Here is a 241,674-nt window from a genome sequence, read left to right as displayed (position 1 = left end):
CTTGTCTATATTTACCTCTGGTTTGTGTCCTGGTCTTTGACAGGAACTTGACTAACTACTTTTTGATATTTTGAGGGATACACTGATTTATGTGTGATCAGCTGCCTACCACTGGCGTTTGCTTGCTGAGGTCAACTTGTTTCCAGCTTTCTGGTCTTGTTAAGAAATCTGTATAGAACAATGGATGCCCATCAGATGGAATGATTAGATTATCCTTAGGCCCAGATCTTCAAAAGTTTTAGAAACCTGTTGAGAGGAGATCCACTGAAAGAGTTTGAGGATATGGTGAGTTAACTACAGTTAGATATGGTAATGGAAAATGTACTAGAAGTCTGTACAGTTTACTACCTTATCTATAATACACCATTTATTTATCTTAACATTAGCTATTTATTTTAGAAAGCATTGTTTTACATTGTTGTATTGGGAAGTGAGTATTCATATTTGTCTTTAGTAGACAAGATGAAATGCAGTAGATCTTTTGTTTGTCTGCTAGCCCTGCTGCTGTTGGGTTTTGTTGCCTTTGGAGGAAAAGAAAAAAAAAGCCTTAAAAGGAAAATGTTTGACAAATGTGGACATTAATGTTTGGGTTCTGTTTGACATTTCTTGCTAGTTGTTGTTTGCAGTAGTGCTTTAAAATTGCAGCAGGTGATGCAGTGCATTAGTGACGTACCTTTGTGGTGTTTCACCAATTGTCTAGTTTCTTTGCACATTCTGTGTTCAAGTATTTTGTAAGGCAGAAGGTATTCTGAGACTCGGTGGTTGTTACCTCTTACCCTTGGAATGTGGCTAGTGAATGACTAAAGTAGAATGCTTAAAAACCTCTTTTGTTTCACTATTTTATTTTTATCATTTTATTAGATCAAGTCTTTGATGACAGTTGTAAAATATTTTGTAATCATGTACAGAAATACCTGTATTTCATTACTATGAATTCATTACTATTAATTATTAGAATTCATTATTACTATTACATATCGCTATTTTATGCATTACTATTACATGTTATATACATATTACTATTACTAGAATTCATTACTATGGTGCTGTTATGTTTGAGGTAAATCAGCTTTCTGTCTACAGAAATTAAAGCAAAACAAATGTTTACTTTTGATCTATAGGCTGTTTCTATAATAGCTTTTGTCAGTGACAAAGTATACATTTCATGAGCACACTTGAGTTTGTTTCAGAATTAGTGAGCAGGAAGAGCATTTACATCCACATTTAAACAATCAAATTTAGCTCATAGTTCTACTTGATACATTGATAGCTCTTGATCCCTGTGAAACTTGAAACAGACATAATCTTGGCCTCGCTCTTAAAAGTTTGCTATTCAAGTACTCAGCTCTGGGGTTAACTGCAAAACTTCCATCAAAAGCGGTGTCAAGAACTTCATCCAGGCAGCTTGCCATAACAAAAGTCAAATCTTGCTGTACATTCACTGCAGTTTCTTCAAGATAATTTCTCTGAGGAATGGGTAGAGTACAGGGATGTTGTCCGGGAAGCTAGGGACCAGGTTAGGAAGACTAAGGCCCAGTTAGAATTAAACCTAGCCAGGGATGTTAAGGATAACAGGAAGGGATTCTACAGGTACGTAGCAAACAAAAAACAGACTAGGGACAAAATAGGCCCCCTGAAGAAGCTTTTGGGAGAACTGGCTACACAGGATTTGGAGAAGGCTGAGGTTCTGAATGACTTCTTCGCCTCGCTCTTCACTGGCAAGGGCTCTGACTGCACCACCCAATTCTTAGAAGGTAGATGCAGGGACTGTGAGAATGAAGACCTTGGGCCCACTGTAGGAGAGGATCTGGTTCGAGACCAACTTAAAAATATGAACGCACACAAGTCCGTGGGACCTGATGGAATCCATCCGCGGGTCCTGAAGGAGCTGGCAAATGAAGTTGCTAAGCCACTGGCCATTGTATTTGAAAAATCATGGCAGTCAGGTGAAGTTCCCGACGACTGGAAAAAGGGAAATATAACCCCCATCTTCAAGAAGGGGAAAATGGAAGACCCGGGGAATTACAGACCAGTCAGTCTCACCTCTGTGCCTGGTAAAATCTTGGAGCACATTCTCCTGGATAGCATGCTAAGGCACATGAAAAACAACAAGGTGGTTGGTGACAGCCAGCATGGCTTCACTAAGGGGAAATCCTGCCTGACCAATTTGGTGGCCTCCTATGATGGGGCTACAGAATTGATGGATAAGGGTAAAGCAGTTGATGTCATCTACCTGGACTTGTGCAAAGCGTTTGACACTGTCCCACACGACATCCTTCTCTCTAAATTGGAGAGATATCATTTTGATGGATGGACCACTTGGTGGATAGAGAACTGGCTGGATGGCCGCACACAAAGAGTTGTGGTCAATGGCTTGATGTCCGGCTGGAGACCTGTAACGAGTGGTGTCCCTCAGGGATCGGTGTTGGGACCGGTCTTGTTTAACATCTTCAACGCTGACATGGACAGTGGGATTGAGTGCGCCCTCAGCAAGTTTGCCGATGACACCAAGCTGTGTGGTCCGGTTGATATGCTGGAGGGAAGGGATGCCATCCAGAGGGACCTTGACACGCTTGTGAGGTGGGCTGATGCCAACCTTATGAAGTTCAACAATGACAAGTACAAGGTCCTACACCTGGATCGGAGCAATCCCAGGCACAGCTACAGACTGGGCAAAGAAGAGATTCAGAGCGGCCCTGCAGAGAAGGACTTGGGGGTGCTGGTCGATGAGAAAATGAACATGGGCCAGCAGTGTGCGCTCGCAGCCCAGAAAGCCAACCGTATCCTGGGCTGCATCAAAAGGAGTGTGACCAGCAGGTCAAAAGAGGTGATCCTGCCCCTCTACTCTGCTCTTGTGAGACCTCACCTGGAGTATTGTGTGCAGTTCTTGTGTCCTCAACATAAAAATGACATGGAACTTTTGGAACAAGTCCAGAGGAGGGCCACGAGGATGATCAGGGGACTGGAGCACCTCCCGTATGAAGACAGGTTGAGGAAGTTGAGGCTGTTCAGCCTGGAGAAGAGAAGGCTGCGTGGAGACCTCATAGCAGCCTTCCAGTATCTGAAGGGGGCCTATAGGGATGCTGGGGAGGGACTCTTTGTCAGGGACTGTAGTGACAGGACAAGGGGTAACAGGTTAAAACTTAAACAGGGGAAGTTTAGATTGGATATAAGGAGGAAATTCTTTCCTGTTAGGGTGGTGAGACACTGGAATCGGTTGCCCAGGGGGGTTGTGAGTGCTCCATCCCTGGTGGTGTTCAAGGCCAGGTTGAATGAAGCCTTGTGTTGGATGGTTTAGTGAGAGGTGTCCCTGTCCATAGCAGGGGGGTTGGAACTAGATGATCTTGAGGTCCTTTCCAACCCTAACTATTCTATGATTCTATGAAATTAATTACTGCTACAGTAAAGGCAATTTATCTGCTAAGCTAAATAAACTGCACTAGAGCAGTGTCAAATGCAGTGCTTATTTTTCACTAGAGCCTTGACCAACAGACAGTCTTCTCAGTCTGACCTGCCTCCGGAATGCTGTTTCAGAGATCCTTCTAGTCTGATACCTATCCATGTTATTTCTGTTTTTTTCCTAACTCCACACTTCCTTTGTCCATCATTTGGTATGAGAGGTAACGCTCTCCCATATCTGCTTAATCACTTATGCCAGGCTCCATTTAATACTGAAAACTAAAACTATATTGGTTTGAAAACTTGCCTTTGCCCTCATGCTTTGAAAAAGCTTCACAGGAACCATTCAGCTGAACTCTATGCAAGTAACAAAATTTAAGACGACTTAAAAAATATGGAGATGGTTCCAAGAATAACCTACGTGCAGTTACTGTAAGAGCTTTAAGAAACAACTTTTCAGAGAAAATGGAGATAGTTCTGTAGTAACAGTTTGAGGGAGCACATTTAGAAATCACAATAGGTATTCTGGAACCATCTTGAATTTTAAGATGTCCAGGTTTCCTTTCTAACTAGATATTTTACTGTGCTTTCCCCAAAAGCAGCATTAAGGGGAGCTTTAGCGTTCAACATAAGGCCATCAGGAGTGGTGTGGCACTGCAGTGTGCTGGCTTCCCTCAGCCTCTAACAGTGCACCAGAAGAGACTGGATCACTGCAAATGGCTATAACCAGATTTTATACCCATAATAGGGAGAATTAATACAACTTGGCTCTTTTCTGATATGATGCTTACGGGAAGAACAAGGCCTCTTAGTGTAATTTCTCCTGTCATGGCTACATCTGAACACACCAGCCACCCACTGAAGAGTGAAGCAAGACAAGTTACTATGGTAATGCCAGCACAGGGTCCATCTTTTGTGACAGCTCCAGCTGGGAAGTACAGATGGATGTTGGTGTTGTCAAGGAGATCAAAACTTCTAGAAGCTTAAGGAAAAAAAAGAATGGTTTGAATGTGAAAAAATTTTCTTCCTGGTCTTTATTCTAAAAGAATATCAGTCCACCAGAGAACTAAGAGGCCCTAGAAAAACAAACAAAAAGACAACCCAGTGGGCTTTCTACATCAGATTCCCAGACAAAACCGGAACAAGTAAATCAATATGTTCGGCCTTTGCACATGTTGTGAAATTCTGAGTAGGAGGTAATGTAGAAACCAAGCAAGGGGGTTTTATGTTCCCAACACTAAATATCAATTTTCAGAGAACATCCCACAAAACCAGCACTCTGCAGAAACCCAGCATTAACCGCTATTATAAAATTAATCTCCCATTTACATCTTTTCACCTTACTTAACCTGTAGGACATAACAGTGTAAACTAGAGAAATAAATGTATATGCAGTTAATGCCAGCAGCATTTCATGCATTAATTCCATTTAGTTTTTTAACCTATCTGAAGCTTTATATAGTGACAAGTACTGGACAATTGACTATTCATCATATGATCCAACTAGAAAGCCCAGTTCCAGAACTCTTGGGAGGTTCAAAAGAGTTGGGTGTCTTGGCTGAAGTCCTACTGCACTCAACAGCTGCCACACAAACCGAACTAATTCTCAAGATATGAAAGCTTAGACTATGAAAATTGTCTTTTAACAGAAACTGTGTCTTAAAATTTAGAGGAAAACTACAGACTCATCTATCTAGCTGATGTATGCACACCATCTCCACGATTCACTGTCATTTTTTTTCCCAACCTACCATATCTCAGTGTTGCTGCACAGCCAGCTGATTACAAGATGCATTGACTCCTTCATCACATCTCCAAGCTGACCAGTCAAAATGAGCTGACCTTCTCCATCCATGCAACTGGCTTTTACAAACACGATCTCCCCCTAAGAGAGTCCAACCCAAGCCTATGGCTACTCCTGGCTGATTTAAGCATTCAGACACCTGAAGGAAAACAACACGGGAAACAGTTTAGGGAACAGTCGTAACAAAACTATCACAAAATCAATTTGATAGTTGCCTTCAAAACAACTGTACTCATTAAAACACAAAAGGTAAGCCCAAGTGTTCTGATTTTTTTAATTATTTTTTTTAATGAAGTAGTGTTTCTGCCTAATGTGTAAACATCCATTACAGAATCAGAGCTGTATGTGGCTGCTTAGCCTAAGGCAATGGCAAACATCTGGGTATATCAGTCTTGAAACCTTCCCCACCACCAAAAGCTCAATGAGAATCTTTCTCTTCAAAGGACTTCAAGTATTCTGCCAATGTTTATATGGCCTGGTCTATCTGCTAGAGGTCTGCTTGCCCTCTGTTACTTAAACGTTTTGTTCCCAAATGCTACCTAAAAGCCACCTTCAAGGTGGCTGTATTACCCAAACTGCCATCAGACAACACACTGATTTTGCTCATTGCAAAAATAATTTTCAATAATGGAAATGTGACTCTGCTAGCAGACTAGATACAGAAGAGGATGGGAAATTTGACTGACTCCCATTAGTAATTACAAGTAGTTGAGCAAGCTCTACCCAGAACAGACTAATCTACTCATATATGTCTGCCCAGGCCCAGTTACTGATGAGAGGGCTTTGAGTCCCAGTCTCCTGTTTTAAGGGAAGACAGGCAGGATGTTTTCCATACAAGTTCCAGGTTTTGATTTTTTTTTCCTCCTCTGTCTGAGAGATTAAGAATATACAGAAAGTCCTTTTGTTTTCCTGAGCTTCAAGATGAAGAAGCCCTGCTGAAAGATCATACAGCTATTCAGCATGCTGTGAGCTACGAAGTTATGTATTTATTAAAAGGCAAAAAAGAAACTGGATTGTTTGGGGGTTTTTTACTGTGTCAGGCAGTGACTAGAGCAAAAGACAAATACTCCTTTGTAAAATAAAGCCATAGGCCTATTTTAAAATAATTTTGTCTCTTACTGAAATGCAGAATTAAAAGTTAATTTGATTCATTCCTGAAAGGGAATGTAAACTTCAGTAAATTGCTTAGAGAATTTAAATATTTAATTTCTTGCATAAAAAATAAATCAAAGGAGCCTCACAACAGAACCACAGTAAAAGAATTCCAATTCTTAACTCCACATATTTTTTGTCCCTTCTAAGCACATTTAACTTTACATTTTATACTATTTGCAAATCCAGAGCAATAGACTTCTTTCTCTAGAATCAACTCATTCTGCACTGCACAACTCACTGTAATGCTTTCATTTTGCTTCCTTCCCAGAGTTAGAGAAGTCAGCTCACTAGATTTTGTACTGAAGAGACAAAACTCTATATACACAAATGTGACTTGCTGTCCTGGGTTCAGCTGTAGCAGTCATTTTTCTCTTTCTTAGTACCTGGTGCAGTACTGTGTTTTCGACTTTAGTCTGAGAACACTGCTGATGACACACAGATGTTTTTAGTTGTTGCTAAGTAATGTTTACTCCAATCAAGGACTTTTCAGTCTCATGCTCTGCCAGTGAGAAGGGGCATGGGAAGCCAGGAGAAAGCAGATAGGACACCTGATCCAAACTAGCCAAAGGGTATTTCATACCACAGTACATCATGCTGATTTGGAGAAATCTCCAGGAACTCGCCAACAAAGTTTTAAGTTGACAAGCAGGTATTCTTTATTGCGGTGCCGGGAGACACAGGGGATAGCTCCTCCAAGCATGTCTCTACCAGGCATCAACCAGGCTGTGATTATATCCAGGTGGCTGAGCTGCGGAATGCTATTAGCGGGCTTCAAGATGTCAGGGTAGCTGAGAGGAAGCAGGGCTGCTTGCTCCAGCCCCATACTGTGCGGGGGCCTCAAGCTTCCCCTCCAGCTCATGAAGGAAAGAAGGAGGCCACTAACCTGGGAAACTGGGAATTGGTGACAAAGAAAAATAACAAAAGAAGGAGGAAAAGGACAATTAAAAGCAAGGAGCTTCCTCCTAAATCTGTTGTCCCCACACAGAACTGCTTTGCTGTCCTGCAGGAGACTAACGAGGAAACGTACTTGCACCACAAACAGCTGGATTATGCACGGGTAAAGATCTCTACTGGCGCTACAAAAAAAAAAGCGGCGGGTCGTAATAATAGGTGACTCTACTTTGAAAGGGACGGAAGCACTCGTCTGTCGGCCTGACCCTGTCTCGAGGGAGGTGTGCTGCCTACCAGGGGCACGGATCAGTGTCGTGAAAGGAAGACTTGGACGACTCAATATGAGTTAACAGCAAGCTTCGTTTATTGCAAGTCTTAACACCTATTTATATGGTTTCTAACTAGGTCACACATATTTGTTAGATACAATGTAGCTTTCCAAGGACACTGTTTATGGTTTCTAATCAGGTTATACATATTCTGCTAGATACAATGTAACTTTCCGAGGATGCTGTGTCCTTGGTGATGATTCACTGTTCCGTCCTCCTCCTGGTCTTAAACCTGCTGATTGTGGTGTTTACCACATTCCTGCTCCACCAGCTGCAGCATATCTATGTGACCCTTTTTGACAAGCCAATCCCCCACAATTCCCTCGTTTTTATTTAAGAAGGAATAAGGATTGAGTCAGGAGTCGTTGTAAACAAGCAGAATAACATTGTAAAGCACAACAAAGTAATAAACCTCCTATAATTATGAGACCTATAACGGCGAAGCAGCTTGTAAAGCAAACGTATATGTAGCTCTATGAAGCGAACCTCAATTTTCAAATAACTCGAGTAATTCAAAATCTGTACTTCTAAAATTAGTTAAATATTTCCGAAGTGCTATAAGCGGGTTACATAAAAGTTATTTTGACAGACTATATAAAAAGTCTTTGTTTCAGCCAACTCTGGCGAAGATATCTTATAGACTGACAACCACCACAATACAATTCTACCATAGGGTCACAATGATGACAAAAACTACAAGGCAGTGTCTACTGTGGTTGCCAAGTCCATTCTGAGGCTGTCGGCGGTGGCTGGTTGGAAGGCAGTGGAGTTTGACTTGCTGCGTACACACGTTGAGGCGCAGAGGCTGTAGGACCCATGTTTGGGATCATCGCGCGACGGGTCTCGGCGCTCCGCTGCCTGTTTTCCAACAGGTACTGTTTACGTCGACAGGTAGCAGCACAATGGTTATCCATTTGACAATTAGGGCACCAAACCGAGTGGTGTCAATCTTTTCTCATGTGCCCATTTTGACCACATCTAAAACATCGAGGACCCTTGACCATACCAGTGGCTTGCAAAGGTGCCAAGGCCGCTAATACTTGCGAATGACTTTTGAATTGCCTCTCCCACTGCTTTTACTGCCTCAATCAACATTGCCTGATGCTCCATAGGTACCCATGCCATTCGTTCTAACATCTCTTCTACAGTGGCATTTGCAGGTAACTGAACAAGTATCTGCCTTACAGCATCATTACAGTTATGTATTGCACACTGACGCAGTAAAATACCATGCATGTATTCTGGAGTACCTGACTTCCTTATAGCATCAGCTACCCTATCCACAAAGGTACTAAAGGACTCGTCCTTTTTCTGTGTCACTTTCATGTAGGCAGGAGCTGCACTAGTATCTTTAATCTGAGATAGAGCTTGTAAGGCTAGTCTCATAGATTCTTCTAACAATTCTGGACCTAGCTGGACTTGAGCCTCCTTAGTGGAGAACTGCCCAATTCCTATCAGGTGTTGTAATTGCACCCCAATCAGGGGATCTCCCTGGCCTTGCTGAACTGCAACAGGCTTCCTGCCAATACATGTTCCATAACAACAACTGCGAAGGGGTGAGGATTAATTTCACAATACTTTTAATATCCTCAATTAGCAGCAAATCTGTTCCCTAAATATATGACAACATTTGCCTAGTGGGTTCAGACTGAATGCCTGTAGAAGAAACCCTTCGCCTTAACTGAGATAGCAATTTCTAATTTAGTGGAGACATTTCAGCATTTACTGCCTGACCTTGAGCGTTAATCTGGTACTTAACAGGAAAGGTGAGAATCTTTTCCTGCAACCCTGCAAACAATCAAAATCATTGTTTGACAGAGCCTCTCTCTGAATAGATTTCCAATCTATCACCTGGATTCGCATTTGTCTACCTGTGCTCTGCAACTTTACCCCTTCTTTTTTTTTTTTTTTTTTCTAAAGTTGTTCACCCTGCTTTGCACGGCTACAAACAGCAGCCTGCTTGGCAGCAGCTACAGCTGCCTACCTGCTTCAGCAGCAACCATAAATACCTGTCAGCAACCGCACTTTTGCATTAACCCTTTTTTGCCTGAAATGTTAAACCACTACCTGTTAAAAACTTTTACATGAACACGATAACAAAAAAATACATAGAACACCATCTGCCCTCATCACACACACACACATACGTATGCATATGGGATCCCACAAGCACACTTCACACATCTTTTGGAACAATATTTGGAACACAAAATCTAGACAATCATTACTCCCACTACAAAGTCCCACGTACAGAACGTGGCACAAGGACTCTGTGAAGACTATCAGGAAACCAGCTCCAGCAAGCATCATCGCAGTGTGAGGTGGCAGGCTCAGCCCTAGCGAGCATCCCTGCAGAGGCTCTGCCTCCCCCACATCGCATGAGGCTTGGGCTTTTATACTGACCAAAAAGCACACTCATTCTGACACAGCTGGCCAGCCTACGTCAGAAGAAGTGGCCAGCAATATCTATAAAGGTTTCCAAGCGTCAATAGAATCATAGATATTTTTGCCAACTTCTAGTACATGAGTATCACAGAGAGACTGTATCAAATGAGTTGTATATGGGACCCCAAGTCCACTGTCCGTCACAGTCTGTCCGATACCCCTGATAAGAGCATACGAGAGACCTTCCCACCGCGGGTCTTGATCCAGCACATATATCACAGGGAAAGCACGCAATACATCTGCATCCCTCACCCATCTCGCTTCTCCCTTTACAGCTGCCCATTTATCATGAGGATCTGGGGGATATAAAGTAGGCTTCTTTTCCGGCTCCATGTCAAAAGGACCATCCAGGTCAGCATTAGAATTAATGGGCGTCAGAACCTCAGGAGCAGCAACAGCAGCCTGATGAGCATGCACAAGCTCCTTCTTGGGGTCAATAGGGTCCGGGTCAAAAAGAGTGTTTTCATCTCTGTCCTCAGTCTTTGCAGAAGCGGCGGCAACTGGCAGAGGCTCAGGGGTGGCCAGGGATGGGGGGGGACACTGGGTTCCACGATCTCACTTTTTGACTTTAACGTCTCTAAAATAGTTCTCCAAATGACTAACAAATGTTTCACAGTGTCACTGCCTTTTGTGGCTGCATCCCTCAACTTAATTCGTGCACCATTCCACAAAGAGACATCAGATACGGTAGACTCATCAGTCTCTGGATAATGCGTCTTCAACCATTTCAACATTAAATTTAAGTCTGTCTCTTTAAAGGTTGCTCCCTTCACCTTAAGGACTGAAAACATCCATAAAACAGAGACTTCTTCCTTAGCGATTTTCTCCCAAGTCCCAAGCTCAAAGGCTTCTCCAACCCCCTGGATTAAGTCCTTCTCCTTAATACTGCGCTTTTCTAAAAAGCAATTTAATAAATTTAGGGCAGCTTGCCTCTCCATACCCCCTTTTAAGGTGCTCGCGCACCGTTGCCCTACGAGGCTTTGGCTGCTCCTCCTCCTTGGTGCAACGCTGTCAATACAGCCACTGCAAGTCCGGTGGCGCCCAGATCCCGTCTATACGGTCGTCCTTTCGCGCGATGCGCCGCTTTGACCCTCCAGGGCAAAATCGGAGCCAAGTGCCAGTTTTCACGGCCGTGGTGTTGTTACCATCCAAGCGAAGACAAGTATCACGTCGGGGTCACCATTTGTCGTGAAAGGAAGACTTGGACGACTCAATATGAGTTAACAGCAAGCTTCGTTTATTGCAAGTCTTAACACCTATTTATATGGTTTCTAACTAGGTCACACATATTTGTTAGATACAATGTAGCATTCCAAGGACACTGTTTACGGATTCTAATCAGGTTATACATATTCTGCTAGATACAATGTAACTTTCCGAGGATGCTGTGTCCTTGGTGATTATTCGCTGTTCCGTCCTCCTCCTGGTCTTAAACCTGCTGATTGTGGTGTTTACCACATTCCTGCTCCACCAGCTGCAGCATATCTATGTGACCCTTTTTGACAAGCCAATCCCCCACAGATCAGGGATGTTACAGAGAGGCTACCTGCTCTAGTAAGTTCCACGGACTATTACACGCTCCAGGTGATCCATGTGGGTGCTAGGGATATAGGTAGTAGTAGACTGGGGACCATAAAGAAAGACTGCAGAGCCCTGGGAGAGGTGGTTAGGGGCTCCGGTGCTCAGATAGTCTTTTCGTCAATTCTCCAGGACACAGGGGAGGACCAAGAAAAAGCTAGGAGGATTGGCCAGGTCAATTAATGGTTAAAAGGGTGGTGTCATAGTCAGGGGTTTGGGTGTCTTGAACATAAGACTGAAGTTAGTAGGCCAGATCTACTGGAGGCTGGTGGAGCTGCTCTGGTAAAGAAGGGGAAGAACAGTTTTGGTAGGAGGCTAGCCAGACTAGTCAAGGAGGCTTTAAACTAGATGTGTTGGGGGAGGGGGGCATCATTCCATCCCAACGCACCCAGTCAGTTGCCAGCACCTATAATAAAGTCCCGGAACAATGTAGATATATTCCAGCTGCTCCAGCCAAAAAGCCAGCTTCAATTGGAGCTCATCTCAGATGCCTCTATACAAACGCCCGTAGCATGGGGAACAAACAAGAGGAATTAGAGATGTGTACACATCTACAGGGGTATGATATAATAGGCATCACAGAAACATGGTGGGATGGCTCCTATGACTGGAGTGTTGGAATGGAAGGTTACAGGCTCTTTAGAAAGGACAGGCCTGGCAGGCAGGGAGAGGGAGTTGCCCTTTATGTTAGGGATAGGCTGGAGAGTATGGAACTCTGTCTGGGGGCAGGTGAGCAGTTTACAGAGAGTTTGTGGGTCAGGGTTAAAGGGAAAACAACCGTGGGAGACATTACTGTGGGAATCTGTTACAGGCCTCCTGATCAAGGAGAACCTGTGGATGAAGCACTCTACAGACAGATAGGAAAAGCCTCACGCTCGCAGGCCCTTGTTCTCATGGGGGATTTCAACCACCCTGACATCTGTTGGAACGATGGCACTGCACGGCACAAGCAATCCAGGAGGTTCCTCGATTGTGTGGAAGACAACTTCCTTCTGCAAGTAATAGAGGAGCCGACAAGGAGAGGTGCCATGCTTGACCTTGTGCTCACCAACAGGGAAGGGCTTGTTGAGAATGTGGTACTACAGGGAAGCTTTGGATGCAGCGATCACGAGACGGTCGAATTTGAGATCCCCAGGAGAGTGAGAAGAGCGTGTAGCAAGCTCACTGCCCTGGACTTCAAAAGAGCAGACTTTGGCCTCTTCAGGAGCCTGCTTAGTAAGGTTCCATGGGATATAGCCTTGGAGGGCAGGGGGGCCCAAGACTGTTGGTTGATATTCAAGGATCACCTGCTACAAGCTCAGGAGTGCTGCATCGCAACTAGAAGGAAGTGCAGCAGGAGGGCCAGGAGACCTCCTTGGATGGATAAGGAACTGCTGAGGAAAATTCAAAGGAAAAAAGAGGCTTATAAAAAATGGAAGCAAGGACAGGCAGCCTGGGTAGAGTACAGGGATGTTGTCCGGGAAGCTAGGGACCAGGTTAGGAAGGCTAAGGCCCAGTTAGAATTAAACCTAGCCAGGGATGTTAAGGATAACAGGAAGGGATTCTATAGGTACGTAGCAAACAAAAAACAGACTAGGAACAAAATAGGCCCCCTGAAGAAGCTTTTGGGAGAACTGGCTACACAGGATTTGGAGAAGGCTGAGGTTCTGAATTACTTCTTCGCCTCGGTCTTCACTGGCAAGGGCTCTGACTGCACCACCCAGTTCTTAGAAGGTAGATGCAGGGACTGTGAGAATGAAGACCGTGGGCCCACTGTAGGAGAGGATCTGGTTCGAGACCAACTTAAAAATCTGAACGTGCACAAGTCCGTGGGACCTGATGGAATCCATCCGCGGGTCCTGAAGGAGCTGGCGAATGAAGTGGCTAAGCCACTGGCCATCATATTTGAAAAATCATGGCAGTCAGGTGAAGTTCCCGACGACTGGAAAAAGGGAAATATAACCTCCATCTTCAAGAAGGGAAAAATGGAAGACCCGGGGAATTACAGACCAGTCAGTCTCACCTCTGTGTCTGGTAAAATCTTGGAGCACATTCTCCTGGACAGCATGCTAAGGCACATGAAAAACAACAAGGTGGTTGGTAACAGCCAGCATGGCTTCACTAAGGGGAAATCCTGCCTGACCAATTTGGTGGCCTTCTATGATGGGGCTACAGAATTGATGGATAAGGGTAAAGCAGTTGATGTCATCTACCTGGACTTGTGCAAAGCGCTTGACACTGTCCCACACGACATCCTTCTCTCTAAATTGGAGAGATATCATTTTGATGGATGGACCACTTGGTGGATAGAGAACTGGCTGGATGGCCGCACACAAAGAGTTGTGGTCAATGGCTTGATGTCCGGCTGGAGACCTGTAACGAGTGGTGTCCCTCAGGGATCGGTGTTGGGACCGGTCTTGTTTAACATCTTCGACACTGACATGGACAGTGGGATTGAGTGCGCCCTCAGCAAGTCTGCCGATGACACCAAGCTGTGTGGTCCGGTTGATATGCTGGAGGGAAGGGATGCCATCCAGAGGGACCTTGACATGCTTGTGAGGTGGGCTGATGCCAACCTTATGAAGTTCAACCATGACAAGTGCAAGGTCCTACACCTGGGTTGGAGCAATCCCAGGCACAGCTAGAGACTGGGCAAAGAAGAGATTCAGAGCGGCCCTGCAGAGAAGGACTTGGGGGTGCTGGTCGATGAGAAAATGAACATGGGCCAGCAGTGTGCGCTCGCAGCCCAGAAAGCCAACCGTATCCTGGGCTGCATCAAAAGGAGTGTGACCAGCAGGTCGAAGGAAGTGATCCTGTCCCTCTACTCTGCTCTTGTGAGGCCTCACCTGGAGTATTGTGTGCAGTTCTGGTGTCCTCAACATAAAAAGGACATGGAACTGCTGGAACAAGTCCAGAGGAGTGCCACGAGGATGATCAGGGGACTGGAGCACCTCCCGTATGAAGACAGGCTGAGGAAGTTGGGGCTGTTCAGCCTGGAGAAGGGAAGGCTGCGTGGGGACCTAATAGCAGCCTTCCAGTATCTGAAGGGGGCCTATAGGGATGCTGGGGAGGGACTCTTCGTCAGGGACTGTAGTGACAGGACAAGGGGTAATGGGTTAAAACTTAAACAGGGGAAGTTTAGATTGGATATAAGGAGGAAATTCTTTCCTGTTAGGGTGGTGAGACACTGGAATCGGTTGCCCAGGGGGGTTGTGAGTGCTCCATCCCTGGCGGTGTTCAAGGCCAGGTTGGATGAAGCCTTGTGTGGGATGGTTTAGTGTGAGGTGTCCCTGCCCATGGCAGGGGGGTTGGAACTAGATGATATTGAGGTCCTTTCCAACCCTAACTATTCTATGATTCTATGATTCTATGATTCTATATTGTTCTTAAACATACGTATTCATTAGGTTACATACATTACATCATACTTCTTAGAGAATGCCTCCTGTATGCATACAAAAATGTGGTAGTGGGCTTTCGGACCCCCGGTGGTTATTTCTTCACCACTTTGTTTTAGGATCATTGTCATATCAGTAACCACCAGGTGGTTCTGGCAAAGCTTATCTTAGTAATTTCGTTTCCTCTATAGTTGCTAACAAAGCCTAATGTTATTGAGGTTACTTATTTACAACCCTATTCTTCAATCAACCCCTTTCTTCAATCAACCCCACTCTTCAATCCCCCCTTTTCTTGTCCTGTTGCAAATTCTTTTGCAACTGAGTTATTTCATTTTTATTTAAAGTTTCCTGAAGCATTTCTCTGTTTCTACTTGATGCTTAATTTTGTTTCTCTTCCATTCACCATAGTTCATCATGGTTTGTTTGCAACACCAAAAGGAGCATTGGAACATTATGCATGTAATTACAACCATTCCTATTATTACAAATACAGTAAAAAAACCAACTGTCTCAACCATGAGAGATTGGGTACCCATGATGTTAATTTTTCCCAAATTTCCTCAAATCCCCATGAGGTGCTGTCCTGCGCCACCTCATGAAATATTTTAACTTGTTTCCACATTTCCTTTAGATAAGTAGTAATTCTTCCACTTTGATCTATTTAGGAACAACAGCTATCATTGATTACAGAACAAACTCCTCCTTGGAATACTAACAGTGTATCTAATGCCATTCAATTTTGGGACACTACTTTAGACAGGCTGGTTATTTCTTCTTGTAATACTAGAATAGCATCAGGGGTTCAATTTTACATTTCCTTAATTGCAGCTGAGATATTTACAATTGCTTTTTCTAATTCACTAGCACCTAGAGATGGAACAAGCCATCTAACAAAGCTATGGAAAGCAATGTTCTGGGCCCCTCAGTTCAAGAAGGACAGGGAATTGCTTGAAAGAGTCCAGTGCAGAGCCACAAAGATGATTAAGGGAGTGGAACATCTCCCTTGTGAGGAGAGGCTGAGGAAGCTGGGTCTCTTTAGCTTGGAGGAGACTGAGGGGTGACCTCATCAATGTTTACAAATATGTAAAGGGTGAGTGTCAGGATGATGGAGCTAGGTTTTTTTCAGTGATGTCCAGTGATAGGACAAAGGGCAATGGGCGTAAACTGGAGCATAGGAGGTTCCATGTGAACATCAGGAAAAACTTTTTTACTGTGAGAGTGACAGAGCACTGGAACAGGTTGCCCAGGGGGGTTGTGGAGTCTCCTACGTTGGAGATATTCAAGGCCCGCCTGGACAAGTTCCTGTGTGATGTACTCTAGGTTACCCTGCTCTTGCAGGGGGGTTGGAATAGATGATCTTTTGAGGTCCCTTCCAACCCTTGGGATTCTGTGATTCTGCTATGGGATTATATCCTCTTTTGATTATTTTAATAAAACTCCAAACCCAGGTTCCAGAGGGATGAATTTCAATTACTATTGGGAACCACTACTCCTAGTGTGTGTGTCCCTTTCCAGTTAGGAGGTAAAGCCTTATAGGCATTTTCTCCACATAACCAATACCACCCTTTCCCTTCAGGAACATTCCAATAACCAGTTAAAGATTTTCAAAGGTGAAGTTGCATTGCCCAGCTGCAATATGGGTAATTTCCTACTGACCTGTGCCTGGTAAAATCTTGGAGCACATTCTCCTGGACAACATGCTAAGGCACATGAAAAACAACAAGGTGCTTGGTGAAAGCCAGCATGGCTTCACTAAGGGGAAATCCTGCCTGACCAATTTGGTGGCCTTCTATGATGGGGCTACAGAATTGATGGATAAGGGTAAAGCAGTTGACGTCATCTACCTGGACTTGTGCAAAGCGCTTGACACTGTTCCACACGACATCCTTCTCTCTAAATTGGAGAGACATCAATTTGATGGATGGACCACTTGGTGGATAAAGAACTGGCTGGACGGCGGCACACAAAGAGTTGTGGTCAATGGCTCGATGTCCGGCTGGAGACCGGTAACGAGTGGTGTCCCTCAGGGATCGGTGTTGGGACCGGTCTTGTTTAACATCTTCGACGCTGACATGGACAGTGGGATTGAGTGCGCCCTCAGCAAGTTTGCCGATGACACCAAGCTGTGTGGTCCGGTTGATACGCTGGAGGGAAGGGATGCCATCCAGAGGGACCTTGACACGCTTGTGAGGTGGGCTGATGCCAACCTTATGAAGTTCAACCACGACAAGTGCAAGGTCCTACACCTGGGTTGGAGCAATCCCAGGCACAGCTACAGACTGGGCAAAGAAGAGATTCAGAGCGGCCCTGCAGAGAAGGACTTGGGGGTGCTGGTCGATGAGAAAATGAACATGAGCCGGCAGTGTGCGCTCGCAGCCCAGAAAGCTAACCGTATCCTGGGCTGCATCAAAAGGAGTGTGACCAACAGGTCGAAGGAGGTGATCCTGCCCCTCTACTCTGCTCTTGTGAGACCTCACCTGGAGTATTGTGTGCAGTTCTGGTGTCCTCAACATAAAAAGGACATGGAACTGCTGGAACAAGTCCAGAGGAGTGCCACGAGGATGATCAGGGGACTGGAGCACCTCCCGTATGAAGACAGGCTGAGGAAGTTGGGGCTGTTCAGCCTGTAGAAGAGAAGGCTGCGTGGAGACCTAATAGCAGCCTTCCAGTATCTGAAGGGGGCCTATAGGGATGCTGGGGAGGGACTCTTCGTCAGGGACTGTAGTGACAGGACAAGGGGTAATGGGTTAAAACTTAAACAGGGGAAGTTTAGATTGGATATAAGGAGGAAATTCTTTCCTGTTAGGGTGGTGAGACACTGGAATCGGTTGCCCAGGGGGGTTGTGAGTGCTTCATCCCTGGCGGTGTTCAAGGCCAGGTTGGATGAAGCCTTGTGTGGGATGGTTTAGTGTGAGGTGTCCCTGCCCATGGCAGGGGGGTTGGAACTAGATGATATTGAGGTCCTTTCCAACCCTAACTATTCTATGATTCTATGACATGTTGCCTTAAGAGTTTTGTTAGTGGTTACATATTTAAATTCTGACATATTTGAGGCTTGTATCCTTGTTATCCTTGTACATTTGTATGGCTCTTGTTAGTATAAGCAGGATCTCTCCATAATCTATTCCAATTTGTCTTAAAGGGGATCGGGAGACCAATTAAAGGAACACCCAGTCTCTCTCCTGATTTAGGTAGCTGAGTACAGATCCAACTATCACTCTTGGTTAAGGCATTAGTAACATTTTGTATCAATCTCAGATATAGATTTTGATTCCATACTTCTACACCTATTATTATACAAATCCAAATTATGCTCGATGTAGTCTCATATGTGTGGGTCCTGAAGACTCGATGTGCCATACTTTTTCTTGGTTCTGATGTGTTTCTGGTTCTGGCGCCTTCTTGATTCTTGAGTAATGTATCCAAGCAGGCTGTTCCTTTATCTTCACTGCTGTAAAGGTAGTCAGTAATACCTGGTATGGTCCACTCCTCTTCTAGGGGATCACCTGCAAAATTCTTAATAAAAACCCAATCTCCTGGCTTAAAAGGATGAATAGGATAATCTAAACCTCTCGCTCTTGTCCCTAATATTCTCTTATTTATTTCTTCTAATTGTTTTCCCAGATTGATCAGAAACTGTCGCAGATAGCCTTCTCCCACTTCCTGAAGACTTTCTCCTTTAAACTGGGACTGATATGGTCTTCCATATAAAATTTTGCATAGGCCAGCCTCTTCTTTAAACTGAGGTTTAGTTTGAATTCTTAATAGAGCCAGTGGTAAGGCTTGGTACCAATATAACCTGACATATTTTATTAATCTGTTGTTTGATCAGATGGTTCATCTTTTCTACTTGCCACTGGCCTGAGACCTGTATGGAACATGTAGTTGCCAATCAATTTCTAATTTTTTTCTAATTTCTTGTAACAATTTTGAACTAAAATGTGAGCCTTGGTCTGAAGAAATGCTGCTGGTACTCCAAAACAAGGTATTATATCTTTTAATAATGTTTTAATTACTTGCCTTGCATTATTTATTCTACAAGGGAATGCTTCTGGCCACCCTGAAAAAGTATCTGTCGATACCAACAAATATCAGTAACCTCCTTTTCTAGGTAATTCAGAAAAATCTATTTGCCACTGTTGTCCCAGATAATTCCCTTTTCCAATTGTCCCTGCCTGATTCCTGTTTTCAGTCTTAGGGTTATTTTTCAGACATAGTTGACATTGTTTTGTCACTAATTGCACTCTGGTGTATAAATTTCTTCCTATGATCTGTTTAACGTTTATATAAGGCATTACTTCCCCGATGTGTTTTGTTATGTTCTTCTTGTATCAACTTCCATAATTGATTATAGGGGATCACTACTCTCCCATCAGGTATTTTTATACAACCCTTTTCATTTTCCTGTCCTTCCAAGTCTTCAATTAGTTTCATATCTTCTTTTTAGAGTACTAGGTTTATTTTGCACAATTATCAGTTTACTGTCAGGAATTAAGGACATCACCTCAACTCTTTCTGTTTCTTCTGTCCATTTAGCCTCACGATCAGCCAAATTATTTCCAATCTCTTGATCAGAGTTACCTCTTTGATGTCCTTTACAATGTATGATAGCCACTTCATTGGGTAATTGTACAGCTTCTAACAATCATAGAATTTCCACTGCATGTTTAATTTGTCTTCCCTGAGTATTTAAAAGTCCTCGTTCTTTCCAAATTGCTCCATGTGCATGAACTACACCAAAGGCATATTTGGAATCAGTCCATATGTTTATCTGCTTGTCCTTTGCCAACTCCAAGGCTCTAGTCAGGGCTATTTCTGCCTTTTGTGCTAAGGTGTTAGAGGGTAATGGTTCAGCTTCTATTACCTTTGAAGTTGTAGTTATATCATATCCTGCTCTTCATTTACCATCTTTAACAAAGCTGCTGCCATCGGTGAACCAGGACTCTGCACCCTCCAGAGGCTCCTCCTTCAGATCTGGTCAGCTTGAATATACTGTCTTTATAGTGGCCAAGCAGTCGTGAGTCAGCGGTTCTGTAGGGGTTTCCAGAATACAATAATCATGGATCCAGAGTTGACACCATCCTGTCATTCCCAGAAATGTCTGGATACCTTTAACTATGGATGGTCATGGTGTTTGACAGATTGCTTCCTTCTGAGCTGCTCCAAGTTCTGGTTGTCCTCCTGTTATTTTGCATCCTAAATAAGATACTGGAGTTCACATTAGTTGAGCCTTCAATTTAGATACCTGGTACCCATTTAGCCCTAGAAAGTTTAACAATTCTACAGTCCATTGTACACATTCTTTCTCAGCTGCTGTAGCAATTAACAGGTCATCAACGTATTGTAGTAAAGTTCCTGTCTGGGTGGGTGCTTCCCAGGATTCTAATTCTTTTGCCAATTGATTTCCAAAAATGGTCAGACTTTTTTTTTTTTTTAATCCCTGAGGTAACATTGTCCAAGTGAGCTGTGTCCTTCTTCCTGTTTCAGAGTTTTCCCATTCAAAAGCAAATAAATTTTGACTTTCTTTGGCCTGGGGCAGACAGAAAAATGCATCCTTTAAGTCCAGAACAGTAAACCACTCCTGATTAGTATTCAATTTAGTCAATAAGATATACAGATTAGCTACTACTGGATGAATATCCTCCACAATTGTGTTGATTGCTCTGAGATCTTGAACTAATCTGTAACTTTTCCCATCGGATTTCTTTAATGGCAAGATAGGAGTATTATATTCTGATTCACATTCAATTAGTAATCCATATTTAAAAAAAAAAACTATTTCTTTGTTTCCCTTTCAATCCTCCAATTTTAAGGGATATTGTTTAATTCTAATTGGGCAGGCCCCCCTTTTATTTCTACTTTAACAGGCAAAGCATTTTTTTGCCTTACCTGGAACTTCAGATGCCCATACTCCCAGATATACCTGATTAAGGATTTCTTCTATTTCAGGGAGGTCCTCCTGTTTGCTTTTCTGTTGAATTAAAGATAAACTCAAAACTTCAATTAATTGATCAGTTTTGACTCTTAATTCCATTTTGCCTTCTTTAAGTGTTGCTTCTCGCCCTAATAAAGATTTTTGGAGAATTTGGTATGTATAAAAATTTATACATTCCTATTTGTTTTCCAAATTTATACTTTAAAGGTTTCAGAAAGAATGCTTTTTTTTTTGGTTTTGTTTTTTGGTTTCTTTTCTTTTTTTTTTTTTTTTTTCTTGGTGGCCAGTAGCTCCCACATCTGTAAAAAATTCTTTTCCTCTGGTTTAATGTTGAATAAATTGCTCCTGTATCCACTTAAAAAATCCACTTTATTTTCTCTAGTCCCTAGTTTTAATTTAATCAGTGGATCTGCTGGGTCCCCAGGTCCCTGTCAGTCTAGTTCCAATTCAGCCACTGGAGCCACCCCATGGCACTCCCCCCAGGGCAGTCTCACTTCCAACATCTAGACTCCTTACAGTATGCACACTGATCCCATCCCACAGGAGAATTCAATTTCTCACCTCTGCCTGACATTCCTCCTCTACCTCTGCCTCATCCTCTCACATTAGTCCCTCTACCAGTTTCTACTTGTCCTAAAGCAGCCACTGTACCTGTGCCTGTAGCACGACTCAGCTCTTTCTTCTCTACCTGTTCCCGATTCCTATACACTCTCCACACTTCTTTAACATTCTCAAGTCCTTCTGCTCTGTTGCCAGTGACAGCAACCTCTTCCTCCTTATCAATAACAGATGGGGCAGACACTGAGAGTGCTCCTCTCGGAGGTACCTGTGATACGTAATCTCCCAACCCATCTTCCTGATTACTCTGGTTTTTGTTTGGTTTTTCTTTTCGTTTTTTTGGGGTTTTTTGGTTTTTTTTTTTAACTTTAAACATCATTCCTCCAATATCACAGGCTGAACAACATCTCTCCAGCTTAGATTTCTGTTTTTCCCTGTCCTTTTCCAAAGCCAAAACTAGCGATCTGGCAGAGCTATATTAATTTCATAGAATCATAGAATAGTTAGGGTTGGAAAGGACCTCAAGGTCATCTAGTTCCAACCCCCCTGCCATGGACAGGGACACCTCACACTAAACCATCCCACACAAGGCTTCATCCAACCTGGCCTTGAACACCGCCAGGGATGGAGCACTCACAACCTCCCTGGGCAACCGATTCCAGTGTCTCACCACCCTAACAGGAAAGAATTTCCTCCTTATATCCAATCTAAACTTCCCCTGTTTAAGTTTTAACCCATTACCACTTGTCCTGTCACTACAGTCCCTGACGAAGAGACCCTCCCCAGCATCCCTATAGGCCCCCATCAGATACTGGAAGGCTGCTATGAGGTCTCCACGCAGCCTTCCCTTCTCCAGGCTGAACAGCCCCAACTTCCTCAGCCTATCTTCATACGGGAGGTGCTCCAGTCCCCTGATCATCCTTGTGGCCCTCCTCTGGACTTGCTCCAAAAGTTCCATGTCCTTTTTATGTTGAGGACACCAGAACTGCACACAATACTCCAGGTGAGGCCTCACAAGAGCAGAGTAGAGGGACAGGATCACTTCCTTCGACCTGCTGGTCACACTCCTTTTGATGCAGCCCAGGATTCGGTTGGCTTTCTGGGCTGCAAGTGCACACTGCTGGCCCATGTTCATTTTCTCATCGACCAGCACCCCCAAGTCCTTCTCTGCAGGGCCGCTCTGAATCTCTTCTTTGCCCAGTCTGTAGCTGTGCCTGGGATTGCTCCAACCCAGGTGTAGGACATTACACTTGGCATGGTTGAACTTCATAAGGTTGGCATCAGCCCACCTTACAGCGTGTCAAGGTCCCTCTGGATGGCAACCCTTCCCTCCAGCATATCAACCGGACCACACAGCTTGGTGTCATCGGCAAACTTGCTGAGGGCGCACTCAATCCCACTGTCCATGTCAGCGATGAAGATGTTAAACAAGACCGGTCCCAACACCGATCCCTGAGGGACACCACTCGTTACCAGTCTCCAGCCGGACATCAAGCCATTGACCACAACTCTTTGTGTGCGGCCATCCAGCCAGTTCTTTATCCACCGAGTGGTCCATCCATCAAATTGATATCTCTCCAATTTAGAGAGAAGGTTGTCATATGGGACAGTGTCAAACGCTTTGCACAAGTCCAGGTAGATGACATCAACTGCTCTGCCCCTGTCCATCAGTTCTGTAGCCCCATCATAGAAGGCCACCAAATTGGTCAGGCAGGATTTCCCCTTAGTGAAGCCATGCTGGCTGTCACCAAGCACCTTGTTGTTATTCATGTGCCTTAGCATGCTGTCCAGGAGAATGTGCTCCAAGATTTTACCAGACACAGAGGTGAGACTGACTGGTCTGTAATTCCCCGGGTCTTCCATTTTCCCCTTCTTGAAAATGGGGGTTATATTTCCCTTTTTCCAGTCGTTGGGAACTTCACCTGACTGCCATGATTTTTCAAATATGATGGCCAGTGGCTTAGCCACTTCATTCGCCAGCTCCTTCAGGACCCGCGGATGGATTCCATCAGGTCCCATGGACTTGTGCACATTCATATTTTTAAGATGGTCTCGAACCAGATCCTCTCCTACAGTGGGAGAATCCCTTTCTGTTATCCTTAACATCCCTGGGTAGGTTTATTTCTAACTGGGCCTTAGTCTTCCTAACCTGGTCCCTAGCTTCCTGGACAACATCCCTGTACTCCACCCAGGCTGCCTGTCCTTGCTTCCATTTTTTATAAGCTTCTTTTTTCCTTTGAATTTTCCTCAGCAAATTTCACATTCTGTCTGCCACTCCAGGTGGTTTCTTGAAGTGAAAAACATATCTGCATACATTACTTCATCTCATTTTCCTTGCTACCTCAAAAACAACATTAATTGTAACAATGTATCATAGTTCAGAGTTCCATTTTTAGTCCATTTCTCCTGATCCCCCAGAGAATATAACGGCCACCATTGGTTACAATATTTCACCAGTGTTTTCTTATTTACTCAGCCCCCAGGAAACCCTCCCAGTTCTTTCCAGTGTGCCAAAATGCACCCTAAAGGACTCTTTTTCAAGATCTCTTCACTCTGCCAATTTCCCATTATCAATCTCGCATTCACACACATGGGATCCCACAGACACACTCCACACAATTACAACACTTGGAACAGAGACAACAATTAATAACACAGTTATAACAGTCTGTCACCAATACCAAAATCACAAGACCAATATCATAACTATAACAAGCCACAACACAAGTCAAATACCAGTAAAATCCAAAACCGTTTCTACAAGATGCCCGCTGCGTCTTGCAGGACCCAAACCACAAGATGCCCTTTGCTTCTTGTGGGTATATACCAAATGGAGACTAGCAGCCAGGTATACGCCTTTACCCACGTGATTTCCTATCTCAATTTACGGAAGGCTTCCAAACCTTGCATATGCTTACCAAACCAACTTACCAAACCAAGATACCCCCTGCATCTTACAGACTATGCAAAAGAAAAGAATACCTTTTATGAGATGGTCCTTGTCTGCTCCCGCAGTGATCCGAATGAGTCAAGGGGTCCCTCTGGGAAAATCTTCCGAGGGCCCTAGGGAGCCCTGTCCTCAGCGAGTCCTGCAGCCGAGCAGAGAGGGTCCCATCTAGGTCGCCAAATTGATTTGGAGAAATCTCCAGGAACTCGCCAACAAAGTTTTAAGTTGACAAGCAGGTATTCTTTATTGCGGCGCCAGGAGACAAGGGGGATAGCTCCTCCAAGCATATCTCTACCAGGCATCAACCAGGCTGTGATTATATTGTCCTTAAACATACATATTCATTAGATTACATACATTACATCATACTTCTTAGAGAATGCCTCCTGTATGCATACAAAAATGTGGTAGTGGGCTTTTGGACCCCCAGTGGTTATTTCTTCACCACTTTGTTTTAGGATCATTGTCTTATCAGTAACCACCAGGTGGTTCTGGCAAAGCTTATCTTAGAAATTTTGTTTCCTCTATAGTTGCTAACAAAGCCTAACGTTATTGAGGTTACTTATTTACAACCCTATTCTTCAATCAACCCCACTCTTCAATGCCCAGTGTATAAACTGATGGGAGTTACCCGGAAGGCCCAGATAGATAGCTGCTCTGGTCAGGCTGGTCAGCAGTTGGCGAGCAATTATGTTGTGCATCACTCGTGTTTATTGTTTTCCTTTCTTTTTCCCCTTTTAGTTTTATATTATCTTCCCTTGTTATTTCCCTTATTATTATTATTATTGGTGGTAGTAGTAGTGGTTTTGTGTTATACCTTAGTTATTGGACTGTTCTTATCTCAACCCGTGGGAATACATTCTTTTGATTCTCCCCCCAATCCCCCCCGGGGGAGGGTGGGGGGGGAGTGGGGAGAAGTGGGGGAGAATGAGCAAGCAGCTGTGTGGTTCTGAGTTACTGGCTGGGTTGAAACCACAGCACTTGCTTTAAACCATCAGCCCAGCTGCCAGAGCAGAGACATTTGTATAGAAGCCTGCACAGCCCTGTACTTTGGGTCCAGAGGCAGAATGACTCATACAGCCCTGCTGTGAGCTGGCTGTTTTAGAAATACCAGAAAGTTCCAAAGACAGTAAGTTACTAAGTATTCTTGTCCCTTACTAAAATGCCTCTCTGTAAGCCTGTCCTGGGTTCAGCAGTAGCAGTCATTTTTCTCCTTAGTAGCTAGTGCAGTGCTGTGTTTTATTTTTTTGGCCTGGGAACAGTGTTGATAACACCAATGTTTTCAGTTGCTGCTCAAATGTTTGATCTGGTCAAGGACTTTCTGAGGCTCATGCTCTGCCAGGGAGGAGGGGAAGCCGGGAGGAAGCAGAGACAGGACACCTGACCCAAACTAGCCAAAGAGGTATTCCATACCACAGCACGTCATGCCCAGGATGTAAGGGAGAGTTACCCGGAAGGGCTAGGACTGCAGGGTTGGAGGAGGTATCGGTCGGTGCTTGGCTGGGGGGAGTGGGGGAGTTATTGGTTGGCTGGTGCTGAGGTGTTGTATTCTTTCCTCCTGTTATTTCCTTTATCATTATTATTATTGGTGGTAGCAGTAGTGATTTGTGTTATACCTTAGTTACTAAACTGTTCTTATCTCAACCCGTGGGAGTTGCATTCTTTTTGATTCTCCTCTCTGTCCCTCCAGGAGCAGGGGGAGGGCAAGAAGGGGGGAAGTGAGCGAACTAGTTTTGTGGTTGGGTTTAAACCACGACAAAGCCCACTAGAAATGCTGCTGTAAGTCCCCAGGTACTACACAGGGCTGAAGTTCTGTAAATCAAACAGTAGTGGGGAGTTGTTCTTATTAGCATAATTTAGATGGCTGTTTATTTTCGTAGCATTTAAGAAAATGTTACATAAAAGAGTGTTTCACTTCTATAGTATCAAAATACTCCATCAAGCATTTTAATTTTTGTTAACATAAGTGAGTTTCTATATCCATTCCCTATATTTTATTAGTGACTTAAATTAGCTTAGTACTCAGTAACTCAGTTTAACAAAATTTATTCGATCCTGGTTACAGTGAAATCCAACAGCAGTGAATCATTCTCCTTTACACTTGAGATGATCATGTATTTTGGCAGCCTGGCATGGTTTCAAACATTTCAGATATAATGAACAGTAGTAACTGTCTGTACACTCTTCCCATCCTGAAGCAGCCATCAACAAGTTTTATTGGTTTGAGGTTTTTTGGTTTCCTTTTTTAGCACTGGTTCTAACTGCATCAATTCCAAACAGTTTACAGACTTATTCCACTGTTTGAGAGCTCAGAAGCAGAAAATAGCAAACATGACTGAAGATCAAAAAACAAATGGTTCTAAAGACTCATCAGTTATCTCACCTCAGTACAAACTCCTTCCTCTATCCTCAGACTAGGTAGGCACTTCCTTCTACTTTCACAAGTAACTCGTGATTTGGCAAGAGAAACTAGGTGCATAGTAAGTGTTAATCTCCTTTCAACCATCATTCTTGGCACTAAGTGGCAGGCTCAGAGACCAGCAACTTCTCTTGCTGTACTGGTAGAGACTGTATTGCCTTTACTACAACCTTCTCACCTCAGTGTTAACTGATGTATATTGACAGGCATATGTATAGAAAACATACTGAAAAATCCCTAAACACACACACAAACCCACGCACACAGCCATACAAGGAAGGAAAGTGAATTATATTACATTAAATGTACCTATGAAGTGTTACAGTGAGCTCCACATGACTCAATCACCCCTGGCACCTCTGAATAATTTCTTCTCACAACAAGTCAGAGTCATTTACTTTTTAAACAACTTCAGTTAAAAATTACCATTAGAATCAACTGATGACTGGTCAGGTCAGTCAGATGATGGAAACAGTGAAAGAGAAAAGAAAGGGAAGCTCCAGACATGTTATAAACCCTTTCCACAAAACCATCATGCTGTGCTGAAATATTTCATTAGATCCTTCACACTTTACTACTGTTAAGATTATTCAACTACAGCCTTACCATGTGATTTATTCCTACATTTCTTCTGTTGGGTAACACATAAGATTATTTATTTCTGATAATTTAATTAATCCTACAAGTATAAGCTGAGTATTCTCTCCTGCCTTTTTTGCTGCAAGACCTCTGCAGAAAATGCACAAGCAGTGCACTGAGAAGATGAAAGATGGATCACTTTAAGGTATTCCCGGAAGGACAACAGATCAATTAAGTCATGTCATGTCATGTTTTCAGTCTCATCCAATTACTGACATGGTGGCTGCCTCCATTGTATCTTTATTTCAACTACTTTTAAATGGCAAAATGCAGTTCAAAGGTGAAGCTTTAAAGACTACAGAAAGGAGAGAGACACTGCAGACTACAAACCAAAAAAACACCAACAGTCAGTCTGAAACGCCTGTCACTGAGGCAGGATCTTGAAAGAATCTTGGGGGCACTTGAGAAAATTCAAAGTAATAAGAAGTTAGCTGGGAAAACTCATTAAAACAGGTGTTATGTGGTATCTGAACCATTTACACTGAAAAAAAAAATCATAAAGTGTCTACGGAAAAATATTTGCTCATTAATAAATACAGCAAATAGCACATAAAAATAAATCCTGAGCTGATCAGGGAACTGATGCTGTGTGGATTCATCTCTCGTTCTATTTCTGCACTACTTAATTTGCCTGTTAAATACAGAAACATTAAAAAAGCCTTTGATACACAGGTCAAAAACTTCAGTCAGTCTTATAAGACTTCAGTTCTTATAAGAAAAACTTAACATGAGCCAGCAGCGTGCACTTGCAGCCCAGAAAGCCAACTGTATCCTGGGCTGCAACAGAGGAAGTGTGACCAGCAGGTCAAAGGAGTAGATCCTGCCCCTCTGCTCTCATGAGACCTCACTTGGAGTACTGTGTAGAGTTCTGGTGTCCTCGCACTAAACCATGTCACCCAAGGCTCTGTCCAACCCGGTCTTGAACACTGGCAGGGATGGAGCATTCACAACTTCCTTGAGCAACCCATTCCAGTGCCTCACGCTTACAGTAAAGAACTTCATCCTTATATCCAATCTAAACTTTCCCTGTTTAAGTTTTAACCTGTTACCCCTTGTCCTGTCACTACAGTCCCTGATGAAGAGTCCCTCCCCAGCATCCTTATAGGCCCCCTTCAGATACTGGAAGGCTGCTATGAAGTCTCCACACAGTCTTCTCCAGCCTGAACAGCCCCAACTTTCTCAGCCTGTCTTCATATGGGAGGTGCTCCAGTCCCCTGATCGTCCTCATGGCCCTCCTCTGGACTTGTTCCAACAGTTCCGTATCCTTTTTATGTTGAGGACACCAGAACTGTACACAATACTCCAAGTGAGGTCTCATGAGAGCAGAGGGGCAGGATTGCCTCCATTGACCGGCTGGTCCTGCTTCTCTTGATGCAGCCCAGGATGTGGCTGCCTTTCTGGGCTGCGAACGTACACTGCCGGCTCATGTTCAGTTTTTCATCAACCAACACCCCCAAGTCCTTCTCCACAGGACTGCTCTGAATCTCTTCTCCACCCAACCTGTAGCTGTGCCTGAGATTGCCCTGACCATCTCTACCATGATAAAATCTTCATATCGAAAAACCTCAGTTTGGTTCTAAAAACAGACTCATTCCTTAACAATCATTCACATTCTCCTGCTTTCCCTGCATATCTTGTCCCCTTTTTGTCCTCCAAATCCCTCTGGAGTCTGTTTCTCTCATCCAGGAGAGAATTATCACAGGAAAATTCTTAAAAGTTTGAATTTTGTCTCTTCTGGAAGTTTTCCCTACATTTTTATTTTCTCCATAACTTACTGGTTTACTGATCTTTTCTCTTGTGTTTTAATACCCAAAAATGCTGACTGGCTTTAAGGAGGTATGTGGGACATCCCTTAACACAGCTGCCTGAGATACAGGATTCCTGGGCTCTACTTTTGGCTTCTTTCCCAAGACCAAACATCCCCCAAACAAAAGCAAAGTTGTTATAAACTGAAAAAACACCACCACATTCTTAAGCACTGCTGCAGGCATCTTTTCTAACAGAAAGCCATGGCACTGTGTTATTTATGTACCCTGAATTAAAACAAAGTAAACAAAAAACTTCTTCAGGTGGAGCACTGTGGGAATCGCCGGGAGACGAGCTCATCAGATGATGACCAACAAGTCCTTTTTATTGCTAAGCAGATGGATACTTATATACCTTGCTTGCATGTTTATAGTTTGGTTACAGAGAGATTATTGGCTTATAGCTTCTACATGTTACAAGATCATTGGTTTATAGCTTCTACATTTTTGCAGCTACACCGTGCACCCCCCCACCATCCTCCTTCTCATGCACTTATCACTTAGTGGCCTTGGCTGTGATTGGTCATAGTATGTTGCTGTTTGCCGGTGTCCTTCATTTCCTCATTATCTGGCGTGAGAGGTTTGCACCATCTTCTACACAGATGTCTTGTTTCAGCTCGTTGATGGGAACGTGACCTTTTGACCTTTTTCGACAAGCCAATCCTCCACAATTCCCCCTTTTTCTTTATAAAGGAATAAGGACTGAGTCAGGAGTCATTGTAAACAAGCAGAACAACATTGCAAAGCATAACAAAGTAACAAACCCCCTATAACTATGAGACCTATAACAGCGAAGCAGCTTGTAAAGCAAACGTATATGCAGCTCTATGAAGTGAAACTTTTAAAATCAGCTAAATATTTCTGAAGCGCTATAAGCGGGTTACATAAAAGATAATTTGTCAGACTATACAAAAAGTCTTTGTTTCAGCTAACTCTGGCGAAGATGCCTTATAGACTGACAACCACCACAATATAATTCTACTTTAGGGTCACACTGATGACAAAAACTACAGTTATCGAAGCACTTGTTGTATCACCAATCTCAGTTGTACCACTATATGCCTGTGGCCATGGACCGGATCTAGGAGGGCGACCGTGCTCAACGAAAGCTCTGTGTTGATTAAGAAGTTCTTCTATTAGTGGCTGTAGCGCTCGGTGCAAGCGACGCTCCTCCTGGGCCTGCGAGTTAGGGTCCATACACTAGCTCGGAGACGCCGTCACTGGAGCTTCTGCAACAGCCGGTCTTAGTCACTTGGATGGTACCCACAAGGGTCCTGCAGGAGCACAAACACAGGCGTAACCACGGCCCAGATATATTACTTCTGCCAGTCCCTGCCACAGATCTGTATTAGGATCTCAATAGTACGCCTTAAAAGAAGGCTTTATCTTCTGTTTGTACAAAGTGCTTAATAACCGCTGGAGTTTGTTCATCACCAAAGATTCATAAATAATTTAACGTAATTTCACCCATATAATCAGCATCGATGACATCTGGAACAATGAATAGTCCTTTCAACGCAGATGATGATCTCCCCAGTAGCAAGGCTACTTTTAACAATTCTGGACCTAGCTGGACTTGAGCCTCCTTAGTGGAGAACTGTCCAGTTCCCATCAGGTGTTGTAATTGCACTCCAATCAGGGGGTCTCCCTGGCCTCACTGAACTACAACTGCCTCTTGACAGGTTTTCTGCCAATACGTGTTCCATAACAACAACTGCGAAGGGGTGAGGATTAATTTCACAATACTTTTAATAGAACAGCAAATCTGTTCCTCAAATATATGACAACATCTGCCTAGTGGGTTCAAACTGAATGCCTGTAGAAATAACAGTTTGCCTTAACTGAGATAGCAATTTCCAATTTAAGGGAGACATTTCAGCATTTACTGCCTGACCTTGAGCGTTAATCTGGTACTTAACAGGAAAGGCGAGAATCTTTTCCTGCAACAATCAAAATCATTGTTTGACAGAGCCTCTCTCTGAATAGATTTCCAATCTATCACCTGGATTCGCATTTGTCTACCTGTGCTCTGCAACTTTACCTTCCTTTCTTTTCTCACCCCCATTTTTTTTTTTTTTTTTTTTTTCAGAAGTTGTTCACCCTGCTTTGCACGGCTACAAACAGCAGCCTGCTTGGCAGCAGCTTCAGCTGCCTGCCTGCTTCAGCAGCAGCCATAAATACCTGTCAGCAACCGCACTTTTGCATTAACCCTTTCTTGCCTGAAATGTTAAACCACTACCTGTTAAAAACTTTTACATGAACACGATAACAAAAAAAATACATAGAACACCATCTGCTCTCATCACACACACACACACACATACGTATGCATATGGGATCCCACAAGCACATTTCACACAACTACAATATTTGAAACACAAAATCCAGACAATCATTACTCGCACTACACAGTCCCACGTACAGGACATGGCACAAGGACTCTGTGAAGACTATCAGGAAACCAGCTCCAACAAGCATCATCGCAGTGTGAGGTGGCAGGCTCAGCCCTAGCGAGCATCCCCGCAGAGGATCTGCCTGCCTCACATCGCATGAGGTTTGGGCTTTTATACTGATCAAAATGCACACTCATTCTAACACAGGTGGCCAGTCTACGTCAGAAGAAGTGGCCAGCAATATCTATAAAGGTTTCCAAGCATCAATAGAATCATAGACATATTTGCTAACTTCTAGTACATGAGTATCACAGACAGACTGTATCAAATGAGTTGTATATGGGACCCCAAGTACACGGTCCGCCACAGTCCGCCACAGTCCTCCCAATACCCCTGATAAGGGCATACGAGAGACCTTTCCACCGCAGGTCTTGATCCAGCACATACATCACAGGGAAAGCACACAATACATCTGCATCCCCCACCCATCTCGCTTCTCCCTTTACAGCTGTCCATTTATCATAAGGTTCTGGGGGATATAAAGTAGGCTTCTTTTCCGGCTCCATGTCAAAAGGATCATCCAGGTCAGCATCAGAATTAACAGGCATCAGAACTTCAGGAGCAGCAACAGCAGCCTGATGAGCACGCACAGGTTCTTTCTTGGGGTCAATAGCGTCCAGGTCAAAAAGAGTGTCTTCATCTCTGTCTTCAGTCTTTGCAGCTGCGGTGGCAACTGGCAGAGGCTCAAGGGTGGCCAGGGGTGGGGGGGGAACACTGGGTTCCATGATCTCACTTTTTGACTTTAACATCTCTAAAATAGTTCTCCAAATGACCAACAAATGTTTCACAGTGTCACTGCCTTCCGTGGCTGCGTTCTTCGGAGCTTTCCCGATCCCTGCTGTCTTCCCAGCCTTTTGTTTTAACAGGGTATTATATATAGCTTGCCAAATCTTATCTCCAAATTTTCGCCATTCTGCTAATTCATGGACAGTGTGAGGGTTAACAAAACATCCCTTAGACTGTCCATAAGCTAACAGTCCCTGCAGGTCTTTCTGCAGGTAGATCCCTTTAACCTGCCGCTTTTGTAAGAAGGCAGTAAGTAAATCATACGCCGCTTGCCTTTCCATACCTTTAGCGCGCTTGTTGCAGCCCCTTCAGGTTTCGGCGGCGCGTATCGGCCGGGCTCGTCTATACGGTCACCCAGGGTCCGGCGCTTAAAATCTTGAGATCTTGGTGCTTTGACCGTCCTGTGGCTGCGATCAGGACCCGAGCACAACTTACGTCATCCCACCGTGGTGTTCGAGGGATCACGTCGGGGTCACCATTTGTGGGAATCGCCGGGAGACGAGCTCATCAGATGATGACCAACAAGTCTCGTTTATTGCTAAGCAGATCGATACTTATATACCTTGCTTGCATGTTTATAGTTTGGTTACAGAGAGATTATTGGCTTATAGCTTTTACATGTTACAAGATCATTGGTTTATAGCTTCTACATGTTACAAGATCATTGGTTTATAGCTTCTACATTTTTGCAGCTACACCGTGCACCCCCCCACCATCCTCCTTCTCATGCACTTATCACTTAGTGGCCTTGGCTGTGATTGGTCATAGTATGTTGGTGTTTGCCAGTGTCCTTCATTTCCTCATCATCTGGCGTGAGAGGTTTGCACCATGTTCTACACAGATGTCTTGTTTCAGCTCGTTGATGGGAACGTGACCTTTTGACCTTTTTCGACAAGCCAATCCTCCACAGAGCACAAAGAAATACAGTGCTGTTACTAATACATTTTTTAAAAAGTTAATACTGTATAAACTTAGGCAATAGCAATAAAATAGACAACTAGTCAAACCAGACAGGAACAGCAGTCAAGCAGAAACAAATGAGGATGTTTACCTCCATTTCATACATGGGTGGCCCCAGGACATCTTATAAAGCATAGAAATCAATTAAAATTGTCATTTCAGGTGGCAGAGCCAGATAAGCCCTGTCACTGATGAATTCTGGTTTTGCACGTTCTGTGACAAGCTCTTTCTAATCTAAGAGAAGAAAAATCCAATTTAGGCTTTGTAGCAGTATTTCTGGACACAGGAATTAAAAAAAATTGTGACAGAAAAATAAAATATTTAAAGAAAATTCATGAAAGTGTACTTAAACCATCTTTACAAAAATATTGTCAAATTAAAGATAAAATGGTATCAAGCACAATTATTAACCCTAAGCATGTTTAGCTGCTCAGGAAAGATAATGTTAAATCTAGAGCAATGACAGAGCTGCAACTCACTTATAAACTAGCTCAAATAGTAAGCCACATTAAGTTAATTTGTGACTTTGCACTTTTAATCAGTTTTGTGCATAAAAGCCATATTTGTAAGAGATGATCATGTTTAAAGTAATGTCTAATACAGAACATGGAGCTGAATGTGGAAATACTGATAGTTCATTAACTATTGCTCTTCTTAAATGTTTACAACTGTGCCCTCTGTGGTCTCCTTCTGTAAGGACTCCGATGTTTAACTTCTGATACTAGTAATTAAGTTCTGACAAATAAAGTAGGAGCATTTTGGCAAAATTTACCTACATTGTTTTGCCACATGGCTGCATTGCTTACAGTTAGCCTGCATTACATTCAATAACATCACCTTACACATTATCAAACACAGACAGCGTAATATGCTGCTCTGTAACTCTGGCCTCCCCACTCCACACACCAATCACAGAATCACAGAATCCCAAGGGTTGGAAGGGACCTCAAAAGATCATCTAGTCCAACCCCCCTGCAAGAGCAGGGTAACCTAGAGTACATCACACAGGAACTTGTCCAGGCGGGCCTTGAATATCTCCAACGTAGGAGACTCCACAACCCCCCTGGGCAACCTGTTCCAGTGCTCTGTCACTCTCACAGTAAAAAAGTTTTCCCTGATGTTCACATGGAACCTCCTATGCTCCAGTTTACACCCATTGCCCCTTGTCCTATCACTGGACATCACTGAAAAAAACCTAGCTCCATCATCCTGACACTCACCCTTTACATATTTGTAAACATTGATGAGGTCACCCCTCAGTCTCCTCTTCTCCAAGCTAAAGAGACCCAGCTCCCTCAGCCTCTCCTCATAAGGGAGATGTTCCACTCCCTGCACACAGTCATGGTTTAAACCCAGCCGGCAACCCAGAACCACACAGCTGCTTGCTCGCTCCCCCCCATTCCTTCCCCCACTCCTGGAGGGATAGAGAGGAGAATCTAAAGAATGTAACTCCCACGGGTTGAGATAAGAACAATCCAGTAACTAAGGTATAACACAAAACCACTACTGCTACCACCAGTAATAACAAAGATAAGGGAAATAACAAGGGAAGAGAATACAACCACTCACGACCCCCCAACCGATACCCAGCCTGACTCAAACACTGATCTAGCCCTTCTGAGTAACTGCTCCCAGTTTATATACTGGGCATTACACTCTGTGGTATGGAATTCCTCTTTGGCTAGTTTGGGTCAGGTGTCCTGTCTCTGCTTCCTCCCAGTTTCCCCTCCTCCTTGGCAGAGCATGAAACTCAGAAAAGTCCTTGGTCAGACTAAACATTACTTAGCAACAACTAAAAACATCGGTGTTATCAGCGCTGTTCCCAGGCTGAAAGTCAAAAAAACAGCACAACACCAACTACTAAGAAGGAGAAATATAACTACTACTGCTGAACCCACGACAGTATCCACCCCTTAATCTATACCATGCACATCATGCTCAGATCCCACATTTTTCAATATACCATCACTCTTGTCTTATATATATATATACACACACACACACAAAGAGAGAGATATGAGTCCTTAGTGAATGGACCGATCTCCATAGAGCTGGTGAGTTCACCCATCATCGTTTTTGGTCCATGATGTTGGGCTCCATCTCTTTCAGAGCAGGAGAGACTGTGTGCAGTACTGGATTGTTGCTTGCTAATGACACTGCAGAACTCGTGGGGAGGGACTCTTTGTCAGGGACTGTAATGGTAGGACAAGTGGTAATGGGTTCAAACTTAAACAGGGGAAGTTTAAATTGGATATAAGGAGGAAATTCTTTCCTGTTAGGGTGGTGAGACACTGGAATGGGTTGCCCAGGGAGGTTGTGAGTGCTCCATCCCTGGCGGTGTTCAAGGCCAGGTTGGATGAAGCCTTTTGTTGGATGGTTTAGTGAGAGGTGTCCCTGTCCATGGCAGGGGGGTTGGAACTAGATGATCTTGAGGTCCTTTCCAACCCTAACCTTTCTATGATTCTATGATTCTATATCCTTCCTTAGTGCATGGACCAATACCTATATGCTTAGTTCATCTGGTCCATGATGTTGGGCTCCATCTCTTGTATCAGTCTTTCAGAGCAGGAGAGGCTGTGTGCAGTATTGGATTACTGCCTGCTAATGGCACTGCAGAACTCGTCTGGTCACTGCTGAGCTTGTCTGGTTTCGTCAAAGTTCATTCGTTGTTGGGATGATGGTCAGAGGGAAGTCACGGCCAGTTGCTGGTGACCTGAAGACTTTTAGTTGGTGGGCTATAAAAGTGCTACATAGCAGGCAACAGTACACAATTGAGTTCATTGGCTGCTTTCCCCTAAAATCAAATCCCCTTGATGTCCACATTGGACTTCCCCTTTTTCCCGCATTACCCACCAAGGATATGCAGGTCCCTGACCAAAAGCGATCCCACGAGTGGGTTTGCCTTTACCCGAAGCAGGAATAACCCAGACTGTCTTCCCCAGGAAATTCTTTATGTGCACCACAGGAACTTTATCCCCTTCTGCAGTATGTAAAAGTTCTGTCTGGGCTGGGCCAGCCCTGTTGGCACATCCTCTGGTGTTGACCAACCAGGTGGCTTTTGGTAAATGTGTATCCCAGTGCTTGAAAGTCCCACCACCCATTGCTCTCAGTGTGTTTTTTAACAGCCCATTTTGCCATTTGATTTTCCCAGAGGCTGGTGCATGGTAGGGGATGTGATATACCCACTCAGTGCCATGCTCTTTGGCCCAAGTGTCTATCAGGTTGTTCCGGAAATGAGTCCCATTGTCTGACTCAATTCTCTCTGGGGTGCCGTGTTGCCACAATATTTGTTTCTCAAGGCCCAGGATAGTGTTCCAGGCAGTGGCGTAGGGCACAGCATATGTTTCCAGCCATCCGATGGTTGCTTCCACCATGGTAAGCACATGGCGCTTGCCTTGGCGGGTTGGTGGGAGTGTGATATAGTCACTCTGCCAGGCTTCCCCATATTTATACTTCAGCCATCGTCCTCCATACCAAAGAGGCTTTAACCGCTTGGCTTCCTCAGTTGCAACACATGTTTCACATTCATGAATAACCTGGGCAATAGAGTCCATTGTTAAGCCTACCCCTCAATCACGAGCCCATGTGTATGTTGCGTCTCTGCCCTGATGGCTTGAAGCGTCATGGGCTCACTGGGCCAAAAATAATTCACCCTGATGTTGCCAATCTAAGTCCGTCTGAGCCACTTCAATCTTAGCAGCTTTATCCACTTGTTGGTTGTTTTGGCGTTCCTCAGTGGCCCAACTCTTGGGTACATGAGCATCTACATGGCATACCTTCACCACCAGGTTCTGCGCCTGGCCACCGATATCTTGCCACAGTGCAGCAGCCCAGATGGGTTTCCCTCTGCGTTGCCAGTTGCTCTGCTTCCACTGCTGCAACCACCCCCACAGGGCATTTGCCATCATCCATGAGTCAGTACAGAGATAAAGTACTGGCCACTTTTGTCGTTCAGCAATGTCCAAGGCCAGCTGGATGGCTTTCACCTCTGCAAACTGACTCGATTCACGCTCTCCTTCAGTAGTTTCTGCAGCTTGTCATCGGGGACTCCACTTAGCAGCCTTCCATCTCTGATGCTTTCCTACAATATGGTAGGACCTATCAATAAATAAGGCATACTGCTTTTCACTTTCTGACAGTTTATTATATGGTGGGGTCTCTTCAGCACGCATCATCTTCTCCTCTGTTGGCATTCCAAAATCTTTGCTCTCTGGCCAGTCCATGATGACTTCTAGAATTCTTGGATCACTGGGATTTCCTGTTCAAGCTCATTGTGTAGTTAGTGCAGCCCACTTATTCCATGTAGCATCGTTTGCATGATGTGTAGAGGAGACCGTGCCTTTGAACATCCAGCCCAGCATGGGCAACTGGAGTGCCAGGAGGAGCTGTGCTTCAGTGCCAGTCACTTCCGAAGCAGCTCGAACACCTTCATAGGCTGCCAGTATCTATTTTCTTTAGTGGGAGTGTAGCTGGCCTCAGATCCTCTGTATCCCCAACTTCAAAAGCCGAGGGGTTAACTTTGAGTCTCCCCTGGACCTTTCTGCCAGAGGCTCCTTGTAGGACCATTCTCCCCGGCTACGGTGTAGAGTATGTTTTTTACATCTGGGCCAGTCCGGACTGGTCCAAGGTCCTACTGCATGAACGTTTAATTTGTTCAAAGGCTTGTTGATGCTCAGGGCCCCATTTAAAATCATTCTTCTTCCACGTCACATGATAGAGAGGGCTTAGAATCACACAGTAATTTGGAATGTGCATTCTCCAGAATCCCACAACACCCAAGAAAGCCTGTGTTACTTTCTTATTAGTTGGTGGAGACATTGCTGTTATCTTGTTGATCACATCTGTGGGGATCTGGCAACATCCATCTTGCCATTTTATTCCCAAAAATTGAATCTCCTGTACAGGTCCCTTGACCTTCCTCTGTTTTATAGCAAAGCCAGCTTTCAACAGGATTTGGATTATTTTCCTCCCTTTCTCAAAGATTTCTTCCACTCTTATCACCCCACATGATAATGTCAACAGTCTATTGCAGGTGTCCTCGATCTTGTCCCTATTCCAGTGCAGTCTGGATCAGTCCATGGCAGATGGTAGGGCTGTGTTTCCACCCCTGGGGCAGTCGGTTCCAAGTGTACTGGATGCCCCTCCAAGTAAAAGCAAACTGTGGCCTGCATTCTGCAGCCAAAGGAATTGAGAAAAATGCATTGGCAATATCAGTTGTGGCATCCCACTTGGCTGCCTTTGACTCCATTTCATAATGAAGTTCTAGCATGTCTGGTACGGTAGCACTCAATGGTGGTGTGACTTCTTTCAGGCCATGATAATCTACTGTTAGTCTCCACTCTCCGTTAGACTGTCAAACTGGCCATATGGGACTATTAAAGGGTGAGTGGGTCCTACTCATCACTCCTTGGCTCTCCGGTCTAAATATCAGCTCATGGATGGGAATCAGGGAGTTTCAATTGGTGCTATATTGCTACTGGTGCACCGTTGTGGTCGTGATTGGCACTTGTTATTCTTAGACCTTCTGCAACCCTAGAACAGAATGATCCTCTGAGAGACTAGGCAAGGTGGACAGCTGGTAATTCCCACCGTCTCCAAGGCAGCATTATTAAAAGACCATTGTGACCCTTTTGGGTCTTTGAAGTACTGTCTCCTGAGTTAGTCTATGCCAAGCATGCATGGATCCTCTGGACCAGTCACAGTGGGGTGCTTTTGCCACTTCCTCCCAGTCAGACTGATTTCAGCTTCCAGTACAGTCAACCCTTGGGATCCTCCTGTCACTCCAGAAATATAGATGGGTTCCACCCCTCGACAGCTTGATGGCATCAGGGTACACTTTGCACCGGTATCTCCTAGAGCCTTATACTTCTGTGGGACTGATGTTCCAGGCCATCTGATCCACAAGGTCCTGTAAATCCCATTGTCCCCTACCTCCACCTGGCTGGAGGCAGGGCCCCTCAAATAGTGATCACAACGTCGGACACTTAAGTCTTGTTGACAGGGTTTAGTCTTCGTTATCACAGGAGCTGGAATAAAATCAGCTCTTCCACTCCATCTGGGAACCTCCTCACCAGAGACTGAAGCTGCAGCTTTCATGGGATGATCAGCCTTGACCTTTGTTCTCTTCAATTCACGCACCCGTTCCTCCAGAGCTGAGGTAGTTTTTCCATCCCACTTCCTCATGACTTCTCTGTGATCCTACAGGTAAAGCCATAGCGTGGCCCATGGTGTATACCTCCTGTATCTTCTCTCTCGAGCAGTAGGATGCCTTTTGTTAATAGCTGAGACATGGATTGGTACATGTAGGGAGCTGGATAGGTCAGATAGATAATTTCTCAATTGTTTGAACTCCTGAGACAGTTTTTCCACAGCTGAAATGATGGAAGGGGTGAGATTATCTTCGAGCTCTCGGAGTTGACAAATCATTTCATCCACTGTTGGCGGTGCTATGTCATTCCAGGTTATTGCTGCCAATGAGTGGGCATATGATGACGGTGTACTCCGTGTAATTTTCTGCCTTATGGGTCATGTACATTCGACTTCATCTGGATTTATGGGTCCACTCCCCGCATCCGGCCTGCGATATATCATCTCTACAATGGCTGATTCTCTCAGAGTCTGGATGCCTTTCTCTAGTGTGGTCCACTTGGCCGAATGACTCATAACATCATCCTTGTATGGAAACCTTTCTTTCACAGCTGCCAAGAGCCACCTCCAAAGGCTGAGGGACTGTTTCTCTTTTGAAATTGCTTTGTCAATTCCCCCTTCCCTAGAAAGTGATCCCAGCTGCTTAGCTTCTGTACTTTCTTGTTCGTGACCGTCAGCCCCATTGTCCCAGCATCGGAGCAACCAGGTGATGATGTGTTCCCCTGGTTGACAGTTAAAATCTTTTTGCATATTCGATAGCTCTGTTGAGGTCCTGGGTCAAGAAGTCTTCTTCCTCTCCCTCTGATTCACTTAATAATAACTCTTGCTGGATGAAGCCTTGTGTGGGATGGTTGAGTGTGAGGTGTCCCTGCCTATGGAAAGGGGGTTGGAACTAGATGATCTTGAGGTCCTTTCCAACCCTAACTATTCTATGATTCTGTGATTTTTATTGTTCAGATACTGTCCCATGTAGTAAGTGCATTGGTTCTTCATCTTTCTTTGCTGTACAGATTGCTTTTGTGCCTCTTTTTTGCTTTTTCCCTTGCGTACAGGGGCAACCGATATTGGCACAAATTGGTCCTCTGATTTAGCTGCAGTGATTATCACTGTGGTTGGAGTGGCTGCAGTATGTTAACAGGGATTTGTATGTATATGCCAAGACCCACCTCATTGCCATGATTTGTCCCTCCCTGGTATGACCAGGGTGACAAGACACCTCATTTAAGTGTTTTACTAATTTTTTCTGGATTTTGCACTTGTTCAGTGATGAAGTTCCAAAGCACCGGAGGGGCCCACTGGCCTAGATAGTTGCCCATACTATACCACACACCCTGCTACTCATGACTGTCCAGCATCAGAGAAAATCTCTTGGTCCTCCTATATCATCGTCTAACCCAAGACAAGACTCAAAGCCAACTCTGCTTAACTTTCGAGATCAGACAAAATGGTTGTGGGTAAAACACACTCTGTATGTGTGCCAACATGGTGATCCTCATCACAATCAGCAGGCAGGTCTCAAGGGTACCCAAAGGCCATTCAAAACCTTCAGAACTCTCAAATGGTGCTGTAAATAGTCGGGGGGGGGGGGGGGGCTGGGACAGTAAGGGAATATCTCCTTCATTGGTTGACCACCTGAGGAGGGTGTCCTGGGTTTACAAATAGCCGTTTTTCTCCTTCTTAGTAGCTGGTGCAAGCTCTGTGTTTTGACTTCCAGCCTGGGAAGAGAGCTGATAACACCGATTGTTTTTAATTGTTGCTAAGTAATGTTTATTCTGGCTAAGGACTTTGTAAGTCTCATGCTCTGCCAGGGACGAGGGGAGGCCGGGAAGAAGCAGAGACAGGACACCTGACCCAAGCTAGCCAAAGAGGTATTCCATACCACAGTACGTCATGCCCAGGGAGGTAACTGGGAGTTACCCGGAAGGGCACGGTCTCCCTTCTGGGGGTCGAACTCATTTGGCGGTGGTATCGTATTCTCTTCTCTTGTTATTTTCTCTTATCATTATTATCATTGGTGGTAGCAGTAGTGATTTGTGTTATACCTTAGTTACTGGGCTGTTCTTAACTCAGCCTGTGGGAGTTACGTTCTCTCAATTCTCCTCCCCATCCCTCCAGGAGCGGGAAGGGTTGGGGAGCAGGGAAGGAAAGAAAGAGGGTGAAAAAAAAGGGGGGGGAGTGAGTGAATGAGCTTTGTGGTTGGGTTTAAACCACGACAGAGGGGAAAAACATGTGTAATTGCTAAACACTTCTATTATATACCTCCTAAAGTATAGACGTGGTGACCACATTGGGAACATAAGCCAGATCAGTTTCATAATCAATAATTCTGTTGTATTACAAGTCATTACCATAAAGTACAGTGAAACAAGAACCTTAGCCCAAGCCCCCCATCTGATAAACACTAACAGAGCAAATACCGGCTGTAAGTAAGTTATGACATGATGAAACTCCGAGATCAAGAGCAACAACTTTGAGAGCCAATAAATAAGCATTGTGATGAGTGACTATTAATTCAAAACAATAAATGCTTATCACAAATATGATTAGACACACTGTGGTCAGATCTGTCATCTCAACCCTTTGTGCCCCGTGTTGGGCGCCAAAAATGAACTGTCATGGTTTAAACCCAGCTGGCAACCCAGAAACACCCAGCCACTCGCTCACACCCCCCCTTTCCTCCCCCTGCTCCTGGAGGAATGGAGAAGAGAATCTAAAGAATGTAACGCCCACGGGTTGAGATAAGAACAATCCAGTAACTAAGGTATAACACAAAACCACTACTGCTACCACCAGTAATAACAAAGATAAGGGAAATAACAAGGGAAGAGAATACAACTGCCTACCACTCGCCGACCAATACCCAGCCTGACTCAAACACTGATCTTGCCCTTCTGAGTAACTGCTCCCAGTTTATATACTGGGCATTACACTCTGTGGTATGGAATTCCTCTTTGGCTAGCTTGGGTCAGGTGTCCTGTCTCTGCTTCCTCCCGGCCTCCCCTCATCCCTGGCAGAGCATGAGACTCAAAAATTCCTTGGTCAGACTAAACATTACTTAGCAACAACTAAAAACATCAGTGTTATCAGCGCTGTTCCCAGGCTGAAAGTTAAAAACACAGCACTACACCAGCTACTAAGAAGGAGAAAAATGACTGCTACTGCTAAACCCAGGACATACACATACCTCCAACACCAGCTGACTGGGTGCAGGAGAAGCTCTTACTTTTAGGTCACAGAGACTAGCTCCACTAGAAGCCTAACTCATGCAGCCCTGGTGTGCTGCTGCCTTCCAGGCTGTCAGATGGAACCACTACCCCAACACAGAACAGCCCTCCTTTATTGCATCCTGTGCAGCACATGTTCTGACATTACACTTTTTTTTTTTTTTTTTTTTTTACTTTGATTTATGTCTATTATGGCTTTGCTCAATCATATAAATATAAAATGGTTTGGGTTGGAAGGGACCTTTAAAGATCACCTAGTCCAATCCCCTGCCATAGGCAAGGTTATCTTTCACTAGACCAGGTCATTGCTTAATTCACAAAACTGACTTTCCTTGTTTGCTTAGCAGCCAGTTCAGAAAACAGCATATACAGTCCTTGCTGAGTGGTAAAACCTCAGATCATTTCCATATAACAACTTCATCTATGGCTTTTGTCTTGAAATATACTTACACAGGGCTCTGCTCTTTCCTTTGTTGGATGAGATACTGCTAAGGTGTCCTGACCAGTAACCACTTGCAGCAAAAAATACCTCAAAGATCAAATTATTAGGCATTTTCAGAAATCCCTACAGGTGTGATATATTCTTCAGAAAGTGCTATAAATATACATAAGTATATTTTGCATCCAATATACTCAAGTATCATCAAGGAAAGGGACCATATAATTAAAGCAATATTTATGGATTCAAAAGTGTGCTCCTTCCTTCCTCCCTCCATTTATAGTATGATTGTATTCCTTACCTATACGATTGTTTCCTTGCAGAATTTCCTTTTCTCTGTTTTCTTTACAATTGTGTTTTCTATACAAAAAAGTGAACTGTAATGGGGACCATATAAATATCAAAGCCTCAAAATTTTTTTTAAACCACAGCTGGTTGTTTTTATGAATAATCTCAAGAACTTAAACATCATTTGTACTAGGCCTACACTTCACATTTACTTAAGTGACTGTATACAGAAGGAGAATGTAAACAGGGAGTCATTTCCCCACAGAATTTGATCCAGATGCAAAAGGCTAATTACCATTTTCAAGAGCCCAAAGCAATATTTTAGTGAAACATTTATCAGAGAAACGAAAAATACTTGAACAATCCAGATGTTTCTAAGGCTCTGTGGCAGTTTTCTGGGAGTGCCTCCCTGCCCTGAGACTGTCATTAAGAAAAGCATTGTACACATGCGTACAGTAAAGATATTTCTTCCCACCCCAAAAACATAGGCCTAAGATACATTCAAATAGATAGTTTACATTATGCAGGAATGTATACTGAGCTTCAAGACTTCTGTACCATATTCATTTTACTTTCAACTAAGAAACTGTCTTCCTTTGCATATTGATGCATGCACAATCATTGAAGATCCAGTAATTTAAACAATTGCAGAAAAACTCTAATCACTGATCTGACTGAACATTAAGAGGTGTTCTGTGCTGCAAAAGTAATTTTCATAATGGATGAAGAGAAAATGTCTCCTTTCACAAGATACAAACTATCCTCTTATTAATCCTGATATATAAAGGCCTTTTTACAGCTTTTTGCAGTGCAATTATCTCTAATGCCTTCATACAGTATCTAAGAAAACAAACATTCTACATCACTATTACTATATGTCCTGGGTTCAGCAGTAGCAGTCTGTTTTTCTCCTTCTTAGTAGCTGGTGCAGCGCTGTGTTTTGACTTTCAGCCTGGGAACAGAGCTGATAACACCGATATTTTTAGTTGGTGCTAAGTAATGTTTACTCTAAGGACTTTGTGAGTCTCATGCTCTACCAGGGACGAGGGGAGGCCGGGAGGAAGCAGAGACAGGACACCTGACCCAAGCTAGCCAAAGAGGTATTCCATATCACAGCACGTCATGCCCAGGGAGGTAACTGGGAGTTACCCGGAAGGGCACAGGCTTTCTTCTGGGGGTAGGACTTGTTTCAGCAGGTGGTATCTTATTCTCTTCCCTTATCATTATTATCATTGGTGGTAGCAGTAGTGGTTTGTGTTATACCTTAGTTACTAAATTGTTCTTATCTCAACCCGTGGGAGTTGCACTCTTTTGATTCTCCTCCCCATCCCTCTGGGAGTGGGGGAAGGAAGGGAGGGAGTGAGTGAACGAGCTGCATGGCTGAGTTTAAACCACGACACTATAATAACACCAACGTAGGTTTCATTCAGGACTCAAATATAATATTAATTATCCAACAGCCACTAATCTTTCCATTGTACAAAACATGGCTCCATGCACAAATCCCATTACTTTACTCTAAACACTGTCTTAGTCAGATGGCCCTCCTGTTGTTCCAGCATGTGTCTGTATTTTTGTTGAATGACTATTGCTGTACATAATAAATTCAAATACATAAATACTAGCAAGTCTAGGAAACAGAACCCCGCATGCTATTCTTGCAACTTGGACTTCAATTTCAACACTACGGATCTTCAAAACCTGAGTAATTTGATGGGACAATTCATATTTTAAAACAAAATGGAGTTTAAAAACAAATGCTTTTGTTCTATATCAGACTTCATCTAACAATTTTCCATTTCTGCTTGCTCTTATTTCCCCTGGTTCTATGCATACAGCTAAATGAGACAGTCTTCTTGTAAACAAATCAGTAGGTAATTTTAGAGGTCACCTGCCTTATTAAAAGAATCAGAAACTCTTTGAGTTTATATAATCTAAGTAGTAGACCCCATTTCGTAATCTGTAACAATAACAAACGCCAGACTTTTTAGAAAAATATGAATCTTAATTGATATTATCTAATTTTCTATAAAAGCATACAGTGATGTTCCAAAATATAATCACAAACACCAACTTTTTCTTTGAAGGAAAAGACATCTTCATCACCTTTATAGAATTGCTGACTATGAAGAATCTATAAAAATGCAAGTCATTAAGACTTCTATTAATGATGACAAATACATGTTCCCTACCTATGCCAGTTGAATAGCTATAAACCATAGTACAAGTTAAATGACACATTCATCTAAAACAAGACAGTTAAATTCAAGTTTCCAGAAACAAAACTTTTGGTTAAGAACACAGCTTAATCATTTTGAGTTAAGTTGGAGAAATAAGGTAAAGAGTCAAAGAAGTGCCCTTAACAGAGCTCCACACTGCACTGGAGGAACCACCTGCTGATCGATTATTGCTTTACTGCTTCAACAAAAGCAGCATGGTACGAAACTGTTTAAACATTTTACTTGGGGGGGTGGGAGAACAAACAAAAACCCCAAGCCCAAAACCACCATCACCCCCCAAAACAACAAAGCAGCAAACACCCTTCCCACCAAACCCCAAAAAGCCAAACCCCACCCCCCAAACAAAAACAAACAAACAAAAAAAGCCCCCCAAAAAAACCCCAAACAGCAAGTCAAACAGCTGCAGAATCTGCAGCTACTCAGCAAAGGTCAACAATGTTTCTCAGGAATCTGCCTTTGCAAGTTCCCAAAACAAATCAGTCCTGCATGTAAATACTGGATTTGTAATGGAAATGAGTGAATAGGAGAGCCTAAAACTTCCTCAACATGAGGCAATTTCTCAGCTCCTCATAAATCATATTGAAATTAAGCACTAGTAATATGTAAATCTTAAAGACAAAGATTTCTAGCCATACTTGCTGGCCAAGATAGAATATAATAGAAACTAAAGTTTTTAAACAGCTTATAACATACTCCGATTTGCTAAATTCCTATGAAGAGGTCTAAGAAAGAACATAAGCATGAAAGAAAACTTTCAAGTTTGTGGGCAACTAAAGGGAAAATAGCATGTTTTTTCTCAGCTGATATACTAGCAGATGCTCCAGCACATGGCAGACTGATCCAGAATTCTTTTAGCACCTCCAAACTAAGAAACTCCACAAAACTACATTTAGATAGAACAGGATGGGATTCCCCTTATTGACAACAGTCCATGTTCAAAGCCAGGGATAACATGAAACTACATTTTAAAAGCAACTTTCTGTTGTCCAACTTAAATCTCATGTACTACATACTTGGGAAGTATTACTTCCAAAATATTTTCTTTTGGAAAGGAACTCCTTCGTGGGACCCCAATCCTACTAGCACTTGTATACTTCAATTTAATGCTATGTTCATTTTTCCCCACAGGATCAGAAAATTTCTCTTTTCACAAAATAATTACATTCCATCAATTCCCATCTAAAATAACAATGTTTACTTGAAGCACTTGATTTTGAGGTTTGGGGTTTTTTTAGGTAAATTAACATGGTAAAAAAAAAAAGTTTGTATATAAACACAACTTTACATAACATTTATGCCTCTTTGGCCTAAACCAGAAAAGACATTCCAAGCAAATATAGAAAAAGCCACATATCCAAGCTCTGCCAGCACAGATGAGCTCAAACTTAAGTGCCTACAGTCATTCTACCATGGGATATATGCTGTTCAGATTTCATACACTCATTTCACAGTGCTATGGGAGATCCCATGCTGCTGGAAGTGCTGAGTTTTGGCTAGAACATAGAACAGCTCACTTTTTGCAAGAACAGTGATGTTAGCCCCATTCTATTAAAGCCCTTACACTACTAAAACCAAGCAACACATTCCCCCCCAGTCATGCATAATGTTTTGCAAATAAAGTGCATCATGCCCCAGTTGAGGGAGGGAAAGTAAAGGCTTCTTGTTTCAGTTCCCATTGACCACTTCAGTCAAACTTGCATTTAAACTCACAACCAAGTGTTGCTTCATCCACAAAGAGTAGAACAAACTACTGTATTAACTGGTTACAGAAACATTTAAGTATTTTTAAAGCCTTGGTTTCAACATGGATGGAATCCTCATTTAATCTCTTTTAGTTATTAAATATTACCTGTTTTAAATTTCCTTTCAAGTCTGAATTAGGCAAATAATTTTTCATTGAGTTTCAACTGTTGTAACATGATATGATACCTTAGTGCACAGTTGTTGCATTATATTCTCAAGGCAGTTGCACTAAAATAGGAAGGAGAGTTTCACATAACTTTGTGACTCCTAGAATTTCTTCTAGTGTCAAAGATATGTGTCTTATAAATCTTAGATAGCATTTCAGTAAAATATCAGATAGTGTTATTGTACACAAGGATAACCCCCTGAAGAGGTCTGAAAAAGTACTCCATTTGCTTTTGCTGAAGTTCACTGTACAAATTCAACATCTGACGCAAATGAACGCTACTGCACTTGCCAACTTCATCATAAAGCTCAGGAGTCAAAGGAGCCAGGAAGGCAATACAATGCTGCCAGTGCATTCCAGTTATGCAGTTCTGGAAGGTGCTAAATGCAGCTTGACAGCATATCTCCTAGCATCAGTTCTGCTGTGGCAGATATCCTCCATTTTTAGAGCCTACAATCAAACAGTGCCAAAAGCCCAATATTTACAAAGCCTCAAAAACACACAGAATCATAGAATAGTTAGGGTTGGAAAGGACCTTAAGATCATCTAGTTCCAACCCCCCTGCCATGGGCAGGGACACCTCATACTAAAACATGTCACCCAAGGCTCTGTCTAACCTGACCTTGAACACTGTCAGAGATGGAGCATTCACCACCTCTCTGGGCAACCTGTTCCAGTACCTCACCACCCTCACAGTAAATAACTTCTTCCTTATATCTAACCTGAACTTCCCCTGTTTTACTTTGAACCCATCGCCCCTTGTCCTATTTCTACAGTCCATGCTCCACTTAGAGTTAATACTCTGATTTAATCAATATAATGATGGAAATTTTGTGGTTCTATCGCCTAATGTCGTTCAACTTTTATTACAAACCCACAAGACAGAAGGCGCTCAGTGGAACAAACACAATAGGCACCATGTTACTATTCTGATATGCTACAAATCATAAACATATTATGCTTTAGCAAGTTGGAATCTATGAGGCAAGCCTGTAGCTTGCTCTCTCATATTCACCACGTATATATGAATGAACTAACAGTAGAATCTCAATCCCACATCAGTAACTGATAAATGTGTAAAGCAAAAATGAACTACAGGTTGTTTTATACAGATAAAGAAAAAAATAATCAAGAAATAATTCTAAATTAAACTACTAAGAGATGACAACTTGATTACCTATGCTTCCAGTCATTCATTATATGAAATAAAAATTCATCATCGCTATGCACAACTGCACAAATGTCCACTAATCAAAGAAATAAATTTAGGCTACAAATACCATTATTTGCATCAGCTTGCAAGTATTTGGGGATATTTCTGAGCTTTGTTTTAAATGCTTGGTTGTTTCTAACAGACTGAATGAAAACTAAACAAAAATATTTGTTTAATATTTTTACACTCCCAACAAGTGACATATTCAGCTAAAAATACAGCAGGGTATAAGCACACTATTAGTGTAAAATAAACCACATTTTGCAGACTGCACTATTCTATACGTCTTCATAATACCAAAGTTTAACTTTAGAGCCACCTGTCCCTTGGATTCCCTTTTATTAATACAGCTTTTTCTAATGGAAAGTTTCAATTCCAGAAATACAAAGGCAACTCTTCACAGTTCATTTCTTCTGGGCTTACTCCAGATTGTGTCACACAAAAAAGCTAGCATTTTGCCCTCTTCTGAAGCACTTAGCTTGCTGGTTTTACTTAGCTTTGGTAAGTTGCAAGTCCAGTACTAATTTCAGCATTGTAAATACCCCCCTCACTGCATTGAGATGTCTAATACAGTTCCTTTTTGTTCTTTGCTTTAATAGTAAAATGTTTCTTCTTATAGTATCAGGAGCTGTGCTCTGAAACTCTTCCTCTATTTTACCAGAAGGATTGAAGAGCAGAATGACACTTTTTTTTTATTATTCAGCAATCATGTTAGACCTTTTAAGCATATTTTAGACATAGATACCCTTCAGTGCAAATAAATACTTAAAAAATATTACTTGTCAAAATCACTATCAAAAAAACAACAGTAGCAAAGACACCTGATATTGCTCAATGCTAGCAAGCCTGGCCACCACAGCCCAAAGGCTCAGCTCAGCATTCTGAGCAAGTTCAGGTATCACAGAAGTATTGACAAACTCGGTGTTTGACTTCAGAAAAATCCAGCACAGAGAATGTAGACAAGATGCACATAACATAAATGGAAAGCATTAATAAAAACGTCTTAAAAGCTCTTTCTTTTAATGTTGATGGGACTTTTTAAACTGCACACTCATTGCTACAATGAGAGCTCACTTTCTTTAAGCCGAACATTCAGAGAAAGCTGAGCTGAATCCACTTAAGCACACACTGATTTTTCACTCTTCCGGTGTTACACTTTCCACAGATGTTATGATGATCTTAGAAAATTCAAGAAGGTAAAACAAGATTTCACTTTCAGAAGGGAAATACTGACTTAGGGGAAAATGGCATGGTAAAGCTGGAAGACTTAACAGATTTCCAGAGACAAATTACAAGTTTTTACTATGGGTAAAACACTTCATATACTCTACTAATTAACACCCCTGTTTGTACAAGTATCAGTAATACTTCCTCCCCCAGGACTTGCTCTCTGAAAGGGGGAGGGGCACCACTCAAACTTGTATGCTGCTTTATTTTAAAGGAACAGATGAGTCTCCTTATTTGTCCTCCTCTATATCAGTCCAGAACTATTCTAGCTGTACAGATGTTAAAACATAAAGGTTTTTTCGACATCAGCTAAGTTGTAGAATCTTTCACAACATCAAACCAAAAGGGGTCTGTTTAGTATTTTAAGTTTGCGAGTATTCTGGAGCAAAAGTAAGCAGCCATTCTGCAGTTTTTGCTTTCCAGCGTCCTCTGGGACACAGTTGTTCTCTGACAGACTGGCAGTATTTCTTGTCAGAAAGCATCAAATGGGGTCATTGCAGTCTTCAAAAAACAAGCCAAACAAACACCTGACACCCTGCTTGCTATGTTTTACTGAAACTAAGGACTATCCACATTTTAGGAGTTCAACTTCAGATTTGGATTCTGTGCTTACACATTTCTCATCCACCTTGAGCTGCCGACATCTAGTGCTGCAATGAGCACTTTGAAGCCTTCAACAGTAAATTGCTGTGTACAGCGAGATCCCCCATCAGCAACCGGCTGGAATAAAAGCACAACAGACTCTGCTCTGTGTTGTATGTTTCACCAAACACAGTATGGATGTTCATTTTTATAAAAGAGAACACTAATTTGGGGATGAAAATGGAGCAGTCACCAGCTGCACGGGGCACATGAACTGTATTATGGGGCCTGACTTCTTCCTTCCCCCCTTCTATTTCAAGAATAGAAAGAGGTCTGTCTACATTCACTGGTGAAGCAGTTACCTGAGTATCTTTACTTTTTGAGAATTGAATGTTTAGTTTTCATTCAGTCTTTTGGATGACTGGGAATGCTAAATCACTATTGCCTGTATAAACAGGAAACCAGAACAGACTTACTGAAGTTCATAAGTTACCAAAGCTCAAAAATACTTAGAATAGGTGCAGTCTTAAAAGGCACATACAAATAGCCCCTAAACCTTTCTAATTCCAAAGCTCTTCAAGCAGACACTTAGAGTACAACAAAACCACCAGACTGATTTCTGAGCTGGTAGAGCATACACAGCACAGTTAAAGAACCACTTTAAATACAATAACTAAAGCCATACTTAGTCTTCTATTAGAGTAAAAAAAAAAAAAAAAAAAAAAAAAATTGTGAAAAAAAGCTTAGGAAGACAAAAATATACATAAATCATAATTGTATAACTAAGATATGAAACAGATTGTCCTGGGTTCAGCAGTAGCAGTCATTTTTCTCCTTCTTAGTAGCTGGTGCAGCGCTGTGTTTTGACTTTCGGCCAGGGAACAGAGCTGACAACACAAATGTTTTAGTCTAACCAAGGACTTTCTGAGCCTCATGATCTGCCAGGGAGGAGGGAAAAGCCGGGAGGAAGCAGAGACAGGACACCTGACCCAAACTAGCCAAAGAGGTATTCCATACCACAGCACGTCATGCCCAGGATGTAACGGGGAGTTACCCAGAAGGGCTGGCACTGCAGGGTTGGAAGAGGTATCGGTCGGTGCTCGGTCGGGTGGGGTGGGGCGAGTTTTGGGTCGGCTGGTGCCGAGGTGTTATATTCTCTTCTCTTGTTATTTTCCTTATCATTATTATTATTGGTGGTAGCATTAGTGATTTGTGCTATACCTTAGTTACTAAACTGTTCTTATCTCAACCTGTGGGAGTTGCATTCTTTTCGATTCTCCTCTCTGTCCCTCCGGAAGTAGGGGGAGGGCAAGAAGGGGGGGGAGTGAGTGAACGAGCTGTGTGGCTGGGTTTAAACCACGACACAGATCCACTGTACTTCTCAATTACCAGCCTGGCAGACTGAAATTACTTATGTCTCAAGCCTTAATTCAGCACTACTTGAACCATGCTTAGTAAGAATGTCCCTCTATTTGCAAAGCTTTTAAAAACAGAACCCTTAAGGAAGCATAAAAAAAGGAGAAAAGTTTGATAAATCAGCTTCCTAGTGACTATGTTAGAAGTTTCCTTTTTAATAAAACAATCAAAAGATACCTACCTTCTCCTTCACCCACTTCAGCACAATCTGGCTTTGTTTCTTTGTGCTGTCCTTCTGCCACTTTCACTGCCACTGCTCTGCAAATAGCTCCCAGCTTCCAATCCAGAGAGTGGACTCCTGCCTCGAGCATAGAGACAACTGTTTTACTGATGGATATGCTTTGTAAGAGAGATTTCTACTGAATATAAACATGCTTTCATTTAAAAAAATACATTCAAATAAAATGAGATGTGAAAGGCAGTGAGACCTTGGGTTCAGGAAAAAAATGTCATGTGTTTTTATCAAAATAATTGTGGTTTGCTGATAAAATTGTAAAAAAATTTTAAAGAAAGATAAACTACTGAGTGGGAAGAAGACATGACCAACGCCTGGTGCCAAACCTTAGTGAAATGCTAAACAATGCTCCAATAGCACTGAGTTCTTCTCAGATGAATAAAAGTTAAAAGGAAGAATTACTTTGCAACTCAAAATATAGTTTACAAAGTTGAGGAACTGACTGTAAATGAGTATTTTCTTTTAGTCTATGAACTAGAAACACTAGACAATAACACTCACTAAATGCCAAAATGATGTTCCTGGTCATAAAATACTTCAATTAATTGCATATGGTACACTTTTTCTATTGGAAATGAGCTAGTTTCAAGTCCAAAAGATGCTCTGACCAATATATTTGCTCTCATGACCAACAAAAAAAGAAGTTATAATAAATACAAACTATCTAACCACCTTTTTTTAAAAAAAATAATAATTATAATCGTGGCCCATCGAGTCACAAGAAACAAAATAGTAATTTCAATAATTCTATGAAAATGACAGAAATCAAACTTCATTATTTAAAATAAAGATTGCCTGCTGCCAAGACCATTGCTTCTGTCGTGGTTTAAACCCAACCACAAACCTCGTTCACTCACTCCCCCCCCTTCTTGCCCTCCCCCTGCTCCTGGAGGGATGGAGAGGAGAATCGAAAAGAATGCAACTCCCACAGGTTGAGATAAGAACAGTTTAGTAACTAAGGTATAACACAAACCACTACTGCTACCACCAATAATAATAGTGCTAAAGGAAATAACAAGAGGAAAGAATACAACACCTCAGCACCAGCCGACTGATAACTCGCCCCACTCCCCCCAGCTGAGCACCGACCAATACCTCATCCAACCCTCCAGTCCTCCCAGCCCTTCCGGGTCACTCCCCGTTACATCCTGGGCATGACGTGCTGTGGTATGGAATACCTCTTTGGTCAGTTTGGGTCAGGTGTCCTGTCTCTGCTTCCTCCCAGCTTTCCCTCCTCCCTGACAGAGCATGAGGCTCAGAAAGTCCTTGGCTAGACCAAACATTTGAGCAGCAACTAAAAACACTGGTGTTATCAGCTCTCTTCCCAGGCCAAAAAATTAAAACACAGCACTGCACTAGCTACTAAGAAGTCAAAAAATGACTGCCACTGCTGAACCCAGGACAGCTTCACACACAGAACACTGCAGCAATACTAACTTCAAGCATTGCTGTTTATTCATAGTGCCTTGCTAACTGTGTCAACACAAGTGACTGTGAGCCACACTCAGAGCCAGAATGAGGAATTCTCTAAAGAGGGAAGGATAATTCAGTTTAGGCAACAGAGCCAGACAGAGCTCAGGAAAGAGCAGTTCCATAAATTACCAACTGTTTTATTTCTGAAGCTATTAAGGATGACAGGCCTTAAGAAATGTTTTCTGTTATCCCTTTGTAAATGATTTACTAGTTACAAAAAAAGAAGTTACTTAAAGCAATGAATAACAGATTTACCTGGCAATTACATCCAAAGTGGTTACTTGTGGAATCTGTATTTGCTGCAGTCAGGCCATGTTGTTCAAGCTTTTTAGGAATCAAGTGTTTATGTGCAATTTCAATTTTTTCTTCTTGTGTGTGTCCTTCAAAAGAAAAAGCATATGCTTACTAATCTTTTTTTGTTATACACTGCAATATAATCAAATTTCTTACCATTTATAATTGTACCTGTTTGAATTTAACACAAAATACCTCGGCTATAGTTTAAAAGGCTGTTGGTATGATGCATTAAACACTTGTGTTTATTGGGTTTTGTTGGGCTTTTTTCCCCAGTTCCTCTTTTCTTTTTATGTTATTTCTCTTATCATTATTATTATTAGTGGTAGTAGTAGTTTCGCATGGTACCATAGTTACTGGACTGTTCTTATCTCAACCCGTGGGATTTACATTCTCTTCCCCATCCCTCCGGAAGCAGGGTGGGATGAAGCAGGGAGGGGGGAGTGAGAGCAAGCGGCTGTGTGGTTCTGAGTTAATGGCTCAGCTTAAACCACAACACATAGGCATCCTGAGTAGTCTCTTATGATTCTGGCCAGTCTAAATTCTTGGCAGGCTTACTTTAAGGAACAGCTTTAATTTCGGGGAAAACACCCCAACATTTAATGACTTGCAATAGCCACTTTAATGAAAACACTTCAGTGTTACCTGGAACTTGAATAGCTTTCATTCTGGCCAGCAGAGCAAGTGGGATAGTAGCTGTAGTGTTGGATGTAGCTATAAAAAGGACTTGGGACGGATCAAAGGCTACATTTAAGTAGTGATTGGTGAAACTGTGATTTTGTTCTGGATCCAAGACCTTAACAGTAGTGAACACAAAATTGATGTAGTTGCTCAAGTAATAAAAATGTGCCTATTATATTCCATTCAGAGGTCAAATCTGACTTTACATTCATAGAAGGTTATGAATATTTCTAAACCCTGACACTCAATATCCTTCCTCACTCTAATTACTCTGTAACTATTCCACACCACATGCAAAACAAACAAAAAAAAAAGCCATTTTCCCAATTGTTCTTTTTACCCTTTTCTAAAGATGGCTGCAGCATTTCTCCAGTCACCAAGTACCTCCTGTAACTAACTCCATGGCCTTCCACAGCTGGTAAAGAGTAGTTTTTCAAGGACCCTCAGCACCCTTGAAAAAGCAGCCCGTGCAGTCCCATGGACTTATGAATAGAATTCTCTCAAGAAATCATGACTCCAATCCTCATCTGCTGCTGGTAGCTTATCTTATTCAAAGCACACCAGCCTGAGATCTCGCTGTGAAGACCAAGGGGAAAAAAAAAATCCTTATCTCCTGTCATTAAGTCAGCTTTGTCCAGCCTTTTACTAGTAATGTAGTAGTAGTGAAAGCTTTTCTTATTGCCCATGACATTGCATGACTCTAGGTAAGCCCTGACTTTCCCAACACCATCTCTGTATTTTTCTTTTCTCCCCTTAAAATTTCTGATTAAAATAACTGAGACAAAATGAAACAAGCACTGAAGAATAACACCACACAGTCTGACCAACCTCAAAAAGTTGCTCCACAAATAGAACTAGGTTTAAACAAGTGTTGTCTTCCTATTGCTTTTAGTACTCCTTATGTGTGCTAATACAATACTTGCATATATTTAAACTCTTTACTTGACTAAGCTGTTTTTCTGCATTAGGTGATAACGATATATGATGTGGATCACAGGTGCTGTCTTGTAGGTTTAACAGTGGTGAAAACTGGAAGTTCATTGTATATAGCAATCTACATTTGTCTTCTATATTACCACCTACGAACCACCTTCATTCCACACCCTACCCCCCCCTTAAAGTACTGTCATGCTTTTCCTTCCCAAATGATGAATTATCAATGCTACACCAACACGAATAGTTCTCATGTTACAAATAATGGGACCTATGCATTTCCTGAGAAACAGCACACTGCTGTCAAAATAATTTATCTGCCTAGGCCCAAATGAATACACCCCTCGTCTTAAGCAACTTGAATTACAGCCAACAACAGTGCTGATAATTCTAAAAAAATTGAATTGGAGCACTTCTTAGCTGGTTATTAAAGAAACTATACTGAATTTTCATTACTCTTAAAATCTGTTTAGTCTTTGAAAAGTTAAAAATCTTTAGAATAGAAATGTCTTATAATCACAAAAAACCTGGTAAAACTGTTTTTTTAATAGAATTCCAGAAACACAGCATAACATTTTTAAAAACAGAACAATTTGATTTTATTTGTAAGTACTGCACAGATTTAAGACTAATATTTGGAAATGCATTGTGACTGTAATAAAATAGAAGTTATACATTCCCCTTAATAGTGAAATCTTAAAACACACAGAAGCATATGCCTAAATTCTAAAACTATGGTTAGAACTCAGTGAATGTTATTGTTCACTGACTATGAGCTATTTAAAAGCTTATTTTGTTATGCTCTTCAGCAAGCAGCTGGTATCATTTACTCCCTTCTTTACTGATGAAGGCAAAGGCCTTGAAGTATGCAGAGGGACACAACAACAGGCACTGTATCCAAGCACAGCCTCTACAAATCGTCCTCAAAGAAAATAGATCTGTACCAAATATTAGTCCCTCATTCAAAGTCTACTCTTGCAATATTTTTCAAGAATTTATTTAAACAGCAAATCCTAATTCAACTTACCCTCCCCCCCCTTCTTTTTTACACTGATAATACAGTATTTCCAAAAAATTCCAGTCTAATAGATGAAGCAGTTGCAACTTGTTATAAATTGAGACCACAACGGATCATAATCCAATTAAAATTTTATTAATTATAGCAAGTAGAATATGAGCAAAGACAGCGCTGGACGACAGGGGAGTCTGCGCTCCGCCAACTGCCGTCCTGAGCAGTTCAAACAGTCCCTTTTTATACATCTTTACTTCAGTGTTCATGAAGTAGTGGAGGTACTCTGCGCATGCTTCAGCTGTTGTTAGGGGGTCGTTTTCTGCCGAAGTGAGAAGTCTTCCTCTTTTGTCCCATTGTTGACCCCTCTACTCCTATGTCCTTTGTTCGTCTTATCTCTGCCATTTCCTGGAACATCTTACAGCTATCTTTAGGCAACATCTGCTATGTTTGCATAAGCGATAGGCGATTTGCGGTTGGCGACTGTTAGTCTATGTAAGCGATTTCATACTTTTTATTGCCTAACCTTTACATTGGGCTTAACATAAATCTTAATAAACAATATCCTAATTCATAGTTTCTTACACAACTAAATCCAAAGATCTTAAAAAAACAATGTATTCTGGCCAACCAAGTTGGGTTTTTATCACATTTATCTAGACACATTTATCTCATTCTCCTCCCAGTCTGCAATTAGAAATCCTTACAAAACCTATGAAGTGTTGAGCTGGTGATTATAACAGCATTTACAAAGACATACAAAATATTGATGCTGTATTCATGTGAAAACAATACTATCCAATAAAGGGAAAGGAAACAGTAACCAAACCCAACCCAGATTATACCTAAAAATGTGAATTATCTGAGATTTTCTACAAGGGTTACAGTTTGTCTGGACTAATAATTATTTGTCATGGTAACCATTTCTTAGAATAAGACATAAATCAATATCACACCTAAGCATTTAAAAGAGACTTTGCAAAGCAAATAAAACTGATCTTCAGTTAGGTATCTGTGCTAAAGTTCAAAAGTTCTCAAAGTAATACAAAAATATTACTTCCAAAAAGAACATTCTGATTCGGAGAAAACTCCAGGAACAAATTCGCCAACAAAGTTTCAAGTTGACAAGCAGGTATTCTTTATTGCGAGGCCGGGAGACAAGGGGGATAGCTCCTCCTAATGTGTGTCCCCATACTGCTACACAGTCCATCCTTATATAGTCACTGGGCATACATACATATTTATGAGGCTACACATGAATTACATCATTTTCCAGGAAGAATCCCGCATGCATACAAAAATGTGATGGTAGTCTTTGAGGGTCGTTTACTTTTCCCAACAATCTTCATAACTTCTGGGAGTCTTTGAAGCACCAGCTTAATTAACATTACAGACATAGCAATAATCCTGTCCTTCTACTTATCAGTTAGCTTAACTGCTCCCATCCTGGACATCTGCTAGTCCCGGATACTCCCCAGTAGATGTTTACACCAGCTTAATGGTATCATTAACACCACAAGCATAGCAATCATCCTGTCCTTCTACTTATCACTTTTACTGTGCCCATCCTGGACATCTGCTAGTCCCAGATACTCCCCATCCCCAGGTCCTGTTTTTCTATTCTGCTTTTCATACACTTTTTGTACTAATGATGCAGAGGGTTGACCAATGTACAAGGGGGTTAGAGGAATTCGCTTGCTTAAACAAATGTATTGCCTGTTGTAAATACCTATCATGCCTACGAAGCAGAACAAAGGCACTAACTACTGGCTCTATTGATAAGGAAAAGCAGACACCTGGTTCTATTGATAAGGGGGAGAAGCAGATGGTTTATGGCTGGGACACCGACCAAACCCTAAGGCCATGTGTGAAGACTAAAAGGTGAAAACTTTAAGAAGAGGAAGACTCATTTACTTCATCTTGAAGACCCCTACTCACAGGAGGAAGACTCATTTACCTCATCTTCAGAACCCTGCCCATGACCAGAGGGGGCACTGCGCAGGCGTAAAGGACCTTCTAGCTCATTATAATACGAAGCCGGGATAGATACTAAATATGTATAGGCATATCGAGTAATCTAATGCATATGTATACCTTAAGAGAATAAATGTAGAGGGAAAAACGACCCTGGGTGTGGATACTTTGGAGGAGCTATCCCCATGCACCTCAGAGCGGAATAAAAAGCATACCTACTTTACAACTTTAACGAGTTGTGGAGTCAATCTGCGAATCAATTTGGCGAGCCAGGCAGGGGGACTCTGTTCGGCTGCAGGATCGGCTGAGGGGCGGACATCCTAGGCACCCCAGGCCGCTTGCCTGGAGGAGCTCCGCTTCTCGTCTGCTCACTGCGGGGACGGACAAAAACCTGTGCCGGCTGCGGAGAAACAGTATGCTTGGAGTTTAGGTACTTTAGGGGGCCTGTAAGGCGTACGCGTGGCCCGGGGCTGCTGGTAAGGCGCGCAGAGACGTCTGGCGCACAGCGAAGTTCCCCTTGGCAGGTAGGGCTTGCAAGCAGGGGGCTCGTCGACCGATAACGCGGCTGCGAGCGATCCTGAAGGCGGATCGGGCGAGTCCGGGTTTTCACTGCATCCCAAGTTTTGGGAGCCAGGACGGACCTGCTACCATAAGAAGCAGGAGAAGGTTAAGCGGAACCATAGTGTGAGTGTGTGGGATCCCGTGTGTAAATGTTTGTGTTTCTGTGTGACTGAGACGTAGCATAGCTACGAAGCGAGTGTGGAGTCCTAATCCGCAGTTCCGTGTCTCCGCGAGGGGAGCGGCTGGAGGCTGACGAAGCGTTTATGTTTTTCTGTCCTGTGTCTCGTCTGTGTATAATCATTAAGCAGCTTAGAAAGTGGGGGAAGGTCTGGCTACCCCTCCCGCAGTGGATAGCTTTATGAAATACAAGGGGGGGGGGGGAATTCCCTATGTGCCTTGTGGGTGTGTAACTGTATGTGATGAGTGGCATTTCACGTGGATATTGTGGCTGTCTGCCTTGTGGTAGTATGTGATGAGTGGGAGTCACGTGGATATTGTGGCTTTTGGCGTAGATTCCACTTTTATAGCCACTCAGGGTACCGGTGGGGCAGATACTGCTTGGGGTGTCTTACGAAACACTGGCGGGTGGGAAATTATAGTTACCCAATCGGTTATTCTCAGGGACCAGAAATAAAAATATTACTTTGTGGAGAAAAGCCACGAAATCCCGGAGGACTTCTGAGAAGTTAGAAAGGAAAACTGAGAAAGGGTTTATAAAAGGTATCAAAGAAAATTTGAGGAGACGTGGTTAAAAAGGAGAAAGTAAAATGGGAATACAACAATTAGTGTCACTCCTTTTGGGACAATCAACGGGGGATATGAGGAAAAACTTCGTAACCTCGCATAATAACTTTTGAACAGTGGAACCTGCCGTGGATACTAGGACAGTGTAAATTTTGCTGGAACCGAAACTATGATCTAACAACAAGGGAGTTGATCTGCAGAACCCAGAGATATTATTTTACTGAATCCCCTGAGAATATCATAAAACTTGTATGTAGGTGCTGTCATAATTTTTATAAGTGCATTTGCAGAGCACTGGGAAAGAGAAGCTATAGAGATTTGTATGAGATTGTTTGACATGGGAGCCGGTCAAAACAAGGGAACTTTGAAGAAAAGCCCATTGGGTTACATTTTGGCACTTTGGAAAGAACTGGGAGGTGTGGAGAACAAACAATAGACATGTGAGCTATCCAGGACTCTTGCCATTGTCCAGAGTTTGTAGTAAGGATTAATGACCTAGTTCATGGGTTACTTCAGGGCAACGTTGTGGCCACGTATAAGGAAGTTCTGCAGGAGAAAAACAACTCCCGGATGCTGAAGAAGGAACCAAGAGGCTTTGAGAAACCTGGACCAATCAGCTATTGTTGCATTATGTGTAGAAACCAATCACTGTAAAGCTTAGGCGCGGGATCAAGTTTGGAAACTATAAAAGGCAATGCTTTGGAGTGAATAAGCATCAGCTTCTGATTACGTTAATCAGCGTGCTGTCCGTTGATCTTCCGCAAATGGCGCCCTAACAGGGACCCTCTTGCTTTTGCTTGACTGAGTGAAGAAGACAGCTGGAATAGGAGGGGTGTGGGAATCGCCGGGAGACGAGCTCATCAGATGATGACCGACAAGTCTCGTTTATTGCTAAGCAGATGGATACTTATATACCTTGCTTGCATGTTTATAGTTTGGTTACAGAGAGATCATTGGCTTACAGCTTTTACATGTTACAAGATCATTGGTTTGTAGCTTCTACATTTTTTGCAGCTACACCGTGCACCCCCCCACCATCCTCCTTCTCATGCACTTATCACTTAGTGGCCTTGGCTGTGATTGGTCATAGTATGTTGCTGTTTGCCGGTGTCCTTCATTTCCTCATTATCTGGCGTGAGAGGTTTGCATCATGTTCTACACAGATGTCTTGTTTCAGCTGGTTGATGGGAGCGTGACCTTTGACCTTTTTTCGACAAGCTAATCCTCCACAATTCCCCCTTTTTCTTTATAAAGGAATAAGGACTGAGTCAGGAGTCGTAAACAAGCAGAACAACATTGCAAAGCATAACAAAATAACAAACCCCCTATAATTATGAGACCTATAACCGCGAAGCAGCTTGTAAAGCAAACGTATATGCAGCTCTATGAAGTGAAACTTCTAAAATCAGCTAAGTATTTCTGAAGCGCTATAAGCGGGTTACATAAAAGATAATTTGACAGACTATACAAAAGGTCTTTGTTTCAGCTAACTCTGGCGAAGACGCCTTATAGACTGACAACCACCACAATATAATTCTACTGTAGGGTCACACTGATGACAAAACTACAGAGTTATCGAAGCACTTGTTGTATCACCAATCTCAGTTGTACCACTATATGCCTGTGGCCATGGACCAGATCTAGGAGGGCGACCGTGCTCAACGAAAGCTCTGTGTTGACTAAGGAGTTAAGTTCTTCTATTAGTGGCTGTAGCGCTTGGCGCAAGCAACGCTCCTCCCGGGCCTGCGAGTCAGGGTCCATACACTAGCTCGGAGACGCCATCACTGGAGCTTCTGCAACAGCCGGTCTTAGTCACTTGGATGGTACTCACAAGGGTCCTGCAGAAGCACAAACACAGGCGTAACCACGGCCCAGATATATTACTTCTGCCGGTCCCTGCCACAAATCTGTATTAGGATCTCGATAGTACGCCTTAAAAGAAGGCTTTATCTTCTGTTTGTACAAAGTGCTTAATAACCGCTGGAGTTTGTTCATCACCAAAGATGCATAAATAATTTAACGTAATTTCACCCATATAATCAGCATTGATAACACCTGGAACAATGAATAGTCCTTTCAACGCAGATGATGATCTCCCCAGTAGCAAGGCTAGTCTCATAGATTCTTTTAACAATTCTGGACCTAGCTGGACTTGAGCCTCCTTAGTGGAGAACTGTCCAGTTCCCATAAGGTGTTGTAATTGCACCCCAATCAGGGGATCTCCCTGGCCTCGCTGAACTGCAACTGCCTCTTGACAGGTTTTCTGCCAATACATGTTCCATAACAACAACTGCGAAGGGGTGAGGATTAATTTCACAATACTTTTAATAGAACAGCAAATCTGTTCCCCAAATATATGACAACATCTGCCTAGTGGGTTCAAACTGAATGCCTGTAGAAATAACAGTTTGCCTTAACTGAGATAGCAATTTCCAATTTAAGGGAGACATTTCAGCATTTACTGCCTGACCTTGAGCGTTAATCTGGTACTTAACAGGAAAGGCGAGAATCTTTTCCTGCAACAATCAAAATCATTGTTTGACAGAGTCTCTCTCTGAATAGATTTCCAATCTATCACCTGGATTCGCATTTGTCTACCTGTGCTCTGCAACTTTACCTTCCTTTCTTCTCTCCCCCCCCCCTTTTTTTTTTTTTTTTTTTTTCAAAAGTTGTTCACTCTGCTTTGCACGGCTACAAACAGCAGCCTGCTCGGCAGCAGCTACAGCTGCCTGCCTGCTTCAGCAGCAGCCATAAATACCTGTCAGCAACCGCACTTGTGCATTAACCCTTTCTTGCCTGAAATGTTAAACCACTACCTGTTAAAAACTTTTACATGAACACGATAACAAAAAAAAATACATAGAACACCATCTGCTCTCATCACACACACACACACACATACGTATGCATATGGGATCCCACAAGCACATTTCACACAACCACAATGTTTGAAACACAAAATCCAGACAATCATTACTCGCACTACACAGTTCCACGTACAGAACGTGGCATAAGGACTCTGTGAAGACTATCAGGAAACCAGCTCCAACAAGCATCATCCCAGTGTGAGGTGGCAGGCTCAGCCCTAGCGAGCGTCCCCGCAGAGGCTCTGCCTCCCTCACATCGCATGAGGCTAGGGCTTTTATACTGATCAAAATGCACACTCATTCTGACACAGGTGGCCAGTCTATGTCAGAAGAAGTGGCCAGCAATATCTATAAAGGTTTCCAAGCATCAATAGAATCATAGACATATTTGCTAACTTCTAGTACATGAGTATCACAGAGAGACTGTATCAAATGAGCTGTATATGGGACCTCAAGTCCACGGTCCGCCACAGTCCTCCCGATACCCCTGATAAGGGCATACGAGAGACCTTTCCACCGCAGGTCTTGATCCAGCACATACATCACAGGGAAAGCACACAATACATCTGCATCCCCCACCCATCTCGCTTCTCCCTTTACAGCTGTCCATTTATCATGAGGATCTGGGGGATATAAATTAGGCTTCTTTTCTGGCTCCATGTCAAAAGGATCATCCAGGTCAGTATCAGAATTAACAGGCGTCAGAACTTCAGGAGCAGCAACAGCAGCCTGATGAGCACGCACAGGCTCTTTCTTGGGGTCAGTAGGGTCTGGGTCAAAAAGAGTGTCTTCATCTCTGTCTCCAGACTTTGCAGCTGCGACGGCAACTGGCAGATGCTCAGGGGTGGCCAGGGGTGACGGGGGGACACTGGGTTCCATTTGCTTAATTTCTGTAGGGATCTTTTGAGGTTGTGAAGTTACAAGTGTTATTTCTACAGAGGTTGCCAGGTCCAAGCCGAAGCTTCCGCTGGTTGCGGGTTGCAAGGGGGTGGAATCATCTGAGCTGCAGTGGCAACTTGTTTCTGCACGTGGCCGTTGGTGTACGCGCTCCTGTTGCAGTTTCCCGAACCTCGCCGACACATAGAGGTGTTATGTGAGTTGTTTCGGCATTTCTGACACCACACTCCTGAGACAGTGCATTCTCTGCGGAGATGTCCCATTCCTCCACATCGATAGCAGCGTAGAGGGCCGCGGTTACGCTGGCCAAGTGCGGCCGACGCTTGAAGGGGTGCAAGAGCGGCTAACACCTGAGTCTGTGAAGCCTTAGCTTGTTCCTGAATTCCCTCAGCTAGCTGTTTTATGGCATCTACTACCATAGCTTGCGGCCCTGTTGGTTGTGAGGCCATTCTTTCTAATGCTTCCTCTATAGTCCAATTAGCTCCCAAAGTAAGAATAACATTTCGGGTAATGGGGTTGCAGTTTTGTAAAGCACATTGTTTTAACAAGGCTCCCTTCATGTAGTCTGGGACGCCTGCTTTTTCAATAGCTGCAGCAGCTCTGTCTATAAAGGACCCAAATGATTCATCTCGTCCTTGCTTGATAGCCATATATGAAGGCACACCTCCTGGGTCCTTAACTTGGTTAATAGCTTGCCGTACTAAATTCATAGCTGCTCTACACTTATCAGGTCCTAATAAAGCTTGTGCCTCAGTTCTAAAAAACGGTCCTGTACCCATTAACTCATCCAGGGTTACCCCGTAAAGGGGATCCCCAGGTTGTCTTTGTATAGCTACGAATCCATGAGCCAGATTTTGCCAATGAGCGTTAAAAAGTAACTGCTGATGTTGTGAGAATATAAGCTTAGCAATACTCTTGCAATCGGATGGTAGCAAGATATGAGCAGTCCAGATATAATCTAACATCTGCTTTACCGGCTCACTGGTGACTCCAAATTGACTGGCCTTCGCTCGTAATTGTGATAACAGTTTCCAATCTAAAGGGGTAACAGTTGCCATCAAACCACCCTGGTGTTGCTGAAAAGTCACCGGGCATGCCAATGAGGTCGCCACCTCATCATCCCCCTTTTCAAGGCTGTCCCTAGCCACCGCTGCCCAAGCCTCCCTTCTTTCTTTAGCTATGGCCTCCACTAGGTCACTTTCTGCCCCAGGGATAGGCTCATTGCTTGAAAGAGGGTTAACAGAGGGCTTTTCTGGTTTTAGAGTCGTAGTGGTGGGGGGAGCTGTTGGTTCCGAAACTGAGGGGCTTGCTCCGGTGTCATCTGCATTTTGTGGAGATGGCAACATTACTTGTGAAAAAGCAGATGGCATTGGAATGGAGGAAGGCCAGTCAATTTCATAACTTCTGTTTTTTGCCTGAGCCGTGAGTGCCTGCTCGGCAGCTTTCTTTTCTGCCTGATATTGTAAAAGTTCATTATGTACCACCCGCCATAATTTACCTAACTTTGACTTTAACATCTCTAAAATAGTTCTCCAAATGACCAACAAATATTTCACAGTGTCACTGCCTTCTGTGGCTGCATTCTTCGGAGCTTTCCCGATCCCTGCTGTCTTCCCAGCCTTTTGTTTTAACAGGGTATTATATATAGCTTGCCAAATCTTATCTCCAAATTTTCGCCTTTCTGCTAATTTATGGACAGTGTGAGGGTTAACAAAACATCCCTTAGACTGTCCATAAGCTAACAGTCCCTGCAGCTCTTTCTGCAGGTCGATCCCTTTAACCTGCCGCTTTTGTAAGAAGGCAGTAAATAAATCATACGCCGCTTGCCTTTCCATACCTTAGCGCGCTTGTTGCAGCCCCTTCAGGTTTCGGCGGCGCGTATCGGCCGGGCTCGTCTATACGGTCACCCAGGGTCCGGCGCTTAAAATCCTGAGATCTTGGCGCTTTGACCGTCCTGTGGCTGCGATCAGGACCCGAGCACAACTTACGTCGTCCCACCGTGGTGTTCGAGGGATCACGTCGGGGTCACCATTTGTGGGAATCGCCGGGAGACGAGCTCATCAGATGATGACCGACAAGTCTCGTTTATTGCTAAGCAGATGGATACTTATATACCTTGCTTGCATGTTTATAGTTTGGTTACAGAGAGATCATTGGCTTACAGCTTTTACATGTTACAAGATCATTGGTTTGTAGCTTCTACATTTTTTGCAGCTACACCGTGCACCCCCCCACCATCCTCCTTCTCATGCACTTATCACTTAGTGGCCTTGGCTGTGATTGGTCATAGTATGTTGCTGTTTGCCGGTGTCCTTCATTTCCTCATTATCTGGCGTGAGAGGTTTGCATCATGTTCTACACAGATGTCTTGTTTCAGCTGGTTGATGGGAGCGTGACCTTTGACCTTTTTTCGACAAGCTAATCCTCCACAGAGGGGAGCGGAAAAGCCGACCTAAGGGGTTGCTGTCCCGGCAACCGGAGAAACAGAGCGCACTCTGAGGTATCCACGCAGAAAGAGAAGCGTGATGATTGAGAAGGAATCTCATCTAATAGAGGTGAGTGGTTGGGGAGGAGATGGGAATCTCACTGTCGAGGTGGCATTAGTAAAGCTCCTCCAACATATCCTTTCTAAGAGAGGACTAACATAGGACGATGGTACCTTAAAAGCCCTTTTAAAATGGCCTAGGGACCGAAAACTAATTTCAGGAGTGTGTGCAGCGTTTGAGCTACACACTTGGGACCAGATTGGATCCGCTTTATGGGAAGAAATTAGCAAGGGAACCAAGGAGGCTAACAAATTAGCTACCTTGTGGCGACTGATTAAAGAGACTTTAAAAGAAATGAAAAGTGAAAGGGCAGCCGCTACATCTGCGTTCGCTGCGCTTTCGCCAAATTCCTCTGGGACAGAATCCACTTCAACTGAACTATTTTCCCCTGTATCAGTGCCTGGACCGGCGCCGATACAAGCCCCAATCCTGGCGCTGATACAAGCCCCAATCATAAATCCCCTTCAACCATAACAATCAACAGCTCCCAAAGTGAAATTAAAAGGCAAGTCTGATCCGGGGAACAACCACAAGGTAGTAATAAAAACTCTCCAACCTAATACCGAAGATACTGAGGAATCAGGGGAAGAGGAGGAAATAAAGTTCCCTCCTCCCCCTCCTTCCTTATATCCAACACTACCTCCATCTACCCCGGGATCTACCCCAGGGACGCCACAAGAAGCTGAGATAGCAACTGCCACTAGATCGTTAGAAGGACAGAGTGTATTCCCCAGAGCCACAGACAGCGTTTGATGTGGAAACTTGGGGAAAGATTGGTGTGGAACTGTGGGATGAAGTTACAAAAGGCAATGACACTGTGAAAAATTTGTTAGTCATTTGGAGAACTGTTTTAGAGACTTTAAAGTAAAAAAAAAAAGAGATCGTGGAGCCCATTGTCCACCCCCCCCCGCCTGCCCGCCCACTCCCCACCCCCCTGAACCTCTGCCAGTTGCCACAGCGACTGCGAAGACTGAGGACAGAGATGAAGATGATCCTTTTGACCCAGACCCTATTGAACCCGAGAAGGAGCCTGTGCACATTCATCAGACTGCTGTTGTTGCTGCTCCTGAGGTTCTGATGCCCAATAATTCTGATGCTGACTTGGATGGTCCTTTTGACCCGGGGCCTATTGATCCGGAAAAGGAGTCTGATTTATATCCCCCAGACCCTCATGATAAATGGGCAGCTGCAGAGGGAGAAGCGAGATGGGTAGAGGATGCAGATGTATTGTGTGCTTTCCCTGTGATGTATGTGCTGGATCAAGACCCGCATGGTCCCGCATGGACATGGTCCTCCAAAGGGTTTGGAAGGAATTCCTGGTCATGCTTGGTCTCCACATATCAAGAAATATCCTGGGGGTAGAGCTTTGGGTTTTTTATCATTGTATCGTAACGTTGGAGATGATCCTGAGCAGTAAGCGGTTATATTGTGATACCATGTCTTCCTGTTAGTTACCTTGGTCTCAGGGACTTTGCTTGACTGTGTATTAAAAGTTATACAGCTCCCAAGAGTTGGAGTTCTTGCATTGGGATAGTGGAACGATTTAAGTTTTTTATTATTATACCCATTTGGGCTGATGCAACTGTCCAATCGGTCCCTCGAGCTCTCTTGACCATTTTGATTACTGTGGTAAGATTTAAAATTGAGTCATTCCTTACCCATCCTTGAAAATCAAAGGGGCACAAGTATGGTATACCAATTAGGCATGTTTGGAAAGGATTTCCCACCTGTGCCAAGGTCAGACAGAAGTCAGTAACCCTGTCTTGTTTGCCCATGTGAGCCAGACATTCGTGTTTGACCCCAATATTGATGTTTCTTTTTCTATGGTTTGGACCATGGTATAGGTATAAAGGATTAATATCAATAACTGTTTTATTTTAACTAACTATGCTACTTAAATATGTGTCTATAATAATTGGGCCAAGCTTCATGCAATATGTGTAGCACTTGCACTACATTGTCCTTATCTCATATCCAGGTAATAAGTGAAATTTGGATTTATATTCTGATTACAATTGCAACATTGTGTTGACACCCATGGATCACTCTATCTTTCGTGAGTTAGTTTTAATTTCAGTCTGTTATTACTGCTTCATGTGATTTTCCAGGGAGCCTTCGGAGCCTTCTTGACTCGAGTATGATGAATCCAGACGTTTTGTTCTAGCTGTGTAAGTTGTGAGTAGTACTTGGAACGGCCCTTTCCGCCTTGGTTCGAGATCTTCTTCCCCTGTGGCTCTGAAAGATTTTATATATACATAATCTCCAGGTTGTATATTATGCATGGGACTATCCAGTCCTCTGTTTCAAGTTCCAGCCACATATTTTTCAATTTTTCTGAGTTGTTTTCCTAACTCTATTATATAGTTATTCATAGTCTCTTCTCCCACTTGAAGAGACGTTCCCTGTTGGACTCCATATGGTCATCCATACAGAATTTCGAAAGGGCTCAGCCCTTCTCGAGTTCTTGGTTTAGTTCGAATTCTCAACAGAGCTAATGGAAGTGTTTGGGGCTAAGGTAGACTGGCCTCCTGACCCAATTTCACAATTTGTTGTATAATTAGATGGTTCATTTTCTCTACCTGACCACTTGATTGAGGGTGGTAGGGAGTATGAAATTGCCGATCAATATCTAAATGTTTGTTAATTTGTTGTACCATTTTTTGTTGAGGGCTCTTTAACAAACAATGGGCACGTGAGTGATCCAGGGCTCTTGCCATTGGTTAGAGTTTGTAGTGAGGATTAACGGCCTAGTTCTGGTTACTTCAGGGCGTGAAGAGAGAGGGAATCTCACCCTGATTAGGTGAGCGGTCGGGGAGGAGATGGGAGTCTCACTGTCTAAAGAAGAGGCGGCAGTAGTAAAGCTCCTCCAACTCCAACATATCCTTTCTAAGAGAGGACTAACATATGATGACGGTACCTTAAAAGCCCTTTTAAAATGGGCTAAGGACCGGGAGCTAATTTCGGGAATGGGTGCAGCTTTTGAGCTACACACCTGGGATCAGATTGGATCTGCTTTATGGGAAGAAATTAGCAAGGGAACCAAGGAGGTTCATAAATTAGCCACCTTGTGAGGTGAAAGGCAAGTCTGATTCGGGGAACAACCAGGAGGTGGCAGTAAAAACTCCCCAACCTAATACCGAGGAATCAGGGGAGGAGGAGGAGGAAACGAAGTTCCCTCCGCCCCCTCTTTCCTTATACCCGCCTCTTCCTCCGTCCGCCCCGGGATCGACCCCGGAGATTCCACAAGAAGCTGAGATAGCAACTGCCACGAGATCCTTAAAGGGACAGGGCAATAAACAGCTCCAGGAATTAATCAAGCGCCTGGAACATCTTCAGTCCGAGAAAAAAGCCCAATTGTCGTCGCAGATCAACTCTAATCCGTTTTCTCCTTCAGGACCCATTGCCCTCCCCCCACCCCCCCGAACCTCCGCCAGTTGCCGCCGCGGCTGCGAAGACTGAGGACAGAGATGAAGATGATCCTTTTGACCCGGGGCCTATCGATCTGGAAAAGGAGTCTGATTTATATCCCCCAGATCCTCATGGTAAATGGGCAGCTGTAGAGGGAGAAGCGAGATGGGTGGGGGATGCAGATGTATTGTGTGCTTTCCCTGTGATGTATGTGCTGGATCAAGACCCGCGGTGGGAAGGTCTCTCGTATGCTCTTATCAGGGGTATCAGGCGGACTGTGGCGGACAGTGGACTTGCGGCCCCATATACAGCTCATTTGATATAGTCTCTCTGTGATGTACTAGAAGTTGGCAAATATGTCTATGTTTCTATTGACGCTTGGAAACCTTTATAGATATTGTTGGCCACTTCTTCTGACGTAGGCTGGCCACCTGTGTCGGAATGAGTGTGCATTTTGGTCAGTATAAAAGCCCAAGCCTCATGCGATGTGGGGGAGGCAGAGCCTCTGCGGGGACGCTCGCTAAGGTTGAGCCTGCCACCTCGCACTGCGATGATGCTTCTTGGAGCTGGTTTCCTGATAGTCTTCACAGGGTCCTTGTGCCACGTTCTGTACGTGGGACTGTGTAGTGGGAGTAATGATTGTCTGGATTTTGTGTTTCAAGTATTGTAGTTGTGTGGAGTGTGCTTGTGGGATCCCATACGTATGTGTGTGTGTGTGATGAGGGCAGATGGTGTTCTATGTATTTTTTTTGTTGTCGGGTTCATGTAAAAGTTTTTAACAGGTAGCAGTTTAACATTTCAGGCAAGAAAGGGTTAATGTAAAACTGCGGTTGCTGGCAGGTACTTATGGTTGCTGCTGAAGCAGGCAGGCAGCTGTAGCTGCTGCGGAGTAGGCAGGCATTTATAGCTGCTGCCGAGCAGGCCGCTGTTTGTAGCCGTGCAAAGCAGGGTGAACAACTTTGGAAAACAGCAACAACAACAACAAAAAACCCCACAAACAAACAAACAAACAAAAAAACACCCAAGAAACAAAAACCAAACCTCTCCATCTGTTGAAGTATTGAGGCAGTTTGTAGAGACACCACAGACAAAGCCTAAAGAGTGCCTGCAACACAGTGGGCACATGGTAGGAGCCTTGCTTAGTGTGTTTAAAGTAACCTGGGGGTGAATCCAACACTTGGAGGAACAGATCGCTTGAAACAAGAACTGCTAACTGAAAAAGCGAGAAGGGTAGTGCAACCACAAGCTTTATCAGCCGTCACCTAAGCAGCATCAGGGTGGCAGAGAAAGAAGAAAAAAAAATAAAAATAAATAAATGGGTAATGATGCAGCAAACTCCTTGACTGTTAAAAATGTGCAGTTTACTTCTGCAGCTGCTTTACATTCCTTTTGCATCAGAATGCCTCTACCTTAAGGAAACACTTTAACCTGTCTACTTTTCAAAAACTGATAACCTGGAAGAGGGGGTATATTTGTGTCCTCCTACCTACAGGTCCATGGCGGCTGCCTGCAAAGTTTGTCAAGCCTTGCCATGAGTTGGACAGACGAGTGGAAAAACCCAATGCCTCAGCTACAGGAGCCGACCGTGAATACCCCAAGCAGAATAAGAGAAAAACGAATGATTGCAAAACATCACTTGGACGCAACTGAAAAGTAACAACTTGAATAAGTGTACTTGTAAAGTAGCTATTATTAGAGGCTGTGATTTTGTGTATAAAACCACCTGTATTTACTAGCCAGTTGCTAATATGAAACTACACCTTGTATTGTATGGATTTGTCACTTGCAAAGGAGGTGTTAGGGCATGCAAATTTGCAGCAGCTGCTAGAAAATGCTAAGGCAAAAGCTAGAAAGATTCTAATATGACGGTAGTGTTATAAAGCAGGTAATGGAACAAATTAAGAGGGTGAGAGAACTCCACTGGTAAGAAATTTCTTTGGCTAGTCCCTCGCTGCCATCAGCATCTTCAACATGCTGCTGCACCCTGTAATAGTTACTCTGCTAATGTAAATCTGTATGTGCTTTGCCATAGTAGTGACTTGTTACTGGATGAAGCAGGTGAAACTCTGCATTGACAACAAGGTGCAAGGACTGAGGTTGGCCAAATGCCCGCTACCACAGTCAAGGGCAAGACTGGGTTGGCCTCTGTGTTTGCCACCAAGAAGAACCTTTAGCTCCACTGTTGGCTGCAACCCAGCAGGTGTTGAGCGCTGGGGACACGTCATGCCAGGCCTTGATGTGAGGGATGGCCTCCCCTGTTATCAGAGAGCCATCCAGGAGAAAAAGGGCAGGCCCAGCAGCCTGTGGCTGGCATATGTTGGAGATATGATCTAGTCCAAATCCCCTGCTCAAGTAGGGTAATCTAAAAGATATATATAAAAAAAAAAAGGGGGGGGGAATGCAAGGATTTTCTCCACGTGACGAACTATTCCTTGCCCAAACTACTGGTTCTATATAAAGATCTACATGATAATGAGTGGAAAGGACCAGTGCCATTGCTGACATGGGGTCAAGGATACGGCTGTGTACAGCTATCAACAGGACCATACTGGCTGCCAGTGAAACGTATAAAGCCCCGGAACTCAACAACGTAAAGAAATGGCAATGACAGAAATCTTTGTAATATCTAAAACCCCAAAAAAGCTTTTAGTAAAACAAAAAAGGGGGAATGGTAGTGGAGTTCCCAAATTCATGAATCAATAAAGCTATGTTTAACATTATCCAGTTCTGATTTACACACAGGCAGGAATGTCCCCCCAGTGACTAGGCATTTTTCTGCACTAATCCATGTAGGCCCAGATCCGATACCAGGGAAAGAAACCATTGTGGTAATGGTAAAGTCTTTCAAAAATCATAACAGGGAAGGTCCTTTTAGGTTTATAACTTGGGGAAGAGGCTATGCTTGTGTCTCTACAGAACAAGGACCCTGAATAGATCCCCGCTTGATGTACCAGTCCGTTTATACAAGCGACAGCTGCCAGTGAAGATAGATGCCGATTCATCGCTGGTTTGAAGTTAACCCATGGGAACTGTACAAAGTTAACCAGTCTCTTTTCGGAGAACCAGTCAACGAAGAGCATATCCGTGAGGGAGTGTATCGCAACTGGACTTTCCAGCCACTAGTAACAGACTGGGAACATTTAAGCCCAGAAATGGTACCGCTGGACAACAGGGTTGCTTTTAGACATTAATTCTGTGAGGCACGCCTCACTACAGAACAGAACGGCTGTTGATTTTTATTGTTAGCTCAAGACATTGGGGGTGAAGATTTTGATGGTATGTGCTGCATGAATTTATCACACCATCCATAAAAGCATTCCGGACTTAATAACAAGGACAGCACACCTTCAGGAAGACTAGGGACTGAATTGGTTGAACAAAGTGTTTTCTGGCTTGAGCATTACAGAATGGCTTTACTTTATCTTAATAATTTTTTCAGCCTTTTTAGATATTCTAATCTGTGTGCCTTATTCTTTTTATGTATTCTAACCTGTGTGCCTTGTTTGGATTAATCATTCGTTTTAGGTATTTTTAATTTGTGTGCTGTGCTTACAGCAACTTACTGATACATCTAGAGACGCTGTCTTTTAGTAAAACAAAAAGGGGGAAATGATAATCCGGTGGTCTGCTGGAAAGGGATTATTCGAGATGCAGTAGTAGATGGTGATTTTTTATCAGTTTTTCCAGTTATAATGGGGCCAGGGGGAGGGGGGCAATGGGTCGCGTTAGATTGGAAACTTTTAAAAGAAGCTAAATCTGCAATAGCACAATATGGTTTACGTTCACAATTTATGGCGTCTATTTTACAGCATATTTTTACGGCTAACCTTTTAACTCCTTATGATACCTGCATGGTAATTCAGGCGTTGGTGCCTCCATCAGCGCAATTGCAATTTTATCACAAATGGCAGGTCTTACGTGATGAAGCGGTTGCTGTGCTCAGGCAGCAAACAGACCTCTTGTATGGGTTTCAAACTCAAATGCTAATGGATACAGGACCCTTTGTGCGAAGTGATTTTCGGGCACAATTTCAGACAGAAGTTTATTAATATCACATCTAATGTCTTGACAGAATTATTAGAAGATTTAGACAGTGTTAGGCATGCAGTTTCACAAAATCATTCAGCTACTGTTTTTTTGTTTTTAGCACAGGGCCATGGTTGTGAATATTTTTAAGGAATGTGTTGTATGAATCTATCTGACCATTCTAGTTCAATTCATCAACAACTATCCTAATTAAAAGATAACAGGAAAAAATTAACGATCAATCATGGTTTGGATGGTTGGCTCCAAAGTTTAGGTATTACTGGATGGTTTGCAGATTTGTTTAAATCAGGCATTATGTTATTAAGTATTATAATCTTTGTTATTATTATCAGTACAGTATGGCGTTGCTTAACGTCTGCAGTATCGCGAATGATTAAAGAGGTCTGGATCACTCAAAATAAAGAAGGGGGGTTTGTGGAGAACAAACAATGGACATGTGAGTGATCCAGGACTCTTGCCATTGTCCAGAGTTTGTAGTAAGGATTAACGGCCTAGTTCACGGATTACTTCAGGGCAAAGTTGTGGCCACGTATGAGGAAGTTCTGCACGAGAAAAACAACTCCTGGATGCTGAAGAAGGAACTAAGAGGCTTTGAGAAACCTGGACCAATCAGCTATTGTTGCATTATGTGTAGAAACCAATCACTGTAAAGCTTAGGCGCGGGATCAAGTCTGGAAACTATAAAAGGCAATGCTTTGGAGTGAATAAACGTCAGCTTCTGATTACATTAATCAGCGTGCTGTCCGTTGATCTTCCGCAGGGAGGGTCTTCTGGAGGCTCGGTAAACAAGAAAATGTTGATAAAATATTGTAACCAACGGTGGGCTTTATATACTTTGGAAAATCAGGAGAAATGGCCTAAAAATGGAACTCTGAATTATAATACATTTTTACAATTAATGTTGTTTTTGAGGTGGCCAGGAAAATGGGATGAAGTAATGTATGCAGATATGTTTTTCACTTTAAGAAACCACCCGGAGTGGCAGACAGAATGTGAAATTAATATAGCTCTGCCAGATCCCTAATTTTGGTTTTGGAAAAGGACAGGGAAAAACAGAAAGCTAAGCTGCAGCAATATTGTTCAGCCTGTGATATTGGGACAGTAATCAGAAAAATTATATATCACAGGTACGTCCGAGAGGAGCACCTTCTGCCTCAGTCCTATCAGATATTGATAAGGAGGAGGAAATTGCTGTCACTGGCAACAAGCAGCACATTCACATTCAGAGTTAAGAAAGGGTTAAAACAGAAGTGCTGTTGCAGAGGCAGGCATCTGTAACCCCTGCAGAGCAGGGTGAGCACCTGTGAAATAAAAAAAAGAAAAATAAAAAAGGGAAAACCAAGGGGGAAAGGAGGAGAGCTCACGCAGTTACTGTGTTTGAGCATGAGATGGGTGCTAGGGCAGGCAAACAAGTGGGAACAGATATGTTGACAGACGGGACTGAGGGGTTGTTGAATATATGTGGATGGGAGTGAAGGAGGAAGCATGGAGAGTGTATAGGAATTGGGAACAGATAGAAAAGAAAAAGCTGGGTCGTGCTATAGCCACGGCTGCGCTGGTTACTTTGAAACTGGTGGAGAAGGAATGTCGGGCAGAAGTGGGGGAGTGGGCTCCTCTGGGAGTGGGCATCTCTGTGCGCCTTACCAGCAGCCCCAGGCCACGCGTATGCCTTACAGGCCCCCTAAAGTACCTAAACTCCAAGTATACCGTTTCTCCACAGCTGGCACAGGTTGTTGTCTGTCCCCGCAGTGAGCAGACAAGAAGCGGAGCTCCTCCAGGCAAGCGGCCTGGGGCGCCTAGGATGTCTGCCCCTCAGCCGCTCCTGCAGCCGAACAGAGGTCTCCTGCCTGCCTCTCCAAATTGATACATGGATTGACCCCACAACTCGTTAAAGTTGTAAAGTAGTTATGCTTTATTCAGCACTGAGGTGCATGGGGATAGTTCCTCCAAAGTATGCACACCCAGGGTCGTTTTTCCCTCTACATTTATTCTCTTAAGGTATACATATGCATTAGATTACTGATACGCCTATACATATTTAATATCTATCCCGGCTTCGTATTATAATGAGCTAGAAGGTCCTTTGCGCCTGTGCAGTGCCCCCTCTGGTCATGGGCAGGGGTCTCAAGATGAAGTAAATGAGTCTTCCTCTTCTTAAACTTTTCACCTTTTAATCTGCGCACATAGCCTTAGGGTTTGGTCGGTATCCCAGCCATAAACCATCTGTTTCTCCCCCTTATCAATAGACTCAGGCGTCCGCTTTTCCTTGTCAATAGCTGCTTATCAGTAGAACCAGATCTCTGCTTCTCCCCTTATCAGTAGTTTGTGCCTTGTTCTGCTTAGTACGCATGAGAGATGTTTACAACACACAATACTTTTGTTTAAGCAAGCGAATTCTTCTAACCCATTTATACACTCCCCTGTATATTAGTTGGATTTCCCTGTATTATCCCCCTTGTAAATTGGTTAACCCTGTATCAAAGGCACAGCTTTTCTGGCAACCAGTGCCACTGCCTCACCACCCCTCACAAGGAAGATGTGGAGGATTGGCTTGTCGAAAAAGGTCAAAAGGTCACACTCCCATCAACGAGCTGAAACAAGACATCTGTGTAGAGCATGGTGCAAACCTCTCACACCAGATAATGAGGAAATGAAGGACACCGGCAAACAGCAACATACTATGACCAATCACAGCCAAGGCCACTAAGCGATAAGTGCATGAGAAGGAGGATGGTGGGGGGGTGCACGGTGTAGCTGCAAAAAATGTGGAAGCTACTGACCAATGTTCCTGTGACATGTACAGGCTACAGACCAATGATCTTGTAACATGTGGAAGCTACTGACCAATGTTCCTGTGACATGTACAAGCTACAAACCAATGATCTTGTAACATGTGGAAGCTATGAGCCAATGATCTCTGTATGCAGGGTATATAAGTGTCCATCTGCTTAGCAATAGATGAGACTTGTTGGTCATCATCGGATGAGCTCGTCTCCCGGCGATTCCCACAAATGGTGACCCCGACGCGATCCCTCGAACACCACAGTGGGACGACGTAAGTTCTGCTCGGGTCCTGATCGCAGCCACAGGACGGTCAAAGCGCCAAGATCTCGGGATTATAAGCGCCGGACCCTGGGTGACCGTATAGACGAGCCCGGCCGATACGCGCCGCCGAAACCTGAAGGGGCTGCAACAAGCGCGCTAAGGTATGGAAAGGCAAGCGGCGTATGATTTATTTACTGCCTTCTTACAAAAACGGCAGGTTAAAGGGATCGACCTGCAGAAAGAGCTGCAGGGACTGTTAGCTTATGGACAGTCTAAGGGATGTTTTGTTAACCCTCACACTGTCCATAAATTAGCAGAAAGGCGAAAATTTGGAGATAAGATTTGGCAAGCTATATATAATACCCTGTTAAAACAAAAGGCTGGGAAGACAGCAGGGATCGGGAAAGCTCCGAAGAACGCAGCCACAGAAGGCAGTGACACTGTGAAACATTTGTTGGTCATTTGGAGAACTATTTTAGAGATGTTAAAGTCAAAGTTAGGTAAATTATGGCAGGTGGTACATAATGAACTTTTACAATATCAGGCAGAAAAGAAAGCTGCCGAGCAGGCACTCACGGCTCAGGCAAAAAACAGAAGTTATGAAATTGACTGGCCTTCCTCCATTCCAATGCCATCTGCTTTTTCACAAGTAATGTTGCCATCTCCACAAAATGCAGATGACACCAGAGCAAGCCCCTCAGTTTCGGAACCAACAGCTCCCCCCACCACTACGACTCTAAAACCAGAAAAGCCCTCTGTTAACCCTCTTTCAAGCAATGAGCCTATCCCTGGGGCAGAAAGTGACCTAGTGGAGGCCATAGCTAAAGAAAGAAGGGAGGCTTGGGCAGTGGTGGCTAAGGACAGCCTTGAAAAGGGGGACGATGAGGTGGCGACCTTGTTGGCATGCCCGGTGACTTTTCAGCAACACCAGGATGGTTTGATGGCAACTGTTACCCCTTTAGATTGGAAACTGTTATCACAATTACGAGCGACGGCCAGTCAATTTGGAGTCACCAGTGAGCCGGTAAAACAGATGTTAGATTATATCTGGACTGCTCATATTTTGCTACCATCCGATTGCAAGAGTATTGCTAAGCTTATATTCTCACAACATCAGCAGTTGCTTTTTAACGCTCATTGGCAAAATCTGGCTCATGGATTTGTAGCTATACAAAGACAACCTGGGGATCCCCTTTACGGGGTAACCCTGGATGAGTTAATGGGTACAGGACCGTTTTTTAGAACCGAGGCACAAGCTTTATTAGGACCTGATAAGTGTAGAGCAGCTATGAATTTGGTATGGCAAGCTATTAACCAAGTTAAGGACCCAGGAGGTGTGCCTTCATATATGGCTATCAAGCAAGGACGAGACGAATCATTTGGGTCCTTTATAGACAGAGCTGCTGCAGCTATTGAGAAAGCAGGCGTCCCAGACTACATGAAGGGAGCCATGTTAAAACAATATGCTTTACAAAACTGCAACCCCATTACCCGAAATGTTATTCTTACTTTGGGAGCTAATTGGACTATAGAGGAAGCATTAGAAAGAATGGCCTCACAACCAACAGGGCCGCAAGCTATGGTAGTAGATGCCATAAAACAGCTAGCTGAGGGAATTCAGGAACAAGCTAAGGCTTCTCAGACTCAGGTGTTAGCCGCTCTTGCACCCCTTCAAGCGTCGGCCGCACTTGGCCAGCGTAACCGCGGCCCTCTACGCTGTTATCGATGTGGAGGAATGGGACATCTCCGCCGAGAATGCACTGTCTCAGGAGTGTGGTGTCAGAAATGCCGAAACAACTCACATAACACCTCTATATGTCGGCGAGGTTCGGGAAACTGCAACAGGAGCGCGTACACCAACGGCCGCGTGCAGAAACAAGTTGCCGCTGCAGCTCAGATGATTCCACCCCCTTGCAACCCGCAACCAGTGGAAGCCTCGGCTTGGACCTGGCAACCTCTGTAGAAGTAACACTTGTAACTTCACAACCTCAAAAGATCCCTACAGAAATTAAGGGTCCTCTTATAATACAAGGACAAGCCATGGGTGCCTAACTACCAGGAAGATCCTCCGCCTCAATGCTGGGACTGTTTGTTCTCCCTGGAATTATTGATGCAGATGTATTGTGTGCTTTCCCTGTGATGTATGTGCTGGATCAAGACCCGCGGTGGGAAAGTCTCGTATGCCCTTATCAGGGGTATCGGGAGGACTGTGACAGACCGTGGACTTGGGGTCCCATATACAACTCATTTGATACAGTCTGTCTGTGATACTCATGTACTAGAAGTTAGCAAATGTCTATGATTCTATTGATGCTTGGAAACCTTTATAGATATTGCTGGCCACTTCTTCTGACATAGACTGGCCACCTGTGTCAGAATGAGTGTGCATTTTGATCAGTATAAAAGCCCAAACCTCACGCGATGTGAGGGAGGCAGAGCCTCTGCGGGGACGCTCGCTAGGGCTGAGCCTGCCACCTCACACTGCGATGATGCTTGTTGGAGCTGGTTTCCTGATAGTCTTCACAGAGTCCTTGTGCCACGTCCTGTACGTGGGACTGTGTAGTGCGAGTAATGATTGTCTGGATTTTGTGTTTCAAACATTGTAGTTGTGTGAAATGTGCTTGTGGGATCCCATATGCATACGTATGTGTGTGTGTGTGTGTGTGATGAGAGCAGATGGTGTGCTATGTATTTTTTTTTTTGTTATCGTGTTCATGTAAAAGTTTTTAACAGGTAGTGGTTTAACATTTCAGGCAAGAAAGGGTTAATGCAAAAGTGTGGTTGCTGACAGGTATTTATGGCTGCTGCTGAAGCAGGCAGGCAGCTGTAGCTGCTGCCGAGCAGGCTGCTGTTTGTCGCCGTGCAAAGCAGGGCGAACAACTTTTGAAAAAAAAAAAAAAAAAAAAAAAAGAGGGGGGGGGGGAGAGAAGAAAGGAAGGTAAAGTTGCAGAGCACAGGTAGACAAATGCGAATCCAGGTGATAGATTGGAAATCTATTCAGAGAGAGGCTCTGTCAAACAATGATTTTGATTGTTGCAGGAAAAGATTCTCGCCTTTCCTGTTAAGTACCAGATTAACGCTCAAGGTCAGGCAGTAAATGCTGAAATGTCTCCCTTAAATTGAAATTGCTATCTCAGTTAAGGCAAACTGTTATTTCTACAGGCATTCAGTTTGAACCCACTAGGCAGACGTTGTCATATATTTGGGGAACAGATTTGCTGTTATATTAAAAGTATTGTGAAATTAATCCTCACCCCTTCACAGTTGTTATGGAACATGTATTGGCAGAAAACCTGTCAAGAGGCAGTTGCAGTTCAGCGAGGCCAGGGAGATCCCCTGAGTGGGGTGCAATTACAACACCTTATGGGAACTGGACAGTTCTCCACTAAGGAGGCTCAAGTCCAGCTAGGTCCAGAATTGTTAAAAGAATCTATGAGACTAGCCTTGCTACTGGGGAGATCATCATCTGCGTTGAAAGGACTATTCATTGTTCCAGGTGTCATCGATGCTGATTATATGGGTGAAATTACGTTAAATTATTTATGCATCTTTGGTGATGAACAAACTCCAGCGGTTATTAAGCACTTTGTACAAACAGAAGATAAAGCCTTCTTTTAAGGCGTACTATCGAGATCCTAATACAGTTCTGTGGCAGGGACCGGCAGAAGTAATATATCTGGGCCGTGGTTCCACCTGTGTTTCTGCTCCTGCAGGACCCTTGTGGGTACCATCCAAGTGACTAAGACCGGCTGTTGCAGAAGCTCCAGTGACGGCGTCTCCGAGCTAGTGTATGGACCCTGACTCGCAGACCCGGGAGGAGCGTTGCTTGCGCCGAGCGCTACAGCCACTAATAGAAGAACTTAACTCCTTAGTCAACACAGAGCTTTCATTGAGCACGGTCGCCCTCCTAGATCTGGTCCATGGCCACAGGCATATAGTGGTACAACTGAGATTGGTGATACAACAAGTGCTTCGATAACTCTGTAGTTTTTGTCATCAGTGTGACCCTACAGTAGAATTGTATTGTGGTGGTTGTCAGTCTATAAGGCATCTTCGCCAGAGTTAGCTGAAACAAAGACTTTTTGTATAGTCTGTCAAATTATCTTTTATGTAACCTGCTTATAGCGCTTCAGAAATATTTAGCTGATTTTAGAAGTTTCACTTCATAGAGCTGCATATACGTTTGCTTTACAAGCTGCTTCGCTGTTATAGGTCTCATAATTATAGGGGTTTTGTTACTTTGTTATGCTTTGCATTGTTGTTCTGCTTGTTTACAATGACTCCTGACTCAGTCCTTATCCCTTTATAAAGAAAAAGGGGGAATTGTGGAGGATTGGCTTGTCGAAAAAGGTCAAAAGGTCACACTCCCATCAACGAGCTGAAACAAGACATCTGTGTAGAGCATGGTGCAAACCTCTCACACCAGATAATGAGGAAATGAAGGACACCGGCAAACAGCAACATACTATGACCAATCACAGCCAAGGCCACTAAGCGATAAGTGCATGAGAAGGAGGATGGTGGGGGGGTGCACGGTGTAGCTGCAAAAAATGTGGAAGCTACTGACCAATGTTCCTGTGACATGTACAGGCTACAGACCAATGATCTTGTAACATGTGGAAGCTACTGACCAATGTTCCTGTGACATGTACAAGCTACAAACCAATGATCTTGTAACATGTGGAAGCTATGAGCCAATGATCTCTGTATGCAGGGTATATAAGTGTCCATCTGCTTAGCAATAGATGAGACTTGTTGGTCATCATCGGATGAGCTCGTCTCCCGGCGATTCCCACAGGAAGACATTCTTCCAAATATCTAAATACACAGAACAATGCATGTTTTATAACAGGGAGGCGACATTACAGTAACTGATGCCAAGCATCATAAAATGGGTTGGTAGGGACCTTAAAGCTCATCTAGTTCCAGACCCCTGCCACAGGCAAACACCTTCCACTAGACAAGGCTGCACAAAGCCCCATACAAATACCTGCTCTGTAGAGCTGGTGGTGTCAGGACATCCAAAAGTGAATAGAGAGTAAGCTGAAGTGATCACCTGGATCAGGGCAATCCCAAGCACAGCTATAGGTTGGGCAGAGAAGTGATTCAGAGCAGCCCCATTGAAGACTTGGGGGTGTTGGTCAATGAGAAACTGAGCCCTATTGGCAGATCCTCTGCTCTTGACCAACCAGGTGGCTTTTGGTAATTGTGCATTCGAATGTTTGAAAGTCCCACTGATACGCGGATAGACTCCACAACTTCTTAAAGTTGTAAAGTAGGTATGCTTTTATCCAGCGCTGAGACGAAAGCTCCTCCAAAGGCATGCATGCCTCAGCATCGTTTCCCTTTACATTTATCTTCTAAAGTTATATATATGCATGAGGTTGCACAACACACCTATACATATTCATGTCCTATCCCCGCTTAGTATTATAATGAGCTAAGAAGTCTTTTGCGCCTGCGAAGTGCCTCCTAGTGGTCCTGGGCAAGGGTCACAAGATGAAGTAAATGAGTCTTCCTCGAGCCTGAACTTTTCACCTCTAGCCGTCACGCATGCTCTTTAGGAGTCTGGTCAAAGTCCAAACCACAAACCTGTCTGTTTCTCCCCCTTATCAGTAGCTTAAAGTCCTGGTACTGCATGGCAAGCATGATAGGTATTTGAAAAGAATACTTTCTGTTAAACAAACAAAATTCCTTTAACCCCCTTGCACAACCCCTTTGTACATTGGTCAACCCTCTGCATCACCACCACCCATTGCTCTCAGTGTAGTTTTTAACAGCCCATTGTACTATTCGATTTTCCCAGAAGCTGGTGTGCGGTAGGGGATGTGATATACCCACTCAATGCCATGCTCTTTGGCCCAAGTGTTGTCTATAAGGTTGTTCCAGAAATGAGTCCCACTGTCTGACTCAATTCCCTCTTGGGGTGCTATGTCGCCACAAAATCTGTTTCTCAGTGCCTAGGATAGTGTTCTGGGCAGTGGTGTGGGACAGAGCGTATGTTTCTAGCCATCCGGTGGTTGCTTCCACCATGGTAAGCACATTGCGCTTGCCTTGGCGGGTTGCTGGGAGTGTGATATAGTCAATCTGCCAGGCCTCCCCATATTAGAATCATAGAATAGTTAGGGTTGGAAAGGACCTTAAGATCATCTAGTTCCAACCCCCCTGCCATAGGCAGGGGCACCTCACACTAAACCATCTCACCTAAGGCTTCGTCCAACCTGGCCTTGAACATTGCCAGGGATGGAGCACTCACAACCTCCCTGGGCAACCTATTCCAGTGCCTCACCACCCTAACAGGAAAGAATTTCCTCCTTAAATCCAATCTAAACTTCCCCTGTTTAAGTTTTAACCCGTTACCCCTTGTCCTGTCACTACAGTCCCTGATGAAGAGTCCCTCCCCAGCATCCCTATAGGCCCCCTTCAGATACTAGAAGGCTGCTATAAGGTCTCCACTCAGCCTTCTCTTCTCCAGACTGAACAGCCTCAACTTTCTCAGCCTATCTTCATACGGGAGGTGCTCCAGTCCACTGATCATTCTTGTGGCCCTCCTCTGGATTTGTTCCAAGAGTTCCATGTCCTTTTTATGTTGAGGACACCAGAACTGTACACAATACTCCAGGTGAGGTCTCACAAGAGCAGAGTAGAGGGACAGGATCACCTCTTTCGACCTGCTGGTCACACTCCTTTTGATGCAGCCCAGGATACGATTGGCTTTCTGGGCTGTGAGCACACACTGCCGGCCCATGTTCATTTTCTCATCGACCAGCACCCCCAAGTCCTTCTCAGCAGGGCTGCTCTGAATCTCTTCTTTGCCCAGTCTGTAGCTGTGACTGGGATTGCTCCAACCCAGGTGTAGGACCTTGCACTTGTCATGGTTGAACTTCATAAGGCTGGTATCAGCCCACCTCACAAGCGTGTCGAGGTCCCTCTGGATGGCAACCCTTCCCTCTAGTGTATCAACTGAACCACACAGCTTGGCGTCATTGGCAAACTTGATGAGGGCACACTCAATCCCACTGTCCATGTCAGAGACGAAGATGTTAAACAAGGCCGGTCCCAACACCGATCCCTGAGGGACACCACTCGTTATTGGTCTCCAGACCAGTATTTGTACTTCAGTACATGTACCAGTATTTGTACTTCAGCCATCGTCCTCCATACCGAGGCTTTAACTGCTTGGCTTGCTTAATTGCAGCACATGTTTCACAGTTGTGAATAACCTGGGCAATAGTGTCCATTGTTAAGTCCACACCTCGATCACGAGCGCATCTATATGTTGGATCTCTGCCTTCATGGCCTGAGGTGTCATGGGCCCACTGAGGGAAAAAAATAATTCACCCTGATGTTGCCAATCTAAGTCCACCCAAGCCACTTCAGTCTTAGCAGCTTTATCCACTTGTTGGTTGTTTTGGTGTTCCTCAGTGGCCCAACTCTTGGGTACATGTGCATCTACATGGCGTACCTTCACCACCAGGTTCTGCACCCGGGCAGCGATATCTTGCCACAGTGCAGCAGCCCAGATAGGTTTACCTCTGCGTTGCCAGTTGCTCTGCTTCCACTGCTGAAAACATGCCCACAGGGCATTTGCCACCATCCATGAGTCTGTATAGAGATAAAGTACTGGTCACTTTTCTTGTTCAGAAATGTCCAAGGCCAGCTGGATGGCTTTCACCTTGGCAAACTGACTCGATTCACCCTCTCCTTCAGCAGTTTCTGCAACTTGTCCTCGAGGACTCCATACAGCTGCCTTCCATCTCCGATGCTTTCCCACAATACGGCAAGACTGATCAGTAAACAAGGCATATTGCTTCTCACTTTCTGCCAGTTCATTATATGGCGGGGCTTCTTCAGCACGCATCACCTTCTCCTCTGGTGACATTCCAAAATCTTTGCCCTCTGGCCAGTTCATGATAACTTCTAGAATTCCTGGACAACTGGGATTTCCTAATCAAACTCATGTAATTAGTGTAGCCCACTTACTCCATGTAGTATCGGTTGCATGATATATAGAGGAGACCCTGCCTTTGAACATCCAGCCCAGCATGGGCAACCGGGATGCCAGGAGGAGCTGTGTTTCAGTGCCAGTCACTTCTGAAGAAGCTTGAATCCCTTCATAGGCTGCCACTATCTCTTTTTAAGTTTGGTTATAGTCAGCCTGGGATACTCTGTATCCCTGACTCCAAAAACCAAGGGGTCGACCTCGAGTCTCCCCTGGGGCTTTCTGCCAAAGGGTCCAGGTAGGACCATTCTCCCCAGCTGCAGTGTAAAGCACATATTTTACATCTGGCCCAGTGCGGACTGCTCCAAGGGCTACTGCATGAACTATCTCTCGTTTAATTTGCTCAAAGGCTTGTTTTTGCTCAGGGCCCCATTTAAAATCATTCTTCTTCTGGGTTACATGATAGAGGGCTTATAATCAGACTGTAATTTGGGATGTGCATTCTCCAGAACCCCACAGCACCCTAGAAAGCTTGTGTTTCTTTCTTATTAGTTGATGGAGACATTGCTGTTATCTTGTTGATCACATCTGTGGGGATCTATGTCCATCTTGCTATTTTATTCCCAAAAATTGAATCTCCTGTGCAGGTCCCTTGACCTTACTCATGGCAAAACCAGCTTTCAGAAGGATTTGGATTATTTTCATCCCTTTCTCAAAGACTTCTTCCGCTGTATTGCCCCACACAATAATGTCATCAATGCATTGCAGGTGTACTCTGCAGCTTGCCCCTGTTCCAGTGCAGTCTGGATCAGTCCATGGCAGATGGTAGGGCTGTGTTTCCACCCCTGGGGCAGTCGGTTCCAAGTGAACTGGACACCCCTCCAAGTAAAAGCAAACTGTGGCCTGCACTCTGCTGCCAAAGGAATTGAGGAAAATGCATTGGCAATATCAAGTGTGGCATCCCACGTGGCTGCCTTTGACTCCAGTTCATATTGAAGTTCTACCATGTTCAGTACAGCAGCATTCAATGGTGGTGTGACTTCGTTCAGGCCACGATAGTCTACTGTTAGTCTCCACTCTCCGTTAGACTTTCGCACTGGCTATATAGGGCTATTAAAAGGTGAGGAGGTCCTACTGATCACTCCTTGATTCTCCATTCTATGGATCAGCTTATGGATGGGAATCAGGGAGTCTCGGTTGGTGCAATATTGCCGCCGGTGCACTGTTGTGGTCGCTATTGGCACTTGTTGTTCTTCGACCTTCAGCAACCCCACAACAGAAGGGTCCTCTGAGAGACCAGGCAAGGTGGACAGCTGCTCAATTTCCTCAGCCTCCAAAGCAGCTATACCAAAAGCCCATTGGTACCATTTTGAGTCTTTGAAGTACCCTCTCCTGAGGTAGTCTATGCAGAGGATGCATGGAGCCTCTGGACCAGTCACAATAGGGTGCTTCTGCCATTTCCTCACAGTCAGGCTGATTTCAGCCTCTAGTACAGTCAACTCTTTGGATCTTCCTGTCACTCCAGAAATATGAATTGGTTACACTCTTTGATAGCTTGATGGCATCAGGATACACTGTGCACGAGTATCTACTAGAGCTTTATACTTCTGTGGGACTGATGTGCCAGGCCACATGATCCACACAGTCCAGTAAATCCAGTTGTCCCCTACCTCCACCTTGCTGGAGGCAGGACCCCTCTAATAATCATCACATTGGCCACTTACATCTTGTTCACAGGGATTAGTCTTTATCACAGGACCTGGAGTAAAATCAGCTCTTCCACTCCATCTGGGAACCTGCTCTCCAGAGACTGAAGCCGCAGCTCTCATGGGGTGATCAGCCTTGACCTTCTTTCTCCTCTCCAATTCACGCACCTGTTCCTCCAGAGATGAGACATGTTTTCCATCCCATTTCATCATGTTTTCTCCATGATCCCGCAGGTAAAACCATAGGGTGGCCAGTGGCATATACCTTCTCTATCTTCTCTCTCAAGCAGTAGGATGCCTTTTGTTAATGGCTGAGACGTGTGTTGGTACACGTGAGGAGATGGATAGATCAGACAGTTCGTCTCTCAATTGTTTGAGATCCTGGGACAGTTTTTCCACAGCTGAAATGATGGAAGGGGTGAGATTGTCTTTGAACTCTTGGAGTTCGTGAACCATTTCATCCACTGTTAGTGGCACTATGTCATTCCAGGTTACTCTTGCCAATGAATGGGCATATGATGTTGGTGCATTCTGTGTAAATTTCTGCCACATGGGTCGTGTACATTCGACTTCATCTGTATCTATGGGTACATCCCTGTTATTCGGCTTGATGTGATAGATCATCTCTACAATGGCTGATTCCTGCGGAAGATCAACGGACAGCACGCTGATTAATGTAATCAGAAACTGACGTTTATTCACTTCAGAGCACTGCCTTCTATAGCTTCCAAGCTTGGTCACGCGCTTAAGGTTTACAATGATTGGTTTCTACACATGATGCAAAGACAGCTGATTGGTTCCTTCTTCAGCAACCAGGAGCAACACTAGCTGATTGGTCCCTTCTTCAGCATCCAGGAGTTGTTTCCTCTTGCAGAACTTCCGCATACGTGGCCATGACTTTGCTCTGAAGTAACCGGAACTAGGCCATTAGTCCTCACTACGAACTCTAACCAATGGCAAGAGCCCTGGATCACTCACGTGCCCATTGCTTGCTAAAAAGCCCTCAACAAATTCCCCTTCTTTATTTTGAGTGATCCAGACCCTTTTAATCATTCACGATACTACAGACATTAAGCAATGCCATACTATACTAATAATAACAACAAATACTATAATGCTTAATAATATCGTAATGCCTGATCTAAACAAATCTGCACACCACCCAGTAATACCTAAACTTTGGAGCCAACCATCCAAACCATGATTGATCATTAATTTCTTCATGTTATCTTTTAATTGGGATAGTTGTTGATGAATTGAACTAGAATGGTCAGATAGATTCATACCCTAGTTGTTCTACTGATCTTTTCTGTTGCTCGGTTTTACTTTTTTAAGATGATAGCATAGCCCTCACACTGGGAACAGACATAGTCAGCTTCCCTATATAACATGGCACTCTCTAAACGTTTTTTGGTACCCCTTGCTAAGCTCTATGTCCACAGATTAAAAAATATCCTTTAGGAAATTGTTTTGCCGAATTATTATTCCAAATAGAAAATTTACTACCTAGGGTCTCAGCACCTATTGCTCCATTACAATATCCGTTTTTCTATAAATTTTATAATCATAATTACTCGACATACTGGTCCATTGTTTCCAAATATATTTCTTATAAAAGTTTACCCCTGTAGGTGCTGATCCCCCAAAATAAAAACATGACCCATTGCCTGCTAAGGATCCTGTCGTGGTTTAAACCCAACCACAAACCTCGTCCACTCACTCCCCCCCTTCTTGCCCTCCCCCTGCTCCTGGAGGGACGGAGAGGAGAATCGAAAAGAATGCAACTCCCACGGGTTGAGATAAGAACAGTTTAGTAACTAAGGTATAACACAAATCACTACTGCTACCACCAATAATAATAATGATAAAGGAAATAACAAGGGAAGAGAATACAACACCTCAACACCAGCTGACCAATAACTCGCCCCACTCCCCCCAGCCGAGCACCGACCGATACCTCGTCCAACCCTGCAGTCCCTCTAGCCCTTCTGGGTCCTTCTAAGTTACATCCTGGGCATGACGTGCTGTGGTATGGAATACCTCTTTGGCTAGTTTGGGTCAGGTGTCCTGTCTCTGCTTCCTCCCGGCCTCCCCTCCTCCCTGGCAGAGCATGAGGCTCAGAAAGTCCTTGGCCAGACCAAACATTCGAGCAGCAACTGAAAACGTCAGCGTTATCACCACTGTTCCAAGGCCAAAAGATCAAAACACAGCACTGTACTAGCTCCTAAGAAGGAGAAAAATGACTGCTGCTGCTCAACCCAGGACATTATCCACCCCTTATTCCATACCATTCACATCATGCTCAGATCCCACATCTTCAATATGCCATCACTCTTACATATATATATACATCTACATATACACAGAGAAAAACATCATTTCTTAGTGCATGGACCTATAAAGCTACTGAGTCCATCTGATCCATGATGTCAGGCTCCATCTCTTGCAACAGTCTCTCAGAGCAGGAGAGGCTGTGTGCCGTGTTCACACTCATGAATAACCTGGGCAATAGTGTCCATTGCTGAGTCCACCCCTCGATCATGAGTCCATCTCTATGTCGCATATCTGCCCTGATGGCCTGAAGTGCCATGGGCCCACCAGGCTCAAAATAATTCACTGTCCCCTTCAGCAGTTTCTGCAGCTTGTTGCTGGGGACTCCATAGAGCTGCCTTCCATCTCCGATGCTTCCAAAGCACTGGAGGGGCCCAGTGGACCAGATACTCTCTCATACTGTCCCACACACCCTGCCACTCATGGCTGTCCAGCCTTGGGGAAGATCTCTTGTTCCTCCCATATTGTGGTCCAACCCCAGACAAGAAGCAAACCTGACTCTGCTTGACTTCTGAGATCAGACAAAATGGTGGTGGGTAGAACACGCTCTGTGTGTGTGCCAACATGCTGATCCCCATCACAATCAGCAGGCAGGTCCCAAGGGTACCCACAGGCCATTCAAACCCTTCAGAACTCTCCAATGACGCTGCTGTGCTTGTCCCTGGGGCTGGTGCAGCTGCTGTGCTTGCCGGCTCTCCCACCACCAGCTTCTCTTTTCCTAGGCGCAGCTCTTCCTCCTCTGCCTTGCTGGGAAATGCTGCCGGGGCTCCTGCATCCTCCTGGGGTTCGGCGGGCGGCTGCCGGGGGACGCTCTCGGCCGCTGCCGGGCTGGGCTCGGCTGCGGGGCTGGGTTCGGCCGCAGGGCTCGGCTCCTCCGCGGGGCTCGGCTCCTCAGCCGCCTCCTCCTGCTGCTCAGCAGCTGCCTTCCTCCCGGCCTCCGGCCCCGCTCCCGCCGCCGCCTGGTCCCCGGGGCCGCTCTCCCGGGCCGCTTCGGCCGCCGCCGGCTCCCGGGGCCGCTCCCCCTCGGCTCCCCGCAGCCTCACGAAGACGGAAGCGAGGACAAGGGCCAGGGCGGTGAAGAGCAGCTGGACGGCCTGGTACAAGTCCACGGCCACGTCCATCCCTCCCTGCTGCTGGAGCCCAACCGTATTACAAGCCATTGCCATAAAGTACAGTGAAACAAAAACCTTAGCCCAAGCCCCACACTTGATAAACACTACCACAGGGAATACTGGCTCTAAGTAATGTACTACATTCTGAAGCTCTGAGAGCAAGAGAAACAACTTTGAGAGCCAATAAATCAGCACTGTGACGACTATTAATCTGATCATCTCCGTCGTTATCTCAACCCTTCGTGCCCCACGTTGGGCGCCAAAAAGAACTGTCGTGGTTTAAACCCAACCACAAACCTCGTCCACTCACTCCCCCCCTTCTTGCCCTCCCCCTGCTCCTGGAAGGACGGAGAGGAGAATCGAAAAGAATGCAACTCCCACGGGTTGAGATAAGAACAGTTTAGTAACTAAGGTATAACACAAATCACTACTGCTACCACCAATAATAATAATGATAAAGGAAATAACAAGGGAAGAGAATACAACACCTCAACACCAGCTGACCAATAACTCGCCCCACTCCCCCCAGCTGAGCACCGACCGATACCTCGTCCAACCCTGCAGTCCCTCTAGCCCTTCTAGGTCCTTCTAAGTTACATCCTGGGCATGACGTGCTGTGGTATGGAATACCTCTTTGGCTAGTTTGGGTCAGGTGTCCTGTCTCTGCTTCCTCCCGGCCTCCCCTCCTCCCTGGCAGAGCATGAGGCTCAGAAAGTCCTTGGCCAGACCAAACATTCGAGCAGCAACTGAAAACGTCAGCGTTATCACCACTGTTCCAAGGCCAAAAGATCAAAACACAGCACTGTACTAGCTCCTAAGAAGGAGAAAAATGACTGCTGCTGCTCAACCCAGGACAGATCCCCAGAGATCTAACTCCTGAGGGTCCCAAGGCATTGTGGCATTTAAGGCATTAATGATCGTTGCTCCAGCCATCCCCGTTTGATTCACTTCCCCATAACAGCAGGCTGGTTTGTTTTCTGGAACAGTACAATCATAAATTCTATGACATGTCTGATTAATGAAAGAGCTATTTAAAACCGTCCTGTTATTTATCCAATTGGTCCAGTCCGCCAGGCGCAGGTAAGGGACACTGATTAACCCCGATTTTAAGGCACTACCACAAATTACCATGGGAGGTTCTTCCCTTTCTCCTGCCATGTGTAAATAATTTAACACATATAATGCTTTTGCCAAGTGTTCACTAGGTCCTACACCACTCTCCCCTGTTTTTTGCTTAAGTAACAGGTTTTTAAGGGACTGGTGAGCCCGCTCAACAATTGCTTGTCCAGTGGGTGAATTAGGGATTCCAGTGAGATGTTTCACACCACAAAGCGAGCAAAAGCAGTGAAACCTAGCAGAAGTATAGGCTGGAGCATTGTCTGTTTTAAGAGATAGGGGTACACCTAAGACGGCAAAAGAGGCGTGAAGGTGTTTCGCAACATGGTGACAAGTTTCTCAAGTTTGAGCGATGGCTCAAATTGCCATGGAAAAAGTATCAACCAAGACATGAACATATTTTTGGCATCCAAATTCTGGAGTATGAGTGATGTCCATTTGCCAAAGTTGCAGCAGTAAAATGCCTTGAGGATTTACTGCAACACCAAGGCCAAAGCCTGTCTGTTGACATGCAGGACAAGAGTTTACAATTCCTTTTACTTCAGTAAGATTATTCTGATTTGAAGTCACTTGAACCTTTATAACATGTGGCATACCAGTGAATCCTACACACCATGAAACCGGTCGGAATAATGAGAATTTAACAAATGTGCCCAGTATACTTGTCCATTACCCATGGTCACACATAATAGAACAGATATTACAAAGATTTCTGTCATTGCCATTTCTTTACGTTGTTGAGTTCCGGGGCTTTATACGTTTCACTGGCAGCCAGTATGGTCCTGTTGATAGCTGTACACAGCCGTATCCTTGACCCCATGTCAGCAATGGCACTGGTCCTTTCCACTCATTATCATGTAGATCTTTATATAGAACCAGTAGTTTGGGCAAGGAATAGTTCGTCACGTGGAGAAAATCCTTGCATTCCCCCCCCCTTTTTTTTTTTATATATATCTTTTAGATTACCCTACTTGAGCAGGGGATTTGGACTAGATCATATCTCCAACATATGCCAGCCACAGGCTGCTGGGCCTGCCCTTTTTCTCCTGGATGGCTCTCTGATAACAGGGGAGGCCATCCCTCACATCAAGGCCTGGCATGACGTGTCCCCAGCGCTCAACACCTGCTGGGTTGCAGCCAACAGTGGAGCTAAAGGTTCTTCTTGGTGGCAAACACAGAGGCCAACCCAGTCTTGCCCTTGACTGTGGTAGCGGGCATTTGGCCAACCTCAGTCCTTGCACCTTGTTGTCAATGCAGAGTTTCACCTGCTTCATCCAGTAACAAGTCACTACTATGGCAAAGCACATACAGATTTACATTAGCAGAGTAACTATTACAGGGTGCAGCAGCATGTTGAAGATGCTGATGGCAGCGAGGGACTAGCCAAAGAAATTTCTTACCAGTGGAGTTCTCTCACCCTCTTAATTTGTTCCATTACCTGCTTTATAACACTACCGTCATATTAGAATCTTTCTAGCTTTTGCCTTAGCATTTTCTAGCAGCTGCTGCAAATTTGCATGCCCTAACACCTCCTTTGCAAGTGACAAATCCATACAATACAAGGTGTAGTTTCATATTAGCAACTGGCTAGTAAATACAGGTGGTTTTATACACAAAATCACAGCCTCTAATAATAGCTACTTTACAAGTACACTTATTCAAGTTGTTACTTTTCAGTTGCGTCCAAGTGATGTTTTGCAATCATTCGTTTTTCTCTTATTCTGCTTGGGGTATTCACGGTCGGCTCCTGTAGCTGAGGCATTGGGTTTTTCCACTCGTCTGTCCAACTCATGGCAAGGCTTGACAAACTTTGCAGGCAGCCGCCATGGACCTGTAGGTAGGAGGACACAAATATACCCCCTCTTCCAGGTTATCAGTTTTTGAAAAGTAGACAGGTTAAAGTGTTTCCTTAAGGTAGAGGCATTCTGATGCAAAAGGAATGTAAAGCAGCTGCAGAAGTAAACTGCACATTTTTAACAGTCAAGGAGTTTGCTGCATCATTACCCATTTATTTATTTTTATTTTTTTTTCTTCTTTCTCTGCCACCCTGATGCTGCTTAGGTGACGGCTGATAAAGCTTGTGGTTGCACTACCCTTCTCGCTTTTTCAGTTAGCAGTTCTTGTTTCAAGCGATCTGTTCCTCCAAGTGTTGGATTCACCCCCAGGTTACTTTAAACACACTAAGCAAGGCTCCTACCATGTGCCCACTGTGTTGCAGGCACTCTTTAGGCTTTGTCTGTGGTGTCTCTACAAACTGCCTCAATACTTCAACAGATGGAGAGGTTTGGTTTTTGTTTCTTGGGTGTTTTTTTGTTTGTTTGTTTGTTTGTGGGGTTTTTTGTTGTTGTTGTTGCTGTTTTCCAAAGTTGTTCACCCTGCTTTGCACGGCTACAAACAGCGGCCTGCTCGGCAGCAGCTATAAATGCCTGCCTACTCCGCAGCAGCTACAGCTGCCTGCCTGCTTCAGCAGCAACCATAAGTACCTGCCAGCAACCGCAGTTTTACATTAACCCTTTCTTGCCTGAAATGTTAAACTGCTACCTGTTAAAAACTTTTACATGAACCCGACAACAAAAAAAATACATAGAACACCATCTGCCCTCATCACACACACACACATACGTATGGGATCCCACAAGCACACTCCACACAACTACAATACTTGAAACACAAAATCCAGACAATCATTACTCCCACTACACAGTCCCACGTACAGAACGTGGCACAAGGACCCTGTGAAGACTATCAGGAAACCAGCTCCAAGAAGCATCATCGCAGTGCGAGGTGGCAGGCTCAACCTTAGCGAGCGTCCCCGCAGAGGCTCTGCCTCCCCCACATCGCATGAGGCTTGGGCTTTTATACTGACCAAAATGCACACTCATTCCGACACAGGTGGCCAGCCTACGTCAGAAGAAGTGGCCAACAATATCTATAAAGGTTTCCAAGCGTCAATAGAAACATAGACATATTTGCCAACTTCTAGTACATCACAGAGAGACTATATCAAATGAGCTGTATATGGGGCCGCAAGTCCACTGTCCGCCACAGTCCGCCTGATACCCCTGATAAGAGCATACGAGAGACCTTCCCACCGCGGGTCTTGATCCAGCACATACATCACAGGGAAAGCACACAATACATCTGCATCCCCCACCCATCTCGCTTCTCCCTCTACAGCTGCCCATTTACCATGAGGATCTGGGGGATATAAATCAGACTCCTTTTCCAGATCGATAGGCCCCGGGTCAAAAGGATCATCTTCATCTCTGTCCTCAGTCTTCGCAGCCGCGGCGGCAACTGGCGGAGGTTCGGGGGGGTGGGGGGAGGGCAATGGGTCCTGAAGGAGAAAACGGATTAGAGTTGATCTGCGACGACAATTGGGCTTTTTTCTCGGACTGAAGATGTTCCAGGCGCTTGATTAATTCCTGGAGCTGTTTATTGCCCTGTCCCTTTAAGGATCTCGTGGCAGTTGCTATCTCAGCTTCTTGTGGAATCTCCGGGGTCGATCCCGGGGCGGACGGAGGAAGAGGCGGGTATAAGGAAAGAGGGGGCGGAGGGAACTTCGTTTCCTCCTCCTCCTCCCCTGATTCCTCGGTATTAGGTTGGGGAGTTTTTACTGCCACCTCCTGGTTGTTCCCCGAATCAGACTTGCCTTTCACCTCACAAGGTGGCTAATTTATGAACCTCCTTGGTTCCCTTGCTAATTTCTTCCCATAAAGCAGATCCAATCTGATCCCAGGTGTGTAGCTCAAAAGCTGCACCCATTCCCGAAATTAGCTCCCGGTCCTTAGCCCATTTTAAAAGGGCTTTTAAGGTACCGTCATCATATGTTAGTCCTCTCTTAGAAAGGATATGTTGGAGTTGGAGGAGCTTTACTACTGCCGCCTCTTCTTTAGACAGTGAGACTCCCATCTCCTCCCCGACCGCTCACCTAATCAGGGTGAGATTCCCTCTCTCTTCACGCCCTGAAGTAACCAGAACTAGGCCGTTAATCCTCACTACAAACTCTAACCAATGGCAAGAGCCCTGGATCACTCACGTGCCCATTGTTTGTTAAAGAGCCCTCAACAAAAAATGGTACAACAAATTAACAAACATTTAGATATTGATCGGCAATTTCATACTCCCTACCACCCTCAATCAAGTGGTCAGGTAGAGAAAATGAACCATCTAATTATACAACAAATTGTGAAATTGGGTCAGGAGGCCAGTCTACCTTAGCCCCAAACACTTCCATTAGCTCTGTTGAGAATTCGAACTAAACCAAGAACTCGAGAAGGGCTGAGCCCTTTCGAAATTCTGTATGGATGACCATATGGAGTCCAACAGGGAACGTCTCTTCAAGTGGGAGAAGAGACTATGAATAACTATATAATAGAGTTAGGAAAACAACTCAGAAAAATTGAAAAATATGTGGCTGGAACTTGAAACAGAGGACTGGATAGTCCCATGCATAATATACAACCTGGAGATTATGTATATATAAAATCTTTCAGAGCCACAGGGGAAGAAGATCTCGAACCAAGGCGGAAAGGGCCGTTCCAAGTACTACTCACAACTTACACAGCTAGAACAAAACGTCTGGATTCATCATACTCGAGTCAAGAAGGCTCCGAAGGCTCCCTGGAAAATCACATGAAGCAGTAATAACAGACTGAAATTAAAACTAACTCACGAAAGATAGAGTGATCCATGGGTGTCAACACAATGTTGCAATTGTAATCAGAATATAAATCCAAATTTCACTTATTACCTGGATATGAGATAAGGACAATGTAGTGCAAGTGCTACACATATTGCATGAAGCTTGGCCCAATTATTATAGACACATATTTAAGTAGCATAGTTAGTTAAAATAAAACAGTTATTGATATTAATCCTTTATACCTATACCATGGTCCAAACCATAGAAAAAGAAACATCAATATTGGGGTCAAACACGAATGTCTGGCTCACATGGGCAAACAAGACAGGGTTACTGACTTCTGTCTGACCTTGGCACAGGTGGGAAATCCTTTCCAAACATGCCTAATTGGTATACCATACTTGTGCCCCTTTGATTTTCAAGGATGGGTAAGGAATGACTCAATTTTAAATCTTACCACAGTAATCAAAATGGTCAAGAGAGCTCGAGGGACCGATTGGACAGTTGCATCAGCCCAAATGGGTATAATAATAAAAAACTTAAATCGTTCCACTATCCCAATGCAAGAACTCCAACTCTTGGGAGCTGTATAACTTTTAATACACAGTCAAGCAAAGTCCCTGAGACCAAGGTAACTAACAGGAAGACATGGTATCACAATATAACCGCTTACTGCTCAGGATCATCTCCAACGTTACGATACAATGATAAAAAACCCAAAGCTCTACCCCCAGGATATTTCTTGATATGTGGAGACCAAGCATGACCAGGAATTCCTTCCAAACCCTTTGGAGGACCATGTCCATGCGGGACCATGCGGGTCTTGATCCAGCACATACATCACAGGGAAAGCACACAATACATCTGCATCCTCTACCCATCTCGCTTCTCCCTCTGCAGCTGCCCATTTATCATGAGGGTCTGGGGGATATAAATCAGACTCCTTTTCCGGATCAATAGGCCCCGGGTCAAAAGGACCATCCAAGTCAGCATCAGAATTATTGGGCATCAGAACCTCAGGAGCAGCAACAACAGCAGTCTGATGAATGTGCACAGGCTCCTTCTCGGGTTCAATAGGGTCTGGGTCAAAAGGATCATCTTCATCTCTGTCCTCAGTCTTCGCAGTCGCTGTGGCAACTGGCAGAGGTTCAGGGGGGTGGGGAGTGGGCGGGCAGGCGGGGGGGGGTGGACAATGGGCTCCACGATCTCTTTTTTTTTTTACTTTAAAGTCTCTAAAACAGTTCTCCAAATGACTAACAAATTTTTCACAGTGTCATTGCCTTTTGTAACTTCATCCCACAGTTCCACACCAATCTTTCCCCAAGTTTCCACATCAAACGCTGTCTGTGGCTCTGGGGAATACACTCTGTCCTTCTAACGATCTAGTGGCAGTTGCTATCTCAGCTTCTTGTGGCGTCCCTGGGGTAGATCCCGGGGTAGATGGAGGTAGTGTTGGATATAAGGAAGGAGGGGGAGGAGGGAACTTTATTTCCTCCTCTTCCCCTGATTCCTCAGTATCTTCGGTATTAGGTTGGAGAGTTTTTATTACTACCTTGTGGTTGTTCCCCGGATCAGACTTGCCTTTTAATTTCACTTTGGGAGCTGTTGATTGTTATGGTTGAAGGGGATTTATGATTGGGGCTTGTATCAGCGCCAGGATTGGGGCTTGTATCGGCGCCGGTCCAGGCACTGATACAGGGGAAAATAGTTCAGTTGAAGTGGATTCTGTCCCAGAGGAATTTGGCGAAAGCGCAGCGAACGCAGATGTAGCGGCTGCCCTTTCACTTTTCATTTCTTTTAAAGTCTCTTTAATCAGTCGCCACAAGGTAGCTAATTTGTTAGCCTCCTTGGTTCCCTTGCTAATTTCTTCCCATAAAGCGGATCCAATCTGGTCCCAAGTGTGTAGCTCAAACGCTGCACACACTCCTGAAATTAGTTTTCGGTCCCTAGGCCATTTTAAAAGGGCTTTTAAGGTACCATCGTCCTATGTTAGTCCTCTCTTAGAAAGGATATGTTGGAGGAGCTTTACTAATGCCACCTCGACAGTGAGATTCCCATCTCCTCCCCAACCACTCACCTCTATTAGATGAGATTCCTTCTCAATCATCACGCTTCTCTTTCTGCGTGGATACCTCAGAGTGCGCTCTGTTTCTCCGGTTGCCGGGACAGCAACCCCTTAGGTCGGCTTTTCCGCTCCCCTCTGTGGAGGATTAGCTTGTCGAAAAAAGGTCAAAGGTCACGCTCCCATCAACCAGCTGAAACAAGACATCTGTGTAGAACATGATGCAAACCTCTCACGCCAGATAATGAGGAAATGAAGGACACCGGCAAACAGCAACATACTATGACCAATCACAGCCAAGGCCACTAAGTGATAAGTGCATGAGAAGGAGGATGGTGGGGGGGTGCACGGTGTAGCTGCAAAAAATGTAGAAGCTACAAACCAATGATCTTGTAACATGTAAAAGCTGTAAGCCAATGATCTCTCTGTAACCAAACTATAAACATGCAAGCAAGGTATATAAGTATCCATCTGCTTAGCAATAAACGAGACTTGTCGGTCATCATCTGATGAGCTCGTCTCCCGGCGATTCCCACAAATGGTGACCCCGACGTGATCCCTCGAACACCACGGTGGGACGACGTAAGTTGTGCTCGGGTCCTGATCGCAGCCACAGGACGGTCAAAGCGCCAAGATCTCAGGATTTTAAGCGCCGGACCCTGGGTGACCGTATAGACGAGCCCGGCCGATACGCGCCGCCGAAACCTGAAGGGGCTGCAACAAGCGCGCTAAGGTATGGAAAGGCAAGCGGCGTATGATTTATTTACTGCCTTCTTACAAAAGCGGCAGGTTAAAGGGATCGACCTGCAGAAAGAGCTGCAGGGACTGTTAGCTTATGGACAGTCTAAGGGATGTTTTGTTAACCCTCACACTGTCCATAAATTAGCAGAAAGGCGAAAATTTGGAGATAAGATTTGGCAAGCTATATATAATACCCTGTTAAAACAAAAGGCTGGGAAGACAGCAGGGATCGGGAAAGCTCCGAAGAATGCAGCCACAGAAGGCAGTGACACTGTGAAATATTTGTTGGTCATTTGGAGAACTATTTTAGAGATGTTAAAGTCAAAGTTAGGTAAATTATGGCGGGTGGTACATAATGAACTTTTACAATATCAGGCAGAAAAGAAAGCTGCCGAGCAGGCACTCACGGCTCAGGCAAAAAACAGAAGTTATGAAATTGACTGGCCTTCCTCCATTCCAATGCCATCTGCTTTTTCACAAGTAATGTTGCCATCTCCACAAAATGCAGATGACACCGGAGCAAGCCCCTCAGTTTCGGAACCAACAGCTCCCCCCACCACTACGACTCTAAAACCAGAAAAGCCCTCTGTTAACCCTCTTTCAAGCAATGAGCCTATCCCTGGGGCAGAAAGTGACCTAGTGGAGGCCATAGCTAAAGAAAGAAGGGAGGCTTGGGCAGCGGTGGCTAGGGACAGCCTTGAAAAGGGGGATGATGAGGTGGCGACCTCATTGGCATGCCCGGTGACTTTTCAGCAACACCAGGGTGGTTTGATGGCAACTGTTACCCCTTTAGATTGGAAACTGTTATCACAATTACGAGCGAAGGCCAGTCAATTTGGAGTCACCAGTGAGCCGGTAAAGCAGATGTTAGATTATATCTGGACTGCTCATATCTTGCTACCATCCGATTGCAAGAGTATTGCTAAGCTTATATTCTCACAACATCAGCAGTTACTTTTTAACGCTCATTGGCAAAATCTGGCTCATGGATTCGTAGCTATACAAAGACAACCTGGGGATCCCCTTTACGGGGTAACCCTGGATGAGTTAATGGGTACAGGACCGTTTTTTAGAACTGAGGCACAAGCTTTATTAGGACCTGATAAGTGTAGAGCAGCTATGAATTTAGTACGGCAAGCTATTAACCAAGTTAAGGACCCAGGAGGTGTGCCTTCATATATGGCTATCAAGCAAGGACGAGATGAATCATTTGGGTCCTTTATAGACAGAGCTGCTGCAGCTATTGAAAAAGCAGGCGTCCCAGACTACATGAAGGGAGCCTTGTTAAAACAATGTGCTTTACAAAACTGCAACCCCATTACCCGAAATGTTATTCTTACTTTGGGAGCTAATTGGACTATAGAGGAAGCATTAGAAAGAATGGCCTCACAACCAACAGGGCCGCAAGCTATGGTAGTAGATGCCATAAAACAGCTAGCTGAGGGAATTCAGGAACAAGCTAAGGCTTCACAGACTCAGGTGTTAGCCGCTCTTGCACCCCTTCAAGCGTCGGCCGCACTTGGCCAGCGTAACCGCGGCCCTCTACGCTGCTATCGATGTGGAGGAATGGGACATCTCCGCAGAGAATGCACTGTCTCAGGAGTGTGGTGTCAGAAATGCCGAAACAACTCACATAACACCTCTATGTGTCGGCGAGGTTCGGGAAACTGCAACAGGAGCGCGTACACCAACGGCCACGTGCAGAAACAAGTTGCCACTGCAGCTCAGATGATTCCACCCCCTTGCAACCCGCAACCAGCGGAAGCTTCGGCTTGGACCTGGCAACCTCTGTAGAAATAACACTTGTAACTTCACAACCTCAAAAGATCCCTACAGAAATTAAGCAAATGGAACCCAGTGTCCCCCCGTCACCCCTGGCCACCCCTGAGCATCTGCCAGTTGCCGTCGCAGCTGCAAAGTCTGGAGACAGAGATGAAGACACTCTTTTTGACCCAGACCCTACTGACCCCAAGAAAGAGCCTGTGCGTGCTCATCAGGCTGCTGTTGCTGCTCCTGAAGTTCTGACGCCTGTTAATTCTGATACTGACCTGGATGATCCTTTTGACATGGAGCCAGAAAAGAAGCCTAATTTATATCCCCCAGATCCTCATGATAAATGGACAGCTGTAAAGGGAGAAGCGAGATGGGTGGGGGATGCAGATGTATTGTGTGCTTTCCCTGTGATGTATGTGCTGGATCAAGACCTGCGGTGGAAAGGTCTCTCGTATGCCCTTATCAGGGGTATCGGGAGGACTGTGGCGGACCGTGGACTTGAGGTCCCATATACAGCTCATTTGATACAGTCTCTCTGTGATACTCATGTACTAGAAGTTAGCAAATATGTCTATGATTCTATTGATGCTTGGAAACCTTTATAGATATTGCTGGCCACTTCTTCTGACATAGACTGGCCACCTGTGTCAGAATGAGTGTGCATTTTGATCAGTATAAAAGCCCTAGCCTCATGCGATGTGAGGGAGGCAGAGCCTCTGCGGGGACGCTCGCTAGGGCTGAGCCTGCCACCTCACACTGGGATGATGCTTGTTGGAGCTGGTTTCCTGATAGTCTTCACAGAGTCCTTATGCCACGTTCTGTACGTGGAACTGTGTAGTGCGAGTAATGATTGTCTGGATTTTGTGTTTCAAACATTGTGGTTGTGTGAAATGTGCTTGTGGGATCCCATATGCATACGTATGTGTGTGTGTGTGTGTGATGAGAGCAGATGGTGTTCTATGTATTTTTTTTTGTTATCGTGTTCATGTAAAAGTTTTTAACAGGTAGTGGTTTAACATTTCAGGCAAGAAAGGGTTAATGCACAAGTGCGGTTGCTGACAGGTATTTATGGCTGCTGCTGAAGCAGGCAGGCAGCTGTAGCTGCTGCCGAGCAGGCTGCTGTTTGTAGCCGTGCAAAGCAGAGTGAACAACTTTTGAAAAAAAAAAAAAAAAAAAAAAGGGGGGGGGGAGAGAAGAAAGGAAGGTAAAGTTGCAGAGCACAGGTAGACAAATGCGAATCCAGGTGATAGATTGGAAATCTATTCAGAGAGAGACTCTGTCAAACAATGATTTTGATTGTTGCAGGAAAAGATTCTCGCCTTTCCTGTTAAGTACCAGATTAACGCTCAAGGTCAGGCAGTAAATGCTGAAATGTCTCCCTTAAATTGGAAATTGCTATCTCAGTTAAGGCAAACTGTTATTTCTACAGGCATTCAGTTTGAACCCACTAGGCAGATGTTGTCATATATTTGGGGAACAGATTTGCTGTTCTATTAAAAGTATTGTGAAATTAATCCTCACCCCTTCGCAGTTGTTGTTATGGAACATGTATTGGCAGAAAACCTGTCAAGAGGCAGTTGCAGTTCAGCGAGGCCAGGGAGATCCCCTGATTGGGGTGCAATTACAACACCTTATGGGAACTGGACAGTTCTCCACTAAGGAGGCTCAAGTCCAGCTAGGTCCAGAATTGTTAAAAGAATCTATGAGACTAGCCTTGCTACTGGGGAGATCATCATCTGCCTTGAAAGGACTATTCATTGTTCCAGGTGTTATCAATGCTGATTATATGGGTGAAATTACGTTAAATTATTTATGCATCTTTGGTGATGAACAAACTCCAGCGGTTATTAAGCACTTTGTACAAACAGAAGATAAAGCCTTCTTTTAAGGCGTACTATCGAGATCCTAATACAGATTTGTGGCAGGGACCGGCAGAAGTAATATATCTGGGCCGTGGTTACGCCTGTGTTTGTGCTTCTGCAGGACCCTTGTGAGTACCATCCAAGTGACTAAGACCGGCTGTTGCAGAAGCTCCAGTGATGGCGTCTCCGAGCTAGTGTATGGACCCTGACTCGCAGGCCCGGGAGGAGCGTTGCTTGCGCCAAGCGCTACAGCCACTAATAGAAGAACTTAACTCCTTAGTCAACACAGAGCTTTCGTTGAGCACGGTCGCCCTCCTAGATCTGGTCCATGGCCACAGGCATATAGTGGTACAACTGAGATTGGTGATACAACAAGTGCTTCGATAACTCTGTAGTTTTGTCATCAGTGTGACCCTACAGTAGAATTATATTGTGGTGGTTGTCAGTCTATAAGGCGTCTTCGCCAGAGTTAGCTGAAACAAAGACCTTTTGTATAGTCTGTCAAATTATCTTTTATGTAACCCGCTTATAGCGCTTCAGAAATACTTAGCTGATTTTAGAAGTTTCACTTCATAGAGCTGCATATACGTTTGCTTTACAAGCTGCTTCGCGGTTATAGGTCTCATAATTATAGGGGGTTTGTTATTTTGTTATGCTTTGCAATGTTGTTCTGCTTGTTTACGACTCCTGACTCAGTCCTTATTCCTTTATAAAGAAAAAGGGGGAATTGTGGAGGATTAGCTTGTCGAAAAAAGGTCAAAGGTCACGCTCCCATCAACCAGCTGAAACAAGACATCTGTGTAGAACATGATGCAAACCTCTCACGCCAGATAATGAGGAAATGAAGGACACCGGCAAACAGCAACATACTATGACCAATCACAGCCAAGGCCACTAAGTGATAAGTGCATGAGAAGGAGGATGGTGGGGGGGTGCACGGTGTAGCTGCAAAAAATGTAGAAGCTACAAACCAATGATCTTGTAACATGTAAAAGCTGTAAGCCAATGATCTCTCTGTAACCAAACTATAAACATGCAAGCAAGGTATATAAGTATCCATCTGCTTAGCAATAAACGAGACTTGTCGGTCATCATCTGATGAGCTCGTCTCCCGGCGATTCCCACACCCCTCCTATTCCAGCTGTCTTCTTCACTCAGTCAAGCAAAAGCAAGAGGGTCCCTGTTAGGGCGCCATTTGCGGAAGATCAACGGACAGCACGCTGATTAACGTAATCAGAAGCTGATGCTTATTCACTCCAAAGCATTGCCTTTTATAGTTTCCAAACTTGATCCCGCGCCTAAGCTTTACAGTGATTGGTTTCTACACATAATGCAACAATAGCTGATTGGTCCAGGTTTCTCAAAGCCTCTTGGTTCCTTCTTCAGCATCCGGGAGTTGTTTTTCTCCTGCAGAACTTCCTTATACGTGGCCACAACGTTGCCCTGAAGTAACCCATGAACTAGGTCATTAATCCTTACTACAAACTCTGGACAATGGCAAGAGTCCTGGATAGCTCACATGTCTATTGTTTGTTCTCCACACCTCCCAGTTCTTTCCAAAGTGCCAAAATGTAACCCAATGGGCTTTTCTTCAAAGTTCCCTTGTTTTGACCGGCTCCCATGTCAAACAATCTCATACAAATCTCTATAGCTTCTCTTTCCCAGTGCTCTGCAAATGCACTTATAAAAATTATGACAGCACCTACATACAAGTTTTATGATATTCTCAGGGGATTCAGTAAAATAATATCTCTGGGTTCTGCAGATCAACTCCCTTGTTGTTAGATCATAGTTTCGGTTCCAGCAAAATTTACACTGTCCTAGTATCCACGGCAGGTTCCACTGTTCAAAAGTTATTATGCGAGGTTACGAAGTTTTTCCTCATATCCCCCGTTGATTGTCCCAAAAGGAGTGACACTAATTGTTGTATTCCCATTTTACTTTCTCCTTTTTAACCACGTCTCCTCAAATTTTCTTTGATACCTTTTATAAACCCTTTCTCAGTTTTCCTTTCTAACTTCTCAGAAGTCCTCCGGGATTTCGTGGCTTTTCTCCACAAAGTAATATTTTTATTTCTGGTCCCTGAGAATAACCGATTGGGTAACTATAATTTCCCACCCGCCAGTGTTTCGTAAGACACCCCAAGCAGTATCTGCCCCACCGGTACCCTGAGTGGCTATAAAAGTGGAATCTACGCCAAAAGCCACAATATCCACGTGACTCCCACTCATCACATACTACCACAAGGCAGACAGCCACAATATCCACGTGAAATGCCACTCATCACATACAGTTACACACCCACAAGGCACATAGGGAATTCCCCCCCCCCCCCCTTGTATTTCATAAAGCTATCCACTGCGGGAGGGGTAGCCAGACCTTCCCCCACTTTCTAAGCTGCTTAATGATTATACACAGACGAGACACAGGACAGAAAAACATAAACGCTTCGTCAGCCTCCAGCCGCTCCCCTCGCGGAGACACGGAACTGCGGATTAGGACTCCACACTCGCTTCGTAGCTATGCTACGTCTCAGTCACACAGAAACACAAACATTTACACACGGGATCCCACACACTCACACTATGGTTCCGCTTAACCTTCTCCTGCTTCTTATGGTAGCAGGTCCGTCCTGGCTCCCAAAACTTGGGATGCAGTGAAAACCCGGACTCGCCCGATCCGCCTTCAGGATCGCTCGCAGCCGCGTTATCGGTCGACGAGCCCCCTGCTTGCAAGCCCTACCTGCCAAGGGGAACTTCGCTGTGCGCCAGACGTCTCTGCGCGCCTTACCAGCAGCCCCGGGCCACGCGTACGCCTTACAGGCCCCCTAAAGTACCTAAACTCCAAGCATACTGTTTCTCCGCAGCCGGCACAGGTTTTTGTCCGTCCCCGCAGTGAGCAGACGAGAAGCGGAGCTCCTCCAGGCAAGCGGCCTGGGGTGCCTAGGATGTCCGCCCCTCAGCCGATCCTGCAGCCGAACAGAGTCCCCCTGCCTGGCTCGCCAAATTGATTCGCAGATTGACTCCACAACTCGTTAAAGTTGTAAAGTAGGTATGCTTTTTATTCCGCTCTGAGGTGCATGGGGATAGCTCCTCCAAAGTATCCACACCCAGGGTCGTTTTTCCCTCTACATTTATTCTCTTAAGGTATACATATGCATTAGATTACTCGATATGCCTATACATATTTAGTATCTATCCCGGCTTCGTATTATAATGAGCTAGAAGGTCCTTTACGCCTGCGCAGTGCCCCCTCTGGTCATGGGCAGGGTTCTGAAGATGAGGTAAATGAGTCTTCCTCCTGTGAGTAGGGGTCTTCAAGATGAAGTAAATGAGTCTTCCTCTTCTTAAAGTTTTCACCTTTTAGTCTTCACACATGGCCTTAGGGTTTGGTCGGTGTCCCAGCCATAAACCATCTGCTTCTCCCCCTTATCAATAGAACCAGGTGTCTGCTTTTCCTTATCAATAGAGCCAGTAGTTAGTGCCTTTGTTCTGCTTCGTAGGCATGATAGGTATTTACAACAGGCAATACATTTGTTTAAGCAAGCGAATTCCTCTAACCCCCTTGTACATTGGTCAACCCTCTGCATCATTAGTACAAAAAGTGTATGAAAAGCAGAATAGAAAAACAGGACCTGGGGATGGGGAGTATCTGGGACTAGCAGATGTCCAGGATGGGCACAGTAAAAGTGATAAGTAGAAGGACAGGATGATTGCTATGCTTGTGGTGTTAATGATACCATTAAGCTGGTGTAAACATCTACTGGGGAGTATCCGGGACTAGCAGATGTCCAGGATGGGAGCAGTTAAGCTAACTGATAAGTAGAAGGACAGGATTATTGCTATGTCTGTAATGTTAATTAAGCTGGTGCTTCAAAGACTCCCAGAAGTTATGAAGATTGTTGGGAAAAGTAAACGACCCTCAAAGACTACCATCACATTTTTGTATGCATGCGGGATTCTTCCTGGAAAATGATGTAATTCATGTGTAGCCTCATAAATATGTATGTATGCCCAGTGACTATATAAGGATGGACTGTGTAGCAGTATGGGGACACACATTAGGAGGAGCTATCCCCCTTGTCTCCCGGCCTCGCAATAAAGAATACCTGCTTGTCAACTTGAAACTTTGTTGGCGAATTTGTTCCTGGAGTTTTCTCCGAATCAGAATGTTCTTTTTGGAAGTAATATTTTTGTATTACTTTGAGAACTTTTGAACTTTAGCACAGATACCTAACTGAAGATCAGTTTTATTTGCTTTGCAAAGTCTCTTTTAAATGCTTAGGTGTGATATTGATTTATGTCTTATTCTAAGAAATGGTTACCATGACAAATAATTATTAGTCCAGACAAACTGTAACCCTTGTAGAAAATCTCAGATAATTCACATTTTTAGGTATAATCTGGGTTGGGTTTGGTTACTGTTTCCTTTCCCTTTATTGGATAGTATTGTTTTCACATGAATACAGCATCAATATTTTGTATGTCTTTGTAAATGCTGTTATAATCACCAGCTCAACACTTCATAGGTTTTGTAAGGATTTCTAATTGCAGACTGGGAGGAGAATGAGATAAATGTGTCTAGATAAATGTGATAAAAACCCAACTTGGTTGGCCAGAATACATTGTTTTTTTAAGATCTTTGGATTTAGTTGTGTAAGAAACTATGAATTAGGATATTGTTTATTAAGATTTATGTTAAGCCCAATGTAAAGGTTAGGCAATAAAAAGTATGAAATCGCTTACATAGACTAACAGTCGCCAACCGCAAATCGCCTATCGCTTATGCAAACATAGCAGATGTTGCCTAAAGATAGCTGTAAGATGTTCCAGGAAATGGCAGAGATAAGACGAACAAAGGACATAGGAGTAGAGGGGTCAACAATGGGACAAAAGAGGAAGACTTCTCACTTCGGCAGAAAACGACCCCCTAACAACAGCTGAAGCATGCGCAGAGTACCTCCACTACTTCATGAACACTGAAGTAAAGATGTATAAAAAGGGACTGTTTGAACTGCTCAGGACGGCAGTTGGCGGAGCGCAGACTCCCCTGTCGTCCAGCGCTGTCTTTGCTCATATTCTACTTGCTATAATTAATAAAATTTTAATTGGATTATGATCCGTTGTGGTCTCAATTTATAACAAGTTGCAACTGCTTCATCTATTAGACTGGAATTTTTTGGAAATACTGTATTATCAGTGTAAAAAAGAAGGGGGGGGAGGGTAAGTTGAATTAGGATTTGCTGTTTAAATAAATTCTTGAAAAATATTGCAAGAGTAGACTTTGAATGAGGGACTAATATTTGGTACAGATCTATTTTCTTTGAGGACGATTTGTAGAGGCTGTGCTTGGATACAGTGCCTGTTGTTGTGTCCCTCTGCATACTTCAAGGCCTTTGCCTTCATCAGTAAAGAAGGGAGTAAATGATACCAGCTGCTTGCTGAAGAGCATAACAAAATAAGCTTTTAAATAGCTCATAGTCAGTGAACAATAACATTCACTGAGTTCTAACCATAGTTTTAGAATTTAGGCATATGCTTCTGTGTGTTTTAAGATTTCACTATTAAGGGGAATGTATAACTTCTATTTTATTACAGTCACAATGCATTTCCAAATATTAGTCTTAAATCTGTGCAGTACTTACAAATAAAATCAAATTGTTCTGTTTTTAAAAATGTTATGCTGTGTTTCTGGAATTCTATTAAAAAAACAGTTTTACCAGGTTTTTTGTGATTATAAGACATTTCTATTCTAAAGATTTTTAACTTTTCAAAGACTAAACAGATTTTAAGAGTAATGAAAATTCAGTATAGTTTCTTTAATAACCAGCTAAGAAGTGCTCCAATTCAATTTTTTTAGAATTATCAGCACTGTTGTTGGCTGTAATTCAAGTTGCTTAAGACGAGGGGTGTATTCATTTGGGCCTAGGCAGATAAATTATTTTGACAGCAGTGTGCTGTTTCTCAGGAAATGCATAGGTCCCATTATTTGTAACATGAGAACTATTCGTGTTGGTGTAGCATTGATAATTCATCATTTGGGAAGGAAAAGCATGACAGTACTTTAAGGGGGGGGTAGGGTGTGGAATGAAGGTGGTTCGTAGGTGGTAATATAGAAGACAAATGTAGATTGCTATATACAATGAACTTCCAGTTTTCACCACTGTTAAACCTACAAGACAGCACCTGTGATCCACATCATATATCGTTATCACCTAATGCAGAAAAACAGCTTAGTCAAGTAAAGAGTTTAAATATATGCAAGTATTGTATTAGCACACATAAGGAGTACTAAAAGCAATAGGAAGACAACACTTGTTTAAACCTAGTTCTATTTGTGGAGCAACTTTTTGAGGTTGGTCAGACTGTGTGGTGTTATTCTTCAGTGCTTGTTTCATTTTGTCTCAGTTATTTTAATCAGAAATTTTAAGGGGAGAAAAGAAAAATACAGAGATGGTGTTGGGAAAGTCAGGGCTTACCTAGAGTCATGCAATGTCATGGGCAATAAGAAAAGCTTTCACTACTACTACATTACTAGTAAAAGGCTGGACAAAGCTGACTTAATGACAGGAGATAAGGATTTTTTTTTTCCCCTTGGTCTTCACAGCGAGATCTCAGGCTGGTGTGCTTTGAATAAGATAAGCTACCAGCAGCAGATGAGGATTGGAGTCATGATTTCTTGAGAGAATTCTATTCATAAGTCCATGGGACTGCACGGGCTGCTTTTTCAAGGGTGCTGAGGGTCCTTGAAAAACTACTCTTTACCAGCTGTGGAAGGCCATGGAGTTAGTTACAGGAGGTACTTGGTGACTGGAGAAATGCTGCAGCCATCTTTAGAAAAGGGTAAAAAGAACAATTGGGAAAATGGCTTTTTTTTTTGTTTGTTTTGCATGTGGTGTGGAATAGTTACAGAGTAATTAGAGTGAGGAAGGATATTGAGTGTCAGGGTTTAGAAATATTCATAACCTTCTATGAATGTAAAGTCAGATTTGACCTCTGAATGGAATATAATAGGCACATTTTTATTACTTGAGCAACTACATCAATTTTGTGTTCACTACTGTTAAGGTCTTGGATCCAGAACAAAATCACAGTTTCACCAATCACTACTTAAATGTAGCCTTTGATCCGTCCCAAGTCCTTTTTATAGCTACATCCAACACTACAGCTACTATCCCACTTGCTCTGCTGGCCAGAATGAAAGCTATTCAAGTTCCAGGTAACACTGAAGTGTTTTCATTAAAGTGGCTATTGCAAGTCATTAAATGTTGGGGTGTTTTCCCCGAAATTAAAGCTGTTCCTTAAAGTAAGCCTGCCAAGAATTTAGACTGGCCAGAATCATAAGAGACTACTCAGGATGCCTATGTGTTGTGGTTTAAGCTGAGCCATTAACTCAGAACCACACAGCCGCTTGCTCTCACTCCCCCCTCCCTGCTTCATCCCACCCTGCTTCCGGAGGGATGGGGAAGAGAATGTAAATCCCACGGGTTGAGATAAGAACAGTCCAGTAACTATGGTACCATGCGAAACTACTACTACCACTAATAATAATAATGATAAGAGAAATAACATAAAAAGAAAAGAGGAACTGGGGAAAAAAGCCCAACAAAACCCAATAAACACAAGTGTTTAATGCATCATACCAACAGCCTTTTAAACTATAGCCGAGGTATTTTGTGTTAAATTCAAACAGGTACAATTATAAATGGTAAGAAATTTGATTATATTGCAGTGTATAACAAAAAAAGATTAGTAAGCATATGCTTTTTCTTTTGAAGGACACACACAAGAAGAAAAAATTGAAATTGCACATAAACACTTGATTCCTAAAAAGCTTGAACAACATGGCCTGACTGCAGCAAATACAGATTCCACAAGTAACCACTTTGGATGTAATTGCCAGGTAAATCTGTTATTCATTGCTTTAAGTAACTTCTTTTTTTGTAACTAGTAAATCATTTACAAAGGGATAACAGAAAACATTTCTTAAGGCCTGTCATCCTTAATAGCTTCAGAAATAAAACAGTTGGTAATTTATGGAACTGCTCTTTCCTGAGCTCTGTCTGGCTCTGTTGCCTAAACTGAATTATCCTTCCCTCTTTAGAGAATTCCTCATTCTGGCTCTGAGTGTGGCTCACAGTCACTTGTGTTGACACAGTTAGCAAGGCACTATGAATAAACAGCAATGCTTGAAGTTAGTATTGTTGCAGTGTTCTGTGTGTGAAGCTGTCCTGGGTTCAGCAGTGGCAGTCATTTTTTGACTTCTTAGTAGCTAGTGCAGTGCTGTGTTTTAATTTTTTGGCCTGGGAAGAGAGCTGATAACACCAGTGTTTTTAGTTGCTGCTCAAATGTTTGGTCTAGCCAAGGACTTTCTGAGCCTCATGCTCTGTCAGGGAGGAGGGAAAGCTGGGAGGAAGCAGAGACAGGACACCTGACCCAAACTGACCAAAGAGGTATTCCATACCACAGCACGTCATGCCCAGGATGTAACGGGGAGTGACCCGGAAGGGCTGGGAGGACTGGAGGGTTGGATGAGGTATTGGTCGGTGCTCAGCTGGGGGGAGTGGGGCGAGTTATCAGTCGGCTGGTGCTGAGGTGTTGTATTCTTTCCTCTTGTTATTTCCTTTAGCACTATTATTATTGGTGGTAGCAGTAGTGGTTTGTGTTATACCTTAGTTACTAAACTGTTCTTATCTCAACCTGTGGGAGTTGCATTCTTTTCGATTCTCCTCTCCATCCCTCCAGGAGCAGGGGGAGGGCAAGAAGGGGGGGGAGTGAGTGAACGAGGTTTGTGGTTGGGTTTAAACCACGACAGAAGCAATGGTCTTGGCAGCAGGCAATCTTTATTTTAAATAATGAAGTTTGATTTCTGTCATTTTCATAGAATTATTGAAATTACTATTTTGTTTCTTGTGACTCGATGGGCCACGATTATAATTATTATTTTTTTTAAAAAAAGGTGGTTAGATAGTTTGTATTTATTATAACTTCTTTTTTTGTTGGTCATGAGAGCAAATATATTGGTCAGAGCATCTTTTGGACTTGAAACTAGCTCATTTCCAATAGAAAAAGTGTACCATATGCAATTAATTGAAGTATTTTATGACCAGGAACATCATTTTGGCATTTAGTGAGTGTTATTGTCTAGTGTTTCTAGTTCATAGACTAAAAGAAAATACTCATTTACAGTCAGTTCCTCAACTTTGTAAACTATATTTTGAGTTGCAAAGTAATTCTTCCTTTTAACTTTTATTCATCTGAGAAGAACTCAGTGCTATTGGAGCATTGTTTAGCATTTCACTAAGGTTTGGCACCAGGCGTTGGTCATGTCTTCTTCCCACTCAGTAGTTTATCTTTCTTTAAAATTTTTTTACAATTTTATCAGCAAACCACAATTATTTTGATAAAAACACATGACATTTTTTTCCTGAACCCAAGGTCTCACTGCCTTTCACATCTCATTTTATTTGAATGTATTTTTTTAAATGAAAGCATGTTTATATTCAGTAGAAATCTCTCTTACAAAGCATATCCATCAGTAAAACAGTTGTCTCTATGCTCGAGGCAGGAGTCCACTCTCTGGATTGGAAGCTGGGAGCTATTTGCAGAGCAGTGGCAGTGAAAGTGGCAGAAGGACAGCACAAAGAAACAAAGCCAGATTGTGCTGAAGTGGGTGAAGGAGAAGGTAGGTATCTTTTGATTGTTTTATTAAAAAGGAAACTTCTAACATAGTCACTAGGAAGCTGATTTATCAAACTTTTCTCCTTTTTTTATGCTTCCTTAAGGGTTCTGTTTTTAAAAGCTTTGCAAATAGAGGGACATTCTTACTAAGCATGGTTCAAGTAGTGCTGAATTAAGGCTTGAGACATAAGTAATTTCAGTCTGCCAGGCTGGTAATTGAGAAGTACAGTGGATCTGTGTCGTGGTTTAAACCCAGCCACACAGCTCGTTCACTCACTCCCCCCCCTTCTTGCCCTCCCCCTACTTCCGGAGGGACAGAGAGGAGAATCGAAAAGAATGCAACTCCCACAGGTTGAGATAAGAACAGTTTAGTAACTAAGGTATAGCACAAATCACTAATGCTACCACCAATAATAATAATGATAAGGAAAATAACAAGAGAAGAGAATATAACACCTCGGCACCAGCCGACCCAAAACTCGCCCCACCCCACCCGACCGAGCACCGACCGATACCTCTTCCAACCCTGCAGTGCCAGCCCTTCTGGGTAACTCCCCGTTACATCCTGGGCATGACGTGCTGTGGTATGGAATACCTCTTTGGCTAGTTTGGGTCAGGTGTCCTGTCTCTGCTTCCTCCCGGCTTTTCCCTCCTCCCTGGCAGATCATGAGGCTCAGAAAGTCCTTGGTTAGACTAAAACATTTGTGTTGTCAGCTCTGTTCCCTGGCCGAAAGTCAAAACACAGCGCTGCACCAGCTACTAAGAAGGAGAAAAATGACTGCTACTGCTGAACCCAGGACAATCTGTTTCATATCTTAGTTATACAATTATGATTTATGTATATTTTTGTCTTCCTAAGCTTTTTTTCACAATTTTATTTTTTTTTTTTTTTTTTTTTACTCTAATAGAAGACTAAGTATGGCTTTAGTTATTGTATTTAAAGTGGTTCTTTAACTGTGCTGTGTATGCTCTACCAGCTCAGAAATCAGTCTGGTGGTTTTGTTGTACTCTAAGTGTCTGCTTGAAGAGCTTTGGAATTAGAAAGGTTTAGGGGCTATTTGTATGTGCCTTTTAAGACTGCACCTATTCTAAGTATTTTTGAGCTTTGGTAACTTATGAACTTCAGTAAGTCTGTTCTGGTTTCCTGTTTATACAGGCAATAGTGATTTAGCATTCCCAGTCATCCAAAAGACTGAATGAAAACTAAACATTCAATTCTCAAAAAGTAAAGATACTCAGGTAACTGCTTCACCAGTGAATGTAGACAGACCTCTTTCTATTCTTGAAATAGAAGGGGGGAAGGAAGAAGTCAGGCCCCATAATACAGTTCATGTGCCCCGTGCAGCTGGTGACTGCTCCATTTTCATCCCCAAATTAGTGTTCTCTTTTATAAAAATGAACATCCATACTGTGTTTGGTGAAACATACCACACAGAGCAGAGTCTGTTGTGCTTTTATTTCCCACAACTCGGCCGTTGGGGCCGCCTCTCGCGGCTCGCAGCCGGGCGTTTCCCGCGGGCGCGGCAAGCTGCCGGGCGGGTTGACTGGTTACCCAGAGTTCAGCATGCAGGCGGCTATCGGCACCGAGCTGCTGGCACTTTCCCGGCCCGCCGGCGCAGCGGGAGCCGGGCCCAGGCTGCGGTGAGGCCCAGAATGCGACTGTGAGATGCTTCTCTGGGCCCAGGTGGTGACGATCCTCGCGTGGATGCGGCTTTGGAGCAGGCGCTTCGTCTTCCACAAACATTTCTATAGGACTTACTCGCTCTGTTGAGGAGATCGGCCCGGCCCGACCGCCTGCTACCCCGAGCCGCCCTCTCCGAGCCGCGGAGCGGCTCCCTCAGAGACTGCGGGCCCGGCCCGGCGGGCATGGAGGCCTTCGGCGGCTCCTCGCCGCTCAGCCCCGCGCTGGTGGGTCGCTTCCGCCAGGAGTACGAAAAGGTAAAGGCCAAGGAGGCCGGGTCGGGCCGGGCCTCGGGAGGAGGGACGCGGCCGGGGCCCGTGGACGGGCGGGGAGTGGGGGAGGGGAGGGAAGGGATGGGATGGGATGGGATGGGAAGGGATGGGATGGGAAGGGAAGGTATGAGATGGGATGGGATGGGATGAAGCGGCTTCCCCGGGCTGGGGGGGGGGTGATGAGGGAGCTAGGCGGCATTGGGGCGGTGGGCGGGAACGTGATGGCGCTGGCGTCACGGCTGGCGGATGAGGCGGGTCGTGGCCGTAGTCGGGCCGAGGTCGGGGGGACCCGGAGTGAACTCCTGGAACGGAATGGGCCAGGCTGGCGTCCCCCTGCCAGCCCGCCCCATGACCGCCTCGACGGGGAAAAGGGACACCGAGAGGCCCCCGGCCCCGCCCTTTAGCTATTGGCGGCTGTACCGAAATACCATTTTGCAACGACGCATGCCTCTGCTTTGAAAGGTAAAGAGACACCCATATGTCGGCCTGACTCAGTCTCGAGGGAGGTGTGTTGCCTACTAGGGGCTCAGATCAGGGATGCTGCTGAGAGGATGCCTTGTCTAATAAGTCCCGCTATTACCTATTTCTGGTGGTCTATGTGGGTGCTAGTGATATAGATAGCAGTATCCTAGAGAACACTAACAAAACATTACAGAGCCCTGGAAGAGGTGGTTAGGGGCTCTGGAGCTCAGATAGTTTTTTCATCAATCCTCCAGGTTAAAGGGGAGGACCTTGAAAAGGCTAGGCAGATTTCGCAGGTTAAAAAATGGTTAGAACAGTGGTGCCATAGTCAAGGGTTTGGTTATTTAGAACATGGGACTCAGTTTGGGAGGCCAGGTCTACTGGAAGGATGGTGGAGCTGGTCTGACAAAGGGGAAGAGCTGCTTTGTGAGGAAACTTGCCAGACCAGTCAAGTCTGCTTTAAACTAGATGTGTTGGGGGAGGGGGGTATCGATCCATCTCAACACTTCCAGTCAATTACCAGCACTTGCAATAAATGCTTGGAGCAACGCAGAGGTATTTCAGCTACACCAGCCAATGAGTCAGCTTTATTGGGAGCTCAGCTCAGATGCCTCTATACAACCACCCATAGTATGGGGAATAAACAAGAGGAATTAGACATGTGTGCACAGCTACAGAGATATGGTATCATTAGCATCACAGAAATGTGGTGGGATGGTTCCTATGATTGGAGTGTTGGAATGGAAGGTTATAGGCTCTTTAGAAAAGCCAGGCCAGGCAGATGGAGACCGGGAGTAGCTATTTATGTCAGTGATAGGCTGGAGAGTATGGAACTCTGCCTGGGGACAGGTGAACAGTCAACAGAGTTTGTGGGTCAGGGTCAAAGGGAGAACAGCGATGGGAAACATTACCGTAGGGATCTGTTACAGACTGCCTGATAAGGAGGACTCTGTGGACAAAGCGCTCTATAGACAGGTAGGAGCAGCCTCATGCTCGTAGGCTTTTGTCCTCATGGGGGACTTCAACCATCCTGATATCTGTTGGAGGGACAGTATGGCCCAGCACAAGCAATCCAGGAGGCTCCTTGATTGTGTGGAAGACAATGTCCCCTTGCAAGTAATAGAGGAGCTGACAAGGAGAGGTGCCATGCTTGACCTTGTGCTCACCAACAGGGAGGGGCTGGTGGGGAATGTGATGCTCCAGGGCAGCCTTGGATGCATTGATCATGAGATGGTAGAGTTGGAGATCCTCAGGACAGTGAGAAGAGCATGTAGCAAGCTCACTGCCCTGGACTTCAAGAGAGCAGACTGGCCTCTTCAGAAACCTGCTCAGTAAGGTTCCATGGGGTAAAGCCCTAGAGAGCAGGGGTTGCCCAAGACTGCTCGTTGATATTCAAGAATCACCTGCTACAAGCTCAGGAGTGTTGCATCCCAACTAGAAGGAAGTGCTTCAGGAGGGCCAGGAGACCTCCTTGGATGGATAAGCAGCTCCTGAGGAAACTTGGAAAAAGGAAGCTTATAAAAGGTGGAAGCGTGGATAGGAAGTCTGGGAAAAATACAAGGATGTTGTCTGGGAATCTAGGGACCAGGTCAGGAAAACTAAGGCCCAGTTAGAATTATATCTGGCAAGGGATGCGAAAGATAACAGGAAAGGCTTGTTTAGGTATGTAGCAAACAAAAGGCTAGGGGACGACGTGGGCCCCCTCCGGCAGCTCTCAGGAGAACTGGCTACCCTGGATCTTGATTCAGAGAAAACTCCAGGAACAAACTTGCCAACAAAGTTTTCAAGCTGACAAGCAGGTATTCTTTATTGTGGTGCCGGGAGACACGGGGGATAGCTCCTCCTAACATGTGTGTCTCCTCAGTTGCCACACACGCTGTCCTTTTATAGTCACTGGGCATACATACATATTCATGAGGCTACGTATTGATTACATCATTTTCCAGAAAGCTCCCCGCATGCGTACAGAATTGTGGTGGTGGTCTCTGAGGGTCGTTTACTTCTTCCAACAATCCTCATCACTTCTGGCAGCCTTTGAAGCATGCGCAGTAGATGTTTATACCAGTTTAATTGGTTCGTTAGCACCAGAGACTCCTATCCTCCTACTTATCAGTTAGTTTAGCTGTAGCCCATCCTGGACACCTGCCGTTCCCAGATACTACTTATCCCTATGTCCTGTTTTTCTAGACTGTTTTTCTTAAAACTATGTCAACTATAACAATTTATTTCGTGTGAGAATTCTCAGTATGTTCTCTAACTGTACTCTATTTTTTTCTCCATGTATCCTGCACATCAGTAATTTTCCACTGCTACTGTTACAAAGCTATTAAACTTAACATTACTCAAAACTAATTTTAAAGGTTTCTATATATTCCATTTTGTGATTTTGTGCTCCCCTTGCCTCACTTACAACCTTCCTTCCTTCCTTCCTTCCTTCCTTTCTTTTCTAATTACCAGCCTTCCTTACTAGACCTTCCTTACTTCCTTCCCTCCTTCCTTCCTTCCTTCCTTACTTTTCTAACTACCAGCCTGCCTTACTGGACCTTCCTTCCTTCCTTCCTTCCTGACTGGACCTTCCTTCCTTCCTTCCTGACTGGACCTTCCTTCCTTCCTTCCTTCCTGACTGGACCTTTCTTCCTTCCTTCCTTCCTGACTGGACCTTCCTTTCCTTTCCTTTCCTTTCCTTTCCTTTCCTTTCCTTTCCTTTCCTTTCCTTTCCTTTCCTTTCCTTTCCTTTCCTTTCCTTTCCTTTCCTTTCCTTTCCTTTCCTTTCCTTTCCTTTCCTTTCCTTTCCTTTCCTTTCCTTTCCTTTCCTTTCCTTTCCTTTCCTTTCCTTTCCTTTCCTTTCCTTTCCTTTCCTTTCCTTTCCTTTCCTTTCCTTTCCTTTCCTTTCCTTTCCTTTCCTTTCCTTTCCTTTCCTTTCCTTTCCTTTCCTTTCCTTTCCTTTCCTTTCCTTTCCTTTCCTTTCCTTTCCTTTCCTTTCCTTTCCTTTCCTTTCCTTTCCTTTCCACCAGCCTGCCTTACTGGACATTGTCAACTATAACAATTTATCTCGTGTGAGAATTCTCAGTATGTTCTCTAGCTGTACTCTATTTTTTTCTCCATGTATCCTGCACCTCAGTAATTTTCTACTGCTACTGTTACAAAGCCATCAAACTTAACATTACTCAAAACTAATTCTAAAGGTTTATATATTCCATTTTGTAATTTTGTGCCCCCCTTGTCTCAATCTGGGGAAGGCTGAGGTTCTCAATAACTTCTTTGCCTCAGTCTTCACTGGCAAATGCTCTGACCACACCACCCAAGTCTTGGAAGGCAGATGCAGGGACTGTGAGAATGAAGACCTTGGGCCCACTGTAGGAGAGGATCAGATTTGAGATCATCTTAAGAACCTGAATGTGCACAAGTCCATGGGACCTGATGAAATCCATCCGCGGGTCCTGAAGGAGCTGGTGAATGAAGTTGCTAAACCACAGTCCATCATATTTGAAAAATCATGTCAGTCAGGTGAAGTTCCTGACTACTGGAAGAAGGGAAATATAACCCCCATTTTCAAGAAGGGTGAAAATGGAAGAACTACAGACCAGTAGGTCTGTAGACCCAGGGAACTACAGACCAGTCTATCTGTGCCTGGCAGGATCATGGAGCAGATTCTCCTGGAAGGCATGCTAAGGCGCATGAAAAACAAGGTGGTTGGTGACAGCCAGCATGGCTTCACTAAGGGGAAATCCTGCCTGACCAATTTGGTGGCCTTCTATGATGGGGCTACAGAACTGATGGATAGGGGCAAAGCAGTTGACGTCGTCTACCTGGACTTGTGCAAAGGGTTTGACACTGTCCCACACAACATCCTTCTCTCTGAACTGGAGAGACATAAATTTGGTGGATGTACCACTTGGTGGATAAAGAACTGGATGGATGGTCACACGCAAAGAGTTGTGGTCAATGGCTCAATACCCAGCTGGAGACCAGTAACAAGTGGTGTCCCTTAGGGGTCAGTATTTGATTGATCCTGTTCAGCATTTTTGTTGGTGACATGGACAGTGAGATTCAGTGCACCCTCAGCAAATTTGCCAATATCACTTAGCTATGTTATGTGGTTCAGTTGATAAACTGGAGGGAAGGGATGCCATCCAGAGGGACCTTAACACGCTTGTAAGGTGGGCTGATGCCAACCTCATGAGGTTCAAACAAGCGAAGTGCAAGGTCCTACACCTGTTTTGGCGCAATCCCAGGCACAGCTGCAGGTTGGGTGGAGAAGAGATTCAGAGCGGCCCTGCAGAGAAGGACTTGGGGGTGCTGGTTGATGAGAAAATGAACATGGGCCAGCAGTGTGCACTTGCAGCCCAGAAAGCCAACCGAATCCTGGGCTGCATCAAAAGGAGTATGACCAGCAGGTCGAAGGAGGTGATCCTGCTCATCTACTCTTCTCTTGTGAGACCCCATTTGGAGTACTGTGTGCATTTCTGGTGTCCTCAACATAAAAAGGACATGGAACTGTTGGAACAAGTCCTGAGGAGGGCCATGAGGATGATCAGGGGGCTGGAGCACCTCCTGTATGAAGACAGGCTGTTCAGCCTGGAGAAGAGAAGGCTGAGTGGAGACTCCATAGCAGCCTTCTAGTATCTGAAGGTGGCCTACAAGGATGCTGGGGCAGGACTCTTCATTAGGGACTGTAGTGATAGGACAAGGGGTAATGGGTTAAAACTTAAACAGGGGAAGTTTAGATTGGATATAAGGAGGAAGTTCTTTACTGTGAGTGTGGTGAGGCACTGGAATGGGTTGCCCAAGGAAGTTGTGAATGCTCTATTCCCTGGCTGTGTTCAAGGCCAGGTTGGATGGAGTCTTGTGTGACATGGTTTAGTGTGAGGTGTTCCTTCCCATGGCAGGGGGGTTGGAACTAGATGATCTTGAGGTCCTTTCCAACCCTAATTATTCTATGATTTATGCTAGGTGGGTGTCCGGAAGGTGGCAGAATCGGGGCTTGCCCTGTGCCTGCTGCCTGGGTGCTCGCCCTGACATAGTGTAGAGATTGTTACAGTCCATATGCATGCAGCGTGCATGCTGGCATTCTCCCACAGACATTTTTCATCCTCATTCTCCTTCTCCATGTTTTCTCCAGGCACAGGGCTGGTCATTCTCTTTGTAAAACACGGGCCTGCAGGTATGCCTGTGCAAGGCCTGGCTGGTGCCGCCGAACTGAGTCATCTCCTGGGCGGAAGAGGAGATGAATCAAAAATTTATGTCTTGTCTTAAAAACATTGTTTACATTTGAAACAGGTTTGAAAGAGCCAAGGAGAAATGATTCCTGGAAGTTTGGAGGTTGGTTCCATGTGTGGCTGTAATTCAAAACTCGAGATACCTTTTCTTTCAGATTGTGCCCATGATCTGAGGCAAGTGGGCCCTGCTAATTTAGCAAGCAGGATTTTGGGCATGTATGTCCCAGCCTTGCAGTGAACTCTCTATGGGTGCAGGAGGAACTCATGGGCATATTTAGTGCATCACTGGCACAATTACATTTGCCCAGTCACCACACCTTTTAATTTTTCTGCTCATTTTTCTCATATGATTGAAATTTCTTAAAGCTGCCTCTAAGATGCATGCTAGAGCTCCTCTGCTATAATTGAGGACTTCAGTGTGTATTGCTTTGTCACATGCTGGTTTAGCTAAGAGTAAGAAAACTGAGTAACACATACATGATGTAAAAAATGTGCCTTGCCTGGAATACAGTGTGCAGGAATGTGTCTACTTTTGAACAGCTCATTCTTGTCATTGCTATGGTCTACATAACTACTGACCCTTGGTATGGATGACCAGTAAGAGGATCTGCTCTGTGTTGGCTGTTCTGCACGGGAACTAACCTGTTTATAACCAGTAATTGGTGACCATAGTCATCTGCTTGGGTTCCTTCAGTTAATTTTCAAGGTGGTAGAATCTGGTGAAGAATAATTTCCCTGGTTCATGTCATGGTTTAAGCCCAGCCAGTAACTCAGAACCATGCAGCTGCTTGTTCGCTCCCCCCTTCTTCTTCCCCACACTCCCAGAGAGATGAGGAGGAGAATTGAAAGAATGTAAATTCCACAGGTTGAGATAAAAACAGTCCAATAACTGAGGTATAATACAAAACTACTACTCCTACCACCAATAATAATAATAATGATAAGGGAAATAACAAGGGAATCTGAAACTAAAAGAGGAAAAGAAAACAATAAACACAAGTGATGCACAATACAATTGCTCACCACCTGCTGACCTATACCCAGCCCCACCTGAGGAGTGATCTGAGCCTTCCAGGTACCTCCCTCCCCCCAGTTTCTATACTGGGCATGATGTGCTGTGGTATGGAATACCGCTTTGGCTACTTTGGGTGAGGTTTCCTGTCTTGGCTTCCTCCCAGCTTCCTGTGCCCCTCTGCACTGGCAGAGCATGAGATTGAAAAGTTTGCAATCGGAGTAGCATTACTTAGCAACAACTAAAAATATCAGTGTGTTATCAGCACTGTTCTCAGACTAAAGTCGAAAATACAGCACTGCACCACTACTAAGAAGGAAAAAAAAATACTTTTACAGCCGAACCCAGAACAGTACATCAGTATCAAACAGGCTCATGTGTCGGTCATAACCACATAGAATTATTCCCAGTTCATGGTAACATCCCTCGGTAAGGAAATTTAAGACTCTTCTTCAACAGATCTGCTCCAGTGGAAAGAGGCCAGGAGACCATTAATTAAGCCTTTGTTAGGCTGATGTGCCACAATTATATTTTATCATAGGGAAACTTTTCATAGTTTCTGCAAATTGGCTAATAAAAATTGAACACTTCAGCTTCAGTGTGAAATTATACTAAAGAACTACATATCTGGTTAAAATGGAGGTTTGTGATGAAGATATAGTATACTTTCCCTGTATGCATTTGTTGTGATTTAAGCCCAGCCTATAACTCACCCCCCCTCTTCCCCCCACTCCTGGAGGGATGGGGAGGAGAATCAAAAGAATGTAACTTGTATGGGTTGAGGTAAGAACAGTCCAGTAACTAAGGTATAATGCAAAACTACTCCTACTACCACCAATAATAATAATGATAAGGAAAAAAACAAGGGGAGAGAATACAATTGCTCACCACCTGCTGACCAATACCCAGCCTGACCTGAGGAGCGATCTGGCCTTCCGGCTAGCTGAAAATAACCATGGTAAATCTATTGCAAGCTAGTACAGTAATTATAAAATGAATATTAAAGAGGTGGATTTTCAAGCCGTAGAGCCTGCATTTAAACATAATATTTGATATACATCTCTGTCTGCAGTGAAATGGGTTGGGATTACTAACTGATAGGAAGTTGACAAGTCAGATCTGTATGATCTGGTATGACTTGTGTAGACAGCGAATTTACGGTGGGCTGATATGCTCTATAGTTTCTGAGCAGTGCAAGGAAGGTCCGTGTAGTGGGAGACATTACAGAACCAGCTAGACCCAAGAGATGTTTGTAGAGTGCAAACATGGGCATGGAGAATGTAAAGGATTCCAGTATTAGCTGGCAGTATGATTTCTTTTTTTTTATTTATTTTTTTTTTTTTTTTTGGAATTGCACTGACAAACACATTTATTTATTTTCCTTTTAGGAAAATTAAGACAAGCAAGTGACTCTCTTGTCATTCATCATGACAACAAAACACGATTAGATTTAGTGCTGCTAGTGCCATAACTCACTGGCCACTGTATATTGTGACATATTCTTAATTTTTATGAATTTTAATGGTTGATTTGGATGATCTTAATTTCCAAATTGTTTTCAAGACCCTGGGTACTTGAAGTTTTTTAATAGTCAGACAACTTGTAGGTGGGTTATGGGGAAATAAATCACAGAACCCTAAGCTTAGACTCTTTTAAATTGTTTTCTGCTCATATGAGTTACTTCTGGAGATAACTGCTTCTGTTTATTCTGTTTAAGTCTTTTAAAGTAGTGTCTGTGCTATGAAATCAGCAGCTTGGAAGTTTTAAAGCTGTTCTTCAATCTGAAAAAGAACAGCGAGACTGAGTAGGGGTCTTGTAAACTTCACGCTGCTGCAGGAGCCACTGGAAATCTCGAAGTGCTTGCCTGCAGACTCAGCAGGTGAGATTTGGTGTGCTTTCCAGTGTAGTGTCTCCCAGGTTGTTGCACTTTTTCCAGCCTACATCCAAGTTAACAGGCTCTAGAGAGAACCTGGGTATGAGACAACAGCAGGGTAGGACTTCAGTTTGCACAGTACCGCTTGAGAAAAGCGTCTGAAGCTTGGCTTGACATGTTCCTTTTTAAAAGGACCTGCCTGAAGCTTCATTTGCCGTATTCCTTTTTCAAAGGTACCTGGACGGTTACTTCTTCAGAAACTTGTGGTGACATCCACTCCACCCCCATCCAGTGCTTCTTTTGTAATAGTGGGTTCCAGTAATGTTTTCTCATGTGCCGCTTTCAAGTAAAAGGGCTAATTCAGTCATTATTTAGAAGCTTTCAATGTAATACTTACTGTTCCTCCGGTGTTAATTGATCATCACTTTTACTTTTTATAGTCAATATTTGTTTATGTTCTTATTACTGTGAATTAAGTACCCATTGGTATTATATAGTGTCAAGAATTGTGAAATGAATGATCAGATCTTCATTTTTTAAATGGTAATTAAAGTAAAACTATTCACAAAAGAGTTTAAAGAGTGTTGCCTTTATTCTGGAGTGGGCAAGTATGTCCTGCCTCACTGGTAACTAAACTGTGTAGATGAGATTATATTAACAAAAAAATATTATTGAAGTGTCCTGTTCCTACTACAGATTCTGTGATTAGATGCAGTGACTAGGGTACTGTTTGGGAATTGTCTTCAGTGTCTCAAATATCTTTGCAGGTCTTCACTCCAGAAATCCTGTTCATAACCTGTCTTTTCAGGTTGATTTGGATACCCCATGTATTCCTTTTCTCCTTTGATCTTGTGAAATTGTATTTGGTTTTAATCTGGAGCTCCAGTCTTGCAGATGGATGTGCTAGCTCAGAGCTTGCTGTCTTGAGGCCCTCAGAGCAGCAATTGCACTGAAACTTAATTTTTTTGTAGTGGGGTGTTAAGACACAGGGCTGCACCATGCATTTGCTGGTTTTGGGGTTCCTCTTGTTTGTTTGCATAGGCTGCCACTTCACTGTTATAAAAAGGGTGAACCCCTCTACCACTTCTGTACTAAAGCTTGTGATCAGCCTGCTGTGGGGGTAAGAGGAATCCAGTAACACATACAAAATGGTCATGTCAGATGCCAGCACAAATGTGGTGGGGGAGATGCAGAGCCAACGATAGGTGAAATTGGGCTGGCCCCTTTGAACTGCAGCCATGCTCATCCCAAGTTAGAGCAGTTGTGAGCAGCAGCCTCAGTCCCTTGTTCAAAAATTTCCTTAATGATCACGTGAGTTATCCAGGAAGGATATATTTTTTTTTTTATTTTTTTATGACTGCTTGTTTCTGTCTTTTAGCAATTTTAGGGTGGCACATCTGTGATGCTATCAGTGACCTGAGTTGGGATCCAGCTTAAACCTAAACTTTGTTGTTGACTTTTTTTTCTTCCTGGATTATTTTTCAGCCACTGTGGTTCCCTGATCTGGTTGACTGTGTAGCATCACAGATGTCTGTCAGCAGATTATATCAGGGTTGGAAGGGTAAGATGGTGGAGCTGAATAGTTGGAGAAAGGGAGGGATGAGTTTACTCAGGATTGAGGCTGAAAGTTGAACCACAGCCTGAAGGTATGTCTGCGAGGCAGGTGCCACAGCTGGTGGCAATTTTAAGCTAGTTAACTCAGGTATTGCTAGCAGCATAGTCATTGCACTGTAGGCTACATAAAAGCTTGCAAAACCTGCTGGAGATGTTTGGTGAGTTAGATCATGGGAGTTCTATGCTTATGTTGGTCTGCTGCTGTCTTGGTACCTGAGCTAGCTTGGATATGGTACAGCCACATGAATGCATTTGCCTGAAGTAAGTTAAAATACTAAGATACAAGTTCCTTAGCTCTGTCTCAAGATAGAGTTATATGACATGGATACTGACTTGCTACCAGTGAAAGATGAGACTTTACTCTAGTTTGTTGCTCTCTTGCACCAGTTCTTTTGGTTCAGAGGTAATTAAACTCGCCCTCTTAGCGGAAAACATCCTGCTGCCTTTGAGGTTTTTGCTGAGTTCATGAGTTGAAATGACTCCCAAATGGGACTGACAAACAGCAAAATACCCCAAAGGTGTTGGGAGCTCATGGTTGGATGTGAGGAGGAAGGGTGCTGGCTCGTTTGAAGTGACCCTGCCTGCCTGGCTGTCCCATGCTTACCTGTGCCACGCTTACTACGGGGTAACTCCAATTTATGTGTCATGTCACCTATAACAGTGGTCACAATGTAAAATAGTCCAGACGTCAGAGTTCCCAGTGGCAAAGAAAAGATGAGGTGTTTACTGTCCGCTTTATATTTTTTGATATTTCAAGTAGAATTTTTAAGCTCTCAAAAATAATTTTTTCAGAACTTAGATTTTATTTACTGATAAATAATAATAATGTACTACTTTTTCTGCAAAACTGAGACCCACTTTTGTGTACACAATTAATATAAAAATAGATCTTCACTTGTTTTCTTGTAGAGAAAGGTAAAAATTGTGATTATATTTTTAAATTAGATTTTTTCCTTTAGAAAGAAATGTTTGCCATGATTCAAATTTCTCTCATTCTCTCTTTTCCTTCAGTATTCTTCCCTCATTTCTTCAAAAGGCAAGTTTCCACCCAAAGGGGGATTTATGTTAATAATTTCTTGAAATGTAGTGTTTTTGAGTAATATGATCTAATAAATGCTTTCTTACTTTTCCATTAGGTCATACAGTGTGCCAAGAGACTGAAGAACTTTAATAGTTTTATTTAATTTTTTGTTTTGAAAATGAGACTCTAGGAAAAACAGTTGTGCAAATGTTAATTCTGTCTTTCTCTATCAGCGATTGCTGTTTTTTAGGCAAGTACTGTGTAGCTTCCTAGAGGAAAAAATGAAAATTCATTTTAAATGTTTATTTTGCATGTGGCTTGTTACATCCTTGTTACCAAGAAATGATTAAATGTTTGATCACCCAGTAGTGTTCTTCTGTAATGTAAAGTCATATTGTGAACTAGTTATTTCGTCGGTAAACTTTCAGGGTTTGGGGTATGACAGAGAAATCTCATGCATGAGTTGTGTGGCAGAGCAAGTTTTGATGCTACAAACATTTACAGATGGAGGCAGCTTATGTGCGTGTATCAACTGCGGTAAATACTTGGATGTAGAAGGTTAAGCAGTTAAAACTGTGCAGAGTCAAAGTCATCTGAATTGGGTCAGTAGTGGAAATGATCTTGGATTTATCATGAGCCTTGCAAGCATGGATCTGCATTTCAGAAAAGCAGCATCCACTTCCACTGTAGTTTGTTGGAGGTTCTGAACAACAGAACCAAGGTTGAGACTGAGATATTTATACAGCCCAAACGGCAGGGACAGTCTCCTGAAGGCAAATCATTGGGTTTAGACGTTATTAGGCCCTTACCTAATTACTACCTCATTACTTGCTCTGCTTCCAAAAAAAGTATTCCATACTGTCATTTTCCCTAAGTAACTGGAAATATGATTGAAAGGGATGTTTAAAGTGAGACTAATTCAAGATTAAATAGTCACAAATTATATTATTGCTACATGTAAACAAATGATTTGTATATCTGATTTTATTCAGATTACTTTTCAAGTGGTAAATAATGACTTATCACTTATATAGGGCTCTTATGTCTTTAGAGTGATTTTCTCACATGAATTAATCATTAAACACTCTGAAGTGGGTAGGTTAATATTATCCCCATTTTGCAGATGAAGAAATGTAGGCTGAGAGGTTGTGATTTGCTCAAGGCCATCTAGAAGAAATAGAATCAGAGCTGGGATTAAATCTGTGTCCCTAGCTTCTAATTTCAGAGGACCAGCCAGATTGTGAGCTGCAGTTTTGAAGCAAAATACTTAAGTATGCATGTAGAAACAGCACACATCTACTTGGCCTCTCAGATGCCTGAGTTGCAGATAGTTTAAATGGAAACTTTGCTTTTGTGCCATGCTGCATATTTCCACATTGATAACCACAAGTGTGGAAATAGCCTTTCGTTCATTCAGGAACTCTTCCTAAACTGATGGGGCATTTTTATTTCCATCATTCTTGTTGAAATTTATTTTCATCTTAAATAACAGTTTCTAGTTCTTTAGACTTGAACATTACTGTGACTTGGATGCAGCAGGTTTAGCATTGGGACCTAAAACTGTCTACAGATGATACCAGTACCAGCTCTGTTGCTTACAGTTTTTCACGAACTGAAACAAATACAATTCTGGCTTGGCAGCTCGCCCTATTGCTGTTAAGAACAGGTGAGAGAGAGAATTACCCTCTGTGTGCTAAACCCAAACTTGTAGGCAGTGCCTAGCTGAGGAGTAGACACATTCGCATTCATGCATTCCACCTTGGAGAACTACCTAATTAAACCCAAATAGTCTTGGACTGGAGAGGAGAGCAGAACTATTTGTGCACCGCCTTGGTAATTAGAAGCACTAAGGAGAATTCTATTCAGCTGTTAGGAATGGGAGCATATGCAGAAACAACAGGCTTCTCATCCTAGCCCAGTTCCAGTGTTAGTGGTTAAGTTACTCAGCCTGTGAAATCAGTGTAGCAATTTACCAAAGTGCTCTAAACTTTAATTCATGGGTAAGTTTTTGAGCTCTTCAGATGGAAGATCCTGGAGAAGGTGGGCTATAAATAGATAGATTGGGAAGAGAGAAAAGTGTTGGACACAAAAGGAATTTCCTGCCTTCAGACAGCTAATGAAGTCTTTGGTTGAACGGTTGTTCTGCTAACAGGCAGGGTATGCCACAAAACGACCACTCGCTACCTGTATAATATACACAGTTTATTAAACAAGCACACTAAAGTGATCAGGCACACTAAAGCAAACAAGTACACTAATTTGAATCAGGTATATATCTCATATATATAGTAAATAATTATAATAAAGCAAATTAGATATATATATAAGTAAAGTACAGAGGAAAATTAGCACTGAATCAGATCATTACTGCATAGGGAGAACAGAGATTAAGAAGAAATACATCACCAGATACCACTGAATCATCATCCAGGCCCATACTTCTAGCTGGGAAGCCCCATTGCAGCCAATGCCAGGAGTCTCAGGTAATTGGAAAAATTCCTATGTGGTGCATCCACCCATAGGTGAGGCTTCTCTCATGGCCACAAGAGGGTCCCGCTTTTATACCTTTATCAAAACAACCAGCTTTATGCCAGATCTCTAATTGTTTACTCATGGGACCATACAGTTTCTCATGATCTCACCCTTGTCCACTCTGAGAGCGTTGGCCAGGTGCCCCAGTGTGGCCAAGTATGAAGGTCATAGAACAGCTGCACACCTATGTTTTCCTGTCTCTTTCTGACAAATAATCACAATGAACATAAACATATATACTCTACTAAATGCACTTTGACAAAATCTGTACTTTGATATGTCTCTCAGTTATGAGAGGGAATCAACTCTCAGCTATGTTCCCATCCATTACAATGGTACAAGTTGTTTGGGAATGATTTCTAGTCACTAGCCTGCAAGCTGCACTGGGTTCAGATTGGCATGGTGGAACCTGGGGACACCTGGGAGATGACCGTAGGTCTCAGGCTGAATCTCCTGCTCTGCTGTGACTCTGTGAAACCTGGAAACAAGAAATTCCCTGAAAGCAGCAACGTGTGCTTCCTTTTAAATAGCTCAGCCTAGTAGTAGCGAGAGCAGAACCAATGTGTACTTGCCTGCTTTATCATTTTTTTAATCCAGAAGGAATTATGCTTTGGGTTATAGGTGCACAGAGGTGTGCTCTCTCACGGCCGTCCTACAGTATGCCTCTGTCTGGTTAGGGGCTTATGATGCACTAAATTTTATCAAGTTGCTGTTTGAAGGAAAGAAGGTGTCCTGGGTTCAGCTGTAACAGTTATTTTCTCCTTCCTAGTACCTGGTGCAGTTGCTGAGTTTTTTACTTTAGTCTGAGAACAGTGCTGATAGCACACTAAAGTTTTAGTTGTTGCTAGGTAATGCTTACCCTGATCAAGGACTTTCCAGTCTCATACTCTGCCAGTGAGGAGGGGCATGGAAGCTGGGATAAAGGCAAGGCAGGACACCGGAACCAAACTAGCCAAAGGGGTATTCCATACATCATGCCCAGTATAGAAACTGAGGAGAGTTACCTGGAAGGCCCAGATTGCTCCTCAGGTTGGGCTGGGTATTGGTTAGCAGGTGGTGAGCAATTGTATTCTCTCCCCTTGTTATTTCCTTCTCATTATTATTATTGGTGGCAGTAGTTATAGTTTTATATTATACTTTAGTTATTGGACTGTTCTTATCTCAACCCGTGGGATTTACATTCTTTCGATTCTCTTCCCCATCCCTCCGGGAGCGGGGGGAGGAGGAGTGAGCGAGCGGCTGCATGGTTCTGAGTTATCGTCTGGGCTTAAACCATGGCACACACCTTACTTGCAGCCGGTATTTGCTGTTTTAGTGTTTATCATCTTCGGGGCCTGGGCTAAGGTTCTTGTTTTTCTGTACTTCATGGTAATGACTTGTGATACAATAGAATCATTGATCATGAAACTGGGCTGGTAAGCGTTCTCGGTGTGGCCATTACCTCTAGACTGTGAGAGGCATATAATGGGAATTTTGAACAGTTATACATTTTTTTTTCCTTCCCTCAGAGGGTCAACCTATGAAGGAGACATTCCCTCACACTCTGCTTCCCCACCAGGCTATTTACATCTGCATTTGAGAATTCTAAAGGTTTTTGAATATCCTTTGAATATCCTTTGAATATCCTTTGAATGTCCTTTGAATATCCTTTGAATACCCTTGAAACCTGCCTGCTGCTTTTGCTGGGAATGTACACGTTGCCACAAATACCATACGTGCTTTACCCACAGCCATACCACCCTGAGAATGCCCAATCTTGTTTGATCTCAAAGCTAAGCAGGGATGAGTTCGCGTCTTGTCTAAGGTTAAACAACTATTTCAGAATACCACCAAGAGATATTCCCCAAGGCTGGATGAGTGGCAGGGTGTGTGGGATCGTATAGGCAAGCACCTGGGCCAGTGGGCCCCGTCAGTGCTTTGGAACTTCATTCCTGAACAAGTGCGAAATCTTGAAAAAATTGCAGAACACTTAGACAAGGTGTGCTGTCATCCTGGCAATACCAAAGAAGGACAAATCTGGGGCTTGGCCTATGCCTACAGAGCCCTGCTCTGTAAGGAGCAGGAGAAAAATGTCTCTGGATCTGATGGCAAAGCAACAGACAATGCAGCTACTCAAACCCCAAGCACAGCAGATACCTCAACCCCAGCAACAAGCACAGCAGCTACTCAAACAATGACAACAACAAGACAATGCAACTACTTAGAGTCCAAGCACAGGAGCTACCCCAATCCCAGTGACAAGCACATCATCTACTCAAACCCCAACAGCAGACACTGCAGCCACTCCAACCCCAGTAGCACGCACTGCACCTGAATCAAATAAGTTGCCCCTATAAGCAAGAGGAAAAGCAAACAAAAGGCATGAAAACAACTTGTGTAGTGAACAAAGGTAAAGTTCTAATGCATGAACTAGAGGGGGTGACATCTGAACGAGACGAATTAGTACAGGAATGAGAAGAAGAGGAAGAGGTGATTTCTCAGACCTTCACTGAGCTGCGGAATGTACAAAAAGATTTTATCTGTCTTCCAGGGGAGCACATCATAGAATAGTTAGGGTTGGAAAGGACCTTAAGATCATCTAGTTCCAACCCCCCTGCCATGGGCAGGGACACCACACACTAAACCATGTTACTCAAGGCTCTGTCCAACCTGGCCTTGAACACCGCCAGGATGGAGCATTCACAACTTCCCTGGGCAACCCATTCCAGTGCCTCACCACCCTTATAGTAAAGAACTTCTTCCTTATATCCAATCTAAACTTCCCCTGTGTCCTGGGTTCAGCAGTAGCAGTCATTTTTCTTCTTCTTAGTAGCTGGTGCAGTGCTGTGGTTTTGACTTTCAGCCTGGGAACAGTGCTGATAACACTGATGTTTATAGTTGTTGTTAAGTCATGTTTACTCTCACCAAGGACTTTGTGAGTCTCATGCTCTGCCAGGGAGGAGGGGAAGCCAGGAGGAAGAAGAGACAGGACACCTGACCCAAACTGACCAAAGAGGTATTCCATACCACAGCACGTCATGCCCAAGATGTAAAACTGGGGGCAGTTACCCGGAAGGGCTAGATCACTGCTTGGTCGGGCTGAGTTGGTGGGTGGTGAGCGGTTGTGTTTTCTTCCCTTGTTATTTCCCTTATCATTATTATTACTGGTGGTAGCAGTAGTGGTTTGTGTTATACCTTAGTTACTGAACTGTTCTTATCTCAACCCGTGGGAGTTACATTCTTTTGATTCTCCTCCCCATCCCTCCGGGAGCTGGGAAGAGGAAGGGGGGGGGGAGTGAGAGAGAAACTGCATGGCTGAGTTGGCTGACTGAGTTTAAACCACGACACCCTGTTTAAGTTTTAACCCATTACCCCTTGTCCTAGTTGCTCCCATGCTGGGACAATGGGGCTGACAGTCACAAACTAAAAGGTAGGGAAGCCAAGCAGTTGAGATCACTTGCTAGAGAAAGGGGAGCTGTGAAGGAAATGTATCCCTACAAGGACAATGTTATATGTCACTCAGCCATGCGGACCGTGATATAGAGTCCTCTAGTACCTGAGAGAATGAGCCATTGTAGAGATGATCTACCATAACTTGGATGCCGGGAATGCACCTTTAGATCCAAATGAAGTCGGATGTACACGACCTATGTGTCAGAAATATACATGGAGTGCACCATCATCATATGCCTACTCATTGGCATCAATGACCTGGAGTGATGCAGCAGCACCAACACTGGATGAAGTGAGTCATCAAACCCAAGAGTTTGAAGAGAATCTTTCCCCTTCCATCATTTCAGCTGTGGAAAAATTATGCAGGAGTTCAAACAATTGAGAGGTGATCTATCCAGCTTTCCACGTGTACCAGCCCACATCTCAGCTATTAACAGAAGGCACCCTACTGCCCGAGAGAGAAGAAATAGGAGGTACATGCCACGGGCCACCCTACGGTTTTATCTGCGGGATTGTCATGGTTTAAACCCAACCACAAACCTCGTTCACTCACTCCCCCCCTTCTTTCCCTCTCTCTCCATCCCTCCGGGAGTAGGAGAGGGTACTTCAAAGGAAGAGAGGGTACTTCAAAGACTCAAAAGGGTACCGATGGGCTTTTGGTATAGCTGCTTTGGAGACTGAGGAAATTGAGCAGCTGTCTACCTTGCCTGGTCTTTCAGAGGATCCTTCTGTTGTGGGGTTGCTGAAGGTCGAAGAACAGCAAGTGCCAATCACGACCACAACAGTGCAACGGTGGCAATATCGCACCAACCGAGACTCCCTGATTCCCATCCATAAGTTGATCTGCAGACTGGAGAGCCAAGGAGTGATCATCAGGAATTGCTAACCCTTTAGTAGCCCCATACAGCCACTCTGAGAGTCTAATGGATAAGAGACTATCATGGCCTGAATGAAGTTACACCACCACTGAGTGCTGCTGTACCAGACATGCTAGAACTTCAATATGAACTGGAGTCAAAGGCAGCCAAGTGGTATGTCACAACTGATATTGCCATTGCATTTTTCTCAGTTCCTTTGTGTCGTGGTTTAAGCCCAGCTGGTAACTCAGAACCACACAGCCACTCACTCACTCCCCCCATTCTTCCTCCCCCTGCTCCCAGAGGGATAGGGAGGAGAATGAAAAGAATGTAACTCCCACGGGTTGTGATAAGAACAGTGCAGTAACTAAGGTATAACACAAACCCACTACTGCTATCACGAATAATAATAATGATAAGGGAAATAACAAGGGAAGAGAATACAACCACTCACCACCCGCCGACCGATACCCAGCCCGACCTGAGCAGTAATCTGGGCCTTTTGGGTAAATCCCCTCAGTTTATATGCTGGGCATGATGTGCTGTGATATGGAACGTGTGTGTGATGTGTGTTTCTTTCTTATTAGTTGGTGGAGACATTGCTGTTATCTTGTTGATCACAGTTGTGGGAATCTGGGGACGTCCATCTTGCCATTTAATTCCCATAAATTGAATCTCCTGTGCAGGTCCCTTGACCTTACTCATGGCAAAACCAGCTATCAGCAGGATTTGGACTATTTTCCTCCCTTTCTCAAAAACTTCTTCCACTGTATCGCCCCACACAATAATGTCATCAATATATTGCAGGTGTTCTCTAGCTTGCCCCTCTTCCAGCGTAGTCTAGATCAGTCCATGGCAGATGGTAGAGTTGTGGTTCCACCCCTGGGGCAGTCGGTTCCAAGTCTACTGGACGCCCCTCAAGAAAAGCGAACTGTGGTCTGTACTCTCTTGCCAAAGGAACTGAGAAAAATGCACTGGCAATATCAATTGTGACATCCCACTTGGCTGCCTTTGACTCCAGTTCATATTGAAGTTCTAGCATGTCTGGTATGGCAGCACTCAATGGTGTTGTGACTTCATTCAGGCCACGATATTCTACTGTTAGTCTGCACTCTTCATTGGACTTTCACACCGGCCAAATGGGGCTGTTAAAGGGTGAGCAGGTCCTGCTGATCACTCCTTGGCTCTTCAGTCTATAGATCAGCCTATGGATGGGAATCAGGGAGTCTTGGTTGGTGCGATATTGCCACCAGTGTACTGTTGTGGTTGCTGTTGGCACTTGTTCTTCGACCTTCAGCAACTCCACAACAGAAGGATCCTCTGGGAGACTAGATGTTCTAGAGTTTGAGGATTCCAGGTGAGAGAAAACGAGAGACAAATAGAGAACTCTTAACTTGTTTATTAATATAGGAAAATATAGAGATAGTAAAGGATACAGTAAAGGATATTTCTGATGTTTATCTTACCAACCCCAAGGACCCTGTGAAGACAATCAGGAAACCAGCTCTGAGGATCATCATCGCAGTGCGAGGTGGCAGGCTCAACCTTACTGAGCATCCCCGTGGAGGCAACGTTGACCTGGGTGGTATGAGGTTCTGCCTCTCCCGCATTGCATGAGGCTCAGGCTTTTATACTGACAAAAATGCACACTTATTCCGATGCAGGGGGCTAGCCTATGTTGGAAGATGTGGCTAGCTATATCTAGAAAGGTCTTCAAGGGTTGAGACTTTTCCCGGGAATTCTAAAGAGGAACTTTCCAGGTAGGAAACATAGCTGGACTTTCTGGGGAGCAGCCAAAGCAGGACTCTCCGAGGAGGAGCCAAAGCAGACAAACAGTACTTTTCTGTCTTTGTGTGTTTCACCACCGACAATTATCTGTTGTCCCTGACACACTAGGCAAGGTGGACAGGTGCTTAATTTCCTCTGTCTCCAAAGCAGCAATACCAAAAGCCCATCAGTATCCTTTTGGGTCTTTGAAGTACCCTCTCCTGAGATAGTCTATGCCAAGCATGCATGGAGCCTCTGGACCAGTCACAGTGGGGTACTTTTGCCACTTCCTCCCAGTCAGCCTGATTTCAGCCTCCAGTGCAGTCAACTCTTGAGATCCTCCTGTCACTCTAGAAATACAAATGGGTTCTACCCCTTAATAGTTTGATGGCATCAGGGTACACTGTGCACCGGTATCAACTAGAGCCTTATACTTCTGTGGGACTGATGTGCCAAGCCATCTGATCCACCCTGTCCAGTAAATCTGATTGTCCCCTACCTCCACCTGGCTGGAGGCAGGGCCCCTGGAATAGCTATCACAACATTGATCACTTATGTCTTGTAGAAGACGTAAGTAGAAGGAGCTGGAGTAAAATCAGCTCTTCCACTCCATGTGGGAACCTGCTCTCCAGAGACGGAAGCCACAGCTTTCATGGGATGATCAGCCTTGACCTTTGTTCTCCTCTTCTATTCATGCACCCGTTCCTCCAAAGCTGAGGTAGCTTTTCCATCCCACTTCATTATGTCTTCTTCGTGATCCCGCAGTTAAAACCGTAGGGTGGCCCGTGGCGTATACCTTCTATATCTTCTCTCTCAAGCAGTAGGACGCCTTTTGTTAACATGTGAGATGTGGGTTGGTACATGTGGGAGCTGGATAGATCGGACAGATCATCTCTCAATTGTTTGAACTCCTGGGACAGTTTTTCCACAGCTGAAATGATGGAAGGGGTGAGATTGTTCGAACTCTTGTAGTTGGCAAATCACTTCATTCACTGTTGGTGGTGGTACGTCATGCTAGGTTATTGATGCCAATGAGTGGGCATATGATGATGGTGCACTCTGTGTAATTTTCCACCACATGGGTTGTGTACTGTCATGGTTTAAACCCAACCACAAACCTCGTCCACTCACTCCCCCCCCCTTCTTGCCCTCCCCCTGCTTCTGGAGGGACGGAGAAGAGAATCAAAAAGAATGCAACTCCCACGGGTTGATATAAAAACAGTTTAGTAACTAAGGTATAACACAGATCACTACTGCTGCCACCAATAATAATAATGATAAAGGAAATAACAAGAGGAAAGAATACAACACCTCAACACCAGCCGACCAATAACTCGCCCCACTCCCCCCAGCCAAGCACCGACCGATACCTCCTCCAACCCTGCAGTCCCAACCCTTCCGGGTCCCTCCAAGTTACATCCTGGACATGACGTGCTGTGGTATGGAATACCTCTTTGGCTAGTTTGGGTCAGGTGTCCTGTCTCTGCTTCCTCCCGGCCTCCCCTCCTCCCTGGCAGAGCATGAGGCTCAGAAAGTCCTTGGCCAGACCAAACATTCGAGCAGCAACTGAAAACATCGGCGTTATCACCACTGTTCCAAGGCCAAAAGATCAAAACACAGCACTGTACTAGCTCCTAAGAAGGAGAAAAATGACTGCTGCTGCTCAAAACCAGGACATTATCCACCCCTTATTCCATACCATTCACGTCATGCTCAGATCCCACATCTTCAATATCCCATCACTCTTACATATATATATACATCTACATATACACAGAGAAAAACATCATTTCTTAGTGCATGGACCTATAAAGCTGCTGAGTCCATCTGGTCCATGATGTCAGGTTCCATCTCTTGTTACAGTCTCTCAGAGCAGGAGAGGCTGTGTGCAGTGTTCACATTTGTGAATAACCTGGGCAATAGTGTCCATTGCTAAGTCCACCCCTCGACCATGAGTCCATCTCTATGTTGCACCTCTGCCCTGATGGCCTGAAATGCCATGGGCCCACCAGGCTCAAAATAATTCACTGTCCCCTTCAGTAGTTTCTGCAGCTTGTTGCTGGGGACTCCATACAGCTGCCTTCCATCTCCGACGCTTCCAAAGCACTGGAGGGGCCCAGTGGACCAGATACTCGCTCATACTGTCCCACACACCCTGCCACTCATGGCTGTCCAGCCTTGGGGAAGATCTCTTGGTCCTCCCATATTGTTGTCTAACCCCAGACAAGAAGCAAACCTGAGTCTGCTTAACTTCTGAGATCAGACAAAATGGCCGTGGGTAGAACACGCTCTGTGTGTGTGCCAACATGCTGATCCCCATCACAATCAGCAGGCAGGTCCCAAGGGTACCCACAGGCCATTCAAACCCTTCAGAACCCTCCAATGACGCTGCTGTACTTGTCCCTGGGGCTGGTGCAGCTGCCGTGCCTGCCAGCTCTCCCACCACCGGCTTCTCTTTCCCTGGGTGCAGCTCTTCCTCCTCTGCCGTGCTGGGAAATGCCGCCTGGGCTCCTGCATCCTCCTGCGGATCTGCGGGCGGCTGCCGGGGAACGCTCTCGGCCGCGGGGCTCGGCTCCTCCGCGGGGCTCGGCTCCTCCGCGGGGCTCGGCTCCTCGGCCGCCTCCTCCCGCTGCTCAGCAGCCGCCTTCCTCCCGGGCTCGGGCCCCGCTCCCGCCGCCGCCTGGTCCCCGGGGCCGCTCTCCCCGGCCGCTTCGGCCGCCGCCGGCTCCCGGGGCCGCTCCCCCTCAGCTCCCCGCAGCCTCACGAAGACGGAGGCGAGGACAAGGGCCAGGGCGGTGAAGAGCAGCGGGACGGCCCGGTACAAGTCCACGGCCACGTCCATCCCTCCCTGCTCTTGGAGCCCACCCGTATTACAAGCCATTGCCATAAAGTACAGTGAAACAAAAACCTTAGCCCATGCCCCACACTTGATAAACACGAACACAGGGAATACCGGCTCTATGTAATGTACTACATTCTGAAGCGCTGAGAGCAAGAGAAACAACTTTGAGAGCCAATAAATCAGCACTGTGACGACTATTAATCTGATCATCTCCGTCGTTATCTCAACCCTTCGTGCCCCACGTTGGGCGCCAAAAAGAACTGTCATGGTTTAAACCCAACCACAAACCTCGTCCACTCACTCCCCCCCCTTCTTGCCCTCCCCCTGCTTCTGGAGGGACGGAGAAGAGAATCAAAAAGAATGCAACTCCCACGGGTTGAGATAAGAACAGTTTAGTAACTAAGGTATAACACAGATCACTACTGCTGCCACCAATAATAATAATGATAAAGGAAATAACAAGAGGAAAGAATACAACACCTCAACACCAGCCGACCAATAACTCGCCCCACTCCCCCCAGCCAAGCACCGACCGATACCTCCTCCAACCCTGCAGTCCCAACCCTTCCGGGTCCCTCCAAGTTACATCCTGGACATGACGTGCTGTGGTATGGAATACCTCTTTGGCTAGTTTGGGTCAGGTGTCCTGTCTCTGCTTCCTCCCGGCCTCCCCTCCTCCCTGGCAGAGCATGAGGCTCAGAAAGTCCTTGGCCAGACCAAACATTCGAGCAGCAACTGAAAACATCGGCGTTATCACCACTGTTCCAAGGCCAAAAGATCAAAACACAGCACTGTACTAGCTCCTAAGAAGGAGAAAAATGACTGCTGCTGCTCAAAACCAGGACATGTACATTCGACTTCATCATGATCTACACATGCATTGTCGGCATCTGGCCTATGATATTTCATTACTGCAGTGGCTGATTCCCTCAGAGACTGGATGCCTTTGTCTGAAGTAGACCACTTGGCCGAATGACTCATAACATCGTCACTGTATAGGTTGCTTTTGTGCCTCTTGTTTCCGTTTCCCCTTGCATACAGGGGCAACCAATATTGTCATGAATTGGTCCTTTGGTTTAGCTGCAGTGACTGTCACTGTGGTTGAAGTGGCTGCAGTATCTGCTGACAGGGTTGGTGTAGCCGCTGTGCTCGGTGGTTGAGGAGCACCAGCAGCTGCCTTGTCTGTTGCTGTCAGGGTTTGAGTAGCTGCTGTACTTGTAGCTGGAGTAGCTGGGTTGTCTGTTGCTTTGCCATCAGATCCAGAGACCTCTTTTTCCCTTTGAAAGTGCTGGATACTGTTGAACAGGGCTCTGTAACTGTAGGCCAAGCCTCAGCACGTTGCCATGATTTGTCCCCATCTGGTATGACCATGATGACAAAACACCATGTTTAAATGTTTTACTAGTTTTTCTGAATATTGCACTTGTTCAGTGGTAAAGTTCCAAAGCACTGAAGGGGCCCGCTAGCCCAGATACTTGCCCATACTATACCACACACCCTGCCACTCGTGACTGTCCAGCCTCGGGGAAAGTCTCTTAGTCCTCCTATATCGTCGTCTAACCCAAGACGAGACCCAAACCCGAATCTGCTTAACTTTTGAGGTCAGATGAAATGGTCGTGGGTGTTGTGGTTAAAACCCAGCCACACAACTCATCCACCCCCCCTTCTCCCTCTTTCTTTCCTCCCCCCCCCCCCGCTCCCGGAGGGATGGGGAGGAGAATCAAGAGAATGTAACTCCCAAGGGTTGAGATAAGAACAGCCCAGTAACTAAGGTATAACACAAATCACTACTGCTACCACTAATTATAATAATGATAAGAGAAAATAACAAGAGAAGAGAATACAATACAACCACCGAACGGGTTCAACCCCCCTGAAGAGAGCCCATGCCCTTCCGGGTAACTCCCAGTTACCTCCCCAGGCATGATGTACTGTGGTATGGAATACCTCTTTGGCTAGCTTGGGTCAGGTGTCCTGTCTCTGCTTCCTCCCGGCCTCCCCTCTTCCCCAGCAGAGCATGAGACTCACAAAGTCCTTAGTCAGAATAAACATTACTTAGCAACAATTTAAAACATCAGTTTTATCAGCTCTGTTCCCAGGCTGAAAGTCAAAATACAGTGTTGCACCAGCTACTAAGAAGGGGAAAAACTGACTGCTGCTGCTAAACCCAGGACAGTGGGTAAAACACACTCTGTATGTGTGCCAACATTCTGATCCCCATCACAATCAGCAGGCAGGTCTCAAGGGCCGTTCAAAACCTTCAGAACTCTCAAATGATGCTGTAAATAGTCTGGTGGGGGAGCGGGGGAGTGTGAGTGAATGTTTTTTTCATAGGTTGACCATCTGATGAAGAAAAAAAAGATGTGTAATTGCTAAACACTTCCATTATATACCTCCCAATAGAGGTGATGACCACACTGGGAACGCAGGCCAGATCAGTTTCATGATCAATGATTCTATTGTATTACAAGTCATTACCATAAAGTACAATGAAACAAGCCCCCCAGGCAATAAACACTAAGACAGCAAATACTGGCTGGAAGTAAGGTATGACATGCTGAAACTCTGAGATCAAGAGTAACAACTTTGAGTGCCAATAAATCAGCATTGGAATGGGTGACTATTAATCTAAACCAATGAATGCTTATCACAAATACAATTAGACGCTCTCTGGTCATATCTGTCGTTATCTCAACCCTTGGAGCCTCATGTTGGATGCCACAAAGAACTGTCATGGTTTCAGCCCAGCTGGTAATTCAGTACCATGCAGCCACTCACTCACTCCCCCTTTCTTCCTCCCCCTGCTACCAGAGGGATGGGGAGGAGAATGAAAATAATGTAACTCCCTTGGGTTGTGATAAGAACAGTCCAGTAACTAAGGTATAACACAAAACTACTTCTGCTATTACCAATAATAATAATGATAAGGGAAATAGCAAGGGAAGACAATAGAATCTTTCACCACCCACCGACCGATACCCAGCCCGATCCGAGCAGTGATCTGGGCCTTTTGGGTAACTCCCCTTAGTTTATATTCTGGGCATGGAATACCACTTTGGCTAGTCTGGGTCAGGTGTCCTGTCTCTGCTTCCTCCTGGCTTCCCCTCCTCCCTGGAAGAGCATGAGACTCACAAATTCCTTGGTCAGAGTAAACATTACTTGGCAACAACTTGACGACAAGTTGCAGAAACTGCTGAAGGAGAGGGTGAATCAAGTCAGTTTGCTGATGTGAAAGCCATCCAGCTGGCCCTGGACATTGCTAAATGGTAAAAATGGCCAGTACTTTGACTCATGGATGGTGGCAAATGCCCTGTGGGGGTAGTTGCAGCAGTGGAAGCAGAGCACCTGGCAATGCAGAAGTAAACCCATCTGCAGTGCTGCACTGCGGCAAGATATTGCTGCTCAGGTGCAGAATCTGGTGGTGAAGGTACGCCATGCAGGTGCTCATGTACCCAAGAGTCAGGCCACTGAGGAACATCAGAACAACCAACAGGTGGTTCAAACTGCTCAGATTGAAGTGGCTCAGATGGACTTAGATTGGCAACATAAGGGTGAATTATTTTTGTCCCAGTGGGGCCCATGACACCTTAGGCCATCAGAGTAGAGATGCAACATACAGATGGGCTCGTGATCGAGGGGTAGACTTAACAATGGACACTATTGCCCAGGTTATTCACGAATGTGAAACATGCTGCAATTAAGCAAGCCAAGCGATTAAAGCCTCTTTGGTATGGAGGACGATGGATGAAGTACAAGTATGGGGAGGCCTGGCAGATTGACTATATCACACTCCCACCAACCCGCCAAGGCAAGCGCCATGTGCTTACAATGGTGGAAGCAACCACCGGATCCTGGAACATACACTGTGCCCCATGCCACTGGTTGGAATACTATCCTAGATCTCGAGAAACAAGTCTTGTGGTGACATGGCACCCCAGAGAGAACTGAGTCAGACAATGGGACTCATTTCCGGAATAACCTTATAGACACTTGGGTCAAAGAGCATGGCATTGAGTGGGTATATCACATCCCCTACCATGCACCAGCCTCTGGGAAAATCTAACGGTACAATGGGCTCTTAAAAACTATACGGAGAGCAGTGGGTGGTGGGAATTTCAAACATTGGGATACACATTTAGCAAAAGCCACCTGGTTGGTCTACACCAGAGGATCTGCCAACAGAGCTGGCCCAGCCCAATCAGAACTTTTATATACTGTAGAAGGGCATAAAGTTCCTGTGGTGTATATAAAGAATTTGTTGGGGAAGACAGTCTGGGTTATTCCTGCTTCAGGTAAAGGCAGACCCACCTGTGGGATTGCTTTTGCTCAGAGACCCAGATGTACTTTGACAAAACTTTGACAAAACCAGAGAAGTTCAGTGCTGTCGTCAGCAGGCAATAGTTGAACACCGTACACTGTCTCTCCTGTCATGAAGGACTGTTGCAACAGCTGAAGCCCAACATCATGGACTGAATGAACTCAGTGAACTTCATAGGGTTGATCCATGGACTAAGGAATAATACCTGTCTCTTTGGTTTTTATATATATATATATATATATATATATATATATATAAAAGTGACAGTATATTTAAAAATGTGGTACCTGAGCATGACATTAATAGGTATTGAATAAGGGGTGGATACTGTCCTGGATTCAGCTATAGCAATTATTTTTCTCTTTCCTGGTAGTTGGTGCAGTGCTGCGTTTTGGCTTTAGTCTGAGAACGTTGCTGATAGCACTCCAGTGGTTTAGTTGTTGCTAAGTATTGCTTATTCTGATCAAGGACTGTTCAGTCTCATGCTCTGCCAGTGAGGAGGGGCACGGGAATCCAGGAGGAAGCTGACACAGGACACCTGACCCAAACTAGCCAAAGGGGTATTCCATACCACAGCACGTCATGCCCATTCTATAAACTGGGGGCAGTTACCCAGAAGGCCCAGATACCTTCTCATGTCGGACTGGGCATCAGTCAGCATGGGTGGTGAGCACTTATATTGTGCATCTCTTGTGTTTCTTGAGGCTTTTTTTGAGTTTTTTGAGGTTTTTTTTCCCCCTTCCCTTTTTAGTTTTATATTCTCTCCCCTTGTTGTTGTTGTTATTATTTTATACTTTAGTTATTGGACTGTTCTTATCTCAACCTATGGGATTTACATTCTTTTGATTCCCTTCCCCATCCCTCCCAGTGGTGGTGGTGAGGTAGGTGGTGTGTGAGCTCATGATTGCATGGTTCTGAGTTACCGGCCGGGCTTAAACCATGAGACTTTTCAATAGAGTTCAGTACCTGAAGTGCAGCCTGAAACATTTTTAAGGTGGTATATTTTAGTATTTCTGTACAAGATCTTCTTTTATGCTGGCTTCTGAAACAAAAAGGTTTGTTGTTTGTTCCATCCTTTAGTATCCCTTCAAGAGAGATTGTATCAGAAAAGAACAATTGAAATTGATTTGTCTTATTGATTTTCCTTTTTTTTTTCTTTTTTTTAAAAGGGTGTAAAGGGTGATGGATAACAGCATATGCCTCTGTGCTGGTTTACTGATGGGTTTATTAAAAAAACATAAAAGGCATATGTGCCCAATTTGCATATTTGCTAGTTAAAAAATCTTCCTGGAAACATTCAATAGACTATCTTCTGTAACCTTTAACACTGTAGCTAATGGATACAGCCTGGAAATTTTCATAGGAGGTCCTCTTGTCACCTTAAATCTTAAACTAACAATAGCGTGTGTGCCTTTAACGTAGTAGAATAGGCCAAACTGTTCTAACTTACTAACACGTGGAGAGAAAGGAATGTTCGGTTGATGGGGGAAGGAATGTAATTGGACTGATAACAACTAAGGAGACAATAAATAAGACCAAGGATGTCAGCCTTCGAGATAGCAGAGTGGCACCCAGCGTGGAGCAAGACTGGAACAGAAGAGAAGCAGGGACACACCAACTGCTAACTCGGCACTAGGATCTTGCAAGTGTGTGCAAGCACTGAGGTCATTCAGTAAACGCAGTGAGGAAGACTATCAACAACCACCAAAGACCCCCACTCAGCAAGAAAGTGCATGCGTAATTAAGACACAAATATTATAATTAGTTCTTAGAAAATATATGAATATGCATGAGCATGCTAAATATATAGCTGCTGTTGGCAAGTATTGGGTGCATTCACCTTTGCGAAACAATTTCTGTGTGCACCCAGAGCTTCAATAAAGAATACTGCCTCTAAAACTCCAAATTGAGTCTTAGAGAGTTTCTCCTACCGACTTTTACAATAAAGCTCTAAATAACGTAAATGATTATGGATATGTAACTTGTTAATATGCAGCTACAAAAGGATTATCATGTTGATGAACATGCTCTTCTTCTGGTTTGCAGGGCCTTTCTTGTGCTTTTAGCTCACTTTATGCATGGGAAGTCATGTATTGGGAATGGGAAGCTTGTCTTTTCCCTCTTCATCTGCAATGGGGCAATTAAACTGGAACTTTCTTAAAGGATTTCATAAACATTTTTGTGTGCTAAATTATGTTGTCTGCTTCACAATCTCTACTAACTGAAAGGATGAGGGATGTTGATAGAATAGGCTCTAACTCTCATACTTGTGCATGGTGAGCTCCATTGTGGGTTAGCGTTGTTAACCTGCTCTAAGTGATTTATACCTTTGATGGGAACTTTGCTCTTAAAATGGGCTTAATATTAATATTATGAATTAGATTTCTGATTTGATATCATGTAGAAGTCTGTATATTTATTCTTAACCTTAGCTTGTTAGGAAAGTATTTGCTGGACATTTGATTTATAGGCGTTTAAAGCAAATGATTAATTTAAACTTGGCTTATGCAGGGCAAGCTACCTGCTGAATTTCCTGATGGATTATGAAATAGTATAACCACAAATGTAAAGCTGATCCTTTTCATGTAAGTACTTTGTTTAAAGAATTATTAGCTCACAAAGTAGTCCCTGGGTAGGGAGTGCAGGGTCTGACCTCTGTTCTGCAATAGCCGCACATATGCTAACTGAAAAAAAAAAAAGCCTTTCATCCTGTTGTGTGGGGAAAAAAAAATAAAATTATCTGCTCCAGTGATTTCAGTGGTACTTGAAGGTATGTTACTGTTTTCTCTGCAAATTTTCTCATTAATTGCTTTCAAATGTTAGCATTATTTTGGCTATAGGAAAAGCAAAATTTGTAAAAAATAAAAATCTAGAAAATACTTACAGTGAGATGTCTAGACATATGCCTCATGGCTTCATTGTATTTCATATAATTGAATGAAATTGTGTTATATTTTTGGTAACCATTTTTCAGAGATCAGAATATGTTTTGAAAGACAAAATCTTCATGTTATTATGGCAGAGAGGGTCACAGGTTTCAGCATCTTGTCTGTTTGCTATACCTACATAGTTTAAAAAATGCAGTTAAAAAAGAAGAAAAGTATTTCATTTTAGCAATGCCCTTTATTTTGTAAATTATTTTGGATCTCTTGAAAAAGCCTGTGGCATAAAGTGAAATATTCAGATTAAAACTTCCTCTTTCTGTGATACCTGGAAAGAGCAGGAGGGAAGCCAGCAGCCCATAATGGTGTCAGGTGTTCTTCTATTTAAACACCACAAAATTAATTTGTGCTTTTTCAAATCCAAACTGGCAGTGGAGACATTTGTTGATGTACTGAGGATGGAAAATATGTTTTTGGTACTGTGGGGTTCATTTGATTTTTTTTTTTAATGACTGAGTAGGGAGGTTACATTAATGTCTTGTTATAATGTATGTTGTTTTCTTATTCTGCAAACACATAACACTGAAAATAGATTTGCAGATCACACAGCCTACTACTTATATCATGTATCATGTAATAGTTATGGAGGAAGTATTGTACCAAAATATGAACTGGAAAGCTGTAATTTTTTTCTGTGGTTATCAGTCTGCATTAGTGTGTGATAAAGTGTGCTGCTTAAGAACTACCATTCACATGCCTTTGTACTGACAAATAGAAATGTATATAGAGACACCACAAAATCTGTAATGTTGCTGTTCTAGTTTCTGATGCATTGACATTGCAGCTGTGTGCTTAGCCTTGTTTCCTCATGAGTAGTTATCTGTTTTAATGACAGGTGGTCACTAGCTGCCAAGAAAAAATCCAGCACTGGTAAGTGAAAAATTTTTGATTACATGCCTAAAATACTGATGAGTAGCCTAATTATATTTTAATAAAGTATTGCTATTGATTCTGATGATAGCCAAATACTATTTGCATGTTTGTGGATTAAAGTTAGTGATAGGTCAGCATTGTTGCAGTGCACTCTCTTAAAAATGTATATATTTTCCACCGATATCATTACTTTAAATCACAAATACACTGTTTATACTTCTGTTTTAGATACCCATCTCATTTACTGTTACCTCAAATAACCTTGTGGGTAAATGCTGAATTTGCCTGGTTGGTGCAAAGGTACTCCCAGGGTAGAATTAATGATTCTTGGTATCTTTCTAACTATGGAGCAAGTAGGAAATTCTGCTTCCCCCCTCCATGTTCTAAACCACTCTGAAAGTCATGTTTCCCTGTTTTTTTCCCCCTTAGTAAAGTATGTGATAAAGCTTAGTTTGTGATGCCTAGAAAGAAATGGTTTGTTACATAAAAAATATCTCTGGGCACTTTTTTCTCTGTTGGCAATCTATGGTTAATAGAAAACATGCTTAGTAAATAATAGTTTTCTATGGCATGTGAGGAAAATGTACATTTAATGGTGAATGAAACCTTATATGTTACTGTGAGATATAACAGTTGATCTTACACATATCAAATTACAATATATCTATGCTGTGTTTACCATGATTTTACTGAGAGAACAACAGGAGCTGTCTTGATTGTTGTCTGAAGGGTTATTGCAGAATCACAGCAACTGCCCCTTTAGTGGTGAGATTAAACCTTTGGTTATACACCATCAAGCATATAATATTTAAAAATTTTTTAAGAGGCTTTTTCTTCATGCCTGAAAGGTCTCCAAGCAAATAATTTATATTTAGTGTGTCTCAAATGTTTTTACTTTAAATGCACATAGGCTGCAAGCACTGGATAAGAGGAAAAAAAATCAAGGCAATCTATACACATTATCATATTAAATTCTAACTACTGGCTCACAAAAAAAATCTAAAACTAATGTTTCATTTATGTTTAAAATTCAGAGGCTGCATTAATTTTCAATAAGGGAAATATTATTGAAGTTCCTCCTGGTGCTGCTGTGGTGAAGGCAGTCAGAATATCTCCAGCACACATACTGTATCAGGAGCTTTGCAGTGTCCCTACCAATTCGGTCCTGTGTGAAATTCTGCATGTACATTCTTTCACTATTGTCAGAAAGCCTTAAAATTCGAACAGATCTTTAAAAGTTTGTGAAGTTGTGACAGTTATTTCCTCTTACAAAAATGGCTGAGGCTTGTGGAGTGGGGTGGGAGGGCTCTGGAAGGAATTGTTCATGTGTTTGCTTTTATGCAAACTGGCCATGGCACCATGCGCTTGGGTGATTTGGGCATAGCATGTCAAAAGGAAATTCTAACTTACTGTTACCTTTTATGTAGAAAAGCAGTTTATACAGCATCCGATTATATTTAAAAAAAATATTAAAATTTAGTACCCTTATTTAGATCTTGACTGTGCAAAATCATAGAATCATAGAATAGTTAGGGTTGGAAAGGACCTCAAGATCATCTAGTTCCAACCCCCCTGCCGTGGACAGAGACACCTCTCAATAAGCCATCCCACACAAGGCTTCATCCAACCTGGCCTTGAACACCGCCAGGGATGGAGCACTCACAACCTCCCTGGTCAACCGATTCCAGTGTCTCACCACCCTAACAGGAAAGAATTTCCTCCTTATATCCAATTTAAACTTCCCCTGTTTAAGTTTTAACCCATTACCCCTTGTCCTGTCACTACGGTCCCTGACAAAGAGTCCCTCCTCAGCATCCCTATAGGCCCCCTTCAGGTACTGGAAGGCTGCTATGAGGTCTCCACGCAGCCTTCTCTTCTCCAGGCTGAAAAGCCCCAACTTCCTCAGCCTGTCTTCATACGGGAGGTGCTCCAGTCCCCTGATCATCCTCGTGGCCCTCCTCTGGACTTGTTCCAGCAGTTCCATGTCCCTTTTATGTTGAGGACACCAGAACTGCACACAGTACTCCAGGTGAGGTCTCACAAGAGCAGAGTAGAGGGGCAGGATCACCTCCTTCGACCTGTTGGTCACACTCCTTTTGATGCAGCCCAGGATATGGTTGGCTTTCTGGGCTGCGAGCGCGCACTGCTGGCTCATGTTCATTTTCTCATCGACCAGCACCCCCAAGTCCTTCTCAGCAGGGCCGCTCTGAATCTCTTCTTTGCCCAGTCTGTAGCGGTGCCTGGGATTGCTCCGACCCAAGTGTAGGACCTTGCACTTGTCGTGGTTGAACTTCATAAGGTTGGCATCAGCCCACCTCACAAGCGTGTCAAGGTCCCTCTGGATGGCATCCCTTCCCTCCAGCGTATCAACCGGACCACACAGCTTGGTGTCATTGGCAAACTTGCTGAGGGCGCACTCAATCCCAGTGTCCATGTCAGCGACGAAGATGTTAAACAAGACCGGTCCCAACACCGATCCCTGAGGGACACCACTCGTTACCGGTCTCCAGCCAGACATCGAGCCATTGAGCACAACTCTTTGTGTGCCGCCCTCCAGCCAGTTCTTTATCCACCGAGTGGTCCATCCATCAAATTGGTATCTCTCCAATTTAGAGAGAAGGATGTAGTGTGGGACAGTGTCAAGCGCTTTGCACAAGTCCAGGTAGATGACGTCAACTGCTTTACCCTTATCCATCAATTCTGTGAGTAATTCATTCATATAAGACCTTTTAAGTAGTCAGTGACACAGAAGAATTTTGCATTTGAGGACTGGGCCAGGCCTTTGTCTTGGAGGTTGTGTTTGTTTTTCAGCAGGTGGTTGGAGTGCATCAGTGTCCATTTCTCAAATACAGATCTCTGTGAGGCAAAGGCTAGATTCTTTAAATATTAAGTAATTGATTGTTATAATTGACACCAAGTTGTCATTATATTACTCCCCCCCCCCCCCCAACATCTCAGTGAATTTTGTTAAGATTCGTGAGTTTATCCTTCCTCTTTGAAGGAAGTGAATTGTATTTTCACTTCGATGTGGACAGAGAAACTTGCCTAAAATGTTGGGGAGAAATCTGCTGTCAAACCAAAGCAGCAGCAAGCATCTTTGGTAAATCAGTTATATGAAATACATTTTAATGTCCAAATGGCATAAAAGCCTAAATTCTTTTTTTCAAGACTGTTCAGCAGCTTAAAGTATGAAGCACTCCAGATGTAAAGTATGCTGATTACTGCAAAGTTCAACTATGGATGCAAATGAGTCAAACAAAGGAGTATCAGATAATTTTTCATAGCAAATACTGAAAAGGATTTCACTCTGCTTATGAATCTAGGAAAATCAGTGATAATATTTTGAGAGTTGTGTTATAAACTATGACATTAAGTTTTCAGCACATTTATAGATTGATTTCCTGAATTCTCAGAAAACCTGTAATTTGCATCACAGGTCAGTGTTGTTAAGTGTGCTGCTCCATACCTTCAAGTTGCCTTTTAATGCAGGATTTACTACCATATATGCATTTACTGTTTTGAAGTACAACTAAACAATATAGAAGACCTTAGGCACACTGTATGAGAGGATCTGGTTTGAGACCATCTTAAGAACTTGAACGTACACAAATACATGGGACCTGATGAAATCCATCTGTGGGTCCTGAAGGAGCTGGCAAATGAAGTTGCTAAGCCGCGGTCCATCAAATTTGAAAAATCATGGCAGTCAGGTGAAGTTCCCGATGACTGGAAAAAGGGAAATATAACCCCCATTTTCAAGAAGGGGAAAATGCAAGACCCAGGGAACTACTGACCAGTCAGTCTCACCTCTGTGCCTGGCAAAATCTTGGAGCAGATTCTCCTGGAAGGCATGCTAAGGCACATGAAAAACAACAAGGTGGTTGGTGACAGCCAGCATGGCTTCACTAAGGGGAAATCCTGCCTGACCAATTTGGAGGCCTTCTATGATGGGGCTATGGAACTGATGGACAGGGGTAGAGCAGTTGACATCATCTACCTGGACTTGTGCAAAGCGTTCGACACTGTCCCCCATGACATCCTTGTCTCTAAATTGGAGAGACGTCAATTTGATAGATGGACCACTCAGTGGATAAAAAACGGGCTGGATGGCCGCATGCAAAGAGTTGTGGTTAGCGGCTCAATGTCCAACTGGTGACCAGTAACAAGTGTTGTCCCTCAGGGATTGGTATTGGAACTGGTCTTGTTCAACATCTTTGTTGGTGGCATGGACAGTGGGATTGAGTGTGCCCTCAGCAAGTTTGCCAATGACACCAAGCTGTGTGGTTCTGTTGATATGCTGGAGGGAAGGGATGCCATCCAGAGGGACCTTGACGCACTTGTGAGGTGGGCAGATGCCAGCCTTATGAAGTTTAACCATGAGAAGTGCAAGGTCCTACACCTGGGTCGGAGCAATCCCAGGCAGAGCTACAGGCTGGGAACAGAAGAGATTCAGAGCAGCCCTGTGGAGAAGGACTTGGGGGCGTTGGTTGATGAGAAACCGAATACGAGCCAGCAATGTGCGCTCGCAGCCCAGAAAGCCAACCATATCCTGGGCTGCATCAAAAGGAGTGTGACCAACAGGTCGAAGGAGGTGATCCTGCCCCTCTACTCTGCTCTTGTGAGACCTCACCTGGAGTACTGTGTGCATTTCTGGTGTCCTCAACATAAAAAGTACATGGAACTGTTGGAACACGTCCAGAGGAGTGTCACGGGGATGATCAGGGGACTGGATCGCATGAATTCTTTATTACAAGTGCTACTTGGAAGAATTTGTCTCTTATAAAGTATAAACTGGATTTTCAGTTATTTTTCTCGATATTGATGGTGGCATAGCTATTAAACTTGAACATGGAGTGAGAAATGCCAGATCCTAGTGAAAGAACTGATTATTTGCACCATAAAAAATTCAAATTCAGAAAGAGACATGCACAATCTAAAATAATCATGAATATTTTAATACATGTTATTATAAAATAATATATTATGTTTGTTATCCCAAGTCTTTTATAAATAAGTTATTAATCTATCAACTGTATGTGTTTAAGAGTAAAATAGTTTATTTTTCTGTATTTTTTGTGTATTGTTAAATTGCTAGCAGAAAAATATTAACTCTTTACCTTAGACATGAAATTGAATCACCTTGAATTTGTCAACAGGAAGAAGGTGGAGAGTGATTATGAGGCTCTTCAGGATCGACTCCATACATTGCCCAATAAACTCTCTTACGATATCATGGTATGTACGCTGTAGAGTTCACACAAGGAAATGGGCTAAAATGTTTAGTAACTCTGGTATCTGCACTGGTTGTGAGGTGTTATGTAGTACTTCGTAATGTTATGTTTATTATGGTAATAGTTAAACCTTTGCTTTTGTTTCTTTCTCTTTGAAATCCGTTGTAAATTACAGTGTTACTGACAACTGAGAACCGATGACATAAATGCTAATAGTAAACCCGACATTTGATATGTAAATCTATTGTATAGAAAACTGTAATTATGACTGAATGTCGTGGGTTCAGCAGTGCGGTCATAACATAATATGACTTATGTTACTTAGTCATTTCCTGAGAAGAGCGTGGCCATAGTATTTCCTGATTCATGGAAATAAACCCTAGAACATTGATTTTTACATAAAAAGGTGCTGCTAATTTTTGCTTCACAGATCTTCACATTGACATAGTGATCTTTCCTGGTGCTTTGAATCTTCCCTAACAGCTGCACAGCTCCCTGTGTAAACTTTATCCTGTTGGCTCACCAGAATTTTGACCAAATTGGCTTTTCTCTCTTTCTTTTGTCCCTCCTCCCTTCTCAGCTCCAATTCAAGATATATCTTTGAAGGGAGGGAAGTTGTACTGTAAATAACTGAATGGCTGATTTCAGCCCAGAGTGCCTGCCTGCTTTCTTCCTTTGACAGCTTGGCTCAGCGTATAGAACTGAGTTGTTAGTAAGATGGTGTTGGAGTATTCTTACCATGTGGACAAAGAGAGTGTTTCCCTTTCCTGTGCTAATGATTCAGCACTGGATTTTATGTGTGTAGTTCATTTACTATGTGTAAATGTGTAGCCACATGTTGTAAAGCAAAAAGATTGTGTTGTTTTGAAGCATAGCAACCCCCCCTTTTTTTTTTTAAGAAAAAAAGCTAGCTAGGGCTTATTCTTAGTTAAAACAGCAGTGTCAACTCACATCTGTTATTTTAAATATATGTAAGTGGTTCCTATCCTGTTAGCCAAATATTTTCATATGTTTTCAATTTTGCTTTCATCATTTTGGAGGAAGAGTGTACAGGCAAATAGTGCAGTCTGCTACTTGAAAACCAAGTTGGGAAGGGTACACGTGTAGGAAAAGCACATTTGGCATAGCCTTAACGTCAGGATGCTGCCCACTGGAGAACTGTTTAAAGCCATGGTACCCTTCTGGATACTGGAGCTAGGGAAGAACACTTTCCAAGGGAACTGATCCACTAGGCCAAGTGCTCTGCTTCAGTACAAATGTGATGAGAAAGCAAGTGGCTATCCTGAAGAAATGAAGGAGGTGGCAGAGGAATAAAGTAGAAGGAACTGATACAAACTGGCTGAGACAGAACTCTTTTTATCCTAAGAAAGAGAAAACTTGAAGTGGATGTGTTTTTTAGTCTTTCGCCACCTTCATTTTAACTTCAATTTGATTTTAGAATCATAGAATCATAGAATAGTTAGGGTTGGAAAGGACCTCAAGATCATCTAGTTCCAACCCCCCTGCCATGGGCAGGGACACGTCACACTAAACCATCCCACACAAGGCTTCATCCAACCTGGCCTTGAACACCGCCAGGGATGGAGCACTCACAACCTCCCTGGGCAACCCATTCCAGTGCCTCACCACCCTAACAGGAAAGAATTTCCTCCTTATATCCAATCTAAACTTCCCCTGTTTAAGTTTTAACCCATTACCCCTTGTCCTGTCACTACAGTCCCTGACAAAGAGTCCCTCCCCAGCATCCCTATAGGCCCCCTTCAGGTACTGGAAGGCTGCTATGAGGTCTCCACGCAGCCTTCTCTTCTCCAGGCTGAACAGCCCCAACTTCCTCAGCTTGTCTTCATACGGGAGGTGCTCCAGCCCCCGATCATCCTCGTGGCCCTCCTCTGGACTTGTTCCAGCAGTTCCATGTCCTTTTTATGTTGAGGACACCAGAACTGCACAAAAGAGCAGAGTAGAGGGGCAGGATCACCTTTGACCTGCTGGTTGCACTCCTTTTGATGCAGCCCAGGATACGGTCCCTAAGGGACACCACTCGTTACTGGTCTCCAGGTGGACATTGAGCTATTGTCACAACTCTTTGCGTGTGGCCATCCAGCCAGTTTTTTATCCACCAAGTGGTCCATCCATCAAATTGATATCTCTCCAAGTTAGAGAGAAGGATGTTGTGTGGGACAGTGTCAAACGCTTTGCACAAGTCCAGGTAGATGACATCAGCTGCTTTACCCTTGTCCATCAGTTCTGTAGCCCCATCATAGAAGGCCACCAAATTGGTCAGGCAGGATTTGCCCTTAGTGAAGCCATGCTGGCTGTCACCAACCACCTTGTTGTTTTTCATGTATCTTAGCATGCCGTCAAGGAGAATGTGCTCCAAAATTTTGCCAGGCACAGAGGTGAGACTTACTGGTCTGTAATTCCCCGGGTCTTCCATTTTCCCCTTCTTGAAAATGGGGGTTATATTTCCCTTTTTCTAGTTGTCGGGAACTTCACCTGACTGCCATGATTTTTCAAATATGATGGCCAGTGGCTTAGCAACTTCATTTGCCAGCTCCTTTAGGACCCGCGAATGGATTTCATCAGGTCCCATGGATTTGTGCGCATTCATATTTTTAAGATGGTCTCGAACCAGATCCTCTCCTACAGTGGGCCCAATGTCTTCATTCTCACAGTCCCTGTGTCTACCTTCTAAGACTTGGGTGGCGCAGTCAGAGCCTTTGCCAGTGAAGACCGAGGTGAAGAAGTCATTCAGAACCTCAGCCTTCTCCAAATCCTGTGTAGCCAGTTCTCCTGAGAGCTTCCTCAGGGGGCCTATTTTGTCCCTAGTCTGTTTTTTGTTTGCTATGTACCTGTAGAATCCCTTCCTATTATCCTTAACATCCCTGGCTATGTTTAATTCTAACTGGGCCTTAGCCTTCCTAACCTGGTCCCTAGCTTCCCGGACAACATCCCTGTACTCTTCCCAGGCCACCTGTCCTTGCTTCCACTTTTTATAAGCCTCTTTTTTTCATTTGAATTTTCCTCAGCAGCTCCTTATCCATCCAAGGAGGTCTCCTGGCCCTCCTGCTGCACTTCCTTCTAGTTGGGATGCAGCACTCCTGAGCTTGTAGCAGGTGATCCTTGAATATCATACAACAGACTTGGCCCCCCCGCCTTCTAGGGCTATATCCCATGGAACCTTACTAAGCAGGTTCCTGAAGAGGCCAAAGTCTGCTCTTTTGAAGTCCAGGGCAGTGAGCTTGCTACACGCTCTTCTCACTGTCCTGGGGATCTCAAACTCGACCATCTCGTGATGGCTGCATCCAAGGCTGCCCTGGAGTACCACATTCTCAACAAGCCCTTCCCTGTTGGTGAGCACAAGGTCAAGCATAGCACCTCTCCTTGTTGGCTCCTCTATTACTTGCAGAAGGAAGTTGTCTTCCACACAATCGAGGAACCTCCTGGATTGCTTGTGCCGGGCTGTACCGTCATTCCAACTGATATCAGGGTGGTTGAAGTCCCCCATGAGAACAAGGGCCTGTGAGCGTGAGGCTTTTCCTATCTGTCTGTAGAGTGCTTCATCCACAGGTTCTCCTTGATCAGGCAGTCTGTAACAGATCCCCACAGTAATGTCTCCCATGGCTGTTTTCCCTTTGACCCTGACCCACAAACTCTGTTGACTGTTCACCTGTCCCCAGACAGATTTCCATACTCTCCAGACTATCCCTAACGTAAAGGGCAACTCCCCCTCCCCGCCTGCCAGGCCTGTCTTTTCTAAAGAGCCTGTAACCTTCCATTCCAACACTCCAGTCATAGGAGCCATCCCACCATGTTTCTGTGATGCCTATTATATCATACCCCCGTAGACGTGCACACATCTCTAATTCCTCTTGTTTGTTCCCCATGCTATGGGTGGTTGTATAGAGGCATCTGAGCCGAGCTCGAAAGGAAGCCGGCTTGTTGGCTGGAGCAGCTGGAATATCTCTACATTGTTCCGAACATTTATTATAGGTGTTGGCAACTGAGTGGGTGTGTTGGGATGGAATGATGCCCCCCTCCCCCAACACATCTAGTTTAAAGCCTCCTTGACCAGTCTGGCAAGCCTCCTACCAAAACTGCTCTTCCCCTTCTTTATCGTCAGACCAGCTCCACCAGCCCCCAGTAGACCTGGCCTACAAACTTCAGTCCCTTGTTCAAGACACCCAAACCCCTGACTATGACACCACCCTTTTAACCATTTATTAACCTGGCTAATCCTTCTAGCTTTTTTTTGGTCCTACCCTGTGTCCTGGAGAAAAGACTATCTGAGCTCCAGAGCCCCTAACCACCTCTCCCAGGGCTCTGTAGTCTTTCTTTATGATCCCCAGTCTACTACTATCTATATCCCTAGCACCCACATGGAGCACCAGGAGCGGGTAATAGTCCGTGGAACTTACTAGTGCAGGCAGCCTCTCTGTAACATCCCTGGTCCGTGCTCCTGGTAGGCAGCACACCTCCCTCGAGACAGGGTCAGGCTGACAGACGAGTGCTTCTGTCCTTTTCAAAGTAGAGTCCCCTATTACTACAACCTGCAGCTTTTTCTTGGTAGTGCCAGTAGAGATCTTTACCTGTGCATCATCCGGCTGTTTGTGGTGCAAGTGCGTTTCCTTGTTAGCCTCCTGCAAGACAGCAAATCGGTTCTGCGTGGGGACAACAGATTTAGGAGGAAGCCCCTTGCTTTTAATTGTCCTTTTCCTCCTTCTTTTGTTATTTTTCTTTGTCACTAATTTCCAGCTTTCCAGGATAACAGCCTCCTTCAGTCTCCTTTGCCCAAAGGCAGCCAGACAGTTGGCAGTAGGTCTGAGGGAGCTGGTGCAGGAGGCAGGCAGGTGTGAGGGTGGACAAAGCTTCTTAGCAACAGGACTTGCCCAAGCACTGTCTGTGAAGTGTGGGCTGTGGAAGGTGTCATGAAAACAATGTTCCAGGCATTGTAATATGTGTTGGAACAGGGCTTACACATCTTAAGAATCATCTCTTAAAGTTGTGAAATGTGTTTATCCCCAGTGTACTCCTGTCTGAAGTTTTCTGAGTCAGTATTTGGAGAGTTACTAGAGGATAGGTATTGCTTGGTGGAGCATTGCTTGAAGGTTGAGGACTGGTGAATGATAAAACAAAGTGAGCTTAAGCACAGTCTGTGATCCTGCTAGTAGTCCTGCAAACTTACACTGAGGTTTCTAGGTACTTACTATTAGCAGGACAGATATTGAGAAAAGCAACTTAAATTTGAGTTGACCATACCTATTTAAGTATTTTTAACATTTTAGTAATGGTAAACTTGCTGTTATTAGGAGATGAATGTAGTCTGTGTATAACAAATATGTAACTCACCCAAATGATAATATTTTTGTCATCAAGGCTTACATGTTTAGATTAAGTGGATTGTTTTCCATGCGAGCATTCCACTATTCTATAATTTTATGTCACAAACCAACTTGTCTAGTTAAATACTTTTCAGATTTTGTAAGTACAATACTAAATTTAAATTGATCTGGTCATTTGAATAGATATGAGGGGTTAGTCATTAAATAACTGCTGTAGAATTTTTATTTCTTTAACTCTGTATTTTATTTTTTGTTAAAAACTAAGGCATGAATGACTGTCTAGGCTTTATTTTCATTTGTAATTTTCAGCAGTTTCTTCTCTGCCTTTCACAGGTACCTTTTGGTCCTCTTGCCTTCATGCCAGGAAAACTCGTCCACACCAATGAGGTTACTGTTCTGCTTGGGGACAACTGGTTTTCAAAATGCTCAGCAAAGCAGGCTGTTGAGCTCGTTGAGCACAGAAAAAAATGTATGTATGCTTCTGAACATAAATTAATAGTCAAAATTGTTTTTGTATTAATTTGTCTTTGTATTAATATATAAAATTAGTAGCATCTACACTGTGATTTTATGAGCTCGCTAACAGAAGTCTTATTCAGACATAATACCAGTTTAACACCTTATTTTCCATCTTTATATTTTATTGGATATGTCTAATTTTTTTAAAGATCTAGCCAGAGCTTTTTTTTTCTTTTTCAGTGATGCATCAGCTTAAGTTACCAAAATTCAGGTTTTGGTGTTAGATGTTAGAATACAAGATCAGTCAATATTTGTTCATGTTTGATATATGCAAAAGTAAAAAAAAGAAAAAAACCAAACCAAACTAAAACCCCCTTTCACTTTTCTTTAATGTGAGAAATGCTGTATTTTCTTCCAGAAAGTGGACTTTTGCTCTTAGTTACCTTATATTCTGTTTATATATTCTGCATATATATTATAAACCTGTATTCTATTCTCATCTTGTCTTTCTTTGCTGCCTTCTCCTCTGCTTTAGTTTTGTGGGTTGTTTTTTTTTTCCATATAATTTTCCAGTTTTCTTCTTCCTCTACACATGCTTTACTTCTGCTTTTACTTTACTTCCAGAAAGAGTACTTTTGCTCTTAGTTACCTTATATTCTGTTTATATATTCTGCATATATATTATAAACCTGTATTCTATTCTCATCTTGTCTTTCTTTGCTGCCTTCTCCTCTGCTTTAGTTTTGTGGGTTGTTTTTTTTTTTTTCCATATAATTTTCCAGTTTTCTTCTTCCTCTACACATGCTTTACTTCTGCTTGATGGTTTGGGTTTTTTTTTCTTACTTGCTGCTCAGCTGCTTTTCTGCCTCCTGCCCTCAGCGTTCCTATCCACTAGTGTGGAGAGATCCACTGCTTCTCCCTAGATGTTGTGCTGTTGGTGACCACCAAATTTATCTTCCATAGCATCACATCACAGAGGCAGACAAGACAATTCCTGGTTTTGTTTCCAGCTCTTCTTAGTTGTTGATGAGATCTTGGCTTTGAAGAGCCAGGGACACCAGCAAGTAGTGTGCATGGTGCACTTTGGAGCCTCTTTATGTTAGAAAGAGTGAGGGCCTAAAATATTTGATGTAAATGTCAAGGAAGGAAAAGCACAATGAAATGGAAAATAAGTTGGTACCTAGTAGCCTTTTCTGCCTGCTTCAGGTAAGTGCTTGAATAATTTTTTTTTGTACTGGTTTTACCTGTAATCTGTCTCATTCCTGAATGAGTGCTCACTGCAGCTTTATCCTGTGGCTGCTACAGCTACCACAACTGTTTACACTGTTTTTTTGTTTGAGTTCAGTTATCCATGTTGCTGCCTGCAGCAGAATACCTCAGAGCTTCCTATCTGAATAAGCTGTTTTTTTCCCTCAATTCTGTGCAAGCAATATTTGTGTAAGAAAAGTCAAATTTTAATAAAAATTCATTCACTGTATTACTTTAAAATATTCCTTTATGAAGAACATTGCCAAATGTATAGAATTTTTATTTTACCTATTATATTTCTTAATCTGGTTCTCCTGACACAACTTTGCAATTTTCTTTCTTACTAAACTGAATCTACATTATTTATTGTGACTCTTGTGAGATTTCAGGTCCTTATCTTTTTTTCTTAATCATCTGATACTTTTTTTCAGTGCTGCAGCATATTTTTGTCACCAATACATTCAGTGAAATCATTTGACCTTTGCATAGTAGATGTTTGAGCATTAAGTAGTCTGCTGGGAGACACACAATAAATGCTGTATTCTTTCCTTTATGATCTTTTAACTTGCATTTAAAATACAAACTCAGAAATACTAATTTCTGTTAAAGAAAAATAGTCTTTGATGCTGGATATAAACCCTCCATGCAGCTGGTAGTTCACTTCAGCTGTGTGATGGCTGCCAGTGGGAGGCTCCAAAACACAGATATTAACTAAAATATTTTTTTTAAAGGACCATTTTCAGTTTTGGATGACAAAAACCATATTAGTACATATGATTCTAAAAAAAATTACTTCATAGATACTCATTTGTCCTTTAAAAAATACAACTGACAAACTCTTTCACTCATTTTCACACTAAATAAGGGCAACTTAGAGGAGTATATTGGGGATTTTATTAGTTTAACTAGAAAAAAAGTTATGTACGTGAAAGACCTGTAGGCCATTGCTGGATAATGTGAATTGGCCACTCATGGCACAAATGAGAAAGACTAATGTTTCATAAGCATTAGTTTAAAGACTCTTTTGTGTAGTTGTTTTCATAGGTATGACTTTTGATTTCACTGGCATTTTCTGAGCATAGTTTACAGGGCAGTATATACTGGGTGTTATCATTACGTTGACACAATGTGATTTGATTTTTAGTGCAGAATTGGTTTGTTTTAGATATAAATTCCATGCATAGGTGTCGTGGTTTAAACCCAACCACAAACCTCGTTCACTCACTCCCCCCCCTTCTTGCCCTCCCCCTGCTCCTGGAGGGACAGAGAGGAGAATCGAAAAGAATGCAACTCCCACGGGTTGAGATAAGAATATTTTAGTAACTAAGGTATAACACAAATCACTACTGCTACCACCAATAATAATAATGATAAAGGAAATAACAAGAGGAAAGAATACACCACTGTCGTAGTTTAAACCAATCCACACAGGTTGTCCACTCACCCCCCCCCCCCCGACCCTCCCCACTCCCGGAGGGATGGGGAGGAAAATCAGGAGAATGTAACTCCCACGGGTTGAGATAAGAACAGCCCAGTAACTAAGGTATGACACAAATCACTGCTGCTACTGCCAATGATAATATTGATAAGAGAAAATAACAGGAGAATACGATACCACCGCCGAACGAGTTCGACCCCCCCGAAGAGCGAGAGACTGCCCCTTCCGGGTAACTTCCAGTTCCCCCTCCGGGCATGACATGCTATGGTATGGAATACCTCCTTGGCTAGTTTGGGTCAGGTGTCCTGTCCCCGCTTCCTCCCGGCCTCCCTCGTCCCCAGCAGAGCATGAGACTCACAGAGTCCTTGGCCAGAATAAACACCACTTAGCAACAGCCAAAAACAATCGGTATTATCAGCTCTCTGCCCAGGCTGGAAGTCAAAACACAGAGCTTGCACCAGTTACTAAGAAGGAGCAAAACGGCTCCTGGTAAACCCAGGACAGTATCCACCCCTTATTCCATACCATTCACATCATGCTCAGATCCCACATTTTTCAGTATACCATCAGTCTTATCTCAGTACACTCTTAGTGCATAGACCAGTCCTTATAAAGCTGCTGAGTCCATTCGGTCCATGATGTCAGGTTCCATCCCTTGTAACAGTCTTTTCAGGGCAGGAAAAGCTGTGTGCAGTGTTGGATTGTTGCCTGCTGGTGATGATTCTTCACTGCAGAACTTGTCTGGTTCTATCAGAATTCATTCTTTGTTGGGATGACGGTTGGAGGGAAGTCAGGGCCAGTCACTGGTAACCTGAAAACATCTAATTGATGGTCTCTAAAAGTATTACACAGCAGGCAACAGCACACAATTAAGTTCATTGGCTGTTTTCCCCTAAAATCAAATCCCCTTGAGGTATACATCGGACTTCCCCGTTTTCCTGCATTACCCACCAAATATATCCGGGTCCCTGAGCAAAAGCAATCCCACGAGTGGGTTTGCCTTTACCTGAAGCAGGAATAACCCAGACTGTCTTCCCCAGCAAATTCTTCATATGCACCACAGGAACTTTGTCCCCCTCTACAATATGTAAAAGTTCTGACTGGGCTGGGCCAGCTCTATTGACCGATCCTCTAGTGTTAACCAACCAGGTGGCCTTTGGTAAGTGTGTATCCCAATGCTTGAAAGTTCCCCCACCCATTGCTCTCAGTGTGGTTTTTAACAGCCCATTGTACCGTTCGATTTTCCCAGAGGCTGGTGCATGGTAAGGGATGTGATATACCCACTCAATGCCATGCTCTTTGGCCCAAATGTCTATAAGGTTATTCCGGAAATGAGTCCCATTGTCTGACTCAATTCTCTCTGGGGTGCCGTGTCGCCACAAAATCTGTTTCTCAAGGCCCAGGATAGTATTCCGGGCGGTGGTGTGGGGCACAGCATATGTTTCAAGCCATCCGGTGGTTGCTTCCACCATGGTAAGGACATGACGCTTGCCTTGGCGGGTTGGTGGGAGTGTGATATAGTCAATCTGCCAGGCCTCCCCATATTTGTACTTCAGCCATCGTCCTCCATACCAGAGAGGCTTTAACTGCTTGGCTTGTTTAATTGCAGCACATGTTTCACAGTCATGAATAACCTGGACAATAGTGTCCATTGTTAAGTCCACCCCTCGGTCACGGGCCCATCTGTATGTTGCATCTCTGCCCTGATGGCCTGAAGCGTCATGGGCCCACCGGGCCAAAAATAATTCACCTTTACGTTGCCAGTCTAAGTCCATCTGAGCCACTTCAATTTTAGCAGCTTTATCCACTTGTTGGTTGTTCTGGTGTTCCTCAGTGGCCCGACTCTTGGGTACATGTGCATCTACATGGCGTACCTTCACCACCAGGTTCTGCACCCGGGCAGCGATATCTTGCCACAGTGCAGCAGCCCAGATGGGTTTACCTCTGTGTTGCCAGTTGCTTCGCTTCCATTGCTGCAACCACCCCCACAGCGCATTTGCCACCATCCATGAGTCAGTGTAGAGATACAATACTGGCCACTTTTCTCGTTCAGCAATGTCCAGGGCCAACTGGATGGCTTTCACCTCGGCAAACTGACTTGATTCGCCCTCTCCCTCCGCAGTTTCTGCAACTTGTCGCCGAGGACTCCATACGGCTGCCTTCCATCTCCGATGCTTTCCCACAATATGGCAGGACCCATCAGTAAAAAAGGCATACTCTTTTTCACTTTCTGACAGTTCATTATATGGTGGAGCCTCTTCAGCACGCATCACCTCCTCCTCTGGTGACATTCCAAAATCTTTGCCCTCTGGCCATTCCATGATGACTTCTAGAATGCCTGGACGACTAGGATTTCCTATTCGAGCACGCTGTGTAATTAGTGCAGCCCATTTACTCCATGTAGCATCAGTTGCGTGGTGTGTAGAGGAGACCCTGCCTTTGAACATCCAGCCCAGTACGGGCAACCGGGGTGCCAGGAGGAGCTGTGCTTCAGTGCCAATCACTTCCGAAGCAGCTCGAACCCCTTCATAGGCTACCAGTATCTCTTTCTCAGTTGGGGTATAGCTGCCCTCAGATCCTTTGTACCCCCGGCTCCAAAAACCAAGGGGTCGACCTCGAGTCTCCCCTGGGGCTTTCTGCCAAAGGGTCCAGGTAGGACCATTTTCCCCAGCTGCGGTGTACAGTACATTTTTGACATCTGGCCCAGTCCGGACTGGTCCGAGGGCTACCGCATGAACTATCTCACGTTTAATTTGTTCAAAGGCTTGTTGTTGCTCAGGACCCCATTTAAAATCATTCTTCTTCCACATCACATGATAGAGAGGGCTTACAATCGAACTGTAATTTAGGATGTGCATTCTCCAGAACCCCACAGCACCCAAGAAAGCTTGTGTTTCTTTCTTATTAGTTTGTGGAGACATTGCTGTTATCTTGTTGATCACATCTGTGGGGATCTGGCGACGTCCGTCTTGCCACTTTATTCCTAAAAATTGAATCTCTTGTGCAGGTCCCTTGACCTTATTCCATTTTATGGCAAAACCGGCTTTCAGCAGGATTTGGATTATTTTCCTCCCTTTCTCAAAGAATTCTTCCGCTGTATCGCCCCACATGATAATGTCATCAATGTATTTCAGGTGTTCTGGAGCTTGCCCCTGTTCCAGTGCAGTCTGGATCAGTCCATGGCAGATGGTAGGGCTGTGTTTCCACCCCTGGGGCAGTCGATTCCAAGTGAACTGGACTCCCCTCCAAGTAAAAGCAAACTGTGGCCTGCACTCTGCTGCCAGAGGAATTGAGAAAAATGCATTGGCAATATCAATCGTGGCATACCACTTGGCTGCCTTTGACTCTAATTCATACTGAAGTTCTAGCATGTCCGGTACGGCAGCACTCAATGGCGGTGTGACTTCATTCAGGCCACGATAGTCTACTGTTAGTCTCCACTCTCCGTTGGAATTTCGCACTGGCCATATGGGGCTATTAAAGGGTGAGCAGGTCCTGCTGATCACTCCCTGACTCTCCAGTCTACGAATCAGCTGATGGATAGGAATCAGGGAGTCTCGGTTGGTGCGATATTGCCGTCGGTGCACTGTTGTGGTCGCGATTGGCACTTGTTGTTCTTCAACTTTCAACAACCCCACAACAGAAGGGTCCTCTGAGAGACCAGGCAAGGTGGACAGCTGCTCAATTTCCTCAGTCTCCAAAGCAGCAATACCAAAAGCCCATCGGTACCCTTTGGGGTCTTTGAAGTACCCTCTCCTGAGGTAGTCTATGCCCAGGATGCATGGAGCCTCTGGACCAGTCACAATGGGGTGCTTTTGCCATTTCCTCCCAGTTAGGCTAATTTCAGCCTCCAATACAGTCATCTCTTGGGATCCTCCTGTCACTCCAGAAATATAGATGGGTTCCACCCCTTGACAGCTTGACGGCATCAGGGTACACTGTGCACCGGTATCTACTAAAGCCTTATACTTCTGTGGGACTGATGTGCCAGGCCATTTGACCCACACAGTCCAGTAAATCCGATTATCCCCTACCTCCACCTGGCTGGAGGCAGGGCCCCTCTAATAGTCATCACAACTTTGAACACTTAAGTCATATTGAAAGGGATTATTCTTCGCTATCACAGGAGCTGGAGTAAAGTCAGCTCTTCCACTCCATCTGGGGGCCTGCTCACCAGAGACTGAAGCCGCAGCTCTCATGGGATGATGAGTCTTGGGCCTTGCTCCCCTCTTCAATTCGCCCACTCGTTCCTCCAAAACTGAAGTAGGTTTTCCGTCCCACTTTGTCATGTCTTCTCCGTGATCCCGCAGATAAAACCATAGGGTGGCCCGTGGCGTATACCTCCTGTATCTTCTCTCTCGAAGAATAGGACGCCTTTTGTTAATAGCTGAGACGTGTGTTGGTACACGTGAGGAGCTGGATAAATCAGATAGATCGTCCCTCAATTGTTTGAGATTCTGGGACAGTTTTTCCACAGATGAGATGATGGAAGGGGTGAGGTTGTCTTCGAACTCTCGGAGTTTATGAATCATTTCATCCACTGTCAGTGGTACTATATAATTCCAGGTTACTGTTGCCAATGAATGGGCATATGATGACGGTGCATTCCGTGTTAGTTTTCGCCACATGGGTCGTGTACATTTGACTTCATCTGGGTCTTTGGGTACATCCCCATTATTTGGCTTGATGTGATTGATCATCTCTACGATGGCTGATTCCCTCAGAGACTGGATGCCTTTGTCTAAAGTAGTCCACTTAGCCGAACGACTCATGACATCATCCTTGTATGGAAACCTTTCTTTCACAGCTGCCAAGAGCCGCCTCCAAAGACTGAGGGACTTTATCTCTCTTGCAATTGCTTTGTCAATTCCCCCTTCTCTAGCAAGTGATCCCAGCTGCTTGGCTTCACTACCTTCTAGTTCGTGACCATCGGCCCCATTGTCCCAGCATCAGAGCAAACAGGTGATGATGTGCTCCCCTGGTTGACGGGTAAAATCTTTTCGCATATTCCGTAGCTCAGTTGAGGTCCGAGGTCGAGAAGTCACCTCTTCTTCTTCTTCGTCATCATGCGATGATGACTCCTCCTCAGATTCTGGACCCAGTGGTGAATACATTGTTTCTTCATCTTGCTTCACCCTTCTTGCCTCCTTTTTGCTTTTTCTCTTGCGTACAGGGGCAACTGATATTGGTACAAATTGATCCTCTGGTTTAGCTGCAGTGATTTTCACTGTGGTTTGAGTAGCAACTGTACTTGTCGCTGAGGATGGTGTAGCTGCTGTACTTGGAGCTGGGGTAGCCGTGATGTCTACTGCAGCCAGAGTTTGGGTAGCGACTGTACTTGTCGCTGGGGGTGGTGTAGCTGCTGTGCTTGGAGCTGGAGTAGCTGCACTGACTGTTGCTTTGCCCTCAGATGCAGGGGCATTTTTTTCCTTCTGAAGGTGTTGGATAGTGTTGAACAAAGCCCTGTAAGCATAGGCCATGCCCCAGCACGTTGCCGTGATTTGTCCGTCTCTGGTATGGCCAGACTGACCACACACCTCATTTAAGTGTTTTACTAATTCTTCCGGATTTTGCACTTGTTCGGTGGTGAAATTCCAAAGTACTGGAGGAGCCCACTGACCTAGATACTTGCCCATACTATCCCACACACCCTGCCACTCATGGCTGTCCAGCCCCAGGGAAAATCTCTTGGTCCTCCTATATCGTCGTTTAACCCCAGACAAGGCCCAGACCTGACTCTGCTTAACTCTTGAAATCAGACGAGATGGTTGTGGGCAAAACACACTCTGTATGCGGGCCAACATGGAAATCCCCATCACAATCAGCAAACAGGTCTCAACAATATTAAAAGGCCATTCAAGAACTTCAAAACTCTCAAATGATGCTGTAGCTGGTCTGAGAGCGGGGCTAGGAGGGTAAAAGAGTGTTTCCTTCGCAGGTTGACCACCCGAGAAGGAGAAAAAAGATGTGAAATTGCTAAGCACCTGTATTATATACCTCCCAAAGTATAAAGGTGGTGACCACACTGGGAGCATAAGACCGATCAGTTTCATGATCAATGATTCTATTGTATTGCAAGTCATTATAAAAAAGTACAATGAGACAAAAACCTTAGCCCACGCCCCACACTTGAAAAACATTACCACAGCAAATACCGGCTGTATGTAATGTGCAGAGTTCTGAACCTGTGAGATCCAGAGGAACAGCTTTGAGAGCCAATAAATCAGCATTGTGACGAGTGACTATTAATCTGGTCAGATCTGTCGTTATCTCAACCCTTCGAGCCCCACGTTGGGCGCCAAAAAGAACTGTCGTAGTTTAAACCAATCCACACAGGTTGTCCACTCACCCCCCCTCCGACCCTCCCCACTCCCGGAGGGATGGGGAGGAAAATCAGGAGAATGTAACTCCCACGGGTTGAGATAAGAACAGCCCAGTAACTAAGGTATGACACAAATCACTGCTGCTACTGCCAATGATAATATTGATAAGAGAAAATAACAGGAGAATACGATACCACCGCCGAACGAGTTCGACCCCCCCGAAGAGCGAGAGCCTGCCCCTTCCGGGTAACTTCCAGTTCCCCCTCCGGGCATGACGTGCTATGGTATGGAATACCTCCTTGGCTAGTTTGGGTCAGGTGTCCTGTCCCCGCTTCCTCCCGGCCTCCCTCGTCCCCAGCAGAGCATGAGACTCACAGAGTCCTTGGCCAGAATAAACACCACTTAGCAACAGCCAAAAACAATCGGTATTATCAGCTCTCTGCCCAGGCTGGAAGTCAAAACACAGAGCTTGCACCAGTTACTAAGAAGGAGCAAAACGGCTCCTGGTAAACCCAGGACAACCACCTCAACACCAGCCGACCAATAACTCAATAACTCGCCCCACTCCCCCCAGCCGAGCACCGACCGATACCTCGTCCAACCCTGCAGTGCCCAGCCCTTCCAGGTAACTCCCCGTTACATCCTGGGCATGACATGCTGTGGTATGGAATACCTCTTTGGTCAGTTTGGGTCAGGTGTCCTGTCTCTGCTTCCTCCCTGCCTCCCCTCCTCCCTGGCAGAGCACGAGGCTCAGAAAGTCCTTGGCCAGATCAAACATTTGAGCAGCAACTAAAAACATCAGCGTTATCAGCTCTCTTCCCAGGCCAAAAAATGAAAACATAGCACTGCACTAGCTACTAAGAAGGAGAAAAATGACTGCTACTGCTGAACCCAGGACAATAGGTCACAGAAACTGTAAAAGAGGGCATGCTTCCTGCAGAGGATTACATTGCAAGCAGTCCTGAATGTCCTATGTGCCAGCCAGAAGGTCCTAACAACAGCAAAGCTTTTTTAAGCATGTGCTTACGGCCAGCGTGTGATGCATAGGAATTGGAGTCTGAATAGAGCAAAGAAAGGCTCATGCTGGAATTGCTTCCCAAACAGCTGGCAATATTTGTTGATGGTTTGTTTCTTCAGTGACCTACATTTTTGGGTTTTATCCAATGTTACTCTAATTTAGATGGGTATTTTTTTCATAACTAGCTGGTCAAATCTGTTCAGATAACCAAAATGAACTTAATTAGTATAGCACTAGTAATTCAGTGCTTTAACATAAATTAAGAGTTTTAAGGAAATAAATACAAGGCACACATTTTCATTGCTTACCACATCTTGTGTCCCATTCTCCTGAATGGTGAGGAGCTGGAGAGCATCTGCTTGGGGCTTAAGTTTTTTAGTGGGATTGGCTCTTAGGTAGAAAAGGGTAAGAGATTCCTGTAATTCACTTCTGAGTGTTTTTTCTTGCTGATTCTGGGGTGTTTTCTTTATTGCCTTTGACTTGTTTTGTGGGGGTCTGCCCATTGAAGACCTCTGGTCACCAGGGGTGACCCTGTTTGCCTTTGAGGATGCCACTGCCCTAACACTTAATTTAATCAAGGTTCACAGAAAATTATCTTTACAGTTTGATTCCTTCTGTATGTGTTGGATTCATGCAAGAATGGACAATATGAATTTGCATGTTTAAGCAGGAGTAGTGCAAGATAAATCAAACAAAGTCAGTGAGCATAAATCCTTAGAAGTTAGGGGTAGCAATAAGAGTGTACTATATATAAAAGCTTTAAATATTGCTTAGTACTAATTAGGTCATCTTTTTTTGTCTCAGTAGTTTTGTTAAATTTGCTTTTTAAAGGAGAGGAAGTGAAAAAACTGTTTGCTTCTGTGGAATAGAGAAATGCCCAGCCAGAACAGATAAATTTCTTGTTTAAAATTTATTTGACTGAAAGGAATAATTGAAGGGTGACTGTACTGCATTTTAAATGCACTTTAACTGTCATAGCTATAGAAAGCCCTATTTTGGGGCTATATTTTTGCATGCTTAGCTTTTGATTTAGATGCAAACTGTTCAGCACTGTGATTTGTTGAAATGTATTTGGTAAAATTTGGGACAGTCACTCATGTCAAATGTTACTTTTTCATAAAATATTGATCATGTCTTCTTGAATAATATCTGAGTTGCAGCAGGTCTTAGTTTGCTGTACATTTTTGTGACATCCTAGATTTTCAGTTAGTTCCAAAACTGTAAAAAAAAAAAATCCAGTGAAGTTTATGGAATTGCCAAGTATATTTGTAATTGTTTTAAATTTGTTGCAATTTGTTAAGCCAGGTAGTACAGATAATGGGAAACACATTGCACACGTTTGTGTGAAAAATGTGAACAAATTGTGAAGGAGATTAAAGGATATGTATACCAAATTCCATTATAATAAAAGAAATTAGCTTTTAAAGTATGTCACAGTTTAGCACAACAATAATGCAATTGAAGGTTTTTCTCTTACAATTATCTTGCTTAAGGTACTTCTTAATATTTCTGTTCTTCTCAAGGCAAGACTGTATTGTCTCAGAATTTAAAGAGGGAATAAAGATTCTTTTTGTCAATGTGGGATTATATGTTTTATGTGTTTGCGATGATATAAATTACATTTTTTCTCTATATCGGTAATCACGTTAATTCTTTAAGATGGGAAATTTTTCATTGCAATAGTCCCTGTGGTAGTTACTGTAGAAAGAAAAATAGATTTTTCTTGTAAATATTTATGGATTATTTCAGGATGCTAGATATTCCAAATGTCTAAACACTTTAAAAGGTGGGAAATTAAAACATGCACACAGAACTAGGAGTGATTTTATTGTGTTAAAAATTTATCAGATAAAAACAAAATCCTACTTAAAGGAGAGTTGTTGAACTACTGAGCAATTGTGTCTTCAGTATATGTAAGAATACCCTTACAGTGTCATGCTGCAGATGAATTAATGAAATTAAAATACTGATTACATTAACATACAGTATTGTGATAGTACCCAATTGTAAATTGCAGAATGTAACCTTTAATGCAAATATTTGTGTCAATCAAAATTGACTGATATCTTAGTATATGGGATTTAACAGATGCCATTTTTTTAAATAAGATGATCCAGGCAAATGAGGACAAGTTTGAATTCGTTCCTTATCAGCATTTCCAGAAAAAAAGGATACTGTCTCCAAAATATATGATAGGAAGGCTTTCCATTTTCCATCTGTGAATGAGTGAGGCCTTTAGAGGTTTTAATATTTCAATCAGGGGTGAAAATAACTTCCTTTATATTCTAAAGGTCATAACACAAACTTGCCTACTTAATTTTTTTGGGAGAAAGAACAAAAAATGCAGGCAATTTTACAGAGAAATCTAGCCATTGCTTTTCTTGATTAAAAAAAAATTTAAATCTGCTCTTTTTCTGCATGCTGGAGAATTTTCTTTCACTGTGCTTTTGAACATCTTTTTGCCATTTCTTGTGATGATTACTTTTTAGTTTGATAACCTCCATCAGTTCCTTCCTTACCCTTGTTTGCATCAGGAGCTGGTTCGAGGCAGTGCTGAGTGCTCTAAATTTGCTCTGCAGTTCCCAGGAGGTGCTGAGTTTCTCACAGTACCTCAGTCCAGGTATTTTAACCAGAACATAGTGGAAGAAAGTAAGGAGCATAGACTCCCTTCTGTAGGTTATATGTTGTGATTCAAAGAAGCCTCTTTGAATTTTGCTTAGTGTTCCTAAAGCCAAATTATCTATACACATTTTTTCAGAAGAAAATCCAAATGACTTTGGTTTTGATAGCAAGGGAACATGGAAAACTGAAGGTTGTTTTTAAAAGGTGCAAAGCAGCTGCAAAAAGTGTTGCATTGCATTTTATAAACTAGTGCAGTTGCTGTTATAAAGAATGAATTTATTTATGTGGTTGCAAGCACAAAGAGAACTTAAATCCATATACACAAAAAGCAATTGGGATTCTCTTTTGAATCTTAAAACAAATGAATCTCTAGAAAAATTAATGGAAAAGAATAGAAAACCAGAGAAGAGTGATTTGAAAAGCTCTTAGTAGATATTCCTTTCTGTAGAACTGCAGATTGTACTTTTTTCAAGTAACCTGTGATAATTTGTTGAAAAATCTTGCCTGAAAACATATTTTATTGCAGATTAAATATATATATATAAATACTTAAAAATCCTAAGGCGATCGATCTACTGATACAGGCCTTTAAAAGCAAGAAAATAAGTAATGCACTTAAAATAGCATGCCATAACTCAGCCCATTAATAGTTCTTGTAAGTGTACTGTAGTGCTGTGCTTCTTCAAAGAAATACCTTCCATCTCCAAAGGATTCATAAGTGAAGTATATGCAGTAGGTTGCATGATACCTCCAGCCTCAGTAATATTAACATGCTGCATTAACAGACTGCATGATAGGTGTTCTTTTGTTCAGGGGTCAGTTGTAATTGTGCTAGAAATGGCTGATCATAGAATCACATAATAGTTTGGGTTGCAAGGGACCTTAAAAATCATCTAGTTCCAGCCCCCCTGCCATGTTATATCCATGAGACTTGTCCAAAGACTAACTGAACCTAGCAAGGTAGACCAGGCTTCAGTTTCCTCTCAGTTTGTCCTGTTTCACATTGTCCTGGGTTTACCAGGAGCTGTTTGGCTCCTTCTTAGTAACTGGTGCAAGCTCTGTGTTTTGACTTCCAGCCTGGGCAGAGAGCTGATAACATTGATTGTTTTTAATTGTTGTTAAGTAATGTTACAGCACAGATACAGCATGTCATGCCCAGGGAGGTAACTGGGAGTTACCCGGAAGGGCACACTCTCTCTTTGGGGGGGTCGAACTCATTTGCCGGTGGTATCGTATTCTCCTGTTATTTTCACTTATCGATATTATCATTGGCGGTAGCAGCAGTGATTTGTGTTATACCTTAGTTACTGGGCTGTTCTTATCTCAACCCGTGGGAGTTACATTCTCCTGATTCTCCTCCCCATCCCTCCGGCAGTGGGGAGGGTCGGGGGGGGGGGGGGGGGGGTGTGAGTGGACGATCTGTGTGGATTGGTTTAAACCACGACAGTTTTTTTTGGCGCCCAACGTGGGGCACGAAGGGTTGAGATAACGACAGGTCTGACCGGATTAATAGTCACTCGTCACAATGCTGATTTATTGGCTCTCAAAGCTGTTCCTCTTGGTCTCACAGGTTCAGAACTCTGTACATTACATACAGCTGGTATTTGCTGTGGTAGTGTTTTTCAAGTGTGGGGCGTGGGCTAAGGTTTTTGTCTCATTGTACTTTTTATAATGACTTGTAATACAATAGAATCATTGATCACGAAACTGATCGGTCTTATGTTCCCAGTGTGGTCACCACCTTTATACTTTGGGAGGTATATAATACAGGTGCTTTGCAATTTCACATCTTTTTTCTCCTTCTCGGGTGGTCAACCTGTGAAGGAAACATTCTTTTACCCTCCTAGCCCCGCTCTCAGACCAGCTACAGCATCATTTGAGAGTTTTGAAGTTCTTGAATGGACTTTTAATATTGTTGAGACCTGTTTGCTGATTGTGATGGGGATCACCATGTTGGCACACATACAGAGTGTGTTTTGCCCACAACCATCTCGTCTGATTTCAAGAGTTAAGCAGAGTCAGGTCTGGGCCTTGTCTGGGGTTAAACGACGATATAGGAGGACCAAGAGATTTTCCCTGGGGCTGGACAGCCATGAGTGGCAGGGTGTGTGGGATAGTATGGGCAAGTATCTAGGTCAGTGGGCTCCTCCAGTACTTTGGAATTTCACCACCGAACAAGTGCAAAATCCGGAAGAATTAGTAAAACACTTAAATGAGGTGTGTGGTCAGTCTGGCCATACCAGAGACGGACAAATCACGGCAACGTGCTGGGGCATGGCCTATGCTTACAGGGCTTTGTTCAACACTATCCAACACCTTCAGAAGGAAAAAAATGCCCCTGCATCTAAGGGCAAAGCAACAGTCAGTGCAGCTACTCCAGCTCCAAGCACAGCAGCTACACCACTCCCAGCGACAAGTACAGTCGCTACCCAAACTCTGGCTGCAACAGACAGGACAGCTACCCCAGCTCCAAGCACAGCAGCTATACCAACCCCAGCGACAAGTACAGTTGATACTCAAACCACAGTGAAAATCACTGCAGCTAAAGCAGAGGACCAATTTGTACCAATATCGGTTGCCCCTGTACGCAAGAGAAAAAGCAAAAAGGAGGCAAGAAGGGTGAAGCAAGATGAAGAAACAATGTATTCACCACTGGGTCCAGAATCTGAGGAGGAGTCATCATCGCATGACGACGAAGAAGAAGAAGAGGTGACTTCTCGACCTCGGACCTCAACCGAGCTACGGAATATGCGAAAAGATGTTACCCATTGTCCTGGTTTTGAGCAGCAGCAGTCATTTTTCTCCTTCTTAGGAGCTAGTACAGTGCTGTGTTTTGATCTTTTGGCCTTGGAGCAGTGGTGATAACGCCGATGTTTTCAGTTGCTGCTCGAATGTTTGGTGTGGCCAAGGACTTTCTGAGCCTCATGCTCTGCCAGGGAGGAGGGGAGGCTGGGAGGGAGCAGAGACAGGACACCTGACCCAAACTGACCAAAGAGGTATTCCATACCATAGCACGTCATGCCCAGGATGTAACTTGGAGTGACCCGGAAGGGTTGGGACTGCAGGGTTGGAGGAGGTATCGGTTCTGTGCTTGGCTGGGGGGAGTGGGGTGAGTTATTGGTCGGCTGGTGTTGAGGTGTTTTATTCTTTCCTCTTGTTATTTCCTTTAGCATTATTATTATTGGTGGTAGCAGTAGTGATCTATGTTATACCTTAGTTACTAAACTGTTCTTATCTCAACCCGTGGGAGTTGCATTCTTTTTGATTCTCCTCTCCGTCCCTCCAGGAGCAGGGGGAGGGCAAGAAGGGGGGGAGTGAGTAAAAGAGGTTTGTGGTTGGGTTTAAACCACGACAGTTCTTTTTGGCGCCCAACGTGGGGCACGAAGGGTTGAGATAACGACAGAGATGATCAGATTAATAGTCGTCACAGTGCTGATTTATTGGCTCTCAAAGTTGTTTCTCTTGCTCTCAGCGCTTCAGAATGTAGTACATTACATAGAGCCGGTATTCCCTGTGTTCGTGTTTATCAAGTGTGGGGCTTGGGCTAAGGTTTTTGTTTCACTGTACTTTATGGCAATGGCTTGTAATACGGGTGGGCTCCGGCAGCAGGGAGAGATGGACGTGGCCGTGGACTTGTACCCGGCCGTCCCGCTGCTCTTCACCGCCCTGGCCCTTGTCCTCGCCTCTGTCTTCGTGAGGCTGCGGGGAGCCGAGGGGGAGCGGCCCCGGGAGCCGGCGGCGGCCGAAGCGGCCCGGGAGAGCGGCCCCGGGGACCAGGCGGCGGCGGGAGCGGGGCCCGAGCCCGGGAGGAAGGCGGCTGCTGAGCAGCGGGAGGGGGCGGCCGAGGAGCCGAGCCCCGCCGAGGAGCCGAGCCCCGCGGAGGAGCCAAGCCCAGCGGAGGAGCCGAGCCCCGCGGCCGAGCCCAGCCCCGCGGCGGCCGAGAGCGTCCCCCGGCAGCCGCCCGCCGAGCCCCAGGAGGATGCAGGGGCCCAGGCAGCATTTCCCAGCACGGCAGAGGAGGAAGAGCTGCGCCCAGGAAGAGAGAAGCTGGCGGTGGGAGAGCCGGCAAGCACGGCAGCTGCACCAGCCCCAGGGACAAGTACAGCAGCGTCACTGGAGAGTTCTGAAGGGTTTGAATGGCCTCTGGGTACCCTTGGGACCTGCCTGCTGATTGTGATGGGGATCAGCATGGTGGCACACACACAGAGGGTGTTCTACCCACGGCCATTTTGTCTGATCTCAGAAGTTAAGCAGAGTCAGGTTTGCTTCTTGTATAGGGTTAGACCACAATATGGGAGGAACAAGAGATATTCCCCAAGGCTGGACAGCCATGAGTGGCAGAGTGTGTGGGACAGTATGAGCGAGTACCTGGTCCACTGGGCCTCTCCAGTGCTTTGGAAGCATTGGAGATGGAAGGCAGCTCTATGGAGTCCCCAGCAACAAGCTGCAGAAACTGCTGAAGGGGACAGTGAATTATTTGGAGCCTGGTGGGCCCATGGCACTTCAGGCCATCAGGGCAGAGATGCAACATAGAGATGGACTCATGATCGAGGGGTGGACTCAGCAATGGACACTATTGCCCAGGTTATTCATGAGTGTGAACACTGCACACAGCCTCTCCTGCGCTGAGAGACTGTAACAAGAGATGGAGCCTGACATCATGGACCGAATGGACTCAGCAGCTTTATAGGTCCATGCACTAAGAAATGATCTTTTTCTCTGTGTGTATGTAGATGTATATATATATGTAAGAGTGATGGCATATTGAAGATGTGGTATCTGAGCATGACGTGAATGGTATGGAATAAGGGGTGGATAATGTCCTGGTTTTGAGCAGCAGCAGTCATTTTTCTCCTTCTTAGGAGCTAGTACAGTGCTGTGTTTTGATCTTTTGGCCTTGGAGCAGTGGTGATAACGCCGATGTTTTCAGTTGCTGCTCGAATGTTTGGTGTGGCCAAGGACTTTCTGAGCCTCATGCTCTGCCAGGGAGGAGGGGAGGCTGGGAGGGAGCAGAGACAGGACACCTGACCCAAACTGACCAAAGAGGTATTCCATACCATAGCACGTCATGCCCAGGATGTAACTTGGAGTGACCCGGAAGGGTTGGGACTGCAGGGTTGGAGGAGGTATCGGTCGGTGCTTGGCTGGGGGGAGTGGGGTGAGTTATTGGTCGGCTGGTGTTGAGGTGTTTTATTCTTTCCTCTTGTTATTTCCTTTAGCATTATTATTATTGGTGGTAGCAGTAGTGATCTATGTTATACCTTAGTTACTAAACTGTTCTTATCTCAACCCGTGGGAGTTGCATTCTTTTTGATTCTCCTCTCCGTCCCTCCAGGAGCAGGGGGAGGGCAAGAAGGGGGGGAGTGAGTAAAAGAGGTTTGTGGTTGGGTTTAAACCACGACACCCATCAACCAGGGGAGCACATCATCACCTGTTTGCTCCGATGCTGGGACAATGGGGCCGATGGTCACGAACTAGAAGGTAGTGAAGCCAAGCAGCTGGGATCACTTGCTAGAGAAGGGGGAATTGAGAAAGCAATTGCAAGAGAGAAAAAGTCCCTCAGTCTTTGGCGGTGGCTCTTGGCAGCTGTGAAAGAAAGGTTTCCATACAAGGACGATGTTATGAGTCATTTGGCCAAGTGGACTACTTTAGACAAAGGCATCCAGTCTCTGAGGGAATCAGCCATCGTAGAGATGATCTATCACATCAAGCCAAATAATGGGGATGTGCCCATAGACCCAGATGTAGTAGAAAGTACACAACCCATGTGGTGAAAACTAACACGGAATGCACCATCATCATATGCCCATTCATTGGCAACAGTAACCTGGAATGATATAGTACCACTAACAGTCGATGAAATGATTCATAAACTCCGAGAGTTCGAAGACAACCTCACCCCTTCCATCATCTCATCTGTGGAAAAACTGTCCCAGAATCTCAAGCAATTGAGGGGCGATCCATCTGATTTATCCAGCTCCTCACGTGTACCAACACACGTCTCAGCTATTAACAAAAGGTGTCCTATTCTTCGAGAGAGAAGATACATGAGGTATACGCCACAGGCCACCCTATGGTTTTATCTGCGGGATCACGGAGAAGACATGACAAAGTGGGACAGAAAACCTACTTCAGCTTTGGAGGAACGGGTGGGCGAATTGAAGAGGGGAGCAAGGCCCAAGACTCATCATCCCATGAGAGCTGCGGCTTCAGCCTCTGGTGAGCAGGCCCCCAGATGAAGTGGAAGAGCTGACTTTACTCCAGCTCTTGTGATAACGAAGAATAATCCCTTTCAATATGACTTAAGTGTTCAAAGTTGTGATGACTATTAGAGGGGCCCCGCCTCCAGCCAGGTGGAGGTAGGGGACAATCGGATTTACTGGACTGTGTGGGTCAAATGGCCTGGCACATCAGTCCCACAGAAGTATAAGGCTTTAGTAGATACCGGTGCACAGTGTACCCTGATGCCGTCAAGCTGTCAAGGGGTGGAACCCATCTATATTTCTGGAGTGACAGGAGGATCCCAAGAGATGACTGTATTGGAGGCTGAAATCAGCCTAACTTGGAGGAAATGGCAAAAGCACCCTATTGTGACTGGTCCAGAGTCTCCATGCATCCTTGGCATAGACTACCTCAGGAGAGGGTACTTCAAAGATTCAAAATGGTACCAATGGACTTTTGGTATTGCTGCTTTGGAGACTGAGGAAACTGAGCAGCTGTCCACCTTGCCTGGTCTCTCAGAGGACCCTTCTGTTGTGGGGGTGCTGAAAGTCGAAGAACAGCAAGTGCCAATCGCGACCACAACAGTGCACCGGCGGCAATATCGCACCAACCGAGACTCCCTGATTCCTATCCATCAGCTGATTCATAGACTGAAGAGTCGGGGAGTGATCAGCATGACCTGCTCACCCTTTAATAGCCCCATATGGCCAGTGCGAAATTCTAACGGAGAGTGGACACTAACAGGAGACTATAGTGGCCTGAATGAAGTCACACCGCCATTGAGTGCTGCCGTACCGGACATGCTAGAACTTCAGTATGAATTAGAGTCAAAGGCAGCCAAGTGGGATGCCACGATTGATATTGCCAATGCATTTTTCTCAATTCCTCTGGCAGCAGAGTGCAGGCCACAGTTTGCTTTTACTTGGAGGGGAGTCCAATTCACTTGGAACAGGCTGCCCCAGGGGTGGAAACACAGCCCTACCATCTGCCATGGACTGATCCAGACTGCACTGGAACAGGGGCAAGCTCCAGAACACCTGCAGTACATTGATGACATTATCGTGTGGGGCGATACAGCGGAAGAAGTCTTTGAGAAAGGGAGGAAAATAATCCAAATCCTGTTGAAAGCCGGTTTTGCCATAAAACGGAGTAAGGTCAAGGGACCTGCACAAGAGATTCAATTTTTAGGAATAAAGTGGCAAGATGGACGTAGACAGATCCCCACAGCTGTGATCAACAAGATAACAGCAATGTCTCCACCAACTAATAAGAAAGAAACCCAAGCTTTCTTGGGTGCTGTGGGGTTATGGAAAATGCACATCCCAAATTGCAGTTCGATTGTAAGCCCTCTCTATCATGTGATGTGGAAGAAGAATGATTTTAAATGGGGCCCTGGGCAACAACAAGCCTTTGAACAAATTAAACTAGACATAGTTCATGCAGTAGGACCTTGGACCAGTCCGGACCGGGCCAGATGTCAAAAATGTACTGTACACCGCAGCTGGGGAAAATGGTCCTACCTGGACCCTTTGGCAGAAAGCTCCAGGGGAGACTCGAGGTCGACCCCTTGGTTTTTGGAGCCGGGGGTACAAAGGATCTGAGGGCAGCTATACCCCAACTGAGAAAGAGATACTGGCAGCCTATGAATGGGTTTGAGCTGCTTCGGAAGTGATTGGCACTGAAGCACAGCTCCTCCTGGCACCCCGGTTGCCCGTACTGGGCTGGATGTTCAAAGGCAGGGTCTCCTCTACACACCACGCAACTGATGCTACATGGAGTAAGTGGGCTGCACTAATTACACAACGAGCTCTAATAGGAAATCCCAGTCGTCCAGGCATTCTAGAAGTCATCATGGACTGGCCATAGGGCAAAGATTTTGGAATGTCACCAGAGGAGGAGGTGATGCGTGCTGAAGAGACCCCACCATATAACAAACTGTCAGAAAGTGAAAAAGAGTATGCCTTGTTTCCTGATGGGTCCTGCCGTATTGTGGGAAAGCATCAGAGATGGAAGGCAGCCATATGGAGTCCTCGGCGACAAGTTGCAGAAACTGCTGAAGGAGAGGGTGAATCGAGTCAGTTTGCCAAGGTGAAAGCCATCCAGCTGGCCCTGGACATTGCTGAACGAGAGAAGTGGCCAGTACTTTATCTCTACACTGACTCATGGATGGTGGCAAATGCCCTGTGGGGGTGGTTGCAGCAATGGAAGCAGAGCAACTGGCAACACAGAGGTAAACCCATCTGGGCTGCTGCACTGTGGCAAGATATCGCTGCCCGGGTGCAGAACCTGGTGGTGAAGGTATGCCATGTAGATGCACATGTACCCAAGAGTTGGGCCACTGAGGAACACCAGAACAACCAACAAGTGGATAAAGCTGCTAAGATTGAAGTGGCTCAGATGGACTTAGATTGGCAACATAAAGGTGAATTATTTTTGGCCCGGTTGGCCCATGACACTTCAGGCCATCAGGGCAGAGATGCAACATACAGATGGGCTCGTGACCGAGGGGTGGACTTAACAATGGACACTATTGCCCAGGCTATTCATGAGTGTGAAACATGTGCTGCAATTAAACAAGCCAAGCAGTTAAAGCCTCTCTGGTATGGAGGACGATGGCTGAAGTACAAATATGGGGAGGCCTGGCAGATTGACTATATCACACTCCCACCAACCCGCCAAGGCAAGCGCCATGTGCTTACTATGGTGGAAGCAACCACTGGATGGCTTGAAACATACGCTGTGCCCCACGCCACTGCCCGGAACACTATCCTGGGCCTTGAGAAACAGATTTTGTGGCGACACGGCACCCCAGAGAGAATTGAGTCAGACAATGGGACTCATTTCCGGAATAACCTTATAGACACTTGGGCCAAAGAGCATGGCATTGAGTGGGTATATCACATCCCATACCATGCACCGGCCTCTGGGAAAATTGAACAGTACAATGGGCTGTTAAAAACCACACTGAGAGCAACGGGTGGGGGAACTTTCAAGCATTGGGATGCACACTTACCAAAGGCCACCTGGTTGGTTAACACTAGAGGATCGGTCAATAGAGCTGGCCCAGCCCAGTCAGAACTTTTACATGTTGTAGAGTGGGACAAAGTTCCTGTGGTGCATATGAAGAATTTGCTGGGGAAGACAGTCTGGGTTATTCCTGCTTCAGGTAAAGGCAAACCCACTCGTGGGATTGCTTTTGCTCAGGGACCCGGGTATACTTGGTGGGTAATGCCGGAAGATGGGGAAGTCCGATGTATACCTCAAGGGAATTTGATTTCAGGGGAAAACAGCCAATGAACTTAATTGTGTGCTGTTGCCTGCTGTGTAATACTTTTATAGCCCATCAATTAGATGTCTTCAGGTCACCAGCGACTGGCCCTGACTTCCTTCCAACCATCATCCCAACAGAGAATGAATTCTGATAGAACCAGACACGTTCTGCAGTGAAGGAACAATCAGCATCAGCAGGCAACGATCCAACACTGCACACAGCTTTTTCTGCCCTGAAAGACTGTTACAAGGAATGGAACCTGACATCATGGACCGAATGGACTCAGGAGCTTTATAGGGACTGGTCCATGCACTAAGAGTGTACTGAGATAAGAGTGTTGGTATACTGAAAATGTGGGATCTGAGCATGATGTGAATGGTATGGAATAAGGGGTGGATACTGTCCTGGGTTTACCAGGAGCCATTTTGCTCCTTCTCAGTAACTGGTGCAAGCTCTGTGTTTTGACTTCCAGCCCGGGCAGTGAGCTGATAACACCGATTGTTTTTATTTGTTGTTAAGTAATGTTTATTCTGGCCAAGGACTCTGTGACTCTTATGCTCTGCTGGGGACGAGGGGAGGCCGGGAGGAAGCAGAGACAGGACACCTGACCCAAACTAGCCAAAGAGGTATTCCATACCACAGCACGTCATGCCCGGAGAGGTAACTTGGAGGTACCCGGAAGGGCACACTCTCTCTTCAGGGGGGTCGAACTCGTTCGGCAGTGGTATCGTATTCTCTTGTTATTTTCTCTTATCAATATTATCATTGGTGGTAGCAGCAGTGATTTGTGTTATACCTTAGTTACTGGGCTGTTCTTATCTCAACCCATGGGAGTTACATTCTCCTGATTCTCCTCCCCATCCCTCCGGCAGTGGGGAGGGTCGGGGGGGGGTGAGTGGACGACCTGTGTGGATTGGTTTAAACCACGACACACATAGTCTGACTTTTCAAAATAGATCAGCCTGTTCTCACTATTCTTGTCTTACTATTTGAATCCCAGCGTAACATACAGTTTCCGGAAGTAACTAAAATAATGTCTGTGATTCCCCAAATCCTTATAGACAACACTCCAAGGACATTAATGTATAATTCAGATAATTAAAATTTGTATCCAGATAAGCTAATTAACCTATTAAAGGCAAAACACATAGATGAAAATTTGTCAGTTTAGCATTAGTATGTTGTCATGTCTTGTAAAATCTGGCTTCAGTGGACTTCATTTCAACAATATGAAATGTGCTCCCCTATTATGTTTTTCTTCTACCAGTGTGTATGTAGTAAGCAGAGGGCTGCTTCATAAAACCAGATAATCATGGTGTAAGGAAATCCAGTCCAGACTAATAAGGGAGCTGGGAAAGAATGATCTAAATGTAAAGGCATCTAGCTGCCTGTAAAATAGTCAAAGGTTGCTGTGCAGAGGAAATGTACGTATCCTGGTTTCCAATTCAAATACCTTTTCCTTGACAGTCCTGGGAAACAGTCCTAGAGACTCTGGCTTGTCTGTGGTGCTGACCTGTCTGAGTGGTTTAGCTGAGATGTGTAAATAGGAATCACTCGGGTTCACCTGAAAGCCATGTTAGGCTTTTCTGAGATTATTGGATGTGACAAAGTTGGACAACAGCCTCTGGTTCAATCTGTCTTAAAAGGCTCTAAGAAGCTTAAACCACAGGGTAGTAAGAGAAGGAGACTATGGAGCCTCTCTTACTCTACCGGTATTTTTATGGGGGTCTCAATGAACTAAAAAAACTTTGTAGTTTACAAAGTGAATTGTTTCTCGCTCACTATGGTACATTTTAAAATTCAGTGAATGACGCTGGAGGTGTTCAGGCTGCACGGTGGCAAGTTGAAAACACAAAACCCTGAGCTTCCCCTACAGTTAGGTGAATGAGCCCTTTTCCAGGTGACCCTTTCCTCATGGGGTCCTGGCCACAGGAAGGTCTGCCCTTCAGCCAACTAGGAGGAAGGTCTCCCCTTCAGCCAATGGGGAGGAAGGTCTCTCCCCTTTTTCTTTCCGTGGGCAGGGCAGGTGTGAGTGACGTGGCAGGCTGGCTGCAGACAGAGCATCATCATAGTCCCAGCTGTCCAATGACAATGCTGTGTGGCCCAGGGCAAATAATTTAAACTGTCTGTTCCTTCATCTGTAAAACAGGAGAGTAATACTTGCCTCAGTGCAGGGCTCTGGGGAGATTAGTTAATGCTTGTACAGTGGTTTAAATTAAAGTGCAGTGTATAACTGCTGAGTATCCTTACACTAATGGAGCAAACCAGTGCATTTCTGTCTGGAGAGCAGCATTGTGAGCTGGTGTTTCAGAAGCGGTGTAACCTGGATGGCTCTGGAACAATATTTAGATATACAGGTAATGAATGAAACATTTGTGGTGTTTAAGAAACAGCCGAGCATCACATTTACTATGAATGTAAAATAAAAACCTGAGAAAAATTGGTCTCACACTAGACATTTACTTATATTGAGATTACCTTCAAGAGCTGAGAGAACAGATAGGAGCATTTTGTATGAAAACTATCACCACCTCTCTTTGATTTGAGCTTTGGAGGGTGTGTCAGACACCAAAAAAAGCTGTGGAGAATGCTGGGACAATCCCAGGCACAGCTACAGGTTGGGCAGAGAAGAGATTCAGAGCAGCCCTGTGGAGAAGGACTTGGGGGTGTTGATCGGTGAGAAACTTAACATGAGCCGGCTTCAGTGTGCGCTCGCAGGCCAGAAAGCCAACCGTATCTTGGGCTGCATCAAAAGACGCGTGACCAACAGGTCAAAGGAGGTGATCCTGCCCCTCTACTCTACTCTCGTGAGACATCACTTGGAGTATTGTGTACAGTTCTGGTGTCCTCAACATAAAAAGGACATGAAGCTGTTGGAACAAGTCCAGAGGAGGGCCACAAGGATGATCAGGGGACTGGATCCTCCTGTAGGAAGATAGGCTGAGAAAGTTGGGGCTGTTCAGCCTGGAGAAGAGAAGGCTATGTGGAGACCTCATAGCAGCCTTCCAGTATCTGAAGGGGGCCTACAAAGATGCTGGAAAGAGACTTTTCTCTTGGGATTGTAGTGGTAGGACAAGGGGTAATGGGTTAAAACTTAAACAGGAGAAGTTTAAGTTAGACATGAGGAAGAAGTTTACTGTGTGGGTGGTGATGCAGTGGAATGGGTTGCCCAGGGAAGTTGTAAATGCTCCATCCCTGGTGGTGTTCAAGGCCAGGTTCGACAGAGCCTTGGGTGGCAAGGTTTAGTGTGAGGTGTTCCTTCCCATGGCAGGGGAGATGATCCTGAGGTCCTTTCCAACCCTTACTATTCTATGATTCTGTGTTGATGGGAATTAAGTGAAGAATAAAAGCTGCATGTAAGAGGTGGTCACTGCTATGTCCAGCAGTGGATGACATGGCTCATTGTCCTGGGTTCAGCTGTAACAGTTATTTTTCTCCTTCTTACTACCTGGTGCAGTGCTGTGTTTTCAACTTTAGCCTGAGAGCAGCGCTGATAGCACACCAGTGTTTTTAGTTTTTGCTAAATAATGCTTACCCTGATCAAGGACTTTTCAGTCTTATGCTCCACCAGTAAGGAGGGCCACGGGAATCCGGGAGGAAGCCGGGACAGGAGACCTGACCCAAACTAGCCAAAGGGGTATTCCATACCACAGCACATCATGCCCAGTATAAAAACTGGGGGGAGTTACCCCGAAGGCCCAGATTGTTGCTGGGGTCGGGCTGGGTATCAGTTGGCTGGTGGTGAGCAATTGTATTGTGCATCACTTGTGTTTATTTTTTTCTTTTGCATTTCCCTTTTTAGTTTTATATTCTCTCCTCTTGTTATTTCCCTTATTATTATTATTGGTGGTAATAGTAGTGGTTTTGTATCATACCTTAATTACTGGACTGTTCTTATCTCAGCCTGTGGGATTTACATTCTTTTGATTATCCTCCCCATCCCTCCAGGATGATTCAGAGAAAACTCCAGGAACAAACTTGCCAACAAAGTTTTCAAGCTGACAAGCAGGTATTCTTTATTGAGGTGCCGGGAGACACGGGGGATAGCTCCTCCTAACGTGTGTCTCTCTGTTGCTACACAAGCCGTCCTTATATAGACCCTGGGCATACATACATTACATAATTTTCCAGAAAGTTCCCCGCATGCGTACAGAATTGTGGTGGTGGTCTCTGAGGGTTGTTTACTTCTTCCAACAATCTTCATCACTTCTGGCAGCCTTTGAAGCACGCGCAGTAGATGTTTATACCAGTTTAATTGGTTCATTAGCATCAGAGACATAATAATCCTCCTATCCTCCTACTTATCAGTTAGTTTAACTGTAGCCCATCCTGGACACCTGCCATTCCCAGATACTCCTTATCCCTGTGCCCTGTTCTTCTAGACTGTTTTTCTTAAAACTCTGTCAACTATAACAATTTATCTTGTACAAGAATGCTCAGTGTGTTCTCTAGCTGCATTCTATTTTTTTTCTATGTATCACGCACTTTGGTAATTTTCCATTGCTACTGTTACAAAGCCATCAAACTTAACATTACTTAAAACTGATTCTAAAGGTTTATATATTCCATTTTGTGTCCCCCTTGTCTCAAGGAGCAGGGGGAGGAAGGGGGATAGTGAGCCAGCAGCTGCGTGGTTCTGAGTTACCGGCTGGGCTTAAACCACGACACTTATGGAGGATTTGTGTCAGGGGAGCAGGACCCTGATTGCACATATAAGGAGCTGCGTCCTCTGAAGTTAGGGTGGGCACTCCTCAAGACATCGAATATTTTTTGGGAATGGTATTTTATCCAGTAGGAAATGCAAATGCAGAGCATTTTTCAGGGGAGAATCTTAAAGTATTTCTTAGAAGCACCTTAACTAATTGTCATGGTTTAAACCGATCCACACAGCTCGTCCAATCACCTCCCCCCACCCCGATCCTCCCCACTCCCGGAGGGATGGGGAGGAGAATCAGGAGAATGTAACTCCCACGGGTTGAGATAAGAACAGCCCAGTAACTAAGGTATAACACAAATCACTACTGCTACCACCAATGATAATATTGATAAGAGAAAATAACAAGAGAATACGATACCACTGCCGAACGAGTTTGACTCCCCCCCCCCCCCCCTCCTTCAGGGTATATAGGACCAGTAGGTGCAAGGTCTTACAGATCCTCTGTTGAAATTAATTTATGTAGTAAGTCTTCCCTCCTGAAAATTTGCATTTGTATTAGTTTTGAGCTGAACAAAGAGTGTAAGTCTATTAATACTATTAGTATAAGACTTTAATTGTGCCCTCTTTCCCCCAGTTCTTGTCTTAGCAAAGCTGTTTCCTTTTCAGATGTATATGACCTTCTTTTGCAAATTAATTTGGTTTTTATGGCAACTTTAAGGTAAAAGTGAAACTTTAGTTTTTTAATATTTTATAAACTGCTATTGAAAGGATTCATTATTTAATTTCCATATAGAATATCCCCAATGAACTAATGTCTGTGAGCTGGGTAGCTCTTAAAGTAGGCTTGCAAAATTGCAATAAAGCTTAGTTGCCCAGCCAGAAGAGCTTTCTGCTGTGTGCTGAAAGTACAATTATTATGGCACCAGTGTATTTCACTTGTCCATTGTAAAAAATGTTTGAACACAGTAACAGGAATGAAGTTTCAAAGGATTTTTAACAGTATGTTTCAAATACCAGTCTTAATTTTGTCATACAGACACTCCACTAGGATGTTGGTTTTTTTTTTTTTTTTTTTTTGTATTTAGAAGACTTTTACTCAAAAAGGCAGTTCTTGCTCACTTTCGTGTTGACCTGAAAATTCAGATTTTGGCTTGCAACATGAGCTGAATGGTTTACTTACCTCCTTGATTAACTTTTTGGGAATACTTGGAGTGTTGTGTACAGTTCTGGTGTCCTCAGCATAAAAAGGACATGGAACTGTTGGAAAAAGTCCAGAGGAGGGCCACGAGGATGATCATGCACACTATATAAACTGAGGGCAGTTACCTGGAAGGGCTAGATCACTGCTCAGGTTGGGCTGGGTATTGGTCGGCAAGTAGTGAGCGGTTGTATTCTCTTCCCTTGTCATTATTATTATTGGTGGTAGCAGTAGTGGTTTTGTGTTATAACTTAGTTACTGGACTGTTCTTATCTCAACACATGGGAGTTACATTCTTTCAATTCTCCTTCCCTGGAGAGGGAAGAGGAAGGGAGGAGAGGTGGAGTGAGCGAGCAGCTGCATGGTTCTGAGTTACCGGCTGGGCTTAAACCACAACACTACAAAATAGCCCTTGATTGTACATTTTGATACATGCATAAGTGGTCTTCTTGTTTATACTGTCTCCTATACAATTTTCAGTATTTTTTCCATAAATTTCTGTGAAATGCTATAAACAGTTAAGGGATAAGAAAAGGTGATTTTGTTTTCCCAGTCATTAAAAAATATCCTTTTATTTCTCACTGTCCATTTGCACTTGGCAGTATTTTTTTACTTTCAGCATAGTTTTTAAGATTTAAAACCGTTTGGAATATTGTTAATTTAGAGATGTAGAGTCTTTTGTGCTATCATAGAGATCAGACAGATTTAGTAAAAACTGAAAGAAAAGACATATAAATATAATAGCCCTAAAGTAATCCCTTTATTAAAGGATTAAGAATGGGTAAATGATACTATATTTTTTACTGATGTATTACTGTCAGATCCGATGGCAAAATAAAAACACTAGGGCATGAGAAACAGATACATTTTGGTTACTGGCTTTTGAAATTTTTCTCCCAAGTGTTTTTAATGCTGGTTTGTAATGGCATGCCACTCAAAGTTTGTTACTAGTGAGCTAAGGAGGAGTGAGGAGATTTGATGTTTTCCTACCAAATCTATGGATTGGTTTCAGAAGTTAACATTTTGATTATGCAAATATCACGTGAAATAAGTAGAAGGCTTTGTTCTAGTGATTTAGGGCCTCGTCTTGTGAGATGATGCATATTGGAATAGAAAACATTTGCTTTTCAGACAGTCCTGCTGTTTCTCATGGGATGTGGTTGTGTAGAGCCCATTCTGTTCCTCCTGGTCCCTGTTCTTGGGGTGACCAGCAGCTCTCTGAATTCAACTGCTTTGCCAGCTGCTCTAGAGAACAACTACTCAAGTTTTGCAACATGTTGAACTACTGAAATGAGCCCTATGAGGATAACATACGCAGAACCCATCTCATGACACAGTTTTGGTTATTCAACTTACAGAAATGGATGAGGGAGCTTAGCTGTTTGGAGTGGCTTTTTCATACTTGAACACTCATGTACCTGGTTGAAAATTGAACAGTTTTGTGTTTTAAAGTAATATTTGCTTTGTGATGAATTTCCTTAGAAGTAACAGCTCTTCCTGATGGAAACATCAGTGAACAATCAGTTGTGAGCACATGGACAAGCCAAGGCTTCAACTTTAGCTTCACGGTATTTATATGTCAGCAGTTTTAAAAATGTACTTAGCTTACCTAGCTGCCATTTTTAATATTTTCCAGTTTTCTTGAAAAAAGTTATTGATTTGACCTCCTACCTGAAATAATGCTCTTTAGATCTAAAGCTGGTTAGACACATTATCTGACTGAGTTTACTGAAGCAAAAACATTCCATAACCTTAACCTTTTCCCTGACCCCCTGCTTTTAACAACTGCTGACATATTTTTATGCTGTTACATGACCATGCTCAGATGAAATATGTCAAACAGATCCTTGAGTTATTAGGCTGTCTGAGTCTGACCTTTGTGCAATCAAAGATATGTGACTTAAGGGCTCAGATTTGCCATGGCAACCAGTCAAATTTGCTCCTGTGAGGAAAGGTCTAAGTGTTGCAGAAATTTAATGATCTAGAGTGACATCAGGGCTGTGAGGTTTTATGAACTGCTTACACTGTAATTTCCATTTTGTTAATGCAGACTTTTTTTGTAACCCATTCATGGCTAGAGCATAAGTGTCTGTTTTTATTTAAAATAGCAGTGCACGTTCTAAAAGATCGCTCAGTGGAAATATGCCACTATTTGGGAACGTATTAACACAGTCATGCATAATTTCAGCCACCCTTGCCTACTTTTCGTCCTTTTAAAAATATATTAGCTGCTTAGACCTTTAACAGACTTGGCACTTTTGTCATCACAAAAGGGATTTTACTCTCAGAAAGTCCTAGGTCAGACTAAAACATTTGAGTTATCAGCTCTGTTCCGAGGCCTAAAGTCAAAACACAGTGTTGCACCAGCTACTAAGAAGGAGAAAAATAACTGCTACTGCTGAACCCAGGACAACTAATAACCTGAATTTGTTGCACTTGTGTCTAATTTAAAAAAAATGATAATGAGCTATTTTAAACTTAATATTGAAATTTTAGAGATTTAACTAAATGCAACATGGTTTCCTAGAAGAGAGAATTTGTGTGTGAGATATACCTCTATTTTTCATGGTGAACCTCTGCTTTTTATTCATTAGAACGTAGGAAACAATATCTCTTAGGAGCAAACTGCATTTTTCAATACATTTCAGTCTAACTCAGAAATATATCCAAGAAAGAAATAGACTAATATTTTTATATATGCACTGTCCATTCACTTGTTGTCCAGCTGGACTAAAATTATCTATGCAAACTGCTGTGAAATATTGCTTTTTGTAGGATAACACAAACTAAGCAATTGCTGTATAGGAATGTCGTGAAAGGAAGACTTGGACGAGTCAATATGAGTTACCAGCAAGCTTCGTTTATTGGGCTTCTACCGTCGGTTAATATAACAGTGAATATGCAAATACTAGGCACTTGATTGGTTCTGGCACAAATAAGGCATTGTGTAAGCTCTATATTTTTGCAGCTACACCGTGCACCCCCCCACCATCCTCCTTCTCATGCACTTATCGCTTAGTGTCCTTGGCTGTGATTGGTCATAGTATGTTGCTGTTTGCCGGTGTCCTTCATTTCCTCATTATCTGGCGTGAGAGGTTTGCACCATGTTCTACACAGATGTCTTGTTTTAGCTCGTTGATGGGAACGTGACCTTTTGACCTTTTTCAACAAGCCAATCCTCCACAATTCCCCCTTTTTCTTTATAAAGGTATAAGGACTGAGTCAGGAGTCGTTGTAAACAAGCAGAACAACATTGCAAAGCATAACAAAGTAACAAACCCCCTATAATTATGAGACCTATAACGGCGAAGCAGCTTGTAAAGCAAACGTTTATGCAGCTCTATGAAGTGAACCTCGATTTTCAAATAACTCAAGTAATTCAAAATCTGTACTTCTAAAATCAGCTAAATATTTCTGAAGCACTATAAGTGGGTTACATAAAAGATAATTTGACAGACTATACAAAAGGTCTTTGTTTCAGCTAACTGGCGAAGATGCCTTATGGACTGACAACCACCATAATACAATTCTACTGTAGGGTCACACTGATGACAAAAACTACAGTTATCGAAGCACTTGTTGTATCACCAATCTCAGTTGTACCACTATATGCCTGTGGCCATGGACCGGATCTAGGAGGGCGACCATGCTCAACGAAAGCTCTGTGTTGATTAAGGTGTTAAATTAGGGGCTGTAGCGCTCGGCGCAAGCGATGCTCCTCCTGGGCCTGCGAGTCAGGGTCCATACACTAGCTCGGAGACGCCGTCACTGGAGCTTCTGCAACAGCCGGTCTTAGTCACTTGGATGGTACCCACAAGGGTCCTGCAGGAGCAGAAACACAGGCATAACCACGGCCCAGGTATATTACTTCTGCCGGTCCCTGCCACAAATCTGTATTAGGATCTCGATAGTACACCTTAAAAGAAGGCTTTATCTTCTGTTTGTACAAAGTGCTTAATAACCGCTGGAGTTTGTTCATCACCAAAGATGCATAAATAATTTAACGTAATTTCACCCATATAATCAGCATCGATGACACCTGGAACAATGAATAGTCCTTTCAAGGCAGATGATGATCTCCCCAGTAGCAAGGCTAGTCTCATAGATTCTTTTAACAATTCTGGACCTAGCTGGACTTGAGCCTCCTTAGTGGAGAACTGTCCAGTTCCCATCAGGTGTTGTAATTGCACCCCAATCAGGGGATCTCCCTGGCCTCGCTGAACTGCAACCGCCTCTTGACAGGTTTTCTGCCAATACATGTTCCATAACAACAACTGCGAAGGGGTGAGGATTAATTTCACAATACTTTTAATATAACAGCAAATCTGTTCCCCAAATATATGACAACATCTGCCTAGTGGGTTCAAACTGAATGCCTGTAGAAATAACAGTTTGCCTTAACTGAGATAGCAATTTCAATTTAAGGGAGACATTTCAGCATTTACTGCCTGACCTTGAGCGTTAATCTGGTACTTAACAGGAAAGGCGAGAATCTTTTCCTGCAACGCCTGCAAACAATCAAAATCATTGTTTGACAGAGCCTCTCTCTGAATAGATTTCCAATCTATCACCTGGATTCGCATTTGTCTACCTGTGCTCTGCAACTTTACCTTCTTTTCTTCTCTCCCCCCCCCCTTTTTTTTTTTTTTTTTCAGAAGTTGTTCACTCTGCTTTGCACGGCTACAAACAGCAGCCTGTTGTAGCCTGCTTGGCAGCAGCTACAGCTGCCTGCCTGCTTCAGCAGCAGCCATAAATACCTGTCAGCAACCACACTTTTGCATTAACCCTTTCTTGCCTGAAATGTTAAACCACTACCTGTTAAAAACTTTTACATGAACACGATAACAAAAAAAATACATAGAACACCATCTGCTCTCATCACACACACACACATACGTATGCATATGGGATCCCACAAGCACATTTCACACAACTACAATATTTGAAACACAAAATCCAGACAATCATTACTCGCACTATAAAGTCCCACGTACAGAACGTGGCATAAGGACTCTGTGAAGACTATCAGGAAACCAGCTCCAACAAGCATCATCGCAGTGTGAGGTGGCAGGCTCAGCCCTAGCGAGCGTCCCCGCAGAGGCTCTGCCTCCCTCACATCGCATGAGGTTTGGGCTTTTATACTGATCAAAATGCACACTCATTCTGACACAGGTGGCCAGCCTATGTCAGAAGAAGTGGCCAGCAATATCTATAAAGGTTTCCAAGCATCAATAGAATCATAGATATATTTGCCAACTTCTAGTACATGAGTATCACAGAGAGACTGTATCAAATGAGTTGCATATGGGGCCCCAAGTCCACAGTCCGTCACAGTCTGCCACAGTCCTCCCGATACCCCTGATAAGGGCATATTTGAGACCTTCCCACCGCGGGTCTTGATCCAGCACATACATCACAGGGAAAGCACACAATACATCTGCATCCCCCACCCATCTCGCTTCTCCCTTTACAGCTGCCCATTTATCATGAGGATCTGGGGGATATAAATCAGGTTTCTTTTCCGGCTCCATGTCAAAAGGATCATCCAGGTCAGCATCAGAATTAACAGGCATCAGAACTTCAGAAGCAGCAACAGCAGCCTGATGAGCATGCACAGGTTCCTTCTTGGGGTCAATAGGGTCCGGGTCAAAAAGACTGTCTTCATCTCTGTCCTCAGTCTTTGCAGACGCGGCGGCAACTGGCAGAGGCTCAGGGGTGGCCAGGGGTGGGGGGAAGCAATGTGGGGGGCTACTTGTGTCATCACGCGGGTCCCCCTCGCGTTCTGTCCTCCGTTTCCCTGTAGTCTTCGGCAAGCGGCAGGGCAGTGCGCAGCAGATTGGCATTGAGGACACCAGACTGCTCCAGCGGGGCAGTTTCGCCGGAGGTGGCCCTGCTGCCCGCATCGAAAACAGCGGACTCTCAGAGCTTTTTGCTGGTACTGGTTGGCTGGGCGAGCGGAGAGGAGCGAGGGCTGCGAACACTTGGTTTCGGGATGTTTCTGCTTGTGCTTTCAATCCCTCTCCTAATTCTTTGATGGCATACACTAACATAGCCTGATTACCGGTAGGGACTTGCGCGGCACGTTCTAATAACTCCTCAACACTCCAATTCCCTGGCAGTGTCACTATAAGATTTCGAACAACGCTATTTCCGTTTTGCAAGACACACTGCTTTAAGGTAGCTCCTTGCATATATTCCGGCACCCCAGCTGATTTTATGACTGCGGCTACTCTGTCTACAAAGGAACCTAGTAACTCGTCCTGGCCCTGCCTCAGGGACATATAGGAGGGCAATCCACCAGGGGCCTTAATTCGATCTATGGTGCGCCGGGCCATGGCCATTGTCTCCCTGATTTTATCAGGCCCTAAGAGGGCCTGCGCCTCTGTACGTAGAAAAGGACGCAACCCCATCAGCTCGGGGATAGTCAGCCCGTATAAAGGATTCCTGGGGTGGCGTTGTTTGGCCACTTATTCTTGGCAAAATGCTTGCCAGTGTGCGTTAAATAACAACTGCTGATATGGGGTTAATATGAGGCGGGTGAGACTCTTGACATCATTGGGGAGTAACAGCCCCCCCCCCCCTCAGATATAATCCAACATTTGTTTAGCGGGCTCCCCCTGAATACCACATTCGCTCACTATCGCTCGCAGCTGTGACAGCAATTTCCAATCTAACGGTGTAATACTAGCTGTAAGGCCACCCTGAGGCCCCCGCTGATAGGTCACCGGGAATGCCTGTAACATATCAGCGGCAGCCTCAAGATCCCCCTCCTGGGCAGCCTGTGCGGCTATTTTTTTCCATATACGTTCACGATCAATACCCATGCCCTTCTTGCCAATTTGCAGGCTTCCCTCCTCCTCCAGCTTACTCACGTCCCCAGATTCTGCGTCCCCGGGGGGCAGCTTTTCAGCCGGAACCGGGGAAGCAAGGACCGATGAGGGGGGGGCTGCTGACGTCTTTCGCCGCCTTCTGCTCGGCATGGTGCTGATCCAACGCGTTAGCAACTACCCGCCAGGTTTTTCCCAAATGCTTTGCCGTTTTATCACCGTCAAGGGTGGCTGCCCACAGCTTATCTCCTAGTTTCTGCCACTCGTCACGGTCAAAGATCGTATTCAGGTCGAGGAAACAACCTTTCGCTATTCCATAAGGTATCACTCCCGCTAATTCCTTCTTTAACTCCTTCTCCTTAATACCACGCTTTTCTAAAAAGCAATTTAATAAATCTAGGGCTGCTTGCCTCTCCATACCCCCTTTTTAAGGTACTCGCGCTCCGTTGCCCTACGAGGCTTCGGCTGCTCCTCCTCCTTGGTGCAACGCTGCCGATGCAGCCACTGCAAGTCCGGCGGCGCCCAGATCCCGTCTATAAGGTCGTCCTTTCACGCGATGCGCCGCTTTGACCCTCCGGGGCAAGATCGGAGCCAAGTTCCACTTTTTCACGGCCGTGGTGTCGGTACCCTCCGCTCCGTGTTTGAATCACGTCGGGGTCACCATTTGTCGTGAAGGGAAGACTTGGACGACTCAATATGAGTTACCAGCAAGCTTCGTTTTTTGGGCTTCTACCTTCGGTTAATATAACAGTGAATATGCAAATACTAGGCACTTGATTGGTTCTGGCACAAATAAGGCATTGTGTAAACTCTATATTTTTGCAGCTACACTGTGCACCCCCCCACCATCCTCCTTCTCATGCACTTATTGCTTAGTGTCCTTGGCTGTGATTGGTCATAATATGTTGCTGTTTGCCGGTGTCCTTCATTTCCTCATTATCTGGCGTGAGAGGTTTGCACCATGTTCTACACAGATGTCTTGTTTCAGCTCGTTGATGGGAACGTGACCTTTTGACCTTTTTCGACAAGCCAATCCTCCACATAGGAATTTGATAATACCATGCAACATCTGGAACCTAGTTACATGCCCTGTGTTGAGAAAAACAGTAGTAGTCCTAAATTTTAATAGTTGCAAAGTAGCATGCACTATACATAGATCACTGATAAATTGTGAGAGAACATGTTTTAAAGCAGTACATTTAAAAGGAAAAAACAAAATAGAATGAGGAGAACATAGCTTTTTATTTTCCTTAAAGCTGGATTATAAATCATATTTTCAGCATGAAATTACTTCAGTGAAAATGTTAATGCTGTGGGTACATATGTCATGTTTTGCAGAGCAATTATAATTTTATTTTTCAGATGTAAGAAAAATGTTGGATGATTTGCAAAAAGTCATGAAGAATTTTGAATCACGAGCTGAATTCACAGATCTGCAGAAAATGAGTGACGTAAGTGAATTGTTTTGTTTCATCCCAATTCTGTAATATTTGTAAAAATCTGGAAAATTATGTATATTCAGATTGATAAAAGGGTATAAATAATGTAGTCATTCCTGTCTTGCATATCACTACATTTGCTGCTATGCATTATTTTAAAAATATCTGGGCTGTTAATAAGCATAAACCGGTGCATTTAATAATCCTAACTTTCCATCTTTCTAATTAGGCTGCAGGTGATTTTGTTGACATAAGAGAAGAAATTGAAGATCATAGTATTGAAACAAAAGGTAAATGATTTATTAAAAAACATAGAATCATAGAATCATAGAATAGTTAGGGTTGGAAAGGACCTCAAGATCATCTAGTTCCAACCCCCCTGCCATGGACAGGGACACCTCTCACTAAACCATCCAACACAAGGCTTCATCCAACCTGGCCTTGAACACCGCCAGGGATGGAGCGCTCACAACCTCCCTGGGCAACCGATTCCAGTGTCTCACCACCCTAACAGGAAAGAATTTCCTCCTTATATCCAATTTAAACTTCCCCTGTTTAAGTTTTAACCCATTACCCCTTGTCCTGTCACTACAGTCCCTGACAAAGAGTCCCTCCCCAGCATCCCTATAGGCCCCCTTCAGGTACTGGAAGGCTGCTATGAGGTCTCCACGCAGCCTTCTCTTCTCCAGGCTGAAAAGCCCCAACTTCCTCAGCCTGTCTTCATACGGGAGGTGCTCCAGTCCCCTGATCATCCTCGTGGCCCTCCTCTGGACTTGTTCCAGCAGTTCCATGTCCCTTTTATGTTGAGGACACCAGAACTGCACACAGTACTCCAGGTGAGGTCTCACAAGAGCAGAGTAGAGGGGCAGGATCACCTCCTTCGACCTGTTGGTCACGGTCCTTTTGATGCAGCCCAGGATACGGTTGGCTTTCTGGGCTGCGAGCGTACACTGCTGGCTCATGTTCATTTTCTCATCGACCAGCACCCCCAAGTCCTTCTCAGCAGGGCTGCTCTGAATCTCTTCTTTGCCCAGTCTGTAGCGGTGCCTGGGATTGCTCCGACCCAGGTGTAGGACCTTGCACTTGTCGTGGTTGAACTTCATAAGGTTGGCATCAGCCCACCTCACAAGCGTGTCAAGGTCCCTCTGGATGGCATCCCTTCCCTCCAGCGTATCAACCGGACCACACAGCTTGGTGTCATCGGCAAACTTGCTGAGGGCGCACTCAATCCCACTGTCCATGTCAGCGACGAAGATGTTAAACAAGACCAGTCCCAACACCGATCCCTGAGGGACACCACTCGTTACCGGTCTCCAGCCGGACATCGAGCCATTGAGCACAACTCTTTGTGTGCCGCTGTCCAGCCAGTTCTTTATCCACCGAGTGGTCCATCCATCATCTAGTTCCAACACCCCTGCCATGGGCAGGGACACCTCACACTAAACCATGCCACCCAAGGCTCTGTCCAACCTGGCCTTGAACACTGCCAGGGATGGAGCATTCACAACTTCCCTGGGCAACACATTCCAGTGCCTCACCACTCGTACAGTAAATAACTTCTTCCTTATATCCAATCTAAACTTCCCCTGTTTAAGTTTTAACCCATTGCCCCTTGTTCTATCACTACAGTCCCTAGTGAAGAGTCCCTTTCCAGCATCCTTGTAGGCCCCTTTCAGATACCGGAAGGCTGCTATGAGGTCTCCACTCAGCTTTCTCTTCTCCAGGCTGAACAGCCCCAACTTTCTCAGCCTATCTTCCTACGGGAGGTGCTCCAGTACCCTGATCTTACTCGTGGCCCTCCTCTGGACTTGCTCCAACAGTTCCATGTCCTTTTTATGTTGAGGACACCAGAACTGCACAGTGAGTTCTCATAACAGACTAGTTGTTCAGCAATGTCACAAAAAGATTCTTCAGAAAAGTTAGTTAATTAGTAGTATAAGAAATGTAAGGCAGCACAGCAATATAAAGTCAAACTTGGGCTGGAAAATGCTTTGGGAAAAGCCTCCTGTCTTCTTTAATCCCTATCACTACATAGGCATGTTCCATAAAAAGCATTGATCAGGATCAAATTCTTCAGATTCGTACATGAGTGAAACTGTAGGTTTTGCCTCACAACTGCTTTTGAGTCCTGTGTCATAGAGATGAGTCCTGGTACATATGCATACATACATATATGCATGTATTTACAGACACACACATTATACAAATATTTAAAATTAAAGCTAATTACTTGAACGAGGAAACATTCCCTCAATTAGGCTTTAATAGATTAAATATTTGACAAGCAAGATTTCTAGATCACATCCTTGCCCTTTGTGTGGCTTAAGATTGTTCTGTTTTGGTTTTAATATTTTGGTTTATTAAACTTTCAAGTGGAAAAAAAATAAAAACACAACAACATACAGGAACATAAGGAAGTAACCACAACACTGAATAATGAAGAAATCAATAAACAATTCAGTATTTCTTTGGTGTTCAAATGACCTTCCTAAATTAGAAGCTAATACAGTGTACACAATACGAAATTTTTAGTGAGATGATGTACCAAGTATAAATCAGTAAATCTGAGTAGGCTGGTAAATTTTGATTTAATCTTCTTAACTGGTTTGATAGGTTAACTCTAAAGATCATTGAATCAGTCAGACATTAATTCAGCAAAAGCTAAATAAAAGACAGCACTTAGAAAGTAATATGCATGCAGAGAAAATATTATCCAGAGACTATTAGAGTATTTTCCTGTGCTGGTGGTCTGGTTCATTGACAGTTTCACTTAAACAGTTAAACAATAATTTGAAATGGAAAGTGTTCTGCCCATATCCTTTAATTCCCTTGTGGGTTTTTCCCACTCCCCCAATAGTTTTTGTTGGGGTTTTTTTTGTTTTGTTTCTTTTTTGTTTTTTTGGTTGGGTTTTTTTTTTTCAATTGCTTTAGTAATTTCATCTTTTTTTTGTTGTTGTTGTTACACAGGAAAATATGGAACTGCTCACAAACTTCACTCAAAGCCAAAATTATCAACTGTTTCTGAGGTGGATTTTCCAACAAATGGAAGTGATACAAAATTCATGGGCCATTTTCAGTCAGAGGAGGAACTGTGGGCCCACTTGGAAGAGCTTGAGAGACAAGAGCTCCTTGGTGAACCCGACAGGTACAGTGCTGCAGTAGCACTGTCATGTTTGGAGCTCAGAAAGCTACAGGCGTGTGATTCTGTTTATACACAAAGGATCTTGCCGTGAGTACAAATAGCTGACTAGGCTGATGCAGTTAAAATTATAATAGGTGGAAGAAGGGTGGAACATGAATAAAACATGCACTGCGAGGCCAAAGGTGCTAAAACCTGCCTCTCTTGTGCAACCATGGCAGTCCAGCAGTATAGTGTTTTTTCTTAAGGGTGATAAAAAAGGGGGAAGTAAAATCCATTTCCCACAGGCTAGAAAAATCCATTGTTTGCAATGTAGGAGTTAACACATTTTGTATTTAATGTTATCCTGAGATCTGTTCTGATCCTAAAGCAATACATATATCATTTGCTAGAATGTCACAGTTTTGGTATTTCCAGTTGACATGGGAAGGTCATAGTCATTCTTATAGAGTATAGAGAAGGTTTCACCACCTGGCTAAAAATACAGTAACTGGCTAAAGAAAGTTACGTACAGGCTTGTTCATTATTTTATATGCCTGTGTCTCTCAAGTATGAATTGCCTCAGTTCAGTTGGATATTTTTCATTTCATAGGATGCCTAATACAGTTGAGACAAATGGAGAAGATGCAAGCTCCTCTGAAGAGAAAGAAGATAAGAGGACAGATCTGAACAGGATGTATAGAGCAGAAGACTGTATTACTCAGGGCGATTTCCATAAAGAAGTAACAAATTCAGACTTGTTTGGTGGCCAAGTTAATGGCTCTACCTTTTATCACAGTGATGATGAAGATGACATAGATGTTGGAGATAACTCTGTTCCAACTATTTTTTTCTCTCACACTGTTGAACCTAAAAGGGTTTGTACTTTATTATTTTTATCTTCTTAAGAGATTGGATAAAACATATATACCATATCTAAGATAGAAAATTTTAGATAATATATATAATGTAGAATAATAATTATAGGTGAAATGTTGGATTTTTTTCAAGGGCTTTAAATCCACTGTTTAAATCTGCAGTTTCAAATATGGTATTAAAAAAATGATCTTCAAATGTATACTTGGGTATACTGGCTTCTGGCTGTTGTAAAAGGTAGTATCCTGTCTAGGAGATTTTAAAATTACCTTTTACTGGACTTGAAATTAACTGTTGAACAGCTCAGCTGTTGAGCAGAGTTTGAATAAGCAAGTTTTCATATATTATATGCAAAATCTATGCATATTAGTGCAAAGAAATGCCCCAGCCTAGTGCAAGTGGTAAAGAATAAACAACTCACACCGTGAATATTACCATTCATACATTTAACTTGTCTATGCTTCATAATTCTCAACTGCTTGGATAAGAGAATGTCAGAAGTCAGTTGATCTGCAGCCTGGTGATTGTTGATTTTATGGTCAAGACCATAATTTGTGTTCAATTTTCAGGTAAGAATAAACACAGGAAAAAATACTACTTTGAAATTCAGTGAAAAGAAAGAAGAGGCCAAGCGTAAAAGGAAGAACAGCAGTGGCAATGGCCATGCAACTCCAGAGCTGCCTAACATCAAAACCCCAGCAGACATTTATCGGTGTGTGAGATTTCCCCTCAGCAGCTCTTCTCTTTTCATTTCTGTTCACCTATAGTATGAAACAGAGCCTACTATTTCCTGAAAGAAATGGCTGGAAATGAGTTTACTACTTAAAAATGAAAGTTTGTGGCTTCTGCATGGTGCCACACTTTCATATCCACAAAGCATTTCTAAGCTTAAAATTTCCTTTTCCAACTAGCAATTCATCATTCATCTACTTTTTCAGACCTTCTGAAATTGAGGTAAATTTGCCAGTACATATCATCTGGATAAAGGGATACAGCAGTGATGTTATATGTTCTGGTTAATTCCATGTCTTTTGCTTCTGTGTTTGTTTTCAAGTATAACTGACCAGATCTATCCCTTGTAATACTCCTTCTTTACCAGTTACTAATTGCTGGGTTTTGTCTCTTCCTTCCAGTATCTTCAGAATATACTCAGGTCTCTGTTGGCATAGTTTGTCTTGCATTTGTTCTCCCTGACTTTAGTCACTCTTTAGCCATTCTTTGTAAAAATAAGTGCTCACCTGTAGAACACTCACAGTCAGAGAGCTTGAAAAATGCTTTTGGGCATAGAGGACTCTACAAATACAAAACTAAGGTGATGGGAGAGTTAAACCAAGTATTTAGGTTTGTAAAGATGAACACAGACACCTATTAGATTGGTTAATTAAGTGCTTGTGAAAATCACACTGCATTTTTATGTTGGTGTATTCAGGCACCTAAATATCTTACAAAATGTGTCACAAAGCGGGAAAAGTTAAAACCCATCCTGTAATTGCATCTTCTGGGACTGAAGATGAGGTAAAGGATTCTTCCATGGTGCTCTCCCAGAGCTCTGCAAAGGAACCCCATCTTCTGTAGAGAGATGAAGGTGTTCCCAGGAGTGTCTGATGAATAAAGCTGTTAAGAAACAAGTAACACCCTTAAAACTCATCCAGTCTTTGGGCTCCTCCTTCATGAGTTTGATAAAGTTGGCAGTGTCTTCTAACGTGACTTCTTCTCCTCCACCCACCCTTGACTTCTTTAAATCATGGAGATGGAGTACAAACTGTAGGAAGTTTTTAAAGGAACTCTTTTACAATCTGATAATACTTGAAAAGAGTCTTCATGATGATCCGATCTTAAAAGCTGACTTCCCCCCCCTTTTTTTTTTGACTGAAAGCAGGAGATTATGGCACTTGTCAGGAACAAGCTTCATCCTTTCCGTGTGCAATGAATGTTTCAAGTATTTGTTTTTATATTCTACACTTGACAAAGACTTAATTCTAGAAAGCCTTTCGTCATTGTGCTCTTCTCTTTCGCTTCATTGAAACAACTCCGACAATTGTCTAGTTTACCTTTTTTCTAACTTTGGTAACTTACACTATTCTGTTTTCTAACACTTTTCAAAAAGCTATATGTTTTCTGCTAGAAGAGTGTACCAACTTAATGCTTGAATAAAGGGCATAACAGTGTTTGCTCTGCAGAATTGATTCTTGTACATTGGTAAATAAAATGCCTCTGAAGGTACAGTATTGTAATTCTGCAGCAAAAAAGTTGGAAAAGCACATAATAATTAATTTGTACAAAAGACAAAGCAAGATCACTGTAAATTTGTCATCTGATCCTGAAATGATTTATTAAAACTAACATTTTCATTTCCAGAGTCTTTGTTGATGTTGTGAATGGAGAATATGTCCCTCGTAAATCAATTTTGAAGTCTCGAAGCAGAGAGAACAGTGTTTGTAGCAATACCAGTGATAACAGTGCTGCTGAGTTTGATGATAGACAAGGAGTTCAGAGGAGTATTAACTGTGATGAAGCCACTCAGAGTGACAACAGTGAAAGCATAATGGAGGAGGAGGAGGCGGAGGGGCGGCAGCAGCTACCGAAAAAGCTTCCTCCCTCTTCAGGGACAACTGAGGTACAGTTTTTAATCAATTATTGATTGTTGGCAGGGATAAAAACAAGAAATCTAATGACTTTAGTTGCCTATACTATCAGTTTGTTTTCTTTAAAATAATTTTCTAACTCCTACCTAGTTTGCTTCAGGAGGACATTATGGGGGGACAAGTTCTGTCATAGGCATCCTGGGGGCAGAGGGGAGGAGACAAGGCAGGGGCTTCCCTGGGACATAAGATTTGACAAATTAATCACTTGCTGGTGTGACTGAAACCAGTGTCATGTCTACTGGGTCATCCTGAAAAAAAAAATAAATCTGTGCTTCATAGTTGATGAGAGGGAAGAGTTGATTGTCTGCAACCTGTGTTGCACAGCTGCCTGGCAGCTTTCCAGGTGATGTTTTTAAGTTTTAATAGACACAAATATCATCTGAATTATCATTTGGACTTGCCAAAGGCAGAGGAATTGACCTGTGGAAGAAATCACTACACCTCTACTCATCCAATTACAGACTAGGGCCATTAGTGATCCCAAACAAATCTATTTTCACATGTTTGGAAAGTTCAGGGCTTCATCATAAAGGAAGGAAACTATACAACATAAGGGAAAATGTACAGTTGCTTTAGAAACTGGGTGAGTACAAAAATTAAATATAGCTGCTGTTCCGAAATTCAGAGCATTCTTAAGTATTCTTGATTTTTATTATGTAAGAACTTACACTGTTTTTTTTAAACTAGATGAAACAGTTTTCAGTAGTTTCCAATGGGCAAGTTCAATGAAAACCCTATTTTTAGAAAAATTATTTTCTACAGTAAATGAATTCCTCATAAAAGCTATTGTTTATTTTCACTTTTCATACAAACAGCTACAGATGAATCCAGGCAGGATGTGATTGATGGTGAAGGATCCATCTGTAGAGTTATCACTTCATGTTGTAGACTTTCTGGAATATATTTGCTATATTTTTATAAAACATCTAAGTACACTCAGTCCATTTTCTGAATATGGCATGATTATTCTCTACAGTATAATGTGTTTTTAAGTAACTGAAGGAGAGAGAGGAAGCCACTCCAGTTAGACATGCCTTCTTAAATGCCATTGCCGTGGTTTTGGTTGGTTTTCTGTGTGTTTGAAATGTTTGCAAAACACTAACGTTTTTCTTTTTGCTTCTGATTTGACCACGATTCTGCTTACCTGTTTTTGAAAATCAACGTGCTGTTAGAACAAGGCAGTTGTGTACAGGCACAGCTTTAGGCAGACTTTGGCTACTAGAGCAGAAAACAAAACCCCACTGCTTTTTTGCAGGTCCTGCAAGAAAAGAATGGCTGGCTTGTTTTGCTTTGTTTTTCTTGGTAACTGAGTTATGAAAAAGCAGAACTTAACATAGTTAATAAATCTGGTGCATGTTCCTTTGTGCCCAGTCTGAGCATCAAACCTTGGATGTAAACTGCTTCCCCTTGCCCTTAGGCATTCTGAATTGCCTGGTTTTAATACATAGCAGGGTGATTTCTTCTTAAATATGTTTATGAAAAATAGTTCTGAGCTGCTTTTTTTCCCAACGTTTTACAAGAATAATTTCTTAGCTAAGTATTAAGTCCTATAATCAACTGCATATAAATTATAATTTTTAATCATTAAATGTTTTTATTAGACCTTTTATAGAGAGAAATAGTTGGAAGCAAGTTTGCCTTTCTCTTAAGTATAAATTGCTTTCACAATTATTTGATCATATTTGGTAAAGAGGAAAGAACAAACAAAACACGTGCTTGCCAATTTGTATGCAATGTGTCAGCTTGATGCAATTAGAAGATATTAAGTCATAAAATATGCTTTATGATGGAAATGATTGCATGCTTCAACTTTTCAAAGTCTGCATTCTTTATCCAAAATGAAACGGTATATTACATCAACTGTTTTATTTCTTGAGCATGTGTCAGTGAGGAAGCAAATTTTTAGATCATTTATGTAGTAGGAATGAGATGAATTGGTACTTAAAAGACGCTGTCTTTCATTCAGTCATCTTTGAACAAGCTATATTTTGAGGTTAATTACAGTTTGGTTACTTATGCAAGGAACAGTCATTGATTTAAAGATATTTCTTAACTTTTGATTAAGAGAAATAACAATCCTAATCAGGCTAATATAGGGTAATGACCTTTATGGGTATAGCTTCACATTTGAATTTTATTAGCTCATTTTGAATGTTCTCCTCTGTTGTAGGCATTTTCCAGAACTGTTATAGAAAAAGAGCCTTTGTCTCCCTCCTTAATTCCCCACCCAGTCATTGCTCACCCTGTCCTGCCTACCATTCTGGAGCGGAAATCAGAGGGAGTCTTGTCCAAAGCATCAGAAGAAACTCCGAAGAGGATTTCAAAATTCAAAGCTGCCAGGATGCAGCAACCCAGCTAGGTCCTGTCCAGCCAACCAGATATATCTGGGCATATTTGTTGAGACTATGGAGGACTGTATGTGTGACACCTCGCTCCCTAAAAGAGTGTCCTCTTGTTAATTTGGCATTGGTTATCCTTGAAACATTTATTGGCAAGTTTAAAAAAACAAAGGTTCAGCATTTGAACACTTGAGACGGTGGGTTTCCCTGTGTGCTGTCACCACCTTTGTGTATGTTTGCCTTACAAGAGCAGCACTTGGGTTCCTTTTCAAAAAACTGTTCCTTGCATACATTGTTTTTGTATTTAAACATAAATACAGGCAGTTTAGTGCCAGCTGTGATGTTCTACATACCATATGGACCATTTTAAGGAAACTTTTCACATTTCAAATAGATTCATCAGTTATATTGCATTACTTTCTTTAGCATTTTAAGACACTTGTATTCACATTGCTGTAGGTTTTGCAACTAGGTGTCTGCTGAAAGTTTTTTCCTTCTTTCAAACCTCTCTGATATCTCACTGTACAGACCTATAAAATGCTGGGTTCCTGTACATTGCAGGGAAGTTTCTTTGATGGAAAAGGGTATTTTGTAAAATTAAATTTTCAGTGAAAATTCTGTGAAAGTTGTGTGGTTTTTGTTGCTTTACTACTAATTTGGAAAGAACACAGAGGGGTTTTCATTTTGAACTTGCTTTTTTAGCTTGAAGTGTTTACTACCACATGGGCATAAAAGCAGTCCATTCTCTTCTACCATTGTGTTTTAGCCTGCTGCTAAAGAATGTGCATAGAAATCGAATGCCCTTAAGGAGAGAAGAATAAACTGATTACAAATCTCCTTGTTCTTTTGTATACTCAGAAAACATTGTAATTGTCTTGGGAATTCCCAGAGGGAGTCAGCACTAAGGAAAAATGTCTTAATGCTTCAACTTTATTTCAAAATGCGTCAGCGCTGCAGCACTTGGGTACAATTTCATGGATCCTTGTGTATCCTTCCACAACTGAGAGCGATCCTGCCTTCAGGAGTCCCTGCCCAGCAGCTCCTTCTCTGTCTTTTTGCCATCCCCTCCCTCATGCTGACACAGCTTTAGTCAAGGCCACCCCTTGAATTATAATAGGTGAAGGAGCTGGGTTTAAAAAACAAACTACTGGGTTTAGGTGTTTGGGTTTTCTTTCAATAGCTGTGTGTGGTTTTTTGAAGCTAGTGAGTTTTCTAATCTCTTTCTCAGCATGTTTGTATCCGCACAGAGGAGCAATGTGTTGAGCAAGGGCAAGGGAAAACATTGGCAGAGGGCATGAGGAGCTGGAGTACTTTAAACTGATGTTACTCTTCAGCTGACATCATCACACCTCAGCCTAAGAAGTGAGGCAAAAAGACCTGGGAGGTGTAGGGAAGGGTTCGCTTTTGGCTGCAGTTCTGTGGCTTTGTGAAGGGGCACCCTGAGAGCCACCAACATCTGGTTTTCCAAACTTTGGCAGTCTATGAGCAGGGCATCAGCTAATGCTGTTTCCTTACCTTCCCCTAAAATAACTGCACCTTTGCTCTCAGATCGTAGAATAGTTTGGGTTGGAAGGGACCTTCAAAGGTCATCTAGTCCAACGCCCCTGCAGCGAGCAGGGACATCTTCAATTAGATCAGGTTGCCCAGATCCACATCCAGCCTGGCCTGGAATGTCTCCTCACAGTTAATAGTGCAGCTTTGTACATTAACATGGCATTACCAACTCCCCCGTTTTCATCCCTATTTTCTCTCTGTGCTTACAAGGGAGGTGGAGGCATTGGGACTTCTTTTCCTCAGGTGACCTTTACAAAAGGCTGCACTCTAAGTGATGCTCTCTGCTGCATGTTTGGGAAGGTGGCATAGCTCCATGGGCAGAAGGTGCTGTGCAGCAGGAGGGTGAGAAGGGACCAATAGCCAGGTCCCTGCCTGAGGAGCAGCCCCCAAGGCTGTGGAGCTCTCTCTTCCCATGAGACGGAACAAACCATGATTTGCTGAAAGAAGAACTGAAGGGGAAGTTGTGTGTCCCTCTTGTGCCCAGAGCTCAGCTGGGAGGGGGAAACCTCCCTTGTAAGCAGATCCTGAGGTGATTGAAAGTGTCAATGCTTAACTCCATTCATGCTCAAATGTAGTTTTTTTTTTAAAGCATATTGCATTAGTACTAAAATAAGCTATCAATGACAATCCACCCTCTATTCATGGCTAAATATTTAAAGGAGGTTATTTGTATTTTCTTTAATGAATTCTTGGCTAAACAAAATAAAATTATGTCCTAGAAAATTAGAAGCTATTTTGTAACCAGAACAGTGCAACTGTAAAATATGGTTCCATGAATATGTATTTTAAATAACAAGGGGTTGAGATCCAAGACTACCAGACATGGGTAATTAGAGGGAAAAGGAGAGAAAGAGAGAGATAAAAAAACCCTTTAAAATATTTATTTAGATATCTTCTGAAATGCTTCCCACTTCTAGTTGTTTCAACAAAACCAAATGGCCCTTGTCACCATAGATCAGTTTCAAATCAAAATTAGTTCTTTGCTTGTTTTCTTCCCCATACCCCCAATCCCACACCCCTCATGGGAAAAACCAGGACAAATGCACTTTGGGTTTTAATGAATTATGGCCTCAGTTCAGGGAAGCATCCTTACTCAGGAATGCACTTTGGCATGTGCTTGTTTCAAAGATTTTGCAAAGAATAATGGATTTAATCACATGCTTAAAACTAAGCACATGAATGTTTTCCCTTATAGGGAGCCTAACTGTGTCTGTGCCCTTTCTGCAGTATATTTATTTGTCAGAGGGTTACAGAGGGTTTGCAGCCTGGAATGATCCTTCATCTTCAGGCTCTTCATTGAGCTTTACCACTAGATTCACTGTGCAGTGCCTAGAGCAAGAAAAGACTGATGCGGGTTTTTTATAGAAAGTTTGCAAATGCTGAACAAAATTTAAATCTACCAAAGTAGATGAAAATCTAAAGAGTAAGAAACTGGTCATGTGAAGGTCTGTCTCAACGAGGACTGAAAATTTGCTTTTTTGTGCAACACTGAAGCCAAGCGGATACAGGTGACCACCAGTGCATGGATGAAGCAAACACCAGGATGAAGCAATGATGCCCCAGATTTGAGGCATGTAGGGGTCCTGGTGGCAAATTAATTTGTTGATATGAGTGTCTTTTTTCCTCCAGTGCTGCAGTTAGAGTTTGTATTCACTTCAGTAATAGTAAGGGCACAGTTTATTCTATTGCTGAAACACCCTTGATGGCTTTTACTGCTGCTGCAAGGGCTCCTCATCTGCTGGGGAGTGTCACTGAGGAAGGGGGTTTGGTTCTTCCTGGTGTTTCCCAAGAGGTTGTGCATGTCCTCAGCAAGAAGGATGTCTTTGGTCCAAACTGAGTGTGGTGGCAGCAGCCTGCATGGACACTGTATGGCCACAAGGACAAGTCAGTGTGTCCCAGCCATGCCATGCCATGCCATGACCCACAGCCACCCCACACAGCCCTTTGCAGGGCCATCATTGCATCAATTATGCACTGCAAATTACCTGCTCCCCTTCTGTTCTTCACTGGGAGGCAAATTGGCCACAAGTTAGTTGGGCAGCTGCCCTGCACCCAGAGAACAAGTTGTTTTCCATCCCTAAGCTGAAGCGGTCTGGTCTGGAGAAGCTGAAGGAAACAGCGGTGGCCATTGCTGTTGTGTGTTCCCATAGCTGGGTCTGTGCTGGTATCTGCCAGCCTGGCCTGGGCTGGTGGAGCCTGTAATGTGCACTCAGAGGTAAACTGGATATATTTCCCTCTCTCTGGTAAGACTAGTTGCACTTTTCATTCTCACTTAGAGCATCTAAAGCAGCAGATTTTTGTATTTCAAGAGTGTCTAAACCAGCTGTTTTAGCTGTTCATTTTAACAAAGTGATTTATATTACAAAAAACAAGCTGGGATTAAAAGAAATCAGATGTATGTATTTGGTATATATTTTTATATATACCAACATATTTTTGTATTACAAATAGCTCCATTCTAACCCACATTAACCCTATGACATGTGAATTTTGCCAACTCCCACTGTGTCTTTTAAATCAAATCCAGTACATCACTCTGAGTATTCTAATTTCTAAACAAACTAGTCTGCCAGCAGAAGTCCTTCAATGCTGCGCAACAAATGAGGTGACGTGATTCTTTGCTGTGATTCTTTGCTGTGGTTCTTCCCATTGAGGGTGGTGAGGCACTGGAACAGGTTGCCCAGAGAAGCTGTGGCTGCCCCATCCTTGGCAGTGTTCAAGGCCAGGTTGGACAGGGTTTGGAGCAACCTGATCTAGTGGAAGGTGTACCTGCCCATGGCAGGGGGTGGAACTAGATGAACTTTAAGGTTCCTTCCAACCCAAACCATTTGATGACATGATGATGCAATGACGTGAGGTGCATGATGTACCGTTGCCGTGACACCGTGTGTGTCCCTAGTGTTGCACGACGTGATCCCACCCAGGGGTGAGCGGGGAGTTGCGGGAGATGTGGGGATGTGGGGGGAAGTTTGGGTGGGTTGGGAGGGCTGCAGTTCCCGGCGCGCACCGGTAGGTCGCAGTGCCGAGCAGAAGCGACAGCGGAAAGCTGGCAGTCAGCGCCGATAATTTATTATTCATTCTGTTATAGGTGGGGTGTGCAACCAGTTACAGTAATAATTACCAAGACTGGAGGGTTTCCTAGACAACGGCGTTTCTCCCCCTCCCCCCCCCATTCATGCTGTTGCAAAGAGTGTGCCTGTAAAGCATGACATTGCTGTATTCAGAGGTTTGTTGCCCTCCTGCTGCTTTAGGTTTGAGGTTAGTTACAGCAACATAAAGTATAAAAAGCTCATTCTGGGATTAAAGCCTGCATGGAATGATGCCACTAAGTCCTTCCCTCTACTGTTTCACTTTTAAGTAGCAAGGTTATAAAAATGCAAATGCCATCTCGGGGTTGTTAATGACTTATACTGGAGAGAATTCCTGCAAGTTGTAAAACATTTAAAAAAAAAACACAACAAAACCCAGCCCAGGTAAGGTGGCTCCTTGTGTTTTACAATGCTCTTGTGGAAATTCCATTTGCAGAAAAGGGGCTCGCAAACTTCTCCAGCCTTGCAGTGCTTAGTATAAATCAATGGGAACTGCTCCATGCAGCTAATGATAAGGTATTATTTGTTGTTTATCCTGCTTTATGGTAATGGTTTTTGAGGAGAAGGGTGCTGTGTCCTTCCTGAAGGAGCAGGAGTAATCCTTGATATGGTGTCCTGGGTTCACCAGTAGCCTTTTTTCTCCTTAGTAGCTGGTGCAGAGCTGTGTTTTGACTTCCAGCCAGGGAACAGAGCTGATAACACCGATTGTTTTTAATTGTTGCTAAGTAATGTTTATTCTGACTAAGGACTTTGTGAGTCTCATGCTCTGCCAGGGATGAGGGGAGGCCGGGAGGAAGCAGAGACAGGACACCTGACCCAAGCTAGCCAAAGAGGTATTCCATACCACAGTACGTCATGCCCAGGGAGGTAACTGGGAGTTACCCGGAAGGGCACACTCTCTCTTCGGGGGGGTCGAACTCATTCGGCGGTGGTATCGTATTCTCTTTTCTTGTTATTTTCTCTTATCAATATTATCATTGGTGGTAGCAGCAGTGATTTGTGTTATACCTTAGTTACTGGGCTGTTCTTATCTCAACCGGTGGGAGTTACATTCTCTCGATTTTCCTCCCCATCCCTCCGGGGGGGGGGGGAAGGGGGGTGGGGGGAGGAAAGCAAGAGTGAGAAGGGGGGGGAGTGAGTGGACGAGTTGTGTGGATCAGTTTAAACCACGACAGTTCCTTTTGGCGCCCAACGTGGGGCATGAGGGGTTGCGATAACAACAGATCTGACCGGAGTGTGTCTAATCGTATTTGTGATAAGCATTCATTTTTTTAGATTAATAGTCACTGGTCACAATGATGATTTATTGGCTCTCAAAGTTGTTCCTCTTGATCTCACAGTCTCAGTATATTGTACCTTACTTAGAGCCGCTATTTGCTGTGGTAGTGTTTTTCAAGTGTGGGGCTTGGGCTGGTTCTTGTCTCATTGTACTTTATGATAATGACTTGTTAATACAATAGAATCACTGATCATGAAATTGATCTGGCTTATGTTCCCAGTTTGGTGTCCTGGGTTCAGCAGTAGCAGTTGTTTTTCTCCTTCTTGGTAGCTGGTGCAGTGCTGTGTTTTGATTTTTTGGCCTGGGAACAGTGCTGATAACGCCAATGTTTTTAGTTGCTGCTCAAATGTTTGGTCTGGCCAAGGGCTTTCTGAGCCTCATGCTCTGCCAGGGAGGAGGGGAGGCTGGGAGGAAGCAGAGACAGGACACCTGACCCAAACTAGCCAAAGAGGTATTCCATACCACAGCATGTCATGCCCAGGATGTAACGGGGAGTTACCCGGAAGGGCTAGGGGACTGCAGGGTTGGGCGAGGTATCGGTCGGTGCTTGGCTGGGGGGAGTGGGGCGAGTTATTGGTCGGCTGGTGTTGAGGTGTTGTATTCTTTCCTCTTGTTATTTCCTTTATCATTATTATTATTGGTGGTAGCAGTAGTGATTTGTGTTATACCTTAGTTACTAAACTGTTCTTATCTCAACCCGTGGGAGTTGCATTCTTTTTCGATTCTCCTCTCCGTCCCTCTGGGTGTAGGGGGAGGGCAAGAAGCAGGGGAGTGAGTGGACGGGCTGTGTGGTTTATGGCTGACTTTGTTTAAACCACGACATGTGGTCACCACCTTTATACTTTGGGAGGTATATAATAAAGGTGCTTAGCAATTACACATCTTTTTTCTCCTTCTCAGGTGGTCAACCTGTGAAGGAGACATTCTTTAATTCTAAGAAACAGCAACCCTTGCAATATCTTGTCAGAGAAATTGGCTGATGCAAGAGGATCATATTTAAGCCTATATTCACAATAGCCCTTTACACATTTCATCCCCTTTCCACTCGAGTTGCATGGAGGGAGCCAGTATTCCCACAACCCTTCTTTGGCAGAGGCAGCTAAGTTGCCAGGGCCTGATCCATCACTCCCTGCTCCCTGGGCACCCTGTGCCCACCAGGATCAGCCCCCAGCATTGCTCCCACCACCAGCCCTGCCAAGAAGTTGCTAAAATATGAAGGGAGGTTTAGGCATTTCCAACCCCATCCCCCCTCTGCCTAAAGTTTACTCTGCTTCCTAGACAAAGGAAATAAATATTTAAACTTAAATCTGAACAAAGGTACAGTCTGTGTATGGCTTCTCTGGAGCCCTATAAAAATTCTTTAAAATTGCCCATTCACTTAAATTTCCTGAGTATAGCAAAAATGTCAAAGGCATAAAGTCAGAGAAGATTGAATAAAATAATACAGACAGATTAGTCATGCACAGACCCACACGGACTTTCACAGCACACAATACCACTTTTTATTACCACTCTATCTTTACAAAGACTATGTTCAATACATAGAGGATGATACATGGTCAGTCATGTAATCTGCCTTTGATTCCAAGACTCATTTATCTGGGCCCTTTTCACAAAGACATTGATGAGAGATTTCAGTGTTTTCAGTGCATTGTTTTATTTATCATATATACTGGCTGGTGGAAAAAAAAAGGAATTATGTCACAGATCCTGCATAAAGGAGTTGTGTGAAAGACTGACAAAGTTTGGTAAAACAGTGGCTCAGTTCAGGCATGCTCATTTTCCCCCAGCCTCGTCCCCCTCCTCAAGCACTTTGAGTATTGACTGCTGTCAGAAGCCCTTGAGGAGGGATGATGACTCTGCTCACACAGCCCTCGCCTAGCTCTCAGAAAATTACCAATTTTTATTTTTATTTTTTTGCTTTTAAATTTGGGCAATATTTTAATTGTTATTTTTAGTGATCTGGATTTTTTATTTATACATTCACCAAAGAAAAGAGTCAGTCATAGTTTTGTATCTTGCAAATTTAATAAAGAACAGCCCTTAAGATAGAATTTCTCAGCCTGACAGGATTGACAAAAGCCAGCTAATGCAGAAATGTCAACAGCAAACCTCAGCAGCAGCCCCACCATGCCTTGCAATCAAGGGAAAGCTATAACTTTACATAAACAATAATATATATACTTCTAAATATTTGTGTGTGTATGTAGATACTACCTGAGATGTAGGAGGAAGATGGGACGTGCCACCTGGGCTCGGCCCTGCAAGTGTGGCTACTTTGCCCCATTAAGTCAGTGGTTTGTGGGTGCAGAAGGTTTGTTTTCTCCTGCGTAATGAGCAGTGGGAGGTGGTTGGACCAACCCCTGCCCCCCACCCAAAATACAGCCAGGGCCACCCTGAGCCAGAAGCACTGCCCAAGGGCAGGAGTGAGGTTTCATTAAATTGGCTGACGTGCTTAAATTGCAGCCTTACTCTTAAAAGCTCTTTTAGAAAGTGTCTCTGTGGCTTATGGCAAAGGGAGGTTTTCCATGAAAAAAGGTAAATGTGACCAAAGGCTGGGGAAAGGACTGGGTGAGCTGCAGTGTGTTGGGAGGGTACCATATGAGCGCATCCCTACCCAGTGCTACAGGGCTGCAATGCCCTGGACAGGGCCTGAAATAAGAGCCTGAATTGGGAATTAGCTGTAATTCTAGCAGGTTTAGACCCCCAGTGAGGTCTCCAAGGGAGCAGGCAGAACTGCTGGATTTGGAAATTATACAGAGGCACTGTATATCCAGATGTGAACTCTTCTGTAGGGATGGAAGAGATAAATCATGGAGGTATCCTTGACAGATACAGTAGCTTCCACTCAGGGCACAGTGTTAACCCGCGCTTAAGGCTGAGGCACATGATTTAATAGAGAGAGACTGCGGCTAAAGAAAAATCTCTTGAGGGGAAGAAAAGTGATGGTGATGGAGTTGGGATGGTTGTGCCATCCCCAGGGGATGTCACTTAGTGTCCCTCCTGTGCTGGGGACTGGGGTAAAGAGGGCAGGGAGGTGCTGCAGTGGCCCCTGGGGACTGTGGATGGAGGGGGCTGGGACACCAAGCAAGGACATCCCCATGTGTGCCATCCACAGCTGACTCAGTCCCTTTAACTGTAGGGAGTGATGGAGAGCTGCCACCCTGTGAGGTCCCTGTAATACAGTGCTGTGCAGCTGCAGTTTGGATCGTGAAGAAAACAAAATAGGCTGACTGAAATGGAAACTTTTGTTATTTATAATGTTAATGAAACCAGTTTATCAGGCAGCACAGAGGAAGTGGAATATTTAGTGTAATTTAATGTCTAATCATCAGCATTTTTTTGAATAAATCACATTGTCTAAAACCTGAGAAAATGAAGCTGTAATAATTTATAATATATTGTAGTTTCATTAAAGGGACACCCTGTTTGCCATCTATCCCTGTGCATTTCAGGGGAGGTTGTAGACAATGTGAAAGTGCATTTGGTGTTTTCTGGCATGGCTTGGTGACATGGTGATGCAGCTTTGTCACAGCCAAACCACAGAGCCATGGGGGAGGGGGGGTCCCTGTTTGCTCACCAGTGCCTGGGTGCAGCATGGGTGCTGCAAACTCATGGCCAGGCCGGAGGTTTGAGAAGTGTCCTCAGGTTCTTTGGATATATACTCTTGTGCCATCAAGGGTTTCTATTTTAGCAACAATATTTCCTTTCTCAAGGCATTGTGCCCTTCCTATTTTCTCCAATAGCATCTGAGCATCATCCCACTGCAAGCTGGGTGGTTTGCATTTCCTATCTGTGAGCCAAAGTGACCATCCAGCTTTTTAATCCACCAGCATGGCCTTAGCACCATGTCAGCGACCAAAATGACATTCCCTCCCAGCACCCCTGCTTGTCCCACATGCCCCCCATCCCCCCAGTCCCTGCTCAGGGCATGGCTGCTCACTGCCAACCTGGCCAACACCGGACATGAGCACTTCATAGCCTGTGAATGTGCAGTTCTTGCCCACAGGTGTCTTGCTCATTGCAACTTTTAAGTGAACTGCAATGAACCTATAAATCATAATAAAATGAAATGATGACAGTTGTCTTCAAATCACTGATTAATGAGAATATGGGCAGCTGGAGACAGACTATATGGTTATAAATGGTGCAGTCAAAACAAAACAATTATTGTATTAATAAGGAAACTTTTTGGCATTGGCCCTACTCTACCTCTAAAAATATTTCAGCCCTTGATGCATTTTGTGTTTCGCCATAGATCATGTGTTTTCCAAATGAGCAGCTCAGTGGTGTATGTTTTAATATGATTACTGTTTAGCAATGTGAGTCCCTTGGATCCTGGTACATGCACCACAGCTGCAGATGGACTTTTTTATTGACTTAATACTAGTTCTAACTAGATCCTGAAGACTGACTAGTTGGTAGAGCACACACCACTTTCAAACAGGAATGGGAAAAAACTATCATATCTTATTGTACCCGGAATACTCTATGATATGTACTAAATATTATGACTACTGTGAGCTCTACAATAACTGATTCACCCACACAGCCATTTAGTCTATGAACTGTTAATTTTAAAAATTCTACAACTTTTTAGAAATTCTTTCAGTGTAGAAGATTGCTGCCTGGCTTCAGATTCATTATGGTAATTGAATCCTATTCAATCGAAAAGTGTTTAAAGAGAGCACATCCCTGTGTGTCTCACTCAGAGTGAAGGCACATAGGTTAAAAACTTGTCTGGGTGGCATAATTTACTGCTGCTGTGCCAAACAATCACATCTTATTGTGATGTTCATAAGATACAAAAAGGCAACGGTATGGAGATAGTCTAACCCAACCACAGCACAATTTTATCTACCCAACATCTGATGCTACCAGAATCCCTAATTAAATAACCAATTAATAATGTAGAATAGGAAGACCTATTTTTTTCGAACACAAAATCATAATTAATCAGAGTACAAAAAGCTGCCTATCTTTATATCAGGAAAATATAGACTAGGTATTTAAATATTCTGGCACACCTGAACCTTGGTCATCTGTCATTGTTATGACTAAAAACATCTCAGATTAAATTAGGCTTTGTTTGTATAGAGCAGTGAAAGTCAGATGGCTCAAATGACTGGGTTCAGCAGTAGCAGTCATTTTTCTCCTTCTTAGTAGCTGGTGCAGTGCTGTGTTTTTGACTTTCAGCCTGGGAACAGTGCTGATAACACTGATGTTTTCAGTTGCTGCTCAGTAATGTTTACTCTGATCATGGACTGAGTCTCATGCTCTGCCAGGAAGGAGGGGAAGCCAGGAGGAAGCAGAGACAGGACACCTGACCCAAACAAGCCAAAGAGGTATTCCATACCACAGCATGTCATGCCCAGGATGTAAATTGAGAGTTACCCAGAAGGGCTAGTTCACTGCTTGGTCGGGCTGGGTATCGGTCAGCAGGTGGCATTGTATTCTCTTCCCTTGTTATTTCCCTTATCATTATTATTATTATTGGTGGTAGCAGTAGTGGTTTTGTGTTATACCTTAGTTACCGGACTTCTCTTACCTCAACCCGTGGGAGTTACATTCTTTCAATTATTCTCCCCATCCCTCCGGGAGTGGGGGGAGGAAAGGGGGGGGAGTGAGCGAGGACTGCATTGCTGATTTATGACTGAGCTTGAACCACGCCAGTTCTTTTAGTCGCCCAACGTGGGGCATGAAGGGTTGAGATAACAACAGATCTGACCGGAGCGTATCTAATTGTATTTGTGAAAAGCATTCATTGTTTCAGGTTAGTAGTCACTCGACACAATGCTGACTTATTGGCTCTCAAAGTTGTTGCTCTTGATCTCGGAGTTTCAGTATGTTGCACCTTACTTACAGCGGGTATTTGCTGGGTTAGTGCTTATTGGCTGGGAGTCTTAGGCTAAGGTTCTTGTCTCATTGTACTTTATGGTAATGACTTGTAATACAATAGAATCACTGATCATGAAATTGATCTGGCTTATGTTCCCAGTATGGTCACCACCTTTATACTTTGGGAGGTATATAATAGAAGTGCTTAGCAATTACACATCTTTTTTCTCCTTCTCGGGTGGTCAACCTGTGAAGGAGAAATTCTCTTACCCTCCCAGCCCCCCTCCCCCCCCCCACCCGTTTACAGCATAGTTTGAGAGTTTTGAAGGTTTTGAATGGCCTTTAAATAACCTTGAGACCTGTTTGCTGACTGTGATGGGGATCACCATGTTGGCACACATACAGAGTGTGTTTTGCCCATGACCATTTCGTCTGGTCCTGAGAGTTAAGCAGAGTCAGGTCTGGGTCTTGTCTGGGGTTAAATAACGGTATGGGAGGACCAAGAGGTTTTCCCCGAGGCTGCACAGCCATGAGTGGCAGGTTGTGTGGGATAGTATGGGCAAGTATCTAGGCCAGTGGGCCCCTCCAGTGCTTTGGAATTTCACCACTGAACAAGTGCAAAATCCGGAAAAATTAGTAAAACACTTAAATGAGGTGTGTGGTCAGTCTGGCCATACCAGAGAGGGACAAATCATGACAATGTGCTGGGGCTTGGCCTATGCTTACAGGACCTTATTCAACACTATCCAGCACCTTCAAAGGGGAAAAAATGTCCATGGATCTGAGAGCAAAGCAACAGACAACGCAGCTACTCCAGCTCCAAGCACAGCAGCTACACCACCCCCAGCGACAAGAAGCTACTCAAATTTCGACCACAACAGACAGTGCAACTACACCAGCCCCAGAGACAAGTACAGCTGCTTCTCAAACTCCAGTGACAAGTACAGCAGCTACCCAAACCACAGTGATAATCACTGCAGCTAAACCAGAAGACCAATTCGCACCAATATTGGGCGCCCATATACACAATAGGAAAAGCAAAAAACGAGGCAAGAAAGATGAAGCAAGATGAAGAAACAATGTACTCACCTCCTGGGACAGCATTTGATCAGGAGTCATCATCACATGATGAAGAAGAAGAAGAAAAAGAGGTGACTTCTTGACCTCAGACCTCAATCGAGCTATGAAATATGCAAAAAGATGTTACCCGTCAACCAGGGGAGCACATCATCACCTGGTTGCTCCAATGCTGGGACAATGGGGCCGAGGGTCATGAACAAGAAGGTACAGAAGCTCAGAAGATGGGATCACTTGCTAGAGAAGGGAAAATTGACAAAGCAATTGCAAGAGCGAAACAGTCCCTCAGCCTTTGGAAGTGGCTCTTGGAGCTGTGAAAGAAAGGTTTCCATACAAGGATGATGCTATGAGTTGTTCAGCCAAGTGGACTACTCCAGAGAAAGGTATACAGTCTCTGAGGGAATCAGCCATTGTAGAGATGATCTATCACATCAAGCCAAATAACGGGGATACACCTATAGATCCAGATGAAGTTGAATGTACATGACCCATGTGGTGGAAATTTACACAGAATGCACCAACATCATATGCCCATTCATTGGCAACAGTAACCTGGAATGACATAGTACCACTAACATTGGATGAAATGATTCATAAACTCCAAGAGTTCGAAAACAATCTCACCCCTTCCATCATTTCAGCTGTGGAAAAACTGTCCCAGGACCTCAAATAATTGAGAGACAATCTATCTGATCTATCCAGCTCCTCACGTGTACCAACACACGTCTCAGATGTTAACGAAAGGCATCCTACTGCTTCAGAGAGAAGATACAGAAGGTATATGCCACGGACCACCCTATGGTTTTAACTGTGGGATCATGGAGAAGACATGATGAAGTGGGATGGAAAACCTACTTCAGCTTTGGAGGAACAGGTGCATGAACTGAAGAGGGGAACAAAGGTCAAGGCTGATCATCCCGTGAAAGCTGCGGCTTCAGTCTCTGGTGAGCAGGTTCCCAGATGAAGTGGAAGAGCTGATTTTACTCCAGGTCCTGTGATAAAGACTAATCCCTGTCAACAAGATATAAGTGACCAATGTGATGACTATTAGAGAGGCCCTGCCTCCAGCCAGGTGGAGGTAAGGGACAATCGGGTTTACTGGACTGTATGGATCAGATGGCCTGGCACATTAGTCCCACAGAAGTATAAGGCTCTAGGAGATACCGGTACACAGTGTACCCTGATGCCATCAAGCTGTCAAGGGGTGGAACCCATCTATATTTCTGGAGTGACAGGAGGATCCCAATAGTTGACTGTACTGGAGGCTGAAATCAGCCTGACTGTGAGGAAGTGGCAAAAGCACCCCATTGTGACTGGTCCAGAGGCTCCATGCATCCTTGGCATAGACTATCCCAGGAGAGGGTACTTCAAGGACCCAAAAGGATATTGATGGCCTTTTTGTACTGCTGCTTTGGAGACAGAGGAAATTGAGCAGCTGTCCACCTTGCTGGTCTCTCAGAGGATCCTTCTGTTGTGGGGTTGCTGAAGGTCGAAGAACAACAAGTGCCAATCGTGACCACAACAGTGCACCGATAGCAATATCGCACCAACCAGGACTCCCCGATTCCCATCTGAAGCACAGAATCAGACTCTACGAGTCAGAGATAGTTATAAAGCATGTATGTTTATTATAGCGCCGGGTGCAAGGGGGATCGCTCCTCCTAACTTGCATGCTGAGGGGTTAAGCAAGCAGATATTTAATACACACAAACATGCATATTCATTAGGTTCCCGAGAGTTCAGAGGGGATACTACAGTTAGTTTAGGTACTCATTATCATAAGTCTTCTCCCTTTTCTCTCCTATGGTCGTGGGCAGGGGTCTTCAAGATGAAGTAAGTAGTCTTCCTCATGTGGGCAGGGGTCTTCAAGATGATGTAAGCAGTCTTCCTCAGGGTGCACTTTTCACCTTTGGCACAGTTGGATCATGCAGTAATCACATATTAGCTGAAACCAGCCATATCTGCAAGTTTCTGACAGCTGGCAAAGATTTAAAAGAGTGTGACCTTCGTCTGCAAAATTTATTGCTTCCCAAGCTAGCAGATGTTTGGGAGTCATTGTCTCCAAACTATCTGATAATTAGAAGGATGGTAAGAAATACTTCACTCATTAGAAGGATGAAAGGAAACAAGTCACTCTTGCTAGTAAGACTACTATATTCTGTTATCATACCACAGACTTACAACACAAACATTATTCTATATTTTAGATCTAAGTTAAGTTAAAAGTATTTTAACCCTATGCTTTCCTGGCACTTGCTTTTCATATATCACATCTATATGCTGATCTGTAGACTGGAGAGTCAAGGAATGATCAGTAGGACCTACTCACCCTTTAATAGACCTATACGGCCAATGTGAAAGTCTAACGGAGAGTGGAGACTAACAGTAGACTAGCGTGGCCTGAACGAAGTCACACCACCATTGAGTGCTGCTGTACCGGACATGCTAGAACTTCAGCATGAACTGGAGTCAAAGGCAGCCAAGTGGTATGCCAAAACTGATATTGCCAATGCATTTTTCTCAATTCCTTTGGCAGCAGAGTGCAGGCCACAGTTTGCTTTTACTTGGAGGGGTGTCCAATTCACTTGGAACAGACTGCCCCAGGGGTGAAAACACAGCCCTAACATTTGCCATGGACTGATCCAGAATGCACTAGTGTCGTAGTTTAAACAAAGTTACACAGCTCGTTCATTCACTCCCCTGCTTCTTTCCCTCCCTATACTCCTGAAGGGACAGAGAGGAGAATCGAAAAGAATGCAACTCCCACGGGTTGAGATAAGAACAGTTTAGCAAGTAAGGTATAACACAAATCACTACTGCTACTGTTAGAGAAAAGGGCAAAATTTTATGATAACTAAATATTAGAAATGATTATATTTGAAAGTTTGTAAATCAGTAGCGTGTGTTTGGAAATACTGTAATTTTCCAGTACTGTTTGTAGTTTTGTACCAGAGTTATTCAGTAACCAATGTTAACAATGGTAGGCTAGGTGGCAAGAGCTAACATAATTACATATGGTACAGGGCATACGGGTGGATTTAAGAAAGTATTGTGAAAGTCTATTGAAGCAGAAATTAATGGACACACCAGGGTAGTCAAGTGAGAACAAGACAATGCTGGCATCCACACAATGGTTGGGATATATCCAAAGAACAGAAAGGTGAAAAAGGACAGAGCGAGGAAGACTTCTTACTTCATCTGAGGAAGACTCCTTACTTCATCAATGCGACCACCAGAGGAGGCTGCGCAAGCGCAGAAGAGGCTGATGTCGTAATAGACTGATGTGGCAATCCTTGATACATATGTATTAGTTAATGATGCAATCCGTGTTGAATATGAATTAGTAACCAAATTTTTAGTGTATAAATTGCGAACGCGATGTGACGAGGTCGAAGCCAGATTTGGGCAAGTGCCCCTGGTTTCCCAGCACTGCAATAAAGCACCTCATATAACCATTCCGGTGGTTATGTGTTTATTCTTACGCTAACACTACCACCAGTAATAATAATGATAAAAGAAATAACAAGGGGAGAGAATACAATACCACAGCACCAGAGGATAGATAACTCCCCCAACCCCACCTGACTGAGCACTGACTGATACCTACTCCAACCCCGCAGTGCCCTAGCCCTTCCGGGGTAACTCTCCGTTACATCCTAGGCATGACATGCTGTGGTATGGAATACCCCTTTGGTCAGTTTGGGTCAGGTGTCCTGTCTCTGCTTCCTTCCAGCTTCCCCTCCTCCCTGGCAGAGCATGAGACTCAGAAAGTCTTTGGTCAGACTAACACATTTGAGCAGTAACTGAAAACATCGGTGTTATCAGTACTGTTTCCAGGCCAAAAGTCAAAACACAGCACTGCACCAGCTACCAAGAAGGAGAAAAACAACTGCTACTGCTGAACCCAGGAAAACTGGAACAGGGGCAAGCTCCAGAACACCTGCAATACATTGATGACATTATTGTGTGGGGTGATACAGCGGAAGAAGCCTTTGAGAAAGGGAGGAAAATAATCCAAATCCTGCTGAAAGTTGGTTTTGCCATATCCAGCCTATGAAGGTGTTTGAGCTGCTTTGGAAGTGATTGGCAGTGAAACACAGCTCCTCCTGGCACCCCAGTTGCCCATACTGAGGTGGATGTTCAAAGGCAGGGTCTCCTCTGCACACAAGGCAACCAATGCTACATGGATTAAGTGGGCTGCACTACTTGCACAACAAGCTCGAATACGAAATCCCAGTCATTCAGGAATTCTAGAAGTCATCATGGACTGGCCGGAGGGCAAAGATTTTGGAATGTCACCAGAGGAGGAGGTGATGCGTGCTAAAGAGTCCCCATCATATAATAAACTGTCAGAAAGTGAAAAACAGTATGCCTTGTTTACTGATGGGTCCTGCAGTATTGTGGGAACGCATCAGAGATGGAAGGCAGCTGTATGGAGTCCCCGAAGACAAGTTGCAGAAAGTGCTGAACAAGAGGGTGAATTGAGTCAGTTTTCCAAGGTAAAAACCATCCAGCTGGCCTTGGACACTGCTGAATGAGAAAAGTGGCCAGTATTTTATCTCTATACAGACTCTTGGATGGTGGCAAATGCCCTATGGGGGTGGTTGCAGCAATGGAAGCAGAGCAACTGGCATCGCAGAGGTAAACCCATCTGGGCTGCTGCACTGTGGCAAGATATAGCTGCCTGGGTGCAGAACCTGGTGCTGAAGGTATGCCATGTAGATTCTCATGTACCTATGACACTTCAGGCCATCAGGGCAGAGATGCAACACAGAGATGGGCTCGTAATCGAGGGGTGGACTTAACAATGGACACTATTGCCCAGGTTATCTGCAAATGAGAAACTTGTGCTACAATTAAGCAAGTCAAACAGTTAAAGCCTCTTTGGAATGGAGGACGATGGCTGAAGTACAAGTATGGGGAGGCCTGGCAGATTGACTGCATCACACTCCCACCAACTTGCCAAAGCAAGCGCCATGTGCTTACCATGGTGGAAGCAACCACCGGATGGCTGGAAACATACTCTGTGCCCCACGCCACTGCCCGGAACACTATCCTGGGCCTTGAGAAACAGATTATGTGGCGACACGGCACCCCAGAGAGAATTGAGTCAGACAATGGGACTCATTTCCGGAATAACCTTATAGACACTTGGGCCAAGGAGCATGGTATTGAGTGGGTATATCACATACCCTACCATGCACCAGCCTCTGGGAAAATCGAACAGTACAATGGGCTGTTAAAAACTACACTGAGATCAATGTGTGGTGGGACATTCAAGCATTATGATACACACTTAACAAAGGCCACCTGGTTGGTCAGCACCAGAGGATCTGCCAACAGAGCTGGCCCAGCCCATTCAGAACTTTTACATACTGTAGAGTGGGATAAAGTTCCTGTGATGCACATAAAGAATTTGCTGGAAAAAAACAATCTGGGTTATTCCTGCTTCAGGTAAAGTCAAACCCACTTGTGGGATTGCTTTTTCTCAGGGACCCGGATATACTTGGTGGGTAATGTGGGAAGATGGGGAAGTCCAATGTATACCTCAAGGGGATTTGATTTCAGGGGAAAACAGCCAATGAACTCAATTGTACGCTGTTGCCTGCTATGTAATACTTTTATAGCCCATCAGCTAGATGTCTTCAGGTCACCAGCGACTGGCCCTGACTTCCCTCCAACCATCATCCTAACAAAGAAAGAACTTTGATAGAACCAGACAAGTTCTGTGATGAAGGAACAATCAGCATCAGCAGGCAACGATTCAATACTGCACACAGCCTCTCCTGCTCTGAAAGATGGTTACAAGAGATGGAGCCCGACATCATGGACTCAGCAGCTTTATAGGGATTGGTCCATGCACTAAGGAATGATCTCTCTCTCTCTCTGTATGTAGGCATGTATATATGTATATATGCAAGAGTGATGGTATTATGAAAATGTGGGATCTGAGCATGATGTGAATGGTATGGAATAAGGGGTGAATACTGTCCTGGGTTCACCAGTAGCAATCATTTTTCTCCTTCTTAGTAGCTGGTGCAGTGCTGTGTTTTTGACTTTCAGCCTGGGAACAGTGCTGATAACACCGATGTTTTCAGTTGCTGCTCAGTAATGTTTACTCTGATCACGGACTGAGTCTCATGCTCTGCCAGGAAGGAGGGGAAGCCAGAAGGAAGCAGAGACAGGACACCTGACCCAAACTGACCAAAGAGGTATTCCATACCACAGAGAAGAGTGGTCCACTCTTCAGCTGCAGGGGGCCAGGCACCATTCATCGATCTGACATACCCTCTCCAACTACTGCAACCATGGTGACACACAGGGTGTCCCCTGAATCAAGATGTGCATCTGGCCTTCTCACCCGTCCATCCCTGCACAGGTCCTTATATCCTCCCTTGGGTTGGAGTGGAAAATTACCAGTCGCAACATCAGTGCACATGTGGCCAGTGTGTGAACAGATGTTTACCGGTATAAGACTCCCATTTGCTAAAAGCAGTGTTAATTCCCTTATTTTCAAGTTTATGTTACCACAACCCATGCCAAACAGTACTATTCCTTTTTTGTGAGTTTCACGATGGACCATTATCTATTGGCACTGACACAAGCCAGGAGGAAGCAGAGAAAGGACACCTGACCCAAACTAGCCAAAGGGGTATTCCATACCATAGCACATCATGCCCAGTATATAAACTGTGGGGAATCACAGGTCACTGCTTGGGTCAGGCTGGGTATCACTCAGCAGGTGGTGAGCAATTGTATTGGGCATCATTTAATTGTAGTTTTTTCTTCCCTTCCCCTTTTAATTTCATATTATTTCCCTTATTATTATTGGTGGTAGTAATAGTGGTTTTGTATTATACCTTAGTTACTGGACCGTTCTTATCTCAGCCTGTGGGGTTTCCATTCTCTCGAATCTCTTCCCCATCCTGCTGCAGCGGAGAGGGGGGAGAAATGGGGGAGTAAGTGAGCGGCTGTGTGGTGGGCTTAAACCACGAAAGTCCTTTGTGGTGCCCAGTGTGGGGCATGAAAGTTTGAGATGAAAGCAGATCTGACCAGAGTGGGTCTAAAAGTATTAGTGATAAGCATTCATTGTTTCAGATTAATAGTCACTCGTCACAATGTTGATTTACTTCCTCTCACAGTTGTTGAGCTTGGTCTCAGAGTTTGAGCATGTCGTATATTAATTGCAGCCAGTATTTGCTGTTTTAGTGTTTATCAGCTGGGGGCCTTGGGCTAAGGTTCTTGCTTCACTGTACTTCATGGTAATGACTTGTAATACAATAGACTCATTGATCATGAAACTGATCTGGCTTGTGCTCTCACTGTGGTCACCACCTCTATACTTTGGGAGGTATATAACAGGAGTGTATAGCAATTACACATCTTTGTTCCCCTCTTTGGGTGGTCAACCTATGAAGGAGACATTCCCTTATCTTCCCAACCACCCCCCCCCCCCCCCCCGACTCTTTACAGTATCATTTGAGAGTTCTGAAGGTTTTGAATGGCCTTTGGGTACCCTTGCGACCTGCCTGCTGATTGCGATAGGGATCACCATGTTGGCACGGATACGGAGTCTGTTTTACCCACGACCATTTAGTCTGATCTCGAAAGTTAAGCAGAGTCGGGTTTGGGTCTTGTCTAGGATTAGACGATAATATAGGAGGACCAAGAGATTTTCCCCAAGGCTGGACAGTCATGATTGGCAGGGTGTGGGGGATATTATGGGCAAGTGTCTAGGCCAGTGGGTCCCTCCAGTGCTTTGGAACTTCACCAATGAACAAGTACAAAATCCAGAAAAATTAGTAAAACACTTAAATGAGGTGTGCTGTCATCTTGGTCATCCCAGAGAGGGACAAATCACGGCAAAGTGCTGGGGCTTGTCCTATGCTTACAGAGCCCTGTTCCACACTATCCAGCAACTTCAAAGGGAAAAAAATGTCTCTGGATCTGACAGCTAAGCAGCAGAGAGTGCAGCTACTTCAGCTCTAAGCACAGCAGCTATACCAACCCCAGTGACAAGTACAGAAGCTACCCAAACCCCGACAACAGATACTGCAGCCACTCCAATCACAGTGATAATCACTGCAGCTAAACCAGAGGACCAGTTCGTGCCTATATCGGTTGCCCCTGTACATAAGGGGAAAAGCAAAAAAGAGGCAAGGAAGACGAAGAAAGATGAAGAAACAATGCACTTACTACCCGGGACAGCATCTGATCAGGAGTTATTAGTACATGAATCAGAGGAAGAAGAAGAAGAAGAGGTGACTTCTTGACTCCAGACCTTAACCGAGCTACTGAATATGCAAAAAGATTTTACCCGTTATCCAGGGGAGCACATCATCACCTGGTTGCTCCCATGCTCGGACAATGGGGCTGACGGTCATGAAGTAGAAGGTAGGGAAGCTAAGCAGCTGTGATCACTTGCTAGGGAAGGGGGAATTGACAAAGCAATTGCAATAGAGAAGCTGTCCCTCAACCTTTGGAGGCGGCTCTTGGCAGCTGTAAAAGAAAGGTTTCCATGCAAGGACGAAGTTATGAGTTATTTGGCCAAGTGGACTACTCTAGAGAAAGGCATCCAGTCTCTGAGGGAATCAGCCATTGTAGAGATGATCTATCACAAGCCGAATGCCGGGAATGCACCCATAGATCCAGATGAAGTTGAATGTACATGACCCATGTGGTGGAAATTTACACAGAATGCACCAACATCATATGCCCATTCATTGGCAGCAATAACCTGGAATGACATAGCACCACCAAGAGTGGATGAAGTGATTCGTCAACTCTGAGAGTGTGAAGACAATCTCACCCCTTCCATTGTTTCAGCTGTGGAAAAAATGTTCCAGGAGTTCCAAAACTGAGAGACAATCTATCCGATCTCTCCACCTCCTCATGTCTCAGCTGTTAACAAAAGGCGTCCTACTGCTTGAGAGTGAAGATGTAGGAGGTATATGCCATGGGCCACCCAGTGGTTTTACCTGCGGTATCACAGAGAAGACATGAGGAAGTGGGATGGAAAACCTACCTCAGCTCTGGAGGAACAGGTGTGTGAATTGAAGAGGAGAACAAAGGTCAAGGATGATCATACCATGAAAATTGAGGCTTCAGTCTCTGGTGAGCAGGTGCACAGGTGGAGTGGAAGAGCTGATTTTATTCCAGCTCCTGTGATAATAACTAATCCCTGTCAACAAGGCGTAAGTGACCAATATCATGATCACTATTAGAGGGGCCCTGCCTCCAGCCAGGTGGAGGTAGGGGACAATCGGATTCACTGGACTGTGTGGATCAGATGGCCTGGCAAATCAAGTCCCACAGAAGTATAAGGCTCTAGTAGATACTGGTGCACAGTGTACCCTGATCCCATTAAGCTGTCAAGGGTTGGAACCCATTTATATTTCTGGAGTGACAGGAGGATCCCAAGAGTAGAAGTCATTTTTCTCCTTCTCAGTAGCTGGTGCAGGGCTGTGTTTTTGACATTCAGCCTGGGAACAATGCTGACAACACCGATGTTTTTAGTGGTTGCTAAGTAATGTTTACTCTGACCAAGGACTTTCTGAGACTCATGCTCTGCCAGGAAGGAGGGGAAGCTGGGAGGAAGCAGAGACAGGACACCTGACCCAAACTAGCCAAAGAGGTATTCCATGCCACAGCACGTCATGCCCAGTGTATAAACTGGAGGCAGTTACCCAGAAGGGCTAGATCACGGCTCGGGTCAGTCTGCGTAATGGCCGGTGGGTGGTGAGTGGTTGTATTCTCTTATAGAATCATAGAATAGTTAGGGTTGGAAAGGACCTTAAGATCATCAAGTTCCAACCTCCCTGCCATGGGCAGGGACACCTCACACTAAACCATACCATCCAAGGCTCTGTCCAACCTGGCGTTGAACACTGCCAGGGATGGAGATTCACAACTTCCCTGGGCAAACCATTCCAGTGCCTAACCACCCTTACAGAAAAGAACTTCTTCCTTATATCCAATCTCAACTTCCCCTGTTTAAGTTTGAACCCATTACCCTTGTCCTGTCACTGCAGTCCCTAATGAATAGTCCCTCCCCAGCATCCATATAGAATCATAGAATAGTTAGGGTTGGAAAGGACCTCAAGATCATCTAGTTACAGCCCCCCTGCCATGGGCAGGGACACCTCACACTAAACCATGGCACCCAAGGCTTTGTCCAACCCGGCCTTGAACACTTCCACGGATGGAGCATTAACAGCCTCCCTGGGCAACCTATTCCAGTGCCTCACCACCCTAACAGGAAAGAACTTCTTCCTTATATCCAATATAAACTTCCCCTGTTTAAGTCTTAACCCATTACCCCTTGTCCTGTCACTACAGTCCCCGATGAAGAGTCCCTCCCCAGCATCCCTATAGGACCCTGTTGTGGTTTAAACCCAACTACAAAAGCTAGTTCACTCACTCCCCCCCCCTTCTTGCCCTTCCCCTGCTCCTGGAGGGACAGAGAGGAGAATCGAAAGAATGCAACTCCCACGGGTTGAGATAAGAACAGTTTAGTAACTAAGTAACTAACACAAATCACTACTGCTACCACCAGTAATAATAATGATAAAGGAAATAACAAGAGGAAAGAATGCAACACCTCAACACCAGCTGAACAATAACTCGCCCCACTCCCCCCAGCCGAGCACCGACCGATACCTCGTCCAACCCTCCAGTCCATAGCCCTTCCCGGTAACTCTCCGTTACATCCTGGGCATGATGTGCTGTATTATGGAATACCTCTTTGGCTAGTTTGGGTCAGGTGTCGTGTCTCTGCTTCCTCCTGGCCTCCCCTCCTCCCCAGCAGAGCATGAGACTCACAAAGTCCTTGGCCAGAATAAACATTACTTAACAACAATTAAACCCAATTGGTGTTATCAGCTCTCTGCCCAGGCTGGAAGTCAAAACACAGAGCTTGCACCAGTTACTAAGAAGGAGCAAAACGGCTCCTGGTAAACCCAGGACAGCCCCCTTCAGATACTGGAAGGCTGCTATGAGGTATCCACTCAGCCTTCTCTTCTCCAGGCTGAAAAGCCCTAACTTCCTCAGCCTATCTTCATACGGGAGGTGTCCAGTCCCCTGATCATCCTCGTGGCCCTCCTCTGGACTTGTTTCAACAGTTCCATGTCCTTTTTATGTTGAGGACACCAGTACTGTACAGAATACTCCAGGTGAGGTCTCACGAGAGCAGAGTAGAGGGGCAGGATCACCTCCTTTGACCTGCTGGTCCCGCTCCTTTTGATGCAGCCCATGATACGGCTGGCTTTCTGGGCTGCGAGCGCACACTGCTGGCTCATGTTCATTTTCTCATCAACCAACACCCCCAAGTCCTTCTCCGCAGGGCTGCTCTGAATCTCTTCTCTGCCCAGCTTGTAGCTGTGCCTAGATGATCTTTTGAGGTCCCTTCCAACCCTTGGGATTCTGTGTGTGTGTGTGTGTGTGTGTGTGCGTGCCTGGGATTGCTCCGACCCAGGTGTAGGACCTTGCACTTGGCATGGTTAAACTTCATAAGGCTGGCATCAGCCCACCTCACAAGCGTGTCCAGATCCCTCTGGATGGTATTCCTTCCCTCCAGCGTATCAACCAAACCACACAGCTTGGTGTCATTGGCAAACTTGCTGAGGGCGCACTCAATCCCACTGTCCATGTCAATAACATAGATGTTGAGCAAGACCGGTCCCAACATCGATCCCTGAGGACACCACTCGTTACTGGTCTCCTTCTGGCCATTGAACTCTGCATGCAGCCATCCAGCCAGTTCTTTATCCACCGAGTGGTCCATCCATCAAATTGATGTCTCTCCAATTTAGAGACAAGGATGTCGTGTGGGACAGTGTCAAACGCTTTGCACAAGTCCAGGTAGATGACATCAACTGCTCTACCCCTGTCCATCAGTTCCATAGCTCCATCATAGAAGGCCACCAAATTGGTCAGGCAGGATTTCCCCTTAGTGAAGCCATGCTGGCTGTCACCAAGAACCTCTTTTTTCATGTGCCTTAGCATGCCTTCCTAGGAGAATCTACTCCAAGATTTTGCCAGGCACAGAGGTGAGACTGACTGGTCTGTAATTCCCTGGGTCATCCATTTTCCCCTTCTTGAAAATGGGGGTTATATTTGCTTTTTTCCAGTTATTGGAAACTTCACCTTACTGCCATGATTTTTCAAATATGATGGCCAGTGGCTTAGCAACTTCATTCGCTAGCTCCTTCAGAACCCGTGGATGGATTTCATCAGGTCCCATGGACTTGTGCACGTTCAGGTTCTTAAGATGGTCTCGAACCAGACCCTCTCCTACAGTGGGCCCAAGGTCTTCATTCTCACAGTCCCTGCATCTGCCTTCTAAGACTTGGGTGGTGTGGTCAGAGTATTTGCTAGTGAAGACTGAGGCAAAGAAGTTATTAAGAACCTCAGCCTTCTCCAAATCCAGGGTAGCTAGTTCTCCTGATAGCTTCCTCAGGGTGCCCATGTTGTCCCTAGTCTTTCTTTTATTTGCAATGTACCTATAGAATCTCTTCCTGTTATCTTTCACACCCCTAGCCAAGTTTAATTGTAACTGGGGCTTAGCTTTCCTAACCTGGTCCCTAGCTTCCCAGACAACATCCCTGTATTCTTCCCAGGCATCCTGTCCTTGCTTCCACCTTTTATAAGTCTCTTTTTTCCCTCTAAGTTTCCTCAGCAGCTCTTTATCCATCCAAGGAGGTCTCCTGGCCCTCCTGCCACATTTCCTTCTAGTCAGGACACAACACTCCTGAGCTTGGAGCAGGTGATCCTTGAATATCAACTAGCAGTCTTGGGCACCCCTGCCCTCTAGGGCTATATCCCATGAAACTTTCCTAAGCAGGTTCCTGAAGAGGCCAGTGTCTACTCTCCTGAAGTCCAGAGCAGTGAGCTTGCTGCACACTCTTCTCACTGTCCTGAGAATCTTGAATTCGACCATGTCATGATCGCTGCAACCACGGCTGCCCTGGAGCGTCACATTTCCAATGAGGCCTTCCCTATTGGTGAGCATGAGGACAAGCATGGTACCTCTCCTTGTTGGCTCCTCTATTATGTGCAGAAGTAATAGAAGTAAAAGTAATTTCCTTTTTATGTTCCTTATCATTATTAGTATTGGTGGTAGCAGTTATGGGTATGTGTTATACTTTAGTTATTGTTCTGTTCTTATCTCAGTCCATGGGAGTTACATTCTTTCCATTCTCCTCACCATCCCTCCGGGAGCAGGGGGAAGAAGGGGGGGGGGGGGGGGGGGGGGGGAGTGAGCGAGCTAGCGGCTGTGTGGTTCTGGGTTGCCAGCTCGCCTTAAACCATGACAGTTCTTTGTGGCACCCAATGTGGGCTCCCACCTACGAAGGGCTGAGATAATGACAGATTTGATCAGAGCGTGCCTAATTGCATTTGTGATAAGCATTCATTGTTTCAGATTAATAGTCACTCGTCACAATGTTGATTTATTGGTTCTCAAAGTTGTTGCTCTTGATCTCAGAGTTTCAGCATGTTTTACCTTACAGCTGGTATTTGCTGTTTTAGTGTTTATCGGCTGGGGGGCATGGGCTAAGGTTCTTTTTTTGCTGTACATCATGGCAATGACTTGTAATAAAATAGACTCATTGATCATGAAACAGGGCTGGCTTATGTTCCCAGTGTGGTCACCACCTCTATATTTTGGGTGGTATATAATGGAAGTGCTTAGCAATTATACATCTTTTTTTTTCCCTCCTCAGGTGGTCAGCCTATGAAGGAGACATTCCCTCACACCCTCTGCTCCTGCACCAGACTATTTACAGTGGGAGTAGATTCTGGAGGAGTTAAAGATCCTGGATATCCTTTCAATGCCTTTGAAAGCACCCTGCCTCTCTTGCTGGGAACCAGATTGTTGCTGCATATGCTCTCTATGTTTTGCCTATGGTGTGACCACACTGATAACACCCGATCTTGTCCGATCGTGAAAACTAAGCAGGGTCTGGATCGAGTCTTGTCTAGGATCACCAAGAGATTTTCCCTGAGGATGGAGAGTCATGAGTGGCAGGGTGTGTAGGGCAGTATGAGCAAGAGTCTAGTCCAGTTTGTCCATCCAGTGCTTTGGAAGTGCTGGAGATGGAAGGCAGCAGTATGGAGTCCCCGATGACAAGTTGAAGAAACTGCTGAAGGAGAGGGTGAATCAAGTCAGTTTGCTGAGGTGAAAGGTATCCAGCTGGCCCTGGACACTGCTGAATGAGAAAAATGGCCAGTACTTTATCTCTATACTGACTCATGGATGGTGGCAAATGCCCTGTGGGGGTGGCTGCAGCAATGGAAGCAGAGCAACTGGCAATGCAGAGGTAAACCCACCTGGGCTGCTGCAATGTGGCAAGATATAGCTGCCTGGGTGCAGAACCTGGTGGTGAAGGTCTGCCATGTAGATGCTCGTGTACCCAAGAGTCAGGCCACTGAGGAACACCAGAACAAACAACAAGTGGATAAAGCTGCTAAGATTGAAGTGACTCAGATCGTCTTAGATTGCCAATATAAGGGTGAATTATTTTTGGCCTTATGGACCCATGACACCTTAGGCCATCAAGGCAGAGATGCAACATACAGATGAGCTTGTGATCAAGGGGTGGACTTAACAATGGACACTATTGCCCAGGTTATTCACGACTGTGAAACGTGCTGCAATTAAGCAAGCCAAACCATTAAAACCTCGTTGGTATGGAGGATGGTGGCTGAAGTATAAATATGGAGAGGCCTGGCAGATTGACTTTATCACACTCCCACCAACCTGCCAAGGCAAGTGCTATGTGCTTACCATGGTGGAAGCAACCACTGGATGGCTGGAAACATGCACTGTACCCCACGCCACTGCCTGGAACTCTATCTTGGGCCTTGAGAAACAGATTTTGTGGCGACACGGCACCCCAGAGAGAACTGAGTCGGACTGTGACTCATTTCCGGAACAACCTTATAGACACTTGGGCCAAAGATCATGGCATTGAGTGGGTATATCACATCCCCTACCATGCACCAGCCTCTGGAAAAATCGAACGGTACAATGGGCTGTTAAAAACTACTGAGAGCAGTGGGTGGTGGGACCTTCAAACATTGGGATACACGTTTACCAAAAGCCACCTGGTTGGTCAACACTAGGGGATCTGCCAACAGGGCTGGCCCAGCCAGTCAGAACTTTTACACACTGCAGAGGGGGATAAAGTTCCCGTGGTGCACATAAAGAATTTCCTGGGGAAAACATTCTGGATTATTCCTGCTTCAAGTAAAGGCAAACCCACTTGTGGGATTGCTTTTGCTGAGGGACCTGGATATACTTGGTGGGTAATGGGGGATGGTGAAGACCGGTGTGTAAATCAAGTGATTTGATTTTAGGGGAAAACAGCCAATGAATTCAACTGTATGCTCTTGCCTGCTATGTAGTACTTTTATAGCCCACCAACTAGATGTCTTCAGGTCACCAGTGACTGGCCCTGACTTTCCTCTGACCATCATCCCAACAAAGAATGAACTTTGATGAAACCAGAAGAGTTCTGCTGTGTCATCAGCAGGCAACAGTCCAACACTGCGCACAGTCTCTCCTGCTCTGAAAGACTGGTACGAGAGATGGAGTCCGACATCATGGACCAGATGAACTCATCAGCTTTATAGGGATTGGTCCATGCACTAAGGAATGATCTCTCTCTCTCTTTGTGTGTGTGTATGCATACATATATGAGACTATAGTGATGGTATATTGTAAAATGTGGGATCTGAGCATGATGTGAATGGTATGGAATAAGGGGTGGATACTGTCCTGGGTTCATCAGTAGAAGTCATTTTTCTCCTTCTTAGTATCTGGTGCAGAGCTGTGTTTGTGACTTTAAGCCTGGGAACAGTGCTGACAACACTGATGCTTTTAGTTGTTGCTAAGTAATGTTTACTCAGACCAAGATCCAGTAAGTGATAGTGGCAGTTAGGAAAAGCAGAAAGAAAGGAAGGAAGGAAGGAAGGAATGTCTAGTAAGGAAGGCTGGTAATTATTAAAGGAAGGCAGGAAGGAAGGAAGGTTGGAAGGAAGGAAGGAAGGTCCAGTAAGGCAAGCTGTTAGTTAGAAAAGGAAGGAAGGAAGGAAGGAAGGAAGGACCAGTAAGAAAGGCTGGTAGTTAGAAAAGGAAAGAAGGAATGAATGTATGAATGAAGGATGGATGGAAGAAAGGTCCAGTAAGGCAGGCTGGTAGTTAGAAAAGGAAGAACGAAAGGAAGGAAGGAAGGAAGGAAGGAAGGAAGGAAGGAAGGAAGGAATGTCCAGCAAGGCAGGCGTAGTTAGAAAAGGAAGGAAGGAGGGAAGGAAGGAAGGAAGGAAGGTCTAGTAAGGCAGGCTGTTCGTTAGAAAAGGAAGGAAGGAAGGAAGGAAGGAATATCCAGTAAGGCAGGCTGGAAGTTAGAAAAGGAAGGAAGGAAGGAAGGAAGGAAAGAATCATAGAATCATAGAATGGTTAGGGTTGGAAAGGACCTCAAGATCATCTAATTCAAACCCCCCTGCCATGGACAGGGACACCTCACACTAAACCATCCAACACAAGGCTTCATCCAACCTGGCCTTGAACACTGCCAGGGATGGAGCACTCACAACCTCCCTGGGCAACCGATTCCAGTGTCTCACCACCCTAACAGGAAAGAATTTCCTCCTTATATCCAATTTAAACTTCCCCTGTTTAAGTTTTAACTCATTACCCCTTGTCCTGTCACTACAGTCCCTGACAAAGAGTCCCTCCCCAGCATCCCTATAGGCCCCCTTCAGGTACTGGAAGGCTGCTATGAGGTCTCCACGCAGCCTTCTCTTCTCCAGGCTGAAAAGCCCCAACTTCCTCAGCCTGTCTTCATACGGGAGGTGCTCCAGTCCCCTGATCATCCTCGTGGCCCTCCTCTGGACTTGTTCCAGCAGTTCCATGTCCCTTTTATGTTGAGGACACCAGAACTGCACACAATACCCCAGGTGAGGTCTCACAACAGCAGAGTAGAGGGGCAGGATCACATCCTTCGACCTGCTGGTCACACTCCTCTTCATGCAGCCCAGGATACGGTTGGCTTTCTGGGCTGCGAGCGCACACTGCTGGCTCATGTTCATTTTCTCATCGACCAGCACCTCCAAGTCCTTCTCTGCAGGGCCGCTCCGAATCTCTTCTTTGCCCAGTCTGTAGCTGTGCCTGGGATTGCTCCAACCCAGGTGTAGGACCCTGCACTTGTCGTGGTTGAACTTCATAAGGTTGGCATCAGCCCACCTCACAAGCGTGTCAAGGTCCCTCTGGATGGCATCCCTTCCCTCCAGCGTATCAACCGGACCACACAGCTTGGTGTCATCGGCAAACTTGCTGAGGGCGCACTCAATCCCACTGTCCATGTCAGCGATGAAGATGTTAAACAAGACCGATCCCAACACCGATCCCTGAGGGACACCACTCGTTACCGGTCTCCAGCCAGACATCGAGCCATTGACCACAACTCTTTGTGTGCGGCCGTCCAGCCAGGTCTTTATCCACCGAGTGGTCCATCCATCAAATTGATATCTCTCCAATTTAGAGAGAAGGATGTTGTGTGGAACAGTGTCAAACGCTTTGTACAAGTCCAGGTAGATGACGTCAACTGCTTTACCCTTATCCATCAATTCTGTAGCCCCATCATAGAAGGCCACCAAATTGGTCAGGCAGGATTTCCCCTTAGTGAAGCCATGCTGGCTGTCACCAACCACCTTGTTGTTCTTCATGTGCCTTAGTATGTTGTCCAGGAGAATGTGCTCCAAGATTTAACCATGCACAGAGGTGAGACTGACTGGTCTGTAATTCCCCGGGTCTTCCATTTTCCCCTTCTTGAAAATGGGGGTTATATTTCCCTTTTTCCAGTCGTCGGGAACTTCACCTGACTGCCATCTTTTTTCAAATATGATGGCCAGTGGCTAAGCGACTTCATTCGACAGCTCCTTCAGGACCCGCGGATGGATTCCATCAGGTCCCACGGACTTGTGTGCGTTCAGATTTTGAAGATGGTCTCGAACCAGATCCTCTCCTACAGTGGGCCCAAGGTCTTCATTCTCACAGTCCCTGCGTCTGCTTTCTAAGACCTGGGTGGTGCAGTCAGAGCCTTTGCCAGTGAAGACCGAGGTGAAGAAGTCATTCAGAACCTCAGCCTTCTCCAAATCCTGTGTAGCCAGTTCTCCCGAAAGCTTCCTCAGGGGGCCTATTTTGCCCCTAGTCTGTTCTTTGTTTGCTACGTACCTGTAGAATCCCTTCCTATTATCCTTAACATCCCTGGCTATGTTTAATTCTAACTGGGCCTTAGCCTTCCTAACCTGGTCCCTAGCGTCCCGGACAACATCCCTGTACTCTACCCAGGCCACCTGTCCTTGCTTCCATTTTATATAAGCCTCTTTTTTCCTTAGGATTTTCCTCAGCAGCTCCTTATCCATCCAAGGAGGTCTCCTGGCCCTCCTGCTGCACTTCCTTCTAGTTGGAATGCAGCACTCCTGAGCTTGCAGCAGGTGATCCTTGAATATCAACCAAGAGTCTTGGGCCCCCCTGCCCTCCAGGGCTATATCCCATGGAACATTACTAAGCAGGTTCCTGAAGAGGCCAAAGTCTGCTCATTTGAAGTCCAGGGCAGTGAGCTTGCTACACGCTCTTCTCACACTCCAGGGGATCTCAAATTCGACGATCTCATAATCGCTGCATACAAGGCTTCCCTGTAGTACTACATTCTCAACAAGCCCTTCCCTGTTGGTGAGCACAAGGTCAAGCATGGCACCTCTCCTTGTTGGCTCCTCTATTACTTGCAGAAAGAAGTAGGAAGGAAGGAAGGAAGGAAGGAAGGTCCAGTAAGGCAGGCTGGTAGTTAGAAAAGGAAGGAAGGAAGGAAGGAAAGAAGGAAAGAAGGAAAGAAGTAAGTAACTAAGGAAAGGAGGACCAGTAAGGCAGGCTGTTATTTTGAAAAGGAAAGAAGGAAGGAACGAAGAAAGGAAGGAAGGTCCAGTAAGGCAAGCTGTTAGTTAGAAAAGGAAGGAAGGAAGGAAGGAAGGAAGGAAGGAAGGAAGGAAGGAAGGAAGGTAGGTCCAGTAAGGAAGGCAGGTAGTTAGAAAAGGAAGGAAGGAAGGAAGGAAGGAAGGTAGGTCCAGTAAGGCAGTCTGTTAGTAATAAAAGAAAGGAAGGAAGGAAGGAAGGAAGGAAGGAAGGAAGGTCCAGTAAGGCAGGATGTTATTTTGAAAAGGAAGGAAGGAAGGAAGGAAGGAAGGAAGGAAGGAAGGTCCAGTAAGGCAGGCTGTTATTTTGAAAAGGAAAGAAGGAAGGAAGGCAAGCAGGAAGGAAGGAAGGAAGTAAGGAAGGAAGGAAGGAAGGAAGGTCCAGTAAGGCAGGCTGTTATTTTGAAAAGGAAAGAAGGAAGGAAGGCAGGCAGGAAGGAAGAAAGGTCCAGTAAGGCAGGCAAGTAGTTAGAAAAGGAAGGAAGGAAGGAAGGAAGGAAGGAAGGAAGGAAGGAAGGAAGGAAGGTCCAGTAAGGCAGGCAAGTAGTTAGAAAAGGAAGGAAGGAAGGAAGGAAGGAAGGAAGGAAGGAAGGAAGGAAGGAAGGTCCAGTAAGGCAGGCAAGTAGTTAGAAAAGGAAGGAAGGAAGGAAGGAAGGAAGGTTCAGTAAGGAAGGCAGGTAGTTAGAAAAGGAAAGAAGGAAGGAAGGAAGGAAGGAAGGTAGGTCCAGTAAGGCAGGCAGGTAGTTAGAAAAGGAAAGAAGGAAGGAAGGAAGGAAGGTAGGTCCAGTAAGGCAGGCAGGTAGTTAGAAAAAGAAGGAAGGAAGGAAGGAAAGAAGGAAAGAAGAAAGTAAGTAAGGAAGGGAGGTCCAGTAAGGCAGGCTGTTGTTTTGAAAAGGAAAGAAGGAAGGAAGGAAGGAAGGAAGGAAGGTCCAGTAAGGCAAGCTGTTAGTTAGAAAAGGAAGGAATGAAGGAAGGAAGGTAGGTCCAGTAAGGAAGGCAGGTAGTTAGAAAAGGAAAGAAGGAAGGAAGGAAGGAAGGAAGGTAGGCAGGAAGGCAGGAAGGTCCAGTAAGGAAGGCTGGTAGTTAGAAAAGGAAGGAAGGAATGAAAAAAGGAAGGAGGGAAGGAAGGTCCTGTAAGGCAGGCTGGTAGTTAGAAAAGGAAGGAAGGAAGGAAGGAAGGAAGGAAGGAAGGAAGGAAGGAAAGAAGGAAAGAAGGAAAGAAGTAAGTAAGTAAGGAAGGGAGGTCCAGTAAGGCAGGCTTTTATTTTGAAAAGGAAAGAAGGAAGGAACGAAGGAAGGTCCAGGAAGGCAAGCTGTTAGTTAGAAAAGGAAGGAAGGAAGGAAGGAAGGAAGGAAGGCCCAGTAAGGAAGGCAGGTAGTTAGAAAAGGAAGGAAGGAAGGAAGGTAGGTCCAGTACGGCAGCCTGTTAGTAAGAAAAGGAAGGAAGGAAGGAAGGAAGGAAGGAAGGAAGGAAGGAAGGAAAGAAGGAAGGAAGGAAAGAAGGAAGGAAGGAAGGAAGGAAGGTCCAGTAAGGCAGGCTGTTATTTTGAAAAGGAAAGAAGGAAGGAAGGCAGGCAGGAAGGAAGGAAGGTCCAGTAAGGCAGGCAAGTAGTTAGAAAAGGAAGGAAGGAAGGAAGGAAGGAAGGAAGGAAGGAAGGAAGGAAGGAAGGAAGGAAGGAAGGAAGGAAAGAAGGAAAGAAGGAAGTAAGCAAGGAAGGGAGGTCCAGTAAGGCAGGCAGTTATTTTGAAAAGGAAAGAAGGAAGGAACGAAGGAAGGAAGGAAGGTCCAGGAAGGCAAGCTGTTAGTTAGAAAAGGAAGGAAGGAAAGAAGGAAGGAAGGAAGGAAGGAAGGAAGGAAAGAAGGAAGGAAGGAAGGATGGTCCAGCAATGCAGGCTGGTAGTCAGAAAAGGAACGAAGGAACTAAGGAAGGAAGGTCCAGTAAGGAAGGCTGGTAGTTAGAAAAGGAAGGAAGGAACGAAAAAAGGAAGGAAGGTCCAGTAAGGCAGGCTGGTAGTTAGAAAAGGAAGGAAGGAAGGAAGGAAGGAAGGAAGGTCCAGCAATGCAGGCTGGTAGTCAGAAAAGGAACGAAGGAACAAAGGAAGGAAGGACCAGTAAGGCTACCTGGTAGTTAGAAAAGAAAGGAAGGAAGGAAGGACGAAAGGAAGGAAGGTCCAGTAAGGCAGGCAGGTATTTAGAAAAGGAAGGAAGGGAGGAAGGAAGGGAGGAAGGAAGGAATGAAGGAAGGTCCAGCAATGCAGGGTGCTAGTAAGAAACGGAAGGAAGAAAGGAAGGAGGGGAGGAAGGAAGGAAGGGAGGATGGAAGGAAGGAAACAAGCAAGCAAGGAAGGTCCAGTAAGGCAGGCTGGTAGTCAGATAAGGAAGAAAGGAAAAAAGGAAGTAAGTAAGGAAGGATGGAAGGAAGGAAGGAAGGTCCAGTAAGGCAGGCTGTTATTTTGAAAAGGATGGAAGGAAGGAAGGAAGGAAGGAATGCAGTAAGGTCCTGTAAGGAAGGCTGGTATTTAGAAAAGGAAAGAAGGAAGGGAGGAAGGAAGGGAGGTCCAGTAAGGCAAGCTGGTAGTTTGAAGAGTAAGAAAGTAAGGAAGGAAGGGAGGAAGGGAGGAAGGATAGAAGGAAGGAAGGAAGGAAGGAATGCAGGAAGGTCCAGTAAGGAAGGCTGGTAGTTAGAAAAGGAAAGAAGGAAGGGAGGAAGGAAGGAAGGAAGGAAGGAATGCAGGAAGGTCCAGTAAGGAAGGCTGGTAGTTAGAAAAGGAAAGAAGGAAGGGAGGAAGGAAGGAAGGTCCAGTAAGGCAGGCTGGTAGTTAGAAAAGTAAGTAAGTAAGGAAGGAAGGGAGGAAGGGAGGTAGGGAGGAAGTAAGGAAGGAAGATCCAGTAAGGCAGCCTGGCCGTTAGAAAAGGAAGGAAGGAAGGAAGGAAGGAAGGAAGGAAGGAAGGAAGGAAGGTTGGTCCAGTAAGGAAGCTGGTATTTAGAAAAGGAAGGAATGAATGAATGAAGGTCCAGCAAGGCAGACTGGTAGTTAGAAAAGAAAGGAGTAAAGGAAGGAAGGAAGGAAGGAAGGAAGGAAGGAAGGAAGAAAGGAAGGAAGGAAGGAAAGTCCAGTAAGGCAGGCTGATCCTTAGAAAAGGAAGGAAAGAATGAAGGAAGGAAGGAAGGAAGGAAGGTCCAGTAAGGCAGGCTGGTTGTTAGAAAAGGAAGGAAGGAAGGAAGGAAGGAAGGAAGGAAGGAAGGAAGGAAGGAAGGAAGAAAGGTCCAGTAAGGCAGGCAAGTAGTTAGAAAAGGAAGGAAGGAAGGAAGGAAGGAAGGAAGGAAGGAAGGAAGGTTCAGTAAGGCAGGCAGGTAGTTAGAAAAGGAAAGAAGGAAGGAAGGAAGGAAGGAAGGTAGGTCCAGTAAGGCAGGCAGGTAGTTAGAAAAGGGAGGAAGGAAGGAAGGAAGGAAGGAAAGAAGGAAAGAAGAAAGAAAGTAAGGAAGGGAGGTCCAGTAAGGCAGGCTGTTGTTTTGAAAAGGAAAGAAGGAAGGAAGGCAAGCAGGAAGGAAGGAAGGAAGTAAGGACGGAAGGAAGGAAGGAAGAAAGGTCCAGTAAGGCAGGCTGTTATTTTGAAAAGGAAAGAAGGAAAGAAGGCAGGCAGGCAGGAAGGAAGGTCCAGTAAGGCAGGCAAGTAGTTAGAAACGGAAGGAAGGAAGGTAGGAAGGAAGGAAGGAAGGAAGGAAGGAAGGAAGGAAGAAAGGTCCAGTAAGGCAGGCAAGTAGTTAGAAAAGGAAGGAAGGAAGGAAGGTAGGAAGGAAGGTTCAGTTAGGAAGGCAGGTAGTTAGAAAAGGAAAAAAGGAAGGAAGGAAGGAAGGAAGAAAGGTCCAGTAAGGCAGGCAGGTAGTTAGAAAAGGAAAGAAGGAAGGAAGGAAGGAAGGAAGGTAGGTCCAGTAAGGCAGGCAGGTAGTTAGAAAAGGAAGGAAGGAAGGAAGGAAGGAAGGAAAGAAGGAAAGAAGAAAGTAAGTAAGGAAGGGAGGTCCAGTAAGGCAGGCTGTTGTTTTGAAAAGGAACGAAGGAAGGAACGAAGGAAGGAAGGAAGGTCCAGTAAGGCAAGCTGTTAGTTAGAAAACGAAGGAAGGAAGGAAGGAAGGAATGGAGGAAGGAAGGTAGGTCCAGTAAGGAAGGCAGGTAGTTAGAAAAGGAAAGAAGGAAGGAAGGAAGGAAGGAAGGAAGGTAGGTCAAGAAAGGCAGGCAGGTAGTTAGAAAAGGAAAGATGGAAGGAAGGAAGGAAGGTAGGCAGGAAGGCAGGAAGGTCCAGTAAGGAAGGCTGGTAGTTAGAAAAGGAAGGAAGGAATGAAAAAAGGAAGGAGGGAAGGAAGGTCCTTTAAGGCAGGCTGGTAGTTAGAAAAGGAAGGACGGAAGGAAGGAAGGAAGGTAGGTCCAGTAAGGCAGCCTGTTAGTAATAAAAGGAAGGAAGGAAGGAAGGAAGGAAGGAAGGAAGGAGGGAAGGAAGGTCCTGTAAGGCAGGCTGGTAGTTAGAAAAGGAAGGAAGGAAGGAAGGAAGGAAGGAAGGAAGGAAGGAAGGAAGGAAGGAAGGAAGGAAAGAAGGAAAGAAGGAAAGAAGGAAAGAAGTAAGTAAGTAAGGAAGGGTGGTCCAGGAAGGCAGGCTGTTATTTTGAAAAGGAAAGAAGGAAGGAACGAAGGAAGGAAGGAAGGTCCAGGAAGGCAGGTAGGTAGTTAGAAAAGGAAAGAAGGAAGGTAGGAAGGTAGGTCCAGTAAGGCAGGCAGGTAGTTAGAAAAGGAAGGAAGGAAGGAAGGAAGGAAGGAAAGAAGGAAAGAAGAAAGTAAGTAAGGAAGGGAGGTCCAGTAAGGCAGGCTGTTGTTTTGAAAAGGAAAGAAGGAAGGAAGGAAGGAAGGAAGGAAGGTCTAGTAAGGCAAGCTGTTAGTTACAAAACGAAGGAAGGAAGGAAGGAAGGAATGAAGGAAGGAAGGTAGGTCCAGTAAGGAAGGCAGGTAGTTAGAAAAGGAAAGAAGGAAGGAAGGAAGGAAGGAAGGAAGGTAGGTCAAGAAAGGCAGGCTGGTAGTTAGAAAAGGAAAGATGGAAGGAAGGTAGGCAGGAAGGCAGGAAGGTCCAGTAAGGAAGGCTGGTAGTTAGAAAAGGAAGGAAGGAATGAAAAAAGGAAGGAGGGAAGGAAGGTCCTGTAAGGCAGGCTGGTAGTTAGAAAAGGAAGGAAGGAAGGAAGGAAGGAAGGTAGGTCCAGTAAGGCAGCCTGTTAGTAATAAAAGGAAGGAAGGAAGGAAGGAAGGAGGGAAGGAAGGTCCTGTAAGGCAGGCTGGTAGTTAGAAAAGGAAGGAAGGAAGGAAGGAAGGAAGGAAGGAAGGAAGGAAGGAAGGAAGGAAGGAAGGAAGGAAGGAAGGAAGGAAGGAAGGAAAGAAGGAAAGAAGTAAGTAAGTAAGGAAGGGTGGTATAGTAAGGCAGGCTGTTATTTTGAAAAGGAAAGAAGGAAGGAACGAAGGAAAGAAGGAAGGTCCAGGAAGGCAAGCTGTTAGTTAAAAAAGGAAGGAAGGAAGGAAGGAAGGAAGGAAGGAAGGAAGGTCCAGTAAGGAAGGCAGGTAGTTAGAAAAGGAAGGAAGGAAGGAAGGAAGGAAGGAAGGTAGGTCCAGTATGGCAGCCTGATAGTAAGAAAAGGAAGGAAGGAAGGAAGGAAGGAAAGAAGGAAGGAAGGAAAGAAGGAAGGAAGGAAGGAAGGAAGGTCCAGTAAGGCAGGCAAGTAGTTAGAAAAGGAAGGAAGGAAGGAAGGAAGGAAGGAAGGAAGGAAGGAAGGAAGGAAGGAAGGAAGGAAGGAAGGTCGGTCCAGTAAGGGAGCTGGTAGTTAGAAAAGGAAGGAAGGAATGAATGAATGAAGGAAGGAAGGATGGAAAGAAGGAGGGACGGAAGGAAGGACCTGTAAGAAAGGCTGGTATTTAGAAAAGGAAAGAAGGAATGAACGTATGAATGAAGGATGGATGGAAGGAAGGTCCAGCAAGGCAGGCTGGTAGTTAGAAAAGAAAGGAGGAAAGGAAGTATGGAAGGAAGGAAGGAAGGAAGGAAGGAAGGAAGGAAGGAAGGAAGGTAGGAAGGAAGGAAAGTCCAGTAAGGCAGGCTGATCCTTAGAAAAGGAAGGAAAGAATGAATGAATGAAGGAAGGAAGGAAGGAAGGAAGGAAGGTCCAGTAAGGCAGGCTGGTTGTTAGAAAAGGAAGGAAGGAAGGAAGGAAGGAAGGAAGGAAGGAAGGTCCAGTAAGGCAGGCTGGTTGTTAGAAAAGGAAGGAAGGAAGGAAGGAAGGAAGGAAGGAAGAAAGGTCCAGTAAGGCAGGCAAGTAGTTAGAAAAGGAAGGAAGGAAGGAAGTAAGGAAGGAAGGAAGGAAGGAAGGAAGGTTCAGTAAGGAAGGCAGGTAGTTAGAAAAGGAAAAAAGGAAGGAAGGAAGGAAGGAAGGAAGGAAGGAAGGAAGGAAGGAAGGAAGGTAGGTCAAGTAAGGCAGGCAGGGAGTTAGAAAAGGAAAGAAGGAAGGAAGGAAGGTAGGCAGGAAGTAAGGAAGGTCCAGTACGGAAGGCTGGTAGTTAGAAAAGGAAGGAAGGAATGAAAAAAGGAAGGAGGGAAGGAAGGTCCTGTAAGGCAGGCTGGTAGTTAGAAAAGGAAGGACGGAAGGAAGGAAGGAGGGTAGGTCCAGTAAGGCAGCCTGTTAGTAATAAAAGGAAGGAAGGAAGGAAGGAAGGAAGGAAGGTCCAGTAAAGCAGGCTGTTATTTTGAATAGAAAAGAAGGAAGGAAAACAAGCAGGAAGGAAGGAAGGAAGGAAGGAAGGTCCAGTAAGGCAGGCTGTTATTTTGAAAAGGAAAGAAGGAAGGAATGCAGGCAGGAAGGAAGGAAGGTCCAGTAAGGCAGGCAAGTAGTTAGAAAAGGAAGGAAGGAAGGAAGGAAAGAAGGAAGGAAGGAAGGAAGGTCCAGAAAAGGCAGGCAAGTAGTTAGAAAAGGAAGGAGGGAAGGAAGGAAGGAAGGAAGGAAGGAAGGTTCAGTAAGGAAGGCAGGTAGTTAGAAAAGGAAAGAAGGAAGGAAGGAAGGAAGGAAGGTAGGTCCAGTAAGGCAGGCAGGTAGTTAGAAAAGGAAAGAAGGAAGGAAGGAAGGAAGGAAGGTAGGTCCAGTAAGGCAGGCAGGTAGTTAGAAAAGGAAGGAAGGAAGGAAGGAAGGAAGGAAGGAAGGAAAGAAGGAAAGAAGAAAGTAAGAAAGGAAGGGAGGTCCAGTAAGGCAGGCTGTTGTTTTGAAAAGGAAAGAAGGAAGGAACGAAGGAAGGAAGGAAGGTCCAGTAAGGCAAGCTGTTAGTTAGAAAAGGAAGGAAGGAAGGAAGGAAGGAAGGATGGAAGAAATGAAGGAAGGAAGGTAGGTCCAGTAAGGAAGTCAGGTAGTTAGAAAAGGAAAGAAGGAAGGAAGGAAGGAGGAAAGGAAGGAAGGAAGGAAGGAAGGAAGGTAGGTCAAGTAAGGCAGGCAGGTAGTTAGAAAAGGAAAGAAGGAAGGAAGAAGGAAGGAAAATAGGCAGGAAGTCAGGAAGGTCCAGTAAGGAAGGCTGGTAGTTAGAAAAGGAAGGAAGGAATGAAAAAAGGAAGGAGGGAAGGAAGGTCCTGTAAGGCAGGCAAGTAGTTAGAAAAGGAAGGACGGAAGGAAGGAAGGAAGGTAGGTCAGTAAGACAGCCTGTTAGTAATAAAAGAAAGGAAGGAAGGAAGGAAGGTCCAGTAATGCAGGCTGTTATTTTGAAAAGGAAAGAAGGAAGGAAGGCAAGCAGGAAGGAAGGAAGGAATTAAGTAAGTAAGTAAGTAAGGAAGGAAGGTCCAGTAAGGCAGGCTGTTATTTTGAAAAGGAAAGAAGGAAGGAAGGCAGGCAGGCAGGAAGGAAGGTCCAGTAAGGCAGGCAAGTAGTTAGAAAAGAAAGGAAGGAAGGAAGGAAGGAAGGAAGGAAGGAAGGAAGGAAGGAAGGAAGAAAGGTCCAGTAAGGCAGGCAAGTAGTTAGAAAAGGAAGGAAGGAAGGAAGGAAGGAAGGAAGGAAGGAAGGAAGGAAGGAAGGAAGGAAGGAAGGAAGGTTCAGTAAGGAAGGCAGGTAGTTAGAAAAGGAAAGAAGGAAGGAAGGATGGAAGGAAGGAAGGAAGGAAGGAAGGAAGGAAGGAAGGTAGGTCAAGTAAGGCAGGCAGGGAGTTAGAATAGGAAAGAAGGAAGGAAGGAAGGTAGACAGGAAGTAAGGAAGGTCCAGTAAGGAAGGCTGGTAGTTAGAAAAGGAAGGGAGGAATGAAAAAAGGAAGGAGGGAAGGAAGGTCCTGTAAGGCAGGCTGGTAGTTAGAAAAGGAAGGACGGAAGGAAGGAAGGAAGGTAGGTCCAGTAAGGCAGCCTGTTAGTAATAAAAGGAAGGAAGGAAGGAAGGAAGGAAGGAAGGTCCAGTAAAGCAGGCTGTTATTTTGAATAGAAAAGAAGGAAGGAAAACAAGCAGGAAGGAAGGAAGGAAGGAAGGTCCAGTAAGGCAGGCTGTTATTTTGAAAAGGAAAGAAGGAAGGAATGCAGGCAGGAAGGAAGGAAGGTCCAGTATGGCAGGCAAGTAGTTAGAAAAGGAAGGAGGGAAGGAAGGAAGGAAGGAAGGAAGGAAGGTTCAGTAAGGAAGGCAGGTAGTTAGAAAAGGAAAGAAGGAAGGAAGGAAGGAAGGAAGGAAGGTAGGTCCAGTAAGGCAGGCAGGTAGTTAGAAAAGGAAAGAAGGAAGGAAGGAAGGAAGGAAGGTAGGTCCAGTAAGGCAGGCAGGTAGTTAGAAAAGGAAGGAAAGAAGGAAGGAAGGAAGGAAGGAAGGAAGGAAAGAAGGAAAGAAGAAAGTAAGTAAGGAAGGGTGGTCCAGTAAGGCAGGCTGTTGTTTTGAAAAGGAAAGAAGGAAGGAAGGAAGGAAGGAAGGAAGGTCCAGTAAGGCAAGCTGTTAGTTAGAAAAGGAAGGAAGGAAGGAAGGAATGAAGGAAGGAAGGTAGGTCCAGTAAGGAAGGCA

General features: G+C 44.3%; 2 protein-coding genes, 2 long non-coding RNA genes and 1 pseudogene across 9 annotated transcripts; 3 read left to right on the top strand and 2 right to left on the bottom strand.

The window, feature by feature from the left end:
- Positions 1 to 1,238: 1,238 nt before the first annotated feature.
- Positions 1,239 to 63,815, bottom strand: LOC136004438 (lon protease homolog 2, peroxisomal-like; annotated as a pseudogene).
- Positions 63,816 to 69,086: 5,271 nt separating this feature from the next.
- Positions 69,087 to 74,565, top strand: LOC136004379 (uncharacterized). The gene is made up of 2 exons (XR_010608424.1): positions 69,087 to 69,921; positions 71,280 to 74,565. It is a non-coding gene; the product is annotated as an uncharacterized LOC136004379 (long non-coding RNA).
- A 13,866-nt stretch (positions 74,566 to 88,431) lies between these two features.
- On the bottom strand, positions 88,432 to 94,685 carry LOC136004364 (uncharacterized). Its single transcript, XM_065660836.1, has 2 exons — positions 94,276 to 94,685; positions 88,432 to 92,917 (listed from the first exon to the last, which is right to left on the bottom strand). Exon 2 carries the CDS (start codon positions 90,187 to 90,189, stop codon positions 89,131 to 89,133), a length of 1,059 nt encoding a protein of 352 aa, XP_065516908.1. The 5' UTR covers positions 90,190 to 92,917; positions 94,276 to 94,685; the 3' UTR covers positions 88,432 to 89,130.
- A 10,391-nt stretch (positions 94,686 to 105,076) lies between these two features.
- LOC136004504 (uncharacterized) lies at positions 105,077 to 112,619 on the top strand. Its single transcript, XR_010608502.1, has 4 exons — positions 105,077 to 105,216; positions 109,947 to 110,071; positions 111,737 to 111,853; positions 112,564 to 112,619. It is a non-coding gene; the product is annotated as an uncharacterized LOC136004504 (long non-coding RNA).
- A 750-nt stretch (positions 112,620 to 113,369) lies between these two features.
- Positions 113,370 to 201,461, top strand: LOC136004503 (unconventional prefoldin RPB5 interactor-like). 6 transcript variants are annotated; one of them, XM_065661039.1, is made up of 14 exons: positions 113,712 to 113,787; positions 119,545 to 119,586; positions 141,921 to 142,488; positions 143,263 to 143,336; positions 144,529 to 144,563; positions 149,723 to 149,801; positions 155,470 to 155,605; positions 191,782 to 191,870; positions 192,088 to 192,148; positions 194,826 to 195,087; positions 195,590 to 195,854; positions 196,422 to 196,564; positions 198,211 to 198,469; positions 200,668 to 201,461. In XM_065661039.1, exons 6-14 carry the CDS (start codon positions 149,799 to 149,801, stop codon positions 200,854 to 200,856), a joined length of 1,407 nt encoding a protein of 468 aa, XP_065517111.1. In that variant the 5' UTR covers positions 113,712 to 113,787; positions 119,545 to 119,586; positions 141,921 to 142,488; positions 143,263 to 143,336; positions 144,529 to 144,563; positions 149,723 to 149,798; the 3' UTR covers positions 200,857 to 201,461. The 6 variants fall into 6 exon arrangements, with proteins under 6 accessions (XP_065517110.1, XP_065517108.1, XP_065517112.1 ...); XM_065661041.1 differs by lacking the exon at positions 141,921 to 142,488; XM_065661040.1 differs by lacking the exons at positions 119,545 to 119,586; positions 141,921 to 142,488 and having other exon boundaries at positions 113,700 to 113,787.
- Positions 201,462 to 241,674: the final 40,213 nt, after the last annotated feature.

This window comes from Lathamus discolor, chromosome W (genome assembly GCF_037157495.1).
Source record: "Lathamus discolor isolate bLatDis1 chromosome W, bLatDis1.hap1, whole genome shotgun sequence".
Taxonomy (NCBI): domain Eukaryota; kingdom Metazoa; phylum Chordata; class Aves; order Psittaciformes; family Psittacidae; genus Lathamus; species Lathamus discolor.
Note: the sequence above shows the minus strand (reverse complement) of the source record. Positions and strands in the feature narration are given on the sequence as shown.

Bases quoted from the DNA above. Each gene is read 5' to 3' on its own strand.
- LOC136004364 (XM_065660836.1), bottom strand. From the start codon at position 90,189: ATGATCAGATTAATAGTCGTCACAGTGCTGATTTATTGGCTCTCAAAG.
- LOC136004503 (XM_065661036.1), top strand. From the start codon at position 113,716: ATGGAGGCCTTCGGCGGCTCCTCGCCGCTCAGCCCCGCGCTGGTGGGT. The intron at 149,802-155,469 runs GTATGTACGCTG...TGCCTTTCACAG, and splicing joins AACTCTCTTACGATATCATG to GTACCTTTTGGTCCTCTTGC. The intron at 195,088-195,589 runs GTGAGTACAAAT...TTCATTTCATAG, and splicing joins TATACACAAAGGATCTTGCC to GATGCCTAATACAGTTGAGA.